Consider the following 288,358-nt stretch of genomic DNA (forward strand, 5'->3'; position numbering starts at 1 on the left):
AGCAGAGGATAGCAGACTGCAGCCAAACTGAACAGGAGAACAGTCGAGGGAGGAGTTGGAACGAGAACCTTCAAATATAAAAGATTGTGCCCTTTTTGCAATTTACTAAAAGGAAATTGAACAATTCAAGTCTAATTCACAAAGACATGGCAGAGTATGTAAAAGAGTTCAACTTTGCATACTCATAAATTATTTAATGAATTGGCCCCTAAGTGCCCATATTGTCTTTAAAATTTAAGTGGAGGAATACATTATTATCATCCTCCTGGTCCCTCACAAGCCTGACCTTGCAAAATCAGGATTTCCTACTTTGGGAGGGCAGCAAAACTTAACTGCTATGTTGCTGGCCAAAACCAGAAAATGTGGGATGGTGATTCCAGCCTTTGCTAGGGTGGGGTTTTCTTCAGTGTCAGCTATGGAGAACTCTTGAAAACCAGCCCAAAAGCACCATGATTGTAATTCCCCAAATACTACTTCTTCAAAGGAACAGGCCGGTGCACCTGGAGGTGCTCCCTTAATACAGATTGTACAAAAGATGACTGCACCAGTAGTAGCAGCATCTTTAAAGACCAGAGATCAGCCTACCCAGGGATCCTCGGGGTACGGGGGGTAGGGTCCAGATATCATGTATGATCCAGATTATGACAATGTGAGGGACCATTTTTCTCACAGTACTGAGCTTTCAGAGTTTCGTCTGTATGTTAGAGATCATTTATCCTTCCCTGGACATTCTCAACATGGGTAAGTGGAGAATTTTTTTACACAATACCAAAAGAAGGAACCTGAATCTTTTCCCTTAACGGGAGTAATTCAGACGGTGCAGGCATATGAGTGGAGAGGGGTGGAAAGACAATAGTTTCTCAGATTTCTGTCCAAGCATTATCCTTCAAAGTGTTGCTGATGAGTTCCCATCTGTCGTCAAAGTTGATTTTCTGATGGCTGGGCTATTATCTGAGGGCACCAGGCCACAATGACATCTGAAAGATGCCTCTCCTGCAGATTTGGTAGATAAGAGGATGGAGGAAGCCATAAAGCCTGCCTATTCAACTTCCACGTTTGACATTCGGGCTAACACTTATATGACTTAGGCCATCCAGTCTCTGCTTAATTGTTAATCTATAGATGGATCAGGGAATAGAATGTACCCTCTTAAAAATGTAGCCTCAAGTCTTCTTCTTTTCCAATGTGTCTTTTGATTCACTATATGCTGCAAGCTTCAGGGTCATCCATCCCTGCAGAAGGTACATTTGAATGCGCTCCCGGAAGGTAAATGTGGCACAGAGATCTCTGCTTCTGCACATATCCTTTTCAGGGTCCAATATTTGTAGGTCTCAGTTAGAGGAGTTAGGCCAGAAAAGCATACAATAAAACTGAATACTCCTGTGCTGTCTTGTGGATAGGTTTGTGCCTTTTATGTAAGAAAGGATGTTGGCCCTGGAGCGACACACAAGACATCTAAGCAGCCCTTTTGAGGTAGGGTACTGCACCTGGGGCCATTAAAATACCAACAAGCCCCAGTTCCAGCCTTCCATTTTTTCAACCACTGCAGCTCTTCCTAAGGCATGACTATTTCAGCATTTGTCCAGCTTTCTCAGTGGGAGGCAGGACAGGTGTTTATTGGAGACTTGGACAGCACCAGTCTCAAACTTTTGAGCCCTAGAGATGGTGAAAACTGAATATTCAATACCTTTTCTGAACAAACCAACATAATCTATCCTTATAACTTCACATTTCATAAGGAAGCAAAATAACCTTCTGAAAGGGTTCAGGACTTGTTTGACAAGCTATAAATAATTTCTCTTCCTTCAGAGAAACATCCAGAATTGTATTCGCTTCTGAATGTGACCCCGAAGGTGTCAGGAGATTTTTGCCTTGTGTTAATTGGGTCAAATCATTTTATTTCCATTCAGTCATTCAAAATGGTGGTGCTTCAGATCTTTCTTCCTTTATTTAAAGCCACCCTTAGACCTTCTGTTTGCATGCCTACACACACCCAACGTTTCAGAAGTGTAAGGGGCTTTACCTTTTGGGTCTGTGTAACTAGTTCCTATCTCCCATTTGGGCTGGCTTCCACTCTGAACCTTTTTACAAAGTTGTGAATGCCCCTAGTGGGTAACATTCATTGTCAGGAAATGCAAGTCTTCCCTTACTTGGAAGACTAGTTATTTGCTGCTTCTTCTTTCTCTAAGGGGCTCAAGGAAGTTCTGCAGGTCTGCAAGATTCTTCAGAACTTCTCCTACACCTCAAGTCAGAGCTTCTTCAGACCCAAGCTCTAAAGTTCAAAGGCGCTATATTTCATACTGACTTGGGGCAGGTTTTCTGCTGGAATCCTGGAACGAGTGACTGGTTCTTCTTCTCTCATCTCTCCTTTCCAAGCAAGTGGCTTCTGTGAAGGAAGGATTGATGGTCCAGGGATTGATGGCCTTGACTCTAGTGGTGCTTTCTTGGGTCTAACTTCTTTTCCAGTTTCTGGAGCTCCGTCTCTTTCACTTTTGGTAGCTGGCATCTCAGGAATACGAGACTCTGGTGTTTGTGTCCCTGCAGGTGCATCTGAACTTGAAATAGTGGCTAATTCCTGAGAACCTGAATGTGAATTCAAATTGCCCCCCGCAGTCAGTGGTGTAATGAAAATTGAGGGGGACTCCCTGCAAAATACACAAAAGGCCCCACATGCACCAGATAGAACAACTGTACCTGGGCACTCTCCAATAGTTATGCCACTATTATTAATAGTGAAACACATTTACAAATCGTAACATGTGTCAGCTGTTTCCCTCAATGACAACAGGGAGGCTTTATGAACATGACAATAAACTGGTTGACAGAGCACAACACAATAAAGTTACACTAATGACTCAAGTGAGTCAACAATTCGTTAATCAACAGTGGCACAACTCCAGTGATGTAAGCAGCAAGAATTTTATTCTCAGATCTTCACCAATGTTGACACGTAGAGACAACAAAGGAACAGCTGGCACGTGTTTCGTCTTGAAACGACTTTTTCAAGGCTAATAGGACAACGTTGTATCGCAAATATGGTATGTTGAAGCTTCTTAGATTCTCAGGATAGCGCTCGGAGCATTGGTGTAGAAAACCAGGCTCCCAGGTTGTCAAAGGGTATGCAAGACAGACATCAAATTTTGTAAAAGTTAGAAGGGCCCACGATAAGGCCAGAGCATTCCAAGTTCACTGCCCCTCTCTGTAACGTATGGCGGGGTAAGTTGCAAAAAAACGCAGTCAGAAGGTGAAAGTCAGCAACTTAGCACAGTTGTTGTGAAAATACCACGTATATAGTCACATAATAATGTTTTCCAAAATCGCTCCCCAATGCAGTAATTAAAAGTTCTGAGCAAGTTTGCTCGCAACGTCGTAAAGAAAACGCCAAATGACAACCTCACATGATAATGGTATACCCGGATTGCTCACAAAACCCGGGAACCTGCCCGTAGTGTTTCTTGTCCAATCTCTTTGGCTGCTGCCATTATTATGTGACTATATACGTGGGATTTTCACAACTGTGCTAAGCTGCCGACTTTCACCTTCTGACTGCTTTTTATTGCAACTTACGCCGCCATGCGTTACAGAGAGGGGCAGTGAACTTGGAATGCTCTGGCCTTATCGTGGGCCTACTAACTTTAAAAAAATTTGATGTCCGTCTTGCATACCCATTGACAACCTAGGAGCCTGGTTTTCTACACCAATGCTCCGAGTGCTATCCTGAGAATCTAAGAAGCTTCAACATACCGTATTTGCGCTCCAACTTTGTCCTATTAGCCTTGAAATATTAGTTTCAAGACGAAACACTTGTCGGCTGTTCTTTTGTTGTCTCTACCTGTCAACATTGGTGAAGATCTGAGAATAAAATTCTTGCTGCTTACATCACTGGAGCTGTGCCACTGTTGCTTAACGAATTGTTGACTCACTTGAATCATTAGTGTACCTTTATTGTGTTGTGCTCTGTCAACCAGTTTATTGTCTTGTTTATATGGAGGTTTCCTGCATATAGAGTAGCACTGTGGATAGCACAGTGCTTGACATCGAGCACGCTGGAGAATATCCTATTTTTCTTATAACTTTGTGGCAAACATATACAGAGTTGCTGGTTGCTGTGTACCACTGTCATCAAGTGTTTTTTCTAAAATAGGCTTTATGAACATGACCTCCGTGGATCAACAAGCAATATAGACATTTTTGTAAAATAATACATGTCCTTGTTTTGGATTGTTTTTTTGATTACTGGGTTTCAACAATTTTAGTGAAACATTGTCATTTGATATTAAATATAATTTTGCAGAAGTTATCAGATTGTATTGGTTTCCTGTGAGCAGTCACATTGTTTCTGAATTGTAAATGTGTTACACTGTAAATAATAGTGACATAACGATTGGAGAGTGCCGAGGTACAGTTGTTCTATTAAGTTTTACACAGGAGTTCTCTGAAACTTCTGTCTCGTGACATCCATGGCAGTGGGGTGTTTTGTTACCTTTAGGGGCACCAATACTGTGGTTCTTTTATTGATAATCTTAGACAACATATTACTTGGAATTGATATCTATCCTATGTACCACCGTTACCTCCTTTGATTCTTACCCACATGCACCAGACCCAGGCAGGACCTTTCAGGCATAGGCCCTACACCCATGCACCTCTGGAGCTCAGGGCCCTCTGCACCATGGGGGCTATTGATAGGCCACTGCCCCAGATGGTCACACTAGCTGCCAAGGAAAAGCTGGATTGGGGGTGACTCTCTGTTGATTCAGGGTTTTTGGAACCAGACAGAGAGAGGAATGTCATTCAATTCGAAAGAGATGACAGCAGTACAGAATTTCTTTGCAGTCTGCCCTCTTTCTAGTTCGTCACCCATTTCAAATCCGGACTGCCAAGCAGTCAGTCATATTTTACATCAGCCATCATCAGGGAGGATCGAGGGTGCCCTCTTTGCCCAGGTGTATCAGGAGATTTGCCTTTGGGCCCAGAAGAATCTTTTTTCTCTCTCATCAGTGTATCTTCCAGTCAGTGGTACAACTAAGATGCATTTTCCCTCTGTAACACGCTGTCTTAATGCAGCCCTAGTTTTGAAAATCTTGAAACTGTTTTGGTGCCTGTGGCTAAATCACATTTCCTCAGCAGAGAACACATTTGTTCTGAAGTTTTCCAGGCTGCTACCCAACCCAAAGGCCTGTGATGCTCTCTCCATTCCCTGGCCTTCGAGTCTTCTGTATGTGTTTCTTCATTTTCAGCTGACTTCCTAAGTCATACAGAAAATTCAGAATGACCTTGCAGAAGCGATCCTGGTAGGTTAGTGCCTGGTCAGATGTTTGTGGTTTCCTCTTCTCCTACAGCTCTTATTTCACCCTTTTTGGGTCCTTCCAATCCATTCTACCCCTCTGAAAGCTCCATACCTTCCTCAGGCTTCCCTTAGTCACCTCCAGCTGGGGAGCTAGAACTTGAGACGTCAAATCTGGTGACTTATGGCAGTTCCACTGAAGTGATATCCCTCATCTCACAATCTAAACATCCGTCGATCCTGACGGTGTATACCTATCGCTCGCATAATTTGCTGGTGTACTTCCAAAGGCCTTAATCCTTCCTCATATGAATCTTTTAGGGTTTTACCATTTTGTGGGATGCTTTTTTATTGGGCCCGCTGGTTTTCACCTTTGACATTCAATGGATGACTACTGAGGGATTCAAATGATCAAGAATTCAATCAATCTCGACCTCAGCCTCTTGGCTCTTTTGAAGTGTTTTCTTCAACTTCCAAGTATTCATTGTTCAGTCCCTCCTTGGGGCTTTCCTCTTATCCTGAGATGCATGAAGAATTCTCCATTTGAGCCCTTGGATTCAACTAACATAAAGATCCTTTTTAGGAGTCATCTGTTCAGGTAGGCAAATTGGGGAAATTGGAGCTCTTGTGGCTTTGTAGCCGTTTTATTTTTTTATTTTTTTAGAAAAGGTTGTCTTGCATCCTGATGCAGAATGTTTGCCAAATGTTCCATCTCATTTTCATAGTTCAGCAGATCTAGTATTATAAGTGTTTTCCACCAACAACACACTACACAGGACTCACCACCCAACTCCTAAAGAGACTCAAGACAATACAGAACTCAGATGCCAGACTTATCCTCTGCCTTCCCAAATGGACCCACATCAACCCCCCCCCCCCCACCTCAGGAACGTCCACTGGCTCCCCATCCAGAAGAGGTGCCAATTCAAGATGCTGATACAAGCCTACAAGGCCCTCCACTACAAAGGACCAACACACATCAACCACCGCTTGAACTTCCACCAACCCTCCAGATACCTGCGTTCCACCTCCCTCCCCCACACACACATTCCCTGCATCCGCCAATGCAACAGTGGAGGACTCTCCTTCTCCTACCTCTCTGCAAAGTCGTGGAAAGACCTTCCCCTGCACCTCCGAACACCAGCCTCTCTCCTGGAATTCAGATGGGGACTCAAGACCTGGCTTTTTGACTGATCCTAGCAAGAACCCAGCACCTGGACACCTTTGCGGGTGATTAGCCATGGTCTACAAATTCAAGTTGATTGATTGATCCCCTTCAATGGATGAAGAGCTAAGTTTACATATGCTTCACAGATCTCTTTCTATTTATCTGATCCTTACTTCAAACTTTCAAAGAGTGAATTCAATTTGTGTTACCTTGGTGCTTCTGGTAGGTGTCTTTGTCCATAATACTCTACTCTTTCTCGTTGACTGCAGGTAGCCATCTTTATAGCTTATTTTTCTCAGGGAGCTGAGCTTCTTGGTACTGTTCAATTAATGTCAACAAGAGAAATAGCAACTTTCTGGGCTGTGTTTCAAGGGACATCAATCAATGACATTTACAGTACTACATTACCAGACCTTCACACGTTCATGCCCCTTTAACATTTTCAGGTGAGGGATCGTTGTCTGCAGATTTTTGTTCATATGTGTTATATTCAGTGAGACAATAGATTGTGATTTATGATTATATTTATAAATACATTCACAAGTGTTGGAGTGAGTATTATTTTCATTTGCTTTTTTTAACGTTTTCTACAGTAATGACCAGAGGTCCACATAAATTCTTCTTGCGTGTTACATCATAGCATAATGACTGGGATGGGGAATGAGGACGGGGAGGTAATGACCTGGGTACTTACCAGTAATGTTCATTAATCCGAGTCAAGGTCTTCCTGGTCACAGTCCTAAGTTCCCTCCCTCCTGATTTAAAAGGTGATAGATTTCGATCATGGTTCTTCTGTAAAGCTATGTTAATTTCAGAAAATTCTGGTGACTGCATTCTCCCTTTGTATTATATGAAAAGTCGATTGATACAGGGAAAGGGACATCTTGGAAAGATTATTTTTGTTTTGGCATATCTAGGAAAGAGGTGTCTGCAAGATGCAGTATTTGTTGTGGCATAAGGACTGTGATGAGGAAAGCCTGGAATCTGAATATTTAGGATTAATTCTAGGTTCATTAGTGTTTTCTGCTGCGTCAGGACAAGGACACCGTGTGAGAGGGATTACTACTCTAATTCAGTAATTCAGACAGTCATTCAGTCATTGAAGAGAGAGTCTATAAAACGGGTCCTCTTCATTCCCTCCTACAGAGCACTCATTTGCATGAAAAAGACTCAATTGAATTGTTTGAACGAGGGATGCTCATTGGGCTGTGAGGACATGCACTATTGATATGCATTAATGAGGAGGGTGGGCAGTGCTCTGGGCGCAGGAGTGCCTGGTGGAGGATACAGTGAGGGCATTCTTCCTGTCACTCTGAGTCTCCTCTACATCACCGCCACAGGTGCCACCCTAATGGTTGCATCATTTAGTGCCAAGGAGTAAAGAAATATAGATGCCCAGTTGACGAGCCCTGGCCTCAACCGTGGATGCTAACAGCGGTGGCAGGCAGGGTTAGGGAATGTCGGGGCGGGGGGACGATTCTAAAAAAAAAAAATGGAAATGAAAAAACGTACCTTCCCGCTGCGTTGTGATTGGTCCAAGTGCCGTGGTTTGGTGCTCAGACAGGCAGTGGGAGCCTGGGCCTGTTCTCCACCCAGGCTGCAATACAGCCTGGGTGGAGAACATGCAAAGTGAGCATGAATGTTTGGCCGGCCCGAGATGGCCGGTCAAACATGCGCGCACACTTACAAAGTGTGTTCACCACTCCCCCTTCTCCTCTGTCAGCAACGCAGCCCCACCCCCTCAAAGCTGCTGCAGCAGGAACAAATGAAATAAAAATAATGTCCATTTATTATCATTTTATTTTTCCTTTATATCGCTGCTAAAAACCAGTGGGGCAACGCTTCTCTGCCTTAGCGGAGGAGCCGCCACTGGCTGCTAACTCCACACAGGGTTAGTACTGTTGGCACTCACTCCACAGAGAGAAGACGTGGTAGATGCCCAATGGCTGAACTTTAACCCTGTAATTACTAACTCCTCGCAGCACTAGTATTGTAGAAACTCACTCCACAGAGAGCAGATGTAGAAGAGGTCCAATGGCTGAAACCCTACTCCTTCCCTGTAGCTACTAACTCGGCACAGAGGTGGCACTAGTTCACTTCACCCAGTAGATGCTAACTCCACACAGAGCTAGTATTGTAGACGCTATCCCCACAGAGAACGGATATGGAAGGTGTCCAAAGGCTGAACTCTACTAACACTACCCTATAGTACCTAATTCCACACAGAGTTAGTACTATAAGCACTCACTGCACAGAGGGCCGATGCGGTAGGTGGCTAGCAGCTGAACCCTGCACCATCCCTGTAGTTACTAAGTCTGCACAGAGCTGGCACTGTAGGTGCCCCACCGCTGAACCCTGCTCTCAAGCAGTAGATGGTAAGTCCACAATAAGCTAGTATTGAGGGCACTAACTCCACAAAGAACAGATGTGGAAGCCGTCAAAAGGCTGAACCCTACTTTCGCCCTGTATTTACCAACTCCGCACAGAGCTGGTACTTTAGACACTCTCTCGACAGTCAGTAGATGTGGTAGGCGCCCAATGGCTGAACCTTACTAGCTTCGCACGGAGCTGGCACTGTAGGCACTCACTCTACAGTCAGTGGGTCAGATTTACAAGAAAGTGACGTATCGTTAGAGATGCCACTCTTTACCTGCGCCACCCTGAGAAACCCTTGCGCCACCATGGATGCGCCCTATTTACAATACGGAGCACCATGGTGCAAGGATTGACAGATGCGTCTGAAATTCTGACGCATCTGTTGGGGCAAAAGTCACGCATTGCTGGAGTCATGTCGCAAACACGACGCAACTCCAGCAAAGCATTTTGAGGCCTATTTCCACTACACTGCGTCACTCCCTTGCCTGCTTCAAGCAAGCATAAGGTTTTGACGCAGTGGAGTCCCAGAAGTGACGCAGTGAAATTGCATCACTTTCACAAGGCTTTCCGGCGTGGGAACGCCCACCATGCATGCATTATACCTGACGCAGGTATAATGTGACGCAGGGCTTTACAACATAATGCATCTCACTAGATGCATCACGATGTAAATTGGCCGCATTTTTTACGCCGCCGCTGCGTCACAAAAGTGACGCAACGGCGACGCAAAAGTGTCGCAAGGGGCTTGTAAATCTGCCCCAGTAGATGTGGTAGGCTCCCAATGGCGGAACCCTGCTCCAATACTTGTAGTTACTAACTCCACACAGAGCTGGAACTTTAGGCACTCACTCTACAGTCAGTAGATGTGGTAGGCGCTCAATGGCTGAACCTTACTCCGCACAGAGCTGACACTGTAGGTGCCCCTCCACTGAACCCCGCTCTCACCGCAGCAGGCATGAACCAAGGCTTGGCACCGGGACCCTGGGACCCTGGCAGGGGTAGGCTAAGCACCCCCAGGGCCTGGAGCCCAACAGAGTCTTCACACTCCAAGGAAGGCGCCCAAGGGCCAGGAGCGCAGTCCCGGGCCAGAACCCCTTCGGTGTCACTATATCTCATAAATTAATTTCCTCACGTCCCCCCAGGTCTGGGAAGAAGTGATTTGCAAGTCTCAGCAGTCCTCTGCTCGGCAGATCTCACCAAGGCAAGCGACGCCAACAAGATGATAGTCTGTGGGTTTTTTTCATAACCTGCGCCGAATTCCATCCGAAATATGCAGCTGTTGACAGAAGCACACCTCGGTTCCACAGGAGAAAACTTGTTTTACAGTCCCCTGGAAAGAATCTGCTGTCCTCGAATGCAGCGAGAAGCCATCAATACATGTTTCAAAAACAGCGCTCTGTTGGCTGCTCTTGGAGAGAAAGCGCTTGCATTTTTTGTTGGTCGGAGTCATCCAAGAATGAGAAATATTTCATTGTGCTTTGGGATTCACGACATTCCTTTTCATTCAAGGTGTACAGACATTCTTCTGGCCAAGCCCGACAATTCTCACCGTAGATCCCTGTGGGGCCGCAGCATTCACCCTCAGAGTCCACGTTGTTGGGACCCTTAAATACTCCGGGGCCTATTTACAAGCCTCTTGCGCCGCCGGTGCGTCACTTTTAAAATGGGAAAAAGGGACGTACCGGCGGCGCAAAGGGCGTGTAAATAAGCCCCTCCGCACGTAGGGTTTCACTAGGAGTCGAGCAGTAAAACGAGGCGGTAATACTGGGGGGCATATCAACAACAAAATGCGATAATAATCGCTGAACTTGTTTATTGCATTTGTCATTATCGCCGTCTATCGCCGGTTCACATCGCCATGTTAGCGGCATATTGGCATACGCTTGGCTAACAGGCGATGTCAAATCCGGCGATTGACGGCGATATTCCACATTACCGTGCAAAAACCAGCGACAACAGGACGGCGCTAAAGGAAATGTTGTTAATAGGGAGATGTGGCCTCAGCCATTCAATCCACCTCCCATTTAACAGATAGACAAGTCTGAAATTTATCAGACATTAGATACCGACGATTACCGCAGTTAGAGCGGCTTTTAATGACACTATGGGGCATATTACCAACAACTAGGGATAATTATCGCTGTGTTGGCTTAGCGGGAATATTTCTATCACCGCCCTTCACCTGTTTTTATCGCTGAGATACCTTGCAAGGTTTATCTCAGGAGCGATAAAAAACAGGCGAAATGCGCGAATATCGCTGTCAATACAGCGATATTCAGGCATTACCGTGACAATGCTCTTAGCCATGTTATCCACCTCTCATTGGATAACATGGCTAAGAACTGGTCAGGGCAGGCGTTAGCTTTTGGAGATATTCGCGCTTAGCGTGAATATTTCCAAAACTACGCCAGTGTTGATCATAGGCGATAGCGATTGCAGCGACTGTTTTCAGTCGCTGACATTTTGGCACGCCCACTTTGCATGTCATTAGCGATAATTATCGCTGACATGCAAAGTGGGCCCCAAAATGCCCGCTATCGCCTACAAGCTGTCGCTAACTGGTGTTAGCGACAGCTTGGTAATAGGGCGATAAAATTATCGCCGCTTCAGCGGGAAAAAGTCCCGCTAAAGCGGCGATAATGGCCCTTGGTAATATGCCCCTATGGGTGTCAGGGCACGTCTTGTAAATACCCCGATTTGCGGTTACCGACTTTTTCCCTGTTGTTTTCTTTGGGAACGCCTTCTTTGCATCTCATTAGAGATGCAAGGCTAGGCGTGTGGAGAATGGCTGCTAACATGCGCTAATGCATGCTAGCACCGCATTGTTGATAGGGCGATTACATTTTCGCTATTTTTCTGGCTTTTAAAGCCAGAAAAGCGGCGATATGGCCCTTGTCAATATGCCCCTGGGTGTGGTATCATCGTTACCTGGTGGTATTACTACTACATTCACTGGCATTCATTGCAAGAATGGAAACTGGTCCGTTTTCTGTCACACATTTGAAATGTGTGAGCAGAAGAGGAAGTGCTAAGACTGCTGAAGTAAGTGAAGCGGTAATGCCAAAGAATAATGCCACATCTCCTAACACTTGCGATCATGCAGAGTGATGTTATCGCTGAAAACAAGGCCGCAAGACCACCCTGCACCACTTGTAATGAGCGCCACGGTGCTGTGCTCGGGGCCTTTAAACTCTGGCTGCACAAGTTCGAACCCCAGCCTCGCAATATAGGTAACATCAGCACCACATGTTATGAATCTGCCAGTTACTGATGGGAGGCGCGTTGTCCCTTTGTACACACACCGCACAAGCAGTTGCCCACAACTAACCTCTTTGCAGAAAATTAAATGTAGGCCTCAGATGAGAGGGTAAAAAGCAATGCTAGTGTTTTAAAATGAATGTTCATATCTCTCTCATATAATAGTGACCATTCCAGTTGACCAGTAGCACGTTTCCTTGCTGATCCAATTTTTAGCAAATACATTTTGGACATACAATGAAATGCTATGAAGACAATTCCTGTTAATTCTCGAAGTTTCTTAAATCACTCAAGGTTGTACAGGATACTCACTCAGCCCAAGCCTACACAGACACCTCACGGTACTAAATCGGTTTCATACTCATTTTTTACCAGTTGAGTTTCCCCTGTTTCTTCTGTTGTATACATATAGGCCAGTCTCTATTCTGTGATCCTCATATAGCGCAGACCTATCCGAAAGGAAGAAGAGAGATCTACACGGTTAACAGAAGTGGACTGCTACTGCATCGTGGTGTGTTCTTCAAAGGGACCATTCACTGAGTGATGTCACAATAGATCTCAAAACCCCAGCAGACGTCCTCTGCGCGACATGCTGTATTCAGGTAGGGACTTAAAGCTCCACCCACTCTCCGCCCATATTTTTCATTGGCTTGCGTCATTGCCCACTGTAAACTGTGGCTGTTCATTGGTCAATGGGATTAGTAGTCCCTCCTTAGTACTGCTCTGCCCTATTTTGTAGCCTACCATGGTGACACTCCCTGTTACGTATGTTATAATTACAGCCTCCGAGCACTATTTTCTCAAATAACTTTGTTGTGATTGCAAGCAGGACATGCTCTCTCCTAACGCTTTAAAAAAAAATTATAGCAGGGACACCAAATGCACTTGCAATGCAATAGGTCTCGCATTTGCAAGAGTTTAAGCTATTGGCATTGTAAACGACAATGCCTTTCATTTATCTGTTTTTAAAACAAAACATAAATAAAAGACATTGTCATTCACAATGCTAATAGCTCAAACTCTCGTAAATGCAAAACCTATTGCATTGCAAATGCTAGTTTTCTTTCCATCTGGATTGCCCATTTGAAGATGTGTCTTTTGAGCTCTCTTTTAAAATTTAGCAGATTTGGGTCGGTTCAGATAAGCAGGATTTTGTGTTCCCTTAATGTTCAGAGACAAATGTTTAGGTGTCTAGTCAAATTATTCAAAGTTAGTCTGGTATAATGTGGGAGCGCAGGAGTTGTATTACTGGCCCTTATTGCCCTCAATGCACACTCCTCCTTAAAATCCTGCACTCAATGTTGTTGCAAAATGGTATTAAATATTCAATATTGTGGTAGAACACTTCCCTTTCCAAAGTCGATGCTGCACACCAGCAGACCATTTTCCAAGGTTAACTGTCACCTTAAAGTTCCTGGGGCCTCATTTATGAAAAGTGACGCATCGCTGCGTGAAAACAGCGATGCGTCACTTTTCACTGCGCTCTCCCTGCGACATGATTGATGCATCATATTTATAATGTGACGCATCATGTCGCAAGGAGTTACAGATACGTCAGTATTTCTGACGTATCTGTAGGCGCAAAAATGACGCATTGCTGGAGTGTGTCACAAAAGTGACGCAACTCCAGCAATGCTTCCTTTCACATGGGAAAAGCCCCATGTGAAAGGGATTGCGTCAGTCTTACGCCTGCTGTGAGGCAGGCGCAAGATTTTGACGCAACAGCATCCTAAAAGTGACGCAGTGAAATCTCATAGATTTCACTGCGTCACTATTACAAGGCTTTTTGCGGGTGAACGCCCCCTCTGCATACATTATACCTGACGCAGGTATAATGTAGCGCAGGGGTTTACAAAGTGACGCATCTGCTTAGATGCGTCACTTTGTAAATAGTGCGCATCAGGAGGCATGTTTTACGCTGCCGATGCGTCACAAAAAGTGACGCATCGAAAGCGCAAAACTCACGCAAGGCCTCATAAATGAGGCCCCTGGTCAGCTGCATTTAGGTGTTAAACTGGTAGTGAAATTAAACCTTTGCTCAGACAGTATTATTGTGTGTTAAAAAGGACAAAATCATAATATATTGTTGCCACAGAATGTGCTGCATCATTTATCTTTTCATGATACATAAGTTAGTCAATCCTGCTGCATAATTTGGTATTCCGTTGCTGCCTGATGGCAATGGTACTACCTATGAGTGAATGAGGTACACATACTTGGAGTGTGCACACACTCTCTGTTTACGTGAGGGCTCAACTTCTGTGGTCTAGCTCATTGTTAATATTGTATCTGAACGGTGATGCTCTTTCATTTGTGGGAGACCTCTTCACATTGAATACATATTTATGAAGAATTTGCAAATAATTGAAACACATGAAAGTGCACGTTCCCTATATTAGCATTTTCCTAACATTCATTTTCAACCTTTTATTTCAACACTGTCATTTTCAGAATTATTTCTAAATGTTCACCTTCACACCTGATTTTTTCACAGCTATTGCGCTCTATTTACAACTCTTTAAACCATAGTCATTTGACTTAATATCCCTATGTTAACTTATTCCTCTATTTTTACCGTTTTTAAAATAGTTTTTTGGGTTCAATTCTATGTATTTTCCAAGTGCTGACATTCACTTTTCAATAATGAAAACGAAAGACTTTCAACTAATGTTAGTGGTATTATGGACTGCATTTACCACAATGCATCAAGGCCAATTGTGTGCTGGAATGCCAGGCAGTGTACTTCCTCCTGATTTTGTGATGGACTTCTTGTTGAGTTGTTGAGCTGGTTAGCTCTGGAATACACCTGTACTCCGGGAGCTGTACAAAAACCTGAAAAGACTGTGAGCAGCATTGCCAGCACCCCTAAATTTAACTTGTTACTCTTGCTGAAGAAGGATAAATATCACGAAACACGTCTGTAGAGACACAGCTCTGGCTGCACCAACAATGGTGAAAACTAAAGACTTTCAACTATAGTGAGCGTTTTATGCACTGCATTTACTTCAATCTATTAGGGTGACCTGTGTGCTGGTATGCCAGGCAGGGTGCTCCCTCCACGTTTTGTGAAAGGGACACATGGACACCATAGCTGGAAGCAATCGTCATAGGGATATAGGCCGACAGTCCCTCAAACAGGCAGGTAATATGAGTGGTACAATGAGATATGAACAGTTGAACATGCAAACACAATCACAGAGAACAGAGTTAGAGGAGAACCGGACATTGAAGATGCCAACACTACAAGACAAACACTGAGGGCTACATTTGAAGCCCATTGCGCCGCCGGTGCGTCACCTTTTAGACGCACCGGCAGCGCAGTGTGCCTGCCCATATTTAGAAGGCCACGTAAAGTCACCCTGCGCGACTTTTCATGGCCTTGTAAATATCGGCCCCCTTCACTGATTACTCTACGTGAAAGGGGCCTTCCATGGGGGTTGCTGTGGGTGTTCCCATGCAACATCCATGGAACCTGACCCGTTCCCAGATTTACAAGGTTTTGTAAGGCTAGGAAAGCGTCAGAATCCTACGGCTCCTCAGGGGAGGCACAGGAGTGGCGCAACGAGAAGAAATACTTATATTTCTCCTTGTTTTTTGCATTGTGCAGCACACATAGAAGGAGCAAATCACCTTTAATGATTGTTTATGTGCAGGAAGGTGTTCCTTCCTGCACAGAAACAATCACCTCTGCAACGCAGGCACCCATGCACCATGGCGCAAGGGTGTCTGCGTTGGCACATGGCTACTGTTTGTGCGCCGGCACAGGGGAGAAGGACAGGAATGCGCTGTATCTTGTAGATGCAGTGCATTCCTGCCCTTTTATTCTGACGCACGCCAGTGCAAAAAGAAGGGTTGCTGTACTGCTGTGCGTCAAAATATTGTGAATGAAGCCCTGTGTGTATGTACAGCCATAGAAGCAGGGAGACAGAAACACAGGGGCAGAGAAACGCATACACAACGACAGGGAGCAAAGTACAACATAGCAAGAAGGCTCTGACACGAGGACAGAGAGACATGGGCACGGAAACTAGGACACGGAGACACATGGACACTGGGAGAGGGAGAGACTGACATGCACAGCTAGACAGGGGCACAGAGCACTCCACGCTGGGACAAGGGGACACTGCTATGCACAAAGTGACACTCACAGTAGGAGAGCAAAACCCTGAAAGGCAGACTTGGACAGGGAGGCATCGACCTGCCACAAGTGGGCTGGAAGACACTCTGACACACACAGGGACAAAGACACTTTTATAGGGAGATACAGACATCATGGCTGGAACCTCAGCCCGCTTCCCATGAAAATGACTATTCTGCCTGACATCACCAGGCCCCTGCCATCTCCAGTTGAGCCAGACTCGAATGTGTGAGTGCCGCGATGCGGTGTGTCTATCCCCAGCGCTATGTGGTAATACCAATGGAAGAAAGGGTCAATATGTGCTGTCCAAAAAACAATTAACATAGATTTATATAACCACATGCCAATGCTGGATTGGCAAACATCATTTGCCACACATCAACGCGTTTGCCACCCAGTTAGGTAAGGCTCCAGAGTATAGAAGGTATGGCAGAGAGTGGTAGGTTATTTGCACTACAGCACAGTTGTATTGGCTGCCAGGCGTCAGTTTTGGACTTCTTTCCAGTTTACAGAAAAAAATACCCATAGAGAACCTCAAGCTGTGATTCTCCGTGTTCGTTCTCTTCTCTGCCACACACCACGCACACCTTCCATATCGACACCTCTCTTCTCACACCCTCATGTATACTTGACTGCACATGCGGTCTTTTTCCGCCCATTGTGTGCTCATGCGTAGTTAATGATTCTGCACACTGGTTTTCCGTCATATTTAAAGAAAAGCGCATGCAAACTAAAAGATGTACTTTTCTTTTGATTTTCTGCTCCGCACATTGGTAGGTATGATCACCGCAAGTCATCGTGATGGAAGTGCACATGCATGTGCGCATGTCTTTCATTTGTTATTACTTTTATTGTTATTCATATCTCTGAGAGGATGTGGTGTTATGGCCAAAGCTGCCGTATTTAGTGCTGGGAAACAAGGTTTGAGTCTCAGCAGCGACACAACATTTTCTCAGATTTTTTGCAAATCACAAATTTTCCCTTGCCTAAAAAAACTGATCACAGAAGTTTCCCCTGGAATATTAAAGAGTCATGCTTGGATTACTTACTGGTAATCTTCAGTACTCCGAGATGTAGTCTTTCTCATCTAGTCCTTACTAAGGAGGATTCCGTCTCCAATGTAGAGCATCTAAAACAATAGAAAAGAAAAACACAACCTTACTCCCTTCACAGAGAGACCTTCCCCTTTAATGATATTAACATAAAAGAAGGACTAACCCTCCTTCATATTCTGTTATATTAAGCCCAACTCAATTAGGACTGTATCAAAATAAGGGAAGGAGGGAGCGTAGGACTGTGACAAGAAAGACTACGACTCAGAGTAATGAAGATTACCGGTAAGTAATCCGCACATTACCTCCTCATTTGTCTTCCTCATCCCAGTCTATACTAATGAGGATACACCCAAGCCATCCTCCCTTATACGGTCATACCAAGGATAAAGACTACTAGAGCCATATAATACGCCATACACAATATATTTATTCAAGTTACATGTCAATCCAACACTGCTGAAAAAACCCTGACCCCAAAGCAGTGGAACTAGACGCCCCTAACTGGAGTCTATAGTGTGATACAAATGTATTTGGAGCGACCCAAACGGCTGCATTGCAAATGTCCTTAAGTGACACATCCGTGTGTGCTGCCCATGATGTTGCCATAGACTTGTAGGTTTTCCCTTAACTGGGCCTAAAGGGGCTGTACCAAAGGAATGATAAACCAGCAACACTGTTTCTTAACCCACCTATTCAAAGTGGAAGAGTATGGGTGAAGGCCCCTGTTACCAGTTACAAAAGTAACCAAAAGAAATTGAACCTTTCTATATTCAGCTGAACAAACCTTGTAAATAGATGAAGCCCTATGAACATCTAACAGATGTAGGCAAATCTCTTCGTCTAAACAAAAAAGGCAAAACAATATCGTTGTTTAAATAGAAAGATGAAGCCACTTTCAAAGAAAAACTGGTCAGTTCTGAGCACTACCCTGTCTGGAAAGAACTTGAAGTATGATTCATCTACCAGAAAATCCCAATCCCCCCAGCTCTCTGCCAGATGTAATAGGCACTAGAAAAAATACCTAAAGTGTCAAAATGTTCAAAGGAACCAGGTCCAGTGGCTCAAAGGGGGAACCCTTAAGATCTCTGAGGAATTCCCAGCCTGTAATGGGAAAGTGAATTAACAGTCTCTTAATTGCAAAACATTTGATTAATCTACACAACCAGGCTTTCAATCTCCAGAACCTCCAGGCCCCTAAAAGCCCTAATGGCAGCCCATTGACTATGTAAGATGGACCCACCACATGGGGAGGAGACAGAAGACAATCCCCTTGAATTACACCATATGTCAAAATTCTTCCAACTCCTGGAATAACTTTTGAGCATAGAAGATTTTCTGGACTGCTGAATTGTACAAGCCTTTTTTACCGTAAAACGCAAACTAGTTGGTCTCGACCTTTCAAGTTCCAGGCCGCTAGTCTGAGGTTTACCAGCAATGCTTCTGGAAGTAGTGGAACCCGTAATGGAGAAGTATAGGTTGGAAATATCCAAGGATCCTCCACTGCTAGCTTGAGGAGGATGGGCAACCACGGCCATCAAGGTCAATGAGAGGCAACAAAAAGAACATGAGCCCTCGCCAGAATGATCTTCCTGAGACCCCGGAAATTAAAGGGACAGGAGGGAAGGCATACATCAGGGAATTCGGCCCTTGGACTGAGAGAGCATCTTGACCCCAAGCTTTCTGTGACGAACTCAAGGTGCAGAATCTGGGAAGCTGAGAATTCTATCCTGTGACAAACATGCAAACCCAAGGGACACTATCAATATTAAAACCACCAGCTAAAAGAAGGTGGATTAAAAATGCTTTCTCTGAGCTTCGTAGAAGGCTTTGCTTCTTCAAAAAGTAGACGGGACAAGGATAATGTGAGGAAATACTGCGGAGACAGTGTCCGTTGTTTCTCTGCACATTATCCCCACCTTTTACTCCAACATACCTCAAAGTTTGGAGCATTAAAATCACATCTTCGGAGTGACTGCAATTATAAGGAAAAAATGTGAACCCAAACTGTCTTTTTTTCTCATTCCTCTGTGAGTTTTCTGCAAAAAAAGGAAAGTATAAATGAGAGTGTTAGTGTTATCAAAAGCTTCAAGCATGATGAAGCCTGCCTTCCTCTCCCATCAAGGCTTTACCCCTGCCTTCTCAGTGCATAAAGTACTCCAAATCACCCCACCCACCCTTTTTAATTAATGAAAAATTCTTCCAACACACCCATTCATGCTTGCAGCACAATAGAAAGTGTGTAGTTGGCATAGTAAATCAGACAGATATTGCCAAAGTAAATACCTCCGCTATATAGAAATACAGTAATTAAAACTGTACACTTCACCGTACACCTTATTGTTAAGAATTCCATATGAGTGAGGCAGCCTTTGCTTCCCTTTTAGATCTTGCCTACAGACAGCTTTAGCTGTCCGCGAATGAAGATCAGGGCACAGATTTACCAAGGGCTTGTGTCAGCATGCATCACGCAATGCGACGCACAGCAATGCAAGTCCTTAAGTCAGATTTACTAAGCCACTCAAAGCCACCTTGCGTGGCTTAGCGTGGTTCTATTAACCCCTCCCATGCTCGTGACGGAACCGTTCCGTCCCGAGCCTCGGGTGGGCTGTGCTGGTGACGGAACGGTTCCGTCACGGCCCGCTCGCCGCGTCTGCGTGGCGCAAATTCCGCGCCTGTGCTGAAGGTTCTTTTAGGCGGGCAGGACCTTGACGGAACCGTTCCGCATAAGCACAGCTCACCCGCGAGCCGTGACGGAGCGGTTCCGTCACGAGCACGGGACCGCCGCGCGGCCCCGCCTCCCCCTTAGCACTGCGGCGGAATAGCCACCGCAGCGAAGGGGTTAATCTGGTGTAACACAAGGTAGCGCATTCCATGGGTGGAGCATGGGTGTTCCCACACATAGACCCATGGTTTTTAGCCCATTCCCAGATTTACTAAGACTATAAAACCTGGGAATGTGTCAAAATGGAATGCCATCCCAACAGAGGCATAACAAGGAGAGATATGTTTATTTCCCCTCATTATTTCCTCTTTCTATGTGGGCAACATTCTGCAACACACATAGAAAGAGGAAAATGCCTCTGAGAATTGTTTTTGTGCAGACAATTCTGCCTGTCACGCAGGCACCCTGGCATCATGGCGCACGGGACACCTGTGTTGGCGCTACAAGTAAATATGATGCATTTCTGCTCTCTCCATCTGACACATGACAGCAAATTGTCTTGCTGCGTTGCTCCAACTCTTAGTAAATCTGGGCCCTATTGTCTACAATAGAATATACATGTAATAGGCTTTGGGTCAGCCACTTGCTCATGATTGCATGGCTTTTTGTCTACCCTAGTTCCCTGATCGTCATTCAAAGGATTTCCTCCCTGTTCTTGTATTTGCGCGCATCCTAGAGCATTGATATCTTTACGTTGTTACTGATTGGATGACTTGCATCCTTTCCACTCCTAATGAAAGGAGACTACTATTTAATCGTCTTTCAGCACTTCATTGGAATCTCTCAATTTTTTTTCTCCCTCCCCATCCATTCACTATCACTCCCCTTTGCCTCCCAGTTCATCTGTTGCTCTTACACCCCTTCTGTTCCCACACCTGCCTCAATATTTTATATTTGTTTCACAATTTCCTTAATGAGGTCCTGGCAGCTGCACACTGCTTCTGGCCCACTGGTTTACCTACTCACTTCCAAATTCAGTGCTTCCCACATCTGCCCTTCCTGTCCCACTTAATGTATATTATTATTGTTATTATTATTTGTTTTTGTAATACCTGCACACTGCTTCACAGCCACTTTCTTTTAGTTCTCAGCCACATACGTTTTTGGATTTTAATTTACCATTTGAAAACACGCTCAGCCACTTGGAAGAATGCAATACCAAAAAGAAGTTATCTTGAAATATTTTTTCATTAAGAAAAACATGCAAAGATGGCTACCAGTGTGTGAGCATATATGGTGATCAATGTTCCCTTTAATTTTTTTCCCCCGTGTGCAGCATAACACTGTTTATGTGCGCACATCCCTTGTCTATGTACAAAACTGAGACGCGGCTTGTGTCTCTACGTCAGCGACTTACTCCATTCTGGAGAGGCGAAGTGTGGGGTTTGGAGCAAGATAAGAGGGGCAACTTGGAGCTGTTTTTCTACTTTGTACAAAGCTGCAACTTTGAAGTATTTTTACTCTGTCAAACCAGTAAAAATTTTAAACAAATAGCCTAACATATCATTAAAGAGCACTCAATTCCAAATAATATGCCTTTTTGATTCTCGAACATTTTTGGGAGGGCCTCACGTCCAAAATACAATTATGGTTTCTTCTTTAAATTGCTTCAGCACTGTTCCCATGTACCATTTCCATCTGTAGTTTGCAGCTTGTCAGCACCCTACAATAATTACAGCTCTCTGACAATGCACCTGAGCCAGGGGATGCCTTCACTCTTCCTTCATGCTCCTCTGAAACTGCACCTCAGTCACAGAGCCGCCCTCGTCTGCATCCACACAGCTCTGCAGTTGCTCCTCATTACAGATCTGCCCTCTGTCGGTAGTCATAAAACTTTAATCATGCAGCTCCTTCATCTCGTTCATGGAGCTGCCCTTGATCTGCATTCACACACTCAAGATCACCTACCTCAGTCACAGAAATGCCTCAATCTGTGCTCAGATGATGCGCCTTCCTTATAGCACTGCCATCGAACTATCCTCACTTCCTGCCACTTTGTCACAGGACACGGCTCAAAGCTCCATATTTACAAAGTGACACATCTAGGTAGATGCGTCACTTAGTAAACCCCTGCGCAACAATATACCTGCGCCAGGTATAATGTATGCAATGGGGGCGTATTGACGCAAGAAAGGGTCCTGGAAGTGACTCAGTGAAATCTATGAGATTTCACTGCACCACTTCATGGACGCAAATCTGTCAATATCTTACGCCTGTCTCATGGCAGGCGTAAGACTAACGCAGGCCCTTTCACATGGGGCTTGCCCCATGTGAAAGGACGCATTGCTGGAGTTGCGTCACTCCAGCAATGCGTCACTTGTGCGCTTACAGATACGTCAGAAATACTTACGTATCTGTAACTCCTTGCGACATGATGCGTGATATTAACACCTTCCATGCTGATGACGAGCTCAGCTCGTCATCAGCGTTACCTGCCGTGTGCTGATGACGAGCTGAGCTCGTCATGTAACGCGGTAATTTTTAAAATGCCGCATACCGCGGGAAAAGCGGCCGCACGCAAGCGGTTATAAATATGACGCATCAATCATGTCGCAAGGAGTGCGCACTGAGAAGTGACGCATCACTGCTTTCACACAGCTCATAAATGAGGCCCCTTGCATTTAATGGAATACGGCGCAGTCCTGTCCTTTCCCATGCGCTGGCTCACAATGGTCAACTTACCACCAAAGGAGGCACCCTTGTGCAAGGGTTCCTGTGTTGAATGCAGGATTGTTTTTGTGCAGGAAGGGACACCTTCCTGCACAAAAACAGTCCTGGGAAGCATATTCCTATTTCAAAGAAAGAAGAAACAAGCATTTACAATGCAATGGTTTCGCCTTTGGAAAAGTTAGAGCTATTGGCATTGTAAATGACAAATTTTGTATTTATGTGTTTATGTGTTGGTTTTGAAAACAGATAAATTAGTGGCATTGTCATTTACATTGCCATTAGCTTAATCTGTCGCAAATGTGAGACCTATTGTACCCTACTGACGAGCTCAGCAGACAGCAATTACTACCACACACACACCCACCCAGAGCCAGCCACACACACACACACACACACACACACACACAGAGCCACACATACCCAGGGCCACACACACTGTGGTAAATATTTTACCGTATACGAGTTTGCCAGATAATTTCGGTCAAGTAAAGAAATAGCTCAATCAAATGAGAGGCAGAGTCCGTGGCATCAGAGTCATACGGGCTTTAATCATAAAGGATGACTCGAGTCATGGAAATCTATTCCATCAATACAAGGGTTCGGGTATGCAATGATGGCAGGAAAGATGTCAACGATTTATTAACAGTACATGACATATATAGTAAAATGACACAGTAGCAGTGAATACAGTAGGCGTGACAAGTGAAATGTATATGGTAAGAACACATGTGCGTAGCAAAAAGGCGTGAACAGGGGTGTGCTCGAAGGCGTATACTAGAAACGTCACAGAAAAGTGTCATAAGTGGGTGGATGCATAAAGAATTCTTGCAGAGTCAGCTGAAACCTGTGACCTGAATGCGCGCGCAGCTAATATGACGTGTGATTGACGTGCATCTGGAGGAAGCTAAGGGTCTGACTTTTAGCACTAGTAGAGGAGACAGAAGTCTGGCATGTCAGATCGACCTGTCCTTATAACATATCTGATATCTAGTATTTAGAGGATGTTTATTCTAGAGTAAAAGGTCTCTTGGGCAGAGGCTATTCTATACTGAATGTCAGTGCGTGCATAGGTGTCTGCGTGTCTACGTGCGGGGCCATGGGCCTACTCTGGTAACGGGAACCGTAAATTACTTGCACGGAGACAGGAAGACTTGCTCTTTGCTCTGTAGTCGGGGATATGTTTACCTAAATCACTAGACTGGAATGTGTTTGAGGAGCTGAGCTGGCTACGCTGATAACTTGAAGGTAAAATACTGTTTTTGGCAGGCAGACCAGGCTGAGCCGGGCACCGCTCGCTTGGCAGGAAGTAAGGCAGAGGTCAGGGATGCATCTCCATGCTGCAGCTTTCAGAGGCAGAGACAGAAGTGGCTTGAAGACAGAATTCAGGGCCTAGCTCGGCAGATTTGGTTACTGCTTGAGCCACATGTAATACTAAATTAAAACCTTGTCCATCAGTTTCACTGGAGTACATTATTTCATTCCCATCAGGCATTTGACTTTAGTATACTGAAAATGTTTCAACGAGCTTCAGTAACAGGCAAAGCATGAACAGCAAGGGCAGGAGCACAGCAATATTTATTGACACTATACAAAGAATAGGAAAAGTGGTTAAGGCCAGACATTTTTTCCGGATCACACCGTGCTGATATTTGTATGCCTGCCATAGGTACAAATTAAGGTCTGAGACTGCAAACAAGTGCCTATTCTGTGGGCAGTTTGTAAAAGATGTGCTGTTTGCGTGAGTCTCCATGATCCTGCTGCCAGGAAGACCCACAATAAAATACATGAGCTGCCCAAAACACCTGAATTCTGCCTGCTTCTCAAGGTTTACTTGCAGTCAATTTATGCATTTTTTAAACCGTAATTTTGCTTTGCATGTCAGTGATTTGAAAAATGGTCAGCTTTCACCCATATGGCAAATTAGTGGATTATTTCTCCCACCACAAATTCCGTAAATCGCTCCATAAAATCCATCATAGATTTCTTTAAAGCTCAAACCTGCACAACTCACTCGTGCAGACTTTCCAGGAGGTGGAAAACAAGAGAATATCATGTGAAATTGTAAATGTAACAATTGTTCTTTTTCCATAGAAAGAATATGGTTCCCCAGGGAAAAGCGCTTCACCTACGCCTCTGTTAGAGACAAGCGTCTTCCATTCACCCAAGAAAGTCACCTGTATCTCTCACTAGAGCAACCCAGTGTTAATGCACTGTGTGCAAGACCACATGCTGAAGAAATCTAAAAATATACAAGCCTACATGTTTGCAAGTATTCGTCTATTTGTGGGGGGTAGGTAGATCATGCTAAAATTATCCAAACCTAGGCTATAACTAATATTCACAACATTGGAAAATCTGTCACCCTAGCTTAATAATGGTGTGATATTTATGAATGGAAAATACTTTTCCCACATCTAAATGCCATGCTGGTTTTAATGTTTTTGAAATATAGCCTGGAGCTAAGGAAGCGAGGGGCAGGGCAGTGTGTGAACTAAAGGGTCAAGAAGCTGCGAGGGCAGTGATTGATCAGAGACAAAAAGGAGCACAGGAGAAGGGGTAGTGTGTGAGGAGAAGGGACAGGGAGCTGTGAGGGCAGTGTGTGAGCAGAAGTGGTTGCGAGTGGAGACAGCATTAAGTCTTCAGATGGGGCCCAGAAGAGAGGCAGTGTATGAACGGGGGCAGTTTGTGAACAGAAATGGCAGAGAGGGCAACGAGTGTTCAGCGATGGCATGCAGCAGAGAAGGCACATAGCGCGAGCTCGACCCGCAGGTATCGGAGAGCATAAGTTACATAACACAAGGTCACCCCTCCCCCTCCCCCTCCCCCTCTAATTCGATCCTGGCTCTCGCGGCGATAGCTCGGGCCACAACGCCACGTCCTGTACCATACTTCCCGTTTCCTACTGTTAAGTGCCAGAGACGCTCTCTCAAAGTTGCAAGGGCATCAGCGCGTGCCGCACAAGAGGCATAAGGACAACACAGACACGGCAGGTGTGCTGTTTGTCCGGCCAAACGTCCGCATACAGCAGCACAGAAAGTACACAACACAATTAACAATTCAGAGGAAAGAAATGTCAAATATCATGATAAAATCGATAAACGTGCGTGGGAGTTACACCGCTGGCATTATTCTAAACCAAAGAACAAAAAAAGTGTCGCTAAGAAACCAGCAACACTTTAGCGCGGGGAGCGATGTGTGAAATAAACAGTTGTGCGCACAACACAAATCATACGTTACTAACTTCATTAAAGCAGCAAACACGCACCGCTGAGCGTAGTGCAAGTTGTGCGTTGTGTGTAGTGAATGATGAGAGGCTGAGTCGCTGCAGCATGTAAGCAGGTGTGTATGAATGATGAGAGGCTGAGTCGCTGCAGCTTGTAAGCAGGCGTGTAGTGAATGATGAGAGGCTGAGTCGCTGCAGCTTGTAAGCAGGCGTGTAGTGAATGATGAGAGGCGGAGTCAGTGAGACAGAATTATTCATGTAAATTCCTATCCCAATAGACAGGCGCCGTCCTGAATTCCGCTCGAAGGCGTGCAGCTATGGACTAGTGCCTTGAAGTGTCAAGCACACCGCTTGCTTTCAGGTCCAAATAGGATTCTACAACAGCCTAGGGCAACAGTCTTCCCTACTACACTCCCTAGCCAGTATTTAGATCAGGGACCAGGGAGGGTTTTAGGAGAGAGGAGGGTGGACGGGACACACACGCACACATACACTCATTCACACCCATACATTTACACACGTGCACACACACACATCATTCACAACACTCCTTCCCAAAAATTCAAATATACACGCATGCACCAAACATAAAAAGAATCGATTCACACTTACCTGCATCTCTCTGCCTCGGAAGTCCCAGGAGGGGGAGTCACAGCACGAAGGCCCAGTGTGTTGCCGTCTGCGGCTCGGGGGAATGTCCTGAAAAATAATGGTTACCTGTTGTCCTTCATGCGGCCCTGGGTCCTAGTGCCTCCCACAGGGCTCGTGGCTCATGCTGGGCGAGTCGGGCTTCCCTCCTCCGCTCTCGGCTGGCAGCAACTCAAGCACGCACCCCGAGCCGCCGCCAATGCTGCTGGAGGAGCCCGGGAGGAGGCGCGGCTTCTCCCCCTCCCATGGAGTCCCGATGGCTGAGCCTGGCCGCCATACTTCTTGTGGGCGGGAGAGGACGAGGGGGGCGGGAAAGGACACGGACGTCGGGAGGGAGGCGGGAAACGTGGGGACGGCGGGAGGAGGGACACAAGGCAGGACAGCAGCAAGCACGGCCCGGCCGGAGGAGACTCGGGGGCGTTCCCGGCGTCGCGTGACGTCGGCAAAAGGCAAAGAATCTCGGGAACGCCCCCGTGTCTGGTCCGGCATTGATGGACAGGCCCCTCGTCCAATGGCTAGGCTCCATTTATGGAGCCAGCCAATGAATGACGAGGGCCGACCCAAAGCCACACTACAGTTCTCATAAGATTTCTCCTGCGCAAAAGCTGCTTGCGCAGCTTTTTGCAGTCGAAACCTAAAAACGAGGAGAAATAGAAATATTTCTCCTCGTTACATGACCCTTGGCAAGGTGTACGATTTTGACGCAACGCCACGTTTACAAGTGCTTGTAAAACTGGGGATGCGTCAAAACCTATTGGCATTGCATGGTAACACCCACGCAACACCCAAGGGACGCTTTCCCACTGCAAAGTAATGCAACACAGTGATTTGAGCTCTGTTGCGTTACGCAAAGTGGCACCCCAACTCCTACTAAGGGACATTCAATTATAGTATAAAGCACGTGACTGCTGACTTCCCCAAATTCTGAGATAAAGAATAGTGCTTTGCCAGTCTGGAGATCTGCAGTGTGTGTACCATTCATTAATTCCTTGGGTGCTGTCGTGGGGTAAATATACATCTTCTAAAGAAAGGGGCATAAAGAGCACAAAGGAAGCGCATATGTTGTATGGTTTCCTAAGAGTTGGCTGAGCTGCCAGTGCTCTGACAAAGAATGGCTTGTAGTGTTGTTTCTATGGCACAGGCTTCTTCATGTGCATAATATAAGGCGTGCACACTTGTGCAATTGACATGAAACATAATGACAACTTGCTCTGGCCTGACTTGTAAAGTTTATAGAAGGTGAGAACATTCTAGGAGGACTGGCCTGGGCATGAATGTAAAGTCTGTGAAAGGAGATGGGAGAAAAGCGCATTGACCTTTGCCCTTACTCTCGTCCCTTCTCCCTTTATTAGTCATTCTTCATAATGAAAACATGTATTTTATATAGTGCTATATACCTCACTTGTGGTATTTCTAAACACCGTAAATAATAGATATTAACCGTACCCATCTTATGGTACTTGTTTTGCTTTTATAGGGCTGTTCCCGTCTTTAAAGGCGCTGTTCTCAGCTTTATAGTCAGCGCTGAATGCTGTCTGTGCCCTGTTTCTGGGCTTAATACTGGTTGGAAAGGAATGTATGCACTGTGAAAGGTGGCAAAGAGATTGTTTTTATATTGTCCTTCAATCTGAGTGGATTATTTCCTTCTGAAGAAAGTGAACTAAAAGACACCCGATGTGTGAAAAGAAGGCATTGCCCACAAATATAAGAGCAACGTTTACTTTTCCCCCTTCTTCTCCCGCCTATTGGAAACTCCCTTCTCTCTTCCTCTGTGCCCTCAATCTGTCCCACTCTTTTGTGTACCTGTTTGGGACTTCATTGACTCTGTCACTTACTGGTGCACTGTCGCTGACCTCCAAGCGCCCCGAGTCTGCAACACCTCAGGTGAGCAGGAGCTGAGTAAAATTAAGAGCGCCTTGTGAAGAAAGGGTTCTTGCTGCCTGCCAGGACTCTGACACGCTTGGGTTCTTGTATCCGGATGTCAAACTACACTCTTCTGTCTCCCTCGCAAATAAAAGAAAGGATTGCTAAATAGGAGAAAACTGAAGTTTCTGCTGCTTTCCACCTTCCCAAAAGAACAAGAATAGTTGGTATGGTGTGGCTATGAGCTGTGGAGGGAGCACTTTGATTTGGAGCAGAAAAGATGAAAACCACTATTTTAATTTGAAAGGTATTTCTGCAATTGATGATTACAGTGCCATTAGGCTAAATGTGTGTTAAAAAAGCCCTTTATCTTTCCCTGTCCTAGTGCTGTCACGGTGATTGGAAGAAGGAGAAGGAGAACCTTGGACAGTACAAAGGGAAACCAGACTCAAGACAGTGAGCATTAATTAAACAGTCTCCTTCTTTTCACCTGAAGCAGTACATGGCCCAGTAACCAGAGAAAATAATTCCATGCTGTTGTTTCACACTGGCTTCATTAAATTAGGCATGTACATTTCTAGAGCTAAAATGCGTGGAAGTGTTAAGGGAGCTGCACGGCCGCACAGGCACGCTCATTAAAGGGAGCATAGATGATGATGATCAACCAGCTGCCATTTTGGAATGGCTTCTCCAAAAAAGAATTGCAGAATGGCCTCGTGTGCATCTGCAAGTGGGGGCCATTTTGAAATTCTTTTAAAACGGAAGGTGATGCTAAATCGAGCAAGGATTAGCAATTCCAAGATCTCTGTGTGTGATGCTAAAATACATGGCCCATCAGCTTTGACAATGCTTGTTAAATCAAAAATTAGCTGAAAACAAAAATTTGCAGTGAGTTTATAGTTAGGTGAAAATGTCAGAGAAAACATAACGTCTTAAACTAAAAAAAAAAACATTGAAATTCACCAGTGATAGTGAACTGAAGTTACTGTAACTCGTGCCCTGTCATGCACATTGATGTTATCAATTATATAATATCTGGCGTAATTAGTGATGTTATAAACAGTACTATACAATTAGTTTTACAAAAATAGGTTACACCTCGGCACTCTAGTATTTATGTTTATGCAATTTTGTAATTAAATCAATACATATATATCTGATGGCCAAAGTAGTCCTACAGCAAGAGTTTTGCTCATACATAGAGAAATCCGTTATACTTGTTACTAATTATAACGGATTTCTCTATGTATGAGCAAAACTCTTGCTGTAGGACTACAAAAAAGAAAAAAATTATATTTGAGTGTCCTGGTCACACCAGGGGCACACAACAACTATAAAATGTTGGGGGCTGTAGGGTAGGCCCATCACCCCCATGGCCCCACCAGCTCCAATGCCAACACACATCCTGAGTGCCGGAGAGAAGAGCAATTTTCTTGGACTTTTTTTGGGTGAGGCCACTGGTTCTACCCTTGGCACCAACAACATTGCCAGGCCTGCTGGCTTCCCAGACAGCACCCATCAAGGGTGTCGGTGGGAGCCGACTTTACTATTTTGCTCCTGTCTAGCTAGGAGCTGGTGTTTTGTCTTTGCCAGTGTACAGTGGGGGTTGACCATAGGGCCGGACATCAGGTCAAGCCATGCACCCAACCCCCTCTGGGCACTGCCTTTGGCTGTGCGCAGCTGGGGTTGGTTGTGGGCCCAGTGCCCACCCTTCCTGCGTGCAGCAAAACCCCTGCTGTGCATGCGGGGGTTGGCCACATGGCCAGGCCTCTAGCCAAGCACTGTACCCAACCCACCCATGAGCATCTACCCCCTCAGCGCTGTGCCTGTGGGTTGGTGGCAGAGTCTGGGGTTCAGATTGCTAGTAATTTGCTTTTAAACAAGATGCTCCAGGTTCACCCACAGCACTGGTCTAATTACAAAACACGTTGAAGACAAATCATGAAGCTCGTGATCTTTTTTTTAATGCAATTTTCAGTCAGTCTGTGCCTGTCTGCAATGGGCACAGTTCACATAGCGTAATGTTTACAGCCTGTAAGCATTGGCTATCCTATGGATATGACAGAAGTGATGCAGTTTTACAAACTGTGAGCATCATTGTAATGCTTGCACCAAGCATGTGGTGCAAATAGTGCAGTGCTTCTAGGTGACGTGAATACGTGGCTGCATGAGAGATGTGGGACGAGTCCTCTCGGACTGCACCAAGCACAGAGCACACATGGATGGTTTTTCAGCAGTATGATGATGAGTGTCGACGGACACAAGGGGACTTGTTTTTAGCTATCAAGTCTAAAAACCATGGTCGAATTAGGTCCTGTAGAAAAGTTTACAATGAAGCTAAACATAAGGCTAAAACTAATTGGGATGAGGACCGGTGGTTAACTCTGACCGAAGCTTGTGGCTATCGAAATATGCAACAGTTTTGGCACCTACTAAAATGGGGGAAATGCCAGGATGATCACCCTAGCCCAGCACATGTTGGTCAACAACAGTGGGTAAGCTTCTTTGAGGAACAATTCAGGAGTAACAATGTTGTTTTGGTTGATCTCCCATGCTCAGTTTCTGAGTAATACTCACGTTTTCTATCTCTGAGGTTAGAAATATTATGAAAACAATCCCGAGAGGTAAAGCACCTGGCCCCGATTGCATTCCGGCTGATGTATTTCTGCAGGATCAGGATCTCTGGGCCCCGTATATCCTCCATCTGGTAAATGCACTTGCTTCTGGAGCGAAGGTCCCAGATTGCTGGTACGGGGCAGAAATTCTACCAATTTATAAGAAAGGCGATCGCTCGGTTCCCTCAAACTACCGACCGATCAGCCTCATCGATGCGGTGCAAAAAATAACAGCTCGCCTCGTATTAGGTAGGATCCAGGAATGGATTAATGATTTTGATATTCTCACACCTCTGCAGGAAGGTTTCCGGTCCCATGTGAGCACTCTTGACCAAGCATTCCGTTTTGTGCTCCTATATTGGAAGACAGTTGTTTTTGGGAAGGGCAAGCTATACGCAGCCTTTGTGGACCTAAGGTCCGCATTTGACCTCGTTCCTAGGTCCAAGCTGTGGGAATGCCTATTTAAACTGGGAATGCCTGCTGTTCTTGTGCGACTTTTAGTGAACTTACATGCCCACACTTTTGCACAAGTACGTTGGGGTAAGCCTGGGGAGGTTACGGATAGATTTCTAGTTGCCAAAGGTGTTAGACAAGGGTGTGTTTTGGCCCCTACTTTGTTTTCCCTATTTATTAATGGGGTCACCAATTATTTTGTGAACCACCCCACGGATGCTCCTACACTGGCGGGGATGAAAGTACCTCTGCTCATGTTCGCGGACGACACCCTGTTAATATCCAAGACGAGGCAGGGTCTCCAGCAGGCCCTGTCAAGATTTGAGTTGTTTTGCCGCGAGCATGAGCTGGAGGTCAACGTATCCAAAACAAAGTTTATGGTGCTGAGAGGAACATCTCCAACTGCTGCCAGGGTTACAATGGGTGGCACCACCCTTGAGCAGACTACGTTATTCACATACTTAGGTGTCACTTTTAGTGAAAACCTTAGTTGGAAACCGCAAGTCGAGCTCTCGGCACTAAAACATGCACAAATAGGAGGAGCCCTCCTCAAAGAACATAAAAGTTCTTACACCCGGCCAATGTCCCAGGTCATGAAAATCTATGGCACAAAAATGTTGCCCTCTGTTCTGTATGGAGCAGAGCTCTGGGGCTTCAGTAATCTGGATCCCCTAAAGGTAGCCCAAAATAAATTTCTCAGGACGGCGATTGGACTATCGAAATCAACTCCGCGCATCCCGCTCTTGTACGACCTAGGGTGCCAACCAGTGGAAGACCTAGCGAGATTCAGACCCCTAGCATTTTGGCGACGCTTGTGGACCACACCAGAGCTACTGCTCTACGCCAAAGCATGTCTAGAGGTAAGGGATTTCCTGGGCTCTGACAATATAGGATGGTTCAAAGGGATAAGATCTACTCTGTGCGCCATGGGGCTTGGCGAACTATGGCACAACCCCGACTCGGCCACCTTTCCTCCCAAAAAAGAGCTGAGAAATCTATACTGGGAATGGGTTGTTGGTAAAAGACACTCGGAAATGACAGGAAGTTCCCTAACAACAACATTTGTTCTTCTGAAGGATGTCTCTTCCTTTGAAAAGTACTGGGATGTCATCACCAAGCCCCTGGATCGCAAACTTTTCCATCAACTGAGAGTTGGCTCGTTACCACTGAGGTGCCTAACTACATCATGGGGTAAGGGAGGGCCAGAGCACTGCCCACTGTGTATCAGGCAGGGTGAAACTGTGTCTCATTTTCTCTTTGTATGCCCCCTGTATGTTGCCCCCAGAAAAAAGTGGCTGCGTCCAATATGTAGAAGTCTGGGTACTCGTTCAGCATCTACAGCCTGTAGAATCCTAAAATATGATCTATCGCCCTTGATAGTAATAGGGGTTGCAAAATATCTTGGTTGGGCTTGGATTCTACGCTTGAGGTTGATTAACTCGCATCAAGGTCCCAGTTAAATAAGCTACAAGGTCCCAATTAGACTGTGACATCCTGTAATAACTGTTTTTTTATTATGTTTAACTTTTAACTCTGCAAATGAAGTCGTGTATAAATGATTTAATTCTGTTTTAGTTCATGTTTTTAACTTCATATTAAGTTATTTTTTTAAACAACTATCCGTGCACTTTAGAAATTGAGACATAATGTTGGATGTGTAGCATGTCTTTTAAGATGAACAATCGAATAAAGACTTCTTTTGACTTGACTTGACTTGGTTTTTCAGCATCTCTTCTCGGGCGCTGCTCCTGGCTAAAGCCTCTTGATCTTCTGCGTGTCCCCTACTTGATGTCGCCCATTTGGGTTCCTCCTACATCGCTGCCTCTGTTCCAGCACTCTTATATTGCAAAGCTGTTAAGACTTTGTTCTCTAAAGCCTCACTTGTGCACCCCCGCCCTTGAATCTATAATGGGGGCTGCTCGAGTCGAGCTGATCTCAGTCAGTCAAGCTCAGTTGCCCTGAAGTGAGGTGCAGGGCCCCTGTGTGCTATCCCTTTCAGCCGAGAAATGTCAGCCTGGGCTTCTGGCTCAGGCAGATCCTATTCCCAGGTGGTTGCACCGGTTGGGGACAGGATGCTCTTTGTCTGCCGCCTGATGCAATATGCTCTCTTGCAAGTGCAGCACACTCCTCCTGACAGCGACCTTGGGGAGGCGGGGCATTGGGCGGGCGCTAGTCGGAGGCGGATTCCAGGATAGGATGGAGCGCACATGGGTGGGCAAGGATCTGCAGGGCTGTTGGCAGGGAGCAGAGTTAAGCCACAGAGATGTTACTCATTTTGCACAAGCGAAGCATTTAGGGCTCATTTACAAGTTTTTGACGCAAGGCAGCGCAATAAGTCACTTTGCTTTGCTAGCCTGCGTCAAAAGGAAAGGCCAGGAGTGTGTTGTATTTATATAATGCAAGGTGCATTCCTGTGCTTTCTCACTGCGCTGGCGCTGTTTTGGCTGGCATTTGCCAATGCAGGCACCCTTGCAGTGTGGTGCAAGGGTGTCTGCGGAGTAGAAATGATTGTTTTTGTGCAGGAAGGCAATCAATGGAGGCATTTTCCGCCTTCTGAGGAGAAATATAGTTATTTCTCCTCGTTAAGCTTTTGACCTGTTCCCAGGTTTACAGGTTCTTGTGAATATGGGAATGTGTCAAAATCCATTGGTGTTGTGTAGGAAAGCCCACCGCAATACCAACGGAACACCTCTTTGACTCACATTAAGGCAAGGGAGTGACTTGCGCTGCCTTGCCTTACTCCATATCTACAAGGCCATGAAAAGCCACACAAAGTGGCCTTGCATGGCCTCGTAGATATGGGTCTGCACTTTGTGCCGCCAGTGCTTCAAAAAAAAGTGACGCACTGGCAACATAATGGGCTTGTAAATAAGCATCTTAGTATGAAGCCTTTTTTATTGCACATATGCCACCAGTGGGCCTCAGGCTGCTGGAGCAGGCTGTGCTGAAGATCCAACCTCTTGTGTATGTATACTCTCTGTACAACACAGCGCCTCGAAGTGCCACTTTCTTAGGCGACTGGCTTTTGGTTTAGCATTTTTACGATGTGAAAGTGCTGAAAGTGTTAATAAAGAGCGTGTGCTGTTTATCAACAGCCTTTATAGAATGCTGCTCTTTGCTTGTCCCACCAACGGTAATAATAACATTGATCAGTCATAGACTGCCCAGAACAAAGTTGTCTCGTGAGGCAATATCAGGTAAACAGATTTTTGTCAGCGGCATTCGCATTTTCAGGGTTGTCATCAGAAGCTGGCCCTGGCACACTGCTCAGCCAGCCCCCCCTGGGGTGAGGGGGAGTGCAGCAAAGCAGTGTACGAGGGCCGGTTTCTGCTGATTTTGTTACTGGGGGCCGATATTGCCGACCCCCGGAAACAAAAACGGCCCCCCATGGGTCCAAAACTAGCCCCCACCCTAGCGGCCCACCGGGGAAACGCCCGGTGCCCGCTATGGCCAGTCCGGCCCTGAATACAGGGTAGTAGAGACACGGACACAGTTGCAGGTCAAAGGTATTATTTAATTAAGTGCATGATGAATACCTATTGCGAACAGTGAGATGTCTACATACAGTGTAAGAACTGCACTATTTTTGTAGTAAAAGTCTATTGCGCACATGTGCAATCTGAAAACACAGCATTACTCGAATTATATACTTACTAGTGAAGGTAGAACAACAGGAGACTGTACACATATCATTGTTCTCCTTAGGCACTTACTGTAGGCTTTTACAAATGCTAGAAACACTGCATTGTTTGTACAGTGTGATTAGTGTAGCAAGGAGCACAAACTGTAAACACCGCATGCTTTGTATTATGCACTTAGTATAAACGATCACACATAAAGAAATGCACATTGTGTATGCACACAGAAAGACTGCAAACAATACCCTATTCACATAGTAAAAACAGCGTTGGCCTACACACTGCCAGACTGCAAAATCCATACTGTTTATATCATGCTTAATATATAGGAATTTGTGGATGATTTGTAAAAATTGTGTGCCATCACAAACTGCATTTTATGGTACGTTTAGTAGTACTACAATAGCACTACTCACGTACTACAAAATACTATTCACAAACACACAGGGGGAGGTTTTTGACTCCACCTCTCGTCTTTTCAGTGTGGAGATCTCCGTGAACAAACACCTAAATTTTAGTAGCAAATGCGGGCAGGACGGGGGAGTGGCTGAAAAGTGGGGAGTACTTATTACTAAATGGGTGGGGTTTAGGGAAGATTTAGTAGGGGTTAAGGAAGGCCTAGGAGGAGTTTAGGGAGGTACATGCATCCACCCAAAAAAGAGTAATCCCATTGCTATTCACAAACCATAATTCTATAGTTATGACAGGCACATACATTTCCAACTAATGGTACAGCAACACCCTCCAATACAAAATAATGTAGGCAAAGAATTAAAATAGAACCTCATAGGAACTAATGTCAACATTAATTTATTTAGACTTCTTGAAAAAATATATACATTTAAGTAAATGTTAAGAAATCATACATATACACAAAAAATTATTATTTAATTTTCAATTATTTGAATAACCTTTTTTCAATTTGAAAATTAATGTAACTTTATGTTTGTAATTAATGGAAATTAGTTCTATACATAACATACCAATTCTGAAGATTATCCTTAATCTTTTCATCACCTGCTGAATCTCGGGAAACATACCCATTGCCTTCTTTCAATACACTGGCTTAGCGGTTGACATCTATCATTTAGAAATATACAATGGGCTGTACGCATGCTCTAGATATTTATGAGGTTGAGGAGATGTCTATTCAGCAATGAGTGCAAGAGTTGGAGACGTGTGAAGTGGCTCCCGGGGCATGTACAAAAGGCCTTGAATGTGGGGAGGTGTTGTGCACCCATGACAGGATGGTGTGTGGGCTGGGCCCAGGAACATGATTAACTTTAATGAGGCGTACCCTGTCACAGGCAGATGTAGCTAACACACATGCCTGAACTTTTCTTTTGCCTCCCCAGCCAGGCAGGCTCCAATCACAATGTGCCTCTTTTTTTACATTAATGCCATATTCCTGCAAGAGTGTCAAAATCTGCTTGACAGGTCTGCTAGGGTTTTACATATTTACATATACCACATGTGGCACACTTCAAAGGGTGAGGCCAGAATGTCAGAATTATTCTTGTTTATCCACTGTCTGGTTTCTGGACAACTTAGCTTTGTTCCACCAGCCTTCTATCTCTGAGTTTCTTGGGGGTAGAGGGACTAACTCAAACTGGATTATGGTTTTAGATGACACTAGGATTACCATAGTACACACACCACTAGTTCTCGAAGCCCATGTTTATTGTGTCTGAAGACTTTTCTTAGATGATGCTCAATTTAGAAAGGAATGGGCACAGATTACTTGGCACTGTACCCGTGACTGGGCAGTGCTAATCATGAAAACGGCATTACAACTTTCTGAGGCCCTTCTTATTGAGATTCAGCAAACAGAGACACATTTCAAAGCTACTCTGACAGGCTATAAGAAGAAATTGGACGAATTGAATAAGTAAGTAAATGAATATAAAGATAATTTGGCTCAGTCTAAAGCGCAGAAATTACAAAAAGATCTTAAGCGCTGGTCCTATGCCAAAGTATACCCTTATTCAAGTCCAGACTTTGTACCCCCAAGTAAAACGGGTCAGCAACCAACTAGTGAGGGTGACAGTGACTCTTCTTTCTCTAGTACTTCCAGTAACAACAGCACAGGGAGTAATAAGAGGGGGAGAGGGAGAGGCAGAAATAACTAAAAAACACGCAAATGTGGTACCCTTATCAACAATTGGGAGGAAACTTCCATCCAAGCACCTTCCAACACCCGCCATTCCCTCCAATGATGGGGTGGAATACACAGTTTGGGCTCCAACCCCAATATCCCCCAAATATGTTTCCGCAACCTTTTTTAGGCAGAGGTCGGATGGGGAGGGGCAGGAGAAGAGGAGGGAATCAAGTACATTGGGAGCAACCAGAAGTAGTGGGGGGCAAGACCCGGAGCAAAACACAGGAAGCCAGAGCAGGGCCGAGCAACCTACGAGCCTAATTTATAACCTATCCTCAGTAATTTTGAGTAAGGATGAGACATCAGTCTTAGAAAAGGGCCTGGGTTTTGCGCCTACTGCGCGTCTGGATCGTTTTAAGCTCCATTGGGAATTGGCTGATTTTTTTAGAAAGCTGAGACTGAAAAGCTTTTTTGAGACAAAGGAAAAAGAAAATACCCAAACACAAACTAGTGACACAGGATTCAGATTAAAATCAACTTTTACACCTACTTCCCAGATGGTTCCAGCAGGGATTCTAGCCTTTGAACAGGCCGTTTATAATGAGGTGGAAGCTATGGCTGAACCCGGCCTTTTTAAAAACCTAACTGCCAATGAATTCAAGGCGATAGAATCGCTACGTAACAACTCCCAAATTGTCATTAAAAGCGCAGACAAAGGGGGAGGAATTGTTATTCAGGATGAGAAAGCGTATGATAAGGAATGCAGAAGGCTCCTTAGTAATACCACCAACTATATTCGTTTGAATGAGGATCCTTCGCAAATACTGCGGGAGGAAATCCTGGAACTAGTAAATACCACTGAAAGGGATGGGCTCATCTCCAAACAAGAGGGTGATTTTCTAACAACTAATGAAGGTAAAATTCCTTACTTCTACACTCTTCCCAAAATCCATAAGAACAGGTCACCACCACCAGGGAGACCGATTGTTTCGGGAATTGGGTCCCAGCTGGAACCCCTTTCCAAGTACTGTGACTTCTTCCTAAGACCAGTGGTAGAAGGAACCAGTTTGTACATTAAGGACACAAAAAGCTTACTAAGTCTGCTAAATACCATCACACTGCCTGAGGGTCCAAGTCTTCTGGTGACATTAGACATTGAAAGCCTCTATACCTGCATACCGCAGGAGGCTACTATTAGAGTATTGGAAAGAACTCTGGCACGAACCAATTGGGACTACACCACTTCCCAGACTTTTGTGATTGACTGCGCCACTTTAGCTTTACAAAAAAACTTTTTTGAGTATCAGGGTGAAATTTACCTCCAGGCCACAGGAACTTCAATGGGGAGCACTTTCGCCCCAAGTGTGGCGGGGTTATATGTATATGACTTTGAGTGCAAATACATCTTGGCAACATCGAACCCTTTTGCATCGAATGTTACCATGTGGCAGAGGTACATCGATGATGTGCTGGTGATCTGGCATGGGACAGAAGCTACTCTGATTAGTTTCCTGGATTGGATTAATACATGTGACCCACACCTGAAATTTACTCACAAATATGACGATGAAAAGATAGTGTTTCTGGATGTCACTATTTCAAGAGCAGAAAACGGATTAAAAACCAAAACGTATCACAAGCCGACAGACAAAAACAATCTATTACGTTTTTCCAGTTTTCATCCCCGCCCTTTGCGGGAGAACTTACTCTTTGGACAGTATTTACATCTTAGACGCAATTGTAGTGATTTGATCGACTACAAAAACCAAGCAAAAGAACTAACAACTAAATTACATCATAGTGGCTATCCAAAACATTTGCTACTGAAGAGTGACAAAAAAGCCAAAAATCAAAATAGGGATGCCCTCTTGGAAGATCATACAAAAGAATCTTCAAATGAGGTACCACTGACCTGCATTACCACCTATAACCCTATTTCGAACCTTGTGAGTAAGTGTATCAACAAGCACTGGAAGATTCTGACCAGTACTCAACACGATTGGCAAAAACCCTTATTTTCTTATAAGAGAGCCAAAAGCCTCAAGGTTTCTTTGGTACACACGCGACCCAGAATTCAACCCTTGGAAAACACTCGCTCAGTACTGAACACCTGGGGACTTCCTCCGGTCATGGGTCATTTTGCAATCGGAGGTTGTAGCGTTTGCCATTTAACTATGAACACCAAGTATCTCGATCTAGAACCAGGAAAGCAGTGGCAACAGAGGAGTCACACAAATTGTAATTCTAGCAATGTTATATATCTTATAACTTGCCCATGTGATTGGAAGTATGTCGGGATGACTACTAGACGCATTAAACTACGCATTTGCGAACATCGAAGTAATGTGCGCTGCAGAAAGAATACTACTAAGCTTACATCACATTTCTTACAATGCAATCACACACCTAATGATATGAGGTGGACAGTGATAGAGCATTTAGATGGACGTAATGGCTCACAAAAGACATTATTCGAGAAAGAACAGCGTTGGATATAACGTCTGGGATCACAGCACTCAGGATTGAATGACGATATCCCTTGGGGCACAGTAATGAACAAATGAGATAGTTTACAAAGTTGTGGTAGTCCCCTACAGTATCAATACATTGGCCAATAACAACTGCACTGGTATGGGAATAGGCCCACAGTTATGTATGGGTGGCTTAGTACCTCTAGTATACCACGATTTTCTGGGGAATTCCTTTTTATTTGGTGACATCACCTCATCAATAATTATTTTTGGGTTTGACCAATTTATGTGTTAGCCTGTCAAGATAAGAGTGGTTTTGCTTATGGTGCTCTGGTGTTGAATCAAAAGAAACTGGCACGATTAGATTTGGGGCATCAAGTAGTTGAAAAGATATAACTAACTAGTCGCCTACTGACTAATAAACTTTGTCCCAATTTTAAATTTCAAAAATCTGTGTGGGAAGTAAAGGAAAATAATTTGTAATTCTTTATCCCCCCTCAATCTCGGGGGTTTTCTAGACGTAATTTTCATAACATATATGTTTTGTAAGACATTATGGGCATTATTAATAACAATTAATGACTGATTATATATGTTCGCGCTATTACGCGCTTGTCTTGTTATTAAAGTTGCACCTCTTCAAAGGAGTGAAAGGTGATTTTCCTTTTTTAGTGTCCTTTCTTAGTGTCCTACCCCGTATAATGGGCGTCTAGCAACAAACTATACGTCATGACGCCCCACGTGACTATGATCACGTGTTCCAATAGTGGGCTTTTATTCCTACTACGTCCGCAATGGCGTTTACCTTTCGGGCGGCGGAAGTGATCGAATTAGGTCCAATGCGGGAAGTCGATAAGGAGAAAGTGAGTACTATCCTAGGCTTTGGAAATATGTTTTTTACGAATGCTCAGTGAAAAAACGAACGGTAAATAAGAGCATATTGTTTATAAATTTGCCATGACCCACATAACGATAACGGGGAATGAATTGCTCTGTTCTGACAAGCCATCTTACTTGGGTTTGAATGGTTGTTTTTATAAGTTCAGAATCGGGCGTGTTAAACATACATATTCCTAAATCAATGTTCATAAAAAAGCGCCTTCAAATTTGGGCCTCCGGCAACAAAGGAAATGCTCGGAAGGTGATCTCTGCCATTAAACTAACTTATTGAAATTATTCAAGTCTGGATTTGCCGGTGACAATTGAAATCCAGACTTTGACTCTGATATTTGAAATTCTGACTTTGACTTTGGCGTTCTTATTAGAATGCGTGATTTTTCAGTGTAGGAATGCTAAGATTATATCCCTAATATGAATATGGGAGATGTATTACCATATCCACGTGAAGAATTGGGAAAATAATGAAATATCGTTTATGCTATTCAAGAGTGACAGTGGGTGTTCTTTGTTCATAGAATATCCTGGCTGTGAAGATTACCCCTGCCGCGAAGTCCAGGGAGCACATTCCCTGTTTAATATGAGTAAGTTGCCTCTATGGTTTATTTTAAGTTTTCAAAGTCCTCCGTTTTTAATGTTAAAAGGAAACTTTACATTTCTTTAAAGGTTAATATACAACCGAATGTTTCTCCTTATTCACAAACCACACATGTTTTTGTATACTCAGACTATGTAGGGGTTACATAAAAATGGTGGGTGGATGTGTGAGGTTGAGGAACATACTTTGCTCTGAGGTCCCTTATACAATAAGTTAGACAACAGAATATGTTATAAAATATGTCATAATATATGGCCTTAAAAAAGCATACAGACAGAGTGTGGTCTACATATAAGGATTTTAGATAAAATCTTTTTGATCGTTAGTATCTTTGTTGTGTTCGTTTATACATGAATTGAGACTAGCATATTAACACAGGAACTACAATAATTAGATGTCAATATAATTTTGGTACATTTGGAATGAAGGTGATGTATACCTCATGATCAAGATCTGTTTGACTATTAATCCTTTTTCTTACAGATTGGTAGGGCCTGCAAGTTCTGAGGCTTTACATCAACCGGGTAAAACCGTGAGTAGAAAACATTTGCACACACATTCTCAAGGTTAGAATGCGCCTTAGGGTGCGTATACCGCCTGGGAATTTTTAAACACCTTTGGTCCTGATGAAAGCTTGGCTAAGATACCATATCCTAAGCAGAAACATGTCGACCTACTAATTTTTAAGGACATAGTTGACTCGAATTGAAGGTCATTAATGTCCGCTTCATTTTTAATAATGATGTTCTGACTCTGTATTAAAATTTCATATTTAGAGGACAGCACTTCATTTTTTTAAATCACACACTGATAATCACTTCTAATTTCACGTTTTTGTTTGAAATCTGCTCCGCTGTAACACAGACGTGGTAGCATACCAAGGAGACACCTGGTCTCCTTGGTAAAAAAAAAACCATGATGAAGCATGTCATCAACTAAGTTGATGAGTGAGGGTTTTATTTTCAAACTTTGAAATGTTCCTCTCTTCTATTGTACTAATCCTGTGTAAAAATATTTTTACTGATTTTTGATGTATCACTCCTTTGTTGTTTTTGAAGAATGAAGACTTTCACAATCGTGAAAAAACTCAAAGTAGTTAGGGTTAGCCCTGGGAACCTTTAATTCCATTGGTTAGAGCTTGTCCAAGGGCCATTCCTATTCACTAGCGTGTGCCAAGCAGAATGTGTCATTTCCAAGGAACAACTTCAGAACACTCCTAGATCTGTGGAAGAACAGAAGAGGACTGGTCCTGCGTCTGAGAACTAAGAAGAGCCTAGAAGACTGCACTTGCTCTTCCTCTTGTACCCAAGACACAGGAGTGGACTCCAGCTCCAGGATCATAAGACTGACCCCCTTTTAAAGCTACAGGAACACAGCAAGCTACAATAGGTGTTTTCCAGCAACTGCCCAGTTAAGCCGTGGCAGCTGACCTGGACCGGACCCTCACTGTTGGACTCTTTCTGCCACCTTGTGAGTCTCTAAGTGCCTCCCCAGAGGCCCTAGGGGCTTTAGAAGTGTACTCCTGTGGTGGACTGGGACTTAAAAGACTAACTCAAAAGGTAAAATACTTTCCTCAGGATGAGCATGGTTGGTGTAACTAAACCACACTCCATTGCAGTCAGCATCAACCTGCACCTAGGTCCTGTACTTCTGTGACCATTAACTATCATTGACACTTTGTGCTATTTTTACTTAAAACTTTCAAAATTCATATCTCTTGTTCTCATTATTGGCGTTTTGATATTTTGGTGACATTTTGTCTATTACATGTCTCTCTATTGTTCTAATTCCTTTTGGGATTTTAATTGTTTTGCGTTTTGACTTTCTGTTTTAGTGCTGCATAAATACTTTACACATTGCCTTTAAGGGATGCCTTTCTAAACTCCCTTACCTCGAACTCAGGGACCTCTCCCTTGACTTTGCCTTCCCGCGCAGCCGAGGTTGACGCTGCCGCGGCCTCAGAACCACCCGCCTGCCGCCTTCAGCGGACGCTCCCCCGGCCACGCCCACTTCTTTGGCCACGCCCCTAAGCTGTCCTATAAACCATGTGTCTCCACCGTTCGCGGACGGGCGCAGCGGGCGCGCCGTTTGCGCGCCGAAGGCGCGCCTAAGGCAAGCCCGTCTGCGCCCGTCCGCGACCAGATGGGCCCAGGGCCCCGAGACGCTGCCCGTTTTCTACCATACTCTTCTGCCTCTCTTAGAAATCTTCAGCAGCCCCCCTGTGCTCTCCCATTTACAACTTGGGATCGCTTGCTGTCCCTCGGCATTGCAGCCGAACTGCCTTCTCCTAGACTCATTCACGCACCTGTGTTGTCCCCAGCTCCGCATGAAACCCGGATTCGTATATTGTATCTCAATACACGCTCTCTCCCCCAACACCACACTGATATCTTTCTTCTGCTAACCGCTGAAAACCCAGACATTCTGCTGCTCTCCGAGACTTGGTTATCTGACCTGTCTCTCCCAGATATTTTGGCTGCGTTACCCCCCAATTACTATCTGTTAAACGCCAATCGGCCTGACGGTCGCCGCGGCGGTGGGGTTGCAGCAATCATCCGCAAAGACCTACCCCTCATTAAGTCTTCATCACTGTGCGTCCCTGATGTCGAAAATCTTGTAATCAGCTTGCCCACCGAAGCCGGGGCCCTAACTCTCATTATCCTATATCGCCCGCCCACCCCCATGCCTCTGTTTCCTGCCGCTTTTTGCGAGCAGCTTTCTGCTTTAATGACCTCCTCAGTCCGCATCGCCATATATGGCGACTTCAACTATTGGTTTAATCATGCTGACGCCAGTCCCCACGCCACCGAATTGTTTGAGGCACTTTCTAGCCTCAACTTGACGCAGCATGTCACTTCCCCCACTCATATTGGGGGCAACATTCTAGACCATATCTGGACACAGGGGGTGTCGCTCTCCAACTTGACCATCTCCCCTTGTGTCTGGTCCGATCATTTACTGATCGCGTCATCCATTCTTATAAAGGGCCTGGTCAGGCCCCCCTCCCTGCACGGAGGGGTCGCTCGAAATTGGAAGTCTCTCGACCCATCCGCTTTCCTCGCTCTTCTCGCTAAGACTCAGCCTGTACTCTCTGACTCCCTAGATGTCAACACCATGGACGCCAACATCTCACATTGGCTTACGACGGCTAGCGACGTATGCGCACCTCTTTCCCGCTTTTCCCGCACACACCCCAACAAGTCCCACAAATGGTACAACTCCACTTTAAAATTACAACATCTGGAGCTGCGCCGTCTGGAACGTAGATGGCGGCGCAACTATCTCAGCTCCGACAGGGAAGCTTACGTCTCCGCGCGTAAAGCTTACAAAGCCACAATCATTTCTACCAAGACTGCTTTTATTTCCAATAGAATTCTAACAGCCCCCAACAGATCCAAGGAGATCTTTAAAGTCCTTGGCGAACTGACATCGGACGCCAGGACGCTTCCGAGCTCATCCCCTTCCTTAGAGTCATGCACTGCCTTAAATTCATTTTTCATCGACAAAATTACTGCCATTAAAAATTCCATTCCTTACGCTCCTCCCCTAATAACTGTAGCACCCCCTCTTTCAAACACTTCTACCTTCCCTCAGTTCCCCGCGCTTGACTTGGAATCTCTTGTTAAACTGTCCACTCGCGTGAAATCTGGATCCCCCAAGGACTGCTGCCCTCCCTCTGTGCTCCGCGATATCTGCCAAACTCTCCCACATTGCATCCTCCCTCTTCTTAACTCCTCCCTCTCTTCGGGCACAGTCCCCAGTTCATTTAAGGAGGCCGTGCTGCTGCCTCTCTTAAAAAAACCTGGCGCTGATTCAGCGACCCTGACCAATTATCGCCCCATATCCCTCCTGCCCTTTTTTTCTAAAATACTGGAGGCTCACGTTACGACCTGCCTCTCGCATTTTATTGAGGAGACCAACTTTTTGGCGCCCAACCAGGCTGGGTTCAGACCAGCCCATTCCACGGAGGCTGTGATCCTTGCCGTGTTGGACAACCTTAGACGCAATGATGATAGAGGGCAACCCCAGGCATTAGTCTTGCTCGATCTATCGGCGGCTTTCGACACGGTGGACCATAATATCTTAATCCACCGTGTCGAGTCCGCCGGAGTCTGTGGGGTTGCTCTGTCCTGGATCAAATCCTTTTTAGAGGAGAGATCCCAGGCAGTCAGCATGGGCCCCTTCCGTGCCACCAGCGTCTCATCATCTTGTGGGGTCCCTCAAGGTTCTTCCCTGTCTCCCCTCCTTTTTAATTTGTATCTTCAACCCCTCCTTCACTCTTTAGGTAAGTGGGACATCACCGTGTTCAACTACGCGGATGATCTACAGATTATTTTTCCCCTCACCACTCCCGACGCCGCCAAAAACTTTCAGACAGTCTTGTTGCACATCCAGCATTGGATGAATCAAAACCAACTCAAGCTCAATCCGAGCAAGACTGAGCTTCTCCTTCCTGGGAGAAGTGCCCCTTTTTGGGGCCCTCAGTACTGGCCGGTTGAGCTCGGAACACCTCCTTCTCCTGCTGGGTGTGTAAAAAGCCTCGGGGTCCTGATTGATTCCGGACTCTCTCTCAAGGCACAAGTGAGCGCAGTAACATCTTCCTGCATGTTCCAGCTCTACAGGATACGGAAAGTCGCTCACTTCCTGTCGCCTGAAGCCTTGTTGCAAGTCCTAATTGCCCTGGTGATGTCCTGGTTGGACTTCTCCAACTCAATCTATTACGGTCTTCCTAAATCTCAGCTGGCCAGGCTACAGATCGTGCAAAACCAGGCAGCTCGGCTTGCTTTCAGGATCCCCAAATGGCAGTCGGCTCAACCTCTGCTACGCCACCTTCACTGGTTACCAGTCAGTGACAGAATCACTTTTAAGGTTCATTGCCTGGTCTTTAAAGCCCTCGTTGGCCCCTCCCCTGCCTTCCTTAAGTCCTTAATCACTCCCTACTGTCCTTCTCGCACTCTTAGGTCTACTCATCTCCAACTTCTAGTTGTTCCTCGTTTCAAACTCTCGAGATCGGGCGGCCGCAGCTTTTCTTGCTTAGCACCCAAGCTGTGGAACTCCCTCCCACTCCCACTTAAGTCTTCTTGCTCCCTCCTTTCCTTCAGGAAATCATTAAAAACACTACTTTTCCCTCCCCCCCACTAATTTCTCTCATCTTTTCTGTCTCCTCTTTCCCTTCTCCTAGTCCGTTTAGCGCCAGGAAACTCACGGTGACAGTGCGCTCAATAAATTCATCATAACATAACATAACATAACTGTGCCATAGCTACCAAGGGGTTGAGCTCAGGTTTATTTAGTGATTTTAGTTGTTCACACTGACAAAGATTGTGATTATTACATGAGATGTGCACTTAACCCCTCACCCAATAAACGAATTTGTTAAACAATCAACATGATAAAGGTCTGAGAAAACCATAGCCCGTGCTTCAACTCTACCCTTTCTTTTTAATTCCGTTGTTATCTGCCCTGTATTTTAAACAACAAAACCTCTGCCTCTACAGGGAGAAAAAATGAACCAACTCGGCGGGCACAACCTTGGCTGTCTTCTGCAAGTAGGTGTGGCATCTAAAGCTTTAAACCTATCAATATACTACTGATGTGCCCTTTCATGCACCCCTGGCTCTTTAGAAATATCCCTGCAGAAGAAAACAGTGGCCAGGATTGAAAATACTATCGCACAATGCAAAGCAGCACCCAAAGTTGCTGTGCTGCGTTGTGTGGCGAGAAGAGAGCTGGATAGCACTATATATACTAGGATATGGTACTATCCAGCTCTCTTCCTAGCGCTGGCACACAATTAGACTGTTGAGTGCCATTCACACACCTTTGCCCCACAGTGGAACTGTCTTTGCATGAGTCTAGCATACGTATTTGTACTGAAAGGATCAATGCTTAATTTAAGCCTGTGGTTTCCGGTGCTGAGCGCCGGCACTATTTAGAGATTACCACAACAACAGGTAATTAATCCTTCAATAATCATTAGAAATCTCTATTACCAGCCGTCCAAGCCATTCTTATAGTTTTGATGTCCTGAAATAGTCCAAATTGTCACACTTGTAGGAGTGTGATGGCTAGTACTTGTGTTGCTATTATCGTTGGCAGCATGGCAGGGGCAATGGGTGGTGCAAACTGCAGTGACCTCCTGACAAAAGCCCTGGCACCTATTTTTTAACAAATTAAGCACTGCATACCCTTCCACTGCAAAATACTATGCCTAGACAAACGTAACACTGTCCCCACATTGAATGTGTTGTTCAATGCAGTACACATTCAAAGTGGGAAAGGTTAGGAGAAATAACATCATTCTTCTTTTTCACGCCTGCTTTCATGGTGTGTTATTTTTGTGCAAACTCCTGTCTACTGGTGTTGGTAGATAGGGTTTTGCATTAAAAACTATAGGTGGTTGCATGGAAACACTCATGTACCACCCACAAAACACCTCCTTGACATAGAGTAATGCAAAGGGTGCTACTTTGCGATACTTTCAGGCATGAAAGTAAATTTTGCACAGGTTGAAAATAAATCACATTGCATATCAAATCACCCAGCCATGGCAATGCATCCCAAAATAACCTCACCAGAAAACGTAGAGCATCAGAACCCTTGGAGGCTTCTTTGAAACCATTACCTTTCTCATTATTACACCACATAACTTTACCTGAACTCACTCACTTGGTCACGGCTGTCGGCAAAGGTGCTACTGATCTCCTTTACATTGATATTCATTGTACTGAACTCCTTTACTCTGATCTCCTTTACATTGATCTCCGTAGACTCATCTCCTTTATACTGATCTCTTGTATTCTCTTGCCTCTGTGCCAGGTGTTTGCACTGAAGTTAAGGGAGAAATCCTGCACCCCTGTTTTGGCTTCTAAGGCTACATAAAAACGATTCTTTTGGATGGAGACAACATCATTTTTCCAAACGCCAAATGTAGGCTTTCTAGAGCTAAGCCGAGGTAGATTTTCTGAGATATTGGCTTGAGGATAAGATCATCTTAGAGATGTTGAAATGACTCAGTAGAGACCAATGAGTTTCTAGAGCAGCTCAGTTCCAATTTTTTATAATTAATAATAATAATAATAATAATAAAAACATTTATTAAGCGCCTGAATACACTAAGGACAGTGCGTCTCTGCGCTAGGATGCATTCAAACACAACTACCAACAAAGATCGGTCCATGATGAGGGGGAAGGAACAGGAGAGGGGAAACACTGACTTTATGCTAATCTTCCGGAAACAGAAAAGTCTTAAGTTTCTGCCGGAACCTCGTTTCCGACGGTTCCATACAAAGCTCAACAGGGAGTTCGTTCCATTGTTTGCTGGCTAGAAACCTAAAGGAGCGCCCACCCATCAGTGCTTTATAGATGCGGGGTACCGAAAACTGCATACTGCCCATAGATCTCAGGAGGCGTTTTGGACGATAAATGGTTAGCATCCTATGGAGGTAGGCCGGGCCCTTGCCATGTGCAATACGATGGCTAATGCACATGATCTTGAACCGGATGCGTTCCCGCATGGGTAGCCAATGCAAGATCTGTAACGCACATTTCGCCGAAGACTTCCTCTGTAACTTTAGAACGAGCCTGGCCGCCGCGTTTTGAACACATTGCAGCTGGTTCAGGCCCTTTTTACTGAGGCCACAGAGCAGGGAATTCCCATAATCAAGATGGGACATGACCAAGGCATGTACTAATGTTTTCCTAGCTGTAATAGGTAGGAGATCCAGAATTTTACGCAGGACCTTCAGTATGCCATAGCATTTCCCCGCCATCTTGCCGATGTGTTGGGAGTATGAGAGATTGGTATCCAAGAGAACACCCAAGTTCTTCACTGTATCAGAGGGGGTGGGTGTAGAACTCAAATCAGTGGGCCACCAGGCTGATGTCCAAATTGATGGAGAGGAACCAATCACAAGAAGTTCGGTCTTGTTACCATTAAGTGGAGGCAATTGCTCTTCATCCACGCTGCCAGCGCCACAAGACAGATTCAGAAAAGGGGGTGGTGATGAACAGAGTGTCTGAATTAAGCAGACCACTCTTACCCAGTCCAAAGATCAGGGCTTGATCCATCACCGTTATTTAGCTCACTGCCCCATCCCAGCTCAGAACCTGGCTATATTCAAATTAGTCTGTCCCTGGCCCAGTGCATCATGGGAACAGGGCAGACCAAACTACCAAGCCAATTCTTCACCAGAAAGGAGACAAGCTTCCGGGACCGGTTTCTGCCATTTCAGGCGTCGTTGGCCCGGCTTGCTTGAATCCTGATGGAGCAGTGAGCAAGGGACTCATGTCTGAGAATACCCTTCCACGCTTATGGTGGACAAAATGATTCAGAAAAGGGGGTGGTGATGAACAGAGTGTCTGAATTAAGCAGACCACTCTTACCCAGTCCAAAGATCAGGGCTTGATCCATCACCGTTATTTAGCTCACTGCCCCATCCCAGCTCAGAACCTGCGCCACAAGACAAGCAGAAAAATTATCTGCCGTCACAAATGGATTGTGAGATAGAGTAACCACCAGTTGCGTATCATCCGCATATGATACGATATCCACCCCGTAGGATTCCACCATCCTAGCCAGGGGTTCCAGATACAGATTAAACAACGTGGGGCTCAGAATAGAGCCCTGCGGGACCCCTTGTTTTAGAGTTCGAGGCGTGGACCTAAAGGGGGGACAGTGTATTTGGAAATTTCTATTCGCCAGGAAGGAGACCATCCATTAATAGGCTAGCCCGGCAACCCCCATCTCGCTCAAACGAGCAAGAAGTCTAGAGTGCGATACAGTATCAAATGCCGCACTCAGGTCCAGCAATATCAGAGCGGCGGTCTGTCCTTCATCCACTTTCTGGTGAAGTAATTCTGTGGAAAAGAGAAGGTCAGTTTCTATAGAATACTTCGCCCTGAAACCAGATTGGGAAGAGTGTAGAAGATGATTATCTTCCAAAAATGTAACCAACTGGTTATTGACCAATTTTTCCACCACTTTAGCACAGAACGGTAGAAGAGAAATGGGCCGGAGGTTATCCAGTTGGGAGACACTCAGGTTGGCCTTCTTTTTAATAGGAACTACCTGTGCAAGTTTCCATTCCTCAGGCACCTGTCTTTCTTGGAAGGAAAGGGTAGCCAAATTGCCTATGTAGTTCCATAGGAGGTGAACATGATTCCTGAGAATTTTAGGAGGAGCAGCGTCCGTAGGGGACCCTGACTGGATACTCATAATTAACTTTATCAGTTCCTACCTCGGAGGCACCATGAACTCCTTGAGACACGCTTTATTAGTAGGTCTTTGGCAGGTATCCCTAGCCGAGACTTCTTCGGCTGGACCCTGCTGAAAAGACATGTATATCTGCTCCACTTTGCTTACAAAATGATCGGCGATAGATTCGCATATCTCTGTGGAGAAAAGGTCTTTGGTCACTATCCTCGTGAGCGCCGTGAGCTCCTTATAGATTGAGAAGAGCTCTTTGGAGGAGTTTTCAGAAAGTTCAATCCTCTCTTTGAAGAATTTTCTTTTAGCCTGTTTAATCCACCCATGGTACTCCTTCAGACTTTTCCTGTATAACTCTTTCCGGGCCGTGTCATAGTCTTTGCGCCACAGACGTTCCAGTCTTTTGCATCTGGCTTTAGCTGCACGCAATTCCTCGTTATACCAAAGGGCAGACCTGGTCCTACGTACTGGGGCCTTTAAGGTTCATGGGGCCACCTTATCTAGAGCCTTAGATACCCATTCTTCGTACGAGTTGATTAAAGCTAATTACAATAAATTCTTACCAGCTACTGGTAAAAAGTTATCTAAATGGGATGAATCATATTAGAGTTTTTTTGAGAATGTTGCATTACACAGAAGAATGGCATTACGCAGTGTGTAACTTGTTTTCCAAAATGTACTCGTCCGCAGCAAAATATTTACAAATTAGTCCAGTCCAACGTTAGATTATCTGCTAGTGAACTAATGTGACATAAGGAGTAATGGGATGGGATCCCAGAACCTATTGGCCATTACTATATATGGCCATGACAGTTGATCTCCCTGGAACCTATTGGCCATTACAATATATGGCCATGACAGTTGATCTCACTGGATCTGTCCGCTACTTTTGATGTGTTTCCAAATTATCTTTTAATTGATTTTTAAAGATGGCATCAGGGACATCTGGTCCATTTGTGGATTGGTTAAGTTTAGGTCATTTTTAACACATAGGTCCACACGGCCCATTGTGAGGACACCAATGTACCACTTGTGAAAATTACTTGGTGCATTCCCTGTGGCTTCCTGTGGTCATTGTTGTTTTTCAAAATAGATGTTATGCGTCAGTCTAACAGGAGTAGGTGAAGGCTCTTAAAGCCTGTTTAGTTTCTGCTCAGGTTGCCAACCTTGGCTGAATTTCCACGTCTGCAGTATCTCTGTCTTTGAAAAAGTGCCTGGCCACTGCTCAAGTTGCAAGCTTTCATTTTTGCCCATTTGGCATCATTCTCATTTGATGGTATCTGCCTTCTTCATGTTGTCAAATACATTACTGGGCTTTCCCTTATTACCCACCTGTTTGTGGACATGGACACAGGACCCGGCAGCCCCTTTCACTTTGTTGATGCTATGTAGCTGCCTATGTATTCCAGTGTCCATACCCCCCAAACTGAAATACCAATACGTTTAACAGCGACCATCTCATAGATTTGTGCTTTTTTCTTCTACCTCTTTCCCCCTTTGCCCTCCACCGTCTGTCCTCCTCTCAGATGTACAACACTGCACATAGTGGTTGGCCAAATTGCTGCAGTCAGCATGGGACATCAACTTTAAGCATCCTAGAAACCATGAAACATAACCCAGGATCTGTAGAGTAAAATACATAATTACAATTGTAGGGGCATATCAACAAGCGGCAGCGATAATTATCGCTGGCCGCTCTTAGCGTCAGATTGCATATCGCCAGCTATCGCTGGAAATTATAGCCATGCTAGCACTGTATCAGCAACGCATAGCGCAATGGCGATAATTATTCCAGTGATAGCAGTGTTTTCCATGGAACATCGCTGGTTTTCCAGCGATGTTCAATGGAAAATGGCGATATCCTTGGTGATAAGGCCTGTGGTCTTAGCACACAATCCACCCCCCATGTTAGGTGCGCCTTAATCAGGAATTTAACAGACGATAAATTCCTGCGTTAAGGAATACTTAACGTGATTTCAAATATCGCTAACCCTCGTTGTTAATTTCATGAAGCTGGGTTAGCGATATTTACCCATTATGTTTTGTCAGGCACGCCTCCTTTGCATCTTATTAGCAATGCAATGGGAGGCGTGCTGACAAGGGGCGCTAATGCAAAGAAACACGCACTAGCGTGTCCTTCTTGATAATGCGATAATATTATCGCCGCTTTTTGCCTGAAAACGGGCTCTAAAGCAGTGATAATATTATCGCTGCTGCTTGTTGATAAGCCCCGTAATGTGCATACCTATCTCTCACATCTCTTTCTCCTTTATACTTCTAGACACAGTATCCCAAGTTCCAAGACAAGCACCGAAAATACCACATATTTATGGCAGCTAAACTCTTCCTACATAGTTTCACAACAAGTAGCACGCTCCCAGCCGCCAACTCCCCCACTGGGTAGAGTGCTGCCCGTCTGCTAATTTGCTTTAGAGCCCCACACAGGGACAACAGGGTATGATGCGCTATATAAATGCCACAATAGAGCACAATATTGTAATATATTGTTTTTTTAACTCATGAAAGAATGTTATTTGATAGCTGTATTCAAATATTCACTAATAGTACTTTTTCTTATGTATAAATAAATTTAAAAAATTAAATAAAAATAGACATAAATTCTGGGCATGTTCTTAATTTCTTTACTGACTTCAAGTGCATCTCTTGACCCTCGCTCCTACCAAACGGAGAGTAAGTGTTTCTTTTGGAGCTGAATTTGTATATATGATTTCATCAGTCATTACATCACTCAACTTTGGCTGGAGACACTCCCATGTTATTACTAAAACCATATTATCCCTGTAAGGAAATGCCTCTTTTTGCATGTTCAACGCCACATTTTTGGACAGATGTTCCTGGTTTATTGACTCTGAGAGTGCACTGAGGTGGGCTAACCAGACCTCAGTGCCAATGTTCTAAGCCATTACAACGTGTATGTTTAATTGGCTACCCCCAATCGGCACACACAGGCTTACTTATAAGTTGCTTGTATTTGGCACACAGAATGTCCACTCAGGACTGCAGCCTTGATTGTGCCACCCTGTGTGTGACAAAGTACAAAATGGCTCCCAGCCTGCCACTGCAGGCTGGAAGGGCAGAGGCAACACTGCTAGTTCGACGTTGCCATTCAAACTAAGTGCAAAGCGCCCACTTCCCTTAAAACTCTATGTAAGTCTCCCGTAAGGTAGGCCTATTGAGCCCTGAGGCAGGGAGCTGTTTATTATTAAGAAGGGCATGTATTTTTGCATATGTCTTAACAGCAACACTCCGAAATTGTCATTTTGATGTTGAAGAGTTAGGAGCCCCATTGGCTAACACATGGTTACTAGCTGACCCCTCAGCCCAGCTAACTTGTGAATGGGACTACCTAGCTGGGTACTGTAAGGTATCAAATTAATTGTGCCATTAAATCCGCCTTGACCCCCAAGTCAAATTTAATGTCACTATCAAAGAAATGCAACTTTTAGAAAGTTGCCCCTCTCTGTCCCAGTTTGTCCAGTGGCCTCACACGGTTTATGGCTACCAGACAGCTTTCTGCTCTCTTGGGGAGTAGTGTGACTGACTCCTAGGCTTAGGAACAATAGCAGCCTACTACAGGGTAATGTCGCACCTCCCCTTTCCCAGGCAACCACTCGTTTTAAAGGTGAAGCTGTGTTTTGTGGACAAATGGTGATCACACTCCTGAGGGGCTACCGTTTGTTCAGGTAGATAGGCTGGCGATGGGAACAGAGAGGGGAGACCAGTGCCATAACCAATCTTCTCGTGGGCGTGTAGACCACAGGTAGCCATCCCTCTAGGATGGGTGACCATGCTCCTAACATTGGAGGAAGGGTCCTGACTTCAAGAAAGTGGGCAGAATAGTTCACTACGGGATTGCTAGATACCACACATAGCCAGAAAGTCATCACAGAGAGCGAGGGGACCTGGTAGCTCATTGGCTAGTGACACATTATCCCCCAAGGGCACTTTCTGACAATAAATATGGCCCCCCTGGACCCCTGAACCTCATATCACATCGGAACTGGAAAAAGGACTGAAGAAAGGCTGCCCTGCTCACTGCTGAACTGCACAAAGAGAGGCTGCACTGCCTGATGGACAGCACATGCTGCACCCTGGGCTAGCGGAGAGAGCACAGTGCCTGTGGCTCTTGGTATTACAGCTGCAGCTGACCTTGTACTGTCTCAAAGAGGACTTCAAGGGACCACAACCTCTGTGGCCAAAGTCACCCACCTGATGTGTGGGCAGAGAAATAACCACAAAGGCACCCTCGACGACAGCACAGGACCAAGAGCATCGTTGCACATCCTCCATTTCCTGCATACATAGCATCAGGACCACTCCATTGAAGTCTATGATGGTCATGCTGTAAAGTTTGGAACTGGACTAGAAAACGCTTTGGTGGTCAGGTAACTGTCCAAATGCTCCTCATTGCCCCCCACCACCCACACAGATCTTCTTCATGTTGGATTTGGTCACCCAAGCCGAGCCGGAGTCGCCAAAATCAACTCTTACAAACGTTACGGTTACCAATGCTTCTTTGCGGGTGAACTAAAATTACATTTTAGTTAAAATCTGTATCTCCGGACCCCTGTGATGGATTTTGCTATTAAGGATTGTAAAAATTAATAAAAATATAATCTATTTTCATAAATTGGTGTCTGGTTTATTTTGTGTTGTGTTACTTTCTCATTTTTAGTTGTTTGGTGCTTTTAAGTGCTTTAAGTGCTTTACACTAGTTCCCTTTGTTTAAACCTTGCTGCTCGAACCCACAGCTTCCCATGGTTGAGCTTAAGGTTTTACAAAGGAGCCTGACTGGACCGAAGATAGTTTTTGTGAGTCTATTTCACGGTACGGCTGCATAGCCGTACCCTATATTTCACCCAAATCCTAACAATCCTCTACTCTCATGTGAAATTAGGGGGAGTCTATTCCCAAATTAAGTTACTTTAAGTGTTGTATTAGTTGCTAATTCAGGCACATTACTGTACACCACATGCTTAGTGTACCCTTTGCATGCATTACATAGGAGCATGATTCATAATGGTGGCTTTTGCCTTTTTTTTCGAATCCTCTGTTTGCCTAATACATGCAATATAAACCCTTGGAAAATTCCTAACAAGGCTCCATCTTTCTACAAATATTCCATATGTATTCGTATTTATATAGCGCACATCTAGTTGAGAAACAAGGGAGTGCTCTTTAGGATAATATGGTCAGATTCAGTGTTCTATATTTAAGTCAGGACAATGGGCCTTGTAGGATTCGCAGGACTGGACGTCTCCTAACTCCTAAGGTTTGGAGGAGTGGAGGACAAAGGGTCTGTAGATGTCATCAATGGTGAATGCGGTACTGTGTGAAGAGGCAAGCTTTCAATTTATTAGGTCCAGCTTTAGTCAAGACTTTTTGATTTTACTAAAATTATATGTACTTTAGGCTTAGTAAGAGAGACTTTCAGCCAGCCCTCTTCATCTGCTGGCCCGTTGTTGTGTCATTCACATTTTTCTTCCTCCCACTACAGCATACAGCTTGAGTTAAAGGGTCAGCCTAGTAAACATGAGGCAAGGGTCAGCCAGGCCTAACTTCACTGTGAGTAATGGCATTCTGTGCTTTTAGAAGAACCACATCTTCACACAAAGTAGTTCAGGGACTACTATGGCAACATGTGCTTTTGAGACTAAAGAAATAAGTTTGCTTTTAGACAATTTGTTCTTATATATTGGTGAGGATCCAGCATCTCCCACAATCAGTGTCATGTTAAGGATTTGGCTTGCCCTGGGGAAGATGTAATTGGGGGACTCTTGTAAGGTGCAAAAACAGTTCAGATGTATTTCCTGGGACCCCAAAAATTCTTAAGATGCCACGGAGGAGAGAGACAGAGGCAAAGGTAGAGATAGACAGCTAGGGAGAGAAGTTTAGATATAGAAATAGAAAAGACAGAAGTCAAAGAGAGCAAGAGCACTTTTCCAGGGGGGCCTTGCAGGTTGGGGAGCCTGGACAATTGCCTACCTTGCCCTTGCCTTAAAAGTCTCTGCCTCAACTATAAAGTTTTACAAAAACTATGACAAACAAGCATTGACAAAGCTAAAAGATTTGCAGCCCATGCCACATCTATTAGTTTTGCCAACGGTTGCTTCTTTCTTTGCAGGGCTGATGGGGCAACCATGCTGTCTGCTGGGACGGCCCTCTACATTTCGATCACATAAGGCATCTTTTGTGTTTGCCATGAATATTTTAACTCTCGTTATGTAGATGTGTGTCAGTATGAGTTCAGAGCCCCAGACCGTACACAATGCTTTAGGGCTTTTCAGTTTATAAAAGTCCAAGGCTCTCAAACGGAGTTTGGCAGAGTGGAAACTCTGTCAAGAATCAGCAGGGTGCTCATCCCACCATACTCACGAAGACCTCCATCTCAATTAGAGGTGGGGAACCACTAGGTGTCCAGTGTCAGAGCCGCAGCTAGCTTCATAATCAGAAACCCATCCACTGTAGGACTGCACTGTCAGTGATTGGGAAATCTACTGTATTGAGGGCGAGGCTTCCAACACATCTTTCTCCTGCCCAGGGCTACCATGCAAGACATTGCAGACCTGAGCAGGAAAGATGATCAATGGACCCCACACACACTTGTGCTTCTCATGGCCATTAATTTGTTTGTATTTTCAAATCAACCCGCTGCTTTGTGGGTTTGTTTGTGAATTTCCAAAATGTGCCAACCAGCTGCCAAGACAAGGTGGCGACTGGCATGTGGGGGTCGATAAAAGTGCTCCCTCCACGTCTGTGGATTCACTACCACCAAAACAATCCCTGACAAGCCAGAGGGTATCTTTAGATCAGGGTGTGGTGGTCTGCTTGTCAGGAGGATGCAAGGGTCTTCAAGGCACTGCCGGACACGGCAGATCACCAGCCAGTCAGTAAATGACTTAAGTAGGTACCATGTATATAATGCAAACTAAATCCCTCATCTATAGTCACGAGGCAAGCCAAGAGATTTCCGTTTTATCGAGAATATACAACTAGCAAACATAGTAGATATTTTTAAGTGACAGGTGGGAAGTAGAAAAATTATGGAAATAGTAAAAATGACAGGCAAAATGGATGAAGTGCCTCATCTTTTCCACGATGACTGCAGTGCTGGCCCAGACATGGGGTGAGTTATGCCCGCTGTGCCCATCGCTGTAGCAACCCTGTTTCCAAAGAGAAAACATGGTCTGGCTAGAAGTGCTCACTGAGCGAACAGAAAGGCAGTCAATATGCACCCTGGCGCGTGAGGCTTCCAAATAGTCGTCTCTGGCACTCATTTCAGAGGCAGTAGCTTTCCAAATAATCTTGTCCCAAAATCCGCATCACCTCTTTTGTGACTGGCTTTGCACCAGCCCTTCTGATCTTTCAGGGGTACAGACCTGTGTGGAAATCTCACAAATTTGTTTTACACCGACTAAGTCTAACCCTGCGCTTCTGGAATTTTAAAATCAGCACATTGCATGGGCGTAGCTTCCGTTGGTGCAGCAGGTGCAGTGGCACCGGGACCCAGAGGCCTGAGGTTCCCACTGAACACTGGTTATTTCTGTATGGCACACTTCAAACAGCGGCCAGGGGGACAATTTTCTTCCTTGCACTAGAGCCCATGACAAACTGGCTACGCTACTGGCTACCTTGTCTGTAAATGTTCTGATTTCCCTACACAGCAGTCCAAAACTGCCACCTTTCGTTCCTATTCTTCAGTCGCATTGACACCTTTTTTCCTCAGAGACAGTATTTTCTGTATCTCTTTGGCTGTCATCTATCACTTGCAGTTGTTAGAAGTTTTTTTAGCTGCATACCAACATAGTCATGGTCGGACTGGGACAAAAAATAGGCCTAAGCACCAAAATAAAAATGGCCCACATTAACAAAACATATAGTTTTTGGGTAAAAGTTGTAAATTCAACATTAAAAACCGGCCTATCTGGCCATAAAACCGTCCCAAAGCTGCTAAAAAACAAGCCCACACACTGACCTGTCATACCAGCCCATCGGTCACTGCCTGATTGCCCTTTAGGCCAATCCGACCCTGAACATGGCACATTGACTATACCCATATCGGTGTAATTTAGTCAGCTCACTATAGACTACACGTGTCGGTGTTGTGTTCTATAAAGGCACATTTCAAGACTTGTTAGTATCTAACGGATGCACGTGCAGATTTGGGATTACTGTCTTTTTTGAAGGTTTGGTGTAGGTATCTCCTTTCCTCTCACTTCCTTTTTGGAATTTATTTATTTATAAAGTTTTGTATAGCACGAACATGACCCCGAAGGGTATCAGAGCGCTTCACATTTTGGAAGGGAAGGAAATAGTGCAGGGAAAATGGCCAAGGGGGTAACAGAGAATATCATATTTAGCTAATACCATAGTGTACTAGGAGGAGAACACAATCAATCAATCAATCAATCACAGCATTTATATAGCGCGCTACTCACCCGGAGGGTCTCAAGGCGCTTGGGGAGGGGGGAGGGGGGGGGTCCGCTACTGCTCGAACAGCCAGGTCTTGAGCTGCTTCCTGAAGGCGAGGTGGTCTTGGGTCAGGCGGAGGTGGGTCGGGAGGGAGTTCCACGTCTTGGCGGCGAGGTAGGAGAAGGATCTTCCTCCTGTGGTGGCTCTTCGGATGCGGGGGACGGCGTCGAGGGCATGGTTCGTTGATCGAAGCTGGCGCGTGGGAGTGTAGAAGTTGAGGCGGCTGTTGAGGTATCTTGGGCCTTGGTTGTGTAGGGCTTTGTGTGCGTGGGTGAGGAGTCGGAACGTGATTCTCTTGTTGACCGGGAGCCAGTGCAGGTCTCTCAGGTGTCCGGAGATGTGGCTGTGTCGGGGGATGTCCAGAATGAGTCTTGCTGAGGCGTTCTGGATTCGCTGGAGTCTCTTCTGGAGTCTGGCAGTGGTTCCGGCGTAGAGGGAGTTGCCGTAGTCCAGTCGGCTGGTGACGAGGGCCTGGGTGACCGTCTTCCTGGTTTCGGTGGGGATCCACCGGAAGATCTTACGTAGCATGCGCAGGATGTTGAAGCACGATGAGGAGACGGCATTGACTTGTCTGGTCATGGAGAGGCAGGAGTCCAGGATGAAGCCCAGGTTGCGTGCGTGGTCTGTTGGTTTGGGTGCGCTGCCCAGGGCGGGGGGCCACCAGGAGTCGTCCCAGGCGGAGGGCGAAGATCCCAGGATGAGGACTTCCGTCTTGTCTGAGTTCAGTTTCAGGCGGCTGTTCTTCATCCACTCGGCTACGTCTTTCATCCCCTCCTGTAGGCTGGCTCTGGCGGGGTCGTTGGTGAGGGAGAGGATCAGCTGGGTGTCGTCGGCGTAAGAGATGATGTTGAGGTTGTGTTGGCGTGCGATGGCCGCAAGGGGGCTCATGTAGACATTGAAGAGGGTGGGGCTGAGCGAGGAGCCTCGAGGAACGCCGCAGATGACTTTGGTGGCTTCTGATCTGAAGGGGGGGAGGCGGACTCTCTGAGTCCTTCCGGCGAGGAAGGAGGTGATCCACTCTAGTGCCTTCTCTTGGATTCCGGTGTTGCTGAGGCGCTGCTCTAGGGTGCGGTTCAGAAAAGGGGGTGGTGATGAACAGAGTGTCTGAATTAAGCAGACCCCTCTTACCCAGTCCAAAGATCAGGGCTTGATCCATCACCGTTATTTAGCTCACTGCCCCATCCCAGCTCAGAACCTGGCTATATGCAAATTAGTCTGTCCCTGGCCCAGTGCATCATGGGAACAGGGCAGACCAAACTACCAAGCCAATTCTTCACCAGAAAGGATACAAGCTACCGGGGACCGGTTTCTGGCATTTCAGCCTCGTCGGCCCGGCTTGCTTGAATCCTGATGGAGCAGTGAGCAAGGGACTCATGTCTGAGTATACCCTGCCACACCTATAGTGGCCAAAAACGATTCAGAAAAGGGGGTGGTGATGAACAGAGTGTCTGAATTAAGCAGACCACTCTTACCCAGTCCAAAGATCAGGGCTTGATCCATCACCGTTATTTAGCTCACTGCCCCATCCCAGCTCAGAACCTGGCTATATGCAAATTAGTCTGTCCCTGGCCCAGTGCATCATGGGAACAGGGCAGACCAAACTACCAAGCCAATTCTTCACCAGAAAGGATACAAGCTACCGGGGACCGGTTTCTGGCATTTCAGCCTCGTCAGCCCGGCTTGCTTGAATCCTGATGGAGCAGTGAGCAAGGGACTCATGTCTGAGTATACCCTGCCACACCTATAGTGGCCAAAAACGATTCAGAAAAGGGGGTGGTGATGAACAGAGTGTCTGAATTAAGCAGACCACTCTTACCCAGTCCAAAGATCAGGGCTTGATCCATCACCGTTATTTAGCTCACTGCCCCATCCCAGCTCAGAACCTGGCTATATGCAAATTAGTCTGTCCCTGGCCCAGTGCATCATGGGAACAGGGCAGACCAAACTACCAAGCCAATTCTTCACCAGAAAGGATACAAGCTACCGGGGACCGGTTTCTGGCATTTCAGCCTCGTCGGCCCGGCTTGCTTGAATCCTGATGGAGCAGTGAGCAAGGGACTCATGTCTGAGTATACCCTGCCACACCTATAGTGGCCAAAAACGATTCAGAAAAGGGGGTGGTGATGAACAGAGTGTCTGAATTAAGCAGACCACTCTTACCCAGTCCAAAGATCAGGGCTTGATCCATCACCGTTATTTAGCTCACTGCCCCATCCCAGCTCAGAACCTGGCTATATGCAAATTAGTCTGTCCCTGGCCCAGTGCATCATGGGAACAGGGCAGACCAAACTACCAAGCCAATTCTTCACCAGAAAGGATACAAGCTACCGGGGACCGGTTTCTGGCATTTCAGCCTCGTCGGCCCGGCTTGCTTGAATCCTGATGGAGCAGTGAGCAAGGGACTCATGTCTGAGTATACCCTGCCACACCTATAGTGGCCAAAAACGATTCAGAAAAGGGGGTGGTGATGAACAGAGTGTCTGAATTAAGCAGACCACTCTTACCCAGTCCAAAGATCAGGGCTTGATCCATCACCGTTATTTAGCTCACTGCCCCATCCCAGCTCAGAACCTGGCTATATGCAAATTAGTCTGTCCCTGGCCCAGTGCATCATGGGAACAGGGCAGACCAAACTACCAAGCCAATTCTTCACCAGAAAGGATACAAGCTACCGGGGACCGGTTTCTGGCATTTCAGCCTCGTCGGCCCGGCTTGCTTGAATCCTGATGGAGCAGTGAGCAAGGGACTCATGTCTGAGTATACCCTGCCACACCTGTAGTGGCCAAAAACGATTCAGAAAAGGGGGTGGTGATGAACAGAGTGTCTGAATTAAGCAGACCACTCTTACCCAGTCCAAAGATCAGGGCTTGATCCATCACCGTTATTTAGCTCACTGCCCCATCCCAGCTCAGAACCTGGCTATATGCAAATTAGTCTGTCCCTGGCCCAGTGCATCATGGGAACAGGGCAGACCAAACTACCAAGCCAATTCTTCACCAGAAAGGATACAAGCTACCGGGGACCGGTTTCTGGCATTTCAGCCTCGTCGGCCCGGCTTGCTTGAATCCTGATGGAGCAGTGAGCAAGGGACTCATGTCTGAGTATACCCTGCCACACCTATAGTGGCCAAAAACGATTCAGAAAAGGGGGTGGTGATGAACAGAGTGTCTGAATTAAGCAGACCACTCTTACCCAGTCCAAAGATCAGGGCTTGATCCATTACCGTTATTTAGCTCACTGCCCCATCCCAGCTAAGAACCTGGCTATATGCAAATTAGTCTGTCCCTGGCCCAGTGCATCATGGGAACAGGTCAGACCAAACTACCAAGCCAATTCTTCACCAGAAAGGATACAAGCTACCGGGGACCGGTTTCTGGCATTTCAGCCTCGTCGGCCCGGCTTGCTTGAATCCTGATGGAGCAGTGAGCAAGGGACTCATGTCTGAGGGTGCGGTGGCAGACAGTGTCGAAAGCCGCAGAGAGGTCCAGGAGGATGAGGGCCGCTGTTTCCCCGTTGTCGAGCAGGGCTCGGATGTCATCGGTGGCGGCGATGAGGGCGGTCTCGGTGCTGTGGTTGATCCGGAAGCCGGACTGTGAGTGGTCGAGGGATCCATTAGTCTCGAGGAAGGCGGCCAGCTGCTTGTTGCCGGTCTTCTCGATGACTTTGGCCGGAAACGGTAGGAGCGAGATGGGGCGGTAGTTTTTGAGTTCGGTGGGGTCCGCTGATGGTTTCTTCAGTAGAGCGCTGAGTTCGGCATGCTTCCAGCTCTCCGGGAAGGTCGCTGTGTCGAAGGAGGTGTTGATGATGTCCCGCAGGTGGGGTGCGATGACGGAGTCGGCCTTGTTGAAGACGTGGTGAGGGCAGGGGTCGGTTGGGGATCCGGAGTGGATGGAGTTCATCGTGCGTAGGGTTTCCTCGGTGTTGATCGGGGTCCAGGCGCGGAGGGTGGCGGTGGGGGGTGCAGGTGCTGTCGTGGGGTTCGTCGGCTCTGTGCTGAAGCTGTTGTGTATGTCCGCGATCTTGTTGTGGAAGTAGGAGGCGAGGGAGTTGCAGAGGTCTTGTGATGGGGTGATGTCGTTGGTTCCGGCGCTGGGGTTGGAGAGCTCTTTGACGATGTTGAAGAGTTCCTTGCTGTTGTGGGCGTTGTTGTCCAGTCGTTCCTTGAATGCGGTTTTCTTGGTGGTGTGGATCAGTTGGTGGTGTTTTCGAGTGGCGAGCTCGAGCGTGGTCATGTTATCTGGTGTTGGGTCTCTGCGCCAGGCTCTCTCGAGCGCTCGGCAGTTCCTTTTGGAGCTCTTGAGTTCGTCGGTGAACCATGGTGCTTTCTTGCTGCCGGGTCTGCTGGGTGGGGTCCTCAGTGGGGCGAGGTCGTCTGCGCACACATTACTTAATAGGGTATATCAGACAACCCTGAGTTTTACTGTTGTTAGACCAAAAAGAATGTAATCAGAGGGACATTGAGAAAACAGACGAGTCATGACCATTTACTTTAAAAACCTGTTCATTAGGATTATTTTTACTTCATTTTTTAAGGCAGCCGTGGAGAAGATTCTACGGACTTCTGGCGGGAGAGAGTTCCAGATGTTCGGGCCGAGCCAGAGAAAGCTCTGTACCTCGTTCTCTTTTTGCAAAAAGTCTGAGGTTTCAAGAGGAGAGAATTTGCACTTCTTGATGGTCTACCCCCTCCAGATAATTCTAGCTTTTGAGCCAGGTAACAAGGGGGTTTGAAATGGAGGGCTTTAAGCATCAAACAGGCAATCTTTATTTTATTTATTTATTTATTTTGAAAGTTTTATATAGCGCGAACAAGATCTTTGCAGATATCAGAGTGCTTTACATAGAAAGGGGGAACATGAGGGAGCATAGTCAAACAGATACGTCAGTAATGCTAGTAGTACAAATACGTGGGAGCATAGAAGATAATGTAAGTAGGTAATACAAGTAAAACAAATGAACAAAGGGGACGACAAGTAATAAAGATCGGTGCAGCGACTTAAATGAGTCCAGAACAATAGTGTATTTAGCCATGAGGATAACTTTTACTTCTTTCTTAAATAGTGGAGGAGACGAGCCTCGTATCAGGAGGGAGTGAGTTCCAGATCCTGGGTGCCATTCCTGAGAAGGAGCGCTTATACGTTTTTTCCTTCCGGAATCTTCGAGGCTTCAGCAGAAGATTGTTTGTGCCTCTGGTGTTTCTAGAGCCTCCAGAAATTGTTAGCTTCTGAGTGAGATAGCTGGGTGAGCTCAGGTGGACAGCCTTGTGCGTCATGCAGGCGATTTTCAGATGTATTCTGGCTTCAAAAGGTAGCCAATTCAAGTGTTTCAAGTCAGGTGAGATATGTGAGTGTTTTTTTGACCCAGTGATGAGTCTCGCTGCAGCGTTTAGAGAAGCTCTTAGGGGTGCAGTAGTAGTTAGGGGGAGTCCACAGAGGGCAATGCTGCCATATTCTATTCGAGGGATGACTAGTGCTTGTACTGCAGTTTGGACGTCTTTGGCAGGGAGGAAGGGTTTAAGTTTCCTCAGGGTATTGATTTGGTAGTTCGCTCCCTTAGTTGCCTTGCTGATATGTTGCTGCATATTGAGATTGGTGTCCAGTGTTATGCCTAGAGATTTTGCTGAGTCCACGATGGTGGGTTGGACATTGAGTGCAGTTAGGTGTTTAAGCCAAATTTGTGTGGTAGAGATCTTCGCGGGAGGAGAGATAAGAAGGAACTCTGTTTTCAGAGCGTTGAGTTTGAGATGATTATCGGCAAGCCAGGATTGGGTGCTTCTGATGGTTGAGTTCAGGAGCAAAATGTCATTGGGGGATTGTACTTTGAGATATAGTTGGGTATCATCGGCGTACATGTGAAAGTGTACATTGGCTGCTTGTAACAAGGTGGTGAGAGGTTCCATACCTAGGTTGAACAAAGTTGGGGATAGGGAGGAGCCTTGGGGGACGCCTAACGAAACAGGTATTGGCAAGGACATCAAGTTGTTGCTCTTGAATTTCTGCGACCTGTTGTGTAGAAAGGAAGTGAACCACTTGAGAACAGTCCCAGATAGACCCATTCTTGTGTTTAAAAGTTTGAGTAAATTCTCATGTTTGACGGTGTCGAATGCCGAAGAGAGATCAAGAAGGATGAGGAGGCAGGTATCGTTTTGGTCTAGGATTTGAAAGGCGTCGTCAATTATGTGGGTCATGGCAGTTTCTGTACTGTGTCCTGCTTGGAAGCCTGATTGATGAGGGTTGAGGAGATCAAACTGAACAATGTGTTTAGTCAGTTGTAGTTGTGCGCATTTTTCCAACAATTTGGCGAGAGTGGGGATATTGGTAATGGGACGGTAGTTGTTTAAATCAGAGGGGTCGGCTGTAGGTTTCTTTAGTAAAGGTGTGACTTGACCCACTTTGAGGGAGTCAGGGATGGTTCCTTGTTGAAGTGAGCTGTTGATAATTTTAGTCCAGAGTGGGAGGAGCACAGGGGTAAAGTCTTTTACAGCGTTAGCAGGAAGGGGGTCTGTGAGGTGATTGGATGGTTTCAAGGTGCTGAGCAGTTTGCCAATTTCTTCTTCAGAGTAGGTGACAAAGGATGACCATGTAGCATTGTTTTTTGGTTCAGTGGGTGATATGCATTGCGGTTTGGAGTAGAGGCTTGCGTCACTAACGAGATCGCCCTTTATGCTCTCAGTTTTTTGGATAAAGAAATCGGAGAAGTCTTCACAGGAGGGAGCCTCGCGCGTGGTGCTGAGTGGCTGGGGTTGTTCTTTGGATTGTGTTCTGATTAGCTCAAACAGTTTTCTCGGACGGTTTTTTGCTTGGTCGAGCTGAAGGCTGAAGAAGTCTGTTTTTGAGCGATTAATTTTCCTGAAGTAGGCGTTTCTCTTTTTCTTCAGTGTTTTTAGATGCAGTGCAGATGGATCTGATCTCCAGATGCGCTCTGCCATTCGCATGGCCCGTCTATCTTCATTGAGACTCCCGTCGTACCATGGGTTGGAGATTTTAGTGGAGACTCTTTTTAGTTGCATAGGTGCAGCCTCGTTAATTATTGAGGTCATCGCGTTGATATAGTGGTCAGTCAAGGATTGAACATCCGTAGTGCCGGTAGGGGGAAGTAGGAGGTTGCAGCTGTTAGGGGGTAAAGAGTTTGGGTTGAGTTTTTTCAGGTCTCTTATCCAGATTCTTGCTTCGTGGGGTAACCAGTTTAGAGATCTTAGGGCCGGAGATATATGAGCATTTCTTTTTGTACCCATAATCAATTTGGCATACCTTGGGGTATGTAGAGAATGCAAGTGCACTGTAAAAATAGAGCATCACTTTTCTTTCAAACACGAGTGCCATGTTCCTCTTGTCGATTCAGTGTTTTTTCACCCCCGCACCAATCCTTCTGTACCTGAAGCTCCCTGGACTCCAACTGGTGTCTCTCATTGCCAGTCTGGCCTGTATGTAGGACACACACCTCTCCCTGCATGGATAATGCTAGTCCGGGACCCTCAGGAAATTACTAAAACAGCAATAACCATTCACTGAAATTCGGAAAAGATGAGCTTGAGCTCTCTAAAATACAGTATGAAAATATCCGTGAGGCTACATTACCAAATAAATGTGGCAAATCTTCCCATAACATCAGTATAAGCAGTGTGAAGGGATTATTGAGTCTGTGAGGTGCACATTATTTTTCATATAAATAAAAGGCACCGAAATGCACCAAAAATACTTCAGAACAGTCGAAGCGTGCCAACCTTTGATCGAATGCAAAACTTCCACATACATGGCACTGAGAAGTTGATGTTCTTTTGTTCACATCCTCTTATAAATGTATCAGAGCACTTCCAGATCTCCCAGGAAATTGACCGAAATCTCCATGAAACTGACACCTTCGTTGGCAATGACAACTTCCTCTTGAGATGAATGAACAGTGCGGTTCAGTGGTTAGCTCAAAGTTACTATAATTACGGCGAAACCAGGCCCTGGTCTCGAGATGCGCACGGATCCGCCCACCCTACCCCCTGCCCTGCTGCATTCAACTTTCAGAACTCAACATTTACTCAATTTGACTCAAAATGTTCCGATTTCCTGCTCCCGCTCGTGCACAGGACGGATCTTTTGGAATATTTCCCCCATGTGGTTTCCATTTCCAGCACTGTAACAGGAGCCTGTGTGTGAGACCCCCTCCACCCCCGCGCTGTCTGCCCCCACTGCGAGCTCAAGGAGAGGACATACTTTCTCCCAAACTGAGCGGTTTTCTGGGATCCTTTGAAGCCATGCAACAGGAAGGGTGCGCTGCCCGGGATAACGCGGGCACCGCTCGGCCCCTTCACCGCCTTTCAATGCAGCGCCTTCAGCAGGAGATTTCACCCGGAAACAAAACTGCGCGTGCAAGAGAACGCACACGAACTTCCTTTTCTGTTTACATTTTAATCAAGTATTGGTCATTCCTTGGATGATGCGCGCCTCTTCGTGGCACCTATGATTAACAGCAAAGTCTTGAACTGGAGCTCTGATTTAAAGAAGTTCAACAATCATAGACATGTTTTGCCCTGTTTAAGACGTATAAGCTCGCGATTGCTGGTGACAAGCGTTCTCCGGCCAAACAGATGCTGTCTTCAGTTTGTCCAAAACGCAGCAGCCCGTTTGGGTAAAGGATGTTCCAGGTATGAACACTTTACTCCGGTTCTCCGATCACTTCGCTGGCTACCGATCCGCAGCCGAGCCATCTTCAAGACTATGACTATGCATAAAGCTATTTATTCCTGCAAGGCTACCCCCTACATTTTCATGTTACGCCCTCACTCACAGATATTTATGCTCAACAGAAAACACTTTGCACATATTCACAAGTCTAAATGGGTCTTTTATGGAGACAGAGCCGTCTTAATCGCCGCAACCAGAATTTGGAACACGATGTCTTAGCATTTGTGTGCTAACTTTTGTCTTACCTCCTTTAAGAAACATACGAGAACCCAGATGTTTAAGCCTTAGTTATTTTATTTCATTGCTGCTCTAGGTACCTGCTGCTCTTTCTTAACCTAAATTAAGAAATATTATTCTCTAGCGCCAAGAGGCGTATGTGTACATGCACTTATAAATACACTAAATACACTAAAAGAAAGAGAAAGAAAGACATTCTTTGAACTGACCATTTAATAGGGAAAAGGTGCAGGTATACATAAAACTGGCTGGGGGTGGTCTGATGAAGGTGTGTTTTAACAGGCGTGAAGCTTGGAACGAAGTTACAGATTTTCTACTTGTACAGGCTGGCTAATAAATTATATTTCTACTGCATGCACACTTGGAATCTTTGCAAAATAAAGAATCCACTTGTCCAGAAAGAATTTCCACAATGGGTTTGTGTTGTTCGTCAGCCTTGCTGCCATTCATTTTTTTGAGAGTTTGGATTTTTTGGCTAAAGGGTAGAGATTTTCACGCAACGGTGTGCACATGGAGGTATTTTGCACTTGCTTGTGCAGAAAATGTACCAATTAAATATTCTCTTTGCTCTGCCCGCCTTAGACGCACTCCCGCCCACCATTTCCTCACAGGAGGAAGAGACGGAGCATTATATTAGTCTTTACTTTTCCTACCTTTGACTGGATAGATCCCTTTCACCTGTGCCCATCAAATGTTAGCATATGCTTGTTTTGGTGGACAGGATACTGGCTGCAGCCATTTTCCAATGTTAACTGCTTCTGCTGTTTTCCGTGTCGCTGGCTGAGGTTGCGCCTCTCCGAGGGATCCTGCTCTCATTGTTTGACTCCTAACCTCTGGGGGCTTTCCTGACCTCGCCGGACCCGCTTCGCGGGTCCCGCAGCGCTTGGACATCTGGGGCTGTTGACTGTGGAGAGTTTGCGGCGGAGGAGCGGGCAGGCAGAGGAGCCGGCGGGGCTGCGAGCACAGGCAGGGACTCCAGTATCCAGGAGCCCCTGCGCGCCCATTGCTCACACCTGGGCTGCTCTCCCCGCTGGCCAAGCCCCCCGCTTCGGTGCTAGAAAACTGGGTTGTGTCCATTGTCCCGTGGATCACCTGTTAACTGCTTCTGCTGTTTTCTGTGTCGCTGGCTGAGGGTGCGCCTCTCCGAGGGATCCTGCTCTCATTGTTTGACTCCTAACCTCTGGGGGCTTTCCTGACCTCGCCGGACCCGCTTCGCGGGTCCCGCAGCGCTTGGACATCTGGGGCTGTTGACTGTGGAGAGTTTGCGGCGGAGGAGCGGGCAGGCAGAGGAGCCGGCGGGGCTGCGAGCACAGGCAGGGACTCCAGTATCCAGGAGCCCCTGCGCGCCCATTGCTCACACCTGGGCTGCTCTACCCGCTGGCCACACCCCCCTGTCCACCAACCCACGATAGCCACTACTAGTGTATAAAACGGACCTTAGTTCCCGCGGCACGGGAGCGCGCGGGAGGGCGCCGGGAGAAGCCCGGGACAAGGGCGGGACCGTTCGAGGCCTAAGAGGACTGGCCTGGCCCACCCCCCTTGGTTCGTGTCATTGTGCCTCCACATCGATACTAGTGAGCACACTTCTGGAACTGTAACTACCACACATCATGTGCTCTCGGGGCAGTCGCAGCAAGACTGCACTGGGATTGAGCAAGCCAAATGGGACCTTGGATGATTTTCTTGTGAAAACAAATTTGGCAATTGACGCCGAAATTACTAAAATGCAGAAGAGGGTTTCAATTGAGCTAGATGCTGCGCGCAGGCTTTCTCAAACTTTTGCAAACTCCAAAAAATCTTCCTTGGGAAAAATTGCGTCTGCTGCATCCCCCCAACATGCCTCACGCCCTCTTCCTTTGATAATTCACGCCGATATCCATCATCCTTCCCCTTCTTCTCCACTCCCACCAGAGCCCACCTTTATCTTTACCTCCATGACCTCTAAACCTGCTGAGGGACATGTGCCCACTGGACCTGGAATCACTATCACTCGGCCGGACATCTCCACCCCTGCCCCCCCCCCTCCTCTGTAGTAAAAAGGAAAAATCTAGATGGCCCAGCCCTGAAAAAGAAAAATTATGCAAGATCTGCTTACGCCCGCAAAAAAGCAAAAATTGCAAGGCAGCAGTTTTTCAATCACTGAAGAACACTGCCCAATACAGGGGAGCTCACACAAACATCAAACTCAGTCATCCAGCTAACAGGGGGTGATAGTGAACACAACCATTCTAACATCACTCTCGCCCCTGCTTTAGAGCACCTCCCTGTTTGTAGAGAGAACTTAATAGGGGGAGGGCAAAACGAGCTAGGGAGGGATACGGACAAGGCGGGTGACGATGAAGACTTTCTCAAAACAGTCTGGGTTACTTTAAAACAACTATTGTCACCTTTTGAATTAAGACTGTCACGTATTGAGAATCATCTCCTTGAGATGGATAAGACCTTAGTATCCCTGGCCACTCTTAGCCTAAAACAGCTGGAGGCCACATATCCCCGTATCGCTGAGGGTGTCCCCCAGGAAAGCAATGATGGCATCCAATCGGCTCTGGACCCTAACGCTGGCATCCAACCGGCTCCAGACCCTAACGCTGCCTCCCCTGTTCTTCAAACTTTGCTCCCACCACTACCAAAACCTACCCCAATTCCCAAACCTCGGACAATTCCAAACGTTTCTGTTCCCTCTACATCAAACCCATTAAAATCAGACATAAAACCCCCCAATAAACAGATACAGCCCAAAACTATTCCTAGGGCAGCCCATAAGTCGAGTAAGATTACCAGCCCTCTTCCTCAGCGTATTGTCAACCAACATCAAAGTCACCAGAATTTTCGTGGGGGCTACATTGATCTCCCCCCTGATGCCGGGCCCTATGTTGTCATCCTGGCTGGGGTACCTTCACTTGATCCTCATTCGGTGGAGACCCAGTGGTCTCTAAAGAATAAGGTGATCCACTGGTTAAACCTCAATAGGCAGCTCTCTAACACCTCCAGGAGCGGGGTCCTAATGGTCAGGCGAGTCCCCTGGGTGGGTCGCACTCATAAATCCATACCTGGAGACTGTATTGTGGTCTCATTTGCAGACCCCCATACAGCGCAACTTATCACCACATGGGATACATATGTTACTGACCAATCTATCGTCACCAGACCCCTCACCTTCTTTTACCCTCCTAAACAGACTGCAGAGTTACCTGGGGCCTGGTCTATAGCCCACAATCACAGATGGAAAGGTCAGGGGCACGGATGGCAACTCACTAACAACTGGTGGGAAGGAGTACCTACTAGGAATAGGTTTGAATGCCTAGACCAGGTGGATTGACTGGGAACTACTGTTCCTTCATCCCCTCTTAGTACCCACAACCACCCAATGGATGCCATTAAGAACGATAAATTATTGCCCATTAACAAAAATTCAATCCTAATGGGGGTAGATCAGTCCCGCCCTGAACAGCATGCCCCTCCTGTACAGGTCACACAACAGATAGAGATGGCACACTCCCTAGATCCGAAAGATATAATGGGGAACGAGGGTCAACTTTATCAGAAAAACAGAAACTCAACGCACTCTCTCCTATCCTGGAATGTAGCAGGCTTGGGTAGTAAGATCACCCACAAACCTTGGTTGGAGATTGTGAAGAAGTATGCCATTCTTTGTCTGCAAGAAACCTGGCTTATGGAGGAAACTCACATCCAGGGCTACCGAACATTTCACTCACCCGCTGTTCCATCACCCCAGGGTCGCAATAAAGGGGGCCTGTGCATATACATCTCGAATGTAGGGGACGTAAAAGTATATAATTTTCATTCTGATCAGTATTTCCAAATTATTTTATTTAAATGGGGCACCACACAAAAGGTGATACTAGTAAATTTTTATAATAACATGCCACCTAAGGAAGTGGAATTGATCTTGAATAAAATGATTCACCATATTCACAAACTGAGAGATCAAAGCACGGGGGACCACGTAGTACTGTGGGTGGGAGATTTCAATTGTGCCATCTGTCCGTCTTCTGAGTTAGGTTTGTGCGGCCTTTCAGACCTCGGGGAGGATGGTCCTTTTCACTTCTCAAACACCAATTTGGGGACTCTCCTCAACAACATCATATTCTCTTTTGACCTCACTTTTATCAACCAGGCATGTTCCCCCCCGGTTCCCTTTGCCCCAACATATATTGGAAGAGGCTGTGAAACTACAATCGATTTTGCACTAATATCGCCCACTAATCCCAACTTTGTAACTTTTTGGGAGATTCGGGATGACCCAATAAGCGATCATTATCCTATCACCTTTGGGGTAAGGTTGACAGAGGGGATAGCAAAGGAATCTAGCGGGGCTCTTTATCCACTTGAGGTAACCCTAACAAAGATCAATGGGTATGTAATAAAATGGGAGAAAACGAATCCTACAACTTTCTTCCAGAATTTCATATCGTCTTGCTCTACAGACATATTTGTCTGTTTAGAAGAAGACACTGACCCAAAGGCCATCATGGCTGCTTTCTCTAATATCCAGCAATACATAAAAGACGCACTAACTAGGAGTCACAAAGAGAATGGGAAGCACAAACGCGGGTGGTTTGACTCCAGGTGTACAGCTGCTCTGAAAAAACTAAAGAAAGCTCTATCTGCTATCCCAAAAGAAAGGGTTCAAATTTGCCATGCGAGACGAGAGTATAAGCAGGCAATTAACCAGCGCAGGGCGAAAATGAAAATGGAGGCCTGGGAAGCCCTGGGTGAAGCCGTTAGGAACAAGGACACCAATCTTTTTTGGAAAGTTATAAGATCTGTATATAGCCCAAAAGATAGTGACAATTCCATAGACGTAGCAATTACGGCAGAGCTCTGGGTAGAACATTATGGCAACCTTTATACCAACAGCCAGGGTGACACCCAGAATCAACAAAAGGCGACTTCATCCTTGGATGAAATAACGGAGGATTACCCGTTAAGTGCCTTCTCAGCACCCCCCTATCCAATTGAACTGGTTTTTACCACTCTAGAAGTGGAAGATGCCCTTAGGGAAAGCCCGTCAGGGAAAGCTCCCGGCCCATATCAGACACCAGTGGACGTCTATAAATCAAATCTGGTTTTCTGGGTTCCATTGTTAACCAACGTTTCAAATATGGGAAACAAATGTGGCTTTATTAATACCTGGTCAGATGCAATCGTAGTGCCCGTCTTTAAAAAGGGGAACAGGGACGATCCTGCTTGCTACAGTCCAATATCGCTATTGGACGGACTCATGAAAATTGCAGGAAGGATCGTCCTTAAGAGGATTCAGTACTGGGAAGCAGAGAAAAAGGTCATCTCGGAGCTCCAATATGGGTTCCGAAAGGGACTGGGGACACAGGAACAATGCTTAAACCTGTCTTTACTGGTCTCTAAATACACTGAGGCCAAGAAAGGGGACCTGTTCGTTACCTTTGTTGACCTTAGCTCCGCATTTGATTGTGTGGACCATGCGCAGCTCTGGTCAACATTGGAACTCATTGGGGTGGATCCAATCATTATCATATTCATAAAAGAATTATACAGAGAGGCCGGGGCAAGAGTGAGGTTCGGGACCCAGGGGCAATGCACTCAAAAATTTGCCATAAACAGAGGGGTTAGGCAAGGCTGTATACTTGCGCCCCTGCTGTTTAGTTTTTATATAAATTCCATCGCAGAGAATTTAATAAACTTGCCAAGTGATTACCCAGCTGTCAATGGTAGGCCTGTACCCATTCTCTTATATGCAGATGACGCGGCAATTATGTCTAGGACAAAGTTGGGCTTGCAGAGAGCTGTAACAGAATTTTCATCCTACATGGGTAAAAGAAACCTGAGGGTGAATATCTCTAAGACTTTCTCCATGACCTGCTCCCAAAAAAACAAGACACCACAATGCTCAATATACTTGGAGCAGCAAAAAATTGCGATCACGGACACCTTCTGCTACCTGGGCGTTGTTTTCAATAGGAGAGGAAGGTGGAAACATGCAGTATCTGCTAGGAAACTTGCCTTCACCCGCGCTATAGGGGCCCTACGAACCTTTGCAGCCAAAATTGGGGGTAAACCTATCGCTGAGATGTTACAGATCTACCGGGCAAAGTGTATAGCGACGGCCACCTATGGAGCAGGTTTATGGGGCTTCGAGAATGTGTCCTCACTACAAACTTGCGAGAACATTTTTATCTGCTACTTACTAGGCATGCACAAAACCACTTCGACTTTTAAGATCCACATTGAGGCTGGCCTCAAATACCTTAGTGACATTATAAAGTTATCACCCTGTCTGCTTTGGCATAAAATTTGGACTACCGTGGAATGCCAATTGAACAGAGAGCTCATCAAAGACTGTTTGACTTTGGATGGTGTATCAAAGGTTAAATGGTTACGATACGTTCAGACAATGTTCTCTAATATTGGTCACCCCGAATTTTATGATGATCCAGAGTCTTTAGAATCCATGTCTAGGCCGGCTCTCAAAAAACTTTTAATTACACACCTAAAAAGTGCCAGATGGAACACTGAGAAACTTAAAAATACCACCCTGAGCTACCAGCAAATTACCCCCACTGAAGGCCTTCAATTTTATCTCAGGACTGAAACTGCACCCTACCCTCGCATGCTCCTTACTAGGTTGCGCTTAGGGATTTTCTTTCGCATGGTCACTTTCCCAAAACAGAATGATTGGGCCTCTTTGAACTTAATTTGCCCATGCGATGATCATTCAGCACAGAGTAACATCCATATCATGTTCTTTTGTAACCTGTACACCACCCCGAGGAAACTGTTCCTTTTACCACTACTCAAACGCTGGGGGATAAGAACATGTAAATCTGCATATTTGAAATTACTCTTGCTGGATGAGGAGTACGTCATCTTTGTTGTTTCTCGCTTTCTAATGTCAGTGATGAAATACAGAAACTCAATGACTTAAGCTTTACACGCTTAAATTAACTGAACACTGCAAAATGAGGCCTTCCGTTCAAATGTCTATCACAGACTTTTAATTTTCGGAAAAATGTTTTATATACTTCCTGCTTACGTGAAAATTGTTTTTAGATTTATGGTATAAACTGTACTTGTATGCTTTTATGATTTTCTGATAAATCGAATAAAGCTTATTTTTTACTTTACTTACAATGTTCACGAGTGTGGGTCCTAAATCAGGGCATTTTTTGGAGTGTCTCCTCAGATTGCACTCTCTGTTTTGCAGGCCTTCCTATTTAGGTCCTGGTTATGGTTGGCCCGATTAACTAAGATATGTGTGTTAACTCCTATTTCCGCATCTAGCACAATTACAAGTTGTGAGATATGCACACCCACATAGATCTTGGAGGCCGCCCATGACGACATTTCCTGGGAGAAAAATGCATGATAAATAATGGAACGTGTGTGTTTTGGTGCAGTAAGCACCTAAATCCACATTTTATACCCCCATTTTGAGGTCAATACTTGTAATTGGGTGCTCATTTTTGCACCAGAAAAATTGTGATCCGTTCGATGTGGGGATATATCAGGTGGGATATGGAGTTTGTCACTTACTTTGTAAACATCTGTTTGAGCGTGAAGTGCTATACATACTCCTGCCATGCAGTGTTGGGCTTGGGCTCTGCAACTTGTTTTTCTAGAAGTCTTTTAGTGATGCCGTAACGTTGAGTCTCCTTCTCTTCGAGAGAATGCACTTGTTCAACGGCTCCATTGTTGGATTGTTCAGATTTTCCTGCCATAATGGCAAGTGAGGATGGTGCTCGTGAAGATATTATGAAAGAATGAATATGTGTGCAATAAACGGAAAATATGTACATATTTGTATTATATAATATATAACACATGTAAATCTGACACCAGCGAATGTCTGCCGGGGAGGCAGAAGAAGGCATTTAAATCTGCACCACTACACGCACATATAGTTGCTTATAAGGTAATACTCCAATTGTAGCATGTGTTGAGTGCAGACACACATGCTATGCATAGACTGTAAAGCAGTATTCCTCTTGCGGTGGCTCTAGGCATCAGATGGTGCAGATGTTTGAACTAGAGTCTATGAGCTTGGCTATACAGTAATGTACTAAATGTTTCCACTTAGCTGTATAACAAGCTCTTGTAGTTGGGTATCTTGCCTCACGTACAATGTCCATACACTCTGGAGGCAAATAACAGAATCCAAACTCTACGACTTCAGGAGCCGGATTGCCAGGTTGAATTTGTTTGGGGTGTGGATGCCTGACCCTGCCCTTGCTGTAAGTGAAAAGGTTTATTATGTTGGGGAGCCTCTCGTGAGGTACTAGAGACAACTCTAAGAATGTCTTGTATCTGGGTTGCTGCACCCAGGTGGGAACTACTAGAATCATCCAGAGAGTTGTCTGTCAGAGTTTCCTGTCAAATTAGGGAATGAGTGGAAGAGGTGGAAAAGCATATGCAAATATCACATAAAAATTTCTCCAAAGAGCATTACCCATTGATAGTGGCACTTAGAGGAAAAATTTTTGCATTTTCTACGATGGTGATCATATCCATGTTTGGTGTGCCCACCACTGGGAGTAGCAGTGGAGGCTTCAGGAGTGGACATCCCACTCGTGGACTTTTTCTGCGTCTTACTTAGCAGGTGTGCCACCAAATTGTCCACTCCCGGGAGATACTCTGCCAAGAGGTGATTTTGATGGTGGTTAGCCCAGTCCTAAATGTCCTGTGCCAGCTGGGACATCTGTATCAAGTGTGTTCCTCCTTGTTTTTGGTATTAATACATTGCCATCCAGTTGTCTGTTATGAGAAGAATGGTCTTCCTGATTATATTGGGAAGGATGGCTTTTAGAGCTGTCCGAATCGCTATGAGCTCCAGCACATTCATGTGTAGCACCAGCTGATGACCGTCCAAGAACCCTGAACCATCATGTCCTCCATAATCCCACCCCACCCTATGAGTGATGCATCTGTGGTGATTGTCACTTGCGGGATCAGGTCCAAAAAAGGTCTGCCCTGGAGCAGATTCTCTGTCCCCACCAGTACAATGATCGATTGAACCTGGGCAGAACCAACACCAGATCCTCTAACCTGTCCCCTGCTTGTGACTACTGAGATGCGGATGTGGAGAAGCGTGGCTCAGTGGTTAGAGGCGGCAGACCCGGAAGCTGAGATCGGCCGTGGACCAGGGTTCGATTCCCCGCCTCGGCGGGTCTCGGGCTCAAAAATTCCACGGACTTGACAATTCTCACTCCGGTGCCTACTCGACTCACGGGGTCACACTCTGCGACTCTGGGCAATAGCTTGCTTAATCTCCACTACGGCCCCTCGCGGCGGGATGCCTGGCTTTCACCTTGTGGATACCCTGCCGGGGTATCTCACAGGGGAATACCAGGACGGGTTCCCTAAGCAAGCGCCTTGATACCTTCGGGTGATACGTGCGCTATATAAGTCGCAATACATACATACATGCTGGACCCTCCTGTAAAGGCCCCATGTAGAGCCTGGCATGAGGAACTATTGCTATACAGGAAGCGCATCGCTGTTCTGACTGGCAGGTGACGATGGGGCTGAAAAAGAGACAGTTGGTTCCAGAGATTGAGAACTCTCTAGGCATTGGCGTATGGTGTGGCTCAGACAGAATTGAGGATTGCTCCCAGATAGGTCTTTATCTGAAGAGGCTGTAAATGTAATTTGAACATGTTTTTCTTAACCCCAATTTGTGTAACAGATTGATTGTGGCCTGTGCATCCCGCAGGGAGCTCGGTCTCCATAAACTCTTGATCAACCAAACATCGAGATACGAGAAGACATGAATATTGTGTCTTCTCAGATGGGCTGCCAATACTCCTTGGCATTTGGGAAACAATCTTGGGGATGTCATAACCCTAAATGGCAGAACTTTAAACTGGTACTGACGTCCACTTACTACAAATTTGTGGTACCAGCATTGTGCTGGGTGAATCGGTATATGTAAGTATGCGCCCTTCAGGTCAAACTCTGTCATGAAGTATCCTTCTTGCAGTAATTGTTTTACATCCTGTAGTGTCACCATGTGAAAGTGTTCTGACAGAATGTAATGATTGAGAGGGCGTAGGTCCAGTATCGGCCTGAATATCCCATCTTTCTTGGGTAATAAAAGCAAAGGGAGTATAGCACCTAGTCATATTGACTGTCTGGTACGGGCTGTATGACACCTTTTACCAAGAGATTTGCCTTCCTTCTGTAACTATCTCTTTTCCTCTCTCTCCTTTTGTCTTGCCTGGAGATGTTGTAGCAATTCTTCCAAGTTATCCCAAGTGGCCCTGTTATAGTGTGATAGCAAACCCACCTAGTTGGCTATGTACCAAAAATTTGTATGGCTCAATACGACTAATTTTCCTGCTGCATCTATGCGTTTTCTTATGTATCGGGAGGAGGTGTGTCTCCAGTACTCTGGGAGGCTGCTCTCTTCCTTGCAGTTGTTACAAGAAGGCAGTCAGCTGTTGGATGTCCCCTGATATAAAGTGGATCCGTAGGGGAAGATTTGCATTTCTGTTCAATACGTGGTGTTAGTACCTTAAATTTGATTGGGTGTTTGAATATCTTCGTTGAGATGTTCCGCTTTGACCCTATCATTGGTAAGTATCGAACGGAGTGGTGCTCTGTCTTGGAGAATGTCCCGACTAAGAAGTCGATTTTGTTCCTCTGTAGTATGCATCTGCACTTTATGGTATTCAGCAGCACACTGAATGACACTACGATCGGATGAAGTATCGTCAGGCGTTGAGACTGGCACCTCAATGTCTGGGTCTGGCGGCACTACATATTTCCTAAGGGTCTGGGCTTTGGGGAGGGCCTCCCTGTAAGTCTGTGTCATGAGTATAATGACCAGGGCTCCCTGTGTCTGCATCGTCTGAATGTGTGTATGATGGTGACATGGATTATGGAGGTGGTGTAATGTCAAGTGGCATAGGAGTAGTGGCCTTATGCTCCATACTCTTTTTCTTTGGAAGAGGCTGTGATAGATCAGTGTCCAGCCTTTTCCGTTTGTGGGTCCCCTCAGGCAAATGTTTCTCTTCCAGAGAAAGTTTTTTAACCATTAGTACTTGAAGGTTTTCCAACTTGTGTCGAAGCCATCCCAAAAGGTACAGAAGAATGGACGCTGCAGTCAGTCTCCCTTGCATGCCTTGGCATTATTGCGATGGAAAGGGCTTTGGTTACTAATCAGATTAAATCCTAGATACACTGGTGCCACACACCACACATTCAGAGTACAATCCCTCACTGCCCACACATGCCACTTGTGCTGAACCAGCGGGTTCGATAAGCGGGACGTGATGTCAAAAAGTAAACAGACTGAGGCGAGAATATTCTTTCCATAGAAACAATTTTATTGCCAGTACAAAAGTTAACAGATTTTAATACTTTGTTGTTTTCATTTCCATAAAGCTGTCCTGAGCAGGGAGAAAGAGGGATACACGAGGGAGAAGAGGAGTTATATGGACCCGGGTAGGAGTGAGCTCCCTTCGGAATGCATGAAACAAACTAAGAATAGGAATGAGAGATACTCCATGGAAGTGCATGAGATCTGTGTAGGTGTAAAATGGGGGAGTGCAAGGGACCAATGATGAGGGAGGAGCTAAACTTTATGGAAGTGCATGGGAGTGGTGTTGGGTGGGTGAGGCTTCATACGGGACAGTGATGATGGAGAAGCGAGGCTTCATGGGCGTACACAGAACCAGCGATGAGGGGGAGCGAGATGTCAAGGGAGTGCCTGGGAACAATGGTGAGAGTGGAAGAAGACTTCATCGGAGTGCACAAGACCAGAGATTATGGGTAAGGGATGAGACTCAATCGGAGGGCACCAAACCAACGACCAGGGAGGAGTGAGACCACAGAACAGCAAAGAACAACCAAGCGACAGTCCATGGAAGTAAAAGTGCTTCAATGGCCAAAGACTGCGTCAACCTTCATGGTCCTCTAAGAGGTTCCACTGAAGTGCGCATGGCCAGCGATGGGGACAGGGTCACTGGCTGTGGGATCAGCTGGCAGGTGTGACCGCGTGCATCATAGGCCAAACAGCCTATGTGTGGAATCAGATTCTGAGGGTGTAGTGCCTATTAAAGTTTAGCAGAGACAGCAAAGGCTGCCACATATAAAGCATAGCCTAATTCGTGACTGCTGCCCTGAACCACCACCTAACCGTCCCTGATACACGGCTACTAGCAGAGATGCTGAGGTGCCGGGGTGAAAACTGGATCACTCACAATCAACCACAACTCTGTTACACAATGCTGCAGTTCAAACTGATGTGTGGAAAATGACTTTTTGGCAGTGATCGCGCTAGGCCAGCTCTTCATTACATTTGATTCCAGAGGTGTTGAAGCACTAATTGCCGTATGGGTGAGTGAAATTGCTGGGATGGTCGCACTGGGATGAAACCTGTACAGGGGATTCCACACCCGGAAATTCCACACCCGGAAACAGAAAGGGCAGTCCCACCCAAGAAGGTGAATTCCCAATTCTTGCAAAAATCCCTCACAAATGAAGTTACACTTATTTCAGAGTTACAGCTCGCCTTGCTTACTAAAAAGGCATACATTTTATCAAGAAGTTCAGCAATAGGAAGTTATTTTCAACGTTAACAAATAATGCCAACATTTTTAAAATTTACAAATATCTTTCCCAAAATGTTGAGAAACAGGTGTTTTTGCAGTTAGAAAAGTAACGTATAGCTTCAGCACAGACAATGCCAAGTTTTTCAAAAGATGCAAAAACTATTTATAACTTTTAACAAACCAACCCCATGGATTTGAAGTTTGTAAATAACGTTTAAGCAAACAATTTCGACTTTTAAAAATCTCCTAAAAATTCTTTGAGAACTTTAATAAAAAGTCAGTAGGGGTTAGTTAAAAAGTACAACATTTGTTTTATAAACGTTTCCCATGATATATCAATCCTGCAGGAGACATGTAGTCTATGGCTAATCACATTTTGTTGAACATGGATGGTCAACATTTCCCCTTCTCGCTTTTGGGTGGGAAATTCACCCCCCAGGCTAGTGCATACACCAAGCCATTCTTCACAGCTGCCACTGGCTTCCTAAAACCATGAGATGTGGCTCACATCACCTCCTGACTTCACAAGGAACAGGGCACATACATCTCTTAAAACAGTCATCAATGGCAGACCATATCAGCCGGCGGCCCAACATTCTTATATGGTATGGGACATCATTCACTACATGAAGTACCCATGTACCATCAGTCAGAGCGATCTGTCAATCAGCGCAAGATGACATTTGTTAGACCATAGAGATTTCACTCCCCCAGAAGCATTCAGCCGCCACCTACCACTATAGCACATGGAGTTGTTGATCACAATGAATAGAGGCCTGTACCCCCTCTATACTCACTTATGATTTAAGCATTCCCTGTACCTAAAAAATGCCTTTCGGTTTTGCCAGTTTTTGGTAGCTGAGTGTGTGTGCAAAATATCAACCACTGATTATTAACATCGAGTTTTCAAGCAAAGTGCTTCCTCCTGTGTTGGGGTCAAAGGGCATCCGATATCGTCTCTGCTATCCCTCTGATGAAATTACACTTGCTTTATGTGCAACATGACAGTTTGAACACATTAGCAGGTTTCTTGGAAAGCAAAAAAGTAAGTTAGGTTCACTGTCACCAGATATGCAGAAAATGTCTTTCGAAAAACAAAAAAGTCACTGTTAATCGTACCATAATAAATTAATTTGATACCGTTTTCCCTGAAAGTAAAAGCTGCCATCTTTCCTTTCTTTCCAGAGGGGATGGGGGTAGGGAGGAGGGATGGTTTGGGTGTGCGTGGGGACATTTGCAGGGGTTTGAGGAAGAAAGGGCCTAAATATGCCCCTTCCACCCCATATGCGCAATTTACACACTGGCTGTACTCCTCAAATGACTGTTAAAAAAAGAACAATCTCCGAGATGCATTTTCAAATATCACTTTCTTTTAAATCAATACAAAAAATAATTCATTGTAAATATATAATATATATTTATACATATCTTGAGTATATTTACATACATCCAGCACCATACTGCGCCTGTGCTCTGTGAGTGTGTGCTGGTATAGAATATCTCCCAAATCTTACATAATTCACAAGAAAGTCCCAGTCCACGTCTGCCTCCAGTGCAGCAGGCCTGGGCGGCCGTCCCTCTGACCAGGCCTTAGGCCTTGGGGGCAAAGGCTGGAGCTGTCCATCCGCCCTCTGAAGGGCATCAGTCACCACCTTTTGGTGACGTTTAAGAGCTTGAAACAGTGGGGAACAGCCCACCAGTGGACTCCGTCCTCGTCCCCCATCTGTACAATCCAAGTTGGGGGGTCCGTGGCAGAGACTCCCACACTCCCCAGCTGCTGGAGGCACCGCCAAGAAGTAAGAAGTGCCATGTTAGTTTTCTGCTGTTGTATATTTTTTCCGGGAAAAAAATATATATGGTTCTTGGTGGGACGGAGCAGTCTATGCTGGTTGTGTGGCCTCAAGTTTTAATGGTGCCATTTGTGTGTTGGGATTTGGGAAGGCAGGGGTCGTAGGGCATTGCATCCGGGGAGAAGACAGAATCGTCCCCAGAAGAGCAGGAACTTCTGGTGTCCGGATAGCTGGGCGAGTACTGCTCCAGGGGGTTGTTGAGGTCCAAGTATTCCTGTTGAGGAGAATGAAAAAAATGGGAAAAAATGAATGATAATTTAAACCCCAATGAGATCTGTTGCTGCTCGCGTAGTCTGTGCTACAGTAGCGTGTGATGACCACAGAGAGGCAGGGATTCATAGAATGAAGGCTGCAAGGGAGGTGCTGAGATCATAGAAAGTACTTGGGACTGTCCAATATGTGGTGTTCACCACTCTTTTTCCTAGAATGACGCGACGCGTGTGTGTGTCCTATAAAATGGTGTGCTCAACCTGACACACGATAAAGGATGGTGTGTGTCATTCAGGGTTGAATAATTATGTGTAACTCATGATAAGGTGATGCTTTGGGGCAAGTGTGAATGCCAAGGATGATGCATGTGTCAACTGTGTCCACAGCATAATGTGTGTCACTCGTGCATCACTAGTAGCTCAGTGGGCATGCACTTCACCCATGTTCTAGTTCAGACATGTGTGTGCTATTGTCCAGTCATAGATTATATCTATCAAGGACCACGGATGCTCTGTGCCACTTTTGCCCCTTGTATTGAGAGTGTAACTAGAGTCTCACAAATTGTATGTGTAGCTCTTGTCCCATGGATGATGTGTCCTTTACTATTACTCCAGGGAGTCAGTCACTGGTTGTGTCCTTTACTATTACCCCAGGGAGTGAGTCACTGGTGTCCCAAGGAATTAACTCTCACCTCATTGGTCGTTTGCGTGAGGATTCGGTCTAGATCCTCAACAAGCTGCTTGAAAGTGGGTCTTTGTGAGGGCACAGCACGCCAGCAGTCCGTCATCATCGTGTACCTGGAAGAGAAGAAGAGCACAGAGTGACCCTTGGCATCCACTTAGAGTCAGCCTTCCTATGTTCTTCCCCGTGCCCCCAGTAGTCTATCACTACAACATGGAAACGACACCTATCTCCACATTGTTATCACATCGTCTGACAAAAACCCTCCTCATCTCAACCATCTTCTTAACCAGCTACTTCCCCTTTCAAACTCCTGTCTGTCCATCCAATCCTTTCTTTCTGCCTCATTTTTCACATATAAAATAGATCTCTTTTATCCTCCCATTCTCCCACCCCTGGCCCCACCAATATCTGTAATCCAGTCCCCTGAAGCTGCCACCTCAGAAGTAGAGCTCTCTTCCTTCCTGAAAGAGACTGCCACCTCTACAGCACCTACGGACTCCCTACTGCCTCTGTGATCTCCCGGGTATGTCATCTCTTTCTAACCCGTCTATGTCCATCATCCAGAATTTCCTGGTCCGCCTCCTCTGAGCAGCGCATACATGGTTCTAAATCCTGTCCTTTCCTCACTTTCCGATCTGCGTTCTGTCGCACAGTCCATTACAAGTGCTTTCCTATTTGTACCCAGTCCCTTGTCAAACTCGCCTCTTCCTGCACACCCCTATCAGCTGGACTTGATACTAATCCGAAGGTTATTCTCATAGAAACACAACTCTCAGGATGTCTCCATCTCCGCTCCCTGATAGCGAACCCCTTTAATCGCTTCTACTCTGTGTCTTGGTCCGGTCAAACCTACCCATCGCTTCCCTTACTCTCTGGTGTCCCTAGTACTTTGTTTGGAGTCCTTCGACTTTTCCTGATGCACCTCTTCTTGAGCTGCCGTTGCCACGGCGTTGGGATTCCCCCCCCACTTCTTGGCTGATGATTAACAACTCTGTTTTTCCAGCTTTTCATGATTCATCTCGAGGTGTCTGGTAAAATCCTAGATGTCTGCTTACTTCGTAGATCTAAACCCACATAAACCAGGCAAGCTGTTCTTAAGCGCAAACATCTGCGACTTTCTGTCACACTCTCACTGATCCATCCATCCACGACCAGAGATTGTAATGAGTTTTCATACATTCCTGGTCTTCCCCTCTCTCATTTGTTTCATCAACCACAGCCAACACCATCAATTTTACACTATTATAAAAATCCATCCCCTCTTTCCCTTTCATGCTACAAGACCCTCTTCTGCTTTGATTACTGCCCCTCCGCTCTCACTAGGACTTCCTACCAACTCCATGAATCCCTTCAGATCTAGTCTTTAATACAGACTTCTTTTTCTTCTTAAGCTCCCATTCCCTCCTGTATCTTAGTTTCTCTGATGTCATTTCATTTGCTCCATTTTCCCTATCAACAGCACTATTTCACTTGTATAATATCAAATTGTACTCAGGGCTTGGCTCTAACCTGACATTTCTTATAACCTGTGATGTCTACTCTCACCCAATTGGTTAAGCATTCTAAATGCTGCCTATAGACCCTCCAACACCATATGCCCTATTCCGGGTCCGTGACTGCTCTGGGAGCATGTACAAGCATGATGCCATGTATTGGCCTTTCTTCCCACTAAGTCACTGTCATATGACATCCTTCTTCCTCTCAGGGTAACAGATACCTGGAGGTCTACTTCATTCTGCTTCACTAGCCTCTGGTGGCCTTCTTCCCTATAGCACATCCAGAAAATGTGGTCCTTCCTCTCACAGGGCCATAGAGAAGATGTATTGTTCATTCCTCTGTGCTACTGGTCTTATGCCCTAAGGGTCAATGAGACCTGACAGTCTTTCAGCCACTCGACCATTGGTAGCTGACTTTCGCTCTCGGTCAAGGACATCTGGTCCCCCATAAAATCTGGGGCATCTTGTATTCTTCCATACTTCTGGGTTACTACTTTGGGTCATTGGCATCTGTTGTGAGGCATCAGGGTTCATCTCTGGGTCAGAGGCTCGTATTTCACTTATTGCACCTCTGGATCGGTGGTACCTTGGAGGCTTTTACTACTTTTGGTCACTGGCCTCAGGTTTACTCTTCTGGTTGAGAGACAGGTTCCTCCTGGGTCAGCAGCACCTGATGGCCCTCTCCTCCCCAATTTGTCACCTACTTTGGAATTCTGCCATTGGGTCAGTGATGGATGCCCCCTCCCTGGTCAGTGAATCCTGGACTTCCAGAGTGAGAACAGTCTGGTACTCTCTTAGGTCAGGGGCTCCTGGTCTTCCCCACCCCTCACTGTTAAAGGCAGCGACTTCCCCCAAAAGACAGTGGAGATTGTCCCTCCATTCACCCAGGTTAAAGTATTTAGACTTCCTCCTCCTTTTGGGGGTCACTGTTCATCGGGTTCTCCCCTTGAATTAGTCACTGGGTCTTTCCAAGTGAAGGGCCCCTGGTCTCTCTGAGTCAGGAGCACCTGGTCTCTCTGAGTCTGTGGTATCCAGTCTGCCTGAGTCTGTGGCAACTGGTCTCACACTGAGACAGTCTCTTGCAACTAGCCCACCACCACGGCAGCGCCAATGGCACCAGTCGCTCCCTGAGTGAGTTACGGCTGGTCTCTTTTAACTAAGAAAAAAAAGGTCTCCCCAGACACTCTAGCAATCCCTGAGTAATGTACACCAGTCCAGCAAGCGCACAGCATGGATCCTTACAGCTCATTGGTGCAGTTGCCAGGTTTGTCCATTCGGTGGCCTTCCTTAAGGAGCTTGAAAAGTTCTTCAACAGGAATTCCAGGGTATGGGGAACCCCCCAGTGTGAAGATCTCCCACATGAGCACGCCGAAAGACCAGCTGTAGAGAGACAGAGAGGAAAGAGACTGATATTAGATGCAGGCCTGTCGAGCATAGTGCGACCCTAGAGAACCAGATAAAGCAGGGAAAAGGAACACAGCATCAAAAAGACAGCTCTGGCTGAAAAAACTGCCACACTCCAAAGACTGAAAGGCACAAACCCCTTACCCACCAGTGCTAGAAACAAGGACATTTTGGTGGAATGTGTTCACCCATCTATCTAAGCCACCCGTGCAGCTATCACCTCCTACGGTTCCAGGCCCAACTCTGCCAATCACACCTTGCAACAGTGGTCACTCTCACCTCGCCATGGTCTATCAGTGCAGTTCCTTGAACAATAGGGGTTCTCCCAAATCTCATATAATTCACAAGAAAGCCCTATTTCAAACACCAAGGCCCCATGCAACGTGCCATCACTGCTCTTCTGAATATGAAGACGAAATCTTGCCTTCAAGTGCCTGTGCTGAAGCTACTAGCACTGGGCAGCACTTACACAGAGTAGGCATCATGACCCTTCTTGGTTTTCAATTAGGCCCACCCAAACCTTGATAGTTTGCTGTAATTGCTCTTTAACCCCTCCCATGCTCGTGACGGAACCGTTCCGCCACGAGCCTCGGGTGGGCTGTGCTGGTGACGGAACGGTTCCGTCACGGCCCCGTTGCCGCGCCTGCGCGGCGTGAATTCCGCGCCTGCGCTGACGTTCTAAAGAGCGGGCGGGGCCATGATGGAACCGTTCTGTCACAAGCACAGTTCACCCGAGGGCCGTGACGGAGCGGTTCCGTCATGAGTACGGGAGCCCTGCGCGGCCCCGCCTCCCCCTTAGCGCTGCGGCGGAATAGCCTCCGCAGCGAAGGGGTTAAAGCATTAACAGAGGGTTTCATACCCCCACCCAAATCTCCTTCTAAGGACCTTCAGGGATTCAGGCACATCTCTGCATAGACAGCCTGAAATGAGTGTGTATTGCTATGCATTCCCCCCAAACCCAAGCACAGGCTTCCCCTTGCTAAAAGAGAACTCTAAAAAAGTTTGAAGCGTGAGGCTTCACTTCTTCCTTCACCTCACAGCCCCAGCAGAAGTACATTCAGAGATGCTTCCAGAGCTCAAACAGGCGATCAAATCACCCAATGCTTCAGAAGCTACCACCAACATCTTTACTCTACAAGGACCCAACAGAGGGGCCGCCAGCCTCAGGAGCCCCATTGCATACCTACCCCGCACCCAAGAGATGCTCAACAAGGATTTAACAAAGCGCCATGACTCCTCTTCTATGCGCCCCAGGGATCCCCCTCCCCAGCTATGGCTGCTGCTCTCCAATCATTCCCAGAGTAATGAAGCAAACTTCACCACCTCGTGGTTTCGTGACATGTAGTGGTTTCGAGCTTGCCAACAAAACCAAAAAAACTGAGCGCTCACGCACACAGACAACCCCCAGACAACCCCGTCCGTTAAAAATAGGCCCAGACACAGGAGAGCGCGCCCAGGGATTAGGTCTGCCGACCAGGAAGAGCGCCACAGTCTGTCTGCTAAGGCCTTTGGGGAGAGCGGTTCTGCATCCCCGCCGGCTGCATGGCAGGCCCTGGGGACTTCCGCTCGGACACAAGGGCTTTAGCGTTTGGGTCCCACTGATGCGCTTTGAAGTTGGGCAGATTAGTGACGGGGCATTAGGCAGCAGTCGAGCAGAAAATCATGCCCGTCTAAGCGCGGCACCCCCGGTGCGTGTGCGCGGTCCGTGCGGGCACCCTGTCATGTCTGCCCTGGTGCTTTTGTTCTTTCGGTCGGCGATTACAGAGGGTAAGGAACTGCGTACACGTCACTCTGATGTGTGTAGACTCTGTCAAACAGCGCCTCGGGAGCCATCCACTTCACGGGGAGCCGGCCCTGCAGAGAAGGGAACAAAGCAGCGCTGTTTACCACAACTTGGACAAGTGCACCGAGGCTGCGCCTTCGTGGAGCAGCTGAAGCAATGCGCTGCGCCACGGACATCACAACCAATCACCGCGAGCCAGGGCAGCAGGGTGCACCGCTCAGAGAGTAAGGGACCACAACATGGACATCATAACACAATACAGCTGTACAGCACGACTCAAAGGCCACACAACACATGCGTCACTGGCTGCAGCAGCAAGAGACCAAGCAGTGAATGCACCAACCCAACGTGTCTGTTTACCATACGTGCAACATGGCCGTCAGGGGCAACCTTAACAAAGAGGCCTAGCACCAGAGACTCGACAACAGTACAGCAGGGTTCACCATAAGCTTGTTGGATTCGTTCACAAGCGGTCAAAACAGAGCGCCACACCGCGGACATCAGAGTACAAATGGCTTCTTAACAAAACTTCAACAATCCTTCAGCAAGTAACTGAGACAAAATGCCACAGCCAGAAAGATACAATATTTTGTTTCAATAACAACCGTGGGCTGAGGATTGCTGTGTTCACATGGCGGCTGAAGGAAGGGCAGACTATGCTTGCTACTTACAACACATTTAGGGCACCAGGCCAATGCCTCTAGAAAGCAGACGGGCAGAAAAACTGCACCATGAACACAAAAGAAAAAAAACTTCTCCTAACCCAATACCAGGCTTCAATAAATTAAGACGATGCGAAAAGCAACAACATGCCACTCTGTGCCACACCTCTAGAAATGGCAGGTACCAGACCATAGCCTTAATTGATATATTGAGGTGCATAACAACATAAAGAAGGCAACAAAGCTCACATCTCCTTATAGCAGTTAGGGAAGGGACTCGGACCTGCAGCTTTGCCAGTGCAGCCGATTCAAGGTACAGTGGGAGGTGTCAAACTGAACAATAATGCCTGACCACATCCTTGACAGGGCAGCAAAAACTTCAGTAAAGTTACAGGCATGCAATGAGACCAGATCCTCTGAGACACAGGCATGTTCAACACCAGATCATGTAAAATGACACGTACATCAAGGCAACAACCTTGGTAGTTAAATGTTAGAGGCATATCTTGATCTCGGAAGATAATAAAGGTGCAATTAGCTTGGACACCGGAAGGGATGTCGTCACCGACAAAGCTGCAGGCCAGTCACACCAGTGCTCTAAAATGGCATGCATGTTATTAAACGAGACTCCAGTACAGTTAACAGCATGAAACGCAAGACGAAATGCAATAGTCTCCGGTGAAGCTGCAAATAGTTTGCAATATTCCAGTTCTCTGAATGTGCATGTATGTCATGATAGCAGAGCATTGAGTGACTCTTGCTACAGCCAAATCCCTTCAGCGCAGATTAACGAGAGAACCTAAATCCAAGTCAAATATGTCACTCGAGATTTAACTCACATTGGTTGTCTTCTTGTAGTAGTCGATGTTGTTGATGTCTCTGGCCAAACCAAAATCTGCGATTTTCATGACGTTGGTTTCCGTCACCAAGACATTCCGAGCCGCCAGGTCCCGATGGATGCACTGCAGAGGGAGAGAGCAAAGTGGACAGCGATGAAGAGGCGCAGCGAGAAATGGAAGTGTGAAATGCACTCTGGAGATACCATCCAATAATGTCCTTGTAAAACCAGCAGAAAGCTGGCATCTGAGGCTGTGGAAGAGGCTAAAACCAACCATACTCACTTGTTTGATATTTCTGTTTTATAAACTAAATCTAGGCAAAAAAAACAGCAGAACATGGCTGAGTGTCCCAAGTTAATCATTAGTGAAATTTAAGACCCCTAAAAGGCCAACCATGGTTGCAGGTATGGACGTCAATTAGGGGTACCCAGTGGTGCAGCCGGTAAAGCTGGCTTCCCACTTGGCAGCCCTGGTACTTGCTATCACTTTACTCAGTGCAATTAAAGTGGCAATATATTGGGTTTAGAAACCCTGCTTATTTTCAGTAGGTTCCACTTCTTGCCAATCCGCTGTCCCCTGAGCAGCAACAAGAAGGCTGCTAAGTGGCTAAATGTGGAGCACAAGTTCAAGCCTGTGATTCTGACTGTCAAAGGGCATAGAATGTCACTTCCATCACCCTCGCATTTTTGTGAATTGACATCCATGTTTGATATGATGGAGACTTCCGCAGTCGAGGAGCAACAATACAAGTCCTACAAGCAGCTGAGTTTTTGCATTTGCACCTGGGATAACCAGACGCTCCTGTGAATATTGGAAGATGTTATTGGGGCCCCAAGCCATAGTGCCTCGGGCTTCAGGCATGAGGTCCTACAATGCACAGGGAAAGAGATGCTTCAGTATCCAGCCCTCTATGTCTGACTGCTTCAGACTAGGAGTGGGTTCCATGGGACTTAATGGTCAGTCACTTGAAGTGACACAGCCAGAGGCCTAGCAAGGGTGCCAAGAATGTTAGTGCATGCAGGGAAATGGCCTCCACACTGTTTGAACAGGACAATACAACCATAATTCGGTGGTTGTAGGCTCTGCATACTTAGTAAACCACAGTTCATCTGCCTCTGCTGCATGAACTAAAGTTGTGCCCCAGGGTGAAGGGATGATCTCTGTGCTGGTGTACTTGTTTATTTCCCCCAAATATTCTAGATCCTCTTGCCTTACCTCAAGTCTGAGTGGGATGGGTGCCTCCTTCTTCCTATTAAACGATGGCGGGTGGGCTGCTCTCTTGTATGTGAGCTGTATGTTTTTTTTGTGAGGAGCTTTAAGGAGCTGTCCTACAGCTACTGAAGAGTTGTGGGTGGGAGAGTCGGATGTCTTGGGTAATTGAATTCCCTTCTATTATCCACTAAGGATGGCCCAGAGTGTATGCTTCTTGGACACCTTATCTCAAGGAAGTATCTAAGAGGGGGCAGTACTCGGGTGGGTGTGCAGCTGCAGTTATGGCCTACAGAGAGCCTGATGGACCCCTGGCTAACAGACACCAGTGTCACAGTGTTTGCAGGTCCACTATTGTCTACAGTCTGGGGCTGCTCTATAGAATAGGGCCTAGAGACCCCCAGCATGGGGGCAGTCTAGTGTTTTCAGTGTTTGGGTTCCCAGGTTTTCCACTGGTTGTAGTGGGGGAAATATTTTACTGCAGGTAAAGAGCTTTGCTATTCTCAACCCACTTTCCAACCCTCTATTTTACAGTAGTGAAGTGCAGCCGCATTTATATATCAGGATTTGTGAAATCAAATATTTACTCGTCAGTATAATTACTGATTATATCGCTTATTCAATTGTGTGTACCTTTCCCAACGCCGAGGCATACCCAGAGACCTCTTTTGTGTGTGCAAGGGTGTATACATACTCCTTGAACCTGAAATGTTCAGGGGTGTATAGACAGTTGCACAAGTGGCTTCTTGGGAGCGAGGTCTATGCTCCACCCGAGGGACTGCACATTGGAACAAAAGGGTGTGTAGTCTTCCTACTCCACGGCACTCCAGAACGTACATGTGCAGTATGTTAAATCCATATTGGAAAGGACGGGAGCAGTTAGGTTAACAGCCTGGCAAGTCCAATGCTATCACACACACTCATAAAAGGGGACCATGGCTATCTCCTCACCTTCTGTGATGCCAGGTACTCCATGCCCCTGGCCAGTTGGTACGTGCAAGACACTAGGTCCTTGAAGGTCATCTGCTCTTCGGGTATTCTGTTGATGTCAAAGGAGTACTCCATGCCGGGTGGGCGGCGGGTGCGCAAGTACTCACGCAGGTTCCCCTTGGAGGCATATTCGACAATCACATAGAGTGGGCCTAAGAAGCAATGAACAAAGTTCTTATTAGCAATCTCAATGTGGTGAATGAACCGCCCAAAGAAAACATGCATTTTAGGGTCATGCCAGGGGTAGCGGGCCCAAGCACACATAGTTTGGTGCATGCAGGTGATTGGGCATGTTGCCATACAATCAGACAATGCACAGACCGATGCATTTGAATATGACAGAAGAAAAGGCACGAGCAGTGAAAAGTAACTCTTGGAAGAACTGTGACACTGGCAGTGGCTCAAAGAAGACAGTTATATATTAATTTGATATTCAGAACGATAGCCCCTATACCATAGATTTGTATTCCACGTATCGAGACATGTAATTAATTTGAAGCACACTTTGCCATGGACCTCACCGCAATGACTTTCTACTGCAGCTAGATCCGTGGCTGCACCTGGCACATCAAGGTTTGCTGTGAGCCTGGCAGTATGATTGGACAGCTAAACCCCACGGAGCGAGCCTGACTTACCATCTTGGGTGCACGCGCCTAGAAGATTGATGATATTTTTATGCTTTCCGATCATCTTCATCATTTCCATCTCAGACACCAGATCAGAAAGATCCTTCTCCGTTGCATCGTCTGTGAAAGGAAAGGGAGAGGGTCGGTGATGAGATTCTGGACAAGTGGATACCCTTATCACGTCCCCGCCGCGAAGAGTACATTAACGGAAAGCCAACGAGTCGCATGGTAGATCCCAAGCTCAGACACAGGTCTCTGTGGCCCCATAGTGGGCCTTAACATTCCTACCCAGTTATACAACTGGTCAATATTAAATACTTTATTGTGGCTTAAAAGGGCGAGGTAGCCCTTCAGGCTAAAATGTTCTATCAGGTTCTAATGAGACAACATCAGACACACTTGTGCTTTTTTCAAACAAACTCAGTAAAAATAATTGACTTTAAAAAGAGACGACATACTTACCTATTCTGCATATAATCGGCCACAGTGAAGAAGATACGCACAAACCAAGAAAACATACAGTAGAGAGTGCCTGAATGACACCAACAAAGGAAAGGAAATGCAGAGGAGACACTCAGCATAGGGAAAGTTAGTCAAAGGAAGAGAGACACAAGAGATGGGGACACTCTAACAAAGAGAGAAATAGAGAGACATATAGATTCTCTGAAACTGGAAATCCGGCTGGTCACCTCACCTGCAGGGCGACATAGGAGCCAGCATCTTAAAGTTGCTCCCCTGCTAGAACAGGATGGGCAGTATGTCCTAGTAGGGCTACCGTAGCTACAGATCCTCTCCCTCTGTGTATTGCCTCACTGCATCAAGAAGAGGCGGGATGAAGGCCACAGGTGTATTATAAGGCATGGGGGGGGGGGCTTTTGTGTTCAGCATCTGGTGGTGATCAGGGTTTGGGCAATGGTCGGATCAGAAATTTGGAGCACTAGGTGAGGTTTCATGGAGATGTGAGCCAGGGTCATGCAAACTCCAGGCACCTAAGTGGTGGCCATTGTTCCTCCAGGCACTGCCCCGGTGGTTGAATCTCGAGGTGCAGCGTGTGCCTTCCACCCCACCGCCGCATCCCTGAGCACAACTGTACTCTTCCCTGCCAAAAGGGGGGCTAGGGCTATTAGTGGCAGGGTGCACGTGTGGAGACATAGCATCCCGGGGGCTGGTGCCTGGAATGCATTAACAATCCCAGGGGCATGAGCAGCTTTCCCCGCGCCACGAGGATTAGAGGTGGATAAGCGAGGGAGCCATGTTTGGAGCACAGAAAGGGGACGGCGAGGGAAGAACCTTCCTGCAACGCTGCTGCACAAAAATAACAACCAAGCCAGGCTCCTACCATAAAAGTCTGTCAGGTCTGCCAGTCTGAGCCCTGGAACACATCACTGTCAAGACTGTTAATGTATGCATGTCAGCCGCGGAGGTCAGCTATGTGACCTCTGAACCCAGGTCATGTCAGGGGTCAGCTGGCAGCGACGGCCTGCCTCCATACCTTTCAGCATCTTCACTGCCACGGTCACTACATCCTTGGGCCGGTCCTTGTCGATGCCCACCGCCTCCGCCATCACCACCTGCCCGAAGCAGCCTTCGCCCAGGGGCTTCCCCAGCGTGAGCCTGTGGAGAGAGAGTCTGGTGAGTCGTTTGGGAGAGAGAAAGAGGGCACAACAGCCTCGACTGAGGTGGAGGGAATGGAGCCATGGGGGCAGTCACGGAGGACACAAGCATCAAACTTGGGGGACACGGAGGGCCCCTCAGCCACGGCAGTAAGAGAGAGAGAGCTTCGTGCATAGAAAAGAGAGGCCGTATCAGGCATGGAGGACAGAGGGGTGCACAAGCAACGATGCAAGAGAACCACAGCAGAGAGAGGGGCAGACAAGTCATGCTGGAGACAGGAGGTGCTATATAAAAGAGTGGTTCTGTCGGGAAGGTGGCAATTGCTTTGCACAAGTAAAATCACTGTATCACAATATTTGATTGTGTGAAGTAACTAAAGTTGTAATGTAAGGTTCAACGTCCCTATTGAAGCACCAACCTATACTGTTTTTACACTCCACAAGGACAATTATTTTTTAGTCAAACAAAATGTTTTGTGTTGTACATAAATTACTGATCATGGCTGTCAATAAAACAATACAAAATAGGATAATAAAGTGATAAAAGTGACTTGGTGGTGATATGTGAACAATGTGCTAGACAAATATTATACAAATAGGAATAAAATACTGTCCAATGTTTCAATGCATGAATACACAACCCAACAATGGTCTTATACTGGGGCCTGTACAACTGCGTAGACTAGCGTGACTACAACGTCGACGTTTCGGCCCTGGGGACTAGCGCAGCTTAATATGAGTCAAGGGCGTGTCTTCATCAGGACAAAGGATGGGTGAGCAATGGTTAACAGCCTAAATAAATCGAACAGGATTCCTATGTAATGAATATAAAGGGATCCGAGTGAATTCAGCATCTGTAGACACAAACCAAGTGTTGGAGCCTAAACGATTAAAGAAATACTGCCAGCTTCGCGGCCGTTATAAAGGGAGCGGGAGATGTGACTTCCTCCGTCTGTTTTCTCAAAGGTACAGGAGATGCATCATGCATGGCATGGAGAAGGTGGCATTGAAGAAAGCAGACGCATCAGTCCTGACAGACACCGAGGGGCATCTCAGACACTGCAGGAAGAGAGGACACACCAGACACAAAGAAGGCGGGGAAGCATCACGCCCACTGCAGAAAAAAATACACCTTTTACCTATAATGGTTTGGAGATCGGCTCAATAACATTTATATCTGTATATGTGGTGCATAATTCAGCCACACCGAGGCTGACTCTGCTAAATCCTGTGTGTTGCTTTTTTCACAACTAAAAATGTGGGCATTAACCAAAGCCATGCCTCAAATGATGTTGACTTGATGCTTTCACTTATCACTTTGTTAAATGTTTTTCAGCAATGACGAGCAGAGCGAGGTAAGTCAGGCACAAAAGGGAACTTCAGCCACTAAGAAAGGAAGGGGCACATCATGAGTTGCAGCTACTAACTAGAGGTGGAGGCTGGCAGTGAGGGCACATCAGCCACTGCTGAAAGAGAGGGCACGTCAGGCGTGGTGGAAAACACCAGCAGACATCAGCCACCAGGAGCAGGGGGGGCGCGTCAGCCATGATAGGGAACCTGGGTGCAGACAATCCGTTGCAGATGGAGAGGACAAATCACCCATGATGGGAACATCACCCATTGCAGAAACTGGAAGAGGGCACTGGGCATGGGGGAGGAAGGGCAAACGAGCAACTAGCTATTGCTGAGAGAAAGCACAAGCCATATGGGCAATCACGGGAAATACCATTCACTGTGGAGGGAGAGGACATGTTGCAGACGATGGGGAATCTTACACCATTAAGGGAAAATCAGCTGTTAGAAGAAGAGAACAAGCGGGCATGGACGACCATGGAGTGAGTCAGAGAGTCGGCCGGGATGGGCACAGAGGGAGCATGGCATTCACTGAAGAGTGGAATGGTTAATTGACCATGGTAGATGTCAGTGTCAGACCGCTATACTGAGCACAGAACAAAGGCACATCAGAAAGAGAGGGCCATTGCGTCACTGCGGTCAGAGAGTATGCACAGGGCAGCAGCTACAGAGAGAGGGCACATGAGCCATGGAGGCAATATCAGGTACTAGACAGAGTGGGGCATGTCACCCACCCCAATCATAAAGCAAGCACACGTCAGTCCCTATGGAGGAAGCAGGCAAGCATGTCCTCGCTGGGCACTGGACACAGATCTAAGGTAGGCACCTCCACCACCTAGGCACAGTGAGACGTTTTATGATTGGATAACTGGTGCACCATTATTCAATTACAAAGTAGTTCACACTTGATGAACAGCAGTATATTCAAAACAGCCTTGTGAGTACGTGACCACCCATAATTTGTGGCGGGCACTAGGGCCAGTGTACACTCTCCCTGGCACAGAGTTTGTTGTGCAGTTTCTGTTTAGGGTCTGGCTTCATCACCACCATTTAGACCCTCAACCGACTCCTCCAAAAGACAAAGACATTTAGTAAGGCCCAAGACAGACACTATCACAAAATAATCAGAGCCGGAGGCTCAAAAGCTATGGTACCTGGTCCATTGACAATTTAGGGGCCCTACATACCCTGCTCCCCGGTGCCACTGCACCAACTGACTACTGATAGCTCTTGCCTGCGCAGTCGTGAAGTGTGTCCATCCTTCTTTGGCATATGTCTGGGGCTCTACCAATGTTTCAGGGGCACAAAGGTGGGTCCTGTTTGCCCGCCCTCCTGGATCAAAGGGTGTCTTTCTTTCATCGATGGTGACTCAGAATGTGCCCTTCGTTGATTAAAATGTGGTTGAGGTGTGTTTATCCTTACTGGAAAGAAGGTGGCAAAGGACAATAATAGTACTAGTTTGTGCTTGGCACAGGCCCCTGATGTGCTACTCCTGCTTCAACATAGGTCACAGATGAACCTGCCTTCCCTTGGCACAGATCTAGAATGCGACCCTCGAGAGAGACCCAAGGTGCACCAGTCCTCCATTGGTGGGCTTGTCATCCATTCAGCCTCATCAGCAGATGTTTACCTTGGACAGTCCACCATGTACCAACCACGCGCACCCAGCTGTGGGCCATTGATGCACATTAATGTGCTGAATCCTCTCTTCCTAGGGCCTCCACCTCTGCTCCCCTTTCTCCATCGATGGTTCGCCATGGCAGGCTTCAGAGGCTTCAATGTTCGCAATTCATCTGCTCTGCCCATCCCCCTCCCTGCCCAGGCACAGTGTGTCCATGTTTACCTGATCTCACACTTTCTACACTTGCTCCATAACAATGAAGGTGAACTACCCTTGACAGCATCCTCCAACTACCCCTCTGTAAACAAGGGCAGAGAGCAACAGGCCTACACTAACCACCGTCTGCACCATTCACACCACACCATCAAGTAGGCATACCACTCAGTCCAGTATCTGCATCAATCATTTCATGGTCAATACCCACCCCCTGAAGCATGTACTTCAAGTGTCACTGATTATATCTGGGTGTTACCTTCTCCCCACGAGGTGCTATACTCACTTGTCCCTCGAGTACTCCCACTTGGGGTCCTCTGGCAGCTCATACTCGGAGACGCCAGCCAGCATGTGGGTGTCATTGTTGGAAGACAGTCGAGTGGTGATCCGGACCAGCGGGGTGTTGGAGTTCATAGAAGAGCTGGAGTCAGCAGACACCTGTTCACCAGGAGGAAGAGCAGAAGAGGCAGATGTGATCACAGTCCCAGGTTCAAGCATGACTAGGATTGATCCAGAATGCCAGCCAGGGCCTTGGACCCAAGAAGAAAGGTGTGAAAGACTCCCATCTCAACTGAAGTGCCCCCATCCTCAACTTTACCAAGTACTCAAAACCCTCTCACTGCCACATCAAGGTCAACCTGGCCTACCATTACTACAAAAGACTTCAAACTGTCCCTACCTTCAAAGCATCATCAGAACAATAATATACAAAACAGCAATTTGGGAATTTGGGTGTCACTAGAATGGGCAGTGTATTCAATGCATATCAATGCTGGAGAATGCATCAAAGTGTTAAAAATATACATGCCCTCAAAACAAAAACCCTAAAGGATTGGACTAGAGAGGAACCTATCCCTGTGGCCTCACACCGCTGTGCACCCTCGAGCCAGCCTTCTATGATGAAAGTGATGGAACCAGCAAGATCGCTACATGCTAATGAAGTGTATTTAAGTACCTTACTTTAAAAAAAGACCAAGGCCACCAAAATCATGTGGACCATGCCCAAAACCAGATTAAACCCATGAAAATTGATATTTTCACAGTGGCGTGCCTGCATTGCACGTACCCTATCGCATTGGTGATTTCAAGTTTAGAAGTCTGCACCCTCAGACCAAAATATACACCATGCATGCAACGAGTGCAAACTTCAGTGACACAAGAATAAGACCCACCATGATGAGCTTTTTAGACCCTTATTTGATCCACTCTCATTAGATGACCCAGCACATTTCACCCACATAGGATGCACAAGTCAGCACATGTCCCAAGAGAATCTGTCGCCTTACAGTACCATGAACTCTGGAGCAGTCCGTCGGTGGGACAAATGGTGATCGAGGAACATTTTAAAATTGCCCACATGTCACAAAGGTGCTTATTGGTGGGTAGGTTCATGCTCTACTCAAATGCTAAGAATATTAGGACCTCGACAGTCAGTCACTCACCAGAGGCACCTTGGGATCTGCAGCCTTTTCAATTCAATGTCTCAATAATTAAAATTGAGAATGAATGGGTCAGCTCTACTGACATCCTCTGTAGATTGTTCAGTCCTTGACCAGAGATTTCAAGTTGTGTGATGTTATGTGTTGTGAAACAGTAGCAAAATATCATTGTCAAAACATCTCCTGACATAAATACTGAGTACTAAATATAAATGTCTAAATATCGCCCCATTGAAGTTAATAATAGAAAATCAACAACCAATGAGATGATCTTTTTGTATTTATTTTTAGGACACAATATAGTTACAAGTTTGAGAGGGATTACCGGCAATGCCTTTCATAATTTCCTGTTCTTTTCCACCTAAGCACCATGTTTCTACTGGAATTGCACCCTTCTTTTCCAAAGGGGAGGCTGGCCATGTATATCAGGGGGTCCCTTGCTCACTAAGCCACTGGAGTCAAGCTATCCTGGCTGAAGAAGGCTGATAGCCAGAAACCGGTCCTAGGATGCTTGATTCCGGTCCAGGAAAGACATGGCTTGGCAGTTCGGACTGGACTGTTCCCATGAGGCACAGGGTCAAGACTGATTTGCATATGGCCATGTCTGAACTGGGGTGGCGTGGTGAGCAAAATAACGATGGATTTAACCCAGATCTGTGACTGGGGGTGAATGTTTTGCCATTGTGCAACATTCCGTCCATAATCTTGTGGGCCATGTATATCAGGCCGCACGCACTAGAAACAATGGTTATCTCTGACTGACCCAAATTGATAGCCACCTCCCCCAGTCACTCCTAAAAGTTGGAAAAATCTCTACTGTCCCAGTTACCCTAGGACCCCTTGGGTAAATGTTGGCGCTCCCTTTTATTAATTTCTGGAATGGCCCGCAGTGGTACCTCTATACCCTCCCCCACCTCTCTGATACCAGTTGAGCCAGCACTGGCATCCTCTCTCACCCCTCCTTTTCAATTCTGCCACCTCTGGTACTCTTCTCTCGCCTTGGAAGCCCAGCGCAGGCCAGACAAACTAGCATTATTATTCTGCCCTCTCTTCACAGCTCCCCCTCTCAGTTAACCTCCATCCCCTTGTCTGCTCCAGGGATGGCCAGATGAGAGAGCACTGGTGCCCTCGTCTCCCCTCCTTGGCAACTCCAAATTTTGCCAGATCCTTCCATTTTTAGGAAGGTGACCGTGATTCGGGCAGCTGTAGCAAATGTTTCAGAACCAAATTACTTACTTTTATAACAAAAAATGAAAGCTGATTTCTGAAGCACAAATTTGAAAAACAGCAGTTGTGAGGTTTTTCATCCAACTGCTGCTGATTTTTAGGAGTGCCAAGTATTTTTGAAGTGGACATTACCTCTGCTGACTCCTGGCCCGGGGCTCCGGAGACCAAGACTGCGAGGGTCTGACAGGACCCCCAGGGCTCTCATTTCATGGTAACTGCGGTCAAGCAGTGATGGCCGAGTTCATGGGAGGAAGGTCAATCACAGATTAAATGTAGTACAGATGCCACCAAGGTTTATAAAATGTGATTAGCTAGCCAGAGGTATTAACTTAAAAAAAATACATTTCTTGTCACATTCGAATCGTGGTAGAGCTAGAAGTAGACATTACAAGGAATAAAGGAAGGGTCTGGGCCGAGGGGCTTACATTTGTAATGTATTCTTTGCTACAACTTGATTCCCCATTATAGTGTTCGAGTTTCGTGTGGCGCTCGAGCACCATCTAAGCTACAGCAAGGGTCAGGTCTGATCTGATATGTATAAAGAGTATGTATCTCCTTTTCCGACAGTCCGACATTGGGATTTTCAGCTGAATGTCATGGCTTAAGTTTCAAGCAAGAATCACAACAGGGACACTACCGTAGGCTTCTGAAGTACCATGGGGCAATAGCTCTGGACTGTGTCATTGCAGCAGAGTGGAGCATTTTTGGGGGTGCAAATTCAAAAACACAAGGAAGGGACAAGGCCCAAAGTCCAATGTCATTGCTACGTGGCATAAGACTGATGCTATGGGGGGTGGGTCATAAAAGTGGCTTTCTCCAGTGTGGGTGTGCGACCATGGGTTAGAGAGTCCCTTTGCTGTTTGTGTGTTAAGGGTGAGCCCGCTTGGCTGAGTCAACACCATATCACTCACCTACCTGTGATGCTGCTGTTATCCAGCTAGTCCTGATATAAGGGCAGGTTCATGGATTTAAGGAGGGTAGTCATGCTAGTTCTTGTTGGGTTCAGTGTGGTAGCAGGGTGGAAGGAAAGGCAGCATCTTTGGTCCAGTAGGAAGATTCCGGTACAGAGTCTAGCACTTTTGCTGTTTTGCAGAGAACGGTGATTGGTTCACAACTTGAATTGCTCTGACAACACAGGAAACAGTGCATGTTCACAGGTAACCTGGCAGAAGTGGACTGGGCAGGAAGTGTGTGTATTTCAACCAACAACCCCAGAGAAAAAAACACTCTGCATATGGTCACTATTTGGCAGTGGCTTGGAGCGCTAAAAAGAGAATCAAATTAAAATAGGACATAGGATGACTTGTTCTTAACACTGCAGAGTCACTATGGTACACATACTGCATGCTATGTGAACGCCTCCAGCATGTTTTCAATATTATTTTTGCAATTGTTAAAATAATGTAAGAAATCAAGAACTACTGCAGAGGCTGCTTTTCATGTTATGCTTTATATATGTGTTCATGGTGTAGATGTGCTGCTATGCTGGCTTTAAAGTAGTAGAGTTCTCAAAGCAGAGGAGCCTTAGAGGCCTCTCTTCCTCTCCAATAGTTTCGAGTACGCCTGGGCATGAAATTCCACTCTGCTTGCGGAGTTTGCAGAGTTTTTCCCACTCCGCGCAGCATGTGAAGTTCCCGAAAAAGCGGAGGTTTTTCCTCACTCATGCTCACCAGCATTAAGTTGTCGAGCACGAGCGAGGAAAATCTTACTCCAGACCACCTCCCAGCGAGATTTCTCAATGTGGGTGGTCGCAGATGGCCCCCTACGCTCGGGTCGAGTAACCTTCAGTTCACCTTGAGAAAACTGCTGCTCAAGTAGAACATCTACTTGACCAACAGAAATAAGCAGCGCCCTCTTGTGCTGCACATAGTGCGGTTCGTACTGATTTTCCAGCGTGGGGCAAACACCCGGTGCTAAACATCAGCACGAATAGCTCGACCTAACGCACTGCACAGCTTGCGTAACTCCACATATTGTGGCAGTTTTTTGGTCACTTCGTGGAATTCCACTATCTAGTTTCTAGACTGACGTGGTTTGTATTTGTGGAGCAAGGAGCCCTAGTACAGTGTTGATTCATGTTCCAAAGCAGGGATGCAGCATTATGATTCAAAGACTCCATTCATTCTGCTGTACCACTGCAACTACTTGGAGACAAGGATTCTACTTCACAGCAGGGGTGAACAGAATAGTCCACAGGATTCTGAGTCATTTGAACAGTGATGCCTACTGCACCACAGCAGAGGACCAGACATGATGGTATGTATGTATGTATTTGAGCTTGTAAAGTGCACTGCTACCCGTCCATAGGTTTCCTGGCGCTGTATAACTCTGGGGAACCCGTCCTGGCTTTCCCTGTGGGATGGTCCCTGCTGGGAGTCCCCAAGGTGGAGCCAGGCATCCCCGGAATTGATGGGGCCGTTGTGGAGATTAGGCAAGCTAATGCCCAGAGTTGCCGAGTGGAACCCCTGATTAGAGTAAGCACCGAAGCGAGAATTATCGAGTCCACTGACCCAAGTCCACGACCCTGACGCGTCGGGAATTGAACCCTGGTCCCGGGCCAACTTCTGCTCCCGGGTCTGCCGCCTCTAACCAGTGAGCCACACTACTCCAGAGGGCCCCCTGGGACATTACTGTGAAGCTTTCTGCGCCAGAGCAGAGGATTGGACATGGTGATAGATGACCTCTTAGTTCAGTAATGCAGCGAGGATTTCTGCATCACAACAGGACATTTGACAGGTAATACACACATTTGTAAACCCAAGCACTTCTCTTTTACCCTAACATCTTCCTAATTCTATATTCACTGCAACCCCCAGGCTTCGAGGCACGATACATCCCAGAGGGGGTGCGCCCTTCGAGTAATCTTCCTGCAGAGATGAGAATGAAAGGCTGGCAGTTAGTAAGTAAGGGGTTTTGAACCCTCTATCTACTTTCTGTTACCTGTCTGCGCAGCGGGAGGCGCTTGCTCAGCTTGTGCACAGCGGGTTGACTGCTGAAGTCAGACTTCTTGCCTCTGCCCTTCATATGGCACACCATGATGGTGCCAACCATGCAGGCGATCAGGAAGCCTCCCACACAGTAGATGGCGATTTCCGTATACTCCGAGGATGATGAATCCACTTGCCGTTCTTCGTCTGCAGAGCAGGCATGAGGGATGAAGGGAGAGAGTCAGGGGTGCAGGTCATGCTGGTATGTCAGAGAACATGAGGGCAGGACAGAGGCAAGGCGGACAGTTAAGAGATGCATACACACGCTAAGCACATGCCAGTTCATTCACACGCCAATCATATACAATGCAAATATGGTCGCTGCACCAGAAGCAATCTACTACCTTGGGAATCTCACGTCTTACCTGAAGATAGTCTCACATTGTTTCTCATTCTAACCAGTTTGTGGCGAATTCACAATTTATCCAACCGCAAATTCACCTTTCATACCCAGGCAATATCAACATTTATCTCAAATCTTATCCCAGGACACATCCACACTTTATCTTTGGGCAGTTTCCCCGCTATTTAGGGGCTATTTCAGCACTCACAGTTTATCTACGGGCAATTTCACGTATTGTCTCAGGGCAGCATCACATCTTACATCAGGTAAGCCAACATTTTATCAGGGCATTTAATCTCAGGCTATTCTCACTTTTTTCGGTAGAATCTGAGCTATCTCAAGAGACTCTCACAATTTACCTGGCAGCCATGTCATCATTTATCTTGCTGCAATAGAACGTCTTATCTCAGAGCAATTGTGCATCTTTACACATCTTTCGTCAAGAAAATCAAGGATCTTATTTCCACGCAATCAAACTTCTCATCTCAGGGCAAGCATGGATCTTATGTAGGGGCAATGGCACATCTGATCTCTGGGCAATTATGGATCTTATCTCGAGGCAATGGCACATTTGATCTCAGGGCAATCATGCTTCTTATCCCGAGGCAATGACACACCTGATCGCAGGGCAATCATGCTTCTTATCATGAGCGATGGCATGACTGATCTCAGGACAATCATGCATCTTATCTCTGGGAAATGGCACATCTGACCTCTGGGCAATCATGGAGCTTATCTCGAGGCAATGGCACATTTGATCTCTGGGCAATCATGCGTCTTATCTCAAGACAATGACACACCTGATCTCAGGGCAATCATCAATCTTGTCTCCAAGCAATCGCATATCTTTTATGGTGGCCATCACATGTAATATCTCAGGAAAACTTTACATCTAACTTCATGGGACCATCACAGTTAAATTAAGTTTACCAAAAAATGGGACCATCGCGGTTTAATTTATGGCAGTTTTGCAGCCCATCTTCCAGAAGTCTCTCGTGTTATCTCTAGCCAAACTCACATCTTATTTCAGGCCTCGCTCAAAGCTTAATCCGGGAGTTTTAAGGTGCAATCTCATACTACATCTCTGTTATTCTTATCTTATCTCTGGCATTCTCGCATCTTATCTGCACATTATTAAATATCATATCCCAGTAGCATCACATTTCCTTTCCGGGCAATTTCACATCGCGCCAGAGACAATCTCACATTTTATGATTATTTCCAGCAGGCACACAATCCACCTCTGTACGCTCCAGTACACACAACGCTGCCAGTTAACAGAAGAAAGATGAGAAACATCTAGGACAGCAGCAAGGTAGAAATGTGAGCCATGACAGAGAGGCAAGAGACAGATACTGGCATAGAACAGTCACAGAGACAGGATAAAGAGACGCGGTTAATAAAACAGACAGCACGGAGATTTGCAGAAAAAAAGCAGAGAGGGCAACATCAGAATGACAAAGAGCAACAGCAGCATAGGATAATTGACACAAAATATGGAGAGATTGACAAGATTCGGAGGCAAGGGCAAGATGCACCAATACACAGTGAAAATACATTTAAAAAAACAGAGCCAGACGCAGCTATGTAGTGACCAGCTACACAGACTAGACACAAAGAACAACACAGGAATTTGAGACTAGACTTGGATATCTTCAGAGGCAAGATTGTACTAGACACAGAAACCAATGGAGACTAAACATAAGACTTGAGAAGAGACCAAGATAACACACAGACCCAAATGGAGACAAGAAACAGATGGACACAGGAAAAAAAAGAAAAATACTAATATACTAATGATAAAAAGATATGTATCGACTTAGGTGAGATACTGAGGAAACACTCAGTGACAAAAACAGAGACAGTACATAGAGATCCACATAAAAAAGGGATAAAGAAAAGATGCGTACCAAAAAAAGACAGGGATTCAGGCAGGTATCAATAGTCCCCATGAAGTAACATCCACCCTCCACAAACACTGAATATCATGCAACAGGAGACAATGCACTGTTTTATAGATAGGCAGAAAACACCAAGGTCTGGCATGGCATCCCACTGGCATGCTGTTTACGGCCCAAGAGCCCAGCATAGGATGCCATGGTCATGTTATAAATGGCTTTCACTCATTGATCAAGTACTAAAATGCATCGAAGACCCATGACAAGAACCAAAAGAAATACCGCAGACCAGCCGTCAAGCCAACCGGTCTTCAGGGCAACCTCAGTGAGTTAAAAGTCATGTTATAGCCTGTTGTGAATCTGGGAGTTTTACCCCAACAGCATGGTGCAGTGCATGTCTACGTGAAGAAGAGATGCCAGATAGAGGGCGTGTCAACCTCTGGGAATGGGTGGCATGCTCGAAGGGCTTATTATTCATAGTTGAGCATGACACGTAAAGAACCGCCTTCTCTTCTTAATTGTGTGGGTACATGTTCTACTGTTCAAGAGAAGGGCTCTGCCTCTTAAGGGTGCAGCACACCACACAGATCTCTGGTGTTGCAGTGGAAACTCATACCTTTGTCTTCGCTAATGGTTTTGTTTCAGTGTTGTGTCCATTCCTATACTTTTGTCTGCTGTAATAGCTTTGTTCAGTGTTGCATCCACCCCCCTATGTTTGCACGTGGATCCGGTTGGCAGTCATGCTGGCCTGCTTTGGCTCTTGGGTCTTCGATGTGCTGCTTCTGCATCTCTCCGAAATCATCAAATTGAGATTTTCAGGGTTCAGTTTCTAAAGGGGATCAGCAGGGCACAGGCTGTGAGGGCAGCACGGACATGGGATGCATGGTCAGAAGCATACACAGATTATGCTGCGTGATGCTGCCCAGATGATTGCCTGATTAAAAGGGACTCCAGAATGTATTATTAGAGGGGGCACTGATACCATGCTTAGTTGGATCACAGATGTTATGGTTCTAGAGGGCATGGATTGCATGGTGATGAACAGCCCACATGGTCCGCCAGAGGGCACACAGTGACTAGAGCATGGATTTTCAAGTGAGAAAGCGCACCTGCACCCTTGCAGCCCTCAGAAAGGGAATGGGTTCTTTTGCTAGGGGACTGCATGGCCAGATTGATTTCATGCACTAGCAAGGGTGAAGGTTGTCTGGTGATGGGTCAAGCCTGATCTTGAGCTTTGAACATCAAAAGTGAATTAGGAATCTCAATGACAAATACCGCCTGCTGGCACCGTACTCGGAAGGACCAGTGGCTACTGGAAGGATGCAGAAGCAGCAATGGTTGTGATGGAGTGAACAGAGGAAGAGGAAGGGATTGGGAATTAAGAGAGGCAATTGGAGGGTGTGAGGGGTAAAGGGTACTTGGGCTGAGAGAGACATAACATAAATACCTGGAAGAACGGTCAACCATGCAGTGTGATAGGAGATCCCGATAGAATTACCCGCCAAGCACGTATACTCCCCAGCATCCTCAAAAGAGACATTGCGCACATAGAGGACTTCGATCTCTTTGTCCGTGGTATTAACACCAGCCGCCTGGAAGGAAACAGGAGCGAGAAAAAAGAAAGTAGGCACCACAGTGGCAGAGGTTATGGACGGAGAACCACGAGCTCCACAAGGAAACGCCAGCTTACATCTAGACTGCTTGCAGGTTGTTTTTATGTCGCTTTTAATGGGTATTGAATATGTATAATGCCAATTCAATTATGTGGATTGCTATATTTTGAAACGTCTTTTCAATCCATTATGGGATGGTACCTCTGAAATTTAAATAAGCTGGGATGGGGCAGTGTCAGTCAAATATTACGTATAGATTGAAATGATTGACTCAGCTCCAGCCCAACCGGCCTTTCAGATGCCCAGCCTGTCAGGGAAGTCAGGTGATGTTGCTCTAGAGGCCCATCAGCTTCTGAGTAAGCCAGCGTTAGTACTCGGGTTCTTTGGCGTCCATAAATCCTTCCACCAAAAGACAGATTTCACCCAACAGGTTCCCTACTCACCACCCAAGAACAAGGTAAGGAGAATCTTAGCCCCATCACCAGCATGGAACATACCACCTCAATATACATGCAATCACAAGACGGAGATCATGGAAAACACCTCACGCCGCGCGTTCAATGCCGGTCCACAGGAGAATATCATGGACAGAGGATGGTAGACAAATATTCAAAGAAGTGACAGTAGATAGAAACTAGAGGGAATCAATGAGTAAAAACAGAATGAATCAGGGAACAGCCTCCAAGGGTTGGAAGACTGAAACTAGGAATTCGGGGAAGCATTCTTGGGGGGAGAGAATCATCATCTATGGCAGAAAGCATGGCACTGCTCGCTGAATTGTCATTGGACATGGTACAAAACGTAGTTGTATTTTTTATGTGTCTTTTTTTTTACCATTGAAGTAGTTTGAGTTATATAACAAAATGAAAAAAGTCATTATAAGTTTAAAATGTTATTTATCCCTTCTAGAAAAAAGTTTTTGCTAAAACACTGAACAATGCATTTGTGGCTTTAAAAATTGGGATGGTTTGCCTGTCAAACGTCGCTTAATAAAATGTATAAACATCAAATATTAGGATTCTTAGTTAAAACATTACACTGGATATTTAATCGCCTTTAAAATATTGGAGTTGTAAATTATAGTTATTCACAATTTTTAAACCATGGAATTGTTAAGTAGAGAGTTACCGGGAATTTTTAGGTTTTGCCTGCAAGTGCGCACGTAGTGCGCATTCGCTAAAAAACCTATTGAGTTGTATATGTGATCGATGACCCGCCTCTGTCTCTCATTGGCTAGCTCCATAAATGGAGGCTAGCCATTGGGAGACAGAGGCTGTCAATCGCGCTTTCTTGGGGAAAACGTGATTCGGAGGCGTTTCTCGGGCTTTTTTTAAGTCCCGCCCCTTTGTCTCGGGCCGCGCTGTGATTGGCTGCCTGCCAAGACTCCCCGTGACGTCATTCCCCGGGCCGTGCTGTAATTGGCTGGCCGGCCCGGGACCTGACTTGTTTAGAGTTCTTACTTATATGTGCCACGCCTCCTGGAAATGCGGTTTTAGGCTCCGTCTCTTTTAAGGAAGCTCTACTTTTTCCCCCCGCAGTCTTGCGTGTAGGTTGCGTAGGCGTTACCCAGTAGGTCATTGTTTTTGGGGCATCCTAGTTGCCGTAGCCTAAATAACTTAGCATTAGACGTGCATACACGTGTTAGCCTCTTAGAAATATACGTTCACAGGGCTCTGTACAATCCTAGCCGAGGTATTGCCAATGTTCAAAATGGCGTGGGCCGCCTCCGTAGAAGCTGAAGGGTGAAGTATCCGTTTAATAACGGCACCCACGAGCGCCAGTAAAGTCTGCTTTAGCTCCGCCCCTGGGACCGTCACGATTAGACAGGAAGCTAGAGCTTCGCTAACTTTTATTGGGCTGTTATGCCGTCAGTCTTGTGATGCTGCTCCTGCACTTCCGCGTTCATGCTGCCCCTTCGGAAGACAGGTTTAGGGCTCAGTTGAGCAGGTGGTACTGGTGCAGCAGAGGTGGCTGTCCGCTATCTCCCAGAGCCAAGTTAGGCGCACGAAAGAGAGAGGAGGCAGTGGCTTCCGGTGAGAGTAGCGGAGCAGAGGCTGCGGGGCTTAAGTGTGAGTACCCTCAGCATGCCACCTTTCTATACTTTAAACCATATATACCTAAGGTGTTGCTATCACCATGTTCTTCCCAGGGTACAACAAGTTTGTTCGACACTTGCTCTGACCACGGCATGTCATCCTGGCAAACTTGATCACAATGCCAGGGCCAGTCTGTGCTCAGGCGAACTTCCTCTAAACTAAGCACAAACCTGCATTTATCCTGCCTCAGAGCCAGGCCAGGTCTCTGTCCACTCCATGGCTAGATTACCCCCCTCCGATTCAGAGTCTAGCCGTGAATATGCTTATTTCATGATCAGCCCACGGCACACGCCTCACCTAAACTTGCTTCAGGCAGGCACCTTATCCAAATGAGGTAAAGATCACCAGCCAAACCACCCTGATCATCAGCATACATACTTAAGGGGTAGAACACCACCACCTGGCCCATCGTTGTTGCCAACCACCGCACTGCCCCTCTCCTGTTAACTTGTCCACTGGTCACCATAGTGTCTCCTCACCATCCTACAGTGTCTTGCGGCGTTGCAACCTACTTTAACATGTTACCACCGCACGTCCCATTCCATCGCCTCCTAAGGTGGTGAAATATTTATTGTGGAATTCAGTGTACATTGAACCATATTTCCCTGACAAATGTGTGTAAAAGTTCTGTTTTGGTGGGCTCACTTGACAAAGCAGTTTTAGTGAATCTACATTTTTAACTGTATTACGCACTACAAACATGATCTTCACAAAGCGCACCTCCCATTTCCAATTGGTATTGTTTGAATGAGTCAGTATTTCTGATTGGGATTGATTGATAAATATACCTTTTCTACTTAGAAAAAGGTACGTTTTGTGTGAGTAGCAATGTAAACTATCCCACAGCGAGCTAATCAAAATATGTGTATAATGAGAGGAGTGACTGAACCCCACCCTGTTCCGTTGGAAATTGCAAAATGTTGGCATGTGTGTGACTGAGCGAACGGCTGCACTCCGGATTGTAAGGTGCGTGCATTTTGAGAAGCACGCAGCGAAGCAATTCATAAAAGCACGTTTTTTTTAAATGGCATTGTCATTTACATTGGCAATAGCTCTAACTTTCCCAAAGGCGAAACCGTTGCATTATAAATGCTTGTTTAAAGTTGGGATTTAATATAATTGATTAATTTAATAAACGTTGGCATTGTTGATTAGAAATAAAATAATATTGACTCGAAATAATTTAGGGTCTCTAACTTAGGAAAGCAAAACTTTTTTTGCAAATAGTGGATCTGGTTACTTATGGAATTAAATAAAAGTAATCACTGGTTGAAGAGCCACTCAAAACTAAAACTACCTGATTTTAAAAGCCATCTTCAAGATAATAGTAATTCTAGCTGCCTTTCGGCCAGTCTACTGCTGCCATCTATGTGTCCCATGGCTTTATTAGAGGGCGGTGTATGAAAAAGGTGCCTGAAAACATCTCAAATCTGCTGATGTTAGTGGAAGGGGAGAGAGAGAGCAGGGAGAGACAGAGCTTAGACAAAAACAAGTTAAGGAGAGAGAGTAGGAGAGAGAGGTGGAGTACGGCAGAAGCACATCTGGCGTGGGCAGTGTTTTTCCATGGCGGCTGGCCACCCAGACCAACAGCAGTACCAAGAGGAGACCAGAATACCCTATTGACACCAGATGAGGCATAGGAATTGAAACTCTGCTACCAAGATGAGCCTTCAAACCACCGCAGCCTGCGGTGGGCGTGCCCGTGGACCACCGCACAGTGGCATTACCTTTCTCTGATGCAGGCAGCACCGTGAGCCAGGCAGACTGGTTGGCGTCCCCAATATAATTGGAGACTTTGCATGTGTACTGGCCCTCGTCCGCCTCAGTCACGTTATGCAGGGTCAAAACTTCGGCATTGGAGCTATTAATTCCAGAGCGCTAGAAACAGAGCAACACAGGACATGGTCACGGCAACCTGGTGGCAGCACATGTATCAACGGCCCCGTCACCAGATCACCAGCGCATGCGCAGGACATGCGGTGCCAGCAGGCGCCGCGTACTAGGGAAGGGACGACGGATGATGAGTCCGATGCTGCATGAGAGCGACTGCTGCTGAAGAGAATGGCATACCTATTTGACAGTAGAAACGCTGCTCTACCATAGTATATTGACTCACAGATCATTGTGGTATTAGATAAACATAGGTCCAAAGCTCTCTGCGCATGCCACTGTCTCCGATGAATATAGTTAGAACTTGGATCCAGCCATTTCCAATGTCAAAGCCAGCTGGAGACCCATGTTTTAGCCACATCCCTTCTCACTCGCCTGCTTCTACATTTTCTCTTAGCTTCAGCTTCTCTGTCAAGTTTTAGCTTTAAAGGTTACTTACGACTCACTTAGGGATTGCTGTCAGGGTTGAAGGTTTTGGATGTTACATTACATTTGTGACATTTCGGCAATGAATATAAAAAATCTATACCCCTCTTATGTCTTAGTCTCTCTGCCAATCAACAGTCGACTTGTAACCACTTTTAGAGATTGGCTGCAATAAACTTTAACTTTTCAAATTGAAAAGAAGTCTCAATTATTGTTCCTTTGTGTGTTAAGGTGGGCCCCTTATTTACACGTCACCACTATACCACAAGATGTGATGCTTTCCACTCTGTCTACTACTCAGAGGAGATTAGATGTTCTTTTGGGCACTACTTTCCCTCTTTGTGAAAGATTACTTCAGCCAGATTGGCCAAGAGACATGTCCTAGGGGTTGCTGTGCCTTAAATTAACTTTAAATGAAGACTGACTTTAAACCTCACAATAGACTCCCATGCAAATGCCAGCTTCAGATAAACATTCGTCCACAGGCCACTTTAGTGGGATTTATTTTAAATAAACATGGGTTAATAAACTACTGACAAGATTCCTATTTAAGATGAAAACTGGTCTATAGGTGACTCATAAAGTCCCTGTTTAGAAGAATATTGAACCATAGACTGGATGTCACTGTTCTGAACAATCATTTGTCAATTTAATTGGGACATATGTCCAGGATGCCTGAAGTGTTGCATTGGGAGGAAGTGGTCAAACTAGACGTGCATAGTTCTGCTCTTAAATCTTCTAAGCGTTCAACGTTACTTTCTTTGTATCAGCTCCAATACACTCTCTTACCTTCAGCACTTTTAGGTAGGGATGCCCGTCTGGTCCAATTTTACTGCCATTCAGCTCAATATGTCTAATCCATTGGATATGTGGCTGTGCGTCACTGTAAACTTTGCAGACAAACTCTGCGTCACCCCCAACTTTTGTAGTTGTGTTTGCCGGAAGCCCAGCTTGGAGTATTGGCCGGTGGGGTGACCGCTCTAGAAAGTGTGGAGGGAGGGAGAGAATCAACTTTGGCACTTTATGTAGGTCACAATACAAACCAAACTGTTTCTTTGACATAAGATGTTATTAATCACCAACCTAATAGTACTTATTTTATCAACCATAGAAGGATGAAAGACTATGCCAGTTCAACCGTGATTCGAACTTGTGTTGTGCAGAAGACACACAGATCAGTCCAGCTCATTGAACTTGCTTTTGAAATTATAAAAAAAGAATCCCTATTGCAGCCCAGCTTTCCATTGCCCTGGCACTTCATTTATCCAACAAATGCCCTTAAGCAATCATACACTTAAGGGTAATAAACTAGACAAATATCAAAAAGGTTCATGCTTACTAATGATTTAACATTTGAAATATAACACAGTCTGAAGAGTTTTCCATCTACATTCATTTGAACTTATTTGCAAGCGCTGTCCTTAAAAAGGCTGTAACCGATGTTATGAACTGCTGTAAATCTTTATATTCCAAAGTGACTTTCCAGGGGGATAGGAAGTGAGGTTCAGAGACATATTACAGCAGCAAATGTGAAACGTAAGCAGTTCCTTTCTTGTATTTTAACACCAACAACACGTCATACATAAGTGATACTTTTGACTTTGCATCATTGATGTGGAATGTTTCTGCATCTACACTTCCTGTGACATCACTTCCAGTGACTGAGAGCAGTCACAAAACAGAGAACAGCCCAATAAAGAAAAAAGCTACAAAAAGTAAAAAGACATCCTGATTACTTGAGAAATAAAAATATTGACAGTAAAGAACAACCTATTTGCTTTGTGTAAAAGGCGTATGCACTTTTAAACCGCTTTAACTCCACTGCAAGTAGAACAGGTAGCCTGGATTGCTTTGACTTCACTTTTTCGCTGTTTTAATACCTGAGCAGTGCAAATCTTGCATGCTGGATTTAATGATATACAAAAACAAGGTAAATATAGTAAAATACCCATTCTTATCCAAAAGTGGGCACTGAAACTCTCGGACAACCATCACTTTTTCAACTTCAACTTTTGTAATTTCTTTTAATAAGCAACAGAAATCGAACTAATATACACACACGTACAAAGACCGTATTGTGTGATGAAGGAACCTTGTAAAAATGCAATGTCCCAGGAAACCCACATCCTGCATATAATCGGTGCTTTTTAATAAATAACATTCAAACTCACTAAAACCTGGTTCTACTATAGGATAAACAGAAGAAGGCTCGACTAGAAGCCAATTGGATGACTTCTCACATGACCGTGTCTCTGAAAGATGGCTAGGGTCGGAGAAGTGTCAGTCACGTGTCACGTCGTTTTGGACAAGCCTCACTGCTTGTAGGATGCACCCCAATTCTTTTATATGCCCGTAAGCCTGCAGGTCAATGGCTCTATGTTCTAGTTCAAACTCAACAGGTCCCAATGGCACCTGAGCTCTCCCTGTGCAGGCCCTGGCCTCATGACTAGTGATTTGATAAAGACTGGCTCCATTATATCCAAGTGGTTTCTCTTTCCACAGGCCTCGATTCCAATAGGGTGCCTGGAAGATAGGTTCTCACCACTAGCGCCTTGTGCCTTGACACACTCTCTGCAGGCCCCTGGGCTACAATCAGCTTTTACTGCGCATGTACAGCGTAATGACTGGCCTTTGCTAGACAGGTACTATTTGCACTTTCACTCTGGCCATTCTCTGCGCAGCCCTGATGCCACAACAACTGATGTCTTGCTGCCACAGTATGCATTCTCTCTACTTATTTTATTTATTTATTTTGAAAGTTTTATATAGCGCGGACAAGATCTTTGCAGATATCAGAGCGCTTTACAAAGAAGGGGTAGATGAGGGAACATAGTCAAACAGGTAAGTCAGTAACGCTAACAATACAAATAGGTGGGGGCAAAGCCAATCATATACATATATATCAATAATACATATCAACAATACAGTTCATACAAATAAGCAAAGCGGTCGAACAAGTAGTACAGATCGGTCCAGAGTCTTTAGAGAGTCCGAAATAATAGTTCAGGTGTATTTAGCCATGAGGCACTTGTTCAGTGCCAGCATGCATTGTGCACACGGGAGGCGCCAGTGTCTTGATGCTCCCTTTCCCACAGGCCCCAGTGTGTCGTATTGCTTTCTGTGCCACGTCTGGATGCCACCGCTCATTCCCTCGGCGCTGGTAGAGTGCTACGGCAAGCTTTTTCTCTGCAGGCACCTTTCCCAGGTGGGTCTGTTGCTGCAGGTCTTGTGCCAGGTGACACTTTCTTTACACAGGCCCCAGTATTACGGTGTGCAGCCATGACATACTTACTTTCCTTCAGCACACAGCTTTCAATCTCTGCAGACCATGTTACCGCGGCATGCGTTTTCTGCCACAGGGCCTGGTGTCGCGGCCCACGTTTTCTCTGCACGTATGGTGCCACGCAGTGCTATCTCTCCGCCAGCCCCATTCTTTCTTTACGATTAGTGTGACATGAAGATCTCATATGTCCAGGTACAACAGGCCCTTTCTCTCTGTAAATCACAAACAAATCTGGTGGTCCTTTACTGACAGCGAACAGGAAAGAAAGAAAAGAGAGCTAGAAGAGAGCTAAACTAGAGAACCATACGGACTAGCCAGATCTCCATCAACTGCCCCATGTGGCCAGTGTCATCATATGAATATCTTTGTTTGTCCCTTGACACTCAACCCTCTTGACATAGAAGGGAATGATAGGGTACAATGTCCGCATGGAACTCTGTAGCTACCAAGTCAAATGACTGTATAATGGAGAATAAAGAGAATGTGCAGTGCATGTGCTAGTGTGGTTAAAAAGGATATGGGGGAGAAAGAAAAAGATCCTTTATTCTAAATATCTCTCCCAGGCCTATTAAAAAATAGTTGCAGTGGCGACATAAAACAAATAAGCCACTGCTATTAGATGAAAAATCGGTCGACTAGTTTCAGCCTTACGGGTCACTGACCCCGGCTTTCTTCAGGACCTTATTCAGCTACTGCATCCATGCATCCAATATTTTAGTGCAATTATTAATTATATATTAATCATATTACCTCCATATAAACAAGGTGGATTTGGCACACCTGAAAATGAAACAAACAAAAATGCAAATCACAATAAAATTATGATCCAACTGTCTGCTCCACGATGATTATTTATCAGAACAGACAAAGATATTCATATGATGGCACTGGCCACATGGGCAGTTGATGGAGATCTGGCTAGTCCGTATGGTTCTCTAGTTTAGCTCTCTTTCCTTTCTTTCCTGTTCGCTGTCAGTAAAGGACCACCAGATTTGTTTGTGATTTATTAGTTGAGTAGGGGATTAAATCTGTTGTGGTCGGTAAACATTCCCTTAGACCCTTGTCCTCTTTGGACGTGTTGTTAATGCCTTTCTCTCTGTAGACATGTGCCAAAATGTGCTTTCGCTGCAGAGGTTCAGTGCATGACGTGACTTCTTTGCACAGGGTGTGGTATCAAGGTACAATGTTTCTGTTCATGGAGTCATTCCAAACATGTTCTTTGAAGGTCCTGGTGCTGGTGCCAAAAGCCATTCTCTCCGTGCACATCACAGTGTCATGATATGCGTTACCTTCCCAAGCCCCGGGGCCAAAACAAAGTCTTTCTCTAGCACTAGGCAGACCTGATTCCAAGACGTGATTTCTCTGCTCGTGCCATTGGGGCCACAGCATACAATATCTGTGCACAACCAGCTACTACAGCACGGTGTGCACGCTGCAGGCCCCATGGCTGTGGCATAATAGCTTTATTAAGTCTAAGCAGATGATTCTCTGCAAATGGCTCAGTGCCACACAATGCTTTCTCTGTGCAGTTGTTGGTACGACAGAACTGGTATACATTCTTCAAGGTTGTACAGATATCACAGCTAGGGTGGCCAACTTTCCATTGCAACTTTGCAGGATACTTTTAGTGCTTGAAGGCACTTAGCGTACGCAGACATATCAGAAAACAGTTATTGGGGTTTTGGGGAACTAAGAAGAGTGTAGCACATTTTTGGGGTGTCGTACTATAGACCCCCGCCTCCAAATCAGGGCATCTTAAAAGATATAGCTCAGCCAGACATTACGTTTATTGAATGTAATAAATATTTAATATTGTATCTGAGTTCCTAACAATTTGCCTCCTCCTGGAGTAACAGCCTACTACCACAAAACCAAATAAAAAAGGTCTTGCAATATACTCCTGGCTTTTTGTATTATATAAAAATATTGGGGGGCCTACAAACCTGCTCAGTACAGGTAATGAGAGCTACAAAGAAAACCATTGACAATATCCCTAACAAAGTGGGTTGGTCATTGGAGAAGGCATATAAGAGAATTTAATATGCTCCAAAGGGTGGGTACCTTTTAGCTATGGAACTAGAACACTAGACATCTGATCTGAACTTTACCACTTCACCTAAATTTGCTGGAAATAAACACTGCACTCTAAAGCTGGGCAGGACCCGCAACACTTGCATTGCCTGGGAAGGGTAGTCTGTTGGCCTTGTCATCATAATCAGCGCCACCCCAGTGGTGGTCTTGTTGGATACTGGGGAGCCAGGAGACATGGTGACTCACAACATGATTTTGTGTTCATAGGCCCTATAGTCGCCATCAGCTTTCTTTATGCAGATCGAGGCGTCACTATGCGCTTTCAGGTACCGCAAAATGTCCCATCTGCACAAGCCCAGGATCAGTGACAGCTTTATCTACACAAGCATGGTGCTACAATGTGCAGCGTGTGCATAGGTAAGAGTGCTGCAACAGGATTTCTCTGTGCAGGCCGCAATGCTTCACCATTATTTCTCTTCAGAAACCTCGTGCGACCACACACTTTCTGTGCACATTGTCCGGGGTCAGGAAGCGATCACCCTGCCTAAATCTCGGCGCCTTATCAACGGAGGCCCCACCGTCTGGCCGTGCTCTCTTTCCCGCAGACGGGATGCGCGAGGTGGTGCTGCTTTCCCGCAATCTCACCGCCCCAACATGGCGCAGAGGCTCCGAGGGGAGCGGGGTGCGCGAGCCGCTCCGACCCGGGAACAATGAGCCCTTTCACGGCGCTTGGCAGCCCGGGCCTCTGCAGGGACTCCAGGCCCCGACATAGGCTGGCACCGGCTCTGCAAACAGACCGCCTGTTTAACTTGTGGTCGCCGAAGAACTCCTCGGCGCGGCACTCATTAAATTATTCCATTGCGGTGCGTGATATTTCTAAACGCTGACATCACTGTGCACTCGCTTTTTAAACTTTTTAGTTTTAAAAAAACAACAATTTTTTTATGGTTAATGTAAACATCTCCTCCAAGTTCGTTTCAGAAGCGAGGCAGACACCTAGAGAAGGGTGTTTATTCGGCCCCTTCGGATTGCAGAGGCCACCTTTGAAGTGGGCTGTTTTTCCCCTGCGGTTACTGACCCTACAAAGGTGCCTCTGACGGCCAGAAATTTCCACAGGACACTACCGCGATCCAGCTGAACGTCAAGCTGCTTTTTTTTCTCACCTGCACGTTTAAGGGGCGCGTGCCTCGGGTGGAAGGTTCCAGTATTTTCCTATTACCCTTTTAACCACTTACAGGTGCTGCAAGACCGCCGCACGAAGCCCAGTGAGTGGAAGGCAGAGCTAGAGGGTGAGGTACAGGCGACTAACCCTTCGAAACCAAAAGAATGGACCAGACCCAAGGTCGGACCGGCCGCTAGGGCAAGCAGGCAGTGCCCGATGGTCTGGTCTGATTGATCAGTGTGAGGGCCGTTTTTTTTAGCAGTTTGTGGGCTGTTTTGTGGGCACGTTTTTATTGATGATTTTCCTGATATTACCACAAACATTGGCTGCAGCAAGCTCAAATCTATACAGTCTCACATACATCGCAAAACACTTATACAGCACGTCTTTACAAGTTCAAAACTGGCCCACTTTGCAAATGTGGGCCATTTTTTTTTATATCTGGTTCACTATTTTATTTTGGTGGCAGGGCCTATTTTTTGTCCCAGTCCGACCCTGACCAGACTGCACCACCTCCAGCTGAGCTCACCTGTGTGGGTAATATGGACCTGCGATGTGTTTCTTTGTGTAGGCTGCAGGGCACCAGGTAGGGAGCTTTAAGATTGTAACCAGGTCTCGACTGCTCGTCATTCATGTGCATGTTAAGGGCTCCAAGGCCCTCTCTTGCATCACGGTGCATCTCTCTAGCTCAGGATACACTGAATAGGCTTTACCAAAAGCCCTGATTGGACTCTGGTCACCTTTCATTCTATAATTGGCCCTGCTGTTTTCCAGGGAAGCACCTCAGTGGATAGTTTAATAATTTAGGGCCTGGTGAAGGAACAGTCCAGCTCAGGTGATGGCTAGGTTGTTTACATGTTAAAGGGGAAAATGGACAGGACGACGTTGAGCCCAAATGGATCTCATAGGCAGGTGGCTTAATTGGCATTATGAAAACAATCCACATAGGGGTCGATGCTTTCTGAAGTGAGCCCAGAACCCCACGCCTGAGCTTTTTGTCTCCAGGGTCCTCCTGAGAACAGAAGCTATATAGAGTCCTGTGATCGAGGACTCAACTGCATCTATACTGAGCTAGATCCACACATGCACAACAGCATTTCTAGAAGTGATTTTTGAAGGGGTGGTGGTGACACACTGTGTCACAGATAAAGCTGGTGGGGCCACCTAAAAAAAAAGCCAGCATGCATATGTATTTCTGACACATATATATATATATAGTCAGAAATACATATGTTTATATATATATATATATATATATATATATATATATATATATATAGGTTTAAATTTAACCTTCTATGGATATCTACGCTGTCTTTGTGGTCGTTTGATAGGAACCCAAATGATATATATATATATATATATATATATATATATATATATATATATATATATCTGTCTCTTTCTTCCTGTCTCTCTTTCTTAAAGGCAAGAGGCTGGCAAAACAATTGGGTTTTCTTAGGTCTGTGTTAGACAAGACCTTTTGATTTTATTATAATTATGTGTATAACATATTTACTTATAGAGGTTTTCAGCCACACGTTATCCATTCATCTGTGGCTCTGTCATTCACATTTTTCTTCTATTGCAGGCAGGGGCAGCTCCTCCTTTGGCGCGGAGGAGCATCGCCCCACCTCAAACTCCCTGCCCCTGAGATGAAAAATAAAGTGGTAATTTAGCACCATTTTATTTTTCAGCCCCCGTTCCGAGCCGCCCATCAGGACAGGGCGGACTGCTGCCTACTGACAGCAGCAGAGAAGAGGGTGGGCTGGCTAATGCACTGTTTAAAGATGGCATGTCTTTTTGGCCGGCCGGCCTGCGATGGCCAGAAACACCCGCACTTTAAACCTCTCAACCCACCTCTTAAACACAGGTGGGTTGAGAGACAGTGTAGGCCTCCAGGGCACTGTGGGTGGCTGCTGAGACTGCTCCCACCAATCCTGGTGCTGCTCCTGCATGTGTGCAGCGCCAGGATTGGGCAAGGGAGTTCCAGCATCCGGTTCCAGTTTAAGAAGATGCCCGGAGCGAGGATGTTGCATTAGGTAAGTTTGATTTTTTTAAAATAATTTCCCGCACGTGCACCACCCCCTCCCCCCCATAGATGCCAGCTTTCAGTGTGCATGTCAGGTTGGCCGGCTGTCTTGCTACAGCCAGCCTGACATTCACACTGTAGGCCCAGCAATCCCCGGGATGCAAAACAGCCGGGGCATTGCTGGCACAGGCCCCCAGACTCAAAATGAGCACTGGGTTAGCCTGCTCCCAGGGGCGGATTGGCACTGCGGGCATTTGGGAAATGGCCCTTTTCAGTGCCCTCTGTGGGCCGTTTTTTTTCTCCCCTTTCCCAGTCCACAGATTGCTCTCTGCTGTCTGCTCTCTGTCGACTGGGAAATGGGAGAAAAAAAACGGCCCACAGCACGGAGACAGAGACAGAAATGAAAGCGCTTCACTGTGCAGGCCATACAGCGATTATAAGCTGTGGCCTCTACTGCACCCCCTGCCCTGCAAAGCAATCACGCTGAGGGTGGCTGGGGAGGGGGTGATTGTTCACAAGAATCGGCCTCCCTGGGGGCCAGGTGTTTCTCAGGCCTTTTGAGCCATTTTCACCATGGCCCCCCTGGGGCCCACGCCGCGGAAACAGTGATAGTCTTAACACCTCGCCCACAGCCCCTCACATTCAGGGCACAGTGGGTGAGGAAGAATGGGTCTGGCTGTGGGGGCCAGGTGATGTTTTGAAAGCGCACAATCTTCACCTTAGGCCCCCCCACCGCAAGAAGTTTTTAAAAAAAGGGTTATAGTTCTTTCTCTGTGTCATCATTTTAGAACTGATGCATTTTCAATATTACATTCAAGGAAGTCATGTTTGCAGCTTTTCTATTTTATGCAACTAACAACCATTGACAAAACCTATAGTTCTGGCTTGTTGTAGGTGTAACATTACTTGCTGTATTATATATCTGAACGCAATGACAGAAGCAGCAAAATACCAGTCGGGCGGCACACTATGCTAAGCACAGATTTGTAGCTTAGGTGTTTTAAGCTACGTCCATAATTACATTGAACACCCCTTTGGAGAGACCCCTCAGTTTTGTCATCCCACTTAAAGCCCTGGAAACAACACCATGTCACAGACACCTCAGGGCCTGGCACTGTGCATCATGCATGACTCATGACTTCCAAGGTTTCAGATTGACTATGTGCAGGGGCATCTTGAACGCCTCCCTTTGCTTTAGGAACTACAGCGAGGGGTGAGTTCCTGATGAGTCTCTTCTGTCTGCAACTCTGCGTACAAAGGCTCAGCTCACAATTATTGTGAAAAGGTGGGTGAGAGAGTAAGTGAAGGGATGGCTGGATGGATCAGTGAAAGGGTGAATGGATGAATGAAAGGGTGAATGGATGGATGATGAGAGAGAATGGGTGGATGGATGAGTGAAATGATGGATGGATTGATTAATTGATAAGTGAAAGTGTGAATGGATGAACGGATGTGTGAAAGGGTGACCGTAAGGATGGATGAGTGAGTGAAAGGGAGGGTACATGGGCAAAAGATTGGATAGATGAGTGAAGGAGTGAAAGGATGGATGAGAGAAAAGATGGATGGATGATTGAAAGGATGGATGAGTGATAGGGTCAATGGATGGATGCATGAGTAGATGGATAGTTGGGTGGATGGAAGGAAGGATGGATGGCTAAGTGAAAGGGTCGATGGAGAGAGAAAGGGAGAATGGATGGCTGAAAGGGTGAATAGGTGGAAGGATGAGTGACTGGGTGGATGGATAAGAAAGTGAAAGGATGGCTGGATAGGTGAGAGGGCAAATGGCTAGATGGATGAGTGAAGAGATGAATTGGGTGAAAGGGTGGATGGAGAGAAACAGTGAGGATGGATGTGTGGATGACTGAAAGGGTGAATGTGTCTAAGGGTGAGTGACTGGGTGGATGGATGAGTAAGTGAAAGGGTGGCTGGATGGGTGAAAGGGTAAATGGATGGATGAGTGAATGGATGGATGGGTGGATGAATGGGTGGATAATGGGTGGATGAGTAAAAGGGTGGATGGAGGGATGGATGAGTGAAATGATGGATGGAAGAATACATGATGGATAGGTTTGCAAATGGTTGAATATGTTTGGATCTGGATTAGCGGCATCTTATGTTTGCCACTTTACATCTCACAATGACTATCCAAGCAGATCTTCCCGACCATTTCTCTCACCAAACATGCCTGCTCAGAACCATGAATTGTAAACAAAATATCAGACTGGACAACCCAGTGCTGTAACCATTTATATAGATTATTATCATATGAAATATCACAAAAAGACCTGCACAGTTGATCAAAGCTGCGTGCATACTGAAAAACCGTGAAGTACACGATTGGTTCAACCTGATATAAACTTATTTTGACTAGTGCTTAAATGGTTGTCTATTTACTTACTTACATAATAATGCGCAACCTCCTCTGATGGGTCTGTACAACGTACCTTTTGTCCAGAAGGTTTGTTCTGAATTTGAACCCTTTGTCCTACATTTTTACACTACCCATCCTGAATTTGCACCCATGCCAGTTGGTCCCCCTAGTCCTGACACTCCCATACAGAACTACAGAGTGTTCACCCTGCCTTTTCTATTTGGTTACTCTTGTAACCAGATGCACCACACTGCCAAGCTCTAACTCAAGAGGGGCCATCTAATCCCCTTGGCATCCCACTCTCCACAGGGCTGACCAAAGTAGGCTGAGTAAAGCAGTACTCAAAGCTACATCGAGTGTGCCTCAATTGTCATCCCACCGAATCCAGAAAATACTGCACTAGACTCAGTGCAGTAGGTCTTCCTCAAAGGTTTACTTGACTTGCCACATCCAGCACCCAGAAATGCAATGTGTTGCTAGCCGATCCCTTCCTCTGAAGCAAGAAGGAACCGGTAGGAACCATTTTGTTTACCATTTCTTTGCACAATTTACTGATTCATTTGTGTGCCAGTTAATAATGTAACTTTATTTTAAAGGCCTCATCCAAAATGCAGACAAGGGGCATATTTCTCTATATGCCAAAAATATTAATTAGTAAGTTTTGGTTAGTTTTTGTTTGTAGTGTGTAGGTCTGACTGCACTCTATTTTAGGTCCTAGGCCAGAATGTGGCAACATGCTTGTGTGTTGATTTCAGGACATGTCTAAGACTTTGTGTAATGTGATTTCTCAAAAGAGAGCTGTTTAGCCTCATTCTATGCTAGGCCTTGTTCGAGGCCTAAGCAAAATTTGCAAACTTGGCACTTCTTTCTCTGTGCAGAAGAATTAACTTTTCTAGCATGTTCAGGTTAGAATTCCTTTTTGCAGATTTTATATCATTTTCATGGTTAATTGAGTAATCCTCAGTCTCCTCATGGCCCAGACTTGAAGGCAGCAACAGATGTAAATAAAACTGTGTTTTTTGTATATAGACATCACTTGCTGGCTGTGAAATAAATTTATGACTAGATTGTACAGATACATTTTTTCAGCATTCTTTACACCCCAGACTGCCTTTTCCTCATTTGTGAATTCTTACTTTTGTTATTACATGTTCTGTTCCCAGAGATTCCAGTCTTACCCTTTCTCCTTGACGTTGTACTAGATTTCTGATTTATGTGATGATTAGCTGGTTGGGAAAGAGTATCTAACGACCTTGTGCAGGGCGTTAAGACTGCATGTAAGTATTCAGTTATCAGACCTGCAGTGCTCCTAGTCTTTACCAATATTACTTGCTCTGTAAGCTTTAAAAGGCTTAATTTACTAAATATTTCTCTACGAATTAGACCTCAAAGAGTAACCAAATAGTGTTTCATGAAAGGGCATGCCCCTTGAATGTGGGCCACGCCCCTTAACTGTAGGCCACGCCCCTTAACTGTAGGCCACGCCCCTTGAACGTGGGCCACTTTTTTCGTCAGTGCCCGGGCCAAATTGTGATCCCAATCCGACCCTGCCTGCTCCCACCAATAATGGAGTTGCTCTCATGCCAAAAACAGCACAAAAGAAGCCCTAGGACTGGTTGGATTTGCATTCCACTGAGCAGGAAGGAAAACCTTCCATTATGTGCGGTCTTGGAGGTGGAGAAGCAAGCGCCTTCCAATTTTCTTCCCCCTTGATGGCACTTCAATTCCAAGGGCTGAGGCACAGGCAGAGCGCACCTATCGGGATATACCCGATCCTTGCTTCCTCCTTCCACTGGAAGAATAATTAGACAAAATAACAGATCCGTGCTGTTGCAACTCCCTCCCCGTTTTTATTTGCACCGAACTCCGGTTCGGTGCACTGGGCGCATCCATTTGCAGCTCCAGTCACCACGCTGCCTGCACTGCCAGTTTCCACTCAGCCTGCTCCCACAATCTCCCATTTACGCATCCCAAGCCCTCCCCCAACCCCCGGCTTTTGCATTAACCCCAGCGCTGTCATATTCCACCCTCACCCTTGCTTGCTCTCTTACTGTGCCCATTACCTGGGTCTAATCTGAACTGGGCGAGGGCGCGCGCCCTGCCAGGTGAGCCCGGGCAAGTGCACTATCGTGCCTTTCAGTCAGCTCCTGGGGAGGGAAGCAAGAGCGAGCTCTGCTGAAGCAACACCCCGCCCTGGCTGGGGAGGCAGTCTCGTCTTGCCCCAGACCTTAATAAATCAAACCCACTCTTGTTAATGCCACTAGTGGCTGGCAGGCACAGCCAGGGAGGGCGTGTTGAGGCGGTAGGGCTCAGACACAAAAGCACCTCACTCGCCCAGGAGTGCGCGGGACTGGCTGGTGGAAAAAAGCGCGAGAATTGCATCTGAAAGCTGAGGTAACCACACGTGAGTGACTCATGCCCCGCCCACCCCCGCCCCGCCAGACCGAGCCGCGCGCTCGGTGGCGCCGGGCGCGGCCCCTGCGCACTCCTGACCTCTGCAGGGCAGGCCCTCGGTGCAGCCCGGGAGAGTTGTGTTTGGGAGGGAGGTACTGTAGGTGTGTTCCAACCGCACAAAGAACACCCGGCTCCCGCCACATACAGGTGTTGTCGCTGCAAGCGGCGGCCATTCCAACACATTCTCTCAGAGTGCAAAAGGTATTCCGAGCAGCACCTTATGCTGGGAATGCCTTGCCTAGTAGGGTAGCCAGTGTGTCACGGGCCCTGGAGCAAGGAAGGGAATGCCACTCATGTTTGAATTTCAGTAGCAGTCTGGGTCCAGTGGGGCCCTCATGCCTCTGGCCTTGGCGCCACTGCACCTGCTGCTCCAATGGAAGCCGAGGTGCAGACAGTCCCCTATAATACATCCTGTGAATGGCATATTTTCTAGGCGATCACAGGAACATACGAGTAGAAAAACTAGACACCCCTCTGAGGCAGAGTGCATGAACAATAAGATATTCAGTTTTAGGTGTTTACTTATTTTGCACATCAGTACAGATGTAAACACTCTGTTTCACATTCTGTGAAAAAAAATCAAATGGAAAAAACTGAAAGTTTATCCTCTTTGGAGTGCCTGTCCACGGTAAAAGTGTCTATCCACGGTAAACGCTATGCACATTGACAACATAAGGAGTTAACGAAAAGGGAGGAGGCATCCCATTGAATCTCAAAAAGCTGCAGATACACGTGTATACTAATGTTTTCAGATGAAGGTAGAATACAATACAAGGCGACTTCTCGCACTAAACCCATACAGACCCCAGGTGTGAGTTTATTTTCTTACATGCCAATAACATGAGGAAAAAAATAAATATAGATAAATACAGATGGAAATGTAAACTTTCAACCCCTTGGTGCCAGAAATGAATAATATTCTGGCTTTGTAGGTGAAAAAGAATGTACTAAGGCGATTACATTCGGATACAGTGGCAGAAGCATTCAGCTACAAAGAACAGATTTTCCATCACAGTGGCATGGGCATGCAGGCACAGTACTAGGAATGTTTACATACAGTGGCAAGATATTTCTGGCAACAGTGATGGATGTTAGCAAGGAAGCACTATACACCAATGTGTGACTGACTCGGCCTCAGCCCCATCAACCTGTTGGTAAAATTTCCTGATGTTCAAGTGTGCCTAGGCCACTGAAGACGGTATTTTAAAATTGATCCTCAGCATTGTCCACCTGTCGATAAGCCTTTGCCTCCACACCAACAGACACTAAGACAGTGACGCTCATGCGGCAAAAAGTCACCAGCATTTGTTGCCATTACTCACTTGCAACAGAGCAGAGGGGCAACAGAGATGGAGAGCGGACATGATACAAAGAGTGCAGCCGATGAGAGAACGCCATCATATGCAAATGATTGCAGTATCATAAACAAGCACGACTGAGCTTAAAGCGCTATACAGAAAGAGTTTACACTGTTATGAAAGCAGTGGGTACTCACCAACGACATCCAGGTGGTAGGTGTGATTGATGGAGCCGTACTCGTTCTCCATTATACATGTGTAGTTGCCCTCGTCAGAGGGAACTACGCTCTCCATGATCAGGCTCCAGTGTTGACTGCGTACCTGGGGAGGGGATAGACTGAATGAGTGAAGACCCAGACTTGACATACTGACCAGGAGGAACAGGATAAGGAGTGAGGACCCCAACACGCAAATCTGCCCTGCTGGGATGGGACAAGAGGGAGCTGTTAAGACCTAGTGAAAAATACTCTCTGGTTTACATGTTTTGGCCATCATGTTGAGTAGATCTTGGAATTCAAAATTTGAATGCAAACATGTGTAAAGTAAGTGCCAGGGCCCTTCTCAGGAGGCCACTGCAGCTTGCACCACACATTGTCCCTGCCAGTACCAACACAACTACTAACCACCAGACTATTCCAGGCCACCCAAATGTATAATAATGTCATGGGCATCAGCTATTAATCATTTTAATGTATATTGAGTGATTAAAGTACTGTTGTTGTGCTCATCTCAAAAGCAGATAAACTGTGGCACATTGTGGCAGACTGTCGTAAGAGCCGGTGTTGCGATTTAAGTGCTGGTGCAAAGCATCAGACACCGGCAGAAATTAAGTACTGGTTTAATTGGGGAAAACTTGGTATGATGCATTATTTCCACATTTTAGAGTTACCTACCACCACAGTATCATTTACTCAGAATGTGGGTTTTAGTCTATCAGCATATGCTGATCTCATGCTCTCTTTAAGGCCTGGATGCCTCACATTGTCAAACAATCGCATCGCCCTTCAATATCTCACCCCCTCTTTACCTGTTATGCACCCTCCTTACATCTCATGCTCTTCCCTAACCTTTCATGCGTACTTTCTACCTTGCGTGCTTCCTCATTACCGTATACTTCCTCTTGACCTCTCATTCTCCCGCCTTCAATTTTCTGCACCCTCTTTTTCTCATGCTCTCTACCCTCTTTCGGTGTTTTTGCCTGACACCTTATGCTTACCTCTCGCACACCATCCTTACCATCATGCTTCCTCCTCATCCATCATATTTCCTCCTTCATCTCCATCCCTCTCCTTATTTCTCATGCTCACTCCAGACTTCTCATGCTCCTTCCTAACCTCTTCTACTCCATTATCACCCTTGCTACCTCTCCTGTTCCTTCCTAGCCTCTCCTGTTTCCTCCTCACTTCGCAAAGTTCTGCTCCATCCTCAGTCCCTTACTCCTCCTTTCAGGTCATGCAGTCTGTTACCTTACTCCCCAGCTGACCAACTGTCTAAGGCCAGTGACCTACAGTGCACTATGACTCCCTTCGGTGAGATGCAATCCTGTTAGAAGAGTTCATTCCATTCACAAGGCTTCCTCTTCCTTCCCTCTCTTGCAGCCTCCTCTCCTACTCTCTTGTTCTCCCAATGCTTTCAGAAGGCCTTACATAACATATAGCGCTAACGTAAGGTGACATCAAAGCACAAGCGATTGTATTATTTATGTATATTTAGTAGGCTCTTCAGCAGCAATCTGTGCACAGACACCCCCCACCTCAGATATGCTTGGATGAGTCCATAGCACTTCACCAGATATACAGCTTATGAAATCCCACCAGCAGAGCCAGGATAGTGGTAGCTTTGCCGGTTTCCACTGTTGCACACAACATGTGTTACCTTTGTTGACATGCAATGCACATGACCGTTCTCCATGCTGCAAACAACACAGAATGCACCGTAAAGGCTACATACACCTTTAAAAGCATGGGCACCCTACCACAGAACGTACTCACCTTGAAGCCGCCAATGCGGTGCTCTTGCTTGAATTCCTTGCCGTTCTTCAGCCACCTCATGGAGGGCGTAGGGTTGCCAGCGACGGGACAGCGGAACTTCACAGTGTTGGCAGCGGGCACAGCATGGAGTCTCTTTTCCAATTTTTCTGTTTGCGTCCAGTATGGAGCTCCTGTTGATTCAAGCAAAGAGACTTCCTGTTAGCAAAGAGCAAAATCATCCATATAAAGGCCATGTGCATATTAATGGAGTTTACTGAATGTGCAAAAAAAAGACGAGCACACAAAACTTTGCCCTGGCGAGCAGCACTCATGTAGCATCTTACCCCTCTGCCAGGGGCACTGCCTCAATCTTAGCCAACTACTGAGGAAATAGGGCGCCCAGTATGCCAACAGGTACCTAGATACACAACAGAGGGAGCAGCAGTGGTCCCAGTCTGCATTTTTAAGTCTGCTTACAAAATTATTATAGCAACAGCACCCCGTCTTTTCTAGTTCAGCATCTTACTGAAAAATATGACGAAAGCATTTTAGAGGAAGTGTGTCTCCTTAGCAAGCGCATTATAAATGTTAATAAAGTGCAAACCATAAAGGAAAACCGAAAAGCCTTTATTTCCATGCGTCGTAAATTATTTAAAAGATAACCAAATATCCAGAAACAATGTGCACAGTGCATAGGTCCAGGAGGCAGGGAGGTGAACAAAAAAGAATCAGTTATTCAATTGCATGGTATTCATAATGATACAAATAGCAGGAAATGGGTATGTGTCAATTCTTGAACTCAATACGGAATTTTTGGGGTCATCATCAGGACAGAAATGATGTAAGGGAGCAGCCTTATCAAGATTTTTCATAACAGAAAGGTTTGTACACTAAATGCAACAAATGTATAGTGGAATACATACTCTGTACATCCACTTAATATGAAGGATCTTGTTCAAGAGAGGTGTTTGCAGCTCCAAATCTGTACATAGTTTTGTAAGTGCATAAAGCACCACCGGAAATTCCTTCTACATTCACTCCAACTTGCGGCACCTCCTCAAACCTTGTCCACAGCATCACCCAAAACACTACTACACATCACCGTGATCCCTCCCAGCTGCACCATGTTGATCTCAAACTAAAGAAGTATATCAACTGGCGACCAGCAGTACCACCTCACCTCCCAGCAAGCAGCATATCAATATCATTATGCAGCACATCTATACTGATATACTGCACACCAACTGATTCAGAACTGAGACGCAAATGAAGTGCAGTCACTCCACCATATTACCTTGCTACAGCACCCAGTGCTATTCCAGTACTGAGACCCACACAAATCTGCTAAGGCTCCTCAAACCTGCCCAACAACATTCCAACTATTTCACTACTAAGATTTACCCACAACTGTCACAGGGCAATCTAACTTTCTAACACCAAATGCTGTTCCAGTACTCAGATCCACACAAAACTCTACCAATTCACCTCCATCTGACCTTCAGCTCCCTTTGTTATTACGGTCCAAGAGTTCACACACAACTCTGACACGCTAAAATAATTCCCTTCTGGATCTGCTGTGCCAGTACTGGTAGTGACATACAGTACAGGCTGTACTCCTCAAGCCAGCCTGCAGCACCACCTGCTTTTCTGCTGAAGCACCGCAGCCTGCAGCGAAGAGCGTGCACCTCCCCATAGATCATACAATGAGAGTTAGCTCCTCCTGCACTCGATGCAAGGGTGCAAATAGCGCCTCGGAAACTACAAAGAACATCTCTCCTTGTTTTCCCTCCACTCACCCCTCACGGTAGAGGATCAAAACCGGGTTCTTTTAAGAAGGGGGCTGACAGCCAGCCCGGCCAGCTTCAGCAACAATGGTCTCTTCCTGAAATAAATCTAATTAACATGGAATTTGAAAAAAAGAATGGCCAGGGGAGGGTAAAAATAATTCACTTTCTAAACCTCATTTCCTCCATTAACTGGATCCCCTATAAATACCAATACCCCTCCTCTCTCCACTCCTAACCCTACACTCTTTAAAATATTTTTGTATTTATAGCCAGGCTCGAATTCTTGTAAAAATCTGAAATCCCTTCTCCTCGACTCTTTCCAAAAAATAATCACACAGCTGGGTGCATTCACTGGAACAGTATGAACTTAGGTATCAACTTCGGCAAAAAAAAAAACCTGCACACAAAAGAATCACACGTTCTTCCTAAATAAACACCTACAGCTCAAAAAACAGTACATCCCTAAAAATGTATATCCCACAAACATCTGGCCTCTCCCTCCCCCCAAATAACATAAGAGCAGCCCCTCTCTCCTTAAAACGCATAGGTCTTAAAAAGCCCCCTCCTCCTCCCTAAAATAAATCACCTACAGGGAAGAAGGGGCAACACTCCCCCCTATCCGCCCCCTCCCGTGCTCCCAAACCTGATGTATGTCCCACACATGAATGGTATGCAATCTCTAGATAACGTCAGACCTCCTGTGTGAGAAAAAGAGTAGCTCTTCGAAGCATGCTTAAAACCTTTAATAGGCGCTAAAAGTAAACGTGCCAGGACTCTGCTCGAATAACTTACTCATGTGGTTGTTGTCATTTGTGAAATCTTCAGCGCCGTCGTTGTCGTCTTCGTCATCCCCTGATGAGTTTGCATCTGTACCAAAAACAGTACGTGTCACCTTAAGAATAAGACTTTACCAAAAAACACCTCGTCATTATTTTATTTTAGGGCCTTTGCACAGTTTCCGGTAGCCTGCACGGGTTAAAACTGGTGCTGCAGCACAGACAGCATCAATCCTCAACTGTGGCAACCATGTCAGTATTGATAGCAGGGCCCTAGCACCAATGAACCTCACTCTTCAAGGGTACCACTTCCATCATCCAACCCTGATGGAACTCCATCTTCTGCCCTTGCTTGATCACTCCATCTTCAAAACCACCTGTATCATCTACAAAGCCATCACAACCGGCACCCCACCCATCGGCCTGACAAGTTATCGCCAATAGGTGTTGGCGTACCAGCAGCCAGGCCACCATCTGACGGGGCCTTCGCCGTCCAGGATCTGGAACAACACCCTGATATCAGTCGTGACTGCCTGACCCCTGCTGCAATTTAGGGAAGAGCTGAAGATATACTTCTGTAAAGAGCACTATGTCCTGATGCAGTATCAGTACACAGCTTCTAGAAACTAGCTACTCCTACAGCCACACGTTGACCGTGTCTTTGCCTTAACCCTGTAAAGTGCTGTGCAGCCTTTTGGCTAGGTAGGTGCTATATAAATTTAAATTACATATAATATATACTACCACCTCTTGTTACTCCTGTACTGAAGCCCACCCCCATGCACAGCACTGCGAATGCACATCACGCTCGACCAGTATTACCCCGTGTATCTCTAGTACTGAGACCCAGGCACATTCACAGCTCTGCTAGTGCACCTCGCTTCTGGCCAGTACAATCCCTTGTTGCTCCACTATTGAGACCCGGATCACACACAGCTCTGCATAAGCACCTGACACCAGGCCTGCATTGTTCCCTGACATTTCTTTTACCTGGGGCCTACACACAGCAATGTCCATGCATCTCACTCATGGTCCACTGCCTCCACTTCTTTGTATTCAACAATATGGTAATTTGCTCTATTACATGTGTCTCCTATCCTTAGTACACTCAAAAAATTCTTTTTTTTTCAATTCTCACCTGTCCTTAAATGCTCAGAAAGCAAATGCCACATATTGCCTGCAACAAAATGCACTATCATCGTCAGATTCAGGTGCTGCCTCCAACCCACTGATGACATCACGATCGCGGCCCTGGTCGAGGGCTGACCCATAGACACAGAGGACAGGCCGTACTGTCTGGAATTCCCAAATCTTCCTGGACTTCAGACAAGCCAATCAGCGAGCTGTTTCGATCACCCGCTTCCTGTGAACTGACTGGCCTCTCTGTCCCTTGTAGCATGATTCAACTCAAGGCGCCTGCCCCAGTTGCATGGCTGTGCGCCTCTGTCAGCCTTCTCATTTAACAGGAAGTCCTCTGTCTATGGGGATCCTCCCTCTACTAGCTTCACATCCCAACTGCATGTGGACATACCCTGCTCCACAAGCCTTCCTCTGCCCCACCCATAGGATCTGGAACTGGCACATGAAAATCTGCTTCATGTTCCAATCTCCTCTTGAGTTACTGCTGAAAGCTCAGTGCTTGCACATTCATCTAGACCTACACTGACTTGTTTTTTGCAAGACGGTGGCCGATTAGGATTTCACAGGTGAAATCTGAAATGGGAAGTGCCAAAAAAGTGCTTGTTAGACAATTCTGACCCCATTAGACATGGTCCTGATCCCCGTCTCTTCCCATGGGTCCCTGGAATTCCTCGTGTACTCTGAGGTTTTCTGGGCAAGGCAAACCCACTAGCAACTTCTCAGGGCCTACACGAATCGATGATGCCTCTGGTTAGTGATTGCCAGTAGAATCCCTCCTCCACGCTCTGCCCAGCCAGGAGTTAATCCATTAATCAAGCCCTTACATCATGCTAGAGCTCAGTGTGGTGGGAATGCCTTATAGACCTGTGGCCGTGCACATCAGGATCTGAAAGCAATCATGCTTGGGACACTGAGGAGACACATGCTTCGGCCCAGTCACCATGCATATGGCAGCGGCCATATTTTTCTGACTAGACTACGAGTAAGCATCACTATGCTGTGCGCACCCATATTGCGCCCTAACATTAATCCTTGGAGCCATCTCAGGTCAAGAAAGTTGCCCTCACACACCACTAAGGGGACGGTGCAAGCATTTTTCTGCTGGAATCGTGTTGAAAACTTGTGAAACCTTCGGATGGAAACTGGTCAGATGCAGAATGAAACTATACTTTTGCTTCATCCCTAGTAAAACTAAGTCTTGTGTAAACTGCTCTTATGCACTATACAACTGTTCTTATGTAAAACCTCGAGTGAAACTGTTCTTATGTTAAAACCTTGTGTGCTGTAGGAAACCATTCTTATGTAAGGAGTCTAACACCCATCAGGTCTTATAAAACCCTACATAAATATTTATGTAAATAGCCTCTAGTCCGCAGACAGCAAGGTCCAGTGGTGCGAGAGGACAACTGCACCCTAATTAGACCTGTTTTTCTACTACACAATCACGGTTAGAGGGCTGTTTTCTCTTGCCTGTGTTAGGGTGCATGAAACCACTCCCTTTCTCCTTGCCACCACTGTTTCACTTGTTACCCTGCTGCTCGGTGTTGTTCTCTGCACTATGCTCCGAGGAACACCTGGAGTATTCCATGTGCCAGAAATAATGCCGAAAGTAAATGAACAAATAAAAAGCCCTACCAGTGCGCCTCATTTTGACCCTCTTTCCGATTCCAGGATGGACCCCAATGCTCAGCTCTGTCAAAGCATCTCAAACTACTGCCTGTCATTTCAGACCTGATGTACATCCAGTTCTGCAAATGCATCTCATCACCGCTCTGCTAAACAGACATAAACACAACTCCAGCAATGCACCCAACCTCTTACCCGCATGACCCTCTGCTCTTCCTGTACTTGGTCCACTACCCTCATTGCTGCTCTGCACGATAATCCAGCATGTATGTGGACCCCCAAACACAGCTCTATCAAAATACCCAACTCTTAAGCTGCAGCAGCACCCCTCTATTGCAACACTGGACCCAGTGATCCACCCTGGCATCTAAAATCTACATCCCCTGCCAACTCAATACTTGAAGTGTCAATCAAATTGGTCAATGATGCGCAGTGACGCATCTAACTCCATTACTGGGACTCACACAGCCGCCTTTCCAGCAAAGACCCTGGGGCGCTGCTCAACTAATGCAATCAGTCCTGTCCTGTCACCTAATTATTGTCCTGTTTTGGTGTCCCAAGAAGCTCTGCTAATGCACCTCAATCACAAAATGTAAAGACCAGCAACGTTTCTGCAGTTTGCCACTGAGCTGCACCTAGGAGCAGCGAATGAGTAAACAGTCGCAGCACTTCTTACCCCTAATTACGTATCTGAGTCTAAGAAGAGGTTATGTTAGGGAGGCTGTCAGGATATACCTGGTGGTGACGGACAGTAAAAAAAAAAGCCAATCCAATCATTCATGCTAAATACGGCAGACAGTCTGATGGCTTACTTGTGAAGGCCCATACTCCGCTGAACCAATGGAGGAAGTTATCCACTGCCGGAGTAGATTTTACTCTGTCAACATAAAACTTGCAGTCCACACAACTCACAATCGGATGGGTGGACCTTGAGTTTAACATTGGAGTACCTGTCTGCCAAACTCTCAATCATAACCAGAGCCCCACTTCATGCAAATCAATACTGACCCTGCTCCTTAGGGGAACAGTCCATCCCAAACCTTGGTCACCTCACACATTCACCCTGTGACCCACTTTTTTGGGTGGGCAATTTGAGATTCACACCCACCCGAATCTGACTAAGCTACAACCTGAGTCTACGGAGACGGTCACCTCCCTAGTACGTTTGGAGATTTCTCGAACTCAACTGTTGTTTCCCTTCTCTTACATGTTTCCTAGAGTCAATAAGCACTGCACATGCTCAAATGGATTTTACACTCCACAACACAATCTGTGCATTTTATAGACTGCCAGAGAATATTGCCTTTCTGAAATCCCTGGCTTGTGCCGCCCTAGCAACTCATCACACCCATGCCAGATTGTGTGATTTGGCCAGCGGCAAGGTTGGCACACATGACATCCACAAGATCAATTTTTACATGCCTGGGATTTCATCTACCAGCCTGATGATCTCTGGTATCAGCGGTCGGGTTTATTGAAACAACTGGACTAACACAACAAATGATGTTGATTTGTAAGGGAAATCCCAGGACTGGAAACAAGGGGCCCTATTCACAAAGGTACATTTACACATGCAGATTTACTGACATGTAAATTTACGATTTCACTTACGGGTAAGTCTACTCTTTTGGATATTCACCATTTAAATGTGTAGATTTACACCTAGGTTTGGACCTATATGTATCCCCCTTCCAAAACAGGTGGGTGCAGACATCAAAGAATATATTTATAAATGTAAAATTACTACCAGTAGCTTTTCACATGTATTTGGAGACCTACATCACCGGGGCAGAGATCTCTCTATCGTAAAGTATAAGAATAATCAATTAAATGTATACCTTTATTTGTTTAAAAAAATATATATTTTAACCTAGAGCTAATATGATAAAATATTACAGCACATTACCTCATCAATTAAACTTCTTTAAATATTGATTTAATTCACATATATTCATTTACTTTATAAATAATATTTTTAACATGAAATGTAAAAAAATCCCACTTGCACTAGCGTATTACTATTTGATTAATATTTATAAAATGTACTTTAAATTTAGTTGTCTAATTCATTTTAATGAATTATATTCTTTTAAAATAAAAGATAGAAGGGTGTCTGTATTAGCATGTCTGTTCCTAAGTCCCTTCTTACCTCCCCTAAGACCCTCCTTAATAAAAAACTCCTATTTTTTTTGTCAGTAGTCCCCATTATCCAAACACTTCCTGTCCACCCTCCCAGTTACTACAAAATATGTGTACTTATGTGCTCGGAGATCTCTGCCACCATGGCGGTGATCACCTCATGGAAAATATATAAAAGGCAGAGGGGGGCTCTCCACCTGTAGGTTAGTGAATAGCATTTTGTAGTATGGGAGAAATACAACTCTGTGCCGCAAAATACAGCTTGTAAATAGGCTCACTGTTTCCTGGAGTTATTGAGCCTTATTAAGAGGTCTCTGTTGTGAGGCCCGGTAATGTTGCTTCCATGGAGTCCCGATACCAGAAGTATCCCCAGGGGGAGAGGAGAAGAGTTAGAGGGGATTAACTGTGGGACCCCAGCAGTCCCCATAAATTGGGAATTAATAGGATTATCAGAAATTCCAGGTCCGATTCGGCTAGTAATTTTTCACTTCTCCCCAGTTTCATTTGGGAACTGCAGTTGCAAAAAGTAGCCGTAGTTCTTGGGTGATATACAACGGGTCTGTGGAGTTAAGACAGGCCGTGTAAATCCGACAAGATCCATTACTTTGAACTACTGGACTCATTGTAATTACCAGGGAAGGGGGATATGATTTTTTTTATCTTACATTTGCATAGTGCAACTCTGCCTATGTACTTAACATAGCATTTCCTGAAAAATTTAGGTTTCTTGGACTTGACGCCGTGTGGTCTATAGCCAATTACTTTCTTTGTTTCCGTGCTTTTCTCGTGGCCTGTGAGTTTTCAGTTCCACGTCTGTGTACACCAAGTGGTTAGCCATACCCTGGTCTTCCCAGTGTCTTCATGTGTCCAGTCACTGCCAGTCAGTGTCGCTTGGTGTCTCCCTTTACCATGACTTCAGAAGCCTCCCCATGGCACCCCGTGTCCATCGCTCTCCAATGAACTGTCTGCTCATGCCTGCATATTTTCAGAGACATTATCCTACAGATAAATTTATTTATTTATTTAAATATTCAGATTTCCCAACAATCCTGCACTCTTCAACTACATCAGTGGGAGCAACTTGTCTAACAGTAAGACCCTGTTAATCACCACAGGAAAGTTACCAAAAGCCCAACTGTTCTATTAATCTACTCACTGCAATCTCTACTCTGTGTCAAGCTCCATCTTTGTTCTTAAGCTAGGGTTACTCATGTGTCTGTCCAGTTTCTTGATCTAGAATTGTGATTGGCCGATGTGGATGCCACCATTTTGTGCCTCTCACTCACCTGTAATGTTCACAATGAAGTAGCGGGTCTCTTGGTTTTGGAGCGGCCTGGTTGCACTGCAGGCGTAGAGGCCGGAATCCCGGGGAGCAGCTTCCCTAATCTGCAGGTAGGGCCCGATCAGCAAGGTGCGATTGTTGCTCACCAGTTGGGTACCATCCTTTGTCCAACTGACCATAATGGCATCGCCCAGAAGGCAGCGCAGCTCAACCGACTCCCCGGGCAAAGCTGAATGAACGTCAGGCTGGGAAATCTGATATTTGGTTGGAGGTTCTGCAGAATGAGAAGCAAAGATAGGAAAGGAAGCACAGGAAGAACAGGGAAGCCAGAAATCAGACACGTAAGCAGGTAGAGACAGAGAAGAGTAAATTAGTAAAGTACCCAGAAAAATAATGAGAGAGAGGTAAAGAGACCGTAAGAAGAGAAAAGGGCGCGAAGCACCAGGAAAGTTGAAGAGAAGGAAGAACCATGGCAGATTTAGGAATGGAGAGAGGTACAGAGAAAGATGAACAGAGGGAGGACCAAAGGAAGAAAGAGATGAGGAAAGGAGCGAAGGTATCAAGAATTGTGAAGAGAGGAAGACACAGTGGGATATGCAGAAGTGGAAAGTGTATAATATACCCAGAAATATGACGAGGAGATATAGTAATAGAAAGATATGAGGAAGGGTGAGAGGTGCAAAGAAAAATGAATAGAAGGAAGAACAATTAGATAAAGAGATGAGGGAAAGGAGTGAGTTACAGAGAAAGATGGGAATTAGTAAGGAGATATCAATGATAAAAAGTATGAAGTACAAGGAGGTAAAAAGAGGGGCATAGAAAGGTGAGAAAAGTATGAGCAGAGAGATGAGGAGAGGAAGATAGAGAAAAGATAAGTTAAGTGAGAAGGATGGAAGGTGTAGAATAAAGAATGGTGAAGTGAGAGGTGAGGAAGAGTGCACAAAGAGGGGATGAAGGTACAAAGGTGATGTGACCGATGCATACAGCAAGAAAATAGTTGTAAGAATGAAGTATACAGAGAGAGAAGAGGGAAGTGCAGAGAGAGAGAGAGAGAGGAAAGGAAACAGAGTCAATAAAGTTGCCCTTGTACCACAGAGAGTTAGGTCAGCACACCGAGTAACAAACCCCCAAGAATTGCATTAGTGCATGCATGTGTTCAGCAGTCTGCTAAAGAGGTATTCACGACAATGAAAGAAGCTCCCAAAGAAATCGCGATTGTTGGGTAGACACAGGGGCAGAAAAGGCAAATTGTCACACTCTGTTGTTCATTGATACTCGTATTAACGTGTTGCTACTAGACCTTTGCTATATTGCAAATATAGCAGAAATGCAACTTATGCGATAGATTTGTTTAATACAACTGCACCAGCTTTTTAAAACTGGCACAGTTTTATAAATTGACGGCTAAAAAGGGTTCTGCTTTGCAGCAAGGACCTTCCCACTGCCTTAAGGGTCAGGAGCTGCAGCGGCTTAGTTTTTGATCAGCAGTGCCCAGTGTAAACCAGGGTATGTATTCTAAGAGTAAGAAAAGGAGACAACAAAGCTGAATGGCGGCCATTTTGTTTCACCAGCGTCACTCAGGTTATCATTGTTTCCTGTCCAGGTTGGGCAGGACATCAGGCTGCATAGATAGGCAAACTTAAACTATGTGAGAGTCGGCCAAATTCAGAAACTTCGTACTTCTTCAACTAGTTCGGAATAATTAAAATTTCACCCAGAAGCAACATAAAACCACGCATAGTGAAAAGGAGGGGAATAACCCTTCCTCCCTTAAGGGCAGGAGAGGATGTGATTCTGGATGGTGCAACATGAATGTGGGAGAGAGAGAGGTGACTTGCTACTGGTCTTAAGACTGAGGAGCTGGGAGGTACTGCTTGATACCGGATGATTTGCGCCTTGAAACAATGAGTCTTTGGATTATGAACTACATCTCTTCGGAGACTACATACTGTGGTCATACTATACCTAGGCACTAGCTGAGCTCCAGAAAGGCCAGTGGGTCTTATCTTCTGCAGATGCCCTGTGCTGCTCCTAGGATCAGTGTCAAGTTCTGACCACGGCTCAAAGCAAGGATCAGTGCTCAAAGTACTTTACAACTAACGTTAGATGGACTACAATAGCAAACCCCTCTAAGAAGAAAACACACCCCCCCTAACGCAAAATCTAAACCGAATCTTATTCTAGCCCTAAAATCAACCTTTACCCTAATGCTAGTTCTAACCCTGTCAGCATCCCTAGCCCAATCTCTGTTAGTAACCCTGACCGTACTGAACACCATTAGATCTTTATTCTTACGTCATATTCTACTGAAAAGTCTAAATATGCTTGGCTCTGAATACTTTTCCTCACTAGTGGTAATTCATAAAGGTGTATTGGGGGTTGGGGGAGAACAGCATACGCTATGTTGGCTTGGTTTGTCGAAGGAGGGGAACAGAGCTGGCACCTCACCCAAGTCACCCCCAGATTTGCACAGAGCATGGCCTGGTCAGGGTTTCATGATGTGGCAAGGAGAGGTCCACTCCAGGCCCACAGAGGGCAGCAGACCATGCTTGGTGGGGCAAGGGGAATTGCTCCCTCCCCAATGGTGTTATTCGATGAATTTGCCTTTTCCACCTTATACCCGACAACCCCTCTTGACGCACATTCAAGGTGACTAGTTAGGTTTCTATTAGATCCAGTGGCTACATATTGCGTTTTTACATTCTAGCTGTCCAGCGGAAAAAAACACATAGGGACTTAAATAAAAAGATAATCTGAGACCAGTTAACAGTTATCAATCTAACAGACAACAGGAACAAAATCACGTAGAGCGGGGTACAATACGCCAAGTAGTGTCTGCAGAGCCAGGTAAAATAATTCAAGTGGGGTCTGCAGAGCCAGGTACAATACTTTTAATTGGATCTGCAGAGCTGTGGACTAAATGTCAAATCGGGATGGGTACAATACTTCATATTGGACCTCTCAAGCTACGTGCAATATTTTAATGACGGCCCGAGACCTTGGTACGGAATACTTTCAAGAAGATCAGCTGAGGTGACACCTCTAGCGCAGAATACAATACTTCAGACAAGACCTCCAGAGCTAGTCAAATAATCCATTTAACATATGAACAGCAGGATTCAACACCCCAGCTGTGGAGTCCAGCACTGTACACAAAATACCAGGTGTGGCCGGCAGAATGGAGCACAACACTCCAGATGAGGACACCCTCAATCATGCAGATGGGGCGTTTACAAATAAAACACAGTGCTCCAGATATGGCCACAAGAACTTAACTCCATACTCCAGATGCAGCCACCAGAGGTGGGCACTAATCTCTAGATGTAGCCACTTCAACTGACCAGTTCTTTAGATGTGGCCTCCAGAACTGAACAGAATGTTCCAGATGAGCCCTCATTTCCAATGTGCACAGATGAAACAACTTGTTTATTAAACCTCTATATGTGCACTGCAACATGCCCCTTGCTAGCCACACACCCTTGACACATTGTTTAGTTTCTCTTACTCCTTCCATATTTTCACTCCTATCTCGGAACCAAGGAAGCACATGTAATATCAAAGTGGCTTTAACCCCAAAATCTTCACCATTTTCAGAGCCAATGGCCTGCTGTGAAAAAGTCAAATTTTCTCAGTATGCTGGCACCCTTTGGTTTACCTGTCAGTCACTCTAACCTAATTGCACAAAGGGTGTCAATGTGGGTCTCCAAATTCCCTGTCACTGAGTGTTCTGAAAACCGAGGGTCCACCAAGCTTGCCACCTCAAACACAGAAGCCTTCCTTCAGCCGTGATGAGTGTTCATTTCCACATTTTTGCCTCTTTAAGTATTATTAGTGCACCCAACAATGCCAGAGAGCCCTTTCAAGTATTAATGTTGATATTACTACAACACAACTCACCATTGAGCCACTTGTTTTGATGTATCTGGTGCGACTTCTCTACTGATCTTCCTCGACTGAGCCCCTTCTGTCTGTGCCCTCAGTGCACTGAGTCCTCTCAGTATAACTTCATCCACCATTGCCACTAAGCCCCTTGCTTATTGTGTCTGCGTCCATTTTCACCAGTGAACACTTTAAATATTCGTGTACTCACCAGTGTCACTGGATCTTCTGCCTAGCTGTGCCCTACGCCTTGTGTTCATGCCCCTTCACTAGGGCACCTCTGTCTCACTGGAGCATAGGTCCACTTTCAGCGACGGGCTCTTTTAATACAACCTCATTCACCACTGACAAGAGCTGACTACTCTTTGCGGGGCGCTGGGCCTGCTTTCAGCACTGAGCTCTTTCAGAGTTCATGTAGCCAACATTTCCACCCTACTCTTGTCTCAGTGTCCTGTGTCCACTTTCACCGATGAGCCCTCGCCGGAGTTCTGCAGCTACCACTGACACTGAGCCCCTTATCCACGGAGACCCCTGCTACACCCTCACCTGGCCCAAAAGGGCACATATTCCGCTGCCTGCGGCCCTGCCTGCTGCTCTTCCGGTCTTTGAACCCTGCATGCCTTGGCTGCTCCCCTAGAAGATCCATCCAACAGGACAGCGGGCTTTGGATCAACAAGGCCCACTACCCATCCAACTCTGGACATTTTTCTGTGGATTAGGTCAAACATTGATTGTTTTGCTTTTTGAAATTCCTATTGCTTTTCATTCAAGTTATCCTTTCCGTTTGACTCCACGAAGGCAGAATCTCTTCTCCCATTTTACAGGCACTTGTCTTAATAAAGTGATTTTATACCAAATTATCGATCTGCCGGACAAAGCTGTGCTCTGGGTTTCCTATGGGCAAGCAGAAATTAGACAGGAAGCCCTCTGGATATTTTAATGCTCATGTCTCACAGGCTATTTGTCTAAATCCTAGTGCCTGATATTACAAACGGCTGTTTTATTACTTTCCAACAAAGTCATATAACTTTCCGTACAAGTTCACAGAATGATCCTATCAGGCACCAAGAACCAGCTTACCCTTGAGATTGGGTAGGTTTCCTGCGTGCCTAACCTGAGGAACCCAACAGAATTCCTACGCAACATACTATGAAACTGTCTACAAAGAATGATATCCAATATTTGTCATTGTATTTGACCTTGGCCGGTTTATTGGGGCCTTATGCTCGCCATCTTGGAAAGTGAATCCTTACGCAGGCGGAGGGGAACCTTTCTGCGACCAGCGGGGACTCTCACACCCTGTCTGTGGGTACCTTGGTGGGGGTGCTGGACTCTCAGTCCCTCCCGGGCTTGTGTCCTTGGCTAAGGGCGATAACAGCAGGAGAGGCCCGTCCCTGTGTCAATATGCTCTTTTTCTCAGATATGAAACTAGAGGGCTGAGAAAACAGTGCAAAGCTTGCAATAGTCACTGATGACAAAACAGCCACACAGGATAAAAAATTAGCAGTGGGCTTCTGGGTGCACAATAATATACAGAGATTTTTTGAGGGGGAATGTTCACCCAGTTATACCGTTCTCGCAGGTAGCGATCAGTTTCAACACAAACAATATGTGCCTGGATCTGCTATCACAACATTTAAAAACAGCAAAACAAGGACCCCAGACATTTGAAGATTACAGCATTCCTGGAGTTATTATTACAGACAAAGATTCCTTTCACATCCCTAAATCTGAAGAATGACGCATATGCAACTCTAAGTACATGTGAAAAAACAACCTACACCCACCCTGAATGAAAACCTAAAACAATTCAGAAGAAACTATCAATACAGGGTATCAATTACGAATGTCAACTTCTTAAAGTCCAAATGACCTAATGCCTGGAGAATGCTGCTCAGAAACAGTAAACTCGGTTGAAAACAAGAGCTAACCTATCTAACGCGCAGTTGCCTCCATTTACTAATTCTGGCCCGATCACATGTGAGCCATAACCGGAAACAGCTGAGCCTTGGAAAGCTGTACCTCCTTCAACCGCGTCACCTCTCTATTCTCTCGACCATTCATTCAGTTACCCCCTTGAACATTTGTTACTAAAATGGCCAGTCAGTTCCTCTCTCCTCCAACTCTGGAGAAATATCTTCAACAACCCCGTCGACCAGTGCCTTATTTACACCGTTAAAGAAAGCCAAACCAAGACCCATCCTCGAAAACCAGAACAGCCCCAAAGCAGACCCACCATGACAAGAATGAAAGTTAGCAACCCAAGGCTACCTTTCTTTGGTTAGACCATGGAAAAATGTGCAGTGAAACAACCAACCCAATATATAAGGACGAAAATGGACAACTGACCAAATTTCATTGGCACATGACTGACCTGCTATGAAGGAATCATTTCAAATGCTGGCCCAAGAGGAAGCATGTTATCTGATCCTACTGGATGTGTCAGCAGCGTATGATACAGATGACCAACTTGTCCTGACATTTTAATATTTGGGAACAGAAGATGAACGAAACCTTTTCATCACTAGAAATCTTTAGATTTCTCGAGAAAGCTCAATCCTTGCACAACTCCAATTCAACCTGCAGCTGAACCATTTGGGGAGTTCCTAAAACGTTTGTCCCTTCATACAGTTAATAGGCGGATGATACACAGATTCATACGAAAGTCAAGGAGAGTTTATCCACTAACCACATTAAAAACTACATATCTAGAATCCGAAACTGGGTATCGTCAACAGATGAAACTCATTCAGAATAAGGCAAAATTTCTCATTATGAGCCATGACGCAAGGAATAATATTCCAATTCACCGACAAACTGAACTACTTCAAGATGGGTATGTTCACAATGTGAAATCCCTGGAGGTATCACATGCGACAACAAATGGCTTAGAAACACACATAGCAAAAATATCAAAAGGTGCATGGCACAATCAAAAGCTACTGAAGCCAATCAAGAATTGAAGATCTGAAACAGGCATCACGGGCATTAGTTATATACAGGGCAACTGGAATTATGCAGGCAGAGGAAGACCAAATTAGGCAAAAGCATTGACTATATTATTCGGTGTGGGATGGTAAATTATGCTGTATAATGCACCACATTCTGTGGAAGGATTATTTCGCTTTTTTTCATGTTGACACACACCAATACTTTCTGGGCCAGTAGGTTACCTTATTAGTCCAGCAAGCAACAAGCATCACCTGATAGGTGATCAGTTCACGTTTGCAAAGAACCTAACACTGCAAGGCAACTGGTGTAGCGCTTATGCTTTAGTAACTTTTGATCTGTTTGGGATAGAAACATTTGTCTTAGTTTGAATCTGCAAGTTATGAAGCAGTTGGTGGATTATGTGCCCAGCACGGAAATCTAAAATACGAAGTCAAATGCCACAGCTGCAGAATCGCATAATTCAGTGGCCCGGGTTCTATTACAACTGGAAAGTGTTATAGCCAAAGTGGAAGGCTTCCCTGCAATAAGGAAATCACCTATTAAAAAACCATCACCAAAGCTGCATGGAGAAAGACTTGTGACTTATTAAAATATGAACACATTACCCAGTCATTATTAAACTCAAGTAGCTCCCATTCCATCTCCTCTGACATCTCTCAGGACAAATCGTTTCCCCCTGGAAACTGAACGATGCAAAATGCCCTCAATAGTATCCCACTCCTTCTCAGGTTTTACTCCCAAAATATGGACTAGCATCCCTCTCAAAATAGGACTGAATCGCTACATTACCTCCTTCACAACATGACTAATATGTGAAATGTGAAATATTTTAATGAGAATATGACTGTATACTGAAAGAAATAGTCTTGTGTACCCAATGACTGCCTCTTGATACTTTGTGTAAATGTATTCTGTTTCATTATAATCCTGTAATCCTAAAACTCCCCTCCTTTATGGATACAGTGAACTGATGTTAAGTGCTCTGGCATCCTTGCGGAAGCTCCATGAATCTGTGTGATGTTGGAGGGTTTGCATCAGCCTGCTTTAGACTCGGTAGAAGGCTGGCGTGTGGATCCTCATTAAAGTTGGAGGACCCTGGGGTGAGGGGTGGCAGTGGGCATCTAAAGACACCTCCTGACTCGTCGCCATTTTCGATTCTTCTCATACACGACAAGTTTTGATGCCACTTCTGCTTCATTGGCTGTCGACATCCACACACACACTTCGCACGTTTGTCCCAGACTTGTGGACGACCTCGCTCGTGCTGCAACAGTGGGACGAGTAGGATCAGTGATCTGCGCAAGCTGTAGTCTTCATTTTAATTCTTTGTTCACGAAAGGCCACATACCAAAAGTGCAAATAAAACAAAATGAATATGAAATAAGTCCATTGCTCGCGGGAGCTGCTCCAATACAAGTTAGCTTTTTAGAGACAGGTCGGGCACCAGGAAAAGACTTGACGCACCTAGAAACCACATGTGCGACACCCTACCTATCATGAGGCTGCCAGGAGACCAGCCAAATGACCCTGGTGCCCCTGAAGACTCTACAAAAAGACCCTTCCTTCGACTTCGTGAGCAAACGCACCCCACTTACCTTGCACTGGGGGAGAATTCCTCATGGCCTGTGACCCAAGATCCTGGGGCCTTGGCTTCCACAGGAGGTTTTTTGATGCAGATAATCAGCAGACAATGATCCAGCTTCTGCGGTGAGTCAGTGATATACTACATTCCACATTACTACATTTCCATCACATCGGACCACTGGCTGCTTTGAGAATGGGACGCGCAGTGTCCCTTTAGATGCTTTGGGAGCTGCTTTCTCTGCATACTGTGTCCATTCTGGTGCTTTCAGGACTTTGTGCCTTCGGTGGTGTGAGGACTGCGTTAAAAGCAGCTAGCGGTCCTTTGGGTGCTCCGAGGACTATCTACTGTCCTGCTGTGTGTCCCTGTGGATGCTCTGAGGTATGCTCTACTGAGTTTCCTCTTCTCTGCTTTGAGGTCTACCCTCAGACTCTCTTGCTGTCCCTTTGAGTGCTGGACGCTCTCTCCACTGCATTTCTCTGTGCCATTTGGGTGCTTCAAGGATGTCCTGCTTGGTGTCCCATTGGGTGCTCTGAGGAAGGTCCTGTGCTCTTCTGGGTGCTCCCATCCTTGAACTATTTGCTTCTCGAGTCCCTTTCCTGCCCCACTTTAGCATGTCCTCCTGTCTTACTTTGCACGGCGTCCTCCGGATCCTCTCACTCTGTCCAGATTCCTGTGGTGCTGTGTGTGCCCACGCCTGAAGCTGCAAAGTGCAAAGCTGCAAAGTGAAGGTGGCACCTGCGAGGTGATCGCCCAATCAGAGCAGAGATGCAGGCACAGGTCCGGGCTTGTCCTTACGCAAGGTTCTTGCTCCTCCAGATTTCATCACCTCTCCTTATCGGAGCGCTGGGAGTGGCCCACACCCAAGGCAATGGTGTTTGCTTTCGCAGTCCTCATGTTCCCGGGACTTAATGTAAAGTATGGGCAAGTCACATGTTGGTTGCCTGACTCAATACTTGGGTGTGCCATAAATGCCCCGTACTCTTGCAGCCGTCCCCTAGTGTCATGGCAACATGGGCAGTGCCAGCACAGGAAGGCCTGGCTAGGCCAGCCCCATCAAGTTCTGTGTGCATTGCTCCATCTCTATGAACTCGTCCTAAAATGTCAGCACCATGTGCCACAACTTACTGCCAACCCCTAATTCATCAGAGACACGTGGCCACTGGGACCTCACTCTGCCAGCCTTCGAAAGCCACCTGTCAGCTTATTCCAGGCGACAATCAGACATGCCCCAAACCACTGGTCCCTCCACGCTAGACACACAACTGATTCTGCTCTGGGTTTTTGCCCTGAGAGAGGCTCTAGTGACTCCCTGTACTGGTCAATGAACTGGCTATCATCAGCCCATTCACTCTTCCCAACATATGTATTCCACTGTCCACAATTCATAGTCCATCAGTGTGCAACAGCTTCTCTTCTGGTGACCAAAGTGTTCATTTGATATCCATGGCTAATTTACCGCCCTTTTGTGACCACTAACCATTCAGAAATAGTATAATAATGATAAGAAATTATATGTGATTGCAAAACTCAAAAAAAAAAATTTCACTTGGCAAAAATAACTTATGTTAAGGACATTATGGTTGAGATCAAGGTGAACTTAGAAAAACACTTAAAGTTGGACCAGTTGATGTTATTGGTGCCGCCAGACCACAATTTAACCACTGTCACTCAAATGACAAGAACTTGTGACTTTGGAGTGTTTACCACCACTGGCCAATTTCAGTGGTTGTTAGACTTTAAGTTGATCTCAACCAGAATGTCTCTTAAAATGGTTTTTCCCCTCAGTGAATACATGTTTATAACGCGGGTGTGTGTGCGAGAGAGAGAGAGGGTATGTGTGCTTGTGTGTGCGCGTTCGGACACACATGCTTAGCATAATTCTGCCATCTAGTACTGGCCCCACACTTTTCCGAGCTGATTTTTTTCAAAGAAGTCTATGGAGTCACGAGATGTGGTGTAACTCCTCCTTAGTGTACAATGTGTCTGTGCACCAACTCTTATGATAAGTTTGCTTTTCCCACTGTAGGGGAGAGTATGTATGGAGGCGTCGACAAGCATGGTGCAGCAGTGCAATGTAGAGCAAATATACTGATTATGAGAAGATCTGCAAGAGGCACACGCATCCCGGGAAATGGGTCAATGTGCATCTACAACATGACACGCTACGAACAGATTCCGGCAGTGTGGGGAGCATTTTGTGGTCAAAGTATGTATTACTGTAGATAGATATGCTTAGCAAAGTCTGTTTAGCATAACCCTGCAACTGTCCAACTAAATATTTCTTTTGTCTACTTTACAGAAGTATAAAACCATGATTCACACAGCTGAAATTCGTTATTATCCCACTAGAATTGAAAACATATCCAATTTATCTGAAGAACTTTAGTGCAGTAAAAAACTACTTGTTTTCCTCTATGTCTCAGATTACTGCCCCAGACAACCTGCGCAAAAAGCTAGCAACACATTTTGTGGCTAAAATTGAACATATTTGGGCAAATATATATGGCGATGTAGCCTCGATTCCTACAAGACCCATGAGTTATGAACCTACGAATGCTCGTATTATCTGGCTTAGGTTTTAGAAGGTTTCTTTAAATGAAGATTATGAAAAGATTATTTCAGCTAATGCGTCAGGTTCTACTCAGAATGAGTACCCAGCACCTGTGATTAAACAGCTGGCTAGGCACACTCTTGCCGACTTTACCTTTTTGCTCAATAAACCATTTAAACAGAGAGAACAAGGACTCCTGGGAAGCATTGATAATCACGTCATTGTTGAAAAAAAACGCTGGACTCCGAGGATGTCTGTAGCTACTGTCCAATTTCACTTCTGCCATTCTTCACCAAAGTCCTGGAGAAACCCACTTTTACCCAGCTTCAAACGTTCGTAGAAACTGGACAAATACTGTGTCCATCCCAGGCTGGCTTTGGGAACGGCATGAATACTAAATCAGTGACCACCACAGTCCTTGATGATATGTGTGCGATGGCGGACCGCAGAGAGACTGGGGCTTTGATTTTGCTCGAAATATCGGCGAGTTTCAAAAGCATCAACCATTCATTTCTACTGGATAGATTGCGTTTGGATAACATCCTTTAACTATCAAGTGAAATGAACCATTCTTGAAGGAGAGGAAACAAGCAGTAGTGGCATCTCAGACATCCTTAGTCCTACATTCGGCAGTCCACTAGTGGGGGGGCGCCCTTCAAGGATCCCCTACTTCTTAATTTGTATATAGCCCCTCGGGTTACTCCTTTATCAGACACGGGGATCTCTTTTTATACGTATTCGACGACACTCGGCTACCCCAACATTAGTGGGTATAATATCACGGCTAATTCTCTCAGTTTTGACTAACTATTAACTCTCTCACAGTGAATCCAGAAAAGACAGAGCTACTTATAACTAAAAACTCTGCTGTAAAATAGGATACTGCCCCTGGCCTTCTCTCAACCTAGGTGTGCAAAACAAGGACCCCCTGAACAGTAAATTGTTCAATTCCTAGCACAGGGAAAATAAATTCAAGTAAAAAATAACTCCTAGGCAATCAATCATGGAAACAAGTAGGTTAGGGAAAGTTCAGGAAACAGTTTATATAAAAAACATTCGTTTTAATGAAATGGTTAAAAAACTTTGCTAAAAGTTGTATCAATAATACAATGTGTAACACAATACATATAATCATAAAACCAAAATTCATCAGATGAAAAAGATTTTTTTTTTAATGAATTAAAATAGTGGGTTCTCTCAACCTGGCATCTGCTCTTGTACCCGTTGTCAAAAACTTGGTAGAACCAATGGGGGCAAACTGTACTTTAACCCCACGGATAAAGAAGGTACCCAGCAGTTAAAGATTCTTAAGAAATCTTGCCTTTTATCCCTCTAAACTACTATAAAAAAAAGCTATTACGACCTTGGTCCACTTACTTCATTATGCCAATTCCTGCTACCTGGCCTTAAACCACGAGTCCATTAGAAGGCCCCAGCGGACTCAATGCCCTGCAGCCCGGCTGATTGCCAAGTCTCCCATTAGGGATTCCACATCCCCTGTGCCTGGCTCCCAGTGACATACACGATCCTGTTGAAGTCCATGGTATTGTTCATAGTATCATACACCCACGTCTCCCCAGCCTAGCTAGAAGGTTTTATCAATAAATCCCTTCTTTACATCTGTATTCATCTTGCAAGTTGTTTCTTTCCATTCCTCTGGTACGCATACTTTCTAGTGGCATCCATGCTTTGCCCTACTCAGCTGCAAAAGAATGGAATAAACTCCCATATCAATTAAAGTCTTTACTTATCACTGTTTTAAAAAACTTTTGAAAACGTATGTTTTTTCGGTAGGCATATAATGTTCTGTTACTTCATTTAGCATTCATCTCCTACAGCACCAAGAAGCATCGGAGTACCTAGCATCTTATAAGTAATACATAGAATTAAAAGTAGGAATCATACTAGATTCACTAGGAAAAAAGCAGGAAAAAAACCTATTGCCCAGTACCAGGGGGTGTCGGTGTACTCTGCCTTCAGTGGTGGTTTTAGGATGTGTGAGTTGTATCTTTTATCGGTCCCCCATGTACCCTGTATGTTCGCAGACCCCAAAACTGATTTAGAGTGCGCAGTCCCTGCGCAAGCGCTCAAGAGCTGCGTACACTTTTGCGCAAGCGGCCCACGTCCAACCATAGCATGTTGTGTTTGGCAGCAAGCTCTAAACTTGCTAAAGTGATTATTACAGAGAATGGAGAACGCTGTTAGACCAACAAATAACTCAATAATGAGATGTGGGAAAGATGGCGACGCCATTGTAGGAAGAGAAAGCAGATATTTCCCCACTCCGCAGGTGGGGACCACTAGAACCAGTTGTTCATTTAATAAGCATTTTTAATGTAGGCAGTTTTAAACAGCACTTCACAGAAGTTCCGTAAACTGCTGTTTTTGACTGAAAATCCCTGAGTTCAGGCAGCAGGGGCCGAGCCGGCTCCCCGGAGCTGAGTGAACATGACTGAGCTGGTCTGACTGCTCCCAGCTGAAAGAAAACAGGAAAGGACACATTTTTGCAATACCTGACTTTAAAAAAAAGTCAGAATTCTGCCAGTGTCTGGGGAAGGAGAGAACGCTGTAATAACAGAGCCCGGGCCCCAAAGGCTGAGAGGGAACATGAGCCTCGGTGGGGATGAAGGAAGGTCACTCATCACTCACTCCGCGCATGTGCCAGGGTCTGGGCTGGGGGGCATAGCCAGCCCCCTCCAGTCACACCTCCCCTCCTCAGGGACGCCCCCTGCATAAACAAGGTCCTTCCTGAGCCAAGAGGTGGGTGACCTGCCTCAGCTCCAGGTGTTTCCTGTCCGGGGGAGGGGGAGATTCAAGCGTGGACTGGGGGAGTGACTGACTGCGAAGAGGGACTCACAGCACCGGGTTTGAGGGGCCGCTCAAGCAGTGGTGCCCCTGTGCCCGTGGGGGTCGGCCTCGTGCCCACTCGGGTCAGTCTCCTGCATTCCACATAACAGCCCTTCCCTCCACATACATAGTTCCCACCTTCAGGAGGTCACTGTCAGGTTCTTTGTGACCTGGGGTCGCGCATGCATGAGGCGCGCTATGCAAAGACTCACGCGGACACTTGTCTTCGTCTTACGCGTGGTCCCGACTAACCCGGGGGCACGCCCACCTTTATTTTTATATCGTACGCGGCGTAGTACGCCGCCGCGTATGCGCACGTCTACGTGCGCTTAACAACTAGACCGCAACCGTGCGGTCCCAACATTACATTCCTTTCCACCTTTAATAAAAGACAAAATTTCAACAGTAGCAAAAACGTGGCACTTGCATGGAGATCAAACAAGATAAACAAGAACCACGGCCATCCGGCCTGTTACCAGTCTCCAGTCTCTCCGAGTGTCATCAGCCCACTGCATAGTCAGCCATCTGGGAGTTGGGCACAGGATTTCTCCTCAGTCCGTAGCCAGCTGCTTCCCCACGGAATAGTACTCTCCGGGGTGGTTCACTGCAGGGGGCTCCGGGGCTCCGGGGATTCTGGGAATGCCTAGGCGTAGCGGCACTGAGCGTCGCAGAGGCACGTGTCTCCTCCGCTGGGCTGTTATTCCACTCCTGGTCTGCGCAGTCCGGCGGACTTTGGTTGCATTCTGGCCGAACGGGTGACTCTCCATTCCTCTCGGCGTCAGGCAGGTCATTCCTCGGGCTGACAGCTTTCTTAAAGAACGAGACGTTCCTGGTGACTGATTCTCCTCCTCGTTGGGCAGTGATCATGGTTCCATTGCGGCCTGTGACAGTCCATGGCTGTGGTTCGAACGGGAGCCGGAACTTGCTCCCTGGATACCTGTCTCGGACATAGACCCAGTCGTTTTCCGCAATGGACGATTCTTTGGATTTACGCCGGAAGCTGGCGTAGTCATTAGATTTCTTCCTGTTGGACGCAGTCCTCCATGACTCTGCACCGGTGGGGTTCCAGGTGTGATGATTTGGGAGAGTGTCTCGGATTATGCGTCCCATCGTGGACGGACCGGGTGCTGCCTCCGTGGTGCGGTGTGGTGTCAGCCCGTATTCTCTGAGGAACGAGTAGATCCCTTTTTCCACAGACGTTCCCTCCGCGTGGGCAATCCGGATGATTTTGTTTAACGTGCGCATAAATCTCTCTACTTCTCCGTTTGCTTGTGGCCACCTGGGTGTTATTTTCCTGTGGTGTATCCCCCACTCTGTTAGATACTCCGCGAACTCCTGGCTTTGGAAGGGGGGTCCGTTGTCAGTTCTGACTCTCTCGAAGATGCCATGGGTTGCAATTGTCTTCTCGAACTTGGCGATCACTTCCTTTGCGGTGAGGGATGTTATTATTTCCACCTCTGGATATTTTGTGTAGTCATCCATGATGACCAGCATGTGTCTCCCATCTGGCAAGTGACCGAAATCAGCGCTCACATGTTCCCACGGCTTTTCCGGACCAACCTCTGTGATGATCGGGGGCGGGCTCTCTGGGGGCCCCGCGGCTTGGCACCACTGGCACTCCTTGACGGCTCGTTCCACCTGTGAGTCCATGTCAGGAAACCACAGTTTTGCCCGAAGTCGGCTCTTTGTTTTCACCACTCCCTGGTGTCCTCGATGCGCCAGCGCAACGGCTTGTTGGGTGAGGGTTGAAGGCATTACGATTCTGGGTCCCCTCAGTATGCACCCTAGACTGTCCACTGATAGTTCATCTTTGATCCTCAAGAATGCTTCCAAGGCTGTTTTCGCTTGCGGTGTTCTCTTGCCTAGCGACGCATGTAGAGCTTTCCACTCATTCGTGCGTATGGCATTCGACACAAGCTGGGAAACCTCATCATTCCTGGTGGCTTCGATGATCATGTCCAGGCTCATGGGGAGTGGTCTGGACCTCTCAACCACTGCATTCACATATGACTCTGTATCCTCTGCCTCCTCCTTTTCTCCTGGGGTGGCCGCCCTTGGGTGTCGTGAGAGGAAATCCGCTGGGTTGGAAGCTCCCGGCTTGAACTCCAACAGATAGTCATATTCCTGCAGCTGCAGTATCCATTTTTCAATCCTGGGGGGTGGTTTGGAGACTGACCCCCGGAACAGTGGGATGAGGGGTTTGTGGGTGTCCATAAACATACATGTGAAAATGCCGGCACGCCCAGTGAATCGCTATGGCTTCCCGTTCTATCTGAGAATACCTCTGTTCTGTCTCCGTTAGAGACCGACTTGCATATGCGATCGGCGCCCAGTCGTCTCCATTTTGACGTTGTGCGAGGACTGCCCCTAGGCCGAACGGACTGGCGTCCACGGCGATGTTGGTCTGTTTGGAGGGGTCAAAGTAGGAGAGTGTCTTCTCTGCTGATAGGGCCGCTTTGGTGTTGCGGAATGCTTCATCCTGTTCTTCGCCCCACTGCCAGGGTGTGGATGACTTCGTGAGCTCTCGGAGAGGTCGGGTGATGTTAGAGAGATCTGGGATGAAGCGACCACAGAAGTTGACCATCCCTAGAAAGCTCCGCACCTCAGAGATGTTGGTTGGGGCGGGAGCTGCCTGTACATCCTTGACCTTCTCTGGATCGGGAGCAATGCCTTTGTCCGAGAAGGTGTATCCAAAGAAACTGATGGTGTTGCGGAGGAATTTGCATTTTTCTCGGTGCAGGGTGAGGCCCGAGTCTTTGAGTCTCCGCAGAACCCCTCTCAGCCTCTGGTGGTGTTCTTCCACCGATTGGGCGTATATTAGCAGATCGTCGCTGACATTCAGCACACCCGGGAGTCCGCTGAGCACCTCGCGTATAGTATTCTGGAAAACTTCCGCCGCACTTGATATGCCGAAGTTGAGGCGGCGATATCGCCGTAGGCCCACATGGGTGGAGAAGGTGGTGATGTACCTGGAGTCTGGGTGTAGGGGCAGCTGGTGGTAACCTGAGCGGAGATCCATTTTGGAAAACCATTTGGCGCCATTGAGTTCACTCAGGATGTCGTCGATGGTGGGTGTCAGGTGACGCTCCCTCTTCACCGCTGCGTTGGGCAGGCGCATGTCCACGCATATGCGGACCTGCCCTGGCTGTTTAGGCTTTCTTGCTACCACGAGCGGTGACACCCAGGGCGTGGGCCCGTCGACTTTCTCGATTATTCCCTGTCTCTCTAGACTTTCGAGTTCTTCTTCCACCTTCTTCCGGAGGTGGAATGCAATCCGCCGGTGTCTGAGGGCCACTGGTTGGATGGAAGGGTCTATGTGCAGCGATACCTCTTTTCCTTTGAGGCATCCGATGCCTCGGAACGTGTCTTCATATTCTTCTAGAATGGCATCTAGTTCATCCTCTAGGACTGCCATGGCATAGAAGATAAGTTGCAGTTCTTCGGCTGTCATCCCACTGAGAAGCATGCCGCTCCCTTCTTTCGTCACGTATATGGTGGAGGGGACTTTCTTGTCCTGATGGCAGATTTCAGTTTGGAAGCACCCGATGAGTGGTATTGGGGTTTTCTGTCCGTAGGCAAACACTCGGATCTTCGCCTTACATAGTGTTGGCTTGTCGCGCAGTTGGTTGTACACATCTGCTGCCATCAATTCTATTGATGCTCCCGTGTCTATGGTGGCTCTCACCTCTTGTTGGTTCACTCTTATTCGACACTTTGGGAGACGCTTCTTCTTCCTGGCCGGATGGTCGATGGCAAAGACATAGTGTATGGGGTAATCATGGACGTCGTCATCCATGTCCTCGCTCTCCGGGCTGTCCCTGATGGCGTGTGCCGCTTCCGGCTTTGGTTTGGATGATCTGCATACAGAGGCGAAGTGATTCATCCGCCCGCATGCGCCGCATTTCTTGCCGTTTGCTGGGCAGTCTTTCGCTCTGTGAGGTGTACCTCCACAGTATCCACAGTCTTTCCGCCGTTCTTGTGGCTTCTTTCCTCCGAACGGCCGTTGCTTGGGTCGGACGACATTCACTTGTTCTGCTACGTTGACTTGTTCACTCTTTACCGGCCTGTGCAAGGCTGCCTCCATGTGCGACGCTCTCGCTCGCGATAGTTCCTTGGAGCGGCCCAGTTTCAGGATCTCGGCAAGGGGCTTACCATCTTCTTGGAGGATTTTGACCCTGAGATCGGACGAGTAGCAGTTCTGAATTATTTGGCCGCATATCTCTTCTTGTTCATCCCTGAAACCACAAGTGCTGGCAAGCTCCCTTAGTCTCCCGTGGAAGGCATCAAGAGATTCATCAGCTTCCTGCCTGGCCTGTCGAAAGAGAAACCTCTCGTAGTCCCTGCTGGCCATGGGCTCGAAATAGGCGTTGAGTGCCTGCAGCAGGGTGACATAGGTGTGTGGCGTGGCCTCCGTTAAGGTCTTGTAAATACGGTGAATGTCCTTACCACCGAGGTGGAGGAGGAGCGCTCGGCGCCGGTCCCTCGCCGTCCCTGCACCCTCAAAGTAGAAGTTCAGCCTCTCCGTCCAGTCTTTCCATCTGGGCGCTAGAGATGCAGGCGCACCGTCGACCACAAAGGGCTCGATTGGGGGTATGGCCGTCATTGTGGCGCGGGAAAGGCAGCCCTCTCCTGTGGGCACTCAGGGCCGACGGCCTGGGCCGGTCTGGAGGCGTCCGCCGGATGGCCTGGGGAAAACTCCCTCTCCCGGAATCCTCGCCACCCCTGTGTGGGGCGTGGCACCACCGGCAGGTCTGGCGCTGACCGGCACGTGGCGCGGCCTAGTGACTCTGCGGGGACACCACCGTGCTGCACCCACTGTGCTCGTCGTGGACAGGAGATGCCAGGTGCACAGGCTGCAGGGTGCACAATGGAGCGAGTGTGATGCCACACCTCACCAGCGTCGAGGGCAGGGCCTCATCTGGGCCCGTCAGGGTCGCGTGCAGGAGCCGGGCCGGCTGGAGGCACTGGAGGGCAGATCAGAGCTGCGAGGAGCACAGCGTGGGGTCAAACACCCCTCGTCGCCATTGTCAGGTTCTTTGTGACCTGGGGTCGCGCATGCATGAGGCGCGCTATGCAAAGACTCACGCGGACACTTGTCTTCGTCTTACGCGTGGTCCCGACTAACCCGGGGGCACGCCCACCTTTATTTTTATATCGTACGCGGCGTAGTACGCCGCCGCGTATGCGCACGTCTACGTGCGCTTAACAACTAGACCGCAACCGTGCGGTCCCAACATTACATTCACCTCAGCTCCCCCCCCCCCTCCTTCAGATCAGTCCGCCCCGTACCTCTGAAACCGAGGCCGACACTCTGCCAGACCCGGGGCTCATAAGCAGGCGGTAGGACACGTCTTCTAACCCTTTGTGCACATATGTTCTTCAATACCAGGGACAGATTTGTGGACGCACTTCCGCTCACAAATATCGGGCTCCTGCTAAAGGAAACCATTCTCCGTTAGATATGCGTGATACTTGAGGCACTGACAGCCCTGGCTTTTTTTCTGGGTAAAATGAAAGTTGGTGATTTGGGCTCTCCGTTCCCTGTGACGCCTCTCCTCCCCCACAAAACAATCTCATTATTCACGATCGTCCACTCTGGCGACCCCTTGTGGTGGGTGTGATGCAGCAGCCTACAGCAGCTTCATTGGATTGCTACATGAATCGTAGCGGGCTTCCCACCACGCTTCCCCACCCTCCATATTCTTCTGCACATGCGCCCTGAACTCCATTTGGGTGTGAACTGCCACGTGCAGAGCGGAGTAGAGTGGTAAGGAGCGCGAAAACACATTCCAATGTTCGGTTTACACACTGCGGGGCAAATGAACATTGTAAACTGGCCTCTGTGACTGAAATGGAAAATGACGTAGGTGTGGCTAATCTGTGAGGACACTTTGGCATTTTCAACATACACTAAACTGCAAAACATTCACTGCCTGGGCACAGATGAGAGCACCACCCCACCACTTGCCCTCAGACCGCTCCTTTTCAGCTCACTGGCCCCATTTCCTTCTGCACTGCGCTGATGGCACTGCACCCCAGATGTCACTGATCTGGGGCAACTGAAATCACCCTTCCTTTACAGGACTGAGTTTCGACAGCACAGCTGTCGCACAGACCTAGTTCTAAAAACATACATGGGAGTAGGCTTTGGGTGCGACACTTTCAAAGACCGGCTTTCTTCGACCAGTTTCTACCTGCAATTGGCTTGAGGCTGTGTCAATCACGCCTTAGTGCAGCCCGGTTGAGTGCTCATTTCTCATCTAATGCTATTGGCTGTTTGGATTTCCGCCTCCACTCAAGTGCTTGCATTGAACTGGATGAGGGACTGCTTTACCACTACAGAGCTTTCTGTCCACTCCTGCTGGTTCCCTCCCGTTAGAACTCACTGTAAGGAGCTAGTATTGCATGTGTTGGCACACTGAGACTTGGCCTCTTGGCTTTGCCAATGCTTGTTATTAAGTTCCTTTTAGGCCCACTTTCCTGACAGTGTCCATCTCCACTGACCTCCTATTGGCCCTCTCTCCCCCAGGCATAACAGCACCTGTCACAAACCCCAGCTTCTCCCATCCCTGCATTTCATGCGCTCGCACAAGTGCATGAGCCTGCTGGGGCCTAGCGCAGGATATTGGCTATAGTTCAGCTTTTCTATAGAGCATTCTGGTACTTGTAGTCTTGGCTATATAGTGGGAAAGCTGAAACTAGAAGTCCATTGAAAGTACAGAAAAAGTCAGGTTCGAATGGATTACTCACACCTGAACAGAACAGCTTGAAGTTTCTGCTCAGGAGGGGCCGGCATGGCCAGCACTGGCCCACAGGCCACACAAGGCATACTCCAGAGCAGCTAAAGGACAGCGCTACAGACTGGAGCCAGAGATAATAACTACACAAGAAACATTGACTAGAAACACTTCAAAAGCTGAGCTATCTCTGATTAGAGACCCCATGTCAACCAAGAGAAACATCGCATGAGTGTAAGACTTAATAATGTTTAGACTGAGCATGGCACGCAAAGTGTACACGGACAGTGATGTGTTTGAGAGAGAAATGGACGAAGAGAGAGAAAGTACAAGGTAGTGTCTGACTGATAGTGCTCTGACTGGCCCACACATCTGGAGCTAAGCTCACTCACCTTCTGGTTCCAGAGTAGTGTCTTCCGCAATGTTGTAGGTTGGTCTTGCTAGAGAAAGTGTTGCCGTGGCAACCATGACCAGGCCCATAAGATAACTCCAGCTGAACATCCTTTCAGTGCCACGCCCCGGTCCTGCCCTGCATTGCCATGTGGACTTTCTTCCCATCTGAATGCCTCTGCGCCAGCATGAGCTGCAACTAGGGTCTTTACCGCCACAAATCGGAGACCCTCTGGAGCGTGCACCACCTCTGTGTGGGAGAAGAGAAAGAAGAGGAGTTAAAAAACAAGGACAACAGGAACAGTATGGAGCATGAAAACATTTAACCATATAAACAATATGTCATACCAAACACGCTATGGAAACGGCATGGACCATTTCAGAAATAATATGAAGAAATAAAAAATGTAAAAAAGCAGAACAGAGACCGTAGTGAACCTCGGACAGAGAGTCTGAACCACATAGAACCTCAAAATCATCCTGTGAACTGGATGAATGAGAACATGAGGTGATCTAACCAAGGTAACCATGGACGATATCACACATCAAACCAGTAGAATGTAAAATATGCGGAGCATCAAAACAAATTGTCAAAACCCGCTCCTGAACCATATGGGCCCTCAAAACTAAAGCATAAACAATCTAGACCATGAAAAAGAGAACAGGAGACATGCAGACCATCACTACAAGAATATGACAAGAGTTGTCTGTCAACCGCAGGTAAAAGGTGAACTCTATCAGCCATTAAAACAATGTAGAACATGAAATATATGGACAAATAAAACCAATTTATGAATCATGCAGATCACCAAAACATGAACCAATAGAATGGTCAAATCCATAACGATCGAACCCATAGCACAAGCCATGGGGACCATCAAAACCAAACCACGATCAACACCCACCATGAAGATCAGAAGACGAACCATGCACGAACAATCTGCACCATCAAGTTCAGAACAAGGATTGTACGATCCACTGAAGCTGGAAATGGCTGAGGGGAAGAATGGCCAGAATCGGCCATTTCTAGAGTATATTGGAAAACGAACTCCCACTAACCTCTGTGAATGACTTCTTTCTCTGGGTTAACACTTGCGGACAGGACAGAGCGGCACACTGGGGCAGTGGCAATGTATTATTTCAAACGTGCACTCCTCTTTTGGTTTGCAAAATACAAATTTCTACTTTTTTAATATTAGGTTTCATTTAGCCCGACCGACACACAAGCGGAACCACAAGTGTCCTTTTTAACACAAATACAGATCAAGCTTTCCACCCCTGGTCCTCTTACTCTGATAGATAAAGCAGTGTATTTGTTCAAAAAGGATACAGTGTAGCCGAGATATGAGTGCAGATAATCTAACAAGCTTCACATCTGGGATAAATGAATAATGCAGATTCGTAAATAAAAAAATAGTATACGACATTGCAAGGGAGATATGTTTTGGGGAACCGTGAAACCGCGAGATGTAGGTGTGCTTAGCATATAAGCAAACAGAGCAGATTAAAAATAAACCGGGGAATGAATATTTAAGTTGCCTCAAAGACGTAACATAGGTCCCATCCTCAGGCAGCAACTCCCTAGAAAGGGACCTCCGTGCTCCCAAAATTAAGCAACTCAAAATACATTTTAGACCAGGGGTCTCCAACCAGTAGCTCTTGGAAGGGTAGCCGAGCGCAGTAGGTCATATAGTAATCCTTTGGGTTCTGGAGTAGCGTGCTACTCACTGAAAAGCGCTTCATCGCCTCATCAGGGGTAGTAAGTGCTAAATAAATACAATTACAATACAATGTAGAGGGCCATGGCACATTGAAGGAGGTAGAGAAGCTCATCTTTATACCCTCACAGTAGCAGTCAGCCAAACCAAAGCAGGTCTCCACACTGACAGATAAGCATGCACTGTCTTCACACTGACAGATAATCATGCACTGTGTCTTCACACTGACAGATAATCATGCTCTGTGTCTTCACACCGACAGATAAGCCTGCACTGTGTCTCCACACTGACAGATAAGCACGCACTGTGTCTCCACACTGACAGATAAGCATGCACTGTCTCCACACTGAAAGATTAGCACGCACTGTGTCTCCACACCGACAGATAAGCATGCACTGTCTCCACACTGACAGATAAGCATGGACTGTGTCTCCACACTGACAGGTAAGCACGCACTGTGCCTCACACTGACAGACAAGCACGCACTGTGTCTCCACACCGACAGATAACGCACTGTGTCTCCACGCTGACAGATAAGCATGCACTGTGTCTCCACGCTGACAGATAAACACGCACTGTCTCTCCAAACTGACAAACAAACACATTCTGTATCTCCACACTGACAGATAATCATGCACTGTGTCTCCACACTGACAGATAAGCACGCACTGCGTCTCCACACTGACAGATAATCATGCACTGTGTCTCCACACTGACAGATAATCATGCACTGTGTCTCCACACTGACAGATAAGCACGCACTGTGTCTCCACACTGACAGATAAGCATGCACTGTCTCCACACTGAAAGATTAGTACGCACCGTGTCTCCACACCGACAGATAAGTACGCACTGTCTCCACACTGATTCAGAAAAGGGGGTGGTGATGAACAGAGTGCCTGAATTAAGCAGACCACTCTTACCCAGTCCAAAGATCAGGGCTTGATCCATCACCGTTTTTTAGCTCACTGCACCATCCCAGCTCAGAACTTGGCTATATGCAAATTAGTCTGTTCCTGTCCCAGTGCATGATGGGAACAGGGCAAACCAAACTACCAAGCCAATTCTTGTACTGGGAAGGAAACAAGCTTCCGGGGACCGGTTTCTGCCATTTCAGGCGTCGTCGGCCCAGCTTGCTTGAATCCTGATGGTGCAATGAGCAAGGGACTCACATCTGAGTATACCCTTCCACGCTTATGGTGGACAAAATGATTCAGAAAAGAGGGTGGTGATGAACAGAGTGCCTGAATTAAGCAGACCACTCTTACCCAGTCCAAAGATCAGGGCTTGATCCATCACCGTTTTTTAGCTCACTGCACCATCCCAGCTCAGAACTTGGCTATATGCAAATTAGTCTGTTCCTGTCCCAGTGCATGATGGGAACAGGGCAAACCAAACTACCAAGCCAATTCTTGTACTGGGAAGGAAACAAGCTTCCGGGGACCGGTTTCTGCCATTTCATGCATCGTCGGCCCGGCTTGCTTGAATCCTGATGGTGCACTGACAGATAATCATGCTCCGTGTCTTCACACCAACAGATAAGCATGCACTGTGTCTCCACACTGACAGATAAGCATGCACTGTCTCCACACTGAAAGATTAGCACGCACCGTGTCTCCACACCAACAGATAAGCACGCACTGTGTCTCCACACTGACAGATAAACACATACTGTGTCTCCACGCTGACGGATAAGCACACACTGTGACAGCCTGTGGCGGTGGGCAGCCTTCATCCTGACCATCTATCTGTGCTCGCAGTCTAACAAGGTTGTATAGAGGCAGCCCTCACTTTACCAATCACACTGTGCAAATGATTCTCGGCCATGAAAGAATGACAGGAGCATGAGTAGAATGACTCGAGTGCTTCGCTACAAGGGTGGTCATTATCGGTAATCCTATAAGAATTGGAATCTTATTGGACGCGCTCCTATGGTAACAGTGATAATATTCATGAGTAGCTCTGAGTGATATTCACTGATCAGAAGTAGCTCCCATCATAGAAAAGGTTGGAGACACCTGTTTTCGACTAATACAAATATTGTGATCCTTGCAGATTTCTTTGGTTTCATTTGTTCTTAAAAAAAAAACAATCAACCAATCAGCAACCTGTACGTGAAATCAAGGATCTGTAGAGTATTTAATGTGTATACTCTCAGCCACTGTTCATGTCGGTAAGCATGCTTCGCAGCGGTAATTTCATAAGTATGCATTTTCACTGAATGGGATATTTGGAGTGCCTATTCTACTCACTAGTCCATTCACTATCTTAAAAGAAGTGTTTTTAAGTAATTAATTGCTTAAAGTTAGCATCATAGTGTGGAGAGTGGAATCTCTTTCTCATATTATGCTACGTCAGTTTTGGCTCATTTATTAGTACAGTAATAATGATTTATGTGCACCTTGTTGGACAGTGTAAATAACATACTCTCATTTGGTTACATGAGTGGTATTAAATAAGCCACGTGTAGTAAGCAGACTGGCACATTGTGTGCAGAACAGGAGAAGCTACAGTGGTAATATTTATTAAAATGGCACAGGGCAATCTTTAAGTAACCAACTTGTTCGATTACACACACAAAAGTTATTCTTAAAGAACTAGACAACTACTGAGACCTAAGAATTCTGTTAAAGAAATGTATCCATCCATAGTCAAATAGCACCGTTTTCATGCCAGGACAAACTATTGTCCTAAATCTTCTTTGTTTCCTAATTATTGGAGTCTCTCTAGTTCCAATCCATTTCTGAATACTGACCTCTAAATGATGCCATTCCTTTCACAAACTTCATATTGAAACTGTATGCTTGCAAGTCTTCCTTGTCATATACGCCAATCAACTTGCCACTCTCCATTTATCAACTGTCCTGAAGAAGGCCTGTCACAATAATAAAAGCGTCCAAAACATTTAGGGTTTCATGTTTAAAATGTAGGCTACAGACAACAATAGTCCAACTTCAGTACTGCAAGTCTTCTTGGCTGTAAATGATGACTCTGTCATGTATTGGCTCTCAGCCCCAGTTCGTCCTTCTGGCTATGAGTTGGACTCGACAAAACTCTGTAACATAACATAGCCTGAAAACAAACTTAAGCTTCTTGCTTATAAAAAATAGTGCTGCAGAGGACATACATACAGCTAATTAGCTGCAGAACTATGGAATGACTTTCCACATTCCATCAAAGCTACTGACCATCACTTTGCATTTAGAAACTCGCTAAAAAACGTTCTTCTATGGCTAACTTAGCAAGCTGTCAATGATCGCTGTCTCCTTGTAGCTCAGAGCGCCACAACACCCTTCTAGATATCAGATTGTGCTCTACAAAACTCTGTAACATAACATAACATAATTTCTTCTTTAGCCTAAGAATATTGAATGAGACAAGCACAATATCTATCTCTAAAACGCATTTCTGAGATTTAGTGGCAATGAAAATGTATTTTTAGCGTGAACCCTTTTATTTGGTACCTCGGCACAAGGTTCAAACAGAAGGGTTTAGTATCTGTCTAATGGGGACAAAGAAGACCCTAATTGCTTTTCCAGGCCGTAGTTTGCGTACTTCCAGTTGTCAAGTGACTGGGAGCATTTTATTTCATTTTCAAGGGGGAACACTACAATCATGGTAGCGGCTTAGCACCCAAGCAGATTTGCCCAGTGAGGTACACTGCTGTAAACAGCAGACACTGGCGGATTCTTCGTCCTCTCATTGCCAGACGTCTCTGCGTCACTTGGCACCGTGAACCAGGAAGCCATTGGCTCGCCACAAACTACAAACTGCTCCGAAGATGGATGGAGCCAAAACAAGGTTACTCAAATTATCAGCCTTAGAACAACGAATGACTGGGTTGGTCTCCCACGATATAAATTGTTATATTCAAATCTGTAAGTACGAACGTCTTTCACACGCGCACTGCTTCCTTTGGTATATGTCTCCCTCGAAGTACAAACGACGGCATAACATCAGGAGACAGTGACGTGGCCAGAGTAAGAAGCTGGCCAGCCTGCCTCCCCAATGGCCAGGGACCAGCACGTAATCAAGCCTGCATCAACCAAGCGTACGTGCAGCGCCGCGTGATGACGCCGCGCGCACACACGCTGCACTCAGTGATGCAAACGGTGCGTCTACAGGCATCTGACGTCAGGAACACTGAGAGGCCGCGAGCGTGAGAGGTGGTGCAGTTAGGCTTGGCTTTGTGGCGCAACCCGAGGACCAGGCCTGCTTCACAACTCCCATAATTCAAGTGATGAAGAGATGCAGGGTGATCTCTAGACCCCGACGACTCAGAGAATGGGCGGGAGAGACCTGAGGACAGACTTCATCCGAGGAGCTCCCAGCTCCTCCCTGTCTCTCAGTGTGATCCTGGTTTCACCCGTGGTCATTATGTGTATTCAGTCATTCAATAGGAAGAATTTAACTGGATGGACGGCCCTACTGGACTGACAGATTGCTCTTCTGTCTGAGGGATGAGTCGGTGAGACACCCTAGCTGTCCTTGGCGTCACTTGAGGGATAGCTGTGCTCTCTTTCGCCCCAGAGAGCTTACCTCTGTTTTACCACAGACTGAAAGATAGCTAGTTTGCCAGCTAGGCTCTGTCAGGCGGAGGACAGCCCTGCCATTTGAAGCAAATGCCATAGAGAGATGACTAAACCAGTGTTTCCGGTTATGTCCCTTAATTGATACTTTTAGCACTCCTCGGGACCTGAGGTCTGGCTCTGAGTGGTAGGAAGAGGTGTGGCGCCACGGCTAGGGCGACTGACTCCGGAATCTGGGGATCACAGTTCGATCCCCGGCACCGGCGGCAGATTAGCCCAGCACCATGTGACTCTGGGCAATAGCTTGCTTAATCTCCCGACGGCCCCCAGCGCCTAGAGACCCTTACGGGTGATTGTGCGCTTTACAAATGTGGATTATTTATATTTATTTAGTGTCCTGACATGCACCTCTGGGAGACACATAGCAAGCCTCCATGACCCTGGGGGCGCTTACTCCCCATTATCTAATTTTAATCATGGCCACACATCTGCCTGAAACAAGCACTGTCCATGCCAATACTTCTGGCTTAAATATGCTGCAGCTTACGCATTCACAAGCACATCACTCACCCTGGAGCGAGCACCAAGAAAGTGTGTCCCCCTGCTCCAGGTGTGATGGAACATGGGCACAAACTGTGCATGAGAAGGGGAATCAAGCACGTGAGAGGGTACGGAGGGCTGAAGCCAAGAGCGATAGTACTCCGGGCAAGTGGCAGCAAGTGCCTTGTGCCTATGCAAAGAACCTTGATCTAAATCTGTTAGTTCATTGGTAGCCTGTGAAGGAAGTCCAACTGGGGCTTAACAGAAGCACACTGAGGTAAAGTAGGTAACAGACATGGCAGCTGTAGTTGGCACAATCCAAATGCGACAGACAAGAACTTTAGGTAAGACAAGCAAGACTGCATCCCTGCATCCAAACAGGATATCTGCCTGGACCACCAGCCTCCTCCCTTCAAGTCAGAGGCAAGGGAGAATGTTCCTCAACCGTTTAAAAAGGAAGTCCTATGTAGCGGCCATCTTGTTTACATGTGGGCAGAAGGTAAGATCAATGTTAATAATAACACAACATTTTGGCTCATAGTAGGAGGGGATGGAGGCGAGGAGCCAGTGGCTACCAAACAGAGGCCCAGGGATGATTCCCTGGAACCAACACATCTGTTTTGTCTGCCTTCAACTTCAAAAAGTTTTGTCATCAAACATGTGACTGAAACAAGACCTTCCCAAAGTTTAAGAGAAATGTCAAGAGTTAATACCACGTAGCTGTATCAAAAACTCAATATTAAAAGCATAGTTCAGAAAACTAAAGCCAAAAGAATGAATTCAAGCAGATACATTGGCTGAATGAACATTAAAGAAGTCCCCAAACTGCCCAATAATTCTTAAACCTAATCTTCAGAGTTTTACCTTTAGAAATAAGAAGTTCTTCAATTTGCACACAACTAATTGCTAGGAACCAAATTGACAATTTAGTATTAACAAGCACGGGGGGAAAAACGAATGATTATGACCTCATTAGGGAAGAGGCAATGAGGTACATGCAGTCCCTTTACGGAACCAACCCTTCTCTGAGTAGGCAGCAGGCAGAAACATGGCTGGTTAATGCACAGCTCCCTGAGCAGGCAGATTCAGACAGGTCTTTTCTCAGTTCAGAAATAATGGAAGGAGAAGTGAGGACTCAGTTGTTGAAGATGGGCAAGGGCAAGGCCGCGGGTCCAGATGGGCTTCCAGTGGAATTATACAAGATCGTACAAGAGCAGGTAATAGGTGTTTTGACTTTACTATTCAACGAAATTTTACTTCAAGGGGGGCAGGCTCCAAGATCATGGCCTGAGGCTATAGTAACATTACTATTGAAACCAAATAAGGATCCGAGCAGGATAGAGTCTTATAGGTCCATATCCTTATTAAACGTAGACTATAAGGTATTCGCAGGGGTGTTGGCAACTAGACTAGCCAAAGTAGTAAAATCAGTGGTACATTGCGATCAAAGGGGATTTATTCCTGATAGGCAACTCAACGAGCTGACCTTTCAAGTAGGTGCCGCGATAGATGTCGCTCAAGAGAAGAAGTTGCCCCTGACCATTGTGGCAGTCGACGCCGCCAAGGCCTTTGACCAGGTAGACTGGGACTACCTTTGGATGGCGATAGAAATATTTGGCTTCCCAAAAAGTTTAATAACAGCCATTAAGCTACTATATTCGGCCCCAACAGCAAAAGTCCTAGTAAATGGCTCCTTGACGGAGCAGATATGCATTACCCGAGGCACGCGTCAGGGCTGTCCTTTATCCCCCCTTTTGTTTGATTTATATATTGAGCCTTTTGTTTGTATGTTAAGAGCAGAACCATTAATCAAACCCTTTAAGATCGCCAACATGGAATTGAAGTTTGCATTGTATGCAGATGATCTGCTGATGTATACGGCAAATACAGAAGAAGCAATACCCAGATTATTAGATCTCGCCGAAGGGTTTGGTAAAATCTCTGTGTACTCTATCAATGTAGAAAAAACTGAAATAATGGAATGGAACCAGCAGATAGACTCGGTAGGGAAAAAAATAACATGAGGTATTTGGGAGTCCATCTAGTGAACAAGATAGAAGATATCCCAAAAGTCAACTTGGATAGAGTCACTAAAGACATAATAGCTTCATTACAACGTTGGTCCTCTCTCCCTTTAAATATTTATGGAAGAGTGAACCTCTTGAAAATGATAATCCTTCCAAAAATCACTTTTTTGTTTAATGCTATCCCTGTATCTTTCCCGCTAGCCTTAATTAAAAAACTACAAGGAAAATTAGGATCATTCATTTGGAATGCCAAAGGCCCCCGAATAGCTTGGAAAAAATTAAGGAGAGGTCTAAAGACAGGAGGGCTTGCTCTTCCTGATTTACTATTGTATTGCCAAGCTTTTCATTTCAAGCATTTTAGAACCATGGCTGGTCGGTTGGACCAATCATCGATGGGTTTGCTATTTTCAGCCTTGTTAAAAGATGTCCCTCAGGGATCGAGTTTCTTCCTTTTTAAGTTCGGGGACCCAAAATTCTTCAAAAAAGTAAGGCTGAAGATTTTGGGGACAGCTTTGAGAAATTGGGTATTTGTGAGGAACAAACTGAACATCCCTTATTATACGTCACAGGCCCCGATATGGGATTCTCCCGGTCTTCCAGCATGCCTAAATGACCTTTTATCACTACCACTAAAACAGGCTGGGTTGGAATGCTGGGGGGATCTGCAGGAAGATGGACAGCTCTTAAGCTGGGACAAGCTCTCCAACCTAACAAGGGGGACCCTGACTAGGTTTAAATATTATCAACTATCAGGTTGGTGGGCAATGAGACCCGTAAGACCCGCGGATAATAATCCCCCTAATCCCAAATTTGATGCGGTAATGAGAGGGGGCAAGTGGAAGAGTCAAATATCTTTCTGGTATTCAGCACTGCTAGAGGGTGAGGAGGCGACAGAGGCTGAAATTAGCAAAGTATGGGGCAACGCTATCAACCCGGCTAGTGGGTCCTTTGTGGAGCTTTGGCACGATTCTTTCAGAATGTTAAACGCTGTAATTAAGCCAGCAGCTCTGAAAAGAAACCATCTGTTTACAATGTATAGGGTCTATATAACACCTAAGAAATTGGCTAAATATTCTAACATAGATTACCACTGTCCGAGGTGTGGCTATTTGAAAGCTGATGATGTACATATGTTCATTGATTGTCCCGAATTAGAGGAATATTGGAGTAAAATAAGGGAATTTTTGGAAGATGTCCTTTCAATGCCCATACCAGTTTCATCAATTACTATAGTATCAGGGCTTATCACGACCTATCAGGTAAACGATCTCCCCACGAAATTTGTTTTTTACATCATCCTGCTAGCAAGGCGTGAGATCTGTAGGGCGTGGAAGGATCCAACCCCCCCTACCTTTGCTAATTGCCTACGGCAGATTATGATAACAAGTAAATCAGACATGGCTTGTGATCCTACGAGTGAGACCAATGTTTGGGAGGCCTTGGTGGCATGGCAACTTCGGTGATTGGTATTCCAATGATTTGTCTGGAGCCCTGCTGGTTCCCCGGACTCCTAAGTAGCATGGGTGCCCAAAGATCGGCGGGAAAAAAAAAACGAGTATGGAGGGGAAGGTAGTGGCTACTTGAGGGTGCAGGCTTACCACTTTGCTTTTGGCCGTAAACAACGAGGGCCGGGACAGAACGACCAATGGGGCATAGAGGTGCCAGCTTCTCATCAAGAGTTCCATTCGTGATATATGAGGATTACCAAAAGAATGAGAAAACACAACTAATTGCTAAACATAAAATTGTTAAGGTACTCAAGTCGAGTCTTGCTCCACCTTAGCTAAATATTTGTGTCAGAAGATCTCATAGTGCTAAACAATGTATAGCCCAGGCTTCTCCAAGGAGCTGCTCGTTAGCTGCTTGTTTCTCTCTTGTGTGCAGCCCAGCCTACAAATTGGAACTTTTTTCTGGACAGAATGTATGTATATATTTACACCAAATTGAAAATTATGTACTCAAAATGAAAATGTGTGTATTTTTTAGAACTGATATGTTGATCTTTTGAGGAAAATGGTTGCATTTCCAAAATATATTTTAAGCTAATATTTGAATGATAAATCGTGTGGCACTGGGGGGCTTATTTCTTATAATATCTTGGTACCATTGGCAATGCTGCAAGGGTTGTTATGTATTACCCATGCAAAAGCATTCCGAATTGGCAAAGCTTTGTGTTTTTTACATTATTTATGGCAACCCTGCTTGATGCACTGAGGTGATCACTGCTGGTAAACTTGTATGAGGCAGAGTATAATGTAATCGTGTCTGATGTAATCACTATTACACCACTGATAACATTAGTAGCTGAGGATAATTTTCCCTGAACATAAGTAGCTCTTGTACCAGAAAAGGCTGGAGAGACCTGCCTTAGGCGTTTGCTTAGGGGTTGACAATGTGAAGTGTTTCATATTGTAGTTGCCCCAGGGTTCCTTATGTGCTCATTCTCACACTGTCATTAGTGATGTTGGTGCCCGTTCTCACACTGGGCATGATGTTGGTGCCCGCGGTTACCTAGGAATGCCATTTTGGTGCTCGTTCTCACACTGGGTATGATGGTGCGACTTCTCAGACATGGTGCGATGTTGGTACCCACTGTCACCAAGAAGCAGTGTTTGGGCTGATGCTGGTGCCATCTCAGACCTCCGGTTTCAGGATTGCACCCACTGTCATCAAGGGTAGGGGGCTTGTACCCGCTCAGGCTGCAGTGAATGATGTTGGGTGGCACACTGATGCCCGCTACCACAGAGGAAGGCCATGTTGGCTCCACATGTCACACAGCGTGAGGTTGTGCCTGATGTCGCCCAGGGAACAATCCCGGTACTCACCCTTGCTCAGGGTGCCACTTTTTCTCAGACGCTTGTGGGCATTCCTCGACACTTTATGGCGACCAGAGTCTGTGAGGGAGGATTGTTCGAAGGGAAAACAGAAAATGTTCCACTACTTTGTGTTTTTGCAGCTGGGCCTGTAATTCCTGCCTCGCACCTCCGCCTGGAAAAACCAAAACCTGAATAATGTGTGTCAGAGCGAAATATGGGCAGAGCGGTCTGCGGGCAGAGGGTTTACTTTGGAAGGAGTGCTCTGCGAGAAGAGATGTGAGGGCAGGAGAGAGGGAATGAGAGAGTAACAGAAGGAGGAGGTTAGATGTAGCATATCTGAGAGGGAAGGTGTGACAGAGAAAGAGTGAAGGGAAAGAGGTGTGAGGGGCCAGCAGAGAGGGAGAGATAGAGAGGAGAGAGGGAAGGGGGGCAGAGGAGCAGCACCCATGGCCTGGGTTTCATGTACTGAAGTTGGCTGAGCTGCGGGTAGGAGGGGGCAGAGGGGTGGCAGAGGTCTGAGGAGCAGAGGAGGGAAGAGAGAGGAGAGTGGAGATGTGGAGAATTTCCAGGAAGACGTGGACACGGAGGAGCAAGGAGGCCGAGTTCCAAATAGAAGATTGGTGTTTTTGATCCATATGAGGAGAACATTTGGACGAAGAATAGTTCCCTTAAAGAATGGGCAAGAATTTGAATAAGGCCCCAAGACTATAAGAAGTCTTTTAATATCAACGGTGGCTCCTCCGTGCAGTTATAAGAATACATCTCCAGAATGAAAGCTCAAGAACATATGAAATTCCCGAGCAAGGCATATTACGTGTAGCAATCATTTGAAACGAATCAAGTTCAAAAGACAGAAAGTGGAGTCAAATGTTTTAACGTCCTGAAGAAGGTGTCAAAAAAGAAAAAAAGCACCCGAAACGCTGCGTCGACTGTTTTTGTAACTTTGACTTGTTGATTGTATATTTTTGTATATGACCACGTTAGGTGGTGTTTTTAACTATATGTGTGGTATTTGTTTAGATTGTAACCCATTTGGGAGGTTAACAATAAATTCCATGATCATTTTTAACATGACACAAATTGTTTGACTGGTATATTCATCTGTGTGTTTTCATTTTAATTTTTATTAATTTTCGGTTCAGCTGTTCACTTTGCCTAGTGTGTAATTTAGTCCTGTGTATGAAGAAATAGGATATTGTCCCCCTGCAGTTAGACCAGGTTTACTAATATGCATCTAGCCATTTCCAATCTACTACTTTAAGAGTCAGGGACGTTTTACTTTTTCTGATGTGTGAAGTAGAGCAGAAGAAGGTGGAGAGAAGGACAGAGGAAGAGGGAAAGAGAGAGAAGCAACATGTGAGGGGGAAGAAGTAGAGAGTGGTAGTGGCGTAATGTAAAATGATGCCCCCCTCGGGATGAGGAGCCCCCAAGATACCCATGGCTCACTGATATTCATACAGAAATTGAATACCCCCCCCCCCCCTCAGCACGTCACTGGCTGCAGACACTGCCATTTTAAGAATATAGGGGGCTTCCGCAAGACATCTTTTGTGATCCCATGTCCAGAATTTCGTGCCAATTAGAGCCCTTGTGATGCTAAACACTATTTATACATTAAAATTTCCAAAATGGGGGTAAGCAAATATTGCGGAAAGCTCCAGCAGCTGGCCTCCGTCGGGCCAATGGTACAAGAGTAAAGCTTCTCAAAGTACGAGTAAAACCATTAATTTTTGCTAATTCATCTAGGGCTTTCTGTTGTGCAACAAAAACCCTTTTCCAAAAGAGGTGCCATGGAGCCCTTTGTAGATGTTCTGTGGGCCTAGCAATAAAATAGGACATGTGGAAATAGCCCTTAAACTTGCAGTTTTAATTTCTGGGTATTCGTAATGACAAATAAATCCCATTTCACAACTGTACTCCTGCAACAACACTGACACTCAAGGGCAGCGCTGAGAACTACCCCCCAGCAGTGACGTCTGATTGTCCTCTCCTTGGGTCTTCTCCTGTCCCTGGGTGTGCACATCTCTGGCGAGGCAGAGGCCAAAGAGAGGAGGCGGAGACAGGTAGAGGACAGAGGGGTAAAGAGAAGGGTGGGGTACAGTGGAAGGGAGGCAGCAGTGACATAGGCCAGAGAGGGCCTCACCCGGAGTCCGCAAGAGAGAGGCAGAAGAACAGGTGGGTACTTAAAGAAAGGGAGGTAGATGTACGGTTTTAGAGACAGACCAAAGTAGAGCGGAAGGGGGCCACTGAGGGGTGATGTAGTGAGAGAGGTAAGGTAGAAAAAGGGAGGAGTTAGAGGTAGTAGGAAAGAGAAGCATAAATGGATTCAAGAGAGAGAGAGAGAGAGAGTACTGAGGTAGAAAGAGGGCCAAAAAGGAGCAGAGGGCAAGTAATGGAAGTGGGGAGGCCGAGAGAAAGACAGAGCGAGGGGGTGATGGGTACAAAGAGGTGTGGAGAGAGGAAGGAGGGGAGGGAGAGAAAGGGAGGTGAAGTTGGGACAAAGTGAGAGGGTGACGTAAAGAGAGAGCTGGAAGGCAGAAAGAGAGGGAGAGGTAACTAAGCCGGATAGATTTATGATGAGAGAGAGGTAGTGAGTTATGAGATACAGGGGCTTATTTACAAGGCCATTGCGCAGCCAGGGCATCACTGTTTTTGATGCACCGGCGGTGCAGTGTACCTGCCCATATTTACAAGGCCACATAAAGTCAACCTGAGTGACTTTTCATGGCCTTGTAAATATGGCCCCCTTTCATGCATTTCTCTGTGTGAAAGGGGCGTTCCATGGGTGTTGCTGTGGGTGTTCCCACGCGGTGTCCATGGAACATGACAGATTCCCAGATTTACAAAGTGTTGTAAACCTGGGAATGTGTCATAATCTTACGGGAGGGATAGAAGTGGTGCAACGAGGAGAAATACCTGTATTTCACCTCGTTTTTCCTTTTTAAGTGTGTGCTACATTCTGCAGCACACATAGAAAGAGGGAAACACCTCTTGTGAATGTTTTTGTGCAGGAAGACCCTTCCTGCACAAAAACAACCATCCCTGCAACACAGACACCCTTGCACCATGGTGCAAGGGGCGTTGGGACTTGGCAGCCCATTGTGCGGGAGAAGGACAGGAATGCGCTATATCTTGTAGATACGGCGCATTCCTGGCCTTTTATTTTGACACACACCAGAGCAGCAGGAAGGCCATCTGCGCTGCCGTGTGTCAAAATATAGTAAATGAGGCTCAAAATGTGAAATGAGGTTGAGAGGTAGGCAAACAGGGAGGTGAGGTGGAATCAGAGCACCGAGGTGCAGACAGACGGACTGGGAGGCAGAGTTGTAGAGAGACGGCCTCAGCTCATGAGAGAGAGCTGGGTAGAGAAGGTGTGCAGAGAGAGGTGGGGATCAGGGCCGGACTGGGAACCAAAACCGGCCCTGATGAAGTGCTCGGCCGGCCCCCCAGGGAGTTGGGGGGCGGCTGAGCTGTTTGCCAGGGCCGGTTTCGGCCGATTTTGTTACAGGCGCCGATATTGCAGCTATGCTGTAAAAGTGGAGCTCTAGCAAAAACGGCGTCCCAGGGGCCCAAAACCGGCCCCCAACCTGGCGGACCACTGGGGAAATGCCCGGTGCCTGCCAAGGCCAGTAAAGCCCTGGTGGGCTGGACTGGCCCTGGGCCGTTTCCCCCTTTCTACCTGCCTTGAAGCATCTCTGACTGCAGGGGCTTTACTAGCGCCCCTGTAGAGAGGGGACTGAGATGTGATGAGGGGAGGAAGAGTGAACACCCCATCCAGGGCTGGAGGTTTCTTTGTAAGTGACGAGCTGGCAGGGCTGAAAAGGAGAGGAGGGGGTGGGAGTGAGATGTACGAAGATCTAACGGAGAGAAGGGAGGAGTGAACGAGAGAGCAGCGCAAGATCACTGGGGCAGGGTTTGCTTGGGAAGGAGTGAGCTGGGACCCTCTAGGAGGGAGACAGGGAAGGAAAACTAGACAGGAGTTGTGGGGAAGCAGGGGTGAGATTAGAGGAGCAAAAGTGAGAGGAAACGGACTGAACAACAGGGTCCTGCTCTAAGAGAGGGGCCAGGAGAGAGTGGGGGAGAGCAGAAGGACAGGGGGAGAGAGGGAGGGGAAAGGAAGCGTGGTTAGGGATTTTGATGATAGAATGAGGAGAGAGGGGGGAGAAAAAGGCTGCAGGGGTGAGAACGAAGGAGAGGGAGAATCTGGAGGGCAAAAATGCAGCAAGTGAGGAAGAGCAGTGACGTTGATACGGGCGAGCGCTCGAGAGAGGGGGAGATCTAAAGAGTGAAGAGGAAGGAGTAAGGCAGAGAAAAGAGCGAGACGGGGAGAGAGACAGGGAAATACATATTATGGGAGGCGAGGAGGATTAACAGGAAGAGCCTGTGAATAATGGGGAATGAGAGAGAGAATTAGGGCGGCAAACAGGCAGAGGAAGAAAGAGACGCGAGCGTGAAGTGGGAGTGATGGGTGAGAGGACGAGGAGGGAAGAGAAGAGACACAAGAGGCAGAGAAAAAGAGACAGACAAGAGATGGGGAAGAGAGGAGAAACAGTAAGAGGAGAATATGAGAGTAAGAGACAGCAGAAAGCAACAAAGGATGACCAAACGGGACTGCTCGCTCATGGTTTGCAACTTTTTCTCCCCTGGCGTGTGCACCGTGTGCCCGCCGCAGGCAGAGGCACCACCTGGCGCCATGTTCTCACTTATCGGACGTTCCCAGTTATGGGCTTTTGTCTTTTTATTTTAAACAAATGGCCACCGTCAGGTTTGTTTATCCAATTGGTTTCATTAAAGCACTGACTGCCCTCAAACATTACCTGTTCTGCGGCTTTAGGGTAGTGTTGGTTCAGTCGGCGTCTGTTTAATTTGCTCAGACGTGAGTCCCAGGCTCTCCACACCACTGGAGTCAAGCTATCCAGGCTGATGAAGGCTGATAGCCAGAAACCGGTCCTTTGATGCTTGATTCCGGTCTGGGAAAGACATGGCTTGGTAGTTCGGACTGGACTGTTCCCATGAGGCACAGGGTCAGAGCTGATTTGCATATAGCCAGTGTCTAACCCAGGGTGGAGTGGAGTGCAAAAAAACGATGGATTTAGGCCCAGATCATTGTACTGGGGTGAATGTATGACATTGTTCTACATTCTGTCCATCAACTGTGTTTTTTGTAATTTGCAACTTGTGCCTCAGTGCCAAGAAGCCATGTGTGCTGTATACTGTGCTACACAAGTACAATCATAAAATCATCGTCATGAAGTGAGAGGCAACTTTCTGCACCTCGTTGACTTCATCTGCAGTGTTTGCCTTCACCAGCTCTGTGAGCCAGTGGCATCTGATGCCACAGAAGCACCCAGAGGCCAGCGCCTCAGGACCAGAGAAGCTCTCCTTGGATCATGCCAATAACCTTAGCGCCTTGTAGTGTGAGGAGGCTGGGCCGCCCTCCCTGGAAGTAAACACCATTAAGATGCTGTGTCCCATCTTTATTCATCTAGGCTGGTCCCTGGGCTCCAAGTCTCCTAGTACTGTGTCCATGGGCTCCCGGGGCACGTCATCCTCCCTCAAGGCCCTGCACTGGTCACCAGCCCCAAAAACAAGGCTCTCTGCATTGTCCGCAGTGCGATCTAATGGGCCGGACCTACCTGGCTTCCTACAATACACATTCTACATGTTTCTGTAAAAACATGCAAGATCTGCAACACATTTCCGAAGAGGATGAAGCTAATAAGGAAACACCTAAAACTCAGAGAGCATTGCCGACCCAGCTGTGCACTGAAACTGGGTCTGAACTGGACTCAGGCCATGAGATGGATAGGTTTGCAAATTACCATCCAGTCTCCCACATTCTTTTGCACCGAACAGTGACCAATAATTCACTGCTCCTTACTTGCAACTCACTTGCGAAACTCATGCACAACAACATCAACACCAACATACTCATAGACCACATCTTATCTTCCAATCATTCATAGCAAAGGGAGCAGCCATTTACTAACTATACCATGACAACACTGCTTCGGGACATCATTCGCCAAAGGAAGCCTCTTTGCAAAGGCTACCACAATACAGTCCAATTCCCTATCGCTGTTGGGAAACAAACGTGCTTCTTTATGGGGATGTTGATGTCCTTCTCCTACCCCCATGCATCACCCCCACATTAATCTGTAAGTGTACATGTATACGTTCTTGAGCTCCTCTTCGTTGGATATGTGGTTTCAAGAAAGTACCATGTTGGTAGCATGCTTAGGTCTGTCTTTTTGAAGATGCTGAATTATTATCTGAACAAAATGCTCCAGGTGTGGCCTCCCGCATGGACCCAATGTTCTAGGTGTGGCCTCCACACCTGAACACAATGCTCTAGATGTGGCCTCCAGAACTGTAAACAATACCCCAGATAACACGTCCAGACAGATAGTCCTCCAGTGAAGACTTGCACACCTGAGCACGATGCTCCAAATGTAACCTTCAGTACTTACTTTGAGGCACAGGTTGCAGGTGGGTCCCACCGGAACTCATTTTTGGGGATCAGCACTTATTCTTCCCCTTTGACCCAGAGCAAGAAAAAGTAAAACACAAAGGGGTGAAAGAATGAGGAAGAGGAAGATCGAAAAATTGAGACAAAGAAAGAAAGCAGGGATGAAGAAGAACCTGAAAAGAGAGAGAGAAAAAGTGGCAGGGAGTGTGTGGTGGTGGGTTAAAGAGGCATGAGGTGGAATCAAGACTACACAGCTCTGGTATTCAGCACTCTTAACATTCAAAAGCTTCCGCTGCAGACTCCTGAGCAAAACAATGAGTCCCAGCACTCAGTATTTTACAAGTAAGCATTGGTAGCCTTAACAACTGGACACAGTGTCCAGATGAGGCCACAGCACCTGGACACAGGGATCTAGATGTGGCATCAAGAACTGGGAACATTACTCAAGATGCAAGATCCCGCCCAGGACACAATGTTCCTTTGCACATCTTCTGTGGGCAACGAATCAAAAGTTTTTCACGATTCCAATTAGAGCACATCTCTTCTCCGCCTCGAGCTGTTTACTCTGTTTCCTGGTAAAAACTTTTTATCAGATTCGTCTGGCGTAACTTTCTATGTGTGAGTTCATAGGGCTGTGGGTGTGGTCATGCACTTTTAAGGTATTACATACGGGGATACTCAGCAAATAAAGTTGAAAGCTACTAGGACGGTGTTTGTACAAAACAAAGCCTTCACGTGAGAAAAGGCCAGGAAACAAATATTATATTGATCATGAAAATATAATAAAAGAAGGAGGGAAAATGGACCAGAGTAAAACATTCTGAAAAAAAACTGGGAAAGAAAGCAACAAAAAAATGGAACTCAAACAATAGTAAGCAAAGACAAGAAAACAGAAAGGAATAGTGAGTAGTACAGTACAGAATAGAAAATGAAGAAGAGAAAATGAGGGAAGACTGGAGTACAGAAAAAAAGTCAGAAAACCAAGAAAGTTAAGCAGAATTATAAACTCAGAGGTAGAGAAATAAAACATAAAATAAGAAAGCAGAGAAAAATACAAAACCAGAAAGGAAAACAGAAGAGTAAAGATAGGAGAATAGAAAAGATCAAAAAACAAGAAAATAGGCAAAAGTGAAAAGAAAGTTGGAAGATAAAACAGAAAATTAAAGAATAAATGAAGGTGGGTGAAGACATTGAAAATGATCGGAGTACTATGCACTTTCTTTCCGTAAATATTAGACAAAAAAGTCAAAACAGCCAAAAGAGTGTTTCTACAAATATACTTCAGCTTTGTGATGCTAAACAAAATTGATGTATACATTAAACTTTCCAAAATGGGGGCACGCAAAAATTGTCAAAAGCTAAACCTGCCTGGCCCCCACCAGCCAAACTGTAATCAAGAAAAGCATCACAAAGCATTGATAAAGTTATTTATTTTAATCTTGTTATTTTAAAAATATATACGTGGTAGTCCGACTCTGTTTCAGCTACGTCAAGATGCCATTTTAATTTAACCTTTTCCGTGCGACCGCGTTTCCCCCTCCGGTGCTGGGCCCTAATAGAAACGGGCGTGGTCATGACTGAACGGTTCCGTCATGAGCACAGCTCAACCGACGCTCATGACGGAACCGCTCCGTCATGAGCACCGAAGGGGTTAAATTGTAGAGTTGTTTTAGGAAAGAATCGGGGTTTGCCACAGTTCTTTGGAAAGTATTGAGGTACTTCCTTGCCTTGGCTGCTTGTCAGTATTTATGAATGAAAACAATTTTTTTAAAGTTTTTTTTTTACCTCTACCAAAACCAGTTGCAGGGGTGTAGGTTGGTCAATAAGACTTAGCTTCCGATTTCCCAACAATCACACTGGCATATCTTGTTAAAATATATTATGAGAAGCAGGACACAAGCTTAAGAGGCAGTGGAAACAGAGAGGAGTGCGCATTGTTGGGGTACTTAAAACACACAATAGTTTTCAAACTAACCAAGTTTTATGGCAGAAACAAGAGAGTGTGTGTGCTTTTGTCACTGTAGGCTTGTACAAATCCAGAGGGAAATCCAACAAATAGCTCACCATACCCGACTGAAAGCACTGGTACCCAACTATTTACTACAGAATACAACAAAAGAATATACCCCCTAAGACCTGGTTCAATTCTGAACTTAATAATGAAAGGCGGTCACTCAGACATTGTGAACGGGTCTGGAGATCTCACCCTACTGTGGAGAATCTCTCTATTCTTAGGACTGCTCGTGCCCAATACAAAAAACACATATTTAAAGATAAAGCCTCCTTTCTACGATCTCAGCTTGATCGAGCCAGAAACCGCCCTAGAGAACTGTTCAATATTGTAAAAAAACAAACATCCACTGGCCCTCCTAAAATTTTAGCCTCCACAGACAAATGCGAAGAAATAGCTAGCTTCTTCACGAACAAAATCAACATGATTGAACTATCCTTCTCTTCCCTCCCTCTCGCACCCCAACCTACCACTACCCTACACACTCCTCCATACACTCATAAGTCGACGTCGATCTCTTCTTTCACTTCGCCTGATACCTCTGATTCCCTACCTGATCTACTCCTGCATAATACCCTTCATACAACAAACCCTCCTGCTAAAAACAACGCCTCCTGGAATGATTTTAGCCCAGTACCTGAATCTTTGATCACTAATATCATGGTCAAACTTAAACCTTCTGCACACTCCAAAGATCCTCTCCCCGCCACATTAGCCCAAGAATTCAAATCCACCATTGCCCCTATTTGGTCTAAAATTATCAACTCCTCTCTCTCCACAGGCTGTGTCCCTGCATCCCTCCAACTTGGCCAAATTACGCCCATTCCCAAAAACTCCACTGCGGACCCCAATGATCCAAACAACCTTCGTCCCATCTCTAACCTTCCTTTCCTCTCCAAAGCCCTCGAAAAATGTGTCTTAATGCAACTAGAGAAACACATTATCCCATTCAACCTCCTTGATGTCTTCCAGTCCGGCTTCAGAAAGGGCTGCAGCACTGAAACTGCTATGCTAAATGTCATGGATGATATTCACCGTTCCCTTGACAAAGGTGAATCCTCTATACTTATCCTTCTTGACCTCTCAGCTGCATTTGATACCATTCACCACCCTACCCTTCTCAACACCCTCAAAGATCGATTCGGCTTTGAAGGCACGGTACTCAAATGGTTCTCCTCATTCCTCCAAAACAGATCCCAACAAATCAAACTTAGCCATTTCCTCTCCAAACCTCAACCTGTTACACTTGGAGTACCCCAAGGTTCCATCCTCTCCCCTACCCTATTCAATCTGTTCATGGAACCACTCACCCTCATCCTCAAACACGCTAATATCAGTTACCATCTCTATGCTGATGACACGCAACTATACTACAAGATCAAATCTCACAAAGACATCCTTCACCTAAATGAGACACTGACTAAAATTCAAACCTGGTTCCATCTGAACCATCTCAAATTAAACCCCAAAAAAACTGAAATCATTATCTTCTCCCCCAAAAACAATCCTCTTCCCATCCAACTCTGGGTAAAGGACATCAATGCTCTAAACTGCACTCTCTCCACCTCTAATACTGTTAAGTCCCTTGGCATCAGTATTGACCAAAATCTCAAATTCATCCCCCACATCAAAAATGCCTCCAAAAGCGCTCTTCTAACTCTTCTCCACCTCAAAAAACTCAAACCTTTCATTCCAGCAGAAGACTTCAAACTTGTTGTCCAGTCACTGGTCCTCTCCAGGATCGACTATGGCAACGCCACTTTGGCCGGCACTCCTAAAATCCATCTTGCCCCAATTAAATCTGTCCTCCACCTTGCAGCTAGACTCATCTCCGACTGCAGAAAATGTGATCACATCTCCCCCATCCTCAAAAATCTCAAGTGGCTTCCAATAGAAGGAAGATCCACATACAAAATTGCCTGCATCACTCACAAAGCTCTTCACCAAAACTCCCCTTCCTACCTTGCAATTAAACTTCAGAAAGCAGGTTGTTCCAGATCCCTGAGAAGCACTAACTCACTTATCCTGATCCCACCCAGACTTAAACTTCAGAAGACCCAATCTTGTGCGTTCTCTGGTAACGCTCCCACAATCTGGAACTCCCTCCCAAAGGATATCCGATGCAACCCTTCCTACCATCTTTTCAAAAAAGAACTTAAAATACTGCTTCTCAACAAATACTGGGGTATCTAATGTCACGGACACTTTGCATGCCCAATGTATCGTAATACTTGCAGTATGACACCATCCCTGTTAACTCCTCTCTCTCATACCATGCTCTCCCCTCCCTCCTCCGCTTTACCCTTGCCCTCTCTATCTCTCCCTCGCTTCACTTCCATCTCTCTCCTCCCTTCTTTATTTTTTATACTTTTCAATTTATCTGTCCATACTCCTCTGACGCACTTGACTTGTTTGATCTCACTGTTCAATGTTTGCTTTTACCTTCCTTGTAAAGCGCTCTGATACTCTCGGGTCCAGCAGCGCTATATAAAACCTTTGAAATAAATAAATAAATTTTTAGAGGGGTGTAACACCCCCAAACACCCACCCAAAGCTACGACACTGACCAGTTGTAAAATCAATCATAATAAATCAGCAGTGTTCGAGGAGAACGAGCTAAGTTTCATATTTTTTATATGAATAAATAAACTTGGCAGAAGTTAAAAAGAGACGTCATTTGTACTACACATGTTCTGTTTTTTGTTATAGCCCATCAGCTGTGAGGAGTGAAGTAAGGCTCTTTGACTCAAATGAATTTAGCATATTTCCTGTGTAGAGACACTGGTGACACCGTTTGGCTGCATTAGGCAATTTGCTCAGAATCACACAGTTTGGTGAAACATAAAAGCAGGATTTAAGTCTCATTCCTTGAGGTGCACAACCCAGCAGCCACAAGGATACGGACAGCTCGCTCCCTCCCTCCGTGCACGTGCACATCCTGCAGGAGGTCCTGAACCAGGAGCGCTCGTGTACACAGCGCTTGGCAGGGATTTGCTGGCAGGGAGCATTCCCTAGGCAAGGCACAAAACTTGGAAGGACAGCGTACCGCAGGGTGCGTTCCCTAGGCAAGGCACAAAACGTGGAAGGACGGCATACCTGCCAACTCACACAGAGCCATCGCGTGACACACGATATCGGCTCCCATCACACGGTCCCCTGGTGAGGAGCTGATATCACACGGTGGCAGGGAAAACAAGCTGAAAGCCGCTGTAAATAGTGGTTTTCCAGTTCGTTTTCCGAGGCTTTGAACGGCCGACGTCCATTAAGGCGCGTGAAAGCACCCCACAACATCGGCCTCAGCAAGCTTTTTTAAGGGGGGGGGGAGAGGCTTAGGGGCAAGGTAAGGTTCAAACGTTCCCTGTAGGCAATTGTTGGCACGAGGTCCAGCACCCTTCAAGGCCCCGCCCCCTCCTCACACGGTCGAGATTGTCTTTAAAGTTGGCAGGCATGGGGCAGGAGCCTTGTAATGTAAATGCACACTTCAGTGATAGGGGCAACAGGGCGTCAGTGGCCTGCGGATCAAGTTGGCAGGCACGGGGCAGGAGCCTTGTAATGTAAATGCACACTTCAGTGATAGGGGCAACAGGGCGTCAGTGGCCTGCGGAGGGGGCGAGGACTACCAGGAGGGTTGAAGTGGAGAATAGATGCATGGTGGGATCGGCTGTAGGCCGGTGGGAGCAGCTGTAGGCCGGTAGGGGGGCTGAGGTGGAGACCAAGGGAAAGCCAAGGTGGGGAGCCAAGGGAGGTGGTGGTAGAGAACAAGGAGCCAGACGGAATGGAGAGCAAGGGAAGTAACAAGGCAGCATCAAAAGGAAGGGACAGGGTGGAAGCTGGGGAGAGGGATAGGATGGAGGGAAAGGAGAGAGAGAATGTGTGGCCAAATCGGAGTGGAGAGGAAAGTGGAAGAAAACGAGGACGAGGTGGAGGCGAAGGGAAGGCTTAAATGGTCAACCGCCTGACAGGGGAGCTGCTTCTAGGGGTCCTGCAGGTGCTGCAGCACCCCCGGACCAGGAGGCAGTTCACAAAGGTCATGGACAGCAATGAGGTCTTTCTAGCCTTTTCTTTCAAGCAGCATTGGCAGCTTGTACAAAGTCAGAGAAAGTTCAGTGGAAATTAAGAAGGGCCCAGGGCACAGCGTTGAACATAGTTATGAGACTTTACATTATATGGCTCATGGAGAGGGCATTTGCTAACAAACCTTTGTCAGACTTGTGATTGGATCCGATGCAGGATGAAAGAATGAGGCAAAAAAATAGTTCAGTTTTAAAGTTTAAAAATATTAAAAATAGACTCATTTGAGCCTTTTAATTGTGAACTCTGGAGGCACTCAAGTTTCAAAGTAGGGTGAGGAAAACAAACCAATATATGTTTATTTTACCCTTGTATGCATGTGTGACTAAAACCACTTTGACTTATAATAGTATAACTCCTTTTTTAATGAAAGTTGGCACAAATTCTCGATCAGTTTAAAAAATACCGCATTATAATGCACATTAAACCACATTTTCATTAGAAGTGTCTCAGGCTGATATCCCACCCACCGCCTTCCCTCCCTTTAGCTCCACTTTTAAAGTTTGCTTCTCCTCTGCTGCACTTCCTTGTTCACTAACAGTAGGATTTATTTAGAATCACTGTAATTTTAGCGCCGAAGCCCCTGGCCAGCACCCCCATCTGAATATTGCTCCAGCACCACAGAACCCACAAGTTACTTGGGAACAGTGAGGATTGAGCCCCAGGACTTCCCACAGCAGCACGCTCTTTACACACTGGACACCAGGGTATCAATCACCCTCTTAGACAGTGAGAGAAGAGGCCATACCCCGGCCGTGACCCTTCATTCTGAAGCCTCTTTGCTGCCATAAGGTGGTGATCTTTCCCTGAACCCTCAACTGACAACCTCAGTTCATTTAGCACAGTAACGTTCCCTATAAATCTGGAGATAAGGTCCAGGGTGAAGGCTTATAGCAGGTAGCCTTGGTGGAAGACATGGGCTTCAATTGGGAAATGCCTCTTTCCATGGTGTGTACTACACCATCACAGAGATTTCAGCAAAAGAGCGGAAATCTGTAAAAGAAAAAAGCCACAGATCTGTCCAGGGCTTGTCTGCTATCAGAGGGAATGTGTCCCCGGCGATCTGCAAAGCACCAAATACCTCCCCAACAAAATCTCAGTCACTGATCTTCATTAACCGCCAAATGAGTGAACTGAGAGCTTTTGCTGCACACATCTCCCAAGTGATAGTGTTTTGGTCCATCCGTTGCATCTCTACACAGCACGCACATTCAGTGCATGCGTGTGTTTCCTCTGTTGAGTGTGGGCATCAGGAATGCTACTGCTTACTTTATCCTTTGATGCCAGTGTGAGCTGCTTGGGTTTGCTAGACTATAGAAAGCTTCTGTATTGTTAAATGACCTATACATCTCAGCACATTTTCATAAAGGATTCAGGGCGCGATGACACTTGATGTTGGGCTCTGCATCTGCCAACTGTCTGGACCTACGGTTCCTTGAGCATCAAAGAACAGCACAGAATCATCTCAGATAGTCAACATAAAACCGCACTGTGCCATCCAGCTTCGGCACCTGGAACTATGGGTGAAAACGTTTGGGCTCGAGTGATGCCAATAGATGGAAAGAGCACAGAAATTCCACCACACAATTACAATATCCAAAGAGCACAGTATTTAAAGGTCTGCTGCCATGCACAGCACCCTACCTGCCTAAAAGTATATAGAAGTATGTAGCGGCATATATTGCTTCACCTGGGTACAGATTATCTAGGAGTTTACAACCACACACAGAGTACACATTCTGCATAATGTGTGCACAGGGGCCTACTACCACGGAAAGTGCCCAGTACACAGAGAGTTCCCAGGATTCTACGTCTAGCCCCTAAGAATCACACAAACATTACTATGTAAACCACGAGGCACCCTATGCTTGGTCCCCATGTGCTCAAGGCAATCATATGCTTTGATTTTATAATTCAAAAGAATATTTTCCCTTCTGCTAGGTTTACCAATAAAAACTTTTCAGGTTTCTTATTTTTAATGATTTCGTGGACATTTTCCTTAACGATGCTTTTCTTCATTTTGTGGACTGTCTTCGATCTTTAAAGGAGGAACAGACATTAGACAAAGACCGGAAGTACACTCTGTAGATTTGTCGATGCACCAAAAGTATATAATAAATTCCTGTTTTTTATTTTACATTCCACCCAACAAAAAGTCCAAAATGTTATTTTATACATTTAGTGTTGCAAGGAATTAACAGGCTGAATAAACCTCCTGTTTTGCTGTGATGTCACTTTCTGGTACAAAGGGGGAAAAATGGTGATAGCTAGCAAAAGAGTATGGGAAATCAGGAAAAAGTTAAAGCATACGTAGCAAGGAATTGGAATGTATGTTTTTTTTAAAGTGTACATCACCTTAACCATTAAACAATCACAATGTCTCCAAGCACCAGAGATTTTGCAGAGCGGAATGCTGAGCGCCAAAAATGTCCATTTATCATTGTGTTTTCTTCTGGCTGGATCCGCACTTGGCATAGAGCGTTGAGGTGGCCATGTTTGTTGATACTCTTGGCCTTCCCTGAGCCTAGCTACCTGAGCCACCATTGCAGAGACCCCCGCAGAAGGCTCCAGCGTTGCACATCACGTCAGAACACAAGAGGCGAGCATGAGAGGACGGGTGAGCATGGGGGCAAATGCCAACTGACGGATTCTGCTAAAAGCTCAGGGTGCCGTCCCTCCTCCTGCCTTCTTATGACCACACACTACTCGTCCACACCCTACTCTTAACTCGCCAACTTCTGGTCTGTGCCAAGCCCCTGCCGCCATGGAGCCTGGGAACGCGCCCCAGAACCCCGTGCTCCCGCCAACATTCCTTCATCATTGTTTTCATAGAAGTCGCCACATTCCATTTACTTGGGAGCGCAGACACTCGTTAATTTTATCCGCTGATGTTAACTGCACTTTTAGTGCTCTACCAACCCTTCACAAGATGAATAATACCACAATTAAATATCAAAACTCTGTAAGTCAATAGTAGAAAAGAAATGGCCAGTGTGGTGGCTCCCATGTGTTCTAATGTGTGATCTTCTTCAACTCAGCTTCATGTTCTACTTAGACAAAAAAAGGTTGGATCTCTGTCAGATACCCACCAGAGTAGGCTTGTGTGAATAGCAGCAGACATCAAAATGTACCTTGGGCGTGGGCTCTAGGCTGGAGTGAACTGTTGAGGGACATGGAACCACCATTACATCTCCTGTTATTGAGGGCTTGCACCCTATCAGCGAACAGACATCTTCACCGGGTCCATGCTTCCCTGTTTTAAGGGCCCAAGTAACCTGCTCCGCCACTTCTTTCACCCATCTCTCTTAAATGATCTGTGGTAACTTGTCATAGTCGCATACCCAGTTGAGGTTACGAGTTAGCACCAATTGAATCGAGATATGGCGTGCCCAATGGATGGTCTTGGTCGTGACATTAATGCCCTACATGGAGGCTCAGTGGTGTTTCCAAGGTCCAAGGTGCCCAGTGGCAGAGGGTGAATCTGGGGGTAGTGTACCAACCAAGCCCAGGGTCAGGAATCCGAGGGCAACTTAACCCCAGACCACTTGCCCCAAATTTGCCCAAGTGCCCATCTGTTAACAGAGAAATTCAATCAGATAAAGCCGATTCCTGCAGCTCACGGCCAATAATATGGCTCTTCCTATAATCTGTAAAGATATGGTTGGTTTTACTCTATTTTAAACCATAACAAATATGTGTAACTTTCTTCTCTCCCTGTCTGCGTTATTTTCAGGCTCCAAACGTTTGTGTGTGAATGAGTTCCAGAAGAGCCTTTTGTAAACGAGCAACTGCACAATAACTACACGTTAAAAGAGTGCATCTATAAATACAACACCCTCTTTATCTAGTGAAGGCACGTGACCCTCCCGAAAAACGTAAGAATTATTTTCGTACCAAAATATCAGTCTTATAATTTTTAAAGATTCAAATGTATAGGGGAGAACTGCAAAATTCTCCATGTGTAAATGTGTGGCTATTATGAGGGTGCTATTTTTCAAAAAGTTTTTAAATGCTTACATATTACCCTATACATGTTATGTCAGGGAATTTAAAACCATTCATGCTATAGTAGGAGTCCGTAAGGATGCTAACTAGAGTCCGCATCCTTTAACAAAATCATCAATAGTTCCTGGTTTGTAAGCTCATGACCCTCCTCTACCCTTCAATAGTTCCTGGTTTGTAAGCACATGACCCTCCTCTGCCCTTCAATAGTTCCTGGTTTGTAAGCACATGACCCTCCTCTGCCCATCAATAGTTCCTGGTTTGTAAGCACATGACCCTCCTCTGCCCATCGAAAGTTCCTGGTTTGTAAGCACATGACCCTCCTCTGCCCATCGAAAGTTCCTGGTTTGTAAGCACATGACCCTCCTCTGCCCATCAATAGTTCCTGATTTGTAAGCACATGACCCCCCTCTGCCCATCAATAGTTCCTGGTTTGTAAGCACATGACCCTCCTCTGCCCATCGAAAGTTCCTGGTTTGTAAGCACATGATTCTCCTCGGCCCATCAATAGTTCCTGGTTTGTAAGCACATGATTCTCCTCTGCCCATCAATAGTTCCTGGTTTGTATTGTAAGCACATGATTCTCCTCTGCCCATCAATTGCTCCTGGTTTGTAAGATAAAGACCCTCCTCTGCCCATCAATAGTTCCTGGTTTGTAAGCACATGACCCTCCTCTGCCCATCAAAAGTTACTGGTTGTAAGCACATGATTCTCCTCGGCTCATCAATAGTTCCTGGTTTGTAAGCTCATGACCCTCCTCTACCTATTAATAGTTCTTGGTTTGTAAGCACATGATTCTCCTCTACCCATTAATAGTTCCTGGTTTGTAAGCACATGATTCTCCTCTCCCATCGAAAGTTCCTGGTTTGTAAACACATGATTCTCCTCTACCCATCAATAGTTCCTGGTTTGTAAGCACATGATTCTCCTCTGCCCATCAATAGTTCCTGGTTTGTAAGCACATGAGTCTCTGCCCATCAATAGTTCCTGGTTTGTAAGCACATGATTCTCCTCTGCCCATTGTTAGTTCCTGGTTTGTAAGCACATGGTTTCCCGCTGTCCATCAATAGTTACTGGTTTGTAAGATAAAGACCCTCCTCTCCCATCGTTAGTTCCTGGTCTGTAAGCACATGATTCTCCTCTACCCAATAATTATTCCTGGTTTGTAAGCTCATGACCCTCCTCTGCCCATCAGTAGTTCCTGGTTTGTAAGCACATGATTCTCCTCTACCCATCAATAGTTCCTGGTTTGTAAGCACATGACCCTCCTCTGCCCATCGAAAGTTCCTGGTTTGTAAGCACATGATTCTCCTCTGCCCATCAATAGTTCCTGGTTTGTAAGCACATGATTCTACTCTGCCCATCAATAGTTCCTGGTTTGTAAGCACATGAGTCTCTGCCCATCAATAGTTCCTGGTTTGTAAGCACATGATTCTCCTCTGCCCATTGTTAGTTCCTGGTTTGTAAGCACATGACCCTCCTCTGCCCATCAATAGTTCCTGGTTTGTAAGCTCATGACCCTCCTCTACCCATCAATAGTTCCTGATTTGTAAGCACATGACCCCCCTCTGCCCATCAATAGTTCCTGGTTTGTAAGCACATGACCCTCCTCTGCCCATCGAAAGTTCCTGGTTTGTAAGCACATGATTCTCCTCGGCCATCAATAGTTCCTGGTTTGTAAGCACATGACCCTCCTCTGCCCATCAATAGTTCCTGGTTTGTAAGCTCATGACCCTCCTCTACCCATCAATAGTTCCTGATTTGTAAGCACATGACCCCCCTCTGCCCATCAATAGTTCCTGGTTTGTAAGCACATGACCCTCCTCTGCCCATCGAAAGTTCCTGGTTTGTAAGCACATGATTCTCCTCGGCCATCAATAGTTCCTGGTTTGTAAGCACATGATTCTCCTCTGCCCATCAATAGTTCCTGGTTTGTAAGCACATGATTCTACTCTGCCCATCAATAGTTCCTGGTTTGTAAGCACATGAGTCTCTGCCCATCAATAGTTCCTGGTTTGTAAGCACATGATTCTCCTCTGCCCATTGTTAGTTCCTGGTTTGTAAGCACATGATTTCCCGCTGTCCATCAATAGTTACTGGTTTGTAAGATAAAGACCCTCCTCTCCCATCGTTAGTTCCTGGTCTGTAAGCACATGATTCTCCTCTACCCAATAATTCTTCCTGGTTTGTAAGCACATGACCCACCTCTGCCCATCAATAGTTCCTGGTTTGTAAACACATGATTCTCCTCTCCCATCGAAAGTTCCTGGTTTGTAAGCACATGACCCACCTCTGCCCATCAATAGTTCCTGGTTTGTAAACACATGATTCTCCTCTCCCATCGAAAGTTCCTGGTATGTAAGCACATCGCCCTTCTCTGCCCATCAGTGATTCCCTGTTTAGAAGTGCTTCTCCCTCCTCTGCCCACAAGTAGTTCTTAGTGCAGAGCGGTATTACTAATAATTTAGCTCTTGCCTTTAAGATAGCTTTAGATGTTTACCCAGGACATTGCTCGTTCCAAACAGCATACAAAATATACATACATAAAGAGGGGCTTTGTCGGTGGCTTCATTCATTGGTCTGCTAAATTGTCATTCACGTTTTGACTCTGCCCGCTACAGCATACAGCATGGGGCAAGGGTCGGGCACTTTAAATATTGTCTGCCTTCAGTGTGTGTGACTGCACAAAGCCTGTGAACATTGTTTACATCTATTCAGTTGCACAGGTCTTGAAAGTGGGCTTTTTTGTTTTTATATATTTCATATTAACTTTAAATACCGGCTATTTATTTTGCCTGCACTCATTCTTAAAGTTTACACTTTAAAATTGTAAATTGTGTATTTTAAGTGACATTGTAATATCGCAGCTGCCTGTGATCCAAGCGCTTGGATTCAGTGGTGACTTGTCACTGCCCCTTCACAAATCAAACTGATAACATCCAGGTGCAAGTGAAAGGGTAGGTGTTTAAAACCATCGCTAGTAAAACAGAAGCATTGGTGAGGGATTTTAAATGTAAACTTATTACTGCAAGCAAAAGGCAGCAACGTTTAGGTGACTGCATATATTATCTATTCTTTTTTTTATTTTTTGAGGTATATGCATGCAATATTTTTTTTAACCCGATCGCACCAGCTTGCCTGGCCAGACACACCATTATCGGTTAGCTTCTGCAACACCCTCAGGGCATCACCTCTGCAACAGTTCGACCGTGCCCTGGTTTAAAAGAACAGCGCTCTCTTTCACCCAACACTAGTTCCTGGCCTCTTCCCATCTCTGGATTCTGGTTTAAAGCACACCCCAGCCTCTGCCCATCACAGGCTCCTGGCTTATAGCACATCGCCCTCCTCATCTCATTGTTTGAATCTGGTTTACAGCACATCTCCCTTCCCTAACATCACCAGTTCCTGGTTTATAGCACACCCCCTCCCCTACCATCACCATTCCTGGTTTATAGCACATCCCCTCCCCTACCATCACTAGTTCCTGGTTTATAGCACATCCCCTCCCCTACCATCACCAATTCCTGGTTTATAGCGCAACTACCTCCTCTACCATCAGCTATTAGCACATCTCCCTCCTCTACCATCACCAACTCCTGGTTTATAGCACATCTCCCTCCTCTACCATCACCAACTCCCGGTTTATAACACTTCTCCCTCCTCTACCATCACCAACTCCTGGTTTATAGCACTTCTCCCTCTACCATCACCAGTTCCTGGTTTATAGCACGTCTCCCTCCTCTACCATCACCAACTCCTGGTTTATAACACTTCTCCCTCCTCTACCATCACCAGTTCCTTGTTTATAGCGCATCTCCCTCTTCTACCATCACCAACTCCTGGTTTATAGCACATCTCCCTCTACCATCACCAACTCCTGGTTTATAGCACTTCTCCCTCCTCTACCATCTCCAACTCCTGGCTTATAACACTTCTCCCTCCTCTATCATCACCAACTCCTGGTTTATAGCACTTCTCCCTCCTCTACCATCACCAACTCCTGGTTTATAACACTTCTCCCTCCTCTACCATCACCAACTCCTGGTTTATAGCACTTCTCCCTCCTCTACCATCACCAGTTCCTGGTTTATAGCACGTCTCCCTCCTCTACCATCACCAACTCCTGGTTTATAGCACTTCTCCCTCTACCATCACCAGTTCCTGGTTTATAGCACGTATCCCTCCTCTACCATCACCAACTCCCGGTTTATAACACTTCTCCCTCCTCTGCCATCACCAACTCCTGGTTTATAGCACTTCTCCCTCCGCTACCACCACCAACTCCTGGTTTATAACACTTCTCCCTCCTTTACCATCACCAACTCCTGGTTTATAGCACTTCTCCCTCCTCTACCATCACCAACGCCTGGTTTATAGCACATATCCCCCCTCTACCATCACCAGTTCCTGGTTTATAGCGCATCTCCCTCCTCTACCATCACCAACTCCTGGTTTATAGCACTTCTCCCTCCTCTACCATCATAAACGCCTGGTTTATAGCACATATCCCCCCTCTACCATCACCAGTTCCTGGTTTATAGCGCATCTCCCTCCTCTACCATCACAAACTCCTTGTTTATAGCACATCTCCCTCTACCATCACCAACTCCTGGTTTATAGCACTTCTCCCTCCTCTACCATCACCAACTTCTGGTTTATAACACTTCTCCCTCCTCTACCATCACCAGTTCCTGGTTTATAGCGCATCTCCCTCTACCATCACCAAGTCCTGGTTTATAGCACTTCTCCCTCCTCTACCATCACCAACTCCTGGTTTATAACACTTCTCCCTCCTCTACCATCACCAACTCCTGGTTTATAGCACTTCTCCCTCCTCTACCACCACCAGTTCCTGGTTTATAGCGCATCTCCCTCCTCTACCATCACCAACTCCTGGTTTATAGCACTTCTCCCTCCTCTACCATCACCAACTCCTGGTTTATAACACTTCTCCCTCTTTTACCATCACCAACTCCTGGTTTATAGCACTTCTCCCTCCTCTACCATCACCAGTTCCTGGTTTATAGCACTTCTCCCTCCTCTACCATCACCAACTCCTGGTTTATAACACTTCTCCCTCTTTTACCATCACCAACTCCTGGTTTATAGCACTTCTCCCTCCTCTACCATCACCAGTTCCTGGTTTATAGCGCATCTCCCTCCTCTACCATCACTAGCTCCTGGTTTATAGCACTTCTCCCTCCTCTACCATCACCAGTTCCTGGTTCATAGCACTTCTCCCTCCTCTACCATCACCAAGTCCTGGTTTATAGCACATCTCCCTCTACCATCACCAAGTCCTGGTTTATAGCACTTCTCCCTCCTCTACCATCACCAACTCCTGGTTTATAACACTTCTCCCTCCTCTACCATCACCAACTCCTGGTTTATAGCACTTCTCCCTCCTCTACCATCACCAGTTCCTGGTTTATAGCGCATCTCCCTCCTCTACCATCACCAACTCCTGGTTTATAACACTTCTCCCTCTTTTACCATCACCAACTCCTGGTTTATAGCACTTCTCCCTCCTCTACCATCACCAGTTCCTGGTTTATAGCGCATCTCCCTCCTCTACCATCACTAGCTCCTGGTTTATAGCACATATCTAGGGTGACCAGGCGTCCCCGTTTTGCCAGGATGGTCCCTGTTTTTAACCAGCTGTCCCAGCGAATTTCAAGAAATTTAGCTCATGTCCCCGTTTTTGGAGAGGGTCAACTGAAAACGGTGGGCGGTGTTTTTTATGTTTTACAAAGCAGGGATAGTTAGCAGTTGTTTCAAGAAAGCAATGTAATTAACAGGCAAGCTACTGGGCTTAAAAATTGCATTTTATGTATATTCTTACTGCCTGTTCTGTAATTCTCTGGTGAGGAGCGCTCTCATCGCTTGAAGTAAAATGGTAGTCCTTCTTCTATTTTTGTGAAATGTCCCGGTTTTTGGCTTTAAAATTCTGGTCACCCTACACATATCCCCCCTCTACCATCACCAGTTCCTGGTTTATAGCGCATCTCCCTCCTCTACCATCACCAACGCCTGGTTTATAGCACATATCCCCCTCTACCATCACCAGATCCTGGTTTATAGCACTTCTCCCTCCTCTACCATCACCAGCTCCTGGTTTATAGCACATCCCTTCCCCTACCATCACCAGTTTCTGGTTTATAGCACATCCCCCTCCCCTACCATCACCAGTTCCTGGTTTATAGCACATCTCCCGCCTCTACCATCACCAGTTCCTGGGGCCTTATTTATGAAGGCCTTGTGCCGCCGGTGCGTCACTTTTAAAATGGGAAAAAGTGACGCACCGGTAGCGCAAGGCCTTCATAAATAAGGCCCTTGCTGGTTTATAACATTTTTCGCTCCTCTACCATCACCAGTTCCTGGTTTATAGCACATCTCCCTCCCCTACCATCACCAGCTCCCGGTTCGCAGCACCCCTCCCCCCTCGCTCTGCCCCCTGTGAGCTGTGTTCCCTGAGAGTGAGATCTGTCCCTGGAGTGGGGAGGGCGCTGTGGCCGAGCTCCGCTGACATCCACCCGCGTCCTTTCTCCCCGAGGGCCCGTAAACCTTTCATTAATCCAAGCGTGGCAGCCGCGGGGGCTCCAGTCCTTCGCAGTGTGAGGACGAGCGCGGCCCCTCCGCGGAGCCCGGGCCCCTCTCCGGGGTCTGAGCTGCTGCAATTAAAATGGACGCAAAGCTAAAAGGTGCGAGGCAGGGAAGGCGCACGTTTGTCGGCGCTGTCAACTCTGTTTACAACATCCACCCACTCCGGCTGCCGCTGGATGTGTGCTCATTCCTACGCGGCAGTCGTGCATTACCTCACATTAAGTGCGTTGTGTTACTTCTAAACGGGAGGGTACACAATAGAAAACGCAGACATTTCCACGCGTGTAGAGTTTGTGTTCTGCAAACGCCGCTTACTGCAGCGGAGGACGAACACTTCTAGGCACTTAAAGGTGCCAGGATTTATCACTGCTAAGGAGCACAACCCTGGCATTCAATGGCTGCTGAAGAATGACGGCACCCTTTCCGTCAGTCATTTAAAACTGCCTTCAGGGACAAACAAGGTCCGCCATACTAATGCGCCCCCTCCATCCTGGGCAGACAGCGCCATCAAGAGGAGGCAGCGCCCTGCACCCCAGAACACCACTGTAGGGCAGTCTCAACTGTGGGGCCAACGCCCACCGAGGCCAATCGCCACCCCGCGGTTCCGTGCCCACCAATCGGGGCACAGCGAATGTGACCATACCTGAAGGGGGCGTGGCCTGGCGTGCAGCGCCCGCTCACATCGTAAAAGGCGTCAGATTTGTGGGTCAAAAGCTTAATGTCCGTGCTAGATAAACGATCACGGCTATTATTGCTTTACCATTATGACCCCGGGTCTGCGCTGGGCCCGAATAGGTCGAGTCCCACAGATGGCCCCAGTAGGTGATACTGGGGCCATCTGTGGGACTCGACCTATTCGGGCCCAGCGCAGACCCGGGGTCATAATGGTAAAGCAATAATAGCCGTGATCGTTTATCTAGCACGGACATTAAGCTTTTGACCCACAAATCTGACGCCTTTTACGATGTGAGCGGGCGCTGCACGCAAGATGTGGGCCCCTTTGCCAAGAACCGCTTTAAGCTGAATGGAATCCCTCGTGGACAGGTGCAACTAATCAAAGTTACTTTTTACAAGCTGGCTCAGCTTTATTAGGGGTGTTTTATTAGAAACACTAATTGGATTATTCACAAACACTATGAGAGGTCAGTGGTCGAGGGTCCACTGCAAAATTCAGTGTGAACCCAGGCGCTAGGTGCCCGCCACGGCGGGGCTGACTTAGCCTTCCACCTTCCAGGGGCGATCCCATGAAAACCATCAAATCAAGTTATAGATAAAACTGGGAGGAATTCTAAAACAAATGGTCCATAGTATGCATAATTGACCAAACTTCCTCCGTGTCCTTCTTCCTCATCACTCACTAAGGGCGTGGCTTCCACCTCGGCAGGCCTTTGTGCCCCGTGCAGCGCCCATCCAGCATGGATGCAGTTAAAGAGACTGACCTCCCGCTCTGCTGGTTCTGTTCTATACAGCATTGCTCCTTACAATGGGTGTGCCCAAAACTTAGTCAGAAGTACAGGGACTCCTTGTTGAGATATGCAGGACTGCCATTTGGGCATCAGCCAGTACCTATGTGTGGCTCCCACAAACTTTTGTGTGAACGTTACGCCCCCCGTGTGATCTTGTGCGACATTCCAAACTTTGCAGCTTATCAGCGATTGCGAACCCCTGGCTGAAACCATTTGAGATGAATCCCCATTGTAGGGGCGCTTGCTGGTGCACTACTAGAGTTAGTAGAGTTAGTGCCTACAGACAAGGGACAGTCTGAGTAAGTGTCATGACAAGAATGAGCGTGGTCACTGAGTAAGAGTGCGCAGTTCGACACATTCATAGGCGTCTGGTTGCTCATAACACAATTTCATTAATTGATCTTTATTTCGGCACAATTTGGCCATAAAAGACACATAAAAACAACAGTACATTTTACACAGTGGGTACAAAAGTACATACATGATATGCTGTTGGGGGGCTGGAATACAGTACAATTCATCAAATTTAGTGTTAATTTATAAGTTTAAAAAGGCACATAAAATGTAAAACTTTTGTTAAAATACAAGATAAAAAACTTTTCAAGTGGCACCATAGAGAATGATCCTAAAGGTTGACTCAACAATATTCCTCGGGCAATCAGGACAACATAACCTCTGCATAGCGAACGGCCAGCTAAGCAGCTACAGCTCCAACCCTCGCTTCTTGCGTGAATAACTTACAAGCAATAAAAATCTGCTGACACAGAACACAGTAAGACGACTAGTATCTGTTTTGATGATCCTAAATGCTTGTACATACGAACGAATACCTAAGGCATTACACAAGGGCTTTATCCATTGTCTCCTTGCTCTGTCGTATGTGGTGCAGAACAAGAATATATGTTTCTCATCCTCTCTTAGGTTGGACTGACAACATGTACAGTTCAAACTTTTTGTTGTCCCGGTGTGCTTTCCCACCTAGCTAGGACTACATTTGTTTTAAGTATTTCGTATCTAAATTTTAGGTACAGGCTTTTTGCAAGCTGAGGTTGTATCTCATCTAAAAACTCCTCAAAGTGTGGTGCACTTTTAAAGTTAAGAAAACTACTGGTGATAGAGCCACAAGAATTATCATTTAGGGAGTTATGAGAGATATAGGACCAGAATCTTGTATTGTATGCTTTTAATACCACCTTATTCTGTGGTCTAGAATATGACACAGTGTTTCTGTCTAATTTGCCATGTTTTTGTCTTAAAGTTGGGGAAATAATTGCCGAGGTCAGTCCTTTTCTGATTTTATTTTTGTAGTGTTATGAAGTACCACAATCTTTTAGCGTGCATGAATCTGTGTTCATCTTTCTTTCCACTAGCCATCTCACCGTTGCTAATAAGATTGGGGACCTAATAAGTGCTAAATTGGCAGCTCTCCTATAGCTCCATTCTTTCTGAGCAGGATTAAGAAGGCGCTATACAAAAACGGAGAAAATAGAACGTCACCCAGTCCTCTTCTAACTATATCACCCATAATCTGCCCTCTGGTAGAATTTGTGAAAATTCTCCATCTACATGGGGGGACTGTAGTATTTTATGAATTTCCTGTCATTTCATCAGAATCTGTATAGCCTCGTTCTGCTTGTGTGTCCTCAGCACCCAGAGGCCTCCTGGAATGTCTCGTTGCCAGACTCCTGGTGCGCGTGCATCATTCTCTTTTACATGGGCCTGTAAGGTGTATTGATCGGTGTTTGTTCTGCATGGCGGATGAACTTTGCTAGCGCTTGTATGCTGCCATTATGGGGCAAGTTGTGTTTAAGTGAGTAGGACTCTGCAAGTACTTTGGTTTCTGAAGGTTCATAGCCTGGCCCATGGAGTTGGGTTTTGTTGTTAAGAGGGTATCATTGTAAGCAATTTGTCCTTGGTGCCTTATTGTCTGCATGTGAGGCTGTGGAAAGTTGGTCTAGCATTTTATGTAGCTCTACACGTGGTTAGTCCGTTCTTTCTTTTCTCTTCGTCCATTTTCTTACAAAGTTCTTTTTCTTGTGTGTCTGATTATCCTTTTTCTTTAATACTTTGAAAAACTATTGTCCATATTCCATATTTCTCCATAAAAAACACGCTTGGTCTTCTCTCCTCATACATGAGGCCTATCTGTGCTTTTCATTGACCCAAGATGGGGCCCTTATGTGGAACCAGTAGTTCTTGCAATATCAACGTTACTGCTTTGGATATATTTGCTGGTGGACAGGAAACATTGTTCTTACAAGACCGGGTGGGGGTGGTAGGCTAGTTTAGAGCTTCCATTCAGTTGTTTGCTTCTAAAGAGTCATTTAGCAGTCATTTTAGTCTTGTGTAGTAGTTGTACCAAACGTTTCTCTGTGAATGTTGTGGGCATGGGTTGTCATGTGCCTATTCCCAGGTCTCCATGAGGCACCTCTTCTTGCATTGGTTTCTATAGTGCATTGTTCCTCTGGGTGAACGCGGTCACTGTAGGTTTTTGCCCCCTGGATGACCGTTGCTTTTGCACATTTTTCAAGGCCAGGCTCTCCATCTGCAGCTGATTTTGTCTAATAGGCAACAGATGCGCAGTACTAGAAAGAGACGCAACCCCAATTATTGGCACTTTCCCTGCCTTCCCCGACCCAGAAGGGCTCTATGGTGGCGGCTGTCGGTAGCTCTCATTAGACCAGTGCTGGACACCAGGATCAATCAATCAAGGATTTATAAAGCACATCATATCACCCGCGAGGGCCTCGAGGCGCTTGAGTTGCGGACTGCTTCGCGGTGAACTGTTCATTCGAACAGCCAGGACTTGAGTCCTTTCCTGAAGTGCCCGAATGATGAGGCAGTCCTGAGGTGCAGGGGAAGGTTGTTCCAAGCTTTGCCCACCATTCATCCCTCTTCATTTAGGGGATCCTCGCCCCGTTTTAAGAAAATCTGACTACCTTCTGGCCAAAAGTGCCATTCTGCACTTTCCCAGGATCACAGATCCCTCTCGCCCCAAGGTTCACAGATCCCTCTCGCCCCATGGTTCACAGATCCCTCTCGCCCCAAGGTTCACAGATCCCTCTCGCCCCAAGGTTCACAGATCCCTCTCTCCCCAAGGTTCACAGATCCCTCTCTCCCCAAGGTTCACAGATCCCTCTCTCCCCAAGGTTCACAAACCCCGCTCTCCCCAAGGTTCACAGATCCCTCTCTCGCTGGAGTCTCCGAAAGGAACCCCTTAAATGCTCGAGAGTAAGAGAAACCATTTTCAGTCTAGCAGACCCAACAATTTCAGACAGGCCCATGTGCCCATCACTACCCCCACATCAGCCCACACTACTCCCACATCAGCCCACACCACACTACTCCCACATCAACCTACACTACAATGCTCCCACGTTAATCTACACTACTCCTTCAATATTAATACGAACTACACTACACTACTCCCACATCAACCCACACTACACTACTCCCATATCAATCCATGCTGCTTCCACATCAATCCACACTCTTCCACAATAATCAACACTATACTACACTACAGCCAGATCAGTTCACACTGCATCACTCACACAACGACCTACAATACACTGCCCAAATCAATTCTCACCTCACTGCTCCCACTTCATCCCACAGTGCACTACACTACTCCAACTGCATTCCATTCCATGATACTCCACATCAATCTGCACTGCTCTCCACCCGCACTATATTTTTCCAACATCAAACCACAGTACACTACACTCCTCCCATATCATTCTATGCAACTCACAGGCCAATCAACACTATCAGGCCCTCCATATCACCCATATACTACACCACTCTCACGTTAATCTTTGTCTCCCCTAAGTCATTCTGTCCTACTCTCACGTTATCCCACATTATGCTATCCCACATTAATCAACACTATACAACACAACTCCCACATCAGCTCACATTAGTGGAGTGGTGTGGCTCACTGGTTAGAGGCGGCAGACCCGGGAGCAGAAGTCGGCCCGGGACCAGGGTTCAATTCCCGACGCGGCAAGGTCCTGGACCAGGGTCAGCGGACTCGACAATTCTCGCCTCGGTGCCTACTCTAACCTGGGGTCCCACTCGGCAACTCTGGGCATTAGCTTGCCTAATCTCCACAACGGCCCCATCAACGCCGGGGATGCCTGGCTCCACCTTGGGGGTTCCCAGTAGGGACCATCCCACAGGGAAAGCCAGGACGGGTTCCCCAGCGGTATACAGCGCCGGGATGTCCCTTTGCTGGGGCAGCTATGCGCTTTACAAGTATACGACATTTAACATTATACCACTCCCACATCAACCTACAATACACTGCTCCAAATCAACCCGCAAAACAAGGCTTTGACATCACTACACTTTTACACTACATCATTCTATGATACTCCCATATTAATTAACACTATACTGCACTCCACCCACGTCAATTCACACTATGCTACTCCCACATAAATCAACACGCTGCATTCATGCGCCCTCACCAGTGCTTTAAATGGACTGATGGGCACTTGGACACTACCTGTTCTGAGGGATAGTACCCGCACTTCTCAGCAGCAAACAGGTACTCTGGAACAAAGAGTACCTGAACATCTATATATCCATTTCAGGTACTGCACTATCAGCGGCAACTGGCATATTTGGGCCTCAGACCCCGTCCTCGACAAAAATTCTGGAAAAACAGTCTCCATGACTTTCTGTAAATCGAAAACTGAAGGCTGTCCATCAGAAATAAGAACACAACTACTGCAGCTAATACTTTGTTTTTGCAACCTGCTGTGACTGCAAAGTGAAACAGAACAAGAGCAGGAAGGTGGTGGGCCCACACCTGGCCACAGTTTCAATCAAAAGCAGTGGACCCTGTCACAGCCCGTAGTTGTTTACCTTCTCTTATGCCTACGTATGCGCGTCTACGTCAGGAGTCGATTGAAACTTGGTTCGCAGGGCCAGTTCCCATGACAATAAGCATCTCGTAGGGTTACTGCGCCACTGATCCTACGAAGAATCAATTCTTCCTAACTGGCATCAGTGTACACACGACCAAAGCAGACACAAAGAGAGGACTCACACTACCACAGTCAGAAGGGATTCGGATTATTGAACTACAAAGAGGCCTGTACCAAGATGCTGGATTGCTTCCTCTTCGCATGTGACCTTTATAGTGATCGCATATTACACTGTGGAACTCTGGGTACCTCCTGTCACTTTCATCCTCCCAGTGGCGACCTGACATTTCTGACTCCTTTCTATCAGTTTCTGTCCTCTCTCATATGGCCCTCCATTGCACTGTGGAAAGCGGGCCGATATAAAAGTTGTACCATGGCTGCTTAACCCTCCTTTTCTTTCCTAGTGTCATTTCAGACTTTCTTCTTGCTGCAAGCATTGTGGTATTCATGTTTGGTAATTAGTACATATTTCACGTGTTACTTGGGTCCACAAGGAAAGCTATGTACTGGCTCTGCTGAGACTTGCATGCTATACAATTATGTACGTCTGTTTTATGTGCACCATAACGTTCAGCAGCGCGTGGCTACAGTGAAAGCATACATCGAAGCAAGGTTGTAACATGACTTGGTTGTGACACAACTTTCATTCATTGACAACACAGGCGTCAACGTGCAATTCACACAACTTCCAACCCAGGCATTCAACCGTGTTACTTATTCAACAGCTGGATTTCTACGTGTCCACTATCGAAAGAGCACTCCTTTCATCACAATGTACGTAATATGATGACATATATAATTCGTGCACCACAATACTGCCCCACCAGTACTGTCGCAATACTCCCACGCCTACTCAGCCCCCTGTCGTCCTGCCCTTTCAACTCACTAGTGCAGACTCGGCTGTTACACACCCCTCTGGCCGGCAACTTTCAGCGAAGTTTAGTGTTTCTCGGTTTCATAAAATAAACGCATGCCATCGCGTTGGCCACAGAAAGCACAACGGCCGTGGTGTGCTCTTAAAAGCGCGCAGCGCCAGAGAAAGCGCAATTAAGGCGCCTTCCATTTGTATTCCAAACCTGTTAATTCTGAGGCCTCTGTGGCGACAGTTTGCAGCCCTTTTGTTCCCAGGCGCATTGTGGGATTTCTCTGAATGCCCCCGCAGGCCTGGGAGACCGGGGCTTATCCCTCCGGCTTCCCATCCCAGGCCTTCAGCTATAGAGCAGGGATCAGGGGGGAAGGGGAGGCCTCGAAATCTACATTTAAATTGACATTCCAGGGAGCGGTGCAGGGGCTGCCAGGCTGCCCTCTATTCAAACCAGACAGGCTTTTCAGATGCCAGAGAGCAGAGATTGGGGGGGATTTGGAGAGTGCGGGCTCGGTACACAGCAGACAATAGTGGGGGTTAATTCTGCACAGCACAGAGGGACGAGGCCCCGCTTTCTGCAGCTCAGCCTTGACAAAGTGAGCCCCTGGCTTCCTTTCTCAAGCCCCCCCCGATCAGGACTGGGCTACTGGCAGCCCTCTATACCCCCCTTTCTGCGGGCGAATAGGCAAGCAAAGTAGCCCCATCCCCTGCACCCCCACAAAGCTTTTGTTTTTACAGAAACGGATCTGTGCCGAGTGTCAGCCACAGTTTGCGAGGGAACTGCTAGTGTGAGCACAAAGAAGACGACTCAAAATGGCTGCCCCCTTTTTTGGGGGCGTCGTCAATTATATGGAGCAAAATGGGGGTTGCGGGTGATGTAATGGGCCACACAATACATGTTTATTTCCTGTGAGAATGTATACAAAGAGCCAAGACCACGAAAACGGAGAGCCGTAGAGTTTTGAAGGGAAAACTATACACCCATACCCTTTGACAAACGAGCAGCACTGGATTCGGAATGTTTAAATCTCACTCCCTAAAGATACACGCCTAATGTGTACCTAAACTCTTCGCACAACGCCGAACACATGCAATAATAATAATAATGAAACAAACATAGGTGTCACTCATAACAGGCCAGGCTGCTTATCGGTGCGACAGAGACTGAGGGCGTATGCGCGCGTACGTAGATGTACGTGTGACGAACGCCTTTAGAGCAAATTCATGCGTGCGTAGATGTACGTGTGACGAGCGCCTTTAGGGCATATGCGTGCGTACGTAGATTTGCGTGGGACGCGCGTGCGTAGATTTACGTGGGAAGCGCCCCTTTCTCTCTGAGGCAAAAACCGCCAATGACCGGAATAAGGCCAGTAGAGTATGGCTGAAACGTAGGCAATATAGAAGCTCGTGCATGACTTACCGGGGTTCACAATTCGTGCAGAAAGCATTCGCCCTCAGCCTGTTATTTCATACCAGCCCCCAGAAACCAGAGGAGGCGTAATGGGACCATAAACCACGTAGGCCCTCAATTATTCTTCCAAATAAATGTAACAGCTGGATCATTGTCCACGTAGATCCCATAAAAAGCGCCGTCGCAACCGCACGACGCATCGGTCAGAGGAAGAAAGGCGCAAGTGTGTTGTGACCGGAGTCAGACCGGCACAAAGGGTTCTGGTGACAAACTCCTTTGTAACGGTTTGTTCGCGGCCGTCTTGCATTTGACGTTGTTCATTTCCTCATACATTCTGTACTTTCTACGTTTCCTTGTTTAGTATCACAATTCGGTTCTGCTAAACCAATGAAAGTAAGGGATTTCAGCGGCAGTGCAGCTTGAAGAAAGGAGTGTCACTCCCGAGAGAACCACTTTCCCCATCCTGGAGGTCACTGTCCCATTCCACCAGGGACACCCACACTTTTGTTCTTTAGGGAAAAAAAAACATTTATTTTGGGAGTTCATCTTCGTTGCTTTCCCGTCGGATGTCTTCCCGGGGCGCTCGAGCTCCTTATAAGAAACCTGGTGATGAACTGTGCCTGTCCGGATGCTCGGGGAGGTGTAGGGGGTCGCCATGGTGAGTTCTTCCATATTAACAGACTCACACGAGGCCTCTTGATACGAGATAGCGGATCTCCGAGGCTTTTGGGGGCCTCCTGACGACATTCAGATACAATCCTTCGGAAAGTAAGCCTACCAGAGGACTCTGCCTCACAAAGGGGGCCACTGTTCCAGTCCCGGGTTTCATTTGATAAACGAATGGATTCTGGGAGTTGCAGTTTGTAGTGACTTCATTTACTCGGCTGAAAAAATTATTTGCAAGAGAAAATCCCAATGCAGAACACTCTGCCCTTGGTGACTTGCGGAGTCATCACTATTGTCACAAGGAGGAAAGGCAGGCATGTCACTGCAGCAGGCGGGGCGTCAGGCGCAGGCAAAGTTTCAATGAGGGTACAGTGCAACTAGTTTTCACAGGCTGAACCCTTACATCATGAAAGGACCCTAGAATACTTCATATCACCAACACTCCTGGGCAATGTTTTCATTTAACAACCTGTTGCATTGTGGGAGCTGTAGGCAGGGTTGCCTTCACTCGAACTAATTGAACCAGCATGCCTCAGCTGCACCCTCCTTCTCAGCTCCCAGCACTAGCAGATAGCAGCACCCCGCGAGCCAGTACTGCATGAGACTATAAAATGAAATGAAAACAGTGCCCACGACTGTGAAATTGAGTTATCTGGTAACCAGGGGCCCAGGTCTGTAAGGGGCCAATCTATTCCAGGGATAGCTGTCATTTACTCCTCAACCAGGAGGCAAAGGGGCCCAGGAGCCCCCAAGTCCCCTGTTTAAATAAGGCCTCGTGGCAAGCTAGCCACACCAGTGCTGGTAGGCAATGGGGCGGTGAGCACCACCAGGGCAGGTTTTACAGTGCAAGCACCCCCTCTCTGAATCACACCGACCACAGCTCTATCACCTCCCTGGGTCCAGAACAGGCAACAGCAGAAATGTCGGATACAAATATAGTTCCTTTTTGCTGTGGCGTGTGACGCTAGGAGATGGGCCTCAGATTAAAGCAGGCCTGCCTCACATTTGTCACCTTTGCCTCATGTAGCTTAATGTTTGCTGTCGCATAAATATATATATATATTTTTTAAAACGCAGTACGACCACCGTGCTACTCCCGAGGCCCCCTGGAAAAGCCGCAGCGCGTGCTCGATGGCCCACCGCTTTGTGGGGGTCTTTCATCGATAAGCTCCCCCCCCCGTGGATGTTTTACGTTTACATGTCTGACGTCACTTAACTTTGAAATTATTCCTCCCCCTAAGAAAATGCTGTCAAACGTGCTCGCTCGAAGCTGAATTCCAAAGAGGGAAAGTAGGACGATAAACCCGTTTTGGACACCCACATGGGGCGGAGAAGGTAACTCAAAGTACCACGAGCCGAGCCTTCAGCTGCCTCGAAACAGGCTTACACGACTATTCTTTCTGAGGTGTGGTCGGTGGAGACGTTTTATTTTTTCCTACAGACAAAACTTTCCATGAACCTAGTGCCCGATTTTCAAGGCCTCGCAAAATATTGCGTGTGGTCCGTGGAAACAGAAAACGGTTTTTATTATTATATTTGATTATTATGTGCTGCTGCCCAGACGTGCGGTGCGGGTGCGGTGGTTTCTGGGATCCGGGACACCGGTTCAGAGGCACCACCGAGAAACCATGGAGACCGGTTGACTGGCCAAGCGGAGGCCTGGCAGGCGAGCGAGGTACAGTCAGTGCTTCTGAAAAGCAAGATGGCCTGGCGCTGAGTCAGTCACCTGCAACAACAAGATGATGGAATGCTTTAAATAATATCAGCCACTGGCAATCGCTTCGGGCCGCATTCCATTCCATAGTTTTTCACCCACCATGCCACTCTAGACACAGGCATGCCATATGCAAATCAGTATTAGGGGGAAGAGGATGTGGCCTAAGGGCTAGGGCGGTCGACCTGAAGCTGGGGAACCGGGCTCGAGTCTCGGCAGGGACGCTTAACATCTTGTGATTCTGGGCAAATCACTTACTCTCCCCGTGCCTAACATAAAAGGCATGTGTCCTTGTGTAAAGTAACTGGTGCCAATGTGAAGCACTCTGATACCTTCGAGGCTAGTTCGCACTATATAAAACGCCCCCCCCCCCCCCAAAAGTGTCAACCCTGCTCCTCGTGAGAACAGCTCGTCCAGAACTTGCCAGATGAGAACGGGGCACAAGCAACCCTAGACTAATTTATACCTACTTATGTCTCATCAGTGAGGTAAAGTTTGAGTCCAGTGGCACAGTGAGCAAGGGACCCACGTCTGGGCATACTCGTCGCACTTAGGACGTCATCTGCAACAACAGCAATGTGATGGATGGCATGCTTGCACACTCAGTCACTGGTAGGCTAGTCCCTAAAGGGCCCGGGCACTGTGGCAGAGTTGCTGGCCAGTTAGGCTGCTGGCCATTGCTTCTGAAAGGAAGTAGGGAGAAGCAGAGAGGGTCACATGCAACACCATTGCTTAGGAGAAGGCCCTGGGTCAGTTACATGTCAGGGTCACCCCTCAAGGGACGCTCAGGCTATGCTAGAGACAGATACATGCCTGGCCATGGTCTAGAGCTTTTGAAAGGCCCGTAGAGCGGGGCCAGATCCAGGCGAGTGACTGACCAGCCTCACCAGCCTTTCTGAAGGCAGCCATGCTGGCGCTGAGTTAGCACATGTCAGGCTAACCCATAAAGCGGCCCAATGGACTTTACATCACTTTTTTGTAACTTTGCACCAAAACAAGCCGTGCTTGATAAATCTGGCCGTGTGGCTACAGCAGACCTGGCAACACGCCCGGACACTGCCCAGCACCTCTGAAGAGCATGCAAGGCTGGGGCACGGTCAGTCTTTGTAAGGTCACTAGATCAGTGCTTCTAAAGGAAAGCAGGGCGAGATATTGACACGTGTTAGTACGGCTAGGGAATCCTCCCCAGCCCCACCAGCCTTTGAGCGGTCCCAGCCTGCTGATGAAACCTTCCCACCACCCACCGACGTGCCCCCTCCCCAGTAAAGGGAGCCTCGGCCTGCACCGTGCACTTTAAAGTATGGAACAATGGGCAATTGTGCACACATCAGCTGCAGATGTGTAGAATCAGTCCAGACTGGGAGGGGTGTTTATACAGGGCAAACACCACAGAGAGCGCCGCCCCCACTCCGTGCTCTGCCAGCAGCCGACGCCGTCCGTGCACGGAGACAGGGTCGCACAGGCACAAAGGCTGGATTGTGAGGCTGTTCACCAGGGTCGGTCGGGGAGTTTTAAAACTGAATATCAGGGTTTACCGATCGTGTCACTGCCACGGTGTTAGCGAATAGCAAAACCGGCCCGATGCAGCCACGTGACAGAGACTACCCTTGCCACGCTCAGCCTCTGTCACAGGGACTCCCCCGTCACATGCAGCTCTGTCCTTGCGACTCCCCCGGTCACATGCGGCTCTGTCCAAGGGACTAATATGTCACATGCAGCTCTGTCCAAGGGACTCCCCCCCCCCCCCCCCCCTTTCACGTGCAGCTCTGTCCAAGGGACTCTCCCGGTCACATGCAGCTCTGTCTCATGGACTAACCTGTCACATGCAGCTCTGTCCCAGCGACACTCGCTGTCACACGCAGCTCTGACCCAGGGACTAACCTGTCACATGCAGCTCTGTCCCAGCGACACTCGCTGTCACACGCAGCTATGACCCGGGGACTAACCTGTCACATGCAGCTCTGTCGAAGGGACTAACCTGTCACACGCACAGCGACTCCCGCTGTCACACGCAGCTCTGTCCGAGCGACTCCCCCTGTCACACGCAGGTCTGTCCCAGGGACTAACCTGTCACATGCAGCTCTGTCCCAGGGACTAACTTGTGACATACAGCTCTGTCCCAGGGACTTACCTGTCACATGCAGCTCTGTCCCAGAGACTAACCTGTCACATGCAGCTCTGTCCCAGGGACTAACCTGTCACGTGCACCTCTGTCCCAGGGACTAACCTGTAACACGCAGCACTGTCCCAGAGACTAACCTGTCGCATGCCGCTCTGTCCCAGGGACTAACCTGTAACATGCAGCACTGTCCCAGAGACTAACCTGTCGCATGCCGCTCTGTCCCAGGGACTAACCTGTCACATGCAGCTCTGTCCCAGAGATTAACCTGTCGCATGCCGCTCTGTCCCAGGGACTAACCTGTCACATGCAGCTCTGTCCCAGGGACTAACCTGTCACGTGCACCTCTGTCCCAGAGACTAACCTGTCGCATGCCGCTCTGTCCCAGGGACTAACCTGTAACATGCAGCACTGTCCCAGAGACTAACCTGTTGCATGCCGCTCTGTCCCAGGGACTAACCTGTCACATGCAGCTCTGTCCCAGAGATTAACCTGTCGCATGCCGCTCTGTCCCAGGGACTAACCTGTCACATGCAGCTCTGTCCCAGGGACTAACCTGTCACGTGCACCTCTGTCCCAGGGACTAACCTGTCACATGCAGCTCTGTCCCAGGGACTAACCTGTCACGTGCACCTCTGTCCCAGGGACTAACCTGTCACATGCACCTCTGTCCCAGGGACTAACCTGTCACATGCACCTCTGTCCCAGGGACTAACCTGTCACGTGCACCTCTGTCCCAGAGACTAACCTGTCGCATGCCGCTCTGTCCCAGGGACTAACCTGTAACATGCAGCACTGTCCCAGAGACTAACCTGTCGCATGCCGCTCTGTCCCAGGGACTAACCTGTCACATGCAGCTCTGTCCCAGAGATTAACCTGTCGCATGCCGCTCTGTCCCAGGGACTAACCTGTCACATGCAGCTCTGTCCCAGGGACTAACCTGTCACGTGCACCTCTGTCCCAGGGACTAACCTGTCACATGCAGCACTGTCCTAAAGACTAACGCTGTCGCATGCCGCTCTGTCCCAGGGACTAACCTGTCACATGCAGCTCTGTCCCAGGGACTAACCTGTCACGTGCAGCTATGACCCGGGGACTAACCTGTCACATGCAGCTCTGTCCCAGGGACTAACCTGTCACGTGCACCTCTGTCCCAGGGACTAACCTGTCACATGCAGCACTGTCCTAGAGACTAACCTGTCGCATGCCGCTCTGTCCCAGGGACTAACCTGTCACATGCAGCTCTGTCCCAGGGACTAACCTGTCACGTGCAGCACTGTCCTAGAGACTAACCTGTAGCATGCCGCTCTGTCCCAGGGACTAACTCTGCCAAGTGCAGTTTTGTGCGCCATTACCCATCTCCCACATGAAGACCTGTGCCAAGTACAATCCTTGTAACATAAACATGTTTTCTAGGACCATGCTTACTGCCACACCGTGCCACGTGCACCCGGAGCCATCGTGCCACACGCGGCCTGCTCTGGAGCACTCAACCGTCAGTCACACGGTGCACCCCCTGCCCACCCCGTCAAGGCTCCCACTCGCCACGTGAAGCCCGTGGCGCGCGCAGGGCCCTGCGCCACGGGCAACCTCAGCCACGCGCACTCCTGTGCCGGGAGCATCCTTACCCACACCTGCCATGTACCGCGTACCAGGGACTACTTTCGGCACATGCGTCCGGTACCAGGCTTACCCAACCAATCGTGCAACTGTGGGTAGGATGGGTCGTATCCGTGTGGCATAGAGCCCCTAAACCGCCCTCTCTCAGGTGGGTCTCCGTGTGGTGACAGTTTGATAAAGTCATCATGCAGTGAGTTCGTGACAACTTACCAAAAAGTGAAGAAAAAACGGTATTAATAAAGGATGTGCCCCCTCGGACTGCCCCAGCTTCCGCACTCCCTGCTCTGCCAAGGATAGCGTGGGTACCACTTCCGAAGAGATGGCTTCAGGTCCAGCAACGGATAGAATAGTCCTTTCAAGCCCCCGTTACCCCTCAGGCCTCGCTGGGGAAGGAACCGCGGAGAACCAGAGGGTAATGAAGTGCTGAGAAGACGAGGCTTCTCTGCGCAGCACCCCAGCACAGCTACAGTGACCCCAAGATCCGCTATAAAAGACATAATTTAAACAGAAACAGGACGAACTCCTTAAAATGGTGGAGTCAAGAAAGTGCTGATCCCAGCCGCATGTTGAGACGACCCCCTGAAGTGGAGGGGTCCCCCGAGTGCTGATGCCAGCCTCGACCCCCTGAAGTGGAGGGGTCCCCCGAGTGCTGATCCCAGCCGCATGAAGAGACGACCGCCTGAAGTGGAGGGGGGCTGGCTCACCAAGTATACTGCACCTGCATATGTATTTAGGTATGACCCACACTGACTTAACATTGATGCGTGTCCTTATCAAAGATGATCCAGTGAAACTGTAGAAAACCTCATTAAAATGAATCGTGGAAGTAAGACAAATGCTAAGGAAGACGAACTCATTTACACATCGAAGAATGCGGGCAAAACTATCTAAATTCGCCCAACATAACATGATGTTGTAACTTGTACAGCGTCCCATTTCTCGGTCTCCCTCGCTGCCCCGGCTGCCTGCGCGCGCTCCATCGTCCCACATCTGGCACGTGGAGGCTCTGGGTTCTGTAAAGCATCTGATGATCACCTGCTGAGAGTTCCTCTGTATCCACTTCTTGGCGCTAAATCCGGGGCGACAGGCACATAACTCAACCCTACAAACAACCGCACTCTGTGTTTAGTGCAAAGAAGAGTGCGTGGGTCGGACGCGTTTCTGTTTGTGCCAAAGTCCCAGAGAGCGTAAACAGATACAGTGCTTAGAGATGCAGGCCAGCCTATGCAGCGCTACACTTTGATCTTAGGGAAACCACACACTCGTTTCATTTACACGCGCAGCACACACTGTGAACTTAGATACATCATAAGTCACAACACACAAGAACTGCATCGCACAGCACTCGGCATCAATGTCAGTATGCTTGAGTAAAGCGCACTTTCGTGTTTTGGTAAACGACATGTTTTACTTTCAGTCTGGCTTGCAGCACACAATCGTGCACTACAAATTTACATTCAAGACAGCTCCAAACTCCGACAGAAGTAGTGTTTCGAAAAAAGTGTGCGTTAGCCTACAATATCAACTCGTGCACGTTGTGCTTGTCTAACATCGCGTCCAGCACAGTGACACTGCCATTACATACTTCAGCTTGGAATGCAGGCGAGTTGTAGCAGCACGGCGCCCATTTTCGAACTTTGATGTCATTGTATAGACACTTTCCAACTCCCAGAAAATAACGCGGATTCTCGATACATCGTGATTGTCTAGAGACACTCAATTTCGAAATGAGGTAATATGTGATCGGATAACGGTAGCGTCAATAAACCATGATCTCATAGCGCCTAAAGTAGAACTAGGTAGGATACGTTTCGACTGTAAATCGAAAGAAAAAAACAATCGCAGTTGTATAGCCCAAAACATCACATTTATATCAATACTGCACAGCACCCAAGTTCAAACATTAACAAATAGTAACTCTACAGAGTACAACTTGTAAATTCAAGCTAGGTTGACATTGCATAGCTCCTAACTAGATGAATTACGAATTATGTAACGTTAAATACGTTTTCAGGCGCACCGGGTTCATTCATTGGTTTATGTTTATCGGAAAATATAGGTTCATGTTTAATGTAAACTTTGTTTTACTGCAAATGTTGCAAAATACGCGGCGACTATGTTTTTTTCATCTCAACAAAACATTGTTAAAAAACAAAGGTACAACTGTTCAAGAGCGATTTTTAAGACAACATTCACGAACTTGCGCAAACTTCGCTTTACGCGCATTGTGCTGCGCCTACTTCACCCGGGCCCAGCCGCAGAGCCGGGCTCCCTTCGCCCAGGCTCCCGTGAGCCCCCCGCCCCGCCGGCGCTGGCACACCTTGGAGACTCCAGCCAACCGGCTGCGGGCACAAGACGTAAGAAACACGAGAAATTCCTCAGCGCGCAGGGGAGCGTAAAGAAAGCGCCGCTGTCCCTCCTCCCAGCCACAGAACCGGTTCTCGACCGGAGCTGGGCGCACCAGCGCACTGCATCCCACTGGCATAGCCTGGCACACTTACCTGGCGTGGAGAGGGGCGAAGACCGGCGCAGGCCCCCACCTCTGGGGCGGCCGAGGTGCAGGACGTGCTTCTATCCAGGGTTAGGTGGGGGGCGCGTCCGACACCCCCGAAAACTGATGGAAAGGGAAAACACTGCTAATCCAAGATCCTATTCCGCGGGAAACCGGCCGGAATGCGGGATCCTCAGGTAGCCATGGCAAAGTGATGGCGTCCGGGGCTTGAAGGTCCAAGTTCGGGAGATGCCGGGCTGCTGGTCCCTGGTTCCGAGGCCGCGTCTGCCAACAGCTGTCCAGATCCAGTGAGCAGGACACGCTTCAAACTTTGGGGCCTCAAGATCCCAGAAGAGATGGCAGCTTCAGAGCACTCCTGAAAAGTTTCCAAAAGTTCCTAAAGTTGCTGAAAAAGTTTCCAGCGGTGAGGCAGGCGCTCAGGGGACCATGGGGACCGGCTCTCACCGAGGTCGGGGCCAAGTCTGGGACTAGAGGCCGAACCTCCACTCCCCCAGCCTGAAACCCGAGCAGAGGCACGCCCTCTACCCCGCCGCCCAATCACAATCCAGCCCTCCGAGCCTCTTGTGTCCCAGGGCTTGGCAGCGGGCCCTACGCCGCATCCTTGCAGGGGACAGGCCCTGCTCTCCTTCTCACCGGGCGCCCCCAGGAGGCTGCGGAGGGAAGCGCCTGGTGAACCATAACAGCAACCGCGTCCAAGCATCCCAGACTCAGGGGCAAGATGCGCAATCACAGCGCATATTCGCAGACAGAGCGGGTGCACAAATGTGTCATTCAAAGTTATCAGCATTACTTAAATTTACTGCCGAGGCAAATTGCAATTCACCGCACGCCCTACTAAGACAAGAGCGCAGCTCGGGTGCCAGAAGGCGTGTGTGCTTGAGAGAGAGCAATGCATACATGTATTTATTTATTTATGCGTTTTTATATAGCGCTGACTTTACCCGAAGGTGTCAGAGCGTTTCACAATAGGAACAGAACTGATACATGAGAACATTACAAGTGAACAAATTACAAAAGCAAACGTTACATTACACGAGGCAAGTGACACACAACACACCTTCGTCAGGCATGTCCGTAGCTTTCACTACCATCCTGCGAGATTGGATAACCTAGCACCCTTGAGTCGGGTAATATTGTTACAAAGACTGATTCGAAGCCTTTACGTTCTAGCTATGTGGCTAAGATCACACAGCAAGTCTAGTGTTACAAGCAGTAGAGCTAGGACTTGCTCGTTCAGTTACATTTATAATAACTGCTGGGGCACTTTTTCAGAAGTTGAGAATGACATACGATCCAGCAGTAAACGGCATGACATCTAGCACCAATCAACAGATTCGCGCCCGTTTCGAAGAGCTGCTGTTCTTTGGCAAAGAGCGGAACCGGCGTGTTAAACAATGTGCCCAGTATCACACAGTGTGCGGAGCACCATGCCGGGATTAAAGCTCAAGTTTCCCAATTCATCTGTCAAATGGTCACTATCCAGCATCTGCTGCCAGTGCCTACAGAGCGCCTAGTGAACCCCAGCAGTTTCAAACTAGGCTCAGCACAGAATCATTCACGCCCAAACCCCACCCGCCTCCCTGTTACGTGCACTATCGCCAGATTATCCACTCTGGGTCTGCAGACTGTTCGAAACTTGAGGAATCCGGCCTCATTTTAATGGAAAGAAGTCCCATGCACCATAATATAAACTCTTCATACAGCTGGAAATGAACCTATTTTTCTCTCGAAGCCGCCACATTCAAGTGCTAAAGCATGCCGCTCAAAGCGCTAACTGGTTAATGCCCTCCGAGGGAGTATTAACTCCTAATATGGGGAAGTGTCATTAACGGTGGTTAACGCCCCGCAGAATGTGAGCAGCAAGGCCATCATTGCCGGCCGCTACTCTTGCCCAAACACAGATGTAGCAACAGGGAAACTCTCCCATCCGCTCTATATCCGACCTGCATGCCTCATGGAACAAACAAAACTAGTGAGCGCCAGCATCCCGACGGTCCTGACCAATCAGAGCCTTCGGTTCAGCGGCCGTGCAGAGGGTGTTGCTACCTACATCAATGCTTCTCGTTTCATCAACCTTTAAATAAAGAAAGACCAAGGCCTCTGAGCGTGCTGATTATCATTACTAACCAGCAGCAGTGGTACTCATTTCATCATCCGGTAACTACAGACACACGGAATTTACTCGGAGTGCTCAGGAGCACTACTACTCAACTCACTGGTACTCGTTTTAGCAACAGGTACATTAGAAATGCCTAGTCTATTCAGCATGCTGATGATCGGTGTTAGCCAGCTCAATGGTCCTCATTTCATCAACCCGTAAATGAAGATGAGCTGCTTCAGCGTGCCGATGAGCTTTAAAACCCGGCTCAATGACCCTCCTTTCATCAACCTGAAAATAAAGATTGAACCGGTTCAGCATGCTGATGCTCTTTATTAGCCCGCTCAGTGGTACTCATTTCATCAACCCGTAAATAAAGATTGATCCGGTTCAGCGTGCTGACGGGAGTTACTAGCCAAATGAATGGCTCTCATTTCCAGAGCTGCCAGCATTGGAACTGGGGAACAAGGCTGGACTCCCCATTTCGCCTCATGATCCCGTGATTCTGGGAAAATTATTTAATCAAGTTCTGCCCAAAAACGTATAACAGATTCTGGTTCTCATGTAAAGCGCGCTAATGCCATTGTGCAAAGTTTGAGCTATATGAAACTGCAAAAAATAATAATAATAAAAATCAAATAAGGAAAGGCTGAGCCAAAGAGTTCTGATGGGAAGTACCCTGCTCCTCAGTGGTACTCATTTCATCAACCATAAATAAAGAAAGGCTGAGTTCAGTGGATGCAGATGGTGGACATTAGTACCCAGCTCTGTGTTATGAGTTGCAGGCAGGTTAGCCTGTAACCTCCAGGTCACGCGCAGCTCTCCTCAGTGGAAGCTCGGCACACCGAGCTTCTTACTGGCTCAACTATACCTGTTCACGAACATCAAAATACTGGCGGCTTATTTACAAGCTCTTGCGCTGCCGGCACGTCACATTCCCCCCCCCCCCCCCCCCCCATATTAACAGTGACGCACCGGCGGCGCAAGGGGCTTTCAAATAAGCCCCGGGTCTTCAAAATTGACCAAGGCAATTTTTCAAACTATTGATAAACATGCTGATGCAAAGTTGCAAACAGAGATGCGTCACTTCCCTCCACTGCGTGCATTCCCTACCTCAAAAGAACATAAACACTGGTTTACAAGTGGCGCAGTACATACCCCCTCCCAAATACGCCCCAGAGGTGCAGGGCAGTGCCAACAATAACACTCGGACACTTAGAGAACCCGTGATAAAAGAGCCCAGCCCAGAGGTGCCCGAGTCTGTGCGCGCCTTACACCGCAGGTTCGATTTACAGCCACAACAGCCTGGATGTAGGTCTGCAGTGCAGTCACAAACTAAAAGTGAGAACTTTCCAACCGCAAATTCCACTTCCAACCTTGGAAAACCAGTTGGAGGGGATAAGAAGGGGGGGCGGGGGGGAGGGGCATTTTTAGCAGTGGTAAGGTTCTCTTCAGGGAGGGGCTGTGGCTGGCCACAGCTCCGTGGGTGTTCCCTCACACTCACAATGACTTCACACGCCACCATTGACAGTCTATGAATTTCAGGAAACGTCTAGAAACGCATCTGTTTCGCTGCCACATGAAAACCCACGGGCTTATTCCTCCTCAGTACATACAGTATCTGCACATGCACATCCCCCAGAAGCATCTACCTGTTTAATGCTACAATGCAGTCCTAGTCAGTGTTGTTTGCTTTTGGTTGCCACTTGCAACTTCAAGTAACCACAATGCCTCACGGGGAGGGAGCGTTTTATAGAACTGATAAACAAATACACAATAATGTTAGGCCACAAACGGTGGCGGAAGTGTGCTAAAAGAGTGTGGAAACTTCGCTGACATGGGCGGGTATGTTGGTAAGTAAGGTCATCGCCAAGCACACACCCGCCTAGAGGGCAGCGTAAAGCTGAACACCGCCGGGAGCCCAGGGACGCCGCACAAAATGGTGTCCTAGGACTCTGGGAGAGAGGTTTCCATCACATGGAAAAATATTTTTCCCGCAGAGTTGAAAAAGGAGAGGAAAAGTTATACATGAAACCGCACCGGAGAGGAACGTTTACTCCATCAAACTCTTGTCAGTGCAGATAATAAGTGAAAGGAAGTCACAATGAGCCAGGAAATAAAGCGGTTCATTTCTAAAGTGTGCTTTTAAGCTTCTGCAGCGCCCTCCAAACATGCAGGAATTTTTGGTAAATCTGTGACGCACACATTTCATTTTTTTCTGAAACAGGCCGTGGATAATTTATAAATAAATTTACAGCCGTCAGAGATGCCTGCATGCTGAGCATATCAAACACCCAGGAGACAAATGAAAACACAAGGGAACATAATTACAAGTATATTATTAAAGTGTCTGGTAGCACTTCTTCTGAGGCACTTTAATGCACGGAGCTGCAGATGAATTACACAGTACTGCTTTCATTGACTTCAGAAAAAAAGAATGGCGACTGAACTCGGCTGGATTCAACCCTGTGACTTGCAAGTCCCAGGCGATGCCAAAAAGATCGGCTTGGATCACACCCAATGTCCAGTATTCCATTCACTCATGGATACGCATGAAAACTGGTCGGCATGAGTCTGAAGCTGCAGGGGTGCATTTTACATAAAGGAAGCCAAAAAGAAGAAAAAACAAACACAAATGAAACTGAGGCAGTTCTTTAAATGGGCAGAAACTAACCATTACGTAGTACCTGCTACCTGCACTTCTTTAATTTGAAAGTGAGAGTGCCCGCAAAACCCAGCACTGCTGCAATACATTTAATGGGCATAGTACCAGCACTTCTCAGGAGCAGACAGGCAGGCACTCTAAATATTGATTACCTGCACTTCTGCATTTCCATTTAGAGCCCTGATCTGAGGGCTGTACTGCACTGCCCTCGATACCTGAGATTCCACGCAAACTCTTTCCTCTCTCACTTTACAACAGCTTTCTTGCCCTTCATCAGCGCCATGAGGCTTCGCCACAATCACACCTACGAAAATCCCATAATAAGTACATTTACTTCTTGCAAACTCGGTCCATATGTCAAGATATACAGCAACTCTCTGGGACTAAATAGGACACACATGCATTTTCCATTGCATGGTCAAGCCATCCCAAAGCCTGATATTCCACGTCCAAACACAAGAGTGTCAAACAGAGGCAAGACAGAGGCCAGTGGCAAATACATGTGGTGCAAGTGGGCCCATCCATGGCCTCCATAGCCAAGGACATTTTAGAGTAGCCCTTGAATCACACACAACAGGCATGAACCCTTAACTATGATAATCTTGTGGTCCTATATGTGTGTATGTATTGAAACACAACACCAGCACCTACAGCAAGGTGACACAGAGGAGGGTGCGGATTCCTTCACCTACTAACCACCTCCTTCCAGGTTCATATCATAATCCACACACAGGATACTGCACGAAATTAAGCCTAACCATCCTTCCATTTAAAATTAGAGGGATTTGTGACTTGGCAGTGGAATGGCTCTTCACAATTTCAAAAGCCCAAATCTTTTAAATATCCCCAAACAGAATGGAGAACTGAACTGACCACCGTCATTAGAGCAAGTCACAAAGTGCTGTTGCGACTTTACGTAATCATTTACCATTCACAAGGCATCACACAGTCCTGTGCTGCTTTGATACAAAGAAGGAAGATCCTACAGCCGCAAGCACCTAAGAGATGGACCACACAGTAGACAAGCATCGGAAATGACAAAAGGTCTGGGTTGCATTTTGAGTCCTGACTAAAATATATATAAAAAAAGCCTACTGCAGTGTCAAAGAAAAAAAAGATTGGTGTCTGTATATAAAATCTTTATTTGGATAAAAGAAAAATATCCTTAAAAGCATTACAAATTGAATCCACAAGTTGGTACATTGTAATTAAAAAACTTCAAAACATATTTTTTCACAGTTGAACAGTAAAAATCTATCGACGCCTGTTACTCGAGTTATATTACACCCTAAAAGTTAAAACAATTGAGTATTAGACAGCGATAACACTTAGCAAAGAGCAGGGGGAATTGATGTGCAGGCGTTTAACAACTAAGACTCATAATTTTATACTTAAAACTAAAGGCTAAAATGCAGCTTGGTTTGGGTCGCTGGGCGGGACAGCGCGGGGGATTGCTGCTCCTTGGTTTCTGTATGCAATGCATCTATTAGATAAATAAGTTAACATGTGATGAATTAGTGTACATATGAGATTTAAAATCATCCCGTTGTCATTGCAATGCAAGTACGCCATAGAAGGCGGGATAATAAAGCAAACAGCTAATGGAATGAGGTGTAAGTTTAATACTCCTATGGGGTAGAGGTACAGCTTACTCTAAGTATATGTTAAAGAATTGGTAACAATAGGTCATGCAGATTGGCTTGCACTGCCAAGACAGAACTAAAAGGAAACAGAAGACACAGAAAAAGACATTCTGTCCATCAACTGTGTTTTTTGCAATTTTCACCCCGAGTGGGCTGGGTATGCTCAGACGTGAGTCCCAGGCTCTCCACACCACTGGAGTCAAGCTATCCAGGCTGATGAAGGCTGATAGCCAGAAACCGGTCCTTGGATGCTTGATTCCGGTCTGGGAAAGACATGGCTTGGTAGTTTGGACTGGACTGTTCCCATGAGGCACAGGGTCAGAGCTGATTTGCATATAGCCAGTGTCTAATCCAGGGTGGCGTGGAGTGCAAAAAAACGATGGATTTAGGCCCAGATCCTTGTACTGGGGTGAATGTATGACATTGTTCTACATTCTGTCCATCAACTGTGTTTTTTACAGAAAAAGACCCAACATTGATGAAATGTTCCTCTAAGTGTGGAACATTTGAAAACCCCATCAATAAATGCATATTAAAGTAGCTTCTCAAAAACAGATCAGTTATCTCGTAGGTTGGGTGCATCAGCCTAACAATAGGAAGATATGGGAGCAAAACCATAACCATACATTTAAAACACCACAGAATTTGGAACCCCCTAAATTTGACCTCATACAGTACACCCACTGGAAATAGATGCACAAAAAGCACCAACCAGATTATCAATGTAGCAGAGTAGCAAAAACAAGTAGCTGGGACCACCCAATAATTGGGTTCTAGATCTGGGAAAAGTTAAAAGTGCTATTATTAAAATCTCAAAATCAAGTGATGTAGAATAAATGCTATAAAAGCTCAATTTCAGAGTTATACAGAAAAGTCCAAAAATAGAAATCATGCCGTGTCCCAAATGAGCAGCAAAATAATTAAACAACTCAGAAATGTGAACCTAATTACCTTAACACATTAGCACTATCCATTTTAAGGAGACATTCAGCATCTTCTGTGCTACTTCCACCCGGAGATGTTCAAACAAAATCTGAAACATTTTAACAATATCATTTCACACAAATGACTAGGACCCGTCCACATAGCAGGACGATGGTGGAAAGACCTTGAATGTTGCAACACTTGGAAACTAATTGAAAGCTTTGTATCCATAACTCAGTGGCGTATCGACACTTGAGGGGGCCTCCCTGCAAGGCATGTGGAGGGACCCCCTCCGGGCTAAATCAGGAGCTCTGCAGCCAGAGTGCTGTGTTCAGGGGGCCCCCTGGAGCTTGCCCCCCCCCCCCCGCACCGCGGGGGCAGCAGGGGCCTGTGTTACGCCCCTGTCATAACTGTAGGAATAAAGCATCAGATAAGCAGTCTTCTCTCTTTGGAGCCTGTGAGGAGAGAAGTTGTACAGGGGGACCAGATAGGAGGGGAGAATACAGGAATGATTTATAGAAACAGCCTCCATTTTATCCAAGATGGTATTTTCACATAAATGTGGCACAATTAAATTATATTAATATACATACCTCCATAATCATATTTAATTTGTTTATAATCAATCATTTGCATATTAGATACGTCATAAAAAATATTTTTATTTATTATTACTAATTGCAGAAAAATATACATTTGGAAAAATGCTTCCACGGTTCCCCCTTCTAATTTTCTTATAAGCATTAAAACACATTATCAACTCCATTAAGCAGGAAATCCTTCAGTTTGCATCACTTTCTGCTTCTTTCTCGAATTCCCCTCTGCCATCTTTAGCTAGTTGGAGACACAATCCTAGATATTCTCCATCTCATTCTCCACACTTCTTTTTTCTTCCAACAACACTAATTACTTCTGTTTTCACACTTTAAATATGCTCCCAGAAAATTTCAGAAAAAAGGAGAATTGAGCAAATCATTATAATTAATGCAGGTATTAAGATCAACCTTAATGTACTCCCATCCAAATTATATAATCGCTCACGAACCTTACTAAAACCCTTTCCTAATCCACTGAACAAGGAATGTACAGTTTCCCATAAACCATGCTCTTTGAAAGATTGAAGTTTGCGTGAAATATAAGTAATATTAGTAATATAAGTATTAATAACCCTACTATTATCCAGAAAGTATGTGCAACACATGTTGGCCTTTATTACCTTGTAAACTCTGCCTTCCTACACCTGAAGAATATCCATTGCTAAGCAGTTTGGCATAACCAATGCTCTAATAGCCATCATCTCTGTATTCATCTGTTTCAAGGTTCGGGCTGTATCTACTGTAAGCTTATTCACTAGATAAGCTCCTAATTTTCACATAATTCAATGCCACACCTACAGAATAAATCATAGCATCTCATATATCTAAAACTACTTGTCCAAAATTCTGCTTCACTGTTTTCACACCAGTTTCACCATCCATTTCACTCATATGGTTGAATTTCAAAAACACTAATGCCTGATAACAAGATCCAACCCAGGTATGCAGCAAATTGAAATAGGTTATCTTATTTATTTATTTATTTATTTATTTATTTAGTGTACTTTTATAGCGCAGTCCTGTCGCCCCAAGGGCATCCTGGCGCTTGAGATCCAGTCAACCACACCACCACTGCTCAGCCAGTTCTAGGGAAACAAATGCGTTTTTAGGGCTTTCCTGAACGGAAGATAATCCCTCTGACTTCTCAAAGAGAGTGGCAGGGAGTTCCAAAGTTTGGCCGCTGCGACACTTAACGAGCGGCCACCCATCCTAGTTCTTTGGAACCTCGGAACCACAAGCAATAGGGCCGAGGAAGAGCGAAGGGTCCGCGGGGCAGAATACCAGGCAAACATTTTTGGCAATGGCACTGGGCCCTGTTGGTGTACCGCCTTAAATACTAGGCATGCCGATTTGTATACTACCCGCAAGTGCACCGGCAACCAGTGTAGATCCCTTAGGGCTAGGGTGGAGGAGCTCAAATGAGGGCGAGAAAGAGCCAGTTTAGCGGCCATATTCTGCACCCGTTGTAGCTTCCCCAGCAGGTTTTTTGGTGCCTCCAAAAGTAGCGCATTGCAGTAGTCTAAGCGACTCAGTATGGTCCCGCGAACTATTTCCGGCCTGGCCTGTACAGGGAGAAGGGGCAGGACTTTACGTAACATACGTAGCAGCATCATGCACGAAGAGATGGTCTTATTAACGTGCATGTCCAGCTGTAGGTTAGGACCGAAAAACACCCCTAGGTTACGAGCTGACTCCGCAGCCGACACCGTCTCGGGGAAAGTAGAGGGCCAAAAATTCTCTGGAAGTGCCCGCGGAATTCGATCTATGGAGCAATGGAGCACCTCAGTCTTTGTGGTGTTAAATTGTAGGGAATTGGCCCTAAGCCAATCAGCTGTAGCGGCCATGCAACAATGGAATGTCTCCAGCGGAATCGCATTATTTCCTTCCAAAGAGAAGACCAGCTAGGTATCATCGGCGTAATTAAAGGCCGAGATACCAAAGGATTTTATAAGCTTGACCAGGGGGCGGAGGTAAAGATTGAAAAGTATAGGGCTGATGGCCGAGCCCTGTGGAACCCCCTGCCCTACTTTCCGCGGCTCTGACCGAAACGGGGGGAGCGAGACCATCTGCTGCCGATCCTTGAGATAGGATACCAGCCAGTCTCTAGCCCCCTCTGTGACCCCGCACTCCTCCAGCCTCCTGATGAGAGTCCGATGGCAAACCGTATCGAACGCGGCCGACATGTCGAGCAGCACCAAAAAGGCTGCCCGACCACTATCAACACGCGAACGAAGATTGTCCAGAACGGTTACCAGTGCGGATTCCGTTCCATGCGCGGGACGTAAACCAAACTGCGCCTCATTGAACCATCCGATTTCTTCCAGGAAGCCTGAAAGTGAGCGGGTCACCCACTTTTCCACGATCTTAATAGGAAAAGGGAGCAGGGAGATTGGCCTGTAGTTGGAGAGGCAGGCAGGGTCCAGCGACGGTTTCTTAAGCAGTGGTGACACAACTGCCAACTTCCAGCACTCCGGGACCGTTGCCAAATTCAAAGACTGGAGGCAGATGGAATACAGAGGCTGGAAAAGTTCCGCCTGAAATGTCTTCCAGAATTTGGGAGGCAATGGGTCAAGCGGGGAGCCAGAGGACACCGTAAGTGCCAAACTGCAGAACTCCTCAAAGGATGGAATGGGGAAGTGTCTTAATTGGGGTCGACTGGCCACCGCTTCCGGAGTTCCTAGGCTGAAAGCATGACCACTCGGCCGGGACAGACTGGACGAAGTATCCTGGGCAGCCCAGGCTGCCTGGCTAGAGGCAAGCCTGTTTTGCCAGGTTGGCACACACAAACATAATAGATTATTGACTTTCCACTCAACAAATGTTTCCCACTCACTTCATAGCTTCTTCACACATACTTTCTCCACATATTTAGCTTTACCACCTTTCAAAGGACTATTTCTCACCAAGCAAATATCACTCATTTGTTCTTGCTTCATCCTCAACCTAGGATGCAAATTCAGCAATCTAAATTCGACCATGAAAGGCATCCACTCAGGAGGCCCCACAAACCCCTGTCCACCGCACATCTTCCACAAAGCAGCCATTGCTCCAGAACTATGACACACTATCAACGTCACCTTCAAGGCCAGCATCTTTCCCGACGACTGGATACGAGCAGAAGTCAGACCCCTGCTAAAGAAGCCCTCAGCAGACCCCAGGGACCTCAAGAACTACCGACCCATCTCCCTCCTCTTCTTCACAGCCATAGTCACGAGAAGACTCTCAATGAACATTTAACAAAATTCATCAAAGAAAACTCTATCCTCGACCTCTCTCAATCCGGATTCCGCAGCAACCAAAGCACCGAGACCTCTCTACTCGCCGCTACAGATGACATCCGCACCCTCCTTGTCCAAGGACACACCACGGCCCTGGTCCTTTTCTCCCTTTATGCAGCGTTCAACACCGTCTCCCACCACACACTTACTGCCAGACTCCGCGATGCCGGCATACAAGAAACAGCCCTTGACTGTGTCTGCCTGTTCCTCACTGGAAGAACCCAAAGAATCAGACTGCCACCCTTCCTCTCCGAACCCACGGAAATCAACCGCAGAGTACCTCATGGATCATCGCTCAGCCCCACGCTCTTCAGCATCTACATAACCATCTCTCGCTGCCATCTTCAGACATTATGGACTCTGCAAAATATCCTGCGTCGACGACACCCAGCTCATCCTCTCCCTCACCAGGGATTCAATCACCACCAGACTCAACTTCCAGGAAGGAATGAAGGACGTTGAATCCTGGATGAGCAGCAGCTGCCTGAAGCTAAACTCAGAGAAGACAGAGGTCCTCATCCTCAGACCCTCCCCCTCTGCATGGGACAACACATGGTGGCCCACCACCCTCGGCAGCCCTCCCACCCACACGGAGCATGCCTGAAACCTCGGCATCGTACTCAACTCCTCCCTATCCATGACCTGACAGGTCAACACCGTCACCCCCAGCTGCTTCAACACCCTCTGAATCCTCCGAAAGACCTTCAAATGTATCCCCCCCAAATCAAGGAATGCCTTCACCCACGCACTCATCACTAGAAGGCTGGACTACGTAAACACCCTCTACGCAGGGATCAACAAATCTCTGCTCCACAAGCTCCAGACCATATAGAATGCCGCAGCCAGACTCGTCCTCAGCATCCCTCGGCACAAACACATCACCCAACACCTGCAGAACCTCCGCTGGCTCCCCGTTGAGAAGAGAGTCACTTTCAAGATACTCACCTACGCCTACAAATGCCTCCACAACACCGGACCCAAATACCTGAAAAAGAGAATCTCCTTCCACACACCCAAGAGAAACCTCCGATCCACCGACCTCGCAGAAACCCAACACATCCACAGAGCCAGAACAGGTGGAAGAGCCTTCTCCTACATCGCAGCCAAAACCTGGAACAAGCTCCCAATTGACATCAGACGTGAGCCCTTCCGAACATCTTCAGGAAGACACTCAAGGCTTGTCTTTTTGACTGAATGGAGCTGCTGCTCCCCCCCTGCGCCTTGAGACCCTCACAGGTGAGTAGCGTGCTTACAATTCCCCTGATTGATTGAAATTCCTCCTCTTCCTTTATTGGTCCATTATAGACATTTCTTCTTCCCAATCTCTTACTCCTCTCTCATTATATGTTCTAATGAAATAATGTTTTTAACTTTTCTCAAGACAGACATAACCCTGTTTAGTAATTTTAATTTCATGCCTTTTATGTGTAATTACCTTACAATATATAATATATTTAACAGCTCTATTGTCTTCTTTTATAGGTAAATCTTCTAAAGACACGTTGAAATCCATTAGATAAAGAAAAAGAAATTCATCAGTATTATATATAGCAACATACACATTACATGACAAGGCAAAGGAAATTGAACATACGTTGATCCCTCACCAGAAGAAGTAGGAAGAAAAGCACAAACAAAACACTCTTTAATCATCATAATATTTAGATATTCATGAAATATTTTATTATAAATGTTATCTTGAAATCCACTAAGTTCTCTTTATGCTATAGTATATCATATTTCAATTCATTCCTAACAGTAGTTAATTCAACAGAGACATGTCCCACTGGAGTCAGTAAGCACAACAACCCAACCAAGAGTAATAATATTGTTATCACTAACCCTAAAAAGTAACAGAATTTACTATTCTCCATATTCTATTTGAGACAAAAAAATACCATTAGGCTCAAAAATATAAAGTCAACAAAATGTTTGTTTAAATCAATCATAGATTTCTTCTTTTATTCCTATTTCTTTAAAACCACAATCAAAACAAAATTCTAAATCCATATTTTTGCTACTTTCCCTCAAAAGTTCAGTTCATTTTAGTCTATGATTTGTATTTATTTTGTTCAACAACTCTTTCTTGATCTAATTTTGTCTTAACAGTCTCTATCATTTCAAGGTTGCTCTTTTTCTGTCTATGTTCTACTCTCAGATTCACTCGCAAATTTGTACTTACAGTGATTCACTGGAAAGTAACTCTCTTACTCCAATTCTTCACCATTCTGGTGAAGCATATTTTCTATTTGGTACTCTCCTTCTCGTTGACCTTTTGGAAACAGGTGATTCACTCCACTGGTTTCATAGTCCAATTATCTCTCAAGCTTTGCTGCCTCACAATACTTTCTTTGGCAAGTTCTTTTCCATGGAATAACTTATTTAGCTTTACTTTGTTCACCAGCAGGCTTTGTTAAGTTGTCTTTACTATCTGGAAAACTTAGATGTGAGCTTGAACTTGTTCTTGAGTCTTGATAAGCCTTGTCTGAACAATTTACTGCAAACTCCTTTCATCCTCTGAGGGGTTCAAGTAACTTCAATTTTGAACCGCAGTTTCTCATTATTTGGATCAGAGTCTAATTCTTCCTACTGCCACTCATGCTTTTGGCTCTTACACAGTAACAGCTCTTCACTCCGATCCTTGCTTTAAAACTGGACTTTTGGATTTCCAGGTTCTTCATCAGAGTCCATTTCTTTCTTCACCAGTTTCAAAATGTTCAGTCTACTCTTGATCCATGCTGCAAACTTGAGCTTCGTTTTGAACTTTACCTTGTACTTGACTTTGTAGGTAAGTGACTTGTGTACCACTTCTTCTGCATTACAGCAGCTAGACGTGTTTGCCAGAGCTCAGGAGGTAACGTGATCTCAGGTTTTGGTGTTTTCATTCAGGATGATTTAGCTATGAATTAGCAGATATTACTAGGTGGCTGTCCTAAAGGGAAATCTACGCCGGCCGAGCTGACTTGGGCTCCGCTGAGGCGTACCAGCATCCTTTTGCCTGTGGGTGGCGGCCGGGCCTTGCTCCGCCGAGTGGTGACGACATCAAGCCACTTCCTGACTGGCCGGGCTTGGCTCCGCCGGTCAGGACTTCAACCCCCAGCAGCCTTGGACCTGGGACGCCGCCCCCCCGTCATCAGCCAGCGCTAGGAGGCGCATAAATCAACGAGTGCTTCCTCGCCCCGCGAGGACGCGCGCGGGACGCGCCGGGCTAAGCCCGGGCAAAGGGCGGGCCCTCTTAGGCCCTCAGAGGACATCAGAGGTCGGGCGGGCCACACCCTTAAGACATGTCACAAGAGGTGAGCCTGCTAAAAGTTACCATGGGGAAACGCAATACCAACTCCACAATGCTTGCTTCTGTAGACCCCTCTGCTTTGCCCCCTTCCTTTGATTGCCTATTGGAGAACGCCCTTAACATGGTCACTAACGAAATTGCAAATACTGAAAGGAGGATGTCATTGGGCTGCAATACCAGTCACCGGCAGTCATCACAAGTAAGCCCTATCAATATCTTACCGCTCTCACCAGTAATTACCATCTTGAAGCCTACTATCCAGGCTACTCCGTTGGAAGCCCCGCCTGGGGGTAGTAGCCCAGTTATAATTATTGACTCACAGCCTGACCCCATTGTACAGACTGTTATTGTCTCTCCGTCCCCTAATAACAAGACTGTCAACGGAAAAAGGAAAAGGGGTCCCTTGAAACTTACTGTAAATAAGAGGAAGCAACCTACCCGTAATAAGAACCAACCAACCCCCCAGAGTATGTGGACCAGAGGGAAGCACCAACAATCTGGGGGTGACCCAGTTAATACGGAAAGCTTGCAATTTGCAGAGGTTGTTGCTCCCCCAACCACCCCTACAGAAGACCATAAGTCAGTGGGTACACAGACTGAGTTTTTAACTGAAAGTATCATTCAATCTAAGCCTAATGGGAACTTTATTGAGACAATTGTTGATACTATTTTTAAAGAATTGGAAAGTCAATTGATCAAACAATTTAATACTGTTTTTAAAAGACTTGATAAATTAGAAAATCTCATTAAAAAGGAAGATGTAAAAAGGAAAGGAGTGATTAGCCTTGATCAAATGAGGGGTGATCGTCTTTTGAAAGACCTAGAGTCCGCTAGTAAGGCTATCTTGTGTTGTGGGCCTATTATCACCTGCAGCTCAACATCTAAGGGTGGGCCTAAATCTATCAGTAACACACCAACACCTAACACCACACCTAGATGTGACGCTGTAGAGCAAATTCAATCTGCTACAAAAGCCAAGCCCACCCCTTCTGCAGCAGCGGGTACTTCTTATACCACTACTACAGTTAGTAACACACGGAAGGAGGACCCCTCTACAACTACTGCGAAATGTGTGGCCTCCAGTAGCAGCAAGGGTGGTAGGGGACAACCGGTTTTTAGCAGACCCATAAAACATCAGGAACCCGCCCTCCACCTACCTCCTGACGCCTGCCCATATGTTTTAGTATTGGCAGGCGTACCACCACTTAGGGATGGACAAGGCGAGTCCTGGGTTCAGCTGCACAATAAGTGCATTGATTGGCTCACCAAACATAAGGGGGTAGGCCATGACATCTCAAATGAAATCTTGTCTGCCCGCCGAGTGAGCTGGGTTGGCCCCTTGTGTACAAATTTCGATGGGGATTGCATTGTTGTTAATTTTAGGCACCCTGGCCCTGTCAAATTCATACTCAATAACAACAATATTTACCCGGGTCCATCCACTGTCATTACTCCATTCCCCTTGAGTTACTTCTATAGGCCTCCACCAAGACCATTTCGCCCAGCCTCACCGCCTTTTCTACTTCACAATGGATACACCGCATTAGCTGAAACAGGTAGCCTGGACTGACCATTAGTTATTTCACCTGACATTGTAGTCAGTGAGCACATTAATATGTATGATCCTGCAGAGAATTTGTCAATCTGTCCCATTGCAATAATGCCCAATTCACCTAGTAGGCCCCGGGAGTCATCCGACTTCACAACAGGTGCCTTGGGTCACATTTCCTCCATATTGTCAGACGATTTTTCTACCTTGAGTTGGAACATTGCAGGTCTCAACGCAAAAATGAAAATTAAGGCCTGGACTGATTGGGTATCGAATTTTGATGTCCTAATGATGCAGGAAACTTGGTGCACGAGTTCTCTGCTTCTTGAAGGATACAGCTGCCATAACTTGATTGTACCCTCCCTGCCTATGGGTCGTCCCAGCGGGGGTTTATCCATTTGGGTTAAAATCACCGCTGCAGCTAATAACGAACCCTTACAGACAAATAATAAAAATGTCATGGCGTTGAGATATACTGGCAGGATAAAGTTATGTCTTATTAACTTCTATAATAACGAATTCACAACTCACCCCAACACTAACTTCCTAAGATTGTTTAATTTCATTGATGAAGTTGTGGATGGACAAAAATATGGTAGGTTTGATGGCATTTGAATAGGAGGTGATTTTAACGCACATATCCACCCCAGAACTCCACCCTGTAAAAGAGGAGATGAATTACTAGATCTGCTAGCTACACGCGATCTAGCTGATGTAATGGAGAACATTGTTACTGGCATGGATAATGTACCCGTTCCTACCTATATTGGACGTGGGAGTTCAACCACCATAGACTATGTATTTATTTCTTCTCTTCTCGGGAATCTTCTATTAAAATCAGAGGTTGTTAGAACCGTATACAGTGACCATTACCCAATCTTAATCTGTCTTAAATCAATTAAAAAACATGGGAAGACAGGAGAAATCGGGGCAAAAAACCTCACGGCATCGACAGACAGGCTAAGGGTGGTGTGGAAGGGGATAGATAACCAGGGCGTTCTAGCTTGAGTTATTAAAAAACACCCTACACTAGCCCCGGTTTGCCTATCAACAGACAGCCCTGGGCCTGATATTGTTAACTCATTTTGTGAACTTTATAAAGCTATAAAAAAGGAAATTTCCCACAACAACAGTAATCCAAGGTGGTTTGACACCTCATGCTCCAAAGCCAATCGGGAACTTAGGGCCGCTCTTACAGCTGAACCGCGTGATCTGGCCCTGGTAAGGACTCTGAGATCTAGATACAAATACACCTTAAGAATCAGATCTGAAGAGTTAATAAAAGATCACTGGGACTCCCTTGTTTGCACAGCAGCTTTAAGAGATGTTGACGGGTTTTGGAGGGCGGTTAAAAACCTAAGATCATTAGGCTCTAATATTACCCCTATAAATTGTAACATACCAGGGGAGGTGTGGGTTCACCATTTTTCTAATATCTATGAAGCTTCTGGCAACCCCACTGAAACCGTTTCTTCAGCTAGGCCCTTGATTATTACGTTGTTGGAGGTGGAGGATGCTATTATCGAAAGTGCTGGGAACAAAGCCCCCGGACCCGATGGTCTATCCATCGATCAAATCAAATCTGAACCTGATTTTTGGGCACCTTTGTTATGCAATGTTTTTTAATAACTTATTTTACACTTCTGTCCCGGTAACATGGTCTAGTAGTACCATTGTGCCAATTTTCAAAAAAGGTGACAGACTTGACCCTGGTTGCTACCGCCCTATATCTTTAATCGATAATACGCTAAAGGTTCTAGGCAGGGTCCTTTTTAACAGAATCAGAACCTGGGCGGAAGAAAATACCATTTTACACTTGTGCCAGCTAGGTTTCAGAAGTAAAGTGGGTACGGTTGAGCAATGTCTAAATTTAAACCTGCTTATGGCTAAATACACAATTGCTAAAAAATCCCCTTTATATTTTGGGTTCATGGATTTAAGTTCTGCTTTTGATTTTGTAAACCGCTCCCGTTTATGGTCAGTCTTGTTGAATTATGGTTTAGATGAATCTTTAGTTTATTTTTTGGCCCATCTTCATAGCAATTTGAAAGCCCGCGTTCGTATTAACAATGACGGCGAAGTCTCTAACGATATTTTAATCGGCAGGGGGGTCAGACAGGGTTGTGTCTTGGCCCCCCTGCTTTTTATCTTGTATATAAATGAACTGAGTAATTCCTTGTGCAATCTAACTATTGATGTTCCCCAAGTAAATGGTAAACCCATCCCCGCACTTCTTTACGCGGATGATGCGGTCCTTATGGGCCGCACACCCAATGCATTGCGTATTTTCATTTCTGGCTTTGTCACATATATAACACAGATGTGGCACTAGAGAATCTCTAGTGTCATCCCTTCACGGGCACACAAATGTTTGTCTTCCCACACAAAGAAGACTTTCAATCCAATGTTTCAATTGTTCATAGGATTTATTTTATGCTTGTAGAGGAATTTATCATCATTATTTCATATTGTTCATTCGATATCATTCATGCGTTTGTAGATCAGACATTGTCATAATAAGGCATCCAATGCATTTCGGGCATTATGTAGCATGCCCTTCATCAGGGAAATAGACACTGTAAAGCAAGGGATAATAAAATCATATCATCAAAAATTGTGTGAGTCTTATTTACATCAATCATAACATTAACTGCACAGAGTCTGCATAATATGTGCATATGACTATGTGTGAACTGTATGTGAACTACAAGGGTTCAGTGATTCACATGCTGTGGTTAGTACAAGTGAAGAAACAGAGAGAATTTCTCAAAAGAAAAAAGCTATCACTTACATGACTGGGTCTCTAGCAATGCGTGTTATTCTGCAAATTAAAGATAAAACGATGTTACAAGAGCAGCCTCAACTGGTGGGGCAGTCCATAAGGCAGAGGTCATTCTATCAAAAAGACGGGTGGTCTGTATAGTCCCTCAAAACTAACCTTGCTCGGGAATAGGCGCGCGATTACGTCCTTCTCTCCTCGTACTCCGCGATGGCACAATGAAATGCCGATCGCGTTCACCTATTTAACCTGGATTCCAGTCATGTGACGAATCACATGGCATAGCCATAAAAGAAAGACTGTATTTCGAGGGTGGCGAACCGCCGACTACTATCTAAGTAACGCCCCTGTCACTGAGAGTAGTTTTAAATCCTAATTATCATAATAAGAGATATGAAGAGCCGGTTACGAAAAAAGGTTGAGAAATAGGTTAACGAAAATGCATAAATTGACATAAGGAAGAAAAATAGATGGAAAGAAATGTCGGGAATAGAACTTCTCGCTATTGGGATGTTAGATGAGCTGTTCTATGATTAGAGCTATTGTAGAATGTGCAAGATGGAAAAGGATATTAGAAATGTAAGGTGTAAGTGTCAAATGTATGTATGAACTCACATAGTATACACAAGGAACAGTCAGGGGAGCAATTATTTATAGGTAACATGCAAGTTCAATTCTTTCATTTAACCCCAGAGGTTTCTGGCAGGATAAATTTTGTATCCAATAGTTCTCTCTCTGCAACAGGTATTTAGAATTGTCTCTGCCTTCTGTTTTCTGGACCGTTTCAAGGATGATGAATTTGATCTGGGAGATGTTATGATGTTCCTCAACAAAATGAGAGGATAATGCAGATTTCATATTTTTCAAACGAATGTTTGACTTGTGTTCAGTTAGACGTACTTTAATCCGACGTTCCGTCTTCCCTACATACATTTTGCCGCAAGGACATCTGATCCCATAGATGACATTGCTCGATTCACAGGTGGCATTTACCTTTAGTTTGATAGGGTAACCTTTTGAAGGATGACAGAATATGTTGCCTCGGATTACATTGTTACAACTTCCACAGTTAAGGCAAGGTTTCGTACCAGAGAATTTAGTTGTAGATGTTGAGGTTGTGGATGTTTTATGTTGAAGAATTTCTCCAAGATTCTTTGATCTAGTGTAAGCAAAGATGGGAGGTTGATTAAATGACTGTTTGAAATCAGGTTCAAGATTCAGTATGGACCAATGTTTTAAAATGGTTTGTTTATATTTCCTGCTGGATGTTGAATATCTAGATACCACCACTGTACGTGTTTGTTCAGATTTTGTTTTGGTGGTTAGGAGTTTCTCTCTATCCACTTTTACATCCAAGAAATTTACTGCAATTTCTGATGTGGTCCATGTCAGTTGGATTCGTGCATCCAAATTGTTGAATTTGGTGAGTTCCGTTATTAGTTTCTCCTCTGTGTTAGACCAAAGAATAAAAAGATCATCTATGTATCTGATCATTGTTTTGAGATTGCGAGACCATTCTGTGTTCAAAAAGATATGTTGATTTTCGTACCACTGCATGAATATGTTCGCATACGTGGGTGCCGCCGAATTGCCCATAGCCATGCCAATGATCAGATACATAGATGATCTTTTTATTCTTTGGTCTAACACAGAGGAGAAACTAATAACGGAACTCACCAAATTCAACAATTTGGATGCACGAATCCAACTGACATGGACCACATCAGAAATTGCAGTAAATTTCTTGGATGTAAAAGTTACCAGAACTCCAGAAGGCTTTAAAACAGATGTTTACACTAAACCAACGGACAGGAACAACATGTTGTTATATTCGAGTTTTCATCAACCCAACTTGATTAACAATCTGCCGTTTTCACAAATGACAAGAGTCAAGAGAATCACCTCAGATGAAAATGCACTAGGTGTTAAGTTAAGTGAAGTCAAAAAGAAATTTTTGGATAGAGGTTACCCTGAACCTTTACTAGAGGAATCAAAGAAAAAGGTTGATACATTGGATAGAGAGAAACTCCTAACCACCAAAACAAAATCTGAACAAACACGTACAGTGGTGGTATCTAGATATTCAACATCCAGCAGGAAATATAAACAAACCATTTTAAAACATTGGTCCATACTGAATCTTGAACCTGATTTCAAACAGTCATTTAATCAACCTCCCATCTTTGCTTACACTAGATCAAAGAATCTTGGAGAAATTCTTCAACATAAAACATCCACAACCTCAACATCTACAACTAAATTCTCTGGTACGAAACCTTGCCTTAACTGTGGAAGTTGTAACAATGTAATCCGAGGCAACATATTCTGTCATCCTTCAAAAGGTTACCCTATCAAACTAAAGGTAAATGCCACCTGTGAATCGAGCAATGTCATCTATGGGATCAGATGTCCTTGCGGCAAAATGTATGTAGGGAAGACGGAACGTCGGATTAAAGTACGTCTAACTGAACACAAGTCAAACATTCGTTTGAAAAATATGAAATCTGCATTATCCTCTCATTTTGTTGAGGAACATCATAACATCTCCCAGATCAAATTCATCATCCTTGAAACGGTCCAGAAAACAGAAGGCAGAGACAATTCTAAATACCTGTTGCAGAGAGAGAACTATTGGATACAAAATTTATCCTGCCAGAAACCTCTGGGGTTAAATGAAAGAATTGAACTTGCATGTTACCTATAAATAATTGCTCCCCTGACTGTTCCTTGTGTATACTATGTGAGTTCATACATACATTTGACACTTACACCTTACATTTCTAATATCCTTTTCCATCTTGCACATTCTACAATAGCTCTAATCATAGAACAGCTCATCTAACATCCCAATAGCGAGAAGTTCTATTCCCGACATTTCTTTCCATCTATTTTTCTTCCTTATGTCAATTTATGCATTTTCGTTAACCTATTTCTCAACCTTTTTTCGTAACCGGCTCTTCATATCTCTTATTATGATAATTAGGATTTAAAACTACTCTCAGTGACAGGGGCGTTACTTAGATAGTAGTCGGCGGTTCGCCACCCTCGAAATACAGTCTTTCTTTTATGGCTATGCCATGTGATTCGTCACATGACTGGAATCCAGGTTAAATAGGTGAACGCGATCGGCATTTCATTGTGCCATCGCGGAGTACGAGGAGAGAAGGACGTAATCGCGCGCCTATTCCCGAGCAAGGTTAGTTTTGAGGGACTATACAGACCACCCGTCTTTTTGATAGAATGACCTCTGCCTTATGGACTGCCCCACCAGTTGAGGCTGCTCTTGTAACATCGTTTTATCTTTAATTTGCAGAATAACACGCATTGCTAGAGACCCAGTCATGTAAGTGATAGCTTTTTTCTTTTGAGAAATTCTCTCTGTTTCTTCACTTGTACTAACCACAGCATGTGAATCACTGAACCCTTGTAGTTCACATACAGTTCACACATAGTCATATGCACATATTATGCAGACTCTGTGCAGTTAATGTTATGATTGATGTAAATAAGACTCACACAATTTTTGATGATATGATTTTATTATCCCTTGCTTTACAGTGTCTATTTCCCTGATGAAGGGCATGCTACATAATGCCCGAAATGCATTGGATGCCTTATTATGACAATGTCTGATCTACAAACGCATGAATGATATCGAATGAACAATATGAAATAATGATGATAAATTCCTCTACAAGCATAAAATAAATCCTATGAACAATTGAAACATTGGATTGAAAGTCTTCTTTGTGTGGGAAGACAAACATTTGTGTGCCCGTGAAGGGATGACACTAGAGATTCTCTAGTGCCACATCTGTGTTATGTAGCTTGACGTCGCAGGACCCTCGACGCCACCTTACGGTGCACCATAAAAACGACTAACTGTTGAACTTTCAGATAAAACAAATTGCTGTGCATTTATCCAATTCTGTTTTTGTCACATATATGGCAGATTTGGGCCTATGTACCAATTTTAAGAAATCATTTATAATGACATGTGGCCCAAAAAGTTACAAAATAACCCAGATTGTGTCAGGGGACAATATTTTAAACGAGCACTTGCATTTTTCCCTACCTTGGCTTGTTGTTCTCTAACACCGGATCTTGGCAGCCTCTTGTTGCTCAGGGAAGGAATAAATTGAGTAAAGCTATAAACTCTTTAATCTCCCTCCGTCAACCCATCCAGGCAGATGTGATAACATCATTGTTACAAATTTATAGAACACAATGCTTACCCGTAGGAACCTATGGTGCTGAGGTGTGGGGCTATTCGAATTGCACTCGATTACAGACCGAAGAAAATAGATTCTGTCGGAAGGTTTTGGGGGGGTTATTACAGCCCCAATTTATGTGTGTCACAGGGAATTAAATCTCCATTATATAGAGGATTTTATAAGATCCAGAGTTCTGGATAAAAATTTGGAGGAATCCCGCTGCCTCTTTGTCCCGTGACATCATTTCAGACTGCTTAAAATGTGAGAGGGCCAATTTCATACCATGGTTTAAGGCTGTGGAAAAAAGCTTATTAAGCGTGGGGCAGGGGCATCTTTTTACCTCCCCCCAATTGATTGACTGCACGCACAAGAATTCAATAAAAAGGGCTTTATATGATTTTTATTGTAACGAGAGGGAAAGGTGTGACTTGGCAAAGCCATCCACAATAAGGTATATTTCCCTTATGGAGCCATCTGACAAGCCTCATGCCTTGCCTCAGGGCTATCTCCGCATAAAGTTAGGCAGGTGGTATAGGAGCTTGTTATTTCGGTTCAGGGATGGAAGCATTATAAATCTACTCTGCTTCCCGCTAGGCTTTAATAAACACGTGGAAAATCTAAGCTGTCCCTGTAACCTTGGTGGAAAACAAAGTTTGCTCCACTTTACCTTTTTCTGTGGTTTTTATGGAATGCACACTAAACACTTTTTAATACCGTACTGTAGGAAAAATGCTCTGATGGATTTTAAATTAGCTTTTAAAGACTTATTGATGTTAAAGACGGACAAAGCAACTTTTAGAATGAGCTGCTTTCTTAAAGCAGCTGTCCGGTCTCGTGCTTCTCTGCTCATTGACTGAGAAATTTGCACTATGAATTTCTTTGCACACTGCACATTTTGCACAAGCGGTTGCCTTTTTGCACATGATAAAGGTATCCATTGCTATGAATTTGTAATTTTGTAGGCTGTTATCTGTTTACATTTCATCTTTCATGACTGCGTTATTGCTTCTCTGTTTTATTGATTGAGAAATTTGCACTATGCTCCTTTGCACATTGTACATTTTGCACTAGCGTTCGCTTTTTCTTACATGACAAAGCTATCTATTGTTACGAATTTGCAACTTTGTAGGCTGCTATCCGTCTATATTCCATCTTTTATGTTTGTGTCATTACTTTTGTTGTGTTTTAACATGTACTTTTAGGGATGTACCATAATCCGAATAAAGATCTTTTGACTTGACTTGCTTTCAACCTTTTCATATGTGTAGCGTTTGTAGTCAGTATTACCTCATAGGGTCCTTGCATCACTCTTCCAAGCAGTTCTTCCTGATGTGCTTCCTGACCACTATCCAACCTCCAGGATTTAGACTGTGGCAGGAGTTGTCCTTTGTGGCTTCTGTTACCACATTCACTTGATAAAAGGCAGGCTTTACCACGTCAGCCAGACATCCGTTATTAAAACTAATGCAGCTGAAGGAATGTAGGCATTGTCACTTCTTGGGGCAATAACCCATTCTTTCTGTCAGGAGAACATGTAATGCTCATCAAACCAAGAGAAAGTGAGTCAGACGACTTTAAAATAGTTGAAGCATGCAATTTGTACAATTTATTCTTGAGAGTTCCACTAGCCTTCTCCACCACACCTCAAGATTGAAGATGAAAAATACAATTGACCTTTTGATTTATCTGGAATTCTGTGCACATTTTTTGTAAACCCCCATTTTTAAAATGAGTACCACAATCTGTCTTAATATAAGTTGGAATTCCAAATCTGGGTATCAGCTTCATCAACAAAAGTTTGGCAACTGCAAGGCTATCTGATCTCCGGGTGGGGTAAGTCTCAACCCATTTGGAAACGGTTAGACAATGACCAAGGTGTATTTTAAACCATTGCATGCTGCCATCTCTATAAAGTGAGATTGGAGTCTTGTAAATGGGCCTTCTGATCAATGGTGGTCAATGCCAGGATGGCTCTATATTCCTTCTTCTCTCTAAAAGCTAGATTCCTAGAGCTTAGTATCAAGAACATGTATCCCACCTTTCTTTGCACATCGTCAGGTAACTTCTCAGTGCATTCACCATGGTTAAGGTGGACTACCAAAGCACTCTAATCATGGCCTTACTTGTGGCCCTCCTAAAGTAGTCTCCCTCTAATTGACCAAATAATCATCTTTACAACTCATGTTCATTCTAAACACACAGGCCACCAAACTCTTAATAATGGCATTTGACAAAATGGCTGACAGCGGTGGAACTCAATGGAAGAATTTTACTGTGGTTTTCAAATCCATCCACGTTCTGTCCACTCTCTTACCTAAATGGCTAACTTTCGGGCTACTCATCTAGCAGTCACTGTACTCAGTACACTCTCGCCTCCATGCATCTCATGCAAACATACTCTCCCTCATGAGGAGCAGTGAAGACTAGACTCTAATTCCAACCCGTGAACCTACAAACCCAGCTATGCTTGCAAAAAGCACCCTTCCACATCTCAAGTCACAACTCCTAACGCCCTGTATCATAAATTCGTTGGAGCAGGTTAAGCAACTCATTCTGTATTAGCTGCAGTTGAGCATTACACCCGGGCTTGTTTCTCGGTGTAGCCTTTCTGTTACAAATGTTCTGTTACTTTTATGCATAAATGCATACATTGAGACTTTTTAGAAGTACAACAATGGCACATTTATCCAAGGACATTATCTTCAGTTGTTTGCAAACACATTTCAAAACGTTTTCCACAGAGACAGTTTCAGCACCTCTATGAAGCTTCTGTAAATGCAACTCTTAAACTGCTGAAAGAAGAGGCATTGAAATGTCCCAATGGGTAGGCAGATATTTCAAACCCATACCACAGACAACAACGCTTATTACTTGGGTTGTATTGTCAGCACAGGATCTTGCATCAGGCGACATGTCTACTCTGGGTGATACCGATTAATAGGGTCAGGCATCAAGATGTCCACCGTGTGCCCAGCTCCCTACCAGCCATGTTATCTTTCAATGATACACACTTATTAAAGGACTGTGGCTCAGGCAGCATCACTACCCTTGGTGCTACAAAGACCCTATAAGGCAGGCTTCTGACAGCTGTTCCTCAGGTACAGAGTAATTCATGCTCAGATGACAAAACTATCTCCCAGGTGATAGCCAGTAAGTGACGAGGCATCAGCAGTGGTGCTGGAACAGTTCTCAGACTGGGGATGTGGCCCTCAATCTTATATCACTGAACTGGTAGCAATTCTGAATAATCCAAGCATAGCACAAATAACAAGTGTGACAAATAAGCCATGCCCATTCAGAAGGTGAGTGGTAAGGGTGTAGTATGTAGATGGTGTTGCATTTGAGAGCATACTGTCACAAATCTACAATAAATCATAGCGTGGTAACACATTGTCATTTACCAACAGCACATTTTCCATTAAAAAAAACAATACATTTGCACAGACTTAACGTTTTACTACTGCTAAAACTATATAGCACACAAATGATAATGTGTGGAAATTGATTTCCAGCAAATATTTGTCATTTGTACATCACCAAGTAAAGTTCCCTGATTTGTTTTGATCCCATTAAAATCTCCGTTTCCAACACATTTAATTAGAAAAAAACACTTCATGTGTGCTTTCCTGTTTATTTATTTTGAAATATTCGTGCAGTTAGTTCATAGGTATTTAAATTGTGTTGTGTTTTAGAAGAAAACAACACCTTACAGCCTTACCTTTCACACCAGCAAGACTGTCACATATTTCACTTTACACAATTCTCACACTTTGTAGTAAGTGAAAGAAACATAAACACCAGTCTCCATGTTAAAAGAATAAGCAGAAATGTATCAGATGACTAGGCAGACATTTGACCCCTGTCATTGAGCACACAACAAATGTGATAAAACAAAATGAAATGAAAATGAGATTTATAAAGTGCACTAATACCAAGGGGTGTCAAGGCGCTGGACTCGAAAGAAGATATCAAACTGAACTGGAGAGCTGGGAAAGAGGAAGCTACTGATTCAAAAGTCATGTTTTAGGAGATTTTCTGAACGCTAGCAGATCTGTTATCTTTTTTAGTTCAAGGGGAGGGAGTTCCAGAGTCCTGATGTGCTGCCCACAAACCTTCTTCCACCCCATGGAGACTTCTTAAATTTGGGAGCCACCAAGTTGTGGGTCACAGCAGAGCGGAGTGGTCTTGATGGGATGTACCAGCGAATGCTTTGCCTGGGATAGGCAGGGTCACTACCATAAAGCTGCTTAAGGCAAAACAGAGGGCCCTAAACTCTATATGCTTTTTGACGGGAAGCCAACGGAGGTGGGTTACTGCAGAGGAAATTGATTCACGTTTGGGAATGCCTAAAAGTAGTCGAGCAGCAGCATTTTGTAGAATCTGAATTTTCTTAAGGCATTTTTTCTGAATATTGACAAATATGGCATTACACTCGTCAATTCTTGAAAAAATGAGAGATAATATCACAGTTTTCTGTAAGTCCATCGAGATGTTGGGGAAGATGTTCCTGAGAAGTTTGGTTCTAAAGAAAGAGGCTGTGGTGATGGAATTGATGTGGCTCTCAAAGGATAGTTTGTTATCAAAAACAACCACTAGATTATTGACCTTTTAAACTGGGGTAAGGAGTATACTGAGTTCCGGAGGCCACCATATTGGGGACCAAAAGGAGGTGTTCCTTCTAAAAAGCAGAACCTCCGTTTTATCGGAGTTGAGCTTTAAACAATTGTGGGCCATCCATCTTTCAACCTCAAGTATTCATTTGTGGAAGCGGGTGGCGGTGTCTATCGGGTCACGGGCTACAGAAACCACAATTTGGATATCATCAGCATAGGATAATTCTGAGAACCAAAAATAGCTGATCAGTTTGGCCAGTGGAGAATCATAAATATTAAAAAGGGTAGGGCTCAAAGAAGAGCCCTGGGAAATGGGCAAGTTTGGGTGAAAAGGGATGAGTTGAAAGCTTCAAGAGCAGCAAATTGTTTCCGACCATTGAGGACAAATTTAAGGAGGGTAAGTGCTTGACTCTTGATGCCAATGGAAGAAGGCTAAGGAGGATATCATGATTGACAGTGTTAAATGCCGCTGAGAGGTCCAAAAGAATCAGGGCCGCATTACCTCCTGCGTCAATGATCTGTCTGACTTGCTCTGATGCTGTGATTAGAACAAATTCCATGCTGTGATGGCTTCTGAAGCCAACCTGGGAGGTCTCAGGTGGACCCTGTTCCTCAAAAAAGGATGTTATTTGAGAATTATTAGCTTTCTCAATGATTTTTGCGGGAAAAGGGAGGCGATTAATAGGGTGGTAGTTATTGAGATTCAAGGTGACCAAATTGGGCTTCTTGAGAAGATGGAGGATGGATGCTAACTTCCACTTCATTGGGAAATATCCAGTGCTAGGCATCTGATTGAAGATGTTCATGAGATGCATGGAAATGATTTTGGGTGCAAGACGTCTGATTTTAAGAGGGAAGGGATCCAAAGAGGATTTTATTTGGGTGAGTAAGGCCAGCGTGACTGGATCCTTGCCCAAAATGGGCGCAGCAGTAGTCCCTGATAAGCAGAAGAAAAAGGAGGATACCGGGTCAACTAGCAAAACATCCACCGCAGAAACATGGGTAGGTACTTTGTTTGTTGAGAAAAAGTTAAAGACTGCATTCACCTTATCATGAAAAAGGAGGCTAAAGACTTGCAGAAGACTTGAATAATGTTGTTATTTTTGTTTTAAGAGGAATTTTTTTTTAACTGTGGCAAAAAGTTCTTTTGATGAATTATTTGAAGTTTCTATCCTGTGGGTGTAGTAGCTACTAGTCTTCGCCTTAAAGATCATGTTTTTAAAGATCGGTAGAGGGCACTTATACCTTTCTTTTTCCATTAGGCCATAGTTAAGCCTCAATTTCCTTTCCAGCCTGCGACAGGCCTGTTTCTGGAGTCGTAGACTTCCGGAAGGGGAGTTTCTCTGACTTTTGTGGGACTTAAGTGGTGCTAGCTGAATTTGGGTGGAGTCAATCCATTGATGGTAGGAGGAGACTGCCATATCAAGACCACTAGAAGTTGCAAACGAAGTTAGGGTTAAGGTAATTGGTAATGAATCAGTGTTGATAGTGTGCCAGGGGAAATAGGCCATTGGAGGCAGTGGCCGCACAATAGTAGGAATGTTTGAGGCAAGTTTAAGGCTAAACATGAATGATCTGAACAGAGTGAGGGATAGAAGGATTTGGAGATGGGGACTGTCTGACTCTCCATTGGAACTCCAGCAGTGTTTTCTTTTAGGGTTCTGTGGCACCACACTCCTACTTCCAGCGCCATGGGGCATCAAACAACAGACCACAAAGTTATAACACTGAGCTGTAAACATTTTATGGGAGCAGACATTGGAGATGTTACTTGGGTTTTAGTGTCTCAGACAGCAGATCTACCCTTGATGTTACACAAACCTCACAGGGCAAGCCTCAGACAGGGCTCTTCATTAGGTCTAACACATAGGCTTACACAGAGTTTCTCTGCCTTGAGCTACACAGGTCTTACAGGCACGGACTATAAAGCAATAACTCGTGTTACACCCACATCTTGCAAACTGAGGCATTCGACAGCAAAGCTATTTGTCAAGTTCCACAAATTTTACAGGGTTAGTCCTCTGCAAGAGTTTATACAGACAAGCATTGGCAAAGCGAGCTATTGGCTTTGCCAATGTTTTTTGCCATGTTGCACATTAGTGAGGCTGCTGTACAGTTTGGCTGAAGTTTTTTTTAAAAAACAGAATGATGCAGCCCTTTTTTAACCGCGGCGCAAATTCCGCCACGGTGCAGCGGTTTAATTAAGTGGGCCCAGCCGCGACGGCCAACGGACGTGCACAGCACTACGGAGGTAGTGCTCGCGACGGTCGTTGGCCAACAGAAGTATCGAAGTATAGTGTGCAATACGGAGGGTGTACATTCCTCCCACCCTGCCCTCCCACTAGCAATAATAAAAAGTGATATGACGATCAGAACTGGATGCGTCATAGCACGTATTTTATTTTTTTACTTTCAGCCATGCTGTACAAAAGCCATGCTGCTATGCAAAATGGCTAAAAACATTGACAAAGCCAATAGGTTGCACAGGCGAGACATATTGGCTTTGACCATGCTGCTATTTCTGGCGTGTCAGGAGGGGGAAAGCATTACCACTGGATGGAGCAAAAGGGGGCAAGCAACAAAGCAAGGTGAGGCAGGAGGGACAAGCAACAATGTAGGATGGGGCACGAGTGGGCAAGCAACAATGCAGCAGAGGGCAAGCAACAACGTGGGATGGGGTGAGAGGCAGCAAGCAGAAAGCAAAGGGATGGAAAAGAACATCTGGGGCACACAACAGCACAAAGCGGAGCAGAAGGGGACAAGCAACAATACAGAGAGGTGTGGAAGGGCGGGAGGGGGCAAGCAGCAAAACAGAGGGGCAGAAGGGTGGGAGGGGCCAAGCAAAAACAGAGAAGGCAAGCAACAACACAGTGAAAGGCAGGAGGGGGCAAGCAACAACACAGAGAGGGACAGGAGGGTAGGAAGGGGTAGAAGCACACGAGGGAGACGGCATGTAAACATATCTTATGAAGTGGTTCAACTAAAAGAAAAAAAGGCAGTGTAAGGACACAATTGCATGGCACATCTCCCAGTGGAGGGACAAACACATGAAGAGGAAGTGAAGCTGGCACGCTATGACTAAAGAGAAGCAAGCAAATAAGGGTGACGATGAAGCCTACTAATGGTAAGCAATGGGGGGCTCTAAGCCCACTGCGAGCTAACGAAATATCTCGCAAGCGACAACGCATGGCCTGTCTCAGTCGAAATATAAAAAACCTTTTCCTTCAAGTTTCATAGACAGAGCTTAGAAGTTGAGACACATACTCCGTCAGTGGAGTAACACTGGCCCCCGCGGTGCAGGGGGCCCCCCAAGCTCCAGGCCCCCCTTCAGCACAGTACTCTGGCCGAGAGCTCCTGATTGATCTCGGAGGGGGCCCTCCATGTACCTTGCAGGGGGCCCTCAAGTTTTGTTACGCCAGTGTAGTCCATGCTACATAGACCTTACCAGCTCAGAGCTATCTTTCCCGTTACACGGACAGGCATTACACGACTCCTTAGAGGTCCAGACCTTGCCTTGTAGTTGACATCTTCTGCACACTTTTTTGCCATGGGGTCATACTGTGTTCAGAATTAAGCTAAAAACACATTGATCTGTAATGGCTTCATTAAAGCTCCCTCTACATGTCTACTTTGTGCCTCACATATTAAAAAATATGCCTTGCAGAACAACCTGAATATATCCATTGGCTACAATGGTTTTTTTTTTTAAATCAATGAAATGCTCTTTAAAAGGTTTAGATTAGCACTAACTAGCGTGCTTTGTTTTGTGGCTTACGCATCGTCCGTGTCTGCCCCACTTTCTCTCCGCCAGCTGCAGGCGTCAGAAGCTGCCAAAGCAGAGGTAAATGACTAGCATTCCTGCTAGCGACCATAGTGCACCCCACACATGGAACAAACGGTAGCACTAGAGAGCTGAGAGCTTGGTGAGAACACGGCGACCCCCGGGCCCCCAGCACATTCTCAGAGCCACCCCTCTTGTCTTGGACATTTTGAAGAGGCCTTGACAATCCGGCAAACACTCAGAGCCCCGGAGATTCTCACATAAATTAGGCCTCAAACCCCCCTCTGTTTCCTTTCATTGAGATCTGCACCCGTCGGGGAGAGGGGACTGAAGCACACTTCAAGGCGCTGCAGTGGGCGAGGTGGGGAGAGAAAGAAGACTGAGAAGAGAACACCTGCGCTCACTGGCGCCGCCACCCGAGGGGGCCACTACAGCAAACTCCATTTTGAAAGTTTCACCTAGGAGCCCCCACCTCCTGTATTTCACGCCACGCGCTCCTACCTTACCTTGATGGGAGAGGATACCTTTCACAACATGTAGTTGCAAAGCGATCATTCACCCAAAGGGTACGTTGGCGCTACATAACAAATGTTTATAAGTACCCAACTCAAGGATATTCGTTTGATGGAACTTGGGTGGATGAAAGGCTGAGTGGACCCGCCAGGAATTGAACCCGGGGCCGCTTTCTCTCCCTCGACACACACCATAGCCAAGTGGACCCACGGCATGCCTGGCGCCTTCATTCAATCCAGAGTTTTTAGCCGAGCACACTTTGCATACTGGGAGTTTTAAACTCATACTTTAAAATGTGAAAGGGTGACTACAAGTCCCAGAATGCTAAGTGTTGTTGGATCAAATACAGGTCTGGATGGAGGTGAGAGTCATACATGATACAGGGCCACGTCCTGTGCTGAGGCTCGCCACTCTCTGTCTGGGAGCTGGGCTCAAGCACATGGGGAGCTGGGCACTCGGGGGAGAGGGCTCTCCTGCCATATTGGGGCTACAACAGAGACTGCCCACTCTGGTGGGGCTGTGCGCAAACCCTAAGTATTATTAAGCTGGGAGGGGGGACACCGGTGGGCCGTACGGGTGAGGGGCCGGTTTTGGGTCCCTGGGGGCCGTTTTTGCAGCATAGCTGCAAAACCGGCCCTGTAATAAATTCGGCCGAAAACCGGCCCTGGCAAAGAGCTTGGCGGCACCACCAACCCCCCTGGGGCGGGGGGCGGCCGAGCACTTTGCCAGGTCCGGTTATGGTTCCCAGTCCGGCCCTGGGGAGCGGGACTTGGGTACCAGCATCTTGGTTCAGAAGACACACAGCACCGCACTCGTAAGGAGCGAGAGGCCTACCTTCTCAGTCCGGTGGTGGGGTGCGGAGAATGCCAAAAGAGCCGGTTTCTGGGTTTCGGCTCCGTGGTGCAGGGTGGCCTCCAGAGCAAGGTTCTTGGTCCCAGAGGAGTCTCTGATCCCGTTACCGTACACATGATGTCACATCCTGCAGCTGCCGGCTACCACATGGCCAGGACCTTTGTTCGGAACTGTTACAGAGGATTCGCCAGGAAAAAGTCATCAGGGGCAGATGATTTTACATCTGGTGCCACCTCCGGGGTTACATGTGCCACTTGCATATGGCCAGCGAGGGTGACCTTGAGGAGGGAGTGTGAGAAGTTGGCTTGGCATATGCTGTCCACTATTCTAGTGGGCACCTTGCACCAGTCCAAACAACCCTTATTGATGGTAGGTTAAAGACAACCTTTATAGAAAGCTATCCTAGTGGTAGCTGTGGAGAGCAGCCTTCAGGCTAAGTCTTGGAGGAATGTAAAGCAGCTTGTTTTACCAGTCTATAACCCCATGAATGACCAAATGAAAAGAGAACCACACCAGGTATATATATAAAATATATGTATTTATTCCAAACACATCCCTCTAGTCTCTTTATGAGGCTAGAGGAAAACGTACATTCAGTAAACCTAATTAGCACACAGTAAATCAGCACAATATAAGTTGAGCCCTAGGGGCGTACCAAACCATATATTAAGAAAGTGGTATAAGAACCACAACTCGCATTGAGACAAAGCCTAGAGCCTGTAGAACTGCTGGGGCCATCAGGAACCACCTAAGGTAGTGACACTGGGGACCCACGGGGGACGCGTGCAGTGTCTAAACACAGCCGCGAATCACCATTAACTTCAATGGGGAAAGTCGCAGTTGGAAATTTTAGGATAAAGGTCACTTAGAAGAGGACTTGGTGCAAACCCCTTTAGAACTAGGCAGTTCTAGAGTCAATACCCATGGAAGCACCGGAGTACTCGAGTTACCTCACCCAGGGTAGACGGGTGCATAGGTGTCTTTTGGTGTCGGGTTTTGTCGTTGAATTCAATGGTGATCTGCTGCAAAGTGCTTCTGGCGTCCAAGTGGAAAGTGTCCGGAGGTATCCAAGCCTGGATCAAGAATGAGAAGAACATGAAAGTAGAGGGGACAGAGTCTGGGTCACTTGCCCGTGACTAGGAAGGCGATGAGCGGATGCCCACCGATGTCGGGTGATTTCAGGTGAAGAAGGTGAAGCTTGACTCTTCAGCCACGAGGACCAGGAGGCGTACAGGACAACCAGGAGCTGGATTCGAGCTGTCCCATGAAGGATGTCAAGTGCTGCGGTGTCGGTTTCCGGATCGGAACCAACAAGCCTTGGCAACAGCAATCCATGCAGAAAGCAGAGATTGGCTTCGGCGCAGACCAGCAAGGTCTGAGGGACTCACCACTCGATGGGGAGTCAGGGCACGTCTGGAGCAACCAGGGAAGCCCAAAGGAAAGTAGAGTTACCTATGTGGGGACCCACCAGTCGACGGGCCAGGGATCATGAAGGGGCCTTGAGCTGAAATGCTAGAAGCGGGTCCACAGAACACTCATGGAGTGTAGGCCCACAATCTTCGGTGCAGATGGTGCTCGGGGCTTGGACTACAATTAGCCTAATTCACAACTTCGGGAACCCTCGGGAAGTCAATGCACTAGCAAATGTGCACGGTGTCCAGGATTTTCGGTCCCACGTCACTCGTGAGGGCTGCAGGTCTCAGCTTTGCTGGGATCTCGTGTCGGCCTCTGAGAAGTCTGGAAGTCTGTGTCCTGAGTCGCAAATACCTTGGGGTCTGGCGGGAGCCTCAGAAATGCAGACTGGCAAGATGCTTCTTTTGTGCCTGCTTGAGCAGGGGAGTCACTCCTTGACCCCAAGGGAGATTCTTCAGTCCTCTAGTCATTAGTAGTGTGTTGAAGTTCCAGGATTCAGCTTCAGAGTTTCGTCCAGGTATAATCTAAAGTCCTGTTGCCAGGGGTCCCTTATTTATACTCAAGAAAGGGGCTGGACATACTCTGGGGACCCACCTATGGGAGGGTCTGGGGAGAGGGGTGGTTACACCCCTTTCCCTTTGTCCAGTTTTGCGGCACAGCAGGGGCTGAGCTCCCCTCCCCCCGGTTTGAACTGGGGTATGCACAGGGACATCAAGGGTGCCCCAGCACTGTCTAAAAAGCATTCTCTGAATGCACCCACTCAGCCCCAATACACTAAAGCCTTTCTGGGAGGTGGTTACACCTCCCTGTGACAGGAAACCTATTGCCCAGGCCTCCCCTGCCGGAGTTTCGTCCAGCAGCAGGAGGTCAGAAGCGTGTCTGTGGCATCAATTTTGTGATGCCAGGGCTCAATTAAACTATTACCAGGCAGACCAGTGTGTACATGTCTTCTCGCTCTAGAAGGGTGGAATTCTACCCCCACCGCCAGGACTGGCAGGGGGGGGGGGGGGGTAGGATTCCAAAGTGTTTGACACCAAACACGACATGTTTCCATGCAGCCATTCCAAAGTTAGCATTTACTGCGAGGTTATAATACCCTCACACACAAAAACAAGCACTCTGCCTTCAGGATTGTTAAGGCCTGCCATAGGAGTGACTGATAGGTTTGTATGTGTCAGTGATTAAAGGTAGATATAGGTAACCTATATCTTAGTAAGGGGTGCATGCGCCACCTTACTAAGGCTGCAGTAGCAGTCCTGTGATGCCATTTTGGAAGGCTTCCCAGGGGTGGCATAATATATGCTGCAGCCCCTGGTAGGCCTCTGGGGTACCTATGTCCTTAGTACCTAAGGTACCATATACTAGGCACTCACAAGGGTACCCCAGTAACCAATCTGGAGTGTACCTAAAGAGCATGCAATCATTTTAGAGAGGAAGCAGCTAGGCTGGGGTCCTGGATAGCAGGGCCCCAGCCAGACTAAAGTCGAGAAACAGTGAAACACCAGCAAAAAGTGGGGGTAACCATAGTAAGCAAATCCTACTCTCCTACAGGGAGGGGAGGGAGAGGCTCCCCAAGGGAACAGCTCCTACCCCACTGGAACATGCTGGGGCCCTGCACTCACCTCCTGACCCTTCTTCCGGGTGAAGAAATACATCACTTCCAGGATCAATGCTACCTTAGTGTGCAAGCAAGACAGGTGGCGCCTGAGGGACCTAGCTCTAGTGGCAGCACACACACAGACACACAACTTATGCTAGTCATGCACATGGATGTCTAAAAGCCAGAGCATTGCTGCATTTGCTGAATGATCGAAGAAAGAGGCGATGGAGGGTAGAACTGCAAACAATTATATCCTAAAAGGGCCGTAGTTTAGGGGTTGTGCCTGCATGAGGGATTTACTGAGTACAAGAAAGCAGGTTCTGATCCATACAGTTTGGAGGGAAAGTGGGAACTGGCGAAGGTGCAAGGAAGCATAGAGTAGGGGGCATGACGCGTAGAGTGCACGCATGCATACTTCATACAGTTTGTGGTTCGCTCACTAACTGCCGTGAGAAACTCTCAGAGCATAAGAGAACCATGATGTGAACGGTGGCCAGCTACCTCTGCAATTGATAAAAGGAGTACCACTGGGTTGAGAAAAAGGCCACACTTATTATTTACAGCACTACAAAGCATCAAGATTTTGGCAACAAGTGCAAAGTTAGCTATTTTTATGAGACTCGAGCGAGACTGGTCCAAGAGCAAGAGCGCACAGTTTTACACACAAAATGGACTCGAGAAAACTGTGGACCCCCCCAAAACCTCAGTTCAAATCCCATCTACCCAACTTGATTTGAGTGTCTCTCATTCTGTTTCAGTTCCCTGACCTGCCACATAGGTTAGGGATGAAGAACACGACAATGAATGCAAATGAAAACCCTGGCAGATGGTCTCTCTCCTACGAAGTAATTGTGAGAGCCCTTAGGGATATTGTGCTATGTACTAAAATCCGAATAAAGACACTATGGGGCAGATCTACGAGGAAGTGTCACAGCATGTCACCGCAAGCCCTTTGGTTGCACCACACAGCACTTCCGAAGCACAGAGATGCAACATATTTACAAGAATATGTCGCATCTCCGTGCTTCCCCCAGCACTGCCGAATGAACTGCAGCCATACGCTGGCGCAGGCACCCTTGCACCATGGTGCAAGGATGCCTGCGTTGTGGGGAGATTGTTTTTGCGCAAAAAGGGGCACCTTCCTGCACAAAAACAATCACTACAGGCATTTTCCTCTTCAGCACGCATTGAAAGAGGAAAAAACGAGGAGAAATTAAAGCATTTCTCCCCGTTGCGCCTCACTACGCCACCTCTTGGGTGGTGTAGCATTCACACGCATCTCCAGATTTATGATTTCTCGTAAATCTGGAGATGTGTCTTGTTCCATGGGTGTTCCGTGGGAACACCCACAGCAACACCCATGGAACGCCTCTTCAACACAAAGAGCTGCGTTTGAATGGGCCGTATTTACAAGGATAGGAAAAGTCACGCAGGGTGTTTTTTTCCTCTCCTTGTAAATATGGAGGAGCCCCCTGCACCACCAGTACGTCACGAAAAGTGACATACCGGTGGCACAGGGGGCTTGTAAATCTGCCCCACTGTGTGGTGTTTACTTTCTAAAGACACGGCCTGCAACTCTATTATGCCAGGCATGGCGAACCCACACATCCCTGTTTTATTTTGTGAGCTCTGGAACTTGTTGTCTTGGGTTTACAATGTGCAGAGCTAAACTACTGGTACCAGAATGGAAAGATGAAACCAGGTCAGGACAGACACGTACAACTGCATACTTCCCAACCCGTGGACTTTCACAGCAGAATGAGGCTGGGGTCTTGGAAGGTGTGCATGACTCTAAATGGGTCCTCTTGGTGAAAGATGCCACAATATGTCTCAACCCTGAAGCCAACATCGTCAAACAAGGGGGCATCCTAGATGCCTATTGTTGGTGATTGTCAGTGATGCAGTACTGGGGGAAGAGAACAGTCTCTTCATTGGATGGCCTCCTAAAGGCAGTGGGGGAGAGGTGCATTTTCAAAGGGTGATGATGAACCTGTTCTGGGGTGAGATTATTGAAGTCTAGTAAAGATTTATTGGGAGGCGGATTGTGATATTCACCAAATTATGTTAATTTATTGATACTCAAGGGGTCATGGAATAGCTTGAGATGTCTTAACCACTCACGCCTGTCTTGGAACAGCCAGAGGTCAGAGAAATGCAGACCTGACTGAGACAACGCAAGGTCTCTGAAGACTCACTCCTGACATGGGACAATGCAAGGTCTCTGAAAACTCACACCAGACAAGGGACAATGCAAGGTCTCTGAAGACTCACTCCTAACTAAGACAATGCAAGGTCTCTGAAGACCCACACCAGACATGAGACAATGCAAGGTCTCGGAACACTCGAACCAGACATGAGACAACGCAAGGTCTCTGAAAACTAACTCCAGACATGAGACAATGCAAGGTCTCTGAAAACTAACTCCAGACATGAGACAATGCAAGGTCTCTGAAGACTCACACCAGACATGAGACAATGCAAGGTCTCTGAAGACTCACACCAGACATGAGACAATGCAAGGTCTCTGAAGACTCACACCAGACATAGGACAATGCAAGGTCTCTGAAGACTCACACCAGACATGGGACAATGCAAGGTCTCTGAAGACTCACACCAGACATGAGACAATGCAAGGTCTCTGAAGACTCACACCAGACATGGGACAATGCAAGGTCTCTGAAGACTCACTCCTAACTAAGACAATGCAAGGTCTCTGAAGACTCACACCAGACATGGGACAATGCAAGGTCTCTGAAGACTCACACCAGACATGAGACAATGCAAGGTCTCTGAAGACCCACACCAGACATGAGACAATGCAAGGTCTCGGAACACTCAAACCAGACATGAGACAACGCAAGGTCTCTGAAAACTAACTCCAGACATGAGACAATGCAAGGTCTCTGAAAACTAACTCCAGACATGAGACAATGCAAGGTCTCTGAAGACTCACACCAGACATGAGACAATGCAAGGTCTCTGAAGACTCACACCAGACATGAGACAATGCAAGGTCTCTGAAGACTCACACCAGACATGGGACAATGCAAGGTCTCTGAAGACTCACACCAGACATGGGACAATGCAAGGTCTCTGAAGACTCACACCAGACATGAGACAATGCAAGGTCTCTGAAGACTCACACCAGACATGGGACAATGCAAGGTCTCTGAAGACTCACTCCTAACTAAGACAATGCAAAGGTCTCTGAAGACCCACACCAGACATGAGACAATGCAAGGTCTCTGCACACTCGCACCAGACATGAGACAACGCAAGATCTCTGAAGACTCACACCAGGCATGGGACAATGCAAGGTCTCTGAAGACTCACACCAGACATGAGACAATGCAAGGTCTCTGAAGACTCACACCAGACATGAGACAATGCAAGGTCTCTGAAGACTCACACCAGACATGAGACAATGCAAGGTCTCTGAAGACTCACACCAGACATGAGACAATGCAAGGTCCCTGAAGACTCACACCAGGCATGAGACAATGCAAGGTCTCTGAAGACTCACACCAGACATGGGACAATGCAAGGTCTCTGAAGACTCACACCAGACATGAGACAATGCAAGGTCTCTGCACACTCGAACCAGACATGAGACAACGCAAGATCTCTGAAGACTCACACCAGGCATGGGACAATGCAAGGTCTCTGAAGACTCACACCAGACATGAGACAATGCAAGGTCTCTGCACACTCGCACCAGACATGAGACAACGCAAGGTCTCTGAAAACTAACTCCAGACATGAGACAATGCAAGGTCTCTGAAGACTCACACCAGACATGAGACAATGCAAGGTCTCTGAAGACTCACACCAGGCATGGTACAATGCAAGGTCTCTGAAGACTCACACCAGACATGAGACAATGCAAGGTCTCTGAAGACTCACACCAGACATGAGACAATGCAAGGTCTCTGAAAACTAACTCCAGACATGAGACAATGCAAGGTCTCTGAAGACTCACACCAGGCATGAGACAATGCAAGGTCTCTGAAGACTCACACCAGACATGAGACAATGCAAGGTCTCTGAAGACTCACACCAGACATGGGACAATGCAAGGTCTCTGAAGACTCACTCCTAACTAAGACAATGCAAAGGTCTCTGAAGACCCACACCAGACATGAGACAATGCAAGGTCTCGGAACACTCGAACCAGACATGAGACAACGCAAGGTCTCTGAAAACTAACTCCAGACATGAGACAATGCAAGGTCTCTGAAGGCTCACACCAGACATGAGACAATGCAAGGTCTCTGCACACTCGCACCAGACATGAGACAACGCAAGGTCTCTGAAGGCTCACACCAGACATGGGACAATGCAAGGTCTCTGAAGACTCACACCAGACATGAGACAATGCAAGGTCTCTGAAGACTCACACCAGACATGGGACAATGCAAGGTCTCTGAAGACTCACACCAGACATGAGACAATGCAAGGTCTCTGAAGACTCACACCAGACATGAGACAATGCAAGGTCTCTGAAGACTCACACCAGACATGAGACAATGCAAGGTCTCTGCACACTCGCACCAGACATGAGACAACGCAAGGTCTCTGAAAACTAACTCTAGACATGAGACAATGCAAGGTCTCTGAAGGCTCACACCAGACATGGGTCAATGCAAGGTCTCTGAAGACTCACACCAGACATGAGACAATACATGGTCTCTGAAGACTCACACCAGACATGGGACAATGCAAGGTCTCTGAAGACTCACACCAGACATGAGACAATGCAAGGTCTCTGAAGACTCACACCAGACATGAGACAATGCAAGGTCTCTGAAGACTCACACCAGACATGAGACAATGCAAGGTCTCTGCACACTCGCACCAGACATGAGACAACGCAAGGTCTCTGAAAACTAACTCCAGACATGAGACAATGCAAGGTCTCTGAAGGCTCACACCAGACATGGGACAATGCAAGGTCTCTGAAGACTCACACCAGACATGAGACAATGCAAGGTCTCTGAAGACTCACACCAGACATGGGACAATGCAAGGTCTCTGAAGACTCACACCAGACATGGGACAATGCAAGGTCTCTGAAGACTCACACCAGGCATGGGACAATGCAAGGTCTCTGAGGACTCACACCAGACATGGGACAATGCAAGGTCTCGGAACACTCGAACCAGACATGAGACAACGCAAGGTCTCTGAAAACTAACTCCAGACATGAGACAATGCAAGGTCTCTGAAGGCTCACACCAGACATGAGACAATGCAAGGTCTCTGCACACTCGCACCAGACATGAGACAACGCAAGGTCTCTGAAAACTAACTCCAGACATGAGACAATGCAAGGTCTCTGAAGGCTCACACCAGACATGGGACAATGCAAGGTCTCTGAAGACTCACACCAGACATGAGACAATGCAAGGTCTCTGAAGACTCACACCAGACATGGGACAATGCAAGGTCTCTGAAGACTCACACCAGACATGGGACAATGCAAGGTCTCTGAAGACTCACACCAGGCATGGGACAATGCAAGGTCTCTGAAGACTCACACTAGGCATGAGACAACGCAAGGTCTCAGAAGACTCACTCCTAACTAAGACAATGCAAAGGTCTCTGAAGACCCACACCAGACATGAGACAATGCAAGGTCTCTGAAGACTCACACCAGGCATGGGACAATGCAATGTCTCTGAAGACTCACACTAGGCATGAGACAACGCAAGGTCTCAGAAGACTCACTCCTAACTAAGACAATGCAAAGGTCTCTGAAGACCCACACCAGACATGGGACAATGCAAGGTCTCTGAAGACTCACTCCTAACTAAGACAATGCAAAGGTCTCTGAAGACCCACACCAGACATGAGACAATGCAAGGTCTCGGAACACTCGAACCAGACATGAGACAATGCAAGGTCTCTGAAAACTAACTCCAGACATGAGACAATGCAAGGTCTCTGAAGACCCACACCAGACATGGGACAATACAAGGTCTCTGAAGACTCACACCAGGCATGGGACAATGCAAGGTCTCGGAACACTCGAACCAGACATGAGACAACGCAAGGTCTCTGAAAACTAACTCCAGACATGAGACAATGCAAGGTCTCTGAAGGCTCACACCAGACATGAGACAATGCAAGGTCTCTGCACACTCGCACCAGACATGAGACAACGCAAGATCTCTGAAGACTCACACCAGGCATGGGACAATGCAAGGTCTCTGAAGACTCACACCAGACATGAGACAATGCAAGGTCTCTGAAGACTCACACCAGACATGAGACAATGCAAGGTCTCTGAAGACTCACACCAGACATGAGACAATGCAAGGTCTCTGAAGGCTCACACCAGACATGAGACAATGCAAGGTCTCTGCACACTCGCACCAGACATGAGACAACGCAAGGTCTCTGAAAACTAACTCCAGACATGAGACAATGCAAGGTCTCTGAAGGCTCACACCAGACATGGGACAATGCAAGGTCTCTGAAGACTCACACCAGACATGAGACAATGCAAGGTCTCTGAAGACTCACACCAGACATGGGACAATGCAAGGTCTCTGAAGACTCACACCAGACATGAGACAATGCAAGGTCTCTGCACACTCGCACCAGACATGAGACAACGCAAGGTCTCTGAAAACTAACTCCAGACATGAGACAATGCAAGGTCTCTGAAGGCTCACACCAGACATGAGACAATGCAAGGTCTCTGAAGACTCACACCAGACATGAGACAATGCAAGGTCTCTGAAGACTCACACCAGGCATGAGACAATGCAAGGTCTCTGAAGACTCACTCCAGACATGAGACAATGCAAGGTCTCTGAAGACTCACACCAGGCATGAGACAATGCAAGGTCTCTGAAGACTCACACCAGACATGAGACAATGCAAGGTCTCTGAAGACTCACACCAGACATGGGACAATGCAAGGTCTTGGAACACTTGAAACACACGTGAGACAATGCAAGGTCTCTGAAGACTCACACCAGACATGAATAGAACACAAAAGAGCAACCCTGCCCCAAGATATTGTGGTCCCAGAGAGGATCCAACCAGTATTAGAGAGGTGATTTATCTAGGAGCCAGCACTGCACATAACAAGAGGCAAATCAATCCAGATATACTCAGAGAAGATATATTTTTTTTAAATGTACATATTATTTATTATTTTTCTGTGGTTTTATGTATCAAAAAGTACAAAAGTTAATTACATTGTTTGAGTCCACATTATATTGATAACATCACAAACACATGATGAGAGAAAAGATAAAAGGGAGAGAAATAATCCCAAGCCTATAGCATAACCTACCCAGTAACATACCACACTACATTCATACTCTCAAACTCATTCATTCCATGTCAATCAATCTAGTGTTCTTTTATTCAACTTTCATTCACTCATATAGTCCTGGTACTAGCAACATGAAGATGTTGGGTTTGTTGCATAGGTCAGAATATTGTTCCAGGGGTCAGTGTGCCGTCTTCCTGGAAACACAAGCCGACGCGCATTTCGGTGAATGGCCGGTGAGGCCACACCTTCGTCAGGGCTAGGGGTTGTTAACTGGGAGGGGAACAGGCATAAAATCTGGAAATAAAAACAGTGTCTTAGATCTTCATTCGAAAATACAGATTCAAATCATATAAATGTACATTTTCTGCTATATTGAAAATTTTAATAACATTATTACTATCCTCTTTGTTTTCTATGCTTTTAACCAAACATTATTTCATAGTTAGATTTCTGTATAGTTAACCTCTTGTGACTGTGCAGAACTAGACTACCTATTGACACTCCCAGGGGAAGGCTTCCCGTTCGGTGAGACCTACTGAAGGCAACTAGATAACCTTGTCTTGGCGAACCATTGGGTACATTTCATAACATTTCTCATATTCAAACTAATTAAACTTCCCTCATATATACACACATTCATTCTGGAGCGCATTGACTGAATTTCCGTGAACGTGATAAAAATACATTTAATTTTTATCTACTTTTAAGGCGGTCAGTGAGTATTTTCTTTAAAGGCCCAGGGTGACATCGATTTGCTAACCCTGTCCTGAGCCTCTAGTAGTTTAATCTATTCGAAAAACATTGTTTTCATGCTTGCGTGATACTTACATAATATATGTCAGAACAAAAGAGTTACTGGCAGGCTTCGAGTTGTAAGTAATGGATTCCTTACTTTACAAGGATGTGCTGCACGAATGAAGGAAACATAATATATCACGAAACATCATATGCTATCCTTCAACCTTACAAAGTGTAACTAGCAAGAGGGAAATAGTCGTGCGATATATTACCTATATCAGAATCCCGGTATTTTGAGGACAGATAATGGTAGCCAGGTAATCCATAGGTAGAGGGGCTGACACTTTCAGATTCCAATTACATGAAATAATGCAATCCTGTAATCACAATGAAATGTGGTAATTATATTACTGAATTGTTAATGTTGGTTTAAGACTAAGCTTCAGCATTTAGAGCAACAGAGTGCGAAAGGGTCTCCGCTAGATTCGGTTCGACCCTCCGTAATTGTTTTAGGATGGAATCTTAAGTATGGGCTCCAAGATCTTATACTGGGTGTGGTCGAAAGCGTACCTAGGTTCCATAGCCCTATCCACCAGACATGAGACAATGCAAGGTCTCGGAAAACTCGAACCAGACGTGAGACAATGCAAGGTCTCTGAAGACTCACACCAGGCATGAGACAATGCAAGGTCTCTGAAGACTCACACCAGACATGGGACAATGCAAGGTCTCTGAAGACTCACACCAGACATGGGACAATGCAAGGTCTCCGAACACTCGAACCAGACGTGAGACAATGCAAGGTCTCTGAAGACTCACACCAGACATGGGACAATGCAAGGTCTCCGAACACTCGAACCAGACGTGAGACAATGCAAGGTCTCTGAAGACTCACACCAGGCATGAGACAATGCAAGGTCTCTGAAGACTCACACCAGACATGAGACAATGCAAGGTCTCTGAAGGCTCACACCAGACATGAGACAATGCAAGGTCTCTGAAGACTCACACCAGACATGAGACAATGCAAGGTCTCCGAATACTCGCACCTGACTGAGTAAATGCAAGGTCGCTGGACACTCGACCCAGACATGAGACAATGCAATGTTTCAGAAGACTCACACTAGGCATGAGACAACGCAAGGTCTCCGAAGACTCACACCAGGCATGGGACAATGCAAGGTCTCTGAAGACTCACACCAGGCATGAGACAATGCAAGGTCTCGGAACACTCGAACCAGACGTGAGACAACGCAAGGTCTCTGAAGACTCACACCAGACATGAGACAATGCAAGGTCTCTGACGACTCACATTTGGCATGAGACAACGCAAGGTCTCTGAAGACTCACACCAGGCATGGGACAATGCAAGGTCTCTGAAGACTCACACCAGGCATGAGACAATGCAAGGTCTCGGAACACTCAAACCAGACATGAGACAACGCAAGGTCTCTGAAGGCTCACACCAGACATGAGACAATGCAAGGTCTCGGAACACTCGAAACAGACGTGAGACAATGCAAGGTCTCTGAAGACTCACACCAGACATGAGACAATGCAAGGTCTCAGAAGACTCACACTTGGCATGAGACAACGCAAGGTCTCTGAAGACTCACATCAGGCATGGGACAATGCAAGGTCTCAGAAGACTCACACTTGGCATGGGACAATGCAAGGTCTCTGAAGACTCACACTAGGCATGAGACAATGCAAGGTCTCGGAACACTCGAACCAGACATGAGACAACGCAAGGTCTCTGAAGACTCACACCAGGCATGAGACAATGCAAGGTCTCAGAAGACTCACACTTGGCATGGGACAATGCAAGGTCTCTGAAGACTCACACTAGGCATGAGACAATGCAAGGTCTCTGAAGACTCACACCAGGCAAGAGACAATGCAAGGTCTCTGAAGACTCACACTAGGCATGAGACAATGCAAGGTCTCTGAAGACTCACACCAGACATGGGACAATGCAAGGTCTCTGAAGACTCACACCAGGCATGGGACAACGCAATGTTTCAGAAGACTCACTCCTAACTAAGACAATGCAAAGGTCTCTGAAGACCCACACCAGACATGAGACAATGCAAGGTCTCTGCACACTCGCACCAGACATGAGACAACGCAAGGTCTCTGAAGACTCACACCAGACATGAGACAATGCAAGGTCTCTGAAGACTCACACTTGGCATGAGACAACGCAAGGTCTCTGAAGACTCACACCAGGCATGGGACAATGCAAGGTCTCTGAAGACTCACACCAGGCATGAGACAATGCAAGGTCTCGGAACACTCAAACCAGACATGAGACAACGCAAGGTCTCTGAAGGCTCACACCAGACATGAGACAATGCAAGGTCTCTGAAGACTCACACCTGACTGAGTAAATGCAAGGTCTCTGAAGACTCACACCTGGCATGAGACAATGCAAGGTCTCAGAAGACTCACACTTGGCATGAGACAACGCAAGGTCTCTGAAGACTCACACCAGACATGAGACAATGCAAGGTCTCAGAAGACTCACACTTGGCATGAGACAACGCAAGGTCTCTGAAGACTCACACCAGGCATGGGACAATGCAAGGTCTCATAAGACTCACACTTGGCATGGGACAATGCAAGGTCTCTGAAGACTCACACTAGGCATGAGACAATGCAAGGTCTCGGAACACTCGAACCAGACATGAGACAACGCAAGGTCTCTGAAGACTCACACCAGACATGAGACAATGCAAGGTCTCAGAAGACTCACACTTGGCATGAGACAACGCAAGGTCTCTGAAGACTCACACCAGGCATGGGACAGTGCAAGGTCTCATAAGACTCACACTTGGCATGGGACAATGCAAGGTCTCTGAAGACTCACACTAGGCATGAGACAATGCAAGGTCTCGGAACACTCGAACCAGACATGAGACAACGCAAGGTCTCTGAAGACTCACACCAGACATGAGACAATGCAAGGTCTCAGAAGACTCACACTTGGCATGAGACAACGCAAGGTCTCTGAAGACTCACACCAGGCATGGGACAATGCAAGGTCTCATAAGACTCACACTTGGCATGGGACAATGCAAGGTCTCTGAAGACTCACACTAGGCATGAGACAATGCAAGGTCTCGGAACACTCGAACCAGACATGAGACAACGCAAGGTCTCTGAAGACTCACACCAGGCATGAGACAATGCAAGGTCTCAGAAGACTCACACTTGGCATGGGACAATGCAAGGTCTCTGAAGACTCACACTAGGCATGAGACAATGCAAGGTCTAGGAACACTCGAACCAGACATGAGACAACGCAAGGTCTTTGAAGACTCACACCAGGCATGAGACAATGCAAGGTCTCTGAAGACTCACACAAGGCAATAGACAATGCAAGGTCTCTGAAGACTCACACCAGACATGGGACAATACAAGGTCTCTGAAGACTCACACCAGGCATGAGACAATGCAAGGTCTCTGAAGACTCACACCAGGCATGAGACAATGCAAGGTCTCTGAAGACTCACACCAGACATGGGACAATGCAAGGTCTCTGAATACTCACACCAGACATGGGACAATACAAGGTCTCTGAAGACTCACACCAGGCATGAGACAATGCAAGGTCTCTGAAGACTCACACCAGGCATGGGACAATGCAAGGTCTCTGAAGACTCACACCAGACATGGGACAATGCAAGGTCTCTGAAGACTCACACCAGGCATGGGACAATGCAAGGTCTCTGAAGACTCACACCAGACATGGGACAATGCAAGGTCTCTGAAGACTCACACCAGACATGGGACAATGCAAGGTCTCTGAAGACTCACACCAGGCATGAGACAATGCAATGTTTCAGAAGACTCACACTTGGCATGAGACAACGCAAGGTCTCTGAAGACTCACACCAGGCATGGGACAAGACAAGGTCTCTGAAGACTCACACCAGGCATGAGACAATGCAAGGTCTCGGAACACTCGAACCAGACATGAGACAACGCAAGGTCTCTGAAGACTCACACCAGACATGGGACAATGCAAGGTCTCTGAAGACTCACACCAGGCATGAGACAACGCAAGGTCTCTGAAGACTCACACCAGACATGGGACAATGCAAGGTCTCTGAATACTCACACCAGACATGGGACAATACAAGGTCTCTGAAGACTCACACCAGGCATGAGACAATGCAAGGTCTCTGAAGACTCACACCAGGCATGGGACAATGCAAGGTCTCTGAAGACTCACACTTGGCATGGGACAATGCAAGGTCTCTGAAGACTCACACTAGGCATGAGACAATGCAAGGTCTCGGAACACTCGAACCAGACATGAGACAACGCAAGGTCTCTGAAGACTCACACCAGACATGAGACAATGCAAGGTCTCAGAAGACTCACACTTGGCATGAGACAACGCAAGGTCTCTGAAGACTCACACCAGGCATGGGACAATGCAAGGTCTCATAAGACTCACACTTGGCATGGGACAATGCAAGGTCTCTGAAGACTCACACTAGGCATGAGACAATGCAAGGTCTCGGAACACTCGAACCAGACATGAGACAACGCAAGGTCTCTGAAGACTCACACCAGGCATGAGACAATGCAAGGTCTCAGAAGACTCACACTTGGCATGGGACAATGCAAGGTCTCTGAAGACTCACACTAGGCATGAGACAATGCAAGGTCTAGGAACACTCGAACCAGACATGAGACAACGCAAGGTCTTTGAAGACTCACACCAGGCATGAGACAATGCAAGGTCTCTGAAGACTCACACAAGGCAATAGACAATGCAAGGTCTCTGAAGACTCACACCAGACATGGGACAATACAAGGTCTCTGAAGACTCACACCAGGCATGAGACAATGCAAGGTCTCTGAAGACTCACACCAGGCATGAGACAATGCAAGGTCTCTGAAGACTCACACCAGACATGGGACAATGCAAGGTCTCTGAATACTCACACCAGACATGGGACAATACAAGGTCTCTGAAGACTCACACCAGGCATGAGACAATGCAAGGTCTCTGAAGACTCACACCAGGCATGGGACAATGCAAGGTCTCTGAAGACTCACACCAGACATGGGACAATGCAAGGTCTCTGAAGACTCACACCAGGCATGGGACAATGCAAGGTCTCTGAAGACTCACACCAGACATGGGACAATGCAAGGTCTCTGAAGACTCACACCAGACATGGGACAATGCAAGGTCTCTGAAGACTCACACCAGGCATTAAACAATGCAATGTTTCAGAAGACTCACACTTGGCATGAGACAACGCAAGGTCTCTGAAGACTCACACCAGGCATGGGACAATACAAGGTCTCTGAAGACTCACACCAGGCATGAGACAATGCAAGGTCTCGGATCACTCGAACCAGACATGAGACAACGCAAGGTCTCTGAAGACTCACACCAGACATGGGACAATGCAAGGTCTCTGAAGACTCACACCAGGCATGAGACAACGCAAGGTCTCTGAAGACTCACACCAGACATGGGACAATGCAAGGTCTCTGAATACTCACACCAGACATGGGACAATACAAGGTCTCTGAAGACTCACACCAGGCATGAGACAATGCAAGGTCTCTGAAGACTCACACCAGGCATGGGACAATGCAAGGTCTCTGAAGACTCACACCAGACATGGGACAATGCAAGGTCTCTGAAGACTCACACCAGGCATGGGACAATGCAAGGTCTCTCAAGACTCACACTAGGCATGGGACAATGCAAGGTCGCATAAGACTCACACTTGGCATGGGACAATGCAAGGTCTCTGAAGACTCACACTAGGTATGAGACAATGCAAGGTCTCGGAACACTCGAACCAGACATGAGACAACGCAAGGTCTCTGAAGACTCACACCAGACATGAGACAATGCAAGGTCTCTGAAGACTCACACTAGGCATGAGACAATGCAAGGTCTCTGAAGACTCACACCAGGCATGAGACAATGCAAGGTCTCTGAAGACTCACACTAGGCATGAGACAATGCAAGGTCTCTGAAGACTCACACCAGACATGGGACAATGCAAGGTCTCTGAAGACTCACACCAGGCATGGGACAACGCAATGTTTCAGAAGACTCACACTAGGCATGAGACAACGCAAGGTCTCTGAAGACTCACACCAGGCATGGGACAATGCAAGGTCTCTGAAGACTCACACCAGGCATGAGACAATGCAAGGTCTCGGAACACTCGAACCAGACATGAGACAACGCAAGGTCTCTGAAGACTCACACCAGACATGAGACAATGCAAGGTCTCTGAAGACTCACACTTGGCATGAGACAACGCAAGGTCTCTGAAGACTCACACCAGGCATGGGACAATGCAAGGTCTCTGAAGACTCACACCAGGCATGAGACAATGCAAGGTCTCGGAACACTAAAACCAGACATGAGACAACGCAAGGTCTCTGAAGGCTCACACCAGACATGAGACAATGCAAGGTCTCTGAAGACTCACACCTGACTGAGTAAATGCAAGGACTCTGAAGACTCACACCTGGCATGAGACAATGCAAGGTCTCAGAAGACTCACACCAGACATGGGACAAAGCAAGGTCTCTGAAGACTCACACCAGGCATGGGACAATGCAAGGTCTCTGAAGACTCACACTAGGCATGGGACAATGCAAGGTCTCATAAGACTCACACTTGGCATGGGACAATGCAAGGTCTCTGAAGACTCACACTAGGCATGAGACAATGCAAGGTCTCGGAACACTCGAACCAGACATGAGACAACGCAAGGTCTCTGAAGACTCACACCAGACATGAGACAATGCAAGGTCTCTGAAGACTCACACTAGGCATGAGACAATGCAAGGTCTCTGAAGACTCACACCAGGCATGAGACAATGCAAGGTCTCTGAAGACTCACACTAGGCATGAGACAATGCAAGGTCTCTGAAGACTCACACCAGACATGGGACAATGCAAGGTCTCTGAAGACTCACACCAGGCATGGGACAACGCAATGTTTCAGAAGACTCACACTAGTCATGAGACAACGCAAGGTCTCTGAAGACTCACACCAGGCATGGGACAATGCAAGGTCTCTGAAGACTCACACCAGGCATGAGACAATGCAAGGTCTCGGAACACTCGAACCAGACATGAGACAACGCAAGGTCTCTGAAGACTCACACCAGACATGAGACAATGCAAGGTCTCTGAAGACTCACACTTGGCATGAGACAACGCAAGGTCTCTGAAGACTCACACCAGGCATGGGACAATGCAAGGTCTCTGAAGACTCACACCAGGCATGAGACAATGCAAGGTCTCGGAACACTCAAACCAGACATGAGACAACGCAAGGTCTCTGAAGGCTCACACCAGACATGAGACAATGCAAGGTCTCTGAAGACTCACACCTGACTGAGTAAATGCAAGGTCTCTGAAGACTCACACCTGGCATGAGACAATGCAAGGTCTCAGAAGACTCACACTTGGCATGAGACAACGCAAGGTCTCTGAAGACTCACACCAGACATGAGACAATGCAAGGTCTCAGAAGACTCACACTTGGCATGAGACAACGCAAGGTCTCTGAAGACTCACACCAGGCATGGGACAATGCAAGGTCTCATAAGACTCACACTTGGCATGGGACAATGCAAGGTCTCTGAAGACTCACACTAGGCATGAGACAATGCAAGGTCTCGGAACACTCGAACCAGACATGAGACAACGCAAGGTCTCTGAAGACTCACACCAGACATGAGACAATGCAAGGTCTCAGAAGACTCACACTTGGCATGAGACAACGCAAGGTCTCTGAAGACTCACACCAGGCATGGGACAATGCAAGGTCTCATAAGACTCACACTTGGCATGGGACAATGCAAGGTCTCTGAAGACTCACACTAGGCATGAGACAATGCAAGGTCTCGGAACACTCGAACCAGACATGAGACAACGCAAGGTCTCTGAAGACTCACACCAGACATGAGACAATGCAAGGTCTCAGAAGACTCACACTTGGCATGAGACAACGCAAGGTCTCTGAAGACTCACACCAGGCATGGGACAATGCAAGGTCTCATAAGACTCACACTTGGCATGGGACAATGCAAGGTCTCTGAAGACTCACACTAGGCATGAGACAATGCAAGGTCTCGGAACACTCGAACCAGACATGAGACAACGCAAGGTCTCTGAAGACTCACACCAGGCATGAGACAATGCAAGGTCTCAGAAGACTCACACTTGGCATGGGACAATGCAAGGTCTCTGAAGACTCACACTAGGCATGAGACAATGCAAGGTCTAGGAACACTCGAACCAGACATGAGACAACGCAAGGTCTTTGAAGACTCACACCAGGCATGAGACAATGCAAGGTCTCTGAAGACTCACACAAGGCAATAGACAATGCAAGGTCTCTGAAGACTCACACCAGACATGGGACAATGCAATGTTTCAGAAGACTCACACTTGGCATGAGACAACGCAAGGTCTCTGAAGACTCACACCAGGCATGGGACAATACAAGGTCTCTGAAGACTCACACCAGGCATGAGACAATGCAAGGTCTCGGAACACTCGAACCAGACATGAGACAACGCAAGGTCTCTGAAGACTCACACCAGACATGGGACAATGCAAGGTCTCTGAAGACTCACACCAGGCATGAGACAACGCAAGGTCTCTGAAGACTCACACCAGACATGGGACAATGCAAGGTCTCTGAATACTCACACCAGACATGGGACAATACAAGGTCTCTGAAGACTCACACCAGGCATGAGACAATGCAAGGTCTCTGAAGACTCACACCAGGCATGGGACAATGCAAGGTCTCTGAAGACTCACACCAGACATGGGACAACGCAAGGTCTCTGAAGACTCACACCAGGCATGAGACAATGCAAGGTCTCAGAAGACTCACACTTGGCATGGGACAATGCAAGGTCTCTGAAGACTCACACTAGGCATGAGACAATGCAAGGTCTAGGAACACTCGAACCAGACATGAGACAACGCAAGGTCTTTGAAGACTCACACCAGGCATGAGACAATGCAAGGTCTCTGAAGACTCACACAAGGCAATAGACAATGCAAGGTCTCTGAAGACTCACACCAGACATGGGACAATGCAATGTTTCAGAAGACTCACACTTGGCATGAGACAACGCAAGGTCTCTGAAGACTCACACCAGGCATGGGACAATACAAGGTCTCTGAAGACTCACACCAGGCATGAGACAATGCAAGGTCTCGGAACACTCGAACCAGACATGAGACAACGCAAGGTCTCTGAAGACTCACACCAGACATGGGACAATGCAAGGTCTCTGAAGACTCACACCAGGCATGAGACAACGCAAGGTCTCTGAAGACTCACACCAGACATGGGACAATGCAAGGTCTCTGAATACTCACACCAGACATGGGACAATACAAGGTCTCTGAAGACTCACACCAGGCATGAGACAATGCAAGGTCTCTGAAGACTCACACCAGGCATGGGACAATGCAAGGTCTCTGAAGACTCACACCAGACATGGGACAACGCAAGGTCTCTGAAGACTCACACCAGGCATGGGACAATGCAAGGTCTCTGAAGACTCACACCAGACATGGGACAATGCAAGGTCTCTGAAGACTCACACCAGACATGGGACAATGCAAGGTCTCTGAAGACTCACACCAGGCATGAGACAATGCAAGGTCTCAGAAGACTCACACTTGGCATGAGACAACGCAAGGTCTCTGAAGACTCACACTAGGCATGGGACAATGCAAGGTCTCATAAGACTCACACTTGGCATGGGACAATGCAAGGTCTCTGAAGACTCACACTAGGCATGAGACAATGCAAGGTCTCGGAACACTCGAACCAGACATGAGACAACGCAAGGTCTCTGAAGACTCACACCAGACATGAGACAATGCAAGGTCTCAGAAGACTCACACTTGGCATGAGACAACGCAAGGTCTCTGAAGACTCACACCAGGCATGGGACAATGCAAGGTCTCATAAGACTCACACTTGGCATGGGACAATGCAAGGTCTCTGAAGACTCACACTAGGCATGAGACAATGCAAGGTCTCGGAACACTCGAACCAGACATGAGACAACGCAAGGTCTTTGAAGACTCACACCAGGCATGAGACAATGCAAGGTCTCTGAAGACTCACACAAGGCAATAGACAATGCAAGGTCTCTGAAGACTCACACCAGACATGGGACAATACAAGGTCTCTGAAGACTCACACCAGGCATGAGACAATGCAAGGTCTCTGAAGACTCACACCAGGCATGAGACAATGCAAGGTCTCTGAAGACTCACACCAGACATGGGACAATGCAAGGTCTCTGAATACTCACACCAGACATGGGACAATACAAGGTCTCTGAAGACTCACACCAGGCATGAGACAATGCAAGGTCTCTGAAGACTCACACCAGGCATGGGACAATGCAAGGTCTCTGAAGACTCACACCAGACATGGGACAATGCAAGGTCTCTGAAGACTCACACCAGGCATGGGACAATGCAAGGTCTCTGAAGACTCACACCAGACATGGGACAATGCAAGGTCTCTGAAGACTCACACCAGACATGGGACAATGCAAGGTCTCTGAAGACTCACACCAGGCATGAGACAATGCAATGTTTCAGAAGACTCACACTTGGCATGAGACAACGCAAGGTCTCTGAAGACTCACACCAGGCATGGGACAATACAAGGTCTCTGAAGACTCACACCAGGCATGAGACAATGCAAGGTCTCGGAACACTCGAACCAGACATGAGACAACGCAAGGTCTCTGAAGACTCACACCAGACATGGGACAATGCAAGGTCTCTGAAGACTCACACCAGGCATGAGACAACGCAAGGTCTCTGAAGACTCACACCAGACATGGGACAATGCAAGGTCTCTGAATACTCACACCAGACATGGGACAATACAAGGTCTCTGAAGACTCAAATCGGGCATGAGACAATGCAAGGTCTCTGAAGACTCACACCAGACATGGGACAATGCAAGGTCTCTGAAGACTCACACCAGACATGGGACAATGCAAGGTCTCTGAAGACTCACACCAGGCATGGGACAATGCAAGGTCTCTGAAGACTCACACCAGACATGGGACAATGCAAGGTCTCTGAAGACTCACACCAGGCATGAGACAATGCAATGTTTCAGAAGACTCACACTTGGCATGAGACAATACAAGGTCTCTGAAGACTCACACCAGGCATGAGACAATGCAAGGTCTCGGAACACTCGAACCAGACATGAGACAACGCAAGGTCTCTGGAGGCTCACACCAGACATGAGGCAATGCAAGGTCTCTGAAGACTCACACCAGACATGAGACAATGCAAGGTCTCTGCACACTCACACCAGACATGGGACAATGCAAGGTCTCTGAAGACTCACACCAGACATGGGACAATGCAAGGTCTCTGGAGGCTCACACCAGACATGAGGCAATGCAAGGTCTCTGAAGACTCACACCAGACATGATACAATGCAAGGTCTCTGAAGACTCACACCAGGCATGGGACAATGCAAGGTCTCTGAAGACTCACACCAGACATGGGACAATGCAAGGTCTCTGAAGACTCACACCAGACATGGGACAATGCAAGGTCTCTGAAGACTCACACCAGGCATGAGACAATGCAAGGTCTCAGAAGACTCACACTTGGCATGAGACAACGCAAGGTCTCTGAAGACTCACACTAGGCATGGGACAATGCAAGGTCTCATAAGACTCACACTTGGCATGGGACAATGCAAGGTCTCTGAAGACTCACACTAGGCATGAGACAATGCAAGGTCTCGGAACACTCGAACCAGACATGAGACAACGCAAGGTCTCTGAAGACTCACACCAGACATGAGACAATGCAAGGTCTCAGAAGACTCACACTTGGCATGAGACAACGCAAGGTCTCTGAAGACTCACACCAGGCATGGGACAATGCAAGGTCTCATAAGACTCACACTTGGCATGGGACAATGCAAGGTCTCTGAAGACTCACACTAGGCATGAGACAATGCAAGGTCTCGGAACACTCGAACCAGACATGAGACAACGCAAGGTCTTTGAAGACTCACACCAGGCATGAGACAATGCAAGGTCTCTGAAGACTCACACAAGGCAATAGACAATGCAAGGTCTCTGAAGACTCACACCAGACATGGGACAATACAAGGTCTCTGAAGACTCACACCAGGCATGAGACAATGCAAGGTCTCTGAAGACTCACACCAGGCATGAGACAATGCAAGGTCTCTGAAGACTCACACCAGACATGGGACAATGCAAGGTCTCTGAATACTCACACCAGACATGGGACAATACAAGGTCTCTGAAGACTCACACCAGGCATGAGACAATGCAAGGTCTCTGAAGACTCACACCAGGCATGGGACAATGCAAGGTCTCTGAAGACTCACACCAGACATGGGACAATGCAAGGTCTCTGAAGACTCACACCAGGCATGGGACAATGCAAGGTCTCTGAAGACTCACACCAGACATGGGACAATGCAAGGTCTCTGAAGACTCACACCAGACATGGGACAATGCAAGGTCTCTGAAGACTCACACCAGGCATGAGACAATGCAATGTTTCAGAAGACTCACACTTGGCATGAGACAACGCAAGGTCTCTGAAGACTCACACCAGGCATGGGACAATACAAGGTCTCTGAAGACTCACACCAGGCATGAGACAATGCAAGGTCTCGGAACACTCGAACCAGACATGAGACAACGCAAGGTCTCTGAAGACTCACACCAGACATGGGACAATGCAAGGTCTCTGAAGACTCACACCAGGCATGAGACAACGCAAGGTCTCTGAAGACTCACACCAGACATGGGACAATGCAAGGTCTCTGAATACTCACACCAGACATGGGACAATACAAGGTCTCTGAAGACTCACACCGGGCATGAGACAATGCAAGGTCTCTGAAGACTCACACCAGACATGGGACAATGCAAGGTCTCTGAAGACTCACACCAGACATGGGACAATGCAAGGTCTCTGAAGACTCACACCAGGCATGGGACAATGCAAGGTCTCTGAAGACTCACACCAGACATGGGACAATGCAAGGTCTCTGAAGACTCACACCAGGCATGAGACAATGCAATGTTTCAGAAGACTCACACTTGGCATGAGACAATACAAGGTCTCTGAAGACTCACACCAGGCATGAGACAATGCAAGGTCTCGGAACACTCGAACCAGACATGAGACAACGCAAGGTCTCTGGAGGCTCACACCAGACATGAGGCAATGCAAGGTCTCTGAAGACTCACACCAGACATGAGACAATGCAAGGTCTCTGCACACTCACACCAGGCATGAGACAATGCAAGGTCTCTGCACACTCACACCAGACTTGAGACAATGCAAGGTCTCCGAACACTCGCACCTGACTGAGTAAATGCAAGGTCGCTGGACACTCAGACATGAGACAATGCAAGGTCTCTGAAGTCTCACTCCCGGCTGAGACAATGCAAGGTCTCTGAAGTCTCACTCCCGGCTGAGACAATGCAAGGTCTCTGAACACTCACACATGATGTGAGACAATGCAAGGTCTCTGAACAGTCACACCACACATGGGACAATGCAAGGTTTCTGAACACTCGCACAGACATGAGACAGCTGCTGAGGTTTTATGTGACTCGAGGCAACTTGAGAACTTTTCACAAGTGCTTTTCTTTATATTTTTAAGGCAGTAAGGGGCATATTTAAAAGCCCCTTGCGCCACTTTTCCCATGTTAAAAGTGACGCAAAAGTGGCGCAAGGGTCTTGTAAATCTGCCCCTAAATATTTTTTTACGCGATCACAAACTTGCAAAAGCCCGATTTTTGCAGTAAGTGGACTGTGCATAATTATCTATTTCCTTATGTAACACCGACCACATACCTTTCTCTCGCACGAGACCTTGTTTGAGCAGAAAGTACAATACAGAAAGGGTGAAAAGAGGAGTGTGCTGCCACCTGATGCCAGGGCTAGCAAAGGACAGGATGTTCATTTTTATGTAAATTATCATGTTAACGTAATGATGCGATGTCCATGTGCCATCGTTAAAGTTTTTTTTTTTTATGATGTGATATTTTTATTGCATTGTATCAAATCTGCATTTTTGTTCATGCCAATGAAAATACATGTGGCCTAATAACAATGTGCTAATATAACACACATTCACTAATGTATTACTACATTGACCAAATTCTAAACTATTAGTACACTACAGATTAGACGATGTGAGAAAACGCTGCTTACTGTCAGAATGCCTGATTCAAACACTTGACTGAGGTAAACAAACAGCTAATTGTCACAAGCTCTTCTGGGTGTTAATTTATTTATATGCATTGATTTATCCCCTTGTATTCGCATTCTGGTTAGATAACTTTGTCTATTACTTCTTTGCTTGACAAAAATCGTGCATCCGTATATGCACTGGAGGCAGCCTCTTGTGAGTCATGGCCTCCTGCACACACTCACTTATGGTAATAAATATCATATTGCACTCTACACATCTTCCTGTATAGCGTATATTTACGTTATAAGAATGGAACAATGTGAATAAGAGTATTCGGATGTATGGATCCTTTAATTTGATTGGGTAAGCCCCCCACAGACGAAGGGCAGCTTAGGATCCAAACCGGAAGTGGTGCCAGGCCCTAGGAGAGACACGAGGCCTTCCCAGCACCGTCTGAGCTGCAAATCCTGGATAAGGCCCAGCTTACCCGGAGGAAGGGGCTGTGGTTATCCGCTCAGCCTCCTCTCAGCACCTGTAGAGGTGTGTAGGCCCCCCCCTGGGAGCGGAGCGCGCCGGCTCTGTCCCAACACACTCCCACTCCCACAGGGCACGCATTTCTGTCTTGACAAGTTGTTTTAGGAGAAAAAAAAGAAAAAGAAGAGTGATTCTTTTTTTAACTTCTTGTTGAATTAAGTAAGCCCAGAGGCACCGAGGCTTGTAATAACGAGAAACACTGGGGCTTGTCATAGCGTGTTCTCCGGAGGCAACCTCGCCTCTGCCTGGGCCACTATCTGTAAGAAGGAAACACTGTTAGTAGTAAACACGGCGAGAATATTTTTTTTTGTGGGCGGGGGGGGGGGGGTTCTGAGGTCAACACAGTTTTCGGGAGGCAAAAGGTACATTTGGAGGAGCTATTTAGTAGATTTCGCGAGGACACAATGGAGATTCGTAGGGGAAAGATCAAGAGAATTACGGGTGTACAACTGCTTTTAGGTGTGCTAGTTAGATTCCAGTGATATCACTGAATTCTTGAGGTAATATCAGGGAGATATTTGATGAGCTACCCAGGAGATGCAGAGAGAATGTGTACGTTTTTCGGTTCACTTTCAGGACTTTACTATGTGAGGTAAGATTGTGTTACCCCACCTAACTGTAACATTACTTTAGCCTTTGTTTTATTTCAGTGAATGTGTTTTTTTAAATCACATTCAAACTTCGGCATATACAAAACTCTCTCATGTAACATACAGCAAAGGCCCTCGCCACGGACAGCTTTCAGCTGTGGGCAGCTGGGGGTTGCCAGGGCCAGCCAGCCCCTCATTGCTCACGGATTTCTGACATGTGCATCAGGGATTACCCCAGGTCCTGGCCGTTGGCCAAGCACTGAGAACAACTCTACCAGGGGCAGCCAACCCCTACTGCACACTTGCTTCATGTGTGTTGTTTGGACATGGAGACCAAGACCCCAACTCATCTAATGGTGGCTGCAGTATTTTCTTCAGAGTTGGGGGCGAACCAATCACATTTCTCGATATGGAGGTACCTGTAGAGTGGAGCCAAAATATCAAACAGCAGAAAAGGCTTCTTTAACCAGACAGATCTATTTTATATATAAAACAAGCATTAAAAATGCAACATGTCTCGCCTTTTATTAAGTTAAGCGGTACAAAAGGGGGTGGTGATGGACGGAGCATCTGAACCAATCAAACACTCAAACCCAGTCAAATGATCTGGCTTCAATCCATCACTGTTCTTTAGCCCACTCTGCCACCCCAGTTCAGACATGGCCATATGCAAATCAGTCTCACCCTGTGCCTCATGGGAACAGTCCAGCCGGAACTGCCAAGCCATGCCTTCCCTGGACCGGAAACAAGCTTCCTAGTACCGGTTTCTGGCATTTCAGCCGTCTTCAGCCAGGCTTGCTTGAATCCATTGGCAAAGTGAGCAAGGGACTCACGTCTGAGCATACCCTGCCAACTTATGGCGAACAAAGCGGTACAAAAGGGGGTGTGATGGACGGAGCATCCAAACCAATCAAACACTCACACCCAGTCAAAAGATCTGGGTTCAATCCATCACCGTTCTTTTGCCCACTCTGCCACCCCAGTTCAGACATGGCCATATGCAAATCAGTCTGACCCTGTGCCTCATGGGAACAGTCCAGCCCGAACTGCCAAGCCATGCCTTCCCTGGACCGGAAACAAGCTTCCTAGGACCGGTTTCTGGCATTTCAGCCGTCTTCAGCCAGGCTTGCTTGAATCCAGTGGCAAAGTGAGCAAGGGACTCAAGTCTGAGCATACCCTGCCAACTTATGGCGAACAAAGCGGTACAAAAGGGGGTGGTGATGGACGGAGCATACGAACCAATCAAACACTAACACCCAGTCAAAAGATCTGGGTTCAATCCATCACCGTGCTTCATGTGTGTTGTTTGGACATGGAGACCAAGTCCCCAACTCATCTAATGGTGGCTGCAGCATTTTCTTCAGAGTTGGGGGCGAACCAATCAAATTTCTCGATATGGAGGTACCTGTAGAGTAGTGCCAAAATATCAAACAGCAGAAAAGGCTTCTTCAACCAATCAGACAGATCTATTTTATATATAACACAACCATTAGAAATGCAACATGTCTCGCCTTTTATTAAGTTAAAGCCATTTGCTTTGCTATACAATACCATTAGCAAAGCAAATGGCTTTAACTTAATCAAAGGCGAGACCTATTGCATTTTCAGTGCTTGTTATAAGAAGGTTTCGGGTTGCTATGGGCCAGTCTGAGAAGCACCTGTAAACAGTGCCAGCCAATGGGGGCCTCTCTGGGACCTGGGGATGGTGCAGGGCAGTGGCGCCAAGAGAGTTTGGGTTGTGGGTACGCAAAGACTGGTGTGTGCGTGTGTGGTAGACAGTTATGGACTGCCCATGGGGTGATGTGTCCCTCAACACCTCGCTCTGTGCTCAGACAGTTATGGAGTGCCCATGGGGTGATGTGTCCCTCAACATCTCACTCTGTGTTCTGTCTGTCTGTCCAACTAGCTGCCCAGCCAAGCTGGCAGGCGGTGGGTGAAGCAGACAGCCAAGACAGAGCGACGTGCAGACAGACAGACACGGGTAGAGTGCACTGTCATGCCCCTGAGGTTCGTGTCTGAGGGTGTGTGATGTTTGTGGGGTTTGTGTGTAAGGGAGTGCGATGTTTGTGGGGTTCGTGTATGAGGGAGTGCGATGTTTGTGGGGTTTGTGTGTGAGGGAGCGCGATGTTTGTGGGGTTCTTGTGTGAGGGAGTGTGACATTTATGCATGACTGGTGTATATAACGGGGATACTTGTGTACAGGTAAGTGAGCAGTATTCTGGGAGAGAGAGACAGTGCTTTTGTGTTTGTGAGAGGGTAAGTGTGTGTGTGAGAAAGAGAGGAGTGTGTGTGGGGGGAGAGAGAGACGGAGGGAGAGGGAATGTAAAGGAGACAGGAGAGAAGCGAGAGCGCCCTGTTGAAAGGAGGAGCCACGCAGGTGAACTGCTGGGAGCAGGCCCTGGGGCCGCTCCCCTGCATCTGTACAAGGGCCGTGGCATGGGGTGATGTGTCCCTCAACATCTTGCTCTGTCTGTCCAACTAGCTGCCCAGACAGGCTGGCAGGTGGAGGGTGAAGCAGACAGCCAGGACAGAGTGACACGCAGACAGACAGACATGGGTAGAGCACACTGCCACGCCCCTGGCACTGTGCCCCACCTGCCCCCTCCCTCTTGCTGCCAGACCCTCATTAACATCAGATGCCGCATCTCGGTAATCAGAAGGCAGGAATGAGGGCCCTGGACCAGACAGAGCCTCTGAGGTGCCGCAGAAAACACGCTGCGCTGTGAGTACTTGGGGATTCAGGGTCTCTGGTGGGCCCCCGGTGCAAGAGAACCACAGGATCACAGAGTGCTAGACACTTGTGTGGGGGATGTGAGGGTCAAACGAGGATGCTGGTGGGCCCCAGGTGCAAGAGAACCACAGGATCACAGAGTGCGAGACACCTGTGTGGGGGGTGAGAGGGTCAAATGAGGCCGCTGGTGCTCACCAGGAGAACAGATAGATGGAGACAGAGACCAGGGCAGGCCTCAGGATCTCAGGATCCTGAGGCATTGAGCATTGGAAGTAGCTACACCTCAGACTGGGCCCAGATTAGTACAGCTCCTTGAAGTCTACAGTACACCTGCTTGCTTTAGACAGACATAACTGTTAGATGAATACATCTTCAGATCTGAACTTGCGCCTGGCGAACACCAGAGCACAGACGTGGGCTGGTTGAGGGACTGGAAGTCCCGACCCCTCTGAGTATTATTACACACGTACCGCCCACTATCCACCCGAAATTCACCCGGGTAGGTTGGAGGGTTGCAAGATCCACTTTTAGTGCAGTTAGATAAAGCGCAAAGTTAGCTCAATGGCATTACAGCGCTTTACACAAGAACCATGCAGTAAATTTTTTTAACATATAAAGGATAAGTGATTTGCCCGGAATCAATGGATGTTGACCCTCCAAAGGCAGGACTCCTTGGCACCACAGCCCACACCTCTAGGCACTAGAGTGCATCTCCCCCACCTGGAATACCTCCCTAAGGATAATCCGTGGAGTGGTATTCGGCAAGTGTAGATTTTCCATACCTCTCTGCGTTACAGAGCTCTGACAGCGGGCAATGGGCAAAATGCGCTAGCTATTCAATGAGCAAAAAGCGGCAGTTATTCCCTGTGCTTTGGTGCTCGCGCTTGCAGCGTATGCAGAGACCTGCGTGTCTCCAGCTTGGCTTATCATCCTTCCGAGGCCCACAAAAGGAGTGTTTTTACGCGGAGTGACACTCCCACCCACTCGTGAGAGCGCTGCAGACTTATGAGCCTGCTGCAGTATTCACACCATAGCAAAGGCGTAGCTAGAGCTTGTGGCGCCCGGGGCTATCCCTCAGGTTGCCGCCCCTGGCATCCGCAGCCCTGTGATTGTGTAAGCTTAAGTCTCGGACTCAAATTTTGAATCTCACCTCACTGTCAAATTTCGGGCCCAAATATTTCTCACATGTATCATTTGAATGCTAGTTTTACATTGGTCTATTAACTAGTGCAAGGAAGTGTTAACTATCTGAACTCGCAGTTGTAGAGGGCTGCGCACAGCACCCCGGGGCCACTCGCTTAATTATACTGGTGTGATTTTTTTTAATACTTTAAAATATTTGTCAACCTGCCGGACTGTGTGTCACACAGGCTCTCCCAAGGCTTGCCTAGCAATCATGCTCTTATGCACATGCTCTGTATGGCGGCCGGAGTCCTTAAGTCAGCTGACACTATGAATTTATGGTATAGGCCTGAGGCAATTGAGATCTATGTTAGGGGCCCTCACACCCTGTTATAGTCTGGGCCCAGGTCCTATGTGGGACAGAGTGAGCAGCATGGATTTTAGTGATTCTTCTCTCCTGGTGTATTATTTGAGCTCTCTCCAAACAGCCGCAATGCCACATGTTCACAGACCGGTGCTCTCATCAGCATGCGTCGTGACTGTCACTCGAGACAGACTACTTTGGCACTCACCTGGATCTGAAGGTGGGGTGTTGGATTTAGGGGTCTTTCGTCACTTGATGTGCTGTAGGCTTTAAACAGCAATACCGGATGGACTGAATACCCGACTGTAGACCAAGCTGCTTCTGAGCCAAGGGCAGAAAACAAAATGTCCTGTTTGAAGTGTCGTCTGGTGTATTTACACTTGGTGTGTAACTTGTCAGTCGCACTAGAGATCTAGAGATATTTATGCCAGTTCATCAAGGCAGGCTCTGGTGATGCTCATTCCACTACTACTCTGAATGCGTCATGTGCATCATATCTACTTGCCAACAGTCACTATGATACAAGGATTGCTTCTGTGTGTATACAGAACATGTGGAGAGTTATTTATTGGTGCCCTACCACTGACCTCTTTCTCTGTAGATACCTTTACTACAACCCTCCAACAGTGCAACTTCATCTCTTCGTAGCCCCTCCCCCTCATGACCTTCTCCTCAAACTTCCTCACTACCACCCTCCACCAGTGCCCCTCATCTCTCTGTATCTACCACCCCCCCCCCATGACCTCCTCCTCGGATTCCCTCACTGTCACCCTCCAACACAGCCCTTCATCTCTCCAAAGCCTCACTACCTCAGGACCTCATCCTCGGATTCCCTCACTACCACCTTCCAACAGTGCCCCTCCTCTCTCCAAAGGCCCTCCTCCTCATGACCTCCTCCTTCGATTCCCTCATTGCCACCCTCCACCAGTGCCCCTCTGCGCCCATTGTTCAGCCACCCCATGACCTCCTCCTTGGATTCCCTCACTGCCACCCTTTATGAGTGCCCTTCAACGCTCCATAGCCCAGCCCCCCCACCCCATGGCTTCCTCCTTGGATTCCCTCACTGCCACCCACTAACAGTGCCCCTCATCAAAGGTACATTCATAGATGATGTGCTAGATAGTAGCACAAGCTACATTATGAAAGGAAATAATTTATTCTGTGTTTATATGGCCTACAGAAGTACCATAAGGCCCACTCGAGATAAAAAGTATGTGTCAGGGATCTTGTCCCAGTAATCCAGAAGTTCACCTGCCAAATTTTTCTCCAACTCCTGCCTTTGTTGGCGTATACAGGGCTGTACATTTTGTTTCACAAAGTACTTGTCCAGAGGGCAAAAGTAACTGAAATATACTTGTTAGGAAATCTGCTTGTCTCACATACTACCTAAATCAATCAGATGGGCGGAACAAACACATTACTATTTTTTGTATTTATTTTTTAAGTTTTAACCCCAGAATTCTGCTGGTATAGAGATCATACTATCAGTGCTCTTCTAGTGTGGAGCTAGTACACTGAAATTGGAACCTGTGATACAAAGATTCATGCAATGTGCACGTTACCCACTTATGCAGTACGATGACTCCAAACTTTGATCAATAAATCACATAAAATCGCTTCTTTGGGAGCATTAACCTATTCAACTTTCTCAGTGTGATTCTAATATGGGACCTTCAGGAATAGACAGTGATCTTTGCATAGTTTTGTAATTTAAATCTGTGAACCTGCATGCTAAACGTGCATCTCGGCAGCATGTTATTAGCCCACTGAACTGCCTGTATCTGTAAACTTCAGACTACAGTAATAACTCTGCGATGGACACATTCTAAGTAGCAACTCATTCACGTTTTATCCAGAAGCATTCAGATTAGCTTCTTTATTACTTTAAATGCTCATTCTTTTCCCTCTTTCTGCCCCCCTTTCTTGTCCTTTGGTTTATGGTTTCTCCTTCCCTTCCTATCCTATATTTTTAATGATCTGTTTTTTAAAATTTTCTTTTCCTCTTTTGTTTTTATGGGATTACTGCTTTAATGTATCCTCCCGTTTCTCCTCTTTTATGCCCCCTTACTATCTTTTCTCTAATTTCCCCTTTCACTCCTATTTTCTCTCGCATTCATCATGGGGTGGGTGCTGCTGCAGTGAAGAGCGGAGGCTTCAGAGAGCAGCTATTGTTTTCAGATCGTAAAGATCTTTGTAGCGCAGAGGACATAACGCGCTGGAGAACCGACACAGATTTTCAATTCGGCACTCACATGCACGCCTTCCACACACACATGCTCAAACACTGCAGCCAATGAAAGATCCTGCAGAGAGACATACGTAAACACCACCCTTAAAAGACAGACATTGCATAGGTGTACCGTGTAAGCAAGGCTGGCTGCTGGCAGATTCAGTCCATGAGCTACAGCGGGTCCCGGCCACGGCAATTTGAATTTGCTGCCCGGGTCCGGCCCGCCTCCTGTGATAGGCTTGCTGGCATCCGCTCATGAGAGGTGAGCGCGCAACCGTGGTTGTGGGGCGCGTGACTCGCGCGAAGGCTGGCCAATTATAATTCCCAGGGCCGCCGCCGTCATTGGTAGCGCTTTCGCGTGCTACCAGACGGCCCTGGGACGGGATCAGATCCGATTTTTTAATAACACACACCGGACGCGCAGACTGCGCATTTACAAGGTGGACTCTTCACAAGGGGCCGCGCGGCACTGGCGGCCTTTATAATTAATTGTATTATAGAATTTAAGTGTCCCCAAATAAATTATAAATGCCAGTGCCGCGCGGCCCCCGTGTAAAGAGCAAGTGCACCTTGTAAATGCCACCGCCCTTAAAATTGTGCCGCCTGGGGCGGACCGCCCCCCTCGCCCCCCCCTAGCTACGCGGCTGCACCATAGACGGGCGTGCAATAGTCGTGATATAATCGGGTCGCTCGTTGTCCCAAAGTATTCCTACAGGTTTCACCCCCTCTGAGCCAACCTGTGGCTTACAGTGGAACTGAGGGGGCGGGCGGGGTTAGGGGGTCATCAGAGGCAGTTCTTGGGGATTTGAAGGGCCCCCTACTTTATTCTCATGTTAATGCTGCCTGAATGGGCTTCGCAGGGAGTGGGAAATGAGGGTGGAGGCTGGAGGGAGGCAGCCCCTGGGGGAAGACAAGCCAGGCAGGCAGGGGGTAACAGGCCGAGGGGAGGGGGCAGAATATTCATTGCTGATAATCCCCCATCCCAGCTTTCCATCCTCGCCCCCTCTCTGAGGCATGGGGATGGAGGGGGGGTGAATGCGAGGGGTGTCATGCAGATGGGGCGAGAGGGAAGAGAACAAGCACTCGCCATGACGTATAGTTTCTCTTTTTGTGCCGTCCCACTTGGACGGCCTGCTTTCCTTCTTAAGTAAAAGGTGTGTTATCTTTATGGGGCCATATGTTTGGCCCCATAAAGATAAGAAACTTTTTACAGCAGAAGGAAAGCAGACGAGCCTGTACAAGTGGGATGGCTCAAAAAGAGAAAAGTGTACGTCATGAAAAGCTCTTTCCCAATGAATGGCCACCATTTAGCATAAACGGTGACGCCAGCCAATGGGAAAGAGGGGCGGGGCTTTAAGCCAATTAGTGAAAGCTCCCCTAAATCATTAAACTCGCAAGCGATACTGCGCATGTGCGCAGTCCACGCCTGGCCGAGACCTAAAAATCAGCATGGCAGTACCCCATGGGCTCAACCATCCAGATATGCCCATCTTTAAACCCCTTCATGCCCAACCCAAGTCCCTCTTGAAACACTAAGTTCTCGAAAATGGCTCAACAGATTTACACTAAACTGCAAAAAGCACACTTTCTAAGTAAAACTCTAACTCTCTCCCTAATTTGGTGTAATTCCATTCAGCTTTTATTGTATTGAAGACCAAAGGTTCCTGTGGAAAATACCATGGGAAATCCACATTTTGGACCTCGCCCCTTTTTTCTTGGCCCCCCACGTCTATCTATCAATCAATCAATCAATCTATCTATCTATCTATTCTATCTATCTATCTATCTATCTATCTATCTATCTATCTATCTATCTATCTATCTATCTATCTATCTATCTATCTATCTATCTATCTATCTATCTATCTATCTATCTATCTATCTATCTAGGAGTTTAAAGCACGCTACTCACCCGTGCGGGTATCAATAAGGTGCTGGGGAGGGTGCAGCTCTGGTTCAGCCGAAGAGCCAGGCTTGAGGCTCCTCCTGAAGGTGTGCAGAGTAGGGGAGCGTCTGATGGTGACTGGGAGCTCGTTCCAGGCTTTGGCTGCAATGTAGGAGAAGGCTTTTCCACCCGCTATGGTTCTAGTGATGCGCGGGGTTTCTGCCAGGGCGAGGTCAGGGGAGCCGAGGTTCCTTTTGGGTACGTGGAAGGCAGGGCAGTGCTTAATTTGTAAAATATTAAGTACAGGTGCTCAGATTTTTTGGGGAGACCACACCCACTTTTCCAGCTCTGCCCGCCCACTTCCTTGAGAGACTCCACCCACTTCCTTTATTGTTCCCACCCACATCCACAAGCCTCAACACATCATAGCCACCTCCTGACATCTTGAGTTCTGCAAGAAGCTGAAGAACTGGCTCTTAAAATAAGTACCGCAGGGACCACTCACCTACACACCGGCCCAAGTGCCCGGATACCCTCTTGGGTCATTAGTGTGCTATACAAATCAATATTACAACATACCATAATGTAATATATGGGAAGCCTATGACAACAACTTAAAAGTGAACTCAAATTAGAGAATGTGTGCAAATCTCAAAATGCAGCTTTGGGAAAGATCATTAGAGGTCTTGAGGCAGTTTTGCAAGCTAAGGAGAAAGTGCTTGTACTGTACTGTTTAAAAGAAAGGAAGGGTTGAATGAAGGAATACATTAAAGAAGGCAGCAACAAATGCAGGCAGTAAGGGCAGTACTGGGGTGAGGAAATATATGAGTAATGTATGAAAGAAGGAGGAAATAAGAAACTAATGTGAAGGGAAGAAATGAAGGAATAGAGAGAATGCAAGAGAATGCTGTGTGATGGATGAATAGAAAGAGGAAAGAAGCAAGATAAGTATAAGGAATGTTGATAAGAAAGGAAGAAATTAAAGAAGAGGTGAAGGAAGGAGCAGGAAAAAAGAAAGTATGGAAACAATGGAGGAAGAAGGACTAAATGCACCAAGGGAGGAAGGATAGGGAACGAATGAGGGTGTAAGGAAGGAAGAATGGAATGAGCATGTAAGGAAACAAGAAACAAGGGGGGAAAGGAGGCATTGCCGGAGGTGCTGAGGGAGAGAAAAAAGAAAAAGATGGGACGAAGGAAAGAGCGGAGGTCAGGGGAATGGATACAAGTATGAAAGGTAGTGGGTCAAGAAGGGACAGGAAGAATAGTGACAGTGTAATATTGCAAAGAAATTGAAAACAAAAATAGATTGAAATACATTTGTGTCCTGAACATGTCTATTTGTAAAGCACATATTCACTAAAGGAATCCTTGACAACAAATGTAAAATGTTGTGACCAAGCTCAACGGCACAAATTTTATCGACCTAAAAGAGAGATGAAAGACTGAGTTGCCGCACCAAGATTTAAATTTATGACCCTGAGAACAAACACTGATTCCTGGAGTGGATATATAAAAATGTCCAAGAAGGAAAAACATTAAAGGGGAGTGAGGAAGGAGGAGAGGTCTGAAGGCAAAGATAGATACGGTAGACAAAGAATGTGAACAGATGTGAGAAAGCAGAGATGGGGAGTGCAAGATTGGTGTGGAACAGGATGAGAATGAAAAAGGAAATAGGAGAATGGGAAGAAGAGCAGACAGCGGGGAGTGCGTGAAAAGAGAGAGGAAGGAAAAGATGAGAAGGTGAAAAAGGAAAAGCAGTTAATGATGGGAGGCGGCGGTTAAGAATAAACGTGGAAGTAGGGCAGAAAGTGAAAGAAGAATAGAGAGAAGGGAAGGAGTAAGGTGTGAAGGATAGGAAGAAAAGCAAATACTGAAGAAAAGCAAGATAAGAGTACACCTTTGCTTTATTAAATATACAGTAATTAATTATGGAAAGTTGAGGTTTGACAGGGGTATATCATTCTTGGCCTATCTCATCAATGCATAGCTGCGCTGTCCAAGACACACACTAGCGATTTAGGACACCATATCACTGAGTAGCAAGCTTGGGTGCACACCATTTGCGCATGCACTGTGAAAGAACGTGCTATTGTTAGTTTTAAGGACTTGTTTTTTCAGAGTATATGTGAGTATGGTGCTCCACCCCACCTCCTCAAGCTTGGTACACACGCCGCCAAAAGAGATTGTTGCATCAGGCTCTAGGAGAGCTAAAGTCGGTGCTACCAACACGTTCACACGTTCACTCATTAATTCATCCATTCACATTGACTTAAGTATTGAAAAATTCATCACAAATTAACTTACTCCATGTGAAGATAGAAACAATGTCATATTTTTAAATGACAGCTTCCTTTTACAATTTGCCAATTCAGGCTTGTTTGCACAGGCCTTCCTGTACTGTATCCTTAGCATTCTACATTTTAAGAAGTGTGCACCGAATCCTTTGCACAACATGAATGCCTCTTTAGTCCTCCAGAGGCAACAGTGGTGGAAGTCATATATGACTCAATTTAGCTCCTAAATGATAAATCTTTTTTCAAAACAGTTAACCCTTTCCATCTCATAAACCAATTACATACAGTGTAGTGGGTCAGGGGTGGCATTTTACCATAAGTGGATTTAATTAAGGAGACGTACAATGGTTTCCGCAGCATACTATTGCTCATTTTGCTTTTGGGCACTTTAATCAACTGGCATGCATGTTTGGATCAATCAGTTTCAGCTGTTGTGTTTATTTATCTATTAATTGAATTTAGTGGAACTAAAATGAATGCACATACTTGCAGAGACAATGCCGCAAGTATGTGAAATTCAAACACACTAATACTTTCCTGCTATTAACTAACCTGCTTCAGCCCACCACCAACCACATTTTAAATCACGAAGCGCATACACTTGTGATTCTGGATGAGGGTATCGTTTTAAAAAACTTTCTTTGTTTAGGGGTTTCGTTAGCCAGTCTTTTTAATTTGGTAAAGTCAAAAGCAACTTGTAGATTAGAAACTGCCTTCTTTTTATATATCTACTATTTCTTTCGCTATTTCTTCTAACAAACGTGGACTTCTTATATCCTACAGTTGAGCTAGTGCGAACTATCTGTTGCTGAAAACACTACAAAAATGCACAAAATCCTAATTTTCTTGGCAAACACACACATGGCAAAATCAGGAAGGGCCCTCCCAGCGCCTAAAACTATTTGCTCCACTTACCTGATCTTTGAGGGATGATGGGCCAGTCACCTTGTGTTGTGTCACGTTGCGCTGACCTGTCCTGCTGCCCAGCTGCTCCCCGTAATGCTGCCATGGCCTGTGCCACACAATTAGAGTGCTGGCCGTTTCTAAGTGCAGAGCAGCACGTGCACACAGTAGTTAGTGGTGGGCCATGAGTACTTCGAAAGCAGAATTGAAGACAACTCCAGGTCAGTGGTGATGAAAATGCATGCTACAAGTATGAACTCTTTTTTAATCTCAGAAAGGCAGGGCAGCAAAATAAATCTACGGAGGATTTCATAGCATCCTGCTATCAAACAAACTATCTGACTCAAAAGCAGCCTCTGGCAACCATCGGTCGGATTTTACAAGGCAATAAATCAGTCCCTTAGCACGAAAGACATGAGATTAATAGAATATGCCTTAATGCTGGATGTGTACTTATTTTTGGTGCAGCTCTTGTTGCTTTTATGAAGCAAGTAAATCCAATCTATGAAACTCATACCTGTACTGATCGTGGGCGCTTTTTTAAATTCATTTCTGCTGGACGTTTTACGTTATTGTAAAACATTTGACCTGCAGTGCTGCGCACTTCCAGCCTGCCTTGCCCCAGTTCAGCCAAAAGCCCGTCCTCAGCAGTTCCCCAACGGAAATAAAACCATGGGGCATATTATCAAGGACCGGTGTTAAAATTATGGCTGTTTTATCGGCAGGAAACTGCCAATAAAACAGCGATAATGGGCTTGATAATACGCCCTTGTTAATTCCCATAGAAGTCCATGTTTTGGTGTTAACATGGGCTTCTATGGGAATTAACAAGGGCGTATTATCAAGCCCATTATCGCAGTTTTAGCGTCAATTTCCTGCCGATAAAACCGCAATAATTTTAACACCGGTCCTTGATAATATGCCCCCATGTTCCTTGAGGAAAGCAGGTGCGGCTTGCTGACGTGACATTACTAATGTGATGATGTCACTCTTTTAATATGCCTGGACCGGGGTGGGCCTTCCTATGATGACAGACCAGGCAGCAACAGAGGAAGAGCAAGAATTAATATTTAATAATTACTGGGCCATCTGCAGGGAGAAGACACATTGCATAGATTCAGCCCGGTGACATAAGTGGCGGTTCTAAACACCGGAAAGCACCGGCACAAATTAAACACTGGTGGAAGGAGACTCTTTCGTTGAGGTATTTGGGTTCGATGTTGTGGAGGGATTTGTAGGCATTGGTGAGTACCTTGAAGGTTACTCTCTTCTCGACGGGGAGCCAGTGGAGGTCTCGCAGGTGTTGGGTGATGTGCTCATGCCGTAGGATGTCGAGGACGAGTTTGGCCGCAGTGTTCTGGATGGTCTGTATTTTGCGTAGCAGGGATTTGTTGATTCCAGCATAGAGGGCGTTTCCATAGTCCAGTATGATTGTTATGAGTGCTGTGGGTGACGGTATTTCTGGCTTCGGGGGGATCCACTTGAAGGTCTTGCAGGGGATGCGGAGGGTGTTGAAGCAGGTGGAGGCGATGGCGTTATCTGTCGGGTCATGGTGAGCGAGGAGTCGAATATGATGCCGAGGTTCCGGGTGTGGTCTGAGGGGGTGGGGGTGCCGGGGGCCACCAGGAGTTGTCCCACACAGAGGGGGAGGGTCCGAGGACTAGGACTTCTGTTTTCTCCAAGCTGAGTCAATCTATCTATCTATCTATCTATCTATCTATCTATCTATCTATCTATCTATCTATCTATCTATCTATCTATCTATCTATCTACCTATTACCCAGTGTCAGTCTCCACTGGGTAGTTATAGTTAGGTCATCGATTACTTAGTAAATGCTTTTTTGTGTTGCAAAAAACTTTCACACCGTTTGACGAATCTTCACAAAACTTTCCCAAAAAGTTCTCTTTTTGCCTTGTTTGTGCTTGAAAGTTTCGAGGTGATCTGTAAAGCAGGGACCGAGAATAAAGGGGGGTCCCCAAACACAAAATCCCCATGCATTTTCCATAGAGTTCAATAAGAAGCACTACAGCATAAACTGGTAAACGGAATTACACCAAATTTGGCAGGAAACTAAATCTTGGTACACAGATTGTGACTGGGTGTAAATCCGCTTAGTAGTTTTTGAGACATTAAGGTTTAAAAATATTTTTATATTTGGATGGCTGGGTCCGCAAGAAGCTTGCAAGAGTCTTGAGGGAACACCAAATTAAAAATAGAGCGTTATGATTGGCCCAGTGAGCTTTTTTCCCCTTGGGTCATCTCGCTCCTGCAGGCCAAATGTTGCTGCCAGCCATTATAGGACTCAGGGACTCAGTCCTCTGTCCTTAAATTTGATAATAAGAAATTATATATGGAGACAGGGTAGCGATACCTCACCCGGAACCAAAATAATAAAAACTAAAACAAATCTGTAGATTTTGCCCTGATCCAAAGGTAGTCCGGTGGGATTGCAGCAATAAAAAGCTATTTTATATATATATATATTTATATGGGGAGAGGGCTGTTAGTAGGGCCCCACTCCCAAGCCCATTTCGAAGATGTACGACCCTCCCCATGTCATTTTCAGCCCTGTTTACTTCATCTTCCAGTCCCCAGTGTTTTATTAAGGGGAGGGGGGAGCGGTCCTCCTCCTGGGCCATTTCAGCACAGAGGACCACGTCCCCGGGGCCCAATTTATTTATTAAAGAGAGGGGGTGCACAGCCCCCCTCCTTGACCCATTTTTGCCCCCAGGGATGCCACCCCCCTGTGCGCAATGTATTTATTGAGGGTAGAGCGATCACGCTGCCCCCGTTCCCAAGCTTTTAGAAGGCCCTGGGGACCCTATGCCAGTAAGTTAAATTAAAACGGAGTGGGGCCGCGGAGCTCCCCTCCCCGAGACTTAAAAATGCCTGGAGTCCTAGGGCTGTAAGTTAGGATAAAAAGGAGGGAGACTGCACGCCCCCCTCCCTAAGCCTTTAATGGCCCCAGGGATCCCATCCCACAGTAGTTTCCCTGCTCAAACTACCCGGGAAACATGTATTTGCTCCTGTCTGGTGGGAGCATTTTAAATCTCCTGCCAAATGGGAGCAAACACTAAATCTTCTCCAGCCGGTGGGAGATCAAGATCCTCCTGCTGACTGGGAGCAGAATTGTGTTCTATTTCCCTGCCTGCACTGATACCGGGAAGAAAAGCAAACAAATTTTGCTGCTGCGCAGAGGAAGAAGCATAAACAACTGCCTCCTCTGGGCGGGAGCAATGCAGGCTCCCACAACGAGCGGGGAGTTGGTTGGGATCACGGGGGCCCTGGGGCTCCTCCTGTGGCCTCCTACATTGTGTTTAGTGGCTGCTTTAACCCGTTCCGTGCTGCCGTCGGCCATTGGCCGATGGTAGCACTACCTGGCTAGTGCTGCCGTCAGCCAATGGCGTACGGAGCCCCACCCACCCTTTAGAACGCCCGCACCGCGGCGGAAAAACTGCCTCGGTTAAGGCGTTAAAGTAGCATACAGCCCTGGGAGATAGTGTCCCGGTGGCTCAAATAGGCTCGGGGAGGAGGGGTGCACAGCTCCCCTCCCCCTTTTAATTGCATTTTTCCTTGGCGATGGGTTCCCCGGTCCTATTAGGACTCAGGGATAGTGGCTGCATGCCCCATCTCTTTAGAATGTGTCCCCGGGGAATGGGGTTGCCAGGCCCAAGAAGGCTCAGGGAGAAGTGCTGTGCGGCTTCCCTCCCCTTTTTTTATTTTATTTGACCCCATGTGATGGGGTTCCCAGGACCTATTAAGGTTCAGGAGAAAGTTATTCCACTCCTCCCTTTTTTATTGGAACTGCCCCCGGGATGTTGGGTCTTTAGGGCCAATTAAGTCTCGGGTAGGGGAGCTGCACTCCCGCTCCTTAATATACATTTTTGGCCTCAGGAGATGTGGTCTCCAGGGCCCAAATTCTGACCCTACACCACACACGCCAACGGCTGTGCGCAATCTGGGGTTGGAAGGCTGCGGGAGGTTTTAATACAGGGATTGGCAGTAGGCCAAGAACTGTGGCTAACCCCCCACAGCGCATGGCCAAAGGCTGTGCGCAGCATGGGGTTGGCAGCATGCCAAGAGTTTGGCCACAGGGCTTGGCAGCAGGCCAAGTTCTATGGCTAACCCCCCTGCTGTGCACTGCCAAAAGCGCAAAATATTATTTTACGTTAAAAAAACATAGAAATTCACTGAAAAAAACAAAGGTAAAAGTAACATTATAGTTAAATGTAATAAAAAGATCTGTTTTTGTTTAAAAAAACGTACTTTCATAACTCTAATGCCATACCCGTTTCCAGAGCAGTGTTTACAAAAGAAGCATGGTTGATGTCATCAATGATGTAATTTGAGATTTCATTAGTGATGTCACAAATGATGCCATAGATCATGTCATGAGTTATGTAATATGTGCATGCGCGCTCTGGATGTGATCCACCGACTGGGGGATTCAAGCAGATTGCAGCTGGAACATAATCTCCCTCTATGTGGATGACGCTTTGGTATACCTAAGGGATGACACCACGATACTCTGTGGAGTTATGGAGCTCTTACGTGAGTTTGGTGATGTTTCAGAGCGTTGGGTGAATTGGGACAAGTCGCAATTATTCCCCCTGACGCCCCTGACCGAGGCAAAACAGCGAGTTGTACAGCATGCCCTACTCCCCTGTACTTGTGCATTCATAAAATAGCTGAGGATTTGTTTTTGTCATTCAGACAAAGACCTGGTGGACAGCAATGTAGGCAAAGCCCTAATCGGGATGAGATCCTCCCTCCCATTTGGGTCATCCCTGCCACTCTCACCGGCAGACCGGATTGCCATCTCCAAGATGTTGATACTGCCCCGTTTGTTATATTTCTTTTCTGCCATCCCCATTCTACTACCTTATTGACTGTTTTTGGAGCTACACTCGCTATTAATTGCAGTGATATAGGGTAAGGGCAGGAGACAAGTGACCCTTACCAAATGATATACTCCCATGGACAAAGGAGGCACGGGGATCCCAAATTACAAATATTATGATGCTGCAGCCCAGCTGCAATGTCCCACTAGATGGCTGGCTGGAAAGAAAAGGTCTGAAATGGAGCACTGGTTCGGTGAATGCGCACCGGACCCAGTGCTACAAAGGCTACTGGGCCCATCAATAAATTCATCTATTTAGCGTTGGTCCTCGCTAAACGCAGGATCACCATGCGCCTGAAATCAACGACCCCACTCAATTTGGCTGTGGCTGGCAGATCTACTGTCTGGTATACTGGCAGAACAGGAGGCATTCAATAGTGGTGGTAACTGGATTTTGCCACCGTCTAACGCTCCTAACTTGGAAAAATATCTGGGGAGAGTAGAGGCCAAGTCAGAAGATAGACCACCCTGAGTGCTTACCATGCCACACTCCATCCGGAGGGAACAAGGCTTTTAACCTGCACTCTCACACAAAAAGAAACTGATGCAGCCATGGACATAAAACCAGCCGATAAGGGGGTAGCATTGGTGGTTTGGGCAAAAGACAAATATGTGGTAGAAGCACATAAGCACATAGACCAAGTGGACTGGTACAGAGCATTAAATGAGGATCCAACATCTCAAATACAAGGTGAAATACTAATTAAACTAACAGAGGGATTTGACAAAGGCATCTTAGGTCCTAAAGAATTCGAGTACCTAACTAAAAAGAAACCACGTACCCCAGTAATATATTTTTTACCCAAACTACATAAAAACCTCAGTGAACCACCCGGGAGGCCAATTGTCTCCGGGTGCGATTCGATACTGGAGCCATTGGCCAAGTACGTTGATGTGTTCTTAACCACATCAATGCTGATGGTATTCCCCTCCTGTGCTGAGATTTGATGATTCCCATTATTCATGACGAGCTGGGCTCGTCATGAGCGTGCGAGGAGGCTACCTCATGACGAGCCCAGCTCGTCATCAGCGTCGAAGGGGTTAAAGCCATTCTTGGGCCAGGTAAAATCATATCTTCGGGACACCATGGACTTCATCAATAAGATTGAAGAGGCCACATTTGATGAGAGTCAAGATGTGGTGGTGTCCTTTGATGTCATTTCCCTATATACACAAATCCTGCAGGAGGAGGGACTCGAAGCACTAGAGTTCTTTCTTGAAACTCGCCCCAAACCACAAAGAGTGCCCACAGAATTCATCATAGACCTTGCCAGGATTGCACTAAAGAGGAACTACTTTCGGTTCATGGATACGTTCTACGTGCAGGTGAAGGGGACCGCCATGGGGTGTCCTTATGCCCCGGAGATGGCGGTCCTCTTCATGGCCTTGTACGAGGAGCGTTTTGTGTACCACAACAACCCTTATCGTGAACAAATCGTCACGTGGTATTGTTACATTGACGATATTTGGTGTCAATGGAAGGGCTCTATAGAAACACTTACCCAGTTCCATGAATGGCTTAATATGAGACATCCTGACATTAAATTCACCTTGACGTTCAGCAAAACTCGCCTCACATTTCTGGATGTAGAGGTAGTCCCACAAGACCAAAAACTCATTACAACATTACATCGTAAGGCAACAGATAAAAACACAATTCTCCACTACACAAGCTACCATCCCCAAAATTTAAAAGCTAACCTACCCTATAGCCAAATGCTTAGGATCAGGAGGAATTGTTCGAGAAAAGATGATTTTTTAGCACACGCTGAAATTTTGAGCAATCAGCTAAAAACAAGAGGCTATCCGGGCAAATTGCTAAAACATTCCACGAAACGAGCGTGGTATACGCCTAGGGAAGAATTGCTAACCAAAAAACAAAAAGAACCTATGGAAAAGCTAGTATGTGTCACAACCTATGGACCATATACAAACAAGTTCAAATCCATAATCTTAAAAAATTGGCACCTGATTGCTGGGTCGGAAATGCCCTTGGAAAAACCACTTTTTGCTCTAAAAAAAAACAAGAGCATAGGACAGCAGATTGTCCGGGCAGACCTAGGAGTAAGTCAGGCCAAAACTGATTTACGCACCTTATGGAAGCTAAAACCGATAGAAGGCCACCTGAAATGCGGCACATGTGTGTCTTGTCCCAATACAGTGGAAGGAATTGAATTCCAATATAATAACATTAAATGGACACATAAGGAATTCACGAATTGTAAAAGCCGCAATTTGGTCTATGCAATCACCTGCCCTTGCCCAAAACTTTACATAGGGAAAACGACCCAGCAAATAAACCAAAGATTAGCACAGCATCGATCTAGAATCAAACAAAACATACTGACGGCCCCGATGGTACAACACTTCCAGCAAAGTGGTCATAGTGAGAAGGACTTTAAGTGGACTGTACTGTCCGGCATTAAGACTCCTCCACGCGGAGGGGATGTGGAGAGATTACTGTTGCAAAGAGAAGCATACTTGATTTTAAAGTTCAACTGTGTGAGTGATGGATTGAACGAACTCTCAGAACTCCAAACGAACATTTACTGATCCCCCTGTACACAGCACCGGCACTTCAGAGATAAACTTCCGGCTCTTGAAACATGAAATCGTAAAAGCTGAACAATGCCCCAAATTATTGTGTTCCACCCGCAACTCCGAGTGTAGTGATCTCCTACACACTACAACTCCCAGAAACCATAGGGACAGGTGTAGTCATATGACCCATAAGGCGATTCACGCACAAACACTCAGTAGAGACATGGCGGAACGTTAATCAGCAGGAGCGAGCATTGCCGAGTTAAACCACAAGACAAAAGGTGAGCTGCAAATCGGCCCCCAGAGATTTAACTAAAGTTTGCAGTTTAATGCGTGCGCTCTTAACAAAGTCTTTTAAACTCCTTTCAGTTAGAAACAATGAAGGCGGCGGAGTAATTCATTTACGAAGACGCGCCGAAACACAGCAATATGATATAACTACAGCACACACAAGTAAGAGCTCGCTTCATTGAAAGTTCTTTTAAAGTAATTTCGATTGTTAGCAAACTGCAACCGACTTCCAGGTGGAATTAAAACAAGTTTATTATTCACAAACAGAAGGGTGGTTCCCCCAGACCGTCTGTTAACGTAGGATCGGTCTGCAGTACGAGTTCACTGCATCAACTATCACAAGTAAGTTCTGAGCCAGTAAAATATGTTTCTAGAAATGCCCAGCTTGTTAAACACAAGGAGACAACTTCATGTCCCTTTTCACCAACACAGGGAACAAAAAGTCTCCACATCAAGAGTGTACACGCCAAAGCGGCGCTGGAATATTAAGGTAAATTCGTGCGCCACAAAGCGACAACATAAAAATTCAAAAAGAGATTTAGGAGAAGGCACTAAAACTGTAATTTTTAACCCGTCAGGTACCCAGGTTTGCCCTGAGGAAAAACCCGAACAATTGGACCGGGTTTGGAAACGCGTCGGCTTTTCCGATCTGATTCGTCGCTCCATTCGC

General features: G+C 46.4%; 1 protein-coding gene across 5 annotated transcripts; it reads right to left on the bottom strand.

The window, feature by feature from the left end:
• Positions 1 to 79,091: 79,091 nt before the first annotated feature.
• Positions 79,092 to 209,665, bottom strand: FGFR2 (fibroblast growth factor receptor 2). Of its 5 annotated transcripts, none has more exons than XM_078643934.1 (18): positions 209,186 to 209,659; positions 157,106 to 157,353; positions 136,167 to 136,436; positions 129,992 to 130,066; positions 127,434 to 127,603; positions 125,640 to 125,763; positions 111,601 to 111,791; positions 110,223 to 110,373; positions 102,499 to 102,692; positions 97,179 to 97,330; positions 93,585 to 93,706; positions 92,102 to 92,212; positions 91,428 to 91,618; positions 89,268 to 89,390; positions 87,767 to 87,837; positions 85,822 to 85,959; positions 83,091 to 83,196; positions 79,092 to 82,403 (listed from the first exon to the last, which is right to left on the bottom strand). In XM_078643934.1, exons 2-18 carry the CDS (start codon positions 157,269 to 157,271, stop codon positions 82,239 to 82,241), a joined length of 2,520 nt encoding a protein of 839 aa, XP_078500060.1. In that variant the 5' UTR covers positions 157,272 to 157,353; positions 209,186 to 209,659; the 3' UTR covers positions 79,092 to 82,238. The 5 variants fall into 5 exon arrangements, with proteins under 5 accessions (XP_078500060.1, XP_078500061.1, XP_078500063.1 ...); XM_078643935.1 differs by lacking the exon at positions 110,223 to 110,373 and adding an exon at positions 106,234 to 106,378 and having other exon boundaries at positions 209,186 to 209,321; XM_078643937.1 differs by lacking the exons at positions 110,223 to 110,373; positions 136,167 to 136,436 and adding an exon at positions 106,234 to 106,378 and having other exon boundaries at positions 209,186 to 209,665.
• Between the last annotated feature and the right edge of the window lie 78,693 nt (positions 209,666 to 288,358).

The sequence above is a fragment of the Lissotriton helveticus genome, chromosome 5_1 (assembly GCF_964261635.1).
Source record: "Lissotriton helveticus chromosome 5_1, aLisHel1.1, whole genome shotgun sequence".
NCBI classification, from domain to species: domain Eukaryota; kingdom Metazoa; phylum Chordata; class Amphibia; order Caudata; family Salamandridae; genus Lissotriton; species Lissotriton helveticus.

What these genes read in the sequence shown, in the direction of transcription:
- FGFR2 (XM_078643934.1), bottom strand. Translation starts at nt 157,271, where the DNA reads ATGGGAAGAAAGTCCACATGGCAATGCAGGGCAGGACCGGGGCGTGGC. An exon ending in AGGCGCGTGCACCCAAGATG is followed by an intron (nt 91,619 to 92,101) that starts GTAAGTCAGGCT and finishes ATTGCTTCTTAG; the next exon opens with GCCCACTCTATGTGATTGTC. An exon ending in GGCAACTGCACCAATGAGCT is followed by an intron (nt 83,197 to 85,821) that starts GTAAGGATCCAT and finishes CTTCTCTTCCAG; the next exon opens with GTACACGATGATGACGGACT.